The 208168-nt window shown below is 36.4% G+C and overlaps 5 protein-coding genes across 13 annotated transcripts; 1 reads left to right on the forward strand and 4 right to left on the reverse strand.

Moving 5' to 3' along the window:
- Positions 1-359: 359 nt before the first annotated feature.
- Positions 360-68754, reverse strand: LOC124637320 (dual oxidase maturation factor 1). Of its 3 annotated transcripts, none has more exons than XM_047173681.1 (11): positions 68602-68754; positions 54276-54469; positions 5989-6165; positions 4878-4935; positions 3568-3705; positions 3214-3439; positions 2855-3066; positions 2440-2620; positions 2043-2198; positions 1637-1753; positions 360-1383 (listed from the first exon to the last, which is right to left on the reverse strand). In XM_047173681.1, the coding sequence occupies exons 3-11, from the start codon at positions 6151-6153 to the stop codon at positions 1335-1337; spliced, it is 1302 nt and encodes a 433-aa protein (XP_047029637.1). In that variant the 5' UTR covers positions 6154-6165; positions 54276-54469; positions 68602-68754; the 3' UTR covers positions 360-1334. The 3 variants fall into 3 exon arrangements, with proteins under 3 accessions (XP_047029637.1, XP_047029640.1, XP_047029639.1); XM_047173684.1 differs by having other exon boundaries at positions 1566-1753; XM_047173683.1 differs by lacking the exons at positions 54276-54469; positions 68602-68754 and adding an exon at positions 22275-22507.
- A 4806-nt stretch (positions 68755-73560) lies between these two features.
- Positions 73561-115464, reverse strand: LOC124637464 (dual oxidase). 3 transcript variants are annotated; one of them, XM_047173963.1, is made up of 29 exons: positions 115101-115464; positions 108038-108147; positions 97454-97525; positions 89093-89254; positions 88603-88790; positions 86496-86579; positions 85504-85618; positions 84923-85089; positions 84391-84627; positions 83851-84047; positions 83471-83604; positions 83273-83387; positions 82830-83031; positions 82466-82619; positions 82099-82268; positions 81265-81420; positions 81030-81176; positions 80821-80952; positions 80517-80720; positions 79708-79895; positions 79193-79460; positions 78643-78871; positions 78061-78278; positions 77564-77678; positions 77297-77480; positions 76883-77042; positions 75227-75382; positions 74779-74907; positions 73561-74528 (listed from the first exon to the last, which is right to left on the reverse strand). In XM_047173963.1, the coding sequence occupies exons 2-29, from the start codon at positions 108129-108131 to the stop codon at positions 74400-74402; spliced, it is 4506 nt and encodes a 1501-aa protein (XP_047029919.1). In that variant the 5' UTR covers positions 108132-108147; positions 115101-115464; the 3' UTR covers positions 73561-74399. The 3 variants fall into 3 exon arrangements, with proteins under 3 accessions (XP_047029919.1, XP_047029921.1, XP_047029920.1); XM_047173965.1 differs by lacking the exons at positions 88603-88790; positions 89093-89254; positions 97454-97525; positions 108038-108147; positions 115101-115464 and having other exon boundaries at positions 86506-86572; XM_047173964.1 differs by lacking the exons at positions 88603-88790; positions 89093-89254; positions 97454-97525; positions 108038-108147; positions 115101-115464 and having other exon boundaries at positions 86464-86567.
- Positions 115465-116926: 1462 nt separating this feature from the next.
- On the forward strand, positions 116927-119577 carry LOC124637465 (transcription factor 15). Of its 2 annotated transcripts, none has more exons than XM_047173967.1 (4): positions 116927-117454; positions 118340-118470; positions 118846-118937; positions 119369-119577. In XM_047173967.1, the coding sequence occupies exons 1-4, from the start codon at positions 117309-117311 to the stop codon at positions 119411-119413; spliced, it is 414 nt and encodes a 137-aa protein (XP_047029923.1). In that variant the 5' UTR covers positions 116927-117308; the 3' UTR covers positions 119414-119577. The 2 variants fall into 2 exon arrangements, with proteins under 2 accessions (XP_047029923.1, XP_047029922.1); XM_047173966.1 differs by having other exon boundaries at positions 116932-117454; positions 118337-118470.
- Positions 119578-120152: 575 nt separating this feature from the next.
- Positions 120153-198402, reverse strand: LOC124637487 (integrin alpha-PS1). Of its 2 annotated transcripts, XM_047173993.1 has the most exons (17): positions 198034-198402; positions 130715-130842; positions 130170-130193; positions 128214-128331; positions 126291-126404; positions 125701-125912; positions 125158-125386; positions 124550-124946; positions 124027-124407; positions 123726-123921; positions 123359-123510; positions 122969-123219; positions 122721-122823; positions 122494-122629; positions 122087-122367; positions 121639-121863; positions 120153-121304 (listed from the first exon to the last, which is right to left on the reverse strand). In XM_047173993.1, exons 1-17 carry the CDS (start codon positions 198204-198206, stop codon positions 121068-121070), a joined length of 3357 nt encoding a protein of 1118 aa, XP_047029949.1. In that variant the 5' UTR covers positions 198207-198402; the 3' UTR covers positions 120153-121067. The 2 variants fall into 2 exon arrangements, with proteins under 2 accessions (XP_047029949.1, XP_047029950.1); XM_047173994.1 differs by lacking the exon at positions 130170-130193.
- Positions 198403-198801: 399 nt separating this feature from the next.
- Positions 198802-207655, reverse strand: LOC124637489. Of its 3 annotated transcripts, none has more exons than XM_047173996.1 (8): positions 207472-207655; positions 205259-205435; positions 204719-204808; positions 203121-203321; positions 200984-201253; positions 200553-200895; positions 200213-200469; positions 198802-199758 (listed from the first exon to the last, which is right to left on the reverse strand). In XM_047173996.1, the coding sequence occupies exons 2-8, from the start codon at positions 205406-205408 to the stop codon at positions 199426-199428; spliced, it is 1644 nt and encodes a 547-aa protein (XP_047029952.1). In that variant the 5' UTR covers positions 205409-205435; positions 207472-207655; the 3' UTR covers positions 198802-199425. The 3 variants fall into 3 exon arrangements, with proteins under 3 accessions (XP_047029952.1, XP_047029954.1, XP_047029955.1); XM_047173998.1 differs by having other exon boundaries at positions 205259-205450; XM_047173999.1 differs by lacking the exons at positions 204719-204808; positions 205259-205435; positions 207472-207655 and adding an exon at positions 203415-203554.
- Between the last annotated feature and the right edge of the window lie 513 nt (positions 207656-208168).

The following is a 208168-nucleotide window of genomic DNA, read 5'->3' on the forward strand; positions in this document are numbered from 1 at the left end:
GAAATCTAATGAGTAGACCTGATGTAGTATATAAATTAATTTACATAATTATGTATTATGAATTTTATCATTTGTAAATATGTTTGTCTATTTTTGTGTGATTAAAATCATATTGTGTTTTAATTTTGTCTTTTCATTCGAGATATGTTATAATTTATTTCCTGGACATGCTTGTTCCAGCGGTTTCAACCGTGTTCCGTAGGAACTACTCAGCGCGCCTGAATGAAAGTAGCTTTCAACCTTCTTCGTTAAAGAGAAATCTTTAATCTTCTTAGAATGATTCTTGTCTATCGCTTGTGGAACATAGGCATGTCAATGCTATACATACTCTTCTTTATTTCTTAGGATAAACAAAACACTGTCCAAGTTTCGAATTTGTATAATTATTTTTTCGATCACAATAAATACGATTTAAATCATTCACTCTGCATCTCACTATAGTTACAATTAAAATACATATAGGTACAATACACATTCACTGTTGCAAACACATCTTCACAACATTGAAAATGTTCCGTGATGTAAGTAGTTAGGTCTAAAGTGACGTAGAAATATAATTGTGATTGTTGTTACACATGGCTACTCACCACACTCACACATCCAACTACAATTGAAAATTAATTAAATAAATAACTTAAATCTAAAAGTACACCTAAATGACTTCGTTCTAATAATAGAATGCCGAATTGTTTAATTGATTCGATGTCATTTATTTTAATTGATATGTCGTTATTAACTTTAACGTTCTGTGGTAATATTAACTTTAATTCAATGTCAAGTCTAATGATTTTAGTATCTACAAGATCTTTCAAGGGTTATGCATTATTTTTTGTGCTATTTTACACTTGTCTCTTGTAGTATTACATGGCACAAAGCATTCACTTGTGTCGATGCAGTCAAACATAATTATTACTCATATTATCTCACAAGAGGTATAAACAATTATTTCCTAGGTATTTAATTTATGACACTGGACGGATTCGTTAAACATAATTTAGATACCTAACTATAATGTACATATTTACAGTTTTTATTATAGTCGATCAACTGGCTTAATTTTTTTTTAGATTCCATTTAGACATATAGGATTGTTAAAGTGCATCTTTTCCAGTAGTTTTCATACTTTGAGATAATTCACACTTTGATTATGGCCGGTAATATGTGAAGCTGCTAAAGTATTCTAAGTCTATATCACTAAACAATTTTGTTTCTAATTCGTATTTGTGCACCATCATATTGGAGGTCCGTAGAGATCAGTAACTTTCAGATGATGTATCGCCAGCCACACTTATTATTGTTTCAGTGTAAATTAAACTATGTTTTTGTTACACTAATCACCACATGTCCTTCACTCTCTCTGCCGCTGGTATTTGTGGACGGTACCTGAAAACAATGCGAAGTTATAATGAATGGGTAATTCAATTGTTATACCCAAATGAATTCGAGAATGCAATGGTAATTACGTCTGACTTAAAGCAAAAATGTATTTATTTATTTAAAAGATGATAAGTTGGAGGTTGAACGATGATGGCGAAGCTGATTTGCGTATTTGCAGAAATACTCACTTTACAAAGTAAATTCAGCAAGCAGCGTTTACTTAACATAGCGACAAGACTGAGAAGTACTCGTAATGTACCTATGCGCAGGGATGGAAGGCGTGGACGCCGGGAGCGCTCCCGAAGCCAGTGGAGACATCCTGATACCGGAACTGTTACCATTTATGCTTGACCCCAGACTCGACGCCGAGTCCGCTCTGAAAACAAAATTATTCCTCTATATATCTCAATGAAGAAACAAAAAAAGAAGCAGACTTCAATTTGTGCTACAAAGTAGGTGGGAAGGAACCAATTTGTTTTGTTATCATTCAGAGATCCGGATACTTTACTGTCTGTTTTAGCTTTGTTTCATTTTACACTCGGTGTTTCAACATTTACAATTTCGCTACAAACTAGTGAAACGGACACCGTGATTCCTTCCTCCGGACAAGTTTTTAGAACTCTTTTATCGATTAGTTTACATAACATTGTTGTATGTAGATTTACCTATCAATTTGTCTTCTGAAGAGCGGATACCTCCACGGTGAGTTAGGTTTCCTCTGCTCATGCTGGTAGGCCGGATTGTCTCGACCCCTCTCGTTTTCGTTAACTACTGCCATTGAGACATGGCCATCTGTGTCACGGGTCTTTGATGACAGTCTTCTGCAATGTTCAAAAGCACTTGAATTAGAGGCAGAAGAATAGGGCTCTTTATATTATCTCGTCGCTAGCCTGATATTATGGACTTGAGATTAGTAAGGACTACACGTTTAGAGCAGTACGCAATAGTTCTAACGTCAATAAAAATGGTGCAATTTCTGGAATCAACTTCCCATAGAAGAGATCAGGACAATGCTTCTCTGTGATACCAAAGAATGTAAAAAGGTTTTTGGTTAACACCCACCTAAGTATCCTAGTGGGTAATGACGCTTGTGTCTGCGGCCGGGCTCGCTGCCGGCTGTCCACGATGAGCACGTGCCTATCGTACGGCGTATCGTAATCCACTTCTAATACTGTGGAGAACCGGTGCGGCCACACCAGATCCAGGATTGCAATTATTAAACCTACTCCCAAGCAGATACATCCTGAAACGATAAACATATTTTTTACTATCTAGTAGGTGTAATAAATGTGTACGATGCTAAAGAACTAAGAATATGTAAGTCAATGTTTGTTTCGACTTTGTCACAATTTACAAGAGAGCGGTTGATTATTCATAGTAATCTCCTAATCTTCCTTAGAGTGATGCAGGGATAATATGATATAGAAATTATATATGGCAGATGGTCCAAAAAGCCTGGTGCAATAACCAGCTGTACCTGCTATCAATACCAGCCAGAAGCACCATCCCAGCGAGAAGAACAGCATAGCTCCGTCTAGGCGTACGACTAGAGGCGCGTGAGGCAGTGACGCCCAGTAGCCCCCTGCGGCCGCGCATAGCGTCACGCCTAACGTGGCCATGGCGTATGCGCCGTACCGAGGCACTACCACCAGCAGCAGGTTCATTAGTAACCACAGAGCTAGCGCCGTCCTGAAATGTACAGGTAGGTACAGGATATGAACAATAAAATCATTTCTATATAAACTTTTCGGGGATACTGAAGATTAAAACAAAGAGATATTCTTTCGGTCCAAACTTATAAATGACAATACCAAGAAATTGTATTAAGAATCATACCATAGCAATGTGGAAGTAGTATATCCCGCGGCGCGGTACTTGGCTCCCCAATCGAAGCCTTCATGCTGCACGGCGAAGTGTTCCGCGACAGATAACAGAGGGAATGGCAAGCCTCGTGTCAGACCATCCCTGTAGAACTCTTGGATAGCCCCGGCCTCCTCCCAGCGGAACTGCTCATTGTAGTCTACACCCGGGTCTCCCACGCTCGTGTTGCCCCAAGACAGGGCTAGAATCATAGAATTACCAAAACAATATAAAAGTTCTTCGATGATGTAAACGGATTTGTGGGCGTAAATCAGCGATTGGTTAAACTGTCTTTTTTTGCTGTTGATGATGACATTGGACTAATCGTACCGGTGAGCGTGACGTTGACGTGGCCGAGCCCCACGTGCACGGCGAGCCAGCAGTCCAGGCGCTCGGCGGAGAAGGCGCGGTAAGCGGCGCGCGCCACGCGGGCCCCCGACACGTGCCACGACGACCCGTGTTTACAAACTGGAACCAATATTATAAAAACATTCACAAGAACTCGCAGACAATGCAAGACGGAAATAACTTGATATAAAAGGTAAGCAGGGAGATATAAAAGGCCTGACACGAATTAAGTACTTATTTAATGAAAATATGGTGATTAGATCTCTTGACCTAAAACGAGTAATTTCGGTTCTGTGTAATGGACTACGAATGCTGAGATTTGGATCACCGATATTGCAGACAGGAGAAACTTTCCTGCTTGAATTATCCAGTCCAGTCCCGTAATGGCATTTGTGAACTTTGCATACAACACAGTATTGCCATGTACCGTTATTAAAATTATCGCAACCGGAATATCTCTGTACTCGCATTGAATTTATAATGAATCGGTGGAGGTATGATGTGGAACAGTGAAATTGTCCTCGGTTGTATTAAGCGTCCGACTAAAGGAGATGAAATGTACGCACGAGGTGCGGAGCAAAAATTGCGTTTGACACACGAAAATCGCGGTCAATGGCAAAAGGCAAGTTGGTTTCACCACTCGAACGGCTACCCGAAAACAATGGCAGATCCATTACAAAAGTTTTACAAAATCTTTAATAAACCGTTGCATCTGCTTAATTTGATTATGGTGACAAGAATACACAGACGTTTTAGGAATTTACCAACGAACGATAGGTTGAGTTTCACAAATGAATCTTCTTACATCATCGATGAATAGATTCCTTTTGTTTTATTTATCAATATCTGGAATCTCTGGATAGGACCCCTATGGGAAATAAGCATCCCAATGTCCTCGTCAATTATTGTTAAGTATCTATCTACAATTTATTTCTTTGCTCATAGTAAGTAGGTCTTTATAAATCGTACCGATAATTTATGTTTCCTCACGATTTCGTAGATATTTCGACATTTACGAAACACTTTAGTCTAAGAAAATAAAATTTTACTTATTTGAATAAATAATCTTGTTACTTGTTTTTAAGCAATGTACTTGTGTTTTAATTAAGTGTCCATTAGAATTTTCATGGCAAATGAGAGTAATTAAGTCGTTAAAATCGTTTCCAAGGCTAAAGCGTCTGCTGCAATGATTGACGTTTGTGGTGGAAATATTTATGCTGCAAAAAATCGCTGCGGTTTTGTCTTACTAATTGCGAACAAAGAAAGTGGAAAGTTGGATATTCCATACTTACCTAGAATGACGGTGCCGACGAAAAGACTAAGTGTGACTATCGTGAACGTTGAGAATCTCTGTAACAAACAATGGATAGGTCTTAATGCGGCTGTTATTAGTTGTACCTTGTGATTATTTACAGTTATGACGGCAGATGTCTCGTAAATAAAGCAGTCTATAGTTTAATCAGGTGGAGATGTTACAATGCTAGGAATGCTCATTTTTGTGAGAACAAGAGGTACCTATGCCTCTAAATTAGGTTATTAACAATGGGCAGTGGGTAAAGCGATAGCCACAAAAGGTTTGCGATTGATACTTTACTGATATTAAACTTTCAATATGCAAAAGCTAAGCTAGTATGAGAATCGAATTCATTGTTATCATATAATTGTATCGAGAGTATGAATAGAGCATCGAATACTCGTATCAATCATCATGAAGGTGAAGGATTGGCATTTCTGGATATTAAATCCATTCAAAAAAGTCTATGAAGTTTAAACAGCTGAGGTGACTTTAATAACCATCATCCTCCGAGCCTTTTCCCAATCATGTTGGGGTCGGCTTCCAGTCTAACCGGATTCAGCTGAGCACCAGTGCTTTACAAGAAGCGACTGCCTATGGGGAACCCGATACCCCTTGGTTAGACTGGTGTCAGACTTACTGGCTTCTGACTACCCGTAACGACTGCCAAGGATGTTCAATGTTTGATGACTTTAATAACCAATAATAACCATTAATATAACTCATTCTCTGTTTAACAACATTAGAGTTATCTAAGTGAGACATCAATGCGTTGCCCCTTGAACTATCATCGGCGGGTATGATATATTTAGTCTGCCTCGTTAGAGCTAGCTTGATTGATCGATTGCTTAATATTTCTTTATGAATTCTATAATATGAAAGTATATCCGGAATGTCCTTTTATAGCAGTGGCCATAACAACCACATTTTGCATCACTATTTAGTTATGCCTAAAGCTATCGATTTAGATGAAATTTGATATGGAGATAAATCCGAACCCAGAGAAGGCGCCTCAAGAATAAAACCACTACAAACTTTTCTCGCTTACACAACAAAATAACAGGACCCGAGAAATAACTTTACATAAAACAACATATTGAGAATACAACCTCTTTCCTGATGCCGGGGAAGACAGCGAGGAAGGCGACGTAGAGCGTGAGCGCCGCTATGAGCAGCGCGAGCGCAGGCACGTCCGCGGCTACTGCCGTGCGGTTGTGGTACGCGTATAGGGTCGGCCCGCCTTCCTCGCGGAACGCGTCGAACCACCCCTTCATCGCTCACCCAGCCTGGAACAATAGATGTCGATATTTAGAATATGTTATATTAGTTTGTTCGATAGAGTCACCGTGACCCTGGTACATAAAGGGCTTAAGAAGGAACAGTTAAACAGGAACGTTTAAATCATTTCATTTCATTTCATTTCCATTGTGGAGAATTTCTATGAAAATCTGTCACTGGGTAAAAGTACACAAGTACACTGGGCAAAGGTATTGTGATATAATTTTTATGGCTCAGCAAGAACCTTATCATAGTTTGAGTACGCATTGGGAGTATACAAAGAATAGAGAATCTACTTGAGCAATATTTTAAAATAGCATGTATTTTTTATTGTCACAAGTTCCTTTAATTATTTTTATACCTTGAGGATTTTGGGGTACTTTTTTTGATGTCCTCCTAGCCGATTATCAGCTACGGCGGCTGTTCTCATGTAAGGAGATTAGCCAACTACGCAGGACATATTATAGTGCACGAGCATTTGCGCAGACACAGGTGCACTCACTATTCCTTAACTCTCATAGCCCGATGGGACGGTAATCCGACACGACCGAAGACCGAGAGATCAGGCGCAGGACCGACATTTACGTGCTCTCCGATGCACGGGTGTATCAATCACCAGCTTCCAGGCTCCGGGCTGCTTTGTGAAAGTCTTCTAAAACCCACAAAGCGATTTCGGCCCGACTCGGGAATCGAACCCGAGACCTCGTGCTCAGCAGCCAAACTTGCGACAGCTAGACCAACGAGGCAGTTTTTTGTAAGTTGACTTTTTTTGTAAGAGTTGTTGAAATGAAAATATGTAGCTATAAGAAATAAAATGAGTTTGACGAGTTTCTCACAAGAATCCTCTCATAATGAGTCTCGTTAGTGTTACGATGGAACAGCATTGCTAACATTACGTTAAGGCTTAATAACCACATAGTATGAGAAATACGATGATAATTAGGTCTCAAGTCTATTACACACTTGAAGTTTATGATCCTTAGTTTCATAAAAATATGCAGAGTATCGTAACTGTGTTACAACTAGGCATCATAAATATTACCGTTGCCTAAAATGTTCCGGCTCAGTATTTTCAAAAAAACAAAACGTGTTGAAATTTTTGGATCTATATTGCAATATGTATATTAAATTATAAGTATATAATAATGTTAAATCCTTATTTATTTAGTCTTAGGTACTCTGGCCTAACAAAACGTAGAAAACCTTGTCACGACATGTTGTTTCAGACATACAAATCTAGAAGTTGTCACTTAAATCTCCTTAGAAACAAAATTTATTCGTTCGAATAACTGATCAATTCAATTAAATTCTCAATTTATTTTAATTAAACATCTCGTAAACCTACTTGTGTATAAATTGGTTTTGCAATAGCAAATATTATAATACTCCAAGCAACGTAATTAAAATCAAACATTACGTCCGAGGCGGTAAATAGAATAGTATTGGAACGTTATTTAAGATACATAAATACATTCCATGTGTATTGGTATTAGTATTCAGATTGTATATATTAGGTACCTTATGATGATCATGTTTATGTTCACGTACATAATAATATTCTAATGCTGGTTTCAACAGTATGACAAGGGTTGGCGTGAAGTACTGCCTGACAGTCAGCTGCTCTAAAATGTTAATAAGGTGACTATACTATGGTACTATATATTGACATGAATATTCAGTGCAGTAGATTTATATGATGCCGTCTTATATCTTTGTGCTAACATTAAATTTTATGAAATTAGCGTTTTAACTTCAAATAATTGTTACAGGTTAAATTAAGTACCTTGACTTCCCATTTTAGTTAAGTTATTGATGCAAGATGGGAATACTTATGGGTATCTTTAATGTCTCATTAACATTTATTCGAATTTTATGTTTAGGTATACCGGAGGAGCTACTAAACTGCTACTGCATTAGGTATCGCATAAGCAACCAAGATCCTTTTTATGAGCCTTAAAAATCTGACGACAATTTTGGGGTCAAAAATAATTTGAAATTTTGTAAGTATCTATGCAGGCAGTCGCATGCATGTAGATGTCAGCGTCGTGCAGTGGGATTACAATAAATAATAAATTAATTCAACAGAATGTAGGCCTATCGAAAGTACACACAACACCATACCAATGGCTAAACAAAAAAGGCTTTTTATAATTCAGAAACCAATTCGGAGTGTCGCAAAGAGCATCGTATCGGCGCGGTGACGCGGCCGGAATGCTGCTTGCGAAACCCGCCTCCGCATCGCGTCGCGACGCCTTGCCTTCGGGAAACGGATGTGTTGCACCTCACACTTTACGCCTTATGGTGCACTCAGTTCAGCCACTAATTAAATTATAAACTGCTCGCGATACAGAGATTGTACTCTTTGCGTAACGGACTCATCGAGTGTGAAATACGGAGCAAATGCGCGTTTAGTAAAAGCTGCAAGGACTACGATTGTGTGATTCGTATGCAGATAGATGTTGCTGCAATGTATCTGCATTTTGTTGAATGTTGCATCAAGAAAGACTGTACTTTTCTTTGGATATATTCAAGGGTAATAGTCGGCATTTTATTACATTTCTGATGCGAAAGAAAAACGCAGGGAAGAAACTCAAACCACCGATTAACGTTCATTGAATAACATTTTGCGAGAGCTATGATTGTAAAACACAAGCTTTCAGATTAAATTATTTTCCAAATTAGGTACCTACTAGTTTTACCATTTTTTTCCTTTTACGTCTTGGTAAAACCATGTTATACTATTATGAGGATCTGTACAGAGGTATTTTAACGCGGTGAGGTAGTACCTCCTCGGCTATAATCGGCATGTTGACTGAGCCGGGTTGAATGACATCTGCTATTTCTACTTTAGTCCTACTCGTCTTACACCTGCGAATACACACCTACATTCTTTAATAAGATTCTCTGTCTATAAATAAAATAACTATGGTATTCATTACAGTCTGACATCTGTTATTAATACTATAGTTATTTTAATATCTCCGCCATAACATCTTTGAAACCTTGAACTTAGTGTTGGAAAATTCTCGAAATAATTATTATTGATATTGAATTTAAAAATCAATAACTTGGAATTGAATCCAATAACAAAATATTGACCTCTAACGAGATAAAGATCTTGACATATATTGAGGTTTAGAGCGGCTTGTCGGAAGTCTGATGATAAGAGCAAAACATAGCAACACCGGAAGAGATTTCCCGGGACATACCACCGAGGTTGGATTACTTTTTATTATACAGGGTATATTTAACCTTCATGGAGGAGAACTGGTTACGATTAAGGCCCTATTTACCAACTTCTCTGCTACATTCTTAAGCGATGTGAAATTATATTTGTGTCTAAAGGCTTTACCTACTTACCTGATGACAACAAATTTATTATCATTGCCGTTGATTAATGGTTTATATTTCCACAAACAGATTTAAACATATCGATTTAAAAGTAACTGTAGATTGAGAGGTTATTTTAACGGCTAATGAAGATGTTCAAGTACAGTCTCAACACGATACTATTTACTTCGTGCACTGAGTATATAATTTGACTGTAGTCTGTTAGTTTATTACTTTTTGAAGCATTTGAGCGAGGTCTTTGTAAATACCTGATGAAAAACATTTCAATGATAGTCTTTTGTACAGTACAGTACTTTTGTACTGATCGGGTATTTACATCTTATGTGGAAACCACTATTGTATTGGACAAAACTGTAATGATAGTGTGTATGTTTAAATAAATAAATAACGACGGCAAATACAGACTTAAACATTTTTGTTAGCTTTTCTTCCGCGACAAAACGGCAAAGACCATTGAAATTAAAACTTTTGTATACCGGTACCCGTTAGGGTGGATTTTTGAGGATGAAACTAGATCACTGGACATTTAGGTAGATTTTTATCAACACCAGTTACATAATGAGCCTAGAGTTAATAAATATCAGGCTTTGAAACTAGCATATTAGCCTCAACGGAACTATATTGTTTCAATGGTCAATTTAGTTATCTATGGCAGTTTATTTTAAAACGAGGACGAACATAAATGTTCTGTTATTTAGCACAACTTTACTACATTTTTATGTTAATTGATTCGTTAAGGTTTTGCTCGCGTAAGTTTGTTATTTGTGTTTTGAATTTTGGCCATGGCACTCGCATTGGATTTACCGGTAATAACAGTTTCAGTTACAAAGCATTCATAAGTTTGTTTAGAATAGGAAATTAAATTAAATCCACTGTAAAGGTGGTTGTTACCGTATAAAACAAGTAAGTAGATAGCACTTGCAATGTTTTTTCATAACATTCGTCATTGTTAGTTAGGTCATGTAAAATTCCCAATTCGACCATACATGACAATTGGTACTCCAAATGGCCAGGTTTTCCCAAGCTTGAGGAAGCTCATTTATTTCGCCCACGCGGCGCAAAAGGTATTATGCACAATAGCCCATACAATATGTTTCATTACTGTCAGCGCGCATTCCGAAGCTATTATACCGAAGTGGTTTGCAAAGTTCAAGGGTGAGCACCTGAACACTAAATTACAAGCATTATTGAGCTTTGAATACTCCGTTTAAATTGTCCCTTAATTCTTGTTTAATAACCAGTTGGCCTATAAATGAGATAATAATGTACTTGTACATAAAACGAGCCTTACCGACTTTGCATGTTATTATGTAGATTATGCATATAATGGTATGTTCTACAATGATTACGTGAATTCTTCCAGGTTGAAACATTCCTAGCGAGTATTTTTTGCCTTCGCTACCGATATGCAGTTTGTATATCTAATGTGGATAGTTTCATGGGTATTGGCAGAGCGATACGTTGCCAATAGTTACGTATATTGTAGCTTTCTATTCGTATAGCTGAGTGATGTACGATGTCGACTGTATGTAGATGCTTTTTGTGTCTCATTGTGTCCCCAATATTGGTGCAATGTGCCTACATGTCATAATACCTTACGTTAAAGCTGGACACAATGACACAACAAAAACAACAAAATGCTTTTAGATATTTCAACAATTTTGATTATTACCTATTTTTGTATGTTTTTTCTTCGTAATTGTATCCAGGTATCCAATAATATCATATAAAAAATAGGGTTCCGTAGTCTTTACAATAAAAAGTCTATTAGTAAGTACACGAATAAAAGTATTTCCCGCCCAAAGTGTGTCTACACGTTCAATTACAAAAACTGCTTAAGAACCTGATAGCATCTTGACCAAATTATTGAGCTTATAATAGAACCTTGCCCTGTGTCTCCCGGAAGCAAAGCTTGGGTCATTGTGCTCCGAGGAAGGCCGCCCCGCTAACCTTGATGTTCAGCGGTGATAGCAAGGGCGATCACCAACGTCACATTACGCGAACACTCGAATTAGTAACCATTCAAAACTAATAATCTATGTAGATATGCATATTATTAATACGGAACCACAATATTCATAAACGTTTGTTGGTTTTGTGTAGCTCTCGTCGGGCTATTTTTGAATAATACATACAGTTGCGAAGTTTGAAACGAATTGATTTATTTTCACGGTAATAGAATTTATTGCACTGCGTGCATTCGTGTGAACTTTGGTAGTAAATCTCCTAACAGCTTTGCAGTGGGTTAATTCATAAATTATAATAATTGCTTAGATTTTAGGAATGTATATAATGAATAAACCATAATATGCACAGAATAGCATAATCCGCTAATGCAATTCAAATACAATTCCACCACAAAAATAAGAATTCCAAAAACAATCTCTTTATTCTATAACCCTTTAGCAGGCGGAAAAATGACCATTTTCCTTGATGTATACGACAAAATGTTCTTCAGTGAATAAATCAAATCAAGGAACAATACGTGCTCGTTACATTAGGCATCTGCTGTGATCAGGAAAATGCCTCTCCGACCATATCAGATGAGATCCATGTGTGGTCATGGACCTGTCACGGTCGTTCGAAGTCGAGGCCACGGGACGATGGAGCGCCTTGCCTCAATCAGTGACTCAGCCTTGTTCCTTTTGAAGTTTACGATCCCATAACGGATGCGTGTCACGTATCATATTATATTATGACAAAGGCGTATGTGCAGTTTTATATGAGCTAGGTTCAGGCTATCGTACTGCTTTTTGTTTTTTAAATGCTGTCGTTGACCCCCCTTCATGACAATTTTTTGAGTACCTTAATGTTGAACATTAAACTAACTAATGTGTTCTGTCGTACAATTCATTTTGGGATTTACGAAATGTTTGATGTTAGTTATGATTATGGCAATAAAGGGAGAGGCTGCCGGCCTGCAATCTTTGTGATTTTGACATTACATGCGTTGAGAATTTAGGTTTACGCTTAATTAATTTTCCTTTTAATTTTTTACACCTTATACGATTTTAGTTCAAATTGGAAAGATTTTTCTATTAAAAGGGGCATTAGATATTTTCTTTAAAACTTGCAAATTATCCCTTGAAATAATCAGTTTCCGTTTTCCTGTGTTCATTATTTGTGGAAATAGCATATGCCACACTGAAAATATAAGCCAGATAGCTCGGCTTTACCGAACTGCCCGAGGCGCGATGAACATTCCTAAATTGAGTTATCAATCGTGAAGGTTGAGGTAAAGCACTCACTTACTTAATTCTAAGTACATTTTAATGGACACGTAAACTAAGTGAAGAGCTTCAAGTGCCAAACAAATAAGTGGTTATGAGTTACGAAGTGATAACCTTGCTTGACACCTGATAACTTGATTGCAACGTCAGCTAATTGTTCTTTACCAATATTCATTGTTAAACTATAATGGTTGGGCAAATAATTTACACAAGAAACACGAACAAGAGGGCTTAGGGACTATGTTGTAAAGTATTCTTTAAGTTCTTTCATATTTGTTTGATGTTATAGTACTGAATACCGACTTGAACTTACGTAATTAGCAATAATTACAAGATTAAGTACAATTAATTCATTTTCATAGTTCTTCGTCCAAGTCAACACATTTTAGCTTAAGAAAATGTACTTGTGCCTGGAGAACACGCGATGCCTTTCAGCTCTTAAATGGGCATTGTGTGTTCGAAAGGTCGGAGATCATTATCAGTAGCTAGTTAACATTTCCTATTAGGCAAAACAGGCTGCACTTAGAACAAAGACGTAGCTGAATTCTGTGGAAGATTCGCAGACTTATCTGAGGGACTCGATGACCTATTGAAAGCTTTAAGATTATTGGTGTACATTACAAGTATTTTCGCTGGTAGGCGGCCTCATGCACGTCTACGGTTAATGACTACAGTAATATGCACTTGCAGCGTAATTATAGTATTTTATCGACATGTTCCCAGCGAATATAAAGAGTTTATTGTCAGAATATGTTGTCGGTAATGTCGGCTCGTCCTCGGCTGTAAAATCATTAGTGGCAGAATAAACAGTATTTCATTGAATCTCATGTTTAATCTACACTTTGGTGGTTAAAGTTTTAAAAGTGGAGGTAACATTTTAAGAAGCAAATCTTTATAACTCGAGGGCATTGCATTATGTCATTATGTATGTCACGAAATTCATAGAAAATATGATATTGTATAATATAAAAAATTCGTGTATGTAATTCGTATATTGTATAAGTACTAATAATTTTAAAGTAATTTGCGAGACACGTTTACCCATTAAAACGTACATTTTAGTACCCATAAACGGTGAATTCAAACCTAGATTATTATCTATTTGTATTGGGCTTGTCTTCAATAACTGGTTGAGCCTAGTAACAAGTGGCTCGATTAGGCTGATCAGTTTATATTTATAGAACCAGTTTTGTACTACCTGACTCAAAGGCACGCGGCCGTTAAAATAACGTTCATCTCTTCATACCAAGATCATAATTTTAATGACGTTTATTAAAACTTATCAATTTGTTATGTTAGTAGTGTTTGCCTCGGTTTCTTCCTCTTTACGAAGGAACTACTCCCGGCTTACACACTATTCTGATATGTAAGCTAAGCAGATTTTGAGTTAAAGTGTATCATGTATCTATTCACGCCTTCATCAAAACTTTAATGTTTGTAATGAATATTAGGTAAGGAAAGTCTAACTAGCTTCAAAGTTTAGCATTGAATATGAGGAAGTAGAAATAAAAAAAATCTAGTTTTGGTAACGGAGTAAAACCGCGATAGACAGACATCGCTGCAGCCATTTCAATGACGTTTTTGTAGTAGGAATGATATTTAAATTCTAAGCTGTTTATAATAGTCTTCTCTATCTTATTATATACTCATGGCATAAAGCCAAATCGCCTAAGGTGTGTTCTATGTACGTGAATTAGTCTGTCAGCATACGTGACCGCAGGCTTAGTACGCTTGCGTGACTTTTGGCACGCTCGGAAGATCGGCGCACACGCATGGCCCTTTGATCGGCTCGATATGACGGCACATCCTCAAAAACTTTCGTAATCGAAAGGAATTTGTAATGTGTCATACAATAACTTTAGCCGGTTAGTCATCTGGCTGCAGTTGAGGAAATATTGCACAAATGGGGAAGTTGCATGATTTTGGTCACGTAGTTTTGCAGAACGGAAAAAATATATTTTAAATCGAGGATTTTCACTATTATTATCTGAGCTTTCCAATGATAGCCTCTTGCATCACGGATCGGAAACAGTGACAAGTTAAATGTCATAGAACTCAGACTTTGCTTAGCCTTATTGACTAGGTAAATAAACTGCAAATAGTGTAGGGGTTTTATCCATGAATCATTTTTCAAAAGTCAAAGTCAACCGCTTGTCTTTGGTGGTATGCAGTGCTTTTCAATAATATCAGATCTTATTCGAGTGCACTTTAAGAATGTTTATATTCTACGCCCCTTGAAAATTTTAGTGTGCAAATCTATTGAATAACCAATCAATTTATGTAAATAAACTGTGTAAACAATAAAAAAGTACTATTTTCTAGGGAGGTGTAGATCTTTGTTGTCAAAAAATTTATTGCTACTTCTGACCCTCAATGCTTCTTCCATCACTGATCTAGCCAGCATAATTGGAACCTTCATGGCTTCGCTATACGCAAATATCAAAGTCCAACACAACAAAGCATTTCATTAGTTCTGTCCTTCACATCTCTCAAGTTATAGTGGCCGTAGTTTTTGTGTACTTATTGTCGGTTAAAGTAGATCAATCAACGGTTGTTGGTACGTGAGTGCGGCCGGTTGTATTACATAAGCCAACGTGTGGCCACCGGCCAGAGCCAAGTGCTCGGAACTGACCTTGACTTCCTCACTAACAATTTATTGCCCATCACTATGAGCTACTTAATATGCATTTTTGAACAATGGTTGTTTTATTGTTGGCAAGTCCGAATTTTATCTGAAAACTTTAAGATTAATGAAAGGTAAGTCCCCTAAATTACGTTTTCAGTCTTATAACGTCCTTTCAACCAATAAGGATAAAAAGAAAAAGCTGAGTTTGCAAATCGCAATGTGCTCAGAGAGTACAACTCATAGAAAAGGAATTTTTAAACTAAATAGCTTGCCAACTCTGTGGATTTCGTAATCGATCTACAAACACGCAAAATTGGCGTCGTGTCGTTATGTTTGGGCCTGCCCAGACCCACTAATATGTAAAAGCTGCTAATTTGAATATCAAATAAGAGATGCAAGAGGTTGGACGTTTGTTACGATGTTTAAGTGTTTGGGAGACAAAGAATTGCTACTCTGGATTGTACTGAAAGAAAACGTCTTTGCTACATAATTAGAACATATGCGATGTCGATGTGTGAAACCAATATATCTGTCTATTCTATATTACTACGTCTTTTAATACATTTTATTTGACCATTTTCACATTTCAACAAAATAAAGAAGAGTCCTATTCCAAGAACAATTAGCCGTTTTATTTGCGTTATTTTGTATAATTACGTAAATATGCCGCAGTTACAAATTAACTGCTGCAACGTCTGGTGGCCTCCACATGCATCTAATGCGCGATGCATTAGGTATATTTCGCACGTCGTTAAAAATAAATGTAACAATACTTTATATTGCATTCTGATTGCCGAATTGCTATTCAGCCTTTTTAATAATATCTAGATCAAAGAAATATGGATTATGCAACATGCACTATTATAAATTATCAGTCAATTGTAAGTATGATCAAAAAATAATAACTCAAGGTGCCTGGGCGTTTATTGCCTGATGATAAATTATCGTAGTAAGTATCTGAATAACTGAATTAGAATTAATTTTGATTTATTTAGTGCATAGTCATAAATAGTTCAGGTACCCACAGTGAGTATTTTTTGAAGTGAGTGGTGCGACAATGAGTCGCGTGCATCGAGCAGCACCGGTAACATGTTTGCATTGAGTGGTGCTCCGGTACAACCTTCTCAAATGACAGCGCCGTATAAAAACAACGGACAGTTGGTATTCGAGCCAAGGTCCTGTAATGAGATATGTTTGTAGATAGCAGCTATAAGAGAATTAAGACAATTCAGCCGGCGAGCAGATAAAGCTTCGGGAGGTTTAATTAATATTGTCCGGCAGGGTGTTATTAGCGAGATGCGTGAGCGCACACTCCGCGTGAACATAGCATTGTGCCGATTGTGAAGGAACCTTAGACACTCATTACAATGAATGGTAAAGGCCTCAGCCTAATGACGGGATTAATATCAGTGTTTTATTATTATTTGTGAACGTACATACCTCTTCTACGTGCATGCACATAGAGCTCTTTGTTTTTGCTAGTAACATAAGGTTGAATTAATGTTTAATTAACATTTTTGTAGCAGGTAGCCTAATGATTTATATCACTATAAATTTAATATTAATGGCACTATATGAATTCATTGGAGTATTCGAGGTTGATGTGTGTGAGGCGCAGATAACTTAACCGGGTGTTGTCTGTCGATCCGCAACAATAAACTGGTTGCGACACGCAGACGACCGCGGTGCACTCAATTAACGTGGGAAATTAGTATTTTAATCTCATCCGTCTATCTGCGTTGTGAGGCAGCATGTCCAATGAAACTGACGAACAATGTGCACCGACTTATTCCTTTGTTGTTATTTAATTTATGAAGGAACTATACGCTGTTGTTCTACGAGTGCGCTCCAATTATGTTTATTACGTTTGTGGATACGATCAAGTTGTGATGTTGTGCAAAACGGCTTCTTGCTGAGATGTGGCATGGTTATCTGATAGTTATTAAGTGTGTTAAGATATTTCTCAGAACACAGATTATTGTGGCCGTTTGCGTCGTTTTCCAGAAAGAATTTTATTATGCATTTAAACTCTTCTTAACGGTTGGACTTAACTACTTCATTCTCAGGAACATAAAATAGGAATGTAGTACACAAGTATGTAAGTACAGAGTAGTGGCTGCTAGATGATTTTCCTCTTCCTACTTGGTCAAGTTTGTGCGTCGTGATGCTGCGTCATGTGCGCCGAGGCCGCGGGAAGGTCGCGCAGTGTTTCACTAAACTATAAACATTTGCATAATATGCCTCTAACTGACCATTGTGTTGGTATGTACACAGATAAAGGAGCTTTACATGATCTTTTTTTTCTTCATGACATAATACCTCGTAACAGTTAGTTCATATTCTCACAATAAATGCATAACAAATAGTTTTAATGAAGGAACTTTGTTGTGGATGTTTACGATTATAATATATGTTTGTTCTCACGTGTTTTATCGGGACCTGTACTGCAGTGTTCTAGGGAAAGATCTATGAAATATATTGTTACTGACTTTAACAAAATAACAATGAGACGGAACCAATTTTTGTAAAAAATATTTTTATTTGAGGCTTTCCACAATTTTAAAGCTGACATTGAGCAAGTATGTAATAGTACCTAGATATGTACTTAAAAATTACAAAATGTTCCATATATCTTTCTTTGAGCTTCACAGAAGTAAGACAAAAGTCATTTTCAGACGAAGAGGTAGTCTAAAATGTATTTAATTTATGTTCATCCTTGAAACCTTGCCTGTGACTATGCACAGCCCTTGTCAGGAAACTCATTGGCCGGCCTTGGTATTTATCCCTTTAGACAATTATTTTGCTGACATTTAAGGGTACATTATCGAGCCATACTTAAGTTCTGTAAAAACTTGTAACCATTATACTTGTCGGCTTAAGTCCCGTGCGTGCAGTAAGAAAAACAGGCTCAAGCGAAAAGCACGAAACATTACACGCCTTCAAACTAAAATGCACGTAGGTGGTTATCGTTGTCATATATCTTAACTAGAACTACATACATACAGCTTAAACAATAGATCAGCCTCATTTTATCAAATGACAAAGCACTGTATTATCTGAGCCATCAATCACTTTGGTTAATTGAATGTAACGTATATGACGCACGACGAGACATCTTCTAAACATAATAGAAGACCGGGTTCAACGCTTCAAGCTAACGATCAATTAAGCCCATTAGGCTTAGTTTGCAATGACTTCGCAATTAATAACGTTTTTTGGTGAGCTGATGTATTACGTCAATCATAATCCCAATTATTTGGCGAGGAAAAAAATCTACCTGTGTTTTCTCAAGTTATTTTAGATACAACAGTAAAGTTATTTATAGCTGAAGTTCGATTTAATGGGGGTAATAAAGTCTGCTGAGATTTGACAAGAAAATGAGTCATTATAAAAATACGTTAGGTGATAATCCGGGAGGTGTGTCATGGGATTTAAATAGTTTACTTACGGAACTATGTATTAGTGTAATTGCTCAGATTTTTTGTTCGCTATTTGACGCACCTATTTGATACTTCTTATTTGCAATTCAATCAAGAATGATATCAATTGATGGTGCCGTCAATCATTATAATGATCATCGATTGAAACAGGTACCTACCTACCTTTATCTCAAGGATCCGGGAGCTTTGGCATGTTTTTTGTTGATTATAGCAATTAGGCACCAATCTAAGTTATCCATTAGGATTCATACATTATTTAAATGTTTATTATAGAGTTTTTATGGATCAAATCGATCGTGATACCTAGCAATCATAGCCAATTTTCTGTAACTAATAGAACAGATTGGTCTATTAATGCTTGGGTATAATTTTGATACATCTTTATTAAGTTTGTGAATTTTCACAATTTACATGTAACACACCTATATTCTTCTTTTACAAGCCAATAAGAAATTAATTTCATCACAAATCGTACTTCGAACTTACGTACATTGACACTTCTGCTAGAAAAGTAGGTAGCGCTAATTGAGTTTTGATCACACGAAAACTCTAGAATTAGCAGAAAACCACTAAATGTATAAGGTGGCTTGAGTAATTAGTTTTGACGCAATCAGACGTACTTAGTTGCTAAAATTTCTGTGTGAACGTAAAGGTGTTGCTGCAATCCGAAGGGACTCGAATTAGGAAGACTGACTTCTCGAGAACAATGGTTGGGAATGGGCTGTGATGAGAGCACGTTACGAAGACAGCGTGTTAATGATAGAAGAAAAATATAATTACCGATACAAATCGTGAATATGCAAGAATTGGAGAAAGTGTTAAGAATGTAAAGGTTTATAAAAAGTATTTTTTATTCTAAACATATTCGAATTCGGACGTATCAACAGCAAATAAGAAGCTGAAAACCCACTTATTCAGAGGTTTTAAAGGAGCCTGCACTATGTAAAGTGTGTCAGAATATCTAAATTGTATAACATTATCAATTTTTTATTAATGTTAAATCATAAAATAACGTAAGTATGTCTAATTCTTGTGTAATCTTCATCAAAATTACATTTTGGATTACTTAATTACATTAATTAAAATCAATTATTTTAGCATAATACACATAAAAAATTGTTTCCCTTGTACAGCGGAAGCCATGTTTTAATCAGTGATCTCAATGAAATGTAAAAAGTTAAGCAACACGTGTTTGTTAAACATGAAAATCATTTTTTAATAATCTGTGTCAATATTGTGGAATTATCCATGACCTTTAGATTATTCTTATTAATATTTGTAATAATATTATAAACTCCGAATTGGTGGTTCATTGGTCAAAGCACGAATGTAGTGCACGTGGAGCAGAATGTGTGGACCGCAGTGTAGAGCAGAATACGCTGTTTTATTTTAACACGCTTATATTTGAAATACCAAATACAACCAGTATTTGGCGTAGGTAATTGATGACCCACCCGTACTGCGTAGAACTTCATAATTCCGCCCCAAGTGGATTCGAGAAAAGTTTGAGACCTGACTTGTTTGAATATTAAACCTGTGGCTCGTACAATACCTATCTGTATTTCTAAAGATTAATTTTCAAAATGAAGTCGTGTTCCCATACCGTTTCAAAATTTATAAAATTGCCTATAATATTTCCGGATAATTGCTTATGCTGGCAATTTGTGTTAAACGTTGATCAGTGGGAGCGGTCAAATGCCTGCCCACTGGAGGCGGCCGCTTGTAATAATAGATCGATTTGGAAACAATCCGGAATTACAGTACACTTTCATGTTTTACCAACAGACCAGTTTTAATGCAGCGGTAAATTCCCCAAGTCTTTGCAATAAGCGCGTATAACCATAACTTATATTCTGACATTCAAACCGTTTCCTCAAACTTGAATGTAGATGTTTGTCGGTGATGAGGAAATAAAGCAAAACGTATGAATTTGAAATTATAATATGGTTTGCGAAAGAGATATAACACCTGCCTACATGATTGAAGAGACTAAGAAAATTATTTTGTTTTCTACGATACCTATGAGAAACGAATTACTGAAAAGTTCTCATGAGAGCGGTTAGTGTACTACCTACTACTAAACGAAAACATGTATGTGTTGATAGAATTAGTTTGAGAATCAAAGATTATATTTTTGATAAATAGCTACTCCTTCTTAGTGTCTATAAAACACATTTCACAATTTAGCAGTCAATTTATTTTGAGGATTTTTGGCGGCAACACCATTCGTTTGCAAAATAGAATTATAAAAGTTTCTAATAGGCGTTAGTCTTATGTTGTCACCATCACGTAGACATTAACAATATAATTACATGCGAGTTACCTCATGGGGCATGATTAATCACACGCAGAATATCTTAAGGCTACTTATTACGAAATTATAATAGCTGATTAGTTGATACGTCATTTATGAAAATTGTGCTTTATGATTGATTGTCATGATTGTATTGAAATGAGGAGATATTTTTGTGGGTACAGAATAAATAACGACAACACACACAAACAAGCTTTTTCTTTCAGACAGCTTTTATAGTTCTTTTTGAATTTGAGAATTATGATTATATTAAAAGAATAATCATTATCTTAGACATATTATTATAAAATTGTTAAATATCTGAGAGTCAATCTTTTGTATAAGGTCTAATGTAATTATACCTATAGCCGGATCTAAAAAGAAAAGTGAAAAAGGAAAAGTGCATCACAGTTTGTAATGCATTGTACATTAGTAGACATTGTTGCCATTGTACCTACGTCTTGTTGAATGATTCAACGAGTGCTGTTTGTCCTACGCTAAGTCAACTATCAACTATGTGCTCCTGATACAATGTGCTTGTGGACATACAATATGTCTTACTGGAGTTAATAAGGGTACCTATAATACGGAACACTTTCTATTGTTTATGATTTGGGGTCGATTCATCAATCGCCAGATAACTTTCTTCTGAACAATATGTTTGATAGTTTTTGTATACAAAATATGTCAAACCGCTATATTGATTACTCAGATAGAAGATATTGGATGATTGAAAAATCGGACATAATGATTTATTGAATTTCAATGAACATATTAGGTATAGTATCTGAGATATAAGTTTAGAAGGCTAGGTAAGTTTATTTATGTAGTGAACATTTTTACGGAGATAAGTACATACGTCGGCTAGTGCTACCACTTCTAAATAATACACGTTAATACCCGTAATTACTTCTTCACTGTCATCATAAAGCTGTAGCAATACTTGGAGGTTAAACTGAAGTGGACGGCATTCGACAGATATAAGATATTGTTAGGCGTATAATGACTTAATAATTATCTTTTAGACACTTACAACTTAATGATTTAGCAGTAAATGATAATAACACGTTATATTATCTAACCATCAATCGCATCACATAAACGAAACTTAATTCTGCACAAAGTTGAAGCTATCACCTAAAACGGTAGTAAATCTTAATTACAGATACCCACTCACCTATTACAACTGCACTTGTGAACACAATTAACACCTCCTAATATGGCATAAGGAGCATTGGCACAAAACATCACAATATACACTAATCGTATACTAGTTGTGTCACTATATAGGGTGCACTGGGGGAAGAATATCGCTGCGGAGGATATATCGAGGATCGGGGATAGTTGTCACAGATATCGGTCGTGTTGTATCGTTAAAGGCTCGGCCCGCACTGAGCAGTTTATTATTATATCGCGGCAAGGAGCGCGGCTGTATTCAAGGTTCTGGCCGCGGCCGGCGCACGCGCTCGCAGCACGTAGCGACGCTTATCTGCCGTCGCCTTTGTCGCTCACGACTTCGCTCGCTCGCTGAGCGTCGTTACGTCTACGTATCGTATGGCGATCTTCTCACTGTACTATTTTATTTACTGGCTAGAAAACATTTCGTGATGGTTGATCAAGTCGATTTTGTACAAAATGTGGGATGAACACATTTTGATCGTTTGATTTGTTATATCGCAGTGTTAGTAATTTCACAACAACTCGTTTTATGAACCACTGCAAAATTAGTGTGTTTGTTGAAATTTGACATTGGAATCCTAGCATCGTTCAGTAATGTTATGCATAAATATACCCAATATTTATCATAACATGTCAATATACATTAGGCATCGGTTCAAAGTTCAAATCTATTTAAATGTTGTTATGTGAATATTTAGGTCTATACGTACAAATTGTATCAACTAAGAGGACTTTGTTTAAATATTGCAGCTGGGTAAATATAAGCTATCGAGTAACAATAAAGAATATCAATAGGTATTGTGTTAGACTTAGAATTCTATTATATGCTAGCGAAAACAAAGTGCGATATTATTCAAACAAAAATCCGAAGAGAGGCAACATATTCGATTGTTTAATAACACTAGACATTGAACAAGGTATGTTCATTTTAAAGGTAAACATTGTTAGTGGATACAATGAGCTATGAGATACAAAGTTAAATTAGATAGGAAATACAAAATTATTTATTGAACCCTTTTTCGTAGCGAGTCGTAGCTCGTAGTCCGTAGCCGTAGAGGGTAGGTTCGCTACATCTTGCGTAGGCGACAGTGACAAAGCGATAAAAGTTTCCGTATAGATTCCTAACAGTGACATGGAATGACTACCGGTATTGCCGTCATCTCGTATGCATATTTATCTAGAAGGTTATAATTAAACGACAAACATGTTTACAGATCAATACACACGATAAATAGATACAATGTTTGCTGTTGCTACGTTCCGTCGTACGTTTAATTCTTGCAACAGATAATGTATCATTATATTGATTTTGATGTTGAGATAATGAGCACGTAGGTTATCGGAAATGAATTATAACTGGCTGGTTGACCTTTCTATTTGGCATATTCAATAGCAACTTATAAAGAAGTAAATAGGAATCAGACATCACTTCCTACTTGCACAAGGTTGGTCAGTATATTTCCTCTATGTATTGGTTTGTGTCTATTAATAGACAAATAAAGTGTTTACAAGTAACTGATATGAAGAGCGCTAAAAGGAAAAAAAAACTGTTTAATAATATTGTAACACACAAAATAGCTTTTTCATATAGCTTTTTGTACCTCAATGTTGTCTTTAAATGGTTTTTATCTTGAAAGTTTAAATTTAATAACTCGATCTATTTTAGTTTATATCAGTAAGAAAATAAGCCTGAAACCTAACCTAGATTATATACTAGAGTTACTACCAAAATATGAGGAACAAAGATTTCGGTTTCAAGGTCTAAACTTCATACATATTTGTTACAAAATATTAAATTACTTATAATACAATACTAGTGTGTTGTAACGGTGATACATGTGTCATTCGCTATGTCTTATAATAAAATTAGAGGCGGTATTGTGATGGTAAGTAATACGAGAATCTTTTGAAACTTATATTAACAAACATGCTGACTGTTTGGCTTGGATCGCTCTTTGTTACTTGATTATAGTTTTGCATAATATTTTAATGTCAAGCGGGTGTAACAGTAGGTAGGTAATGTACGTATGTAAAATGATGGATGGGTAGTAATTGAGGATATTGATAGACTTTCTTTCTAATCAAAATAGGTAAATATTTAATTATAGGTATACATTTGCACAACAGTGTGCCTATTTTAAAGTAGAAATGGGGAAATAGCAATAATTAGCAATTACCTACTGCTTCAAGAAACTAAGCTTGTTTTTAAAGTGGGACAAAACAGAAGTTAAACAATTAAGTAGAAGAATAAAAACTAATCATTATGGATGTGTTGAACTACAGAAAAAACTGTTTCTGCAGCGTTTCTAGCTTACTTGCATTGTACTGTTTGACATTATCTTTGGCAACGTTACCGTGTAATTCAAAATTGTTTTAGTTTTTGTTCGATGTCACATTTTGCTACTTATGTTGTAGGTATTTTGCGACTAAACTAGTATAACATGGTTTACAATGGTTCTATTTAATTTGAGGACTAAATATGACTGAAGGGGGAAAACTTCAGCGAAAGTCTTAGAAATATTTTTGGCCTATTTTTTTTTTACAATATCAAAGAATATAGTCATATATTCAAAGTTCCGAAAGTTGTTTATTGAAAATATTGATGGAACAGTGTTTTTCTCATATACATATACCTATATGACATTGAAGTAGTTATGGTTAATTTCAATGGCAAAGCTACTGGTTACGAATGAATCAAAATAATATAACACCCAGCGACCTATACCCACAATATGAATTTATTAAAGAAAACATGATCAATCATATCAACCTCACTCCGCGGTCGGAAGCATATTTTAATTAAAACTAAAGTTACGAAAGTTATTCCAAGCGTGATACCGTTAGATGTTGCATTTATTTTGGTGTTCACATCCAGTCGGGAAGCCGGTTTTACTTGCATATATGTATGTCATTGCACCGTCTCAACATACTTCGAAAAATGTCAAAGTGTCCGCCTCGGGTATAGGAGACATTACACTAAAGTGGAATCAATCATTGCCGACAATTTATCTACGGAACAAATTGAAAATCCATTAAAATAAGATAAGCGAAACAAGTATGAACATTGAAATTTTTGTTTCAGGGTTTATGAAGTTGCTAGGTGCCTATTCATTGACTGGTTTTAGTAAGTTTTGTGGTTTACTATTATAGTAAACTGTGGTTTTAGTCAGTAAGCTTTACGCGGATGAACCTATAAACATCCCATCATCATCAGCACCTACAAAAACATCGGAGGCCAAACAGAACATTAACCAATTCAAATTAAATTTTCTTTGAATACCCAGTTGATAATATGTATGGAACTTGGTACCTACTTATTCAGATCTCACTTCTTTTATAGGCGAAGCATTCCCATATTATCGAACTTGGCAGTCTTTCACATTTTTGTTTTGGGTGGGATTTCATTTATTTTTGTAAGGTTGTTTATTTTATTTTTTTCTTATGATGAAGTTAGTTAAAGGAATGTCTCATTTATACTATCTTTTAGATTTTTTAATATGCACTATGTTTCTTACAAAGAAATGAACTAGATTAACTAAATGGACTAGATTTACCAACTGACTGACATGACATGTTATCATATATTATGTTCGTGGATCAAAGTTACACATTCGTTATTTTCGAAAGTGATTCACACTTGGCCGTTTTCAGATTTTTATTTTACTTCTAACTACACTATTTTACTTCTAACTAAACTAAATACAAACCATTCGAAGATATATTATATAAATATAGATAAATTTAGTTCGTTTTAGTTCCTTAAGGGTATAAATTTACACCGGGTATAAAACACCTTCATTATTTTGAAACCGACTCACACTTGGCCATTTTCAGATTTTTCCCTTTACCTTGACATAAAGACCTACCTCCATGCCAAATTTTAAGTCAATACGACCATTGGAAGTGGTCTAGGTTTTTGATGAGTGAGTCAGTGAATCAGTCAGTCAGTGAGTGTATAGTAAAAATAGCGATTTTCTGACGTCAATATCTCAAGACCTACAATAGGTATATTAATGAAATTTTGTATTTTAGATAAGTGAGAGGGTCTCAATAGATACTAGAAATTTGATATGCGTAAATAAAATAGATTTTGAGTTACAGGGGGGTCGAATTTGGCCCGAAATGGTTCGTGTAATATAACCCACGGCCGGTGTGTCGCTTTTTTTGCTCGAACTTGGCAGACACACTGCCGTGTGTCTAGATATAATAATGTCTTTAACTTCGCTGCGCAAATCACATTACAATTATTATTGAAAAGACAATACGAATCAATTAGTTAATCATCAAGGTTTTCAGCTGATTGTCTGTTGTTTTATTCTATTCGTGTCGCAGTAGAAGCCAGTTGCAAGTAATAGACCAATTAGCTAGAAGGACCTTTAGTACTACACGGACGAGTATTCTGTGTGGCATTACCACTTGCATAGGAATACCTACTGACAATTTTACGCTCTAGAATAGTGAAATTCTAATAAAGGTCGTTTTTAATGAGGCTGCCGCTACTATAACACATTGAAGGGAATCATTTGTAAGCTGATTAATGTTGAGTGAATTTTCAGTGTCTTGGTAGAAAAAAAAATGCAGGTATATAAAAAAATTCTGCTCTAGTAAAGTTGCAGTTGTCAAGGAAATCTGAATGAAAATGGTTACAATGTTCCCGCATATCGGAAGGTGTTGAAAAACCGAGCGAGTGTTAAAAGTGCATGTCGTTAAGTTGACTCACGCTGCACCGAGGTTGCTCTTGTGAAATATCCTCCGCTCAACAAACTCAGCCTCTAGCTAAAAATAAGATAACAACAGAGAATTAAATATATTGAGCTGAACAATAAAACGGCACTTAGTTTAAAAAGCTATTATTTATATTGCTTTTTAACGGCATGTACAACATTTATTAAAATATATGTTTCATTATCAGTAAAACACAGCGGTACCGATAGTTCGACACGTCGTAAATTCGGTCTTGCACAAGTTCATTTGAATAGAGACGCGATTATGATTAAACGCTATCATTAATAATATTAATGAGGCTTAATGGTCCCCATGAACATGCATTTCATCTTAGTTAATACCATGTTTTCAATTATTATTTTGTCAGTGTTAAAAGGATTAATAGTTTATGAATTATTTAAAAAGGTGATGGTCCAAAAATGTATGGACCAAAAACCCAGAGTCGATTTAGACAAATCAGGTATCAATAGCTTTATTAAAATGCACAATTTACCCCACCGAAAAAATTATGCCCATATCCATGGGATATAAAAGTTATAGGCTAACAAAGTATATTAGAAAAGTCATGAATAACTGGTTATTTTTACCAGTTTTTGCAACAGCAATATATTAATAATGAATAACTTGTTATTTTTATCAGTTTTTTCAACAGCAATCTATACTAATATTATAAAGCTGAAGAGTTTGTTTGTTTGTTTGTTTGAACGCGCTAATCTCAGGAACTAATGGTCCGATTTAAACAATTCTTTCGGTGTTAGATAGCCCATTTATCGAGGAAGGCTATAGGCTACTTTTTATCCGGGTTCGTGCAGAGGTTCCCACGAGATGCGGGTGAAGCCGCTGGCAGAAGCTAGTATATTAATAATAAGTTAGCAATAGTTTAGCACAGAACCGAGGATAGTTGCATATGATCGCTAGTTATATTTATTATTGTCCTATGATTATTATTTTGTATGTCTCTAACTGACCACGGGACTATGGAGTCCCGGATTTTTGGAAGGCGAACGTGGGGCCGAAGCCAACACGCTGAAGCCCTTTTGAGACAACTTTCATGAAATGGTGACACAAAACCGACGATTATCTCTTTATACACTATAGAAATGTACCCAAGGACAATCCCCGGTTCTGTGCTAAACTATTGCTAATTGTGGATGAAAACTACTTGGGCTATTGTGATGGGATGCTAATGGACTAGGAATGGGGGAACTACGGGAACTATGGCACCTGCCGATAACAATGTTTGCACACGTAAAAATGGCAGGTGGAGACTCGCCACCTCACTAACTGGGCCTCCAAAAAAAAGTCGCTAAATCGCAACAAGAGGGCAACAGGGACATGAGCGGCTGAAGGGTGAGGATACCTCGGCGGACTTTAAACGCAGATTACGCGCTCCCTGTGGGTCCAGCATCACCGGCCCACTCGCCACTTACCACGAGGCACCTACCCTCCGAGCGGGCTGCTAACCCTACTCTAGCGACTCCACTCTGACCGGCCGATGAAGGCAAGCCAAGAGGCGGGAGACCTATCCCCCGTCATGCTTCACTCCGGCAAGCCGGAGGTGGGGGACAGTATACTCTCCCTGGAGCACTCGGATATATAGCCCCGCGGGGTCGCTACTCCCCGTCATCGGCCTCAGATGCCCTGCGGGGCTGATTATTATTATTAATATAATGCTGTTGAAAAAACTGGGAAAAATAATAAGTTATTCACGATTTTTCCATATATACTTTGTTCGTCTATAACTCATATACCCCATGGATATGGGCAATTTTTTTTTCGGTGGGGTAAATTGTGCATTTTAATAAAGCTATTGATACCTAATTTGTCTGAATCGACTTTGGGTTTTTTTTGGACCATCGCTTTTTTCTAGAATAAAATCTAATTTTTAAAATGCATGACACATGTAATTCATTGAAGGCAAGAAATGTCTGCAACAATTTGAATACAATAGTTTTTAAAGCCGTCAAAACCTCGTTTGATTGCCAATTTTTGACAGAAGGTGCATGATAGGTTCGGCATTTGTCAATGTATGACATGTCACGGTATAACGCGTTTCGCAAGTCTCGTGCGAACGCGGCAAACATTCAAAGATGAAGAAAATGTTAAGCCTATCGACGCAGGCATTAACTGATATTTATTGCTCCTGTTATATGCTAATTTTCACGCTGAGAACCAAGCAACGACATTAATGTCACTGGATTTTTTATAGCAATTAATGTACCTACGTCCGTAGATTTAATTTAATTATTTATCGAAGGATTGCAGAATGCGTGATTACCTTGAAATACCATCATTCTGTAATGGCTCTTAGATTGTCTTAATAAGGTCATTAAATAAGTACATTAGACATTGATTTATTCCTAACAACCTATGGAATCTAGTTAGCAACATAGATATAATTATATTTATAGAGAAAAGAGATAGTAAAACAATAACACAAATCAACAGATAACATTTTCTCACAGACATATAATTATGTAAAAAAAACAAAGCATATATCAGTTGCATAAAATTAACTTAGTTAACATTTTTCTGTAATTGTCACACTATGCAATTGCAATTATCTTTACACTGCGTCCGGTTGACATTAATAAATAATACATGCATAATGTACTAGAAAACATAAAGGCCACGGGACCAGCTATGATCGGAATGTAAGTTGCAAGAACACCATGCATTTTTTACATAACTTGCACAAAACTTATGTTACACGTTTTTAAAAATTATTAAGTGATTATTTTCTGATTGTATACATCGAAAAAAAGGCAGTAACTCTATTTATAATAAAGTTTGCTTTTGTGCCTTTGAACAATGTAAAACGAATATTATAGTTTTTTAGCTGTTTTTTTCAGGAGCCGTTGCATATATGATACAGGAGACGGGTAGGGGGGGCTGTGGGTGTGAAACGGGAGTTACAAACTATCACCGGAAGTGTGCGCGTGCGCTTTGCAAAGGAATAACGTATTTTATGTGTCGTGAGGCCTAAAATGTCTTCCAAAAATTGCAAAAATTCCATGGACTCTTTTTGTTATATTTGTGGCGAATTCATTAAAGTGAGGGCCAAAAAATTTGTTTGTCGTCAAATACGAGCCTTTGTGAAGCCTATGAAGCTTATTTTAATTTACCCCGAGCTTATTACTGATATTCTTCAGAACTTCAAAGTTATGGGTTGCAGAATGTCTTTGAAAGTCCACATGCTACATGCTCATTTGGATAACTTTAAGGACAACTTAGGTGCATATTCACAAGAGCAAGGGGAACGTTTCCACCAAGCTGTAGTGAACTTTGAAAAGCGTTATCAAGGACAATATAATGAAAACATGATGGGTAACTGCATTTGGCAGATCATACGAAAAAGTTCCAACTTACACAGAAGAAAAACCAAGTCTGTTCATTTTAAAAGTCTTTTTTGTATTCTTTTTTGTATTTGTGGGTTTCTATACGCTGTCTTGTATAATTAAAGTCAATAATAATATATGAATTCAAAACTGTTTTCCTTTTACATATAATTGAAATTAATAAATAGAGCTATTTCATAGAAAAATAAATTTCGTTTTTGTAACTACAAAAGCAAACTTTACTAGATAATAATATTTTTTCTTTAATTAGTTAAGCATAAGTAATCAAAATCAGAGGTACAGAACGCAGACTCAAAATTCGTGTTGACCTGTGTAATTAATTAATATAAGTTCAATTTTATAACAATTGCCATACATTATTGTAATACCTACATGTTACCTACTATTTAAAATAAAATAAATTAATAATATTTATAAAAAAAATTGCATCGAAAAACTCCTTATCGCTGCCCACCGGGAGTGTATCAAGAGGCTGGCAGCATTGCCACGTTGGATGGCAATGCTTACTTTTTGACCAAAATAAAAACCAGCCTTTGGGTCACCTGAAGTGTCAGCATAACGTATACGTATATGGAAGTGACATTAATCTTTGTCAAACTGTATTACTGTAGCACAGTCACAGCACAGTGGACATTATGTGTGTAACGACATCCTAGATCGCTCGCCTTGAGTCGCGGGCGCAGGGCGGCGAGGCCTCGCGACCGCGCATGACCTCACACACCATAACGTTCAGGAAAACGTATATGCTTCCGTAACACTGAAACGTTTTGTGTAACCACCATGTTCAATGTGTTCAGTTTATTTGTATTACGTATTCATGAACGTAACATTACGAAGATGAACCAAGTTATAGTTGTATAGTATATTTATGTTAGGTATTCTGATAAAAAGTTAAACTAAGTTATGGCAGAAGTGTGAATCAATTAATGGAATTCAAATTATGTGTGTTTAGGTATCTCAGTCCATGTAACTGTAAATGCGTTCATTAGGAGATTATACATAATGAAGATAATGACTTAGTTTTTTTTAATAATAATTGCAAAAATCTAATCGTTAAAACATAATTTATTCAACCAAACTAAAATGACTGGGAAATAGCAACAGTATTCTATCATAATATCACGAAACTTATATTTCTGATATTTTGGATAAAAAATAATGCTATGAAGCCCTAAGCACAAACCTCTGGTCAATTTTTTTTTAATTAATAATTTTCTCTTTTCGGCTGAGAGTGCATTGTATCCCATAATTGGCAATTGGTACATCCTTCTAGGTTTTCCTATTACATGAAACTATCAGTCAAATACACGAATACAAAGATTAACCTCTACCTTACCTTTGAATTAATAAGATAGGTATGATGTATTATGTGATTAATATCAAATTATCAGATACATCCGTCCCAATTTCTCGGAGATCCCACAGCATCGCTCATCAGTGCCCAGTCACGCAGCAGGTATGATATCATTCGCCCACAATTTTATCTGACTGGCACTCGTTAATATCACCACTAAAATCATATTTTCCTGATTGAAATGCCACGCGTGACTGCCATCACGATAGTAGATTGTTTATTAAGAGTTGAAGATCAGTTGATTGATTACAAGGATAGTAACGGATCGCGACATCGCTGATGTCTCGGGGAAAATGTTCATAGGTATAAGTACCTATTTTATGATTGACGGTGATTTTCTATAAATTTATTCGATGATTTTTTTTTATGAAAAGACATAAATTAAGCCAAGTTTCAACCTCTATCTGCTAAACCTTTGGATAGATAGGTTACACAAATCAAAGATATAAATAATGATGATATAATTTCATCGCCTTATTTTCCATTGAGACTTTTTTACATTTTATTAAGCAATTTATTAGAATAAACAATGTAAAGAACAGGTATTTTATAACAAATATTACAGGTTGTTAAAGGGCGTGTTGGGAAATACAATTTACATATACATTATGTGATTCATAGAGGGGTCAAGCTTTCATTTACGAAACTTTTATGTTGCCACACTAACTTGACATGATTGTGAAATATGGACTTTTATTGTTCTACCACTTACATGGTAATTATACAGTCGTAAAATGGTAGGTATATTATTATGAACATTTCTAATAACTAAGTGAATCTTTTCGTAAATTCGTAGTGTCATTCCTAAAACTGTAGTTTGTTTTCACTGTAAGTATTTTATAGAACAATGCTTATATTACATACACAATGCTTATATGCGTATTATTACATACACATGATCATTTTCGTATATGTCGTAACTTTGAAAAAATATTTAAATTCAGGAACAATTTTATTACAATTTTGGTACACGTTGTTCATCTATAATATAAAAATGAATCGCAAAATGTGTTGGTAAGCGCATAACTCAACAACGCCTGGACCAATTTGGCTAATTCTTTTTTTGTTGTGTTTGTTATTATCAGGAGAAGGTTCTTATGAAAAAAAAATAGGGTAAAGTAGAGAAGTGAGTTGACGGGAGCGAAGCCGCGGGCAAAAGCTGGTATTAAATAGAATTCACTTAAGTGTAAATATTTCCACTACATACTGGAAGTCACCGCAGTAAGTACTTCATTGCACGAGCCCTTGTTACTGTCAAGATGTGAAAAGACCTCTAACCCTCTTCTGCAGCGAGTCTGACTCCCGTTGCTTCGCCTTTACGAATATGGTCACAATTAAATGAACATTACGTAAAAGGAGGCTATGATAAAGGATGGGTACATCGCGTTACCTCATTAGTGGTTTTGCTATGACTTATAGGTACACAATTTGTTGAGACCTCAAACTAATTGCAGAGTTTGCAATTAGTTTGAGGTTGGAGATCTTTTGTCTATAAGCTTAAATAAACATTTGTTTCAGCTTCTTTGCAGCAACTTTGTTTTAGTTTTAATTTTAAAAAGTATTACCTCTAGGTATCAGGTCTTCAGGGCAAATATGCATGACCTATGTAACCTCACAAGTAGGAATGCCGCTATAGTAGACGGAACCTCTATTTAATTCCTATCGTCTGCATAAAGAAAGTGCACACAATCAAATGTACGGGCGGCAACGCTTGCGCAAGTGCGCGAGTTTCTCCGACCGTCAGATTCGCAGACTACCAACTAACTACGGGGTGTACTCGCAAATTACTTGTTTGCTCACTAAATCACCGTATTCAGACCATTTTGTAGCTTTCATAAATACTCAATTTGTTTTACATAACTCTAGATTGTTGCTGACTGTATTGTACGCTCATTTTATTATGTTAATCGACTCGCCAACGCACCACCACACAGGTCGACAGTCTGACAACGACTGACTCCCCACCGCTCGATCCGGTATTTATAACCGAGTGACGTATGCGCACGAGGCGTCATAATAATGACATAACCTATACAATGATGCACATGTACCTGCATACACTACATCTCTCCCTTGTTGTTTTGATTTTAACCTTGTTTCAAAAAGTTCAACAATCAAACTCATAAATATTTTGGTAATTTCTTAAAGATCTATCAAACACCTGCAGCACAACAAAACCACGCTATCAGATCAGTCCACCGATCACACTGCCATCAAACTGATTTACTTTGTTCCGTTTCCATTTCATTTCCCTTTCCATTTAAGGAGACGACAGATATCGGTGATACTGCGGGACACTACATCCCTTCCCTTGTGAAATAAACATAAATAAAAATCCGTCCCTTTGCAGACGGTAACATACCAGCATCTGCTTCAGGCTCAACAAGACAAATTCGTAGCAGTGATATCAGGCCGGCAAGTTTAACTTCAGGTTTTGTAGCCGCTGTTCCGGCCCTGTATTATATCTACACTAGAGATGATCCGTCCATTTGGCAGACATCCCGCCAATCAGTCCATGTGAAATCAAGCAAATCTCAAATATTGCTGTACCTTCAGATAATGAGCACTCATCTTGCTTGGTTCGACTTCACTTAAAACTGATACAGAATGCATTGTTCCAAGGTAAAAGATCGGCATTAGGGTACCTCATCAATGCTTTTCACTCATTCAAAACCGTACGAGCCGTACGAGGAAAGTAATCACATAAGATCGTCCCAATTGAATGGTGACCTAGATGGACTGTTTCCAATTTGATGATGACCATATACTTTGTCACCCATTTAATGGTGACCACATACTTTGTCTCCAATTTAATGGTGACTCCATACTTTGTCACCCATTTAATGGTGACCACATACTTTGTCTCCAATTTAATGGTTTAAATTGTAGTTCTATGTACGAGTTAAGTACTTTGTGTGCCTTGTAAGCAAGAGAATGCTAACTCAACTAATTTTGGTAATATGTAGTTTTTAATTTGAGAGTGGAATATCAAAGCCTATCATTATCTCAGCAATGTAACAAACAATCTGGTCTTCAACCCTATTGATCAGCGCTGGTACTTTGCACGTTTCTGCTAGTACACTCGCTGAAATTCTGATATAGGCTTTAAATACCCTACATCAATGTATGTCCAATATCTAGTCAAGAAACTGTAAGCTTCTTAGCATTCAACACCCAACATATGAATACCATACTGCATATAATAGTGCGATAGGAATACTTATATTTCGGTTAGGCATCCAAGAACACTATTATCACCGGACATTGCGTTCTGTAATGTTTGTTTGCTTTTCCTAATGTGGTTTTCAAAAATTTAAGTAGTCAAAGAATTATTATGCTTTGATGGTAAGCTTTTTAGTGTCATGGTTACATATTGATTATAACGAAGGTGTAAAGTAACATTACGAATCAGATTTTAACTAATTAGAACCATATTATGCAACGAACGCACTTTAACAGGTGTCACTAACTTTGCACTATATATTTTGAAGCTGTGACATTCTGCATCACCATAAAATAGAAGAGTCCCTGACCCTCAACTCATGCTCTTCTTCCTTTCAACAAGGTGACAGCAGCTCACAAACAGTTTTCTAGTCGATGCAATTTTCCTTTTGCAAAACAACCGCTAACCTTTCTAAAACATTTGTCTACACATAGATAAATGTGGGATTCTAATTCTATATCTCAATTTCATGAGCAGCTATGCTGCTCTCATGTCATACTTGACCTCATCAATTTGATGATCAGCTTTGTGCTGCTTCCATTTTTAATATTTTACGCTTTTCCAATTTCATGACCGCGTATAGGTAACGTAATATTTTTTTTTTTTTTTTATGTAAGTATAGTTGGCTGCATAAGTATGTTTATAGTTTCGTTCAAAAGCGCTTACCCTTTATTGCAGCTGACTTTATCTACGTTGTTTTAGTTAGACAACCAGAATATAAAAATATTATTATCTTTTATAGGGACAGCACCCAAGTAAATTTTTAAACGATTTGGTGACTAAGGGCAATTTTACTTCCTATACTTTAAGGAACACTTACTCAGATTATATATTGCAGTAGGACTTAGGAACTTAATAATATTTTAGTTATTATTAACCAAATGTCGACGCAACTGTGTAGTTTAATTAGCACAAAAGAGTAATAAATGTCGATAAATGTAAATAGTGATAAAGTTCTTTACCTCTCGTGCGAGTCCAATTGTCTTACGGTAACCTAAGATTGGTGTTCTAAGATCAATTATTATTAACCCTAACGCTATGGACACAAGACATTATTTTGTTAATAGATATCCATCCCACCACCCATATGGATCTTATCTTATGGGATGGGTTGAGGAAATTACACAACTTTATATTACAAGTAGGTGTGCACTTCAAGAATATATTAATGTGATGATTTATTAACTTGAGATCAATAAATGGATTCTATTTCATATACGTTCATATATGGTTATGTTATTCGCCCCTATGGAAGCATATTCTTCCACAACTCTCAATGTACTTATACTGCTTATTGGTACTGCAATACTGTAAAACATAATTTGCAAATAACAATATTATAATGAGGGCCACTTTGTTAAACTATTTGTAAACACCAATGTAAATCAATAAAAAAGAGGCTAAGATACCAATTAAAATTCATTCAAGCCTGAATCTTGAAGGTTTTAAAAGCACACGCAATCATCAACTTTTGAGAACTTGATTGCAACAATCATCCATGAGCTAATCATCATTAGACAGTTCCCAGAGTAAGTATCTACATTGGAACTCCTTCCAGGTATCATCCTTAAAAGATTTTTTGTCACAGATGAGAAGGCCCAGTTGGGTAAATGATGATGATGTCCTCCTAGCCGATTATCGGCTACGGCGGCTGTACTCACGTAAGGGGATTAGCCAACTGCGCAGGACATATTATAGTGCACAAGCATTTGCGCAGACACAGGTGCACTCACTGTTCCTTCACTCTCATAACCCGATGGGACGGCAATCCGACACGAACGGAAAGAGATCAGGCGCAGGACCGACATTTACGTGCTTTCCGATGCACGGGTGTATCAATCACCAACTTCCAGGCCCGACCCGGGAATCGAACCCGAGACCTCGTGCTCAGCAGCCGCGCTTGCGACAGCTAGACCAACGAGGCAGTTGGGTAGATAAAGTAGCATTGTCAAATAGTATACTTAGTTCCATATTCTTTTGATCTAAGAGTTTTATATCAACCTAAAGTACTGAAATTACAATTGTGAGCTAGCATGTTTACCAAAGATTCTATCTATTGAATACCAAAATCTTGATCCACATTTTCCAGCTAGTATTGCTGCTTGTATGCTGTTCTACTGTTCTGTATCTTCTGGAATATCTCTGTTGTATAACAACCTCTTTAATACAGCAAAATAAAGTAAAAGTATTGAAATTATACCTAGGGTGACTGAGCAACTGTTATAATTAACACTATTATGGGTAGGCAACCCACTAGAGGTGTTGATGGACTTGGATGTTGTGCATAGGTGAATACATACCAGTATAGCTGGGCGAGTTCTTCAACATCCATGGCCAACCCACTACGGTCCCTCAATGTGCTGTTTGTTTAACTAGATACCTAGCACATGTTTGTCATTTGTAGAACCGTTGAGTATATAACCCACCAGTTTGTTCTTGTAATATCCTCTATATTGCAAGCACTTGAATTAAGTTAGTTAAGTACCAGGACAATATAGCAGGTATAAGTTGTTGACTAGACTCTGAGAAGTTAAGTTTGGAAGCTTTTTATGATCCAAATCACCGGGCACAGAAAATATAAAAATTATCAAGATTTACTATTTAGTTGTTGCAGTAGTTGACAACTATCGCCAGATAATTTATGCGTGTACAGTCAATTGAATGACCAGTAGACGTTCACTACCGTTAACTGTCAAGCTGTCACTTTAATGACCAGTAGATATAGACTACTGCCAACTGTCAAGCTGTCAATTTAATGACCAGTAGATATAGACTACTGCCACCTGTCAAGCTGTCAATTTAATGACCAGTAGATATAGACTACTGCCAACTGTCAAGCTGTCAATTTAATGACCAGTAGATATAGACTACTGCCAACTGTCAAGCTGTCAATTTAATGACCAGTAGATATAGACTACTGCCAACTGCCAAGCTGTCAATTTAATGACCAGTAGATATACACTACTGCCAACCATCAAGCTGTCAATTCAATGCCCAGTAGATATAGACTACTGCCAACAATCAGGCTGTCAATTTAATGACCAGTAGATACACACTACTGCCAACCATCAAGCTGTCAATTCAATGACCAGTAGATATAGACTACTGCCAACAATCAGGCTGTCAATTTAATGACCAGTAGAAACACACTACTGCCAACTGCCAAGCTGTCAATCTAATGACCAGTAGATACACGCTACTGCCAACTGCCAAGCTGTCAATCTAATGACCAGTAGATATACACTACTGCTAACCGTCAAGCTGTCAATTTAATGACCAGCAGATTTTTGGAATAGAATAGGTCTTTATTTGCTTAGAATGCAGGCACTTACAAAATAGGATTGTAAACAACATAATAAGATCCGTGTACATTCCGCCTTGTTGGCATGCAAGCACAACAATTATTAAACACAATTGATTATAAGGCAAATAGGTTATTGTATTATATCCTCTAGGAAATCCCACCACTGCTAAAGTCGTCTTGACGACAATTCAACAACCAGCAACTTTATATTGCTTCCAATATATGCCTATTATTGAATAAACTTTGATGCAGGTTTAAGAATGAGTAAACTGATCACCAAGTAATGATTTTGTATTATAAATTACTCATTTGATAAATATTAACACCTGCAATAAATATTGCTACTTCCATTAGAATTGTAACAAGGTAAACTTAAACAAAGAATTACGTAAAAAGATTAAAATTTGTTTGCAATTCGGGTGATACATACATGAACATAAAAGTTATGTATACTTTGTCATTCTACTCTCTTCCCTTCCTTCTTTCCTTTTGCTCTTTTTAATATGATTGAATATTAACATCGGTCAGAGGTTACTTGTTGTCAAAGCTTATTTAGCATACATTAATTTGGTATAGGCATGAATAGGACAAATTATTTAGTATAACCTTGTATATCAAATATTTTTCTGGATCACAGAACTAATAGGTAGTTCAAAATTATAAAAATTAGATAATAGGTAACTGTTGGTCCAAACACTCACGGTTTTATCCTCGTCGCCAATGTATTGTACGCTCATTTTATTATGTTAATCGACTCGCCAACGCACCACCACACAGGTCGACAGTCTGACAACGACTGACTCCCCACCGCTCGATCCGGTATTTATAACCGAGTGACGTATGCGCACGAGGCGTCATAATAATGACATAACCTATACAATGATGCACATGTACCTGCATACACTACACTGACTTTTATCGAAGTAGATTGAAAAGATTGGGGCCATATTTTTATTGCGGATTGACGTTGTTGATGACGTATAATTCCGAAACCAGTTCGATATCTGTACAATTTCCTCCCAAACTTGATCGCGCTGAGTCACTTGTATTTCAATATGCTTGGGAAAAGTCCGAGACGTATTTTTGTACTTTTCAAGTATAAAATCGAAACATGTTCAAGCTTCGGAAGGCACGTCATTATGGAAATTAAGCTTGTACGGAAAACTGCCTTGTGAGAGACATTGAACCATTAATGTATTTCCAAGAAATTTCCAGAAGCAGTGACTTATTCAAACCAAGGATGCGTGACTGTTTAGAATTTTTAATTATAGATAATCATGTGGATAATCATGTTGTGTGTGGTGTTATAGATAATCTTGATTCCATAAATACTTATTATGAAAAGACAGCATCAAACCTATCCGGATCATCTTTGTAACTTTTTTTAGTATGTTTTAAAATAAGTTAAAAAGTCACAATGTTACATAACTAAAACAAGCAGATAAATGCATCAGAATTGAACTCCATAACCTCTGATCCGTCACGACTTTGTGAGTTGTTATATTGAGACATTTTTTTTTGGTTTTGCGTCAAACAATATTGATGCAATATAAAACACATTAGTCGATACTATAAGATATGAGAATGGTGACATATTGAATATTAGTTGATCTTTCGATAGGCGTAACATTAGTCACGCAGTACCTACCTACATGGAGACGGTAGTCCCGGCTGACCTTTGATTAAACTAGTCCCCGCATTAACTGCCTCTATGCTGCATATTTGTATAATAATATAATCCATTAAGTATGTGCATTAAGTATGTGTTAATAATCTTACAAAGTTATCCGCGCGTGGGCGTAGCTTTGTGTTAGAACGTTATGTTTGGAACCACATTGTAGAATAATTCTATTCTATAATGATTACGTTGCATCATAGTATTATAAAATTACAAATAGGAGCTATTAAAAACATGAGCTATGTTAACAAATAAATAGAAATAAAAGCCCAGAAAATCAATGTTCTCAAAAAAGTATTAGTACTTAATCAAAATATGTTGTAGACGAATAAAAAACTGACACATAGTATTTATAATGAAATCACTGGTTAGCCATTAATCTTGATCTAGATTTAAAAGTCAATCGGAAATGCTTAATTGATCTGTGTGACATTGAGTCAGCTGTGGACTACATAGTTACATGTTGTTGCTAATGAAAAAACATTGCACTGACACCATTTCAAAGATACTTAATACTTACTTTGTACGCTGGATGTATCTGTCTGCGTAGGTATCTTATCTACTCTTATACATCTTTATCGCAATAGTTATTCAGACAAGTCTAAAATTACAAGTCCAAAAACTGGGTTCGTATAAAACTCAGTTACCTGTGTAAGGTTTTACAATTTAATAGTGTTTAAAAACTCTTTCGATTGTAAAAAGTTTTGCGAACTGGCAACTGACAACTGACGTCAGACGGAACGCGGGTTTCTTTAAAAAAGAAGAAAAACAAAAGAAGGGAAAAAAGAAAGACGGGACTTGGCTGGTCGGGGTTGGCATTTTGAGGGAGCGATATTAATGGTGGTAATTTTGTGTTTGAGTTAGATAATAATATGAATTTGTGAAACTTGCGAATAAAAGCTAATTTTAAACTGAATTAGTAAACTGGTTTTTCTCCAACGAGTATACTAGAGACACTTTCCACCACTACAACCTGGAGAGTCTTACAATTCAGAAGCGGGATCACCAAGGCCACAAATATCACGTTCTGGCCATGGATCAACGATCCGAACGTGAGTCAAGTCATCATCGTCTGGAGTCCACGTCTCGGGGCCACACGCGATTTAGTGGAAGGCGCAGCCGCAGCCGCAGCCGGAGCCACAGCCATAGCCGGAGCCACAGCCGAAGCCACAGCCAACGCTTGAGGGAGCGTGAAGTGGCGGTGGAGCGAGAACGAGAACGTCTTCGTTTGTTAGAGCAAGACCTGCAGGAAGAGCGTGAGAGAGAAAGCCGGCAGCATGGCGCACGTCGAAGGCGACAAGAGGACGGCGGGGTTGACGAGAGACAGCGCGAGTCTGCTAGCAACGGGCGTCGGTTGCAAAGGTCATGTAGTCCTTCTTTTTCCTCCAAGGATATTTTACAAATAATTCAGTCTATTAAAGGAGGTTTGCAGCCTCAGCCTTCTCAGAATACACATGCGAGCTACAGAAACTTAGATTATAAAAATATCTTGCCCGAATTTAATCCCACTAACAAAAGCCAGCGCATGGATGTTTGGTTGAAGAAGGTCAACGAATGTGCTTCTGTGTATGGTTGGGATGACAAGACTATTGTACATTTTGCTATGCAGAAACTGCAAGGACTGGCCAAAACCTGGTACGAGAGTCTAGATTCGATACTCTACAGCTGGAATGAGTGGCAGACTAAATTAATTAATGCAACAGCGAACAGAATTTTGGTCAGTCCCTGGAGGATATGTTGAACCGTAGGTGTAAGTCTAATGAGCCAATTGAAATCTATTATTACGAAAAACTGGCGCTTTTAAACCAATGTGAAATAACGGGTAAGAAAGCCGTCGATTGCATCATACACGGCATTAACGATAGAACTTTGAGGTCTAGTGCCTTAGCATTGCGTTGTATTGAGCCTGATCAACTTTTAAAATTTTTGTGTAGCAACAACAAAGAAAGTTTTAGTCAACAAATTTCAAATAATAACAGCAACTTGAACTCGACGGATAACGATAAACCGAACAATAAATTAAACTCTAATGGACCTTTAAATCAGTATATACGATGCTACAATTGTAAAGAAATTGGACATGCCTATCAGAAATGCACAAAGCCCTTAGTCCGGTGTAATAAATGCAATAGGGTAGGTCAATGTATTGAAAGTTGTTCAGAATCAGGAACTACGAATAGACCCAACAACGTTGTATAGAAAACTACCGTAGCTAATAAAGACCGAATAAAACTATGGATTACCAATTAATAAAACCATTCTGTTAGGGGTTTTAGAGGTTGATGATGGAACGGGCTCTGTGGATGATGCAAGCGTTGATGAAATAGCGGAACATCAGAATGACTTTTGAGTTTTTATATGAAATAAACTTCCGCCAGCGGCTTCACCCGCGTAGAGTTCGGTTATATCGCGGTTTCAAGAGAATTCTTCAAAAGTTCGGGATCAAACTATTCTATGTTCTTTCTCAAGGCCAACTCTATCTCTGTACCAAATTTTATTAAAATCAGTTCAGTGGTTTAGACGTGAAAGTGTGACAGATAGACAGACAGACAGAAAGAGTTACTTTCGCATTTATAATATTAAGTAGGGATTATATAATATATTTACGTTATTTCATCTTTCTACAAAATTTTAAAATGTATTTTAATTTTATTACAACATGTTATTCTATTTTTATTTCAAAGTCAAAGTAGTCAAAGTATTTATTATTTGTAAAACATAGGTAAAAATAAATGTAGATCTTAAAATTAAAATAGTGCGCTATGTACGGTGAGACGTACAAATATGGTTTCGACTACGTACTAGAATTAAAATAAGAAATTTTTACAATTAGAAATTAGTTTAAATTCACTTTTATAATTTACATAGGTACCTACTAGTTTCAACTATAATTAGTTAATCCAGATTACCGTTACTGTATTTTATTTATTTTGTTCCAGGTCGAGGGCGAAATGGAGTCGAGCCTCGACCTGTTAAGATGGTTATTTAAGTCCTTGAAAATGGAGTTCAAGGCAAGTTTTGGTTATTTAAGTCCTTGAAAATGGAGTTCGAGGCAAGTTTTGGTTATTTAAGTCCTTGAAAATGGAGTTCGAGGCAAGTTTTGGTTATTTAAGTCCTTGAAAATGGAGTTCGAGGCAAATGTATGGTTATTTAAGTCCTCGAAAATGGAGTTCGAGGCAAGTTTTGGTTATTTAAGTCCTTGAAAATGGAGTTCGAGGCAAGTTTATGGTTATTTAAGTCCTCGAAAATGGAGTCCGAGGCAAGTTTTGGTTATTTAAGTCCTTGAAAGTGGAGTCGAGGCAAGTTCATGGTTTAAGGTTTAAGTCTTAGACAAGGAGTTTTAGACAAATCGTTGGTTATGATTATTAGATGGTTAGATTATTTCTCGAAAATGGAGTTCGAGATACCTAGTTAAATACGGTTAAAACATAATAATTGTATTAATATTGTTTTCAAGTTATTATTCTTTTGAAGTTGTAAATTAAATAAGTTTTTTTTAGGAATAATGATTTAACAAATTTAATAGTTGGTTCATAGTTCTGTTCAATATTTTTTTTTTTTTTTTTACTAGAATCAGAATTATAGCTATGTATTAATTTGACGCTTATCGCAAATATTTGTATTGTAAATTTTAAATTAAATTATTTGATTTCTCGAGGACACGATCAGCCAAGTGTAAGGTCCGTTTGGTGAATACGTGTATGAGGACATACACGACATCAGGATGGTCGAATGTAAGGTTTTACAATTTAATAGTGTTTAAAAACTCTTTCGATTGTAAAAAGTTTTGCGAACTGGCAACTGACAACTGACGTCAGACGGAACGCGGGTTTCTTTAAAAAAGAAGAAAAACAAAAGAAGGGAAAAAAGAAAGACGGGACTTGGCTGGTCGGGGTTGGCATTTTGAGGGAGCGATATTAATGGTGGTAATTTTGTGTTTGAGTTAGATAATAATATGAATTTGTGAAACTTGCGAATAAAAGCTAATTTTAAACTGAATTAGTAAACTGGTTTTTCTCCAACGAGTATACTAGAGACACTTTCCACCACTACAACCTGGAGAGTCTTACACCTGTCGTAGTCCGTTTTCTCGAATTGCTGAAGCCTAAGATCTACATTGATAAGTTACGTGTGCCGTGTTCTGAAAAACTGCTAAGCACACATTACACGCGACTATTTTAATAATATCAGACAGTTCGAACAATGTCCATTCAAAGGCTACAGTTGCTAGTCAAAATTGAAACACGAATAGGTACCTAGAGTTTCTCTATCTGTATCTATATAGCGTATGCAGTTGCTTTCGTTAATATCCTTCGCTTTTATAGTACACATTCTAATCTGGAGTCACGATTGCGTAGATGTTTCAAAATTTTCAGATAATGTGCTACGTGTTTCATTGTTATTTAAGTACTAAGTATGTGTAATACGATATCAACTCGACTGGATGGTAAATATGAGAGACCACATCATTAAAGAAAAATCGTGATGCGGTACACACGTGCAAATACATCATTTCCTAAGAAAAGGCTCAATTATCGAGAACTGCGTACATAAGGTAAATCAATTATGAAGAGATTGGAACAAATTGTTCATTGAAACATGAGATCTGTTGCTCACGCGCAGGAATGTGCGTTTTGATTACGTGCGCGAACTTTACAGATTAATCGATGATCCAACTTGACACCTGCAATAATGGTGCTGTAGATCGATTTATCTGAATTTTATACTTTCTACATGACATCAACATAGAATCAAGAATGGGTAGGAAATGCAAGATATTTAAATATTCAGTTGTTTATGAGAATGACTTTGCATATTTAGAATTTTAATTTAAATGTAACTTCTACAGTTATAGCAGAGTACACTATAAGTAGCACAAAGCCATTTTGCACAACTTAATGCTAATTATTAAAATCTTAATTATGAATGTTTTTTCCCACATAAATCACATAACGTAAATAATGTTGTCATGTAACGCAAAGTAAAGTATTGGGCACAGTAACCATGCGAGTTGTCACGTTGGTGGCACTTTCTTCGTAAATGCCTCATTGCGTGAGGGTGCCGCGACATTCCGCGTTACGTAGGTACTATGACATGGCCGACTGGTCATACTCACCATACCGCGGGTTGTAATGTTTTGGCATTTATGTCTTATAGAGAAAGTTTCTAGGATCGCCGCCGGTGATGTATGGTAATACTTGTTTTTGTCTTTAGAAACGACTAGATGGGTAGGTGTCATTTAAATTCTTAAAATGTAGTTTTTTATTAGCAAGATACGAGTTTTTTGCAGTCATCTCTTGATGTCAATGAATAAAAAAATCTTAATGGCTACCTATACTTTAAAGGTCCTTAAACTTAGTTCTTATAAAAGAGCAATAGGTGTTATGAATGATATCAATGAGTTATAAAATAGTGTGTACAACATATTAATAATTTGTCTGTTTGTTGAACTTTGCGTGACATTTTATAGTCGACATTCAAACTCAAAAGGTGACCTGTTTCTTTGTTAAGGTTGAGGGAAGTATATTATAAGAGGTTGGGTTTTTGCAGCAAAAAATATAATCCCTTAACTAATGTGTGTCTTCAACCGTAGGTATCTAAGCTCAACTGTATAAAACTATTTATGTCGTGAATAACATCATTAATATCTTGCGACACAACATCAGCAAATGGAATTGCCACTAAGGAACGCAAAGGTAAGCCTAAAGACATCTTAATGCATCCGATGTTTATTTTCCTTCGCATTAAAACTAAAATTAAATCTGTACAATAATGGGGACATGAAGATTCAACCTCTAAGATAATAGGTGTCAGTGATTATGGAGTGGTCGCAGGATGAGGATGAGGAGGTTTTTTTTTTTTTTTTTTTTTTTTTTTTTTTTTTTTTTTTTTTTTTTTTTTTTGCTGTGGCAACATTATGAGCAGGTCGTGAAAAAACGGCTCTGCAGATAATTTTTATTCTAAAAATATAAATCTAGTGCTAATTTAAGTTAATTGTGCAATTAAAATAGATAAAACTATCAAATTATTGTTAAACTTAGTTTTGTTCTCGTGTTCGTGACGACGTTTGCAATTTCAAACAAGTTTATAATCAGCTGTTCAATGTGCCGGCTGTCAAAAGGATAAAGTTTGAATATTACTTCAAACCCGGGGAGTATAGTGTTTTTATTTTAATAACATTGTCGTGTACACAACATTACACCAACAATACACTACACCCAAAGCAATACACGGCTCATTGTTATGAGCTACTGTCATTGCAGTGCACACCGGCACAGTTAGTGTCTCATTCTGCCTTCAACTTGTGAAAACAGAATTGACGACGATAACGTTCGCCTACACACAATAACATTACAAATTACTCTGCCACCAATAAATTTTGCTGTAAAACCTTGACATTGCTGACCTACAAGATTGTACTATTTGATTGACCTTTATTACAAAAATCCCAACTTTGTATAATGTTGTTTACCACACTTATGCTTTAGCCTAGTATTTTGCATAACTGTGTAATCAATATCTAATTGTTGCGAACCTTCCATATCATATACTTTCCCCTTTCTTTATTTAAAAATTAATAAAAAGCTTACCCTCCATTTTGATATAAAAAATATAATCTTATAGTCCACTTCTATATTTTCCAAATTTCACAAATCCCTATACCTTTACAGTCTATTTCCTTTGTTCACTAACACATTAATCAACATCTTTAAAGCTATTCTTTAACTTTTTAGGTACTAACAATACAACAATTAGAGATGATGACCCGTAGAGCCACAGTCAAAGACATGGAAGAAAAACTCAGAGCTGCGCTGAGGGAACTCGAGTCAACTAAAACCTTGTGCAAGCAGCTACTCCAAGAGAGGGATGACAGTGAAGTCGAAGTGAAGAACATAATCGACAAAAACACTTCCCTCAAGAGTGAGTTGGCCGAGCTGCACATACAGTACATGGATGTGCTCGACCAGTACACTCAGCTTCAACAAGAGATGTCCTCGTTCCATCAGTGCAGTGACACCCATGAATTGGCTTTACAGCGCATCACAGAATTAGAACAGGAGTTATGTAATGCCCATAAGGCTTTATCTATATTAGAATGTAGTAAGATTAATGAACAGGTTACTAATACTTGCAACCTTTTTGATGAGTTAGTTGCCTGTAGGTCAGATAAGGTACCATGTAGGTTAGCTGAAACTATTGACTTGACTGGTGATGATACCATTCCAATATGTCCTGTAGTTATGATGAGTCATAATAAATTAAAGAAATATATTAAAATCAATAAATTCATTAAACGGTCAAAGAGATATGTAAAAAAACAACATCTCTTAAAATTAAACATTTCTCTTAGGAAGGACCGTATTAGCTTAACTAAGACACTGAATTCCTGTACTGCTGAATTAGAATATTATAAATCTATTTATGAGATGGAAACCCAGCAGCTCCAAAACGATTTAAAATACAAGGAGTCTTTGTTAAAGGATATTTTTAGTAAATATGAGTCTTCTCAAGAACAACTAAGCAAGCGGTTATTTGAGGCAGTGGAGCTGATGGACCTGGTGAAGTCCAACACAGAGAGGTATGAGTCTCTGACAAACAGCCTTTCATGTGATAGTGCAAGCCAACCATCACCTTCAATACCATTGCCTGATATATCTGTACCTACAACTGCTACAGAGAATATTCATATGCAAAAATGTAATACTTTGCTCTTCACAGATGCATTGGGTGCTGGCTTTGGAAAAATTTTACACAATTACCTTAGCCATCACTTTACTAATCACAGTTACCATGACATAACTTTTAACCAAATTGTTGAGAAAATTAGCAGTATAACATTAGATAGTAATTCTATAATAGTTCTATTGTTAGGCAGTAGTTATGGTACAACAAAAGAGGACATTGTGAAAGGTATTGACACCTTACTTAGTTTGAATATGGGAAAATTAATGTTATGTGCTTTTCCTTATTCTGATAGTTTTTCAGAATATCAAAATAAATGTATATTTAATTTAAACTGCACATTACACATGTTGACATGTTGTCATAGCGACAAACTTTTATATTTTGACACTAATAAGTTTATTAGTGATTTCACATTGATCAAGGGAGCAGTATCTGTTCCTGGTAGTTGCAGACACACTATTGCTATGTTGATAGCCTATAATATTGACAATATTATATCTAATATAATAAACTATAGGGTAAGGGACGAGGGTATGCTGTATAGTTACACTAACAGCACACTGATAGATTGTTGTATGATGACGTCGTGTACGAAGGGGGGTCCACAAATACTATCTACCACCACTACCACCACCACCAATATGTTAGAACATTCTAACCATATTGAACACACCGGTAACATAGATTCTTCTATGCAAGTTTTATCATTTGTGGAGAACACTCCTGATATAAATAATTTAAACTAATTATTAAGACAACAGAAGATATTCCAGTATTTAATAATTTTAAAGATAGTAGCAAGTTATCTTCTGGCGACTTAGTTAGTTGTAAAAAACATAAGAGTGAGCAACATATTTTAAAACTTTTCAACCAAAATATTCAGAGTTGCTCTTCTAAACTTCTTGAAATAGAATTAGTTTTAGAACAAACCAAGTTTGATGTAATTTGTATTACAGAACATTGGCTGAAAGATTATCAAGTAGAATCTATTAATTTTGAGAATTATTCTGTAGCTAGTTACTTTAGCCGGAAATCCATGATACATGGTGGCTCCTTAATATTAGTAAAAAATCCTATTAAATATAAAGTAAGAAAAGATATAGTTGATATGTCAGTGGAACATAATATTGAATTGTCCTGTGTTGAGCTAGATAAGCATGTGTTAGTGTGTGTCTACAGACCACCGCAACACCAGAATCTTGGTGTATTTGATTCTGTCATGGAAGATGTCTTGAAAAAAGTCAGTAGCAGTAGTAAGTCAGTCATTATATGTGGCGATTTCAATATTAATATTTTAGAAAGTAATATTGTAAGTTCGAGTTTCTTAAATCTTTTTAAATCATTTAATATGCGTAACGTTTTCGAAGAACCTACTAGGATAACACCAACTACTGCTACTTGTATAGATAATGTTTTTTGCAGCTGTGAGTACCTACATAAGGAAATAGTGAATTACTTGCCCTCTGATCACAGCGGACAAGTTGTCACTTTTCGCACTAACTCTCCACCAGAGAAAACACAAATAAAATTTAGGGAATATACTTTAAAAAAAATCGATAAATTCAATCAAACTTTAGGTGATAAACTGTGTGCACATAGCTTAAATCTTAAAAATTCAAGTGATATTTACGCCGATTTTTTCTCTATATTAAACAAACAATTCAACTTAGCTTTTCCAGTTAAAACTAAAATGATTAAGTCCAAGTTCTTATTTAGTGACTGGGCAACTCCTGGTATTCGTAAAAGTAGACAAAAGCTGTTTGAACTTTATGGTTTAAAGCCTTATAGCACCGATCCAAGTTTCCGTGACCACGTCTCAAAATATTCGAAAATATTTAAAAACGTTTGTAAACAGGCTAAATCTATTCATATTAGAAATAAAATAAAAAATTCTAAGGATAAAATAAAAACAACTTGGACAGTAATTAATAACGAAACAGGTAGGCGAAAAGTTCGCAAAACTGATTTTAGCCTAGAAACTCATAAAGGCCTCATCAACGGTAACCTTGAAGTAGCTCAAGAGTTTCAAGCATTCTTCACCAAAATACCTTTCGAAACTACAAAATCATTAAATTCTTCAACCGCCGTATCTATCGATTTACTCAAAACAAATGTAAAGCCATGCAGTTCAGTATTTAAATTTCAACATACCAGCCCCGAGGCTGTTGTTAAGGCCTTTAAAGATCTTAAAATAAAATCAACAGAAGATCTTTGGGGTATGTCTGTCAAGGTGTGTAGGTCAATTATTGAAACTATTGCACCCTATTTAGCTTACATCTTTAATGTTAGCGTAGACCAAGGCGTGTTTCCTGATCTAATGAAACACAGTAAAGTAGTACCTTTATTTAAATCGGGAAATAGCAAAGAATCAAACAACTATAGACCCGTTTCTGTTTTACCGGTTCTCAGCAAGGTATTCGAAAAGTTGATGCTTGCACAAATGTTGCGCCATTTCAATAAAAACTTCATTTTTCATAACGAACAATACGGTTTCACCAAAGGTCGCTGTACAACCGATGCTGGTGTAACTTTGATCAAGCACATCTTTAAGGCTTGGGAGGAAGCTGAAGACTCGATTGGAATTTTCTGCGATCTCTCAAAAGCGTTTGACTGCGTAAATCACGAAACGCTTTTGCAGAAGCTAGAGCATTACGGAATCAAAGATACATCCCTCCAGTTATTAAAATCGTATCTAAACGATCGGCAACTTAAAGTTCAAGTAAACGGCGTAAATTCACTAGGCTCAATGATGGCAATGGGCGTACCACAAGGTTCCATATTAGGTCCGTTCCTCTTTTTAGTTTATATTAATGATTTGCCCTATCTATTTGATAATCAACCTAGGATGGTGTTGTTTGCCGATGATACCTCTCTTATTTTTAATATTGATCGACGTAGACGTAACCTAGACGACGTAAACAATTCCATTATCCAGGTTCAAAATTGGTTCAACGCAAATAACTTGGCTCTTAATGAAAAAAAAACAAAATGCATTCGATTTTCATTGCCAAATGTAAAAAGTAGTGAATGTGACATAATACTCAATAGTCAAAAACTAGAATTTATAAATCAGACAGTTTTCCTGGGAATCACTCTTGACAAAAAACTACAATGGGGACCCCACATAACATCTCTTGCGGGTCGTCTTAGCTCGGCCGCCTATGCTATTAGAAAGATGAGGCAGCTAGCGGACGTAGAAACAGCTAGACTGGTATATTTTAGTTACTTCCACAGCATCATGTCGTACGGCATTCTGCTGTGGGGACGAGCTGCTGACATTGAATGCATATTTATCTTACAAAAGCGAGCGGTCAGAGCTATGTACAACTTACGTGGTCGTGAATCTCTTAGGGAACTGTTTAAAAAAATTAATATCATGACCGTACCTTGCCAATTTATTTATGAAAATATCATGTATGTTAGAAAAAACTTACATTTGTTTGATAAAATATGTGATAGACATAATTATAACACTAGAAATAAAAATAAGTTAGCTATCCCGCAGTTTAGATTATCTAAAGTACATACATCTTTCATGGGATATTGTGTCAAATGTTATAATAAAATACCAGACAACATTCTGGAATTGAATGACTTGCGGTTTAAAACTCATATAAAAGCCACACTTTGTAAGCAAGCATATTATAAATTAGAAGATTACATTCAAGATAAAAATGCTTGGAAACATGCTGGTCCTGCTCCATAGGACATACTGACAATATCTAATTAATTAACAAATTAAAACTACACCAGCAAATAAAATTGTATTCATCTTTTGATTATTAAAATTTGTTTGTAACTTTGTACCAAAATATAAACCAATTTGTAAATGTGAACACCATGTAGCATTTTAATTGTCACTTTATCCTCATTTGTCTTTGCGATTCTACATGATCTTCACATGCTTTTACTGTATGTATCAATACATACAAACTGTAATACTATATTATTTTTAAAAAGAGTAACCATGGAGTTTCTTGCCCGTTCTTCTCCATAGGAAGCTACTTTTGGAATGGGCAACTAGAATCAAACTTAGTTATAATTTTGACGTTCATAAGTGCTTGTAAAGGCCTAAATGAAATAAATGATTTGACTTTGACTTTGACTTTGACTTTGATGTTCAATTGTTTTGCTTGTGCGTCCGTGTTCGCTGATGAATGTTAATGTCAGTAAGCAGCTCGATGATTATCTGTGATTGCTTCCTGCGCGGGCGCGGCGCGTCGCCCCACTGCGCAACGAGGCGAACCTCCCAAGGAGGCCTGCGCGCACGCAGCGCCCACGGCCGCGCAGCCGCCGCGCCGCGTGTGAAGCACGCCTAATGACCATTCTTCCGGATCCGGCAGGCAAAACCCCACTAATAATAGTAATGAGACTCATTTTGAGCAGACGGATCAAATGAAACCGTAATTGTTCCGTATCCTTCTTACGTCTTTGTGAACAAGACATAAAAAAGCGGAGGCAGTAACACATCTTAGTTGTGGGTACGTTTATACCCTCGTATTTTTCCTCTGCTACTCGTATATCAAATGGCATTGGACAGCCTATAATGCGTTCTATTGAGTGATTAAAACGGTCACGACTGATGCGGGTCCGTGCAAATTACTGCTAAAGTTCACTTTCAAATCATTATTTCTATCTACTTTCATATTATAATCTAGATATTATGTAATAAATCTTTTTGAAAAAGTAGTAAGTGAATAAATCAGCAGCTTCTTCTAGTGAATAAATTATTCGTATTTCTAAATCCAAAGTTTGAGGTTGAAGTATAATTTAGTTATGGTCATGACCAGTCGGGCTGCGGCTTCGCGCAATTCACGGCAAAAATAAAACAAAGGTGCGTCAACAATGACGACCTTGTCGCTTCCCGCAGCCGAGCGCCGCGTCGCTGTCGTGGTTGTGCAACACTTACCCACTAGAAAGCACACTTTCTTTCACGCACATCACAAGGACTTATATCTTACAGCAAAATGGTAATTTACGTTTTCACCAACATTCTTAAAGGTCAAGTTTGACTCACTACAAAAATACCCTGACATTAAACTTCCGCGTCGATGGAGCCTCTCACAGACTCGGTTGCTTGCAAGCGATCAAATGTTGACCGTAGGGCATGTGCAGCGCAGTAATACAATATCATGGAGTTAGCTGATCGCAGTGCGGTGTCAGGGTTCCGAGGTGCAGACCGCTGCTATTTACACTTTCACCTCACTCCGGGCTTTACCAGGATTTACGTCATCGCTGTGCCGGCGCAATTATATCATCACGAAATCAGCTGCTGAGTAAGTGGCACAGTGGCACACTCGCCGTTGAACTCAAGTCTCACTTTTTGTTTAGTTATTGTATTTTGGAGTTGCGATGCCCGTTATCGGTCATTACGTTTCATAATGGATAGGAAAGCAATGCAAATGTGCAATCCTGTTTAGTATTCTCATGTACTTGTGCAAGGTTGTGGAATAGATTGTTATCACGTGTGATGTCACCAGAATATCTGCAGAAACTAGGCCCAAGTTCCACGAAATAGACAAGAAATAGACCCAAAAACCGTTTTACGATTTATGCAATTAGCAGAATAGTTGATTTATTTTCATATTTGATTTAAAATGAGATAAAAAGCTTAAAATAAGAAAAAGGTTCTGCGATTTTTACAAAATTTACTACGCGTCCTTTTCTGCTTGAATGATAACTTTTTTAAACTCGACAACGAAATTCATGTCAATCTCCAGTTATCAAAAAAACACCCAACTTAGTATTTATTTGTTGTCTTCATTCAACGCAATGAGTTTTTGCACGCAACTGTTTTGGTATCTTTTTTGTCGAGTGCAAATAAAAATATCATTGAACGTTCTATATTGGAGCAAATTGATCGTGTATTTATCACATAAAAAACTTTGCAGTAGTATTCGTTCTAATAGTTTATTGTCCATGTCCGTAACCTAGAACCGAAATCTTTAGCATTCACACAAACATGCATTCATTCTTCAATAACCTTACCATTTGCATTTTGTTATTTCGAACTATTTGCCGCTCGATTTGTCATTAGTGATTATAGAACTCCATAATGGGAGCTCAGAGTACAAACGAATATAATAATTACTAATGTTTTATCGCTAATGAATTTTAAATCTGTTCTTTGGATGACCATGAGCCGCACTGGTCACGGTCGGAGTAAAGGGCTTTTAGCGTTTGAAAATATTTAACAATACTTATGAACAAAACAATAGCAAAGTTTGCTGAACATATTTCAATACCGTGATGTTGATTACACACACAGATGCTTGTATTGCGCGGCTACAGCGCCATTGTTTTTTCGCGGTTTCTCTTTGCCTAGTCGTGCGTTACACCTTGTCGTGGACTATATTGTAAGCTCTGGGTGTACATCTGGGCAAACATTACCAGCTCTTGCGCCAATACACGAATCCATTACGTTATAGGCTTTCAAACAATGTGTGGTTTTGAAATAATTACTTTCAAGCAACAAGAATAATAAAATTTGATTCGCTGGATATTACGCACATTAGATAATAATGGCTAATTCTTTATTGTTTGCAGCGTGACCCAGAATATAACAATTAAATGTAACTTCAGCGTTAGTTCAGAGGAGTTCCTTGTTATTGAGAGAGCTTAACGAGTTTTGTAACCTTGTTAAATGTCAGAATAAGTTTATGTTACTCACCCGTGTTCCCGGATAGAGTTCTTGTACTTTTCTCTTTTCATTTCCACGTGTTTAGAGATGTGGAGGCGTTTCACTGTTCATGACACAACACTGGCACGGCACCCACTGTACAGTTCATTACATAAACACTATCTTTGTATTATATTATCACTTGGTCAGATTCACTAGTGTTGTGTGTCCCATGACGCCGTGACCTGCAACGAAGACATCAAATTAATGACCCGTGAACACATTAGGTTAGGCTGTGGGGCACATTACATCAGGTCGCGAAAACTACGTATTGCATTTTTACGGAACAACAACCCTATTTTTTGTTGCGCCACACATATAGGCCGTTATTTGGCAATGCTCTGTTAGTTCTTATAATAAAATATAGGATATAGGCGATAATAAAAGTACATAATTATATTGCATCGATGGATTTATCGATATCCAGAGACGATTTATAATGATCTAATTTCGAAATAGCATCCTTGAGTTTGGAACTGTTATTATGTCTGATGACATGTCTCCATTACTCGCTACTTTACTATCCGATTGATCGATTGCTCTCGGATAGCAAATTAATCGATAATCTTATTATGTTATTCTACATTTAGGTATTCGAGAGGTTGTTAACGTAGATCTTTGTCGTGCATTTTGCAATGTCTTAGTTTTTCGCAACAGATAACTAAGTAGATATATAGAAGGATGATAAATTGCGAGATTGTCATATTATTAAGTTAACAATATAAAACAAAAATATAGTTTTGCTGCTCATTTATTACTGTCTTGAAGGTCGCTTGAAGCGAACTGGATATTATTAAAGAATTTTATTTTGTTAGAGCTTTTAAGGCTTTGCTTTTCATGGAAAATATATTATATCTCTCACTTTTAAATAAAGCTATAACATATGAACATACATAAAGTATCTATCTTGCTGCCTGCCTACGTGTGTAGGGAGTTTTTATCGATCATTCTAGATCACGACGAGCAAAACACGTCGCGTTGACGTTCGAGACTGGATCGTGAGAAATGCGCGTGTCGCACTCTTGTAGACAACTGGCATTCCTTATTAGCTAGACCTTAGGAAAATGCCATGCTAATACTATCCAAGATATAGAAAGTACGACCGATTATGTTCGTATTGCAAATGGATTATTAAAAGTGAAGGAAATGTGCAATATCCAGCGATAAGATACGTTAGATAAGTACCTGTCTGACAGCTACCTAGAAGATAATTATTCTGCCTGAGAAACGATTGCTAATCACTTCTGTTTGTTACCTACGATGAACAAAAGCAGATCCTGCAAATAAGTATTTACAATACACGTGTGTTACCTATAAAGCTAGATATTTATTAACCGATAAACTAACTCGACGTCCAATTTTATGGCAAACGATTATTAAAATAATTAACTAAACAGACTGTCAGTATTGTGTGTATTTTACGTTCTAATCCTTGACGCGTAGCAAGATATCCTTTATCCTAATTGCCGGTTATATTTATAGCTCAAATGTTATCGGTGTTGCAAGGCGACCTTCAGTTCGGGTCCTGTTGTGGACAATCACTCGATGTCTGTAATTACTCATTACGCTAATGGATGTTCGATCTCGGCAGTATATGCTTTGTCACGACTCGGTAACACGAGCGACTAGTCTTCGCTGTTGTCTTACTGCGTGATTTACTGAGGGAACCCGTGTGGAATCTTGATTTATGTTCATTTTATATGGGACATGATGATCATGATAAATGGTATTAGATTGGATTCGAACCAATCGCGGGCATCGATTCATACAAAATGTACAGAGAACAGGGAAATTGAAATGCGGTATCGGGGATGCAGAGTCTTACCGAGCTGCAGTCACGGGTATCAATCAACTGTTCTGATGTAACTTGGAGAGATATATTGATTACTAGAAATGAATTTAGTTATAATAAAAGCAGTAATTTTTATGCAGTATCGTTTCTAGTGTAAAACAACAGGATACAGTTATGAACGGCGTAAAAGTACATATTTCCGTAGTATGCAAGTTATAGCTTTCATTACAGTTATAAACTAGTGGTCTACAATAATAAATAGTTCCTATATACAACGTGTAATATTATGCCTGGGAAAGATCTAAAAGCCTTAGCGCCGGCTCTAAGTGTCTTGCTAAATGACATTTCTAAATGATGTTATACAAGTCAGTAATTGCAGTAATAGCTACAGAATAAATTACTATGAACTGTCTGTCAGTATGATTTAATGTGGCACTACGAATGAGAAATTTATAAACCGCGACGTAAGAGACTGTTGCAAAAATAGTTAATAATGAATACAACGTAGGTTTGGACTAGACGATACAGAATAACAAAATAACTTCCTTAAAATCGAGACAAAGAGAAGATCAAAGACAGGAAAATTAAAATGATTTCTTAACACCAGACGCTAATCCTTGAGTGCTATATCAGTTCTAAGCTTTACTCGAGATAAACATTTATGGATCTGACGACTACGGAATAAATTACGAATCTTTCGAAACAGCTGACTTCATACAACTTAAAGGTAGGATTACTTACTTTAAATACGCTCAGTACGGAGAAGGACGCCGAAATTAACATGTTTTAATTTAAATACAAGGAAAAATAAAATGCGAACATGGTGTTTGTGACATCTCTGCTGCGCCTGAGCAGTGTTAGGCGTGATATTTGCGCAAGAGTGGACGCAAACATCCATCAGGCGACCTTGCCCGAAATTCTTCTTTGCACGTTGGCGTCACCCTTTCCATTAGGCAGCAGACTCTGTCGATTCAAAGTGACTCCATGGACCGATCTCTTATGTTTTCATCAACATTTAATGGGTGTGTCGTCTATGAAAATCTGCAGTGGCTATTTACTGAACTGAAAGTAGTTAAGGCTAACTATAGTGACGTCATTTGAGCTGATGAGAACGTCTGACGCAGGAAGATGAAAGATAGCAAAAAGGTTATAAATCATATTTGAACTCACTGCCATTGCAAGCTGACCTCGACCGATGACATTGTCTAGTGCATCCTACCAATGAGAACTTTTTGTATTCAAATGTGCAGTATCAAAACAGAAATGTTTGATCTTTGTTTTGGATTTTTAATCTTATTTGTTTGTTTATTTCCCTGAAAGTGGCTATCGGCTCAGAATCGAAATCCTGACCTAACTTTCTTGTTTGAATGTTTTGAACGGACACTTAATAAGTTGTAATCTGCTTTCAACAGTCTTGCTAAACTTTAATACCTAAACAAAGTTATCTGTTATTTGCCTACCACAACTTTTACACGGATTTTTTCTACTGATGCAATACCACATAGCTGGCATGTTATCTCTTGAATACCAGTTTTGTTTCAAATGTCATAACACCTGAATATTTATGATGCTTTGCGGATAGTCTGATAATTAGTTCCGCACACAACGCCTTTTATTTCCATCGCTGCGGTACTTATTCCATGGAATTGCAAAATGCGATGTGTAATAAAAGGTCACATCGACTTCACAGGCGATTCGTGATGATAATGTGGACACGTGGGCGAATAAAAACAATTGAATTCGCGCCGCAAGTACCAATATAAATGAGTAAAGAGTCTATAACATGTAGATAGGTGCATTCGTCGCTAGTTCGTTTGCCTACGTGTGAAACTGTACCACAATGTGTATAATACTAAGTATGTATGTCTGTGTATGCGGAGGTTCTGTGAGAACAGTAAGTCTGTGCTTGCGCCTGTACAATAGCTAGCTCGAGTCACGCGCTACTCTCCACACTATTGTTTGGGAGATTTGATCATAAAAACAATTTACAATCAGCTGTCGAGGACGTCTATGTATAGACCTGAGAGTGGCGTGCCCTGTGTCTATGTCCGCGTTATAAAATATGACCTCTATTCAGAGATCTATTATGTAGGTATGAAATTGATTCATTAAAATTGCCCCCGTTAGATATTCATTTTGGAAATAATCTGGAGTCCTTATATACCTTAACATTTCTAGCTCTAATTATGTATAGGCTTAACAGTTACTGATAATCATTCACAAATGTATGGGTAATTGATTGAAGCTGTCCCTTTAGCATTAGTGTTGTATAGTCTTCTTGTATTGCAGTGGTTATAGGTGTAGGGTAAAATATGCTTAATTTATCTTGATAACGTGCCCGTATTCGTTCAAACTAAAAGTTTTTTCTTTGGCACCACTACAGACAGTAGGTGGACAGTTGCTTTGTCAAGAACTTTAAATATGCTTATCTACTAATTAAGTGCGAAGGCGTAGTGTAGGTACAGCTCCTGAAAGTGATTTATGATGAAATATTTAATTGAATTGCTAAGCTAAACTCACTTCTATCTGAGTTGGTAAATAGCAAAACTAAACGTAAATTGAACTTGGTACAATTAATATGATATCTACGAAGATACATAAGTCTGTATAAAAAAAGGTTGAAATCTGCATTCGGATGCTCGAACTAATGCTTTTTGCATGCGGGTAATGAATCTATACTAATATTATAAAGCTGAAGAGTTTCTTTGTTTGTTTGTTTGAACGCGCTAATCTCAGTAAATACTGGTCCGATTTGAAAATTTCTTTCAGTGTTAGATAGCCCATTTATCGAGGAAGGCTATAGGCTACTTTTTATCCCGGTACGGGAAGTAGTTCCCACGGGATGCGGGTGAAACCGCTGGCAGAAGCTAGTCTGTGATAAAAGCATACGTATGTAGCGACTTCAAAGGGATTTGGCGATAGAGAAAGTAGGTACCTCGTGGCAATTATTAGGTACTAAAAGTGCCGTGTCATACTCGTTATTGTTATAGAATTTTCCCTTTTGATGGTCAGGCGGTGCGACTTGAATTTCAAGCAGCGACTATGTCAAAAAAATGTTACTTACTTAAGTTACTTTACACCAAGCTACAGATAGTAGCATAAGTTAGACACGCAATTACTCGTAAATCTTTGCTAATTTCTGTTATTACTTCTTCTGTCATTTGTTTATTGTGTACATGAATGGTTAAAAAAATATAAATAAGCTTATAAGTTCTTAAAGACCTATCCTCCAACCGTTTCTCCTTCTCTAGTCGTAATCAAACATTAGAGCTCTGCGTGATGGAGATGCCATGGCGACGTCGCCGGCGGCGCAGGCCTGGCTACTTCTGGCATCGAAAGGTTGCCAAGACGAGTGGCCATGGCGTCTCGATAATCAATTGTGTATGTCGTCGCTGAAGAAATCGCACGCTGACTGGCGACCACACTGGCGACTGAGTGAGCGAGGTGCACTGTACCGTGTACATTATAGTGGCAACCGTCGCATCGTCGCCAAGCTGCCAGAGTATCTAGAAGCCACGTAGAGAACTACAGCTCGTGGCCCCGCTTCCAATTTGGTGACGTTGCCAAACCGACGCCAAGTGAGTTGGGTACCATACAATTCAATATTATTATTGCTTGGATACGTAGCCGGCGACGTCGCCATTGGCGTCCTAATGAGGCAGAGCTCTATGTTATACTACACACGAATATTATAATCCTGACAGTTTGTTTTTCTTTTCACACAAACAACTACTGCATGTAGAATGCGGGAAGTAGTTACTTCGGGAGGGAGACGAGGCCTTTGGCTGTAGTTATAGAATTTACTATCGTTATTTTTCAAAATGCGCAATTTATTTACTATACCAACAATATATTACCATTATGCATGTACTTAGTTTTTGCCACGTCTTCTCGGTCGGTGATTGATTTAAGAGAGACCGATCTTAATAATAATCGAGCTGATTTTCTATTTAGTCACGTAGAAAGGTAGACGCGGTTAATAGTTGGAGGTTGACTTTCACGTGTGAAAGAACTTGTGCGAATATGTTTATGGTTCGGTGATCGTCTTGTTGACGTTTGTTATGCCGTCATTTGATACCGCTAGTTCTGCGAAACATTAAACGATGAACTTTTAAACATAAACATTAATTTAATATACCTCTAGAAAATTGCTATTCGATGTAGGTACTTATTATTTCCAGGAAATGTTAATTGATTGACGTATTAATAATATAATTAAGTTTGAGGCGCTTTTAACTTATATTAATTTAAGTAAAAACTGCCATGAAAGTTTGCAATTAGCTTTATTCGGTTCTGTAATTTGAGTTTCTACATGCTTTTCCTAAAAAAATCCTGCATTTAATACCTATTTATTTTTATATACCAGTACTTAATACCGACGAGACGATATTTTATAAACCAAGACTAAATAATAGGCAGTAATCGTTTCCTCATTGTAAAATAAAACATTTCGTAGTCTATGTAATATAATATACTGCGTAAAATATAAACTGTCTTTCCCACACACAAATGTTCATAAGTACCAAACCAAGCATGAATAGGTTTTATTAAACAGTGTTTCGAGTAGCAAAGTTTACGTTTTATGTGTTGTCTAGCCATTATCCGTCTCAAATATCGGTTGCGTGAGGAAACTCCGAGTAAACGCCTCACTCGCTTCAATAACTGTTTTTGTATTATTACTGTTACGTGTCGTTATATAAATTTTATATAAATATACTTCTTTGTGCGTGCTATGCTAGAGTTGTATATGACCTGTAGTTTTGATGTTTGTAAGTACACATTATTTTTCAAATTATGGGTTGTAGGTTTTAGTGGGCCACATGTTCGGTACTTTTGCAGCATAACTAAAAAAACTAAAAATACAGACACAGAAACCCAAGTGTACAGGCCTGTTAGATTATCGTTTTACCCGCATATTGTAACACACAAATTGATGTTTTTTTAAACTCAACGAGGCCGCAATATTGTCTTTTTCACCTAATATTAATCGTGCTTAGTTAGTAGAAACATATTTTCGTAAATACATAATTTTCCTGACATATTTCCATGTAGCTGTTTCAACATCATTCGTTAGGACTGGCATTTGTATGTTATCTACAATTAGAGGTTCATCCAAGGTGCATTGGGCAACCCTAATGAACTTCACTTAACTTAAAATGTTTCCTATCTTTTATCGCGACATCAGTACTTAAGTCAATTATGTAGAATTGCGCTTGTTATGTTTGGCGAATAACGAGATTGTTATTTTGAATGTTTGGATTGAAGAACTATATTTAAGGATCCCGAATAGAAGCAACTAAACTAGACTAGATCGTCACAAAAGGCGTATAGATTAATACTATTATTTAAAGTATACCGAGTGAAGTCTTATTCTAATTCAAATCCGACGAGTGTTTAGAGACGGTAACTAAGGATATTTAAAGTTGGTATTTATAATTCACCTACGTGCAAATACAGAACATTTACAAACATGCTACACCACTACCGGTTCTCTTCGCTTTTTCTATCCAAAATATATGAAGCGACTTTACAAACACTTACAGTGATGATGATTATTATCAATCCGTGTTTTAGAAGCACTTATAAACTTAATTACTTATTAAACAGACTTCCTGGTGCAGCTAATGCATTAGAAGTAACAAAAACTAGCTAATTGCAAGTCTGAGGACATGCAAATTAAAATTAGAAATTCGTACAGGGTTTGATCCAATGAGAACGATTGCAGCTTATTCATTATTGCGCCAATCGTTTCAAGCAAGTACCTTGTTAGACATTATATAGGTACAGTAATTATTGACCGGTATTGTCTAAGTTAGCGCTTGTACATTTCTCCGTGACAATTTGAAATGGTTGCGCACTGCCCGTAGGCCCGGTTACGACAGTGTCGAACTGATAGCATTCTTACAAAACAAACCACTGAGTAGATCTAATCTCGAGTCCGTCGCATAAGTTACAACATTACACTTCGATTAAATCATATTAGCTTCGGTTGCGGTCGGTCTCAGCTGACACGCCGCTGATGCCAACCAAATTGCTTGTCGCCTCACACTGAGCGCAATTTTACAAGCTTTTATTACAAGCTTTTATTACAAGCTTTTATTACAAGCTTTTATTACAAGCTTTTATTTAACTTGCAATGTATGTATGTATGTATGTATGTATGTATGTAACTATGTGTGTTCGGGTGGAATTTTACAACTCAATTTTAAGGCACTTGCCCTCAACCGATTGAGCTGCAATTTTGCATACATGTTTAGTTTGGATGACAATGCATGTTAAATTCTTGACCGTTATTTGAAGCTTACTAGTTTGAGATAGGCACCTACGTGTTTTCCGCTTTTATCTCCGTCCTTTTCTACCCCATATCTTGCATCTCTCTCGCACATCGACCAGTTTCACTCCCCACCAGGCAGGAGGCGACGAGTGTTGTCGGCGGCCACAGTTCGTCATTGGCGTCTTGTTTTCCGCCCGAGAAGGTTGGTCTAACCAACCGCTGTAGTATTTCGTTGAAAAATAAACTCAGTGCTCTCGCAGAACACAGGTGAGTTTATAATATTTTATACAATTTGTTAACGGTTTTACCGTTCGATATTCGATTTTGCGAAATCAAGTGTTAATATTTTGTACATCTATCCCTTTTTTGTCACGAGTTTCGTCCGTGTACTTTTTTTTTCAGTAATTTGTTTTCAGAATGAGTGACTTATAAAGCAAATACAGATGCGGTAAATAATAAAGCTACCACAGCCCGTGCACGTGACTATGGAAAAGAAAGCAAGCCCGAAGTTCCTAAGGCACCTGTGGCCCTAGTTCAATCCTGCAAGGCGTTCAACGGTTTGACAAAAAAGAATGGTGTGAGGTGCGGTCCAACCAGCATCTCCTTAGTTCGGACTGATCACTACCGCACTTGAAGAGGGCTGATGGTGTCAAGAAAGCTTTTCGGCCTTGAAAGACTTGGTACGCTCCCCTCGGACTACCAGTAAGTCTGTTAGCCACCCCCCATGGGGGTCTGCTCATTATCACGGCGTGTGATGGTTTTCGGCCTTGAAAGACTTGGTACGCTCCCTTCGGACTGCCAGTAAGTCTGTTAGCCACCCCCCGTAGGGGTCGGCTCATTATCTCGGCGTGTGATGCTTTTCGGCCTTGAAAGACTTGGTACGCTCCGCCTAGGACTGCCAGTAAGTATGTTAGCCACCCCCCGCAGGGGTTGGCTCATTTTCACGGACCCGCGCAGGGTACCAATCTTGCATGTTGCGAGACGCAGCATCATTACAAAGTGGGGACCAGTAAGTATACTAGCCACCCCCCACAGGGGTCGTTTCATTATCACGGACCCGCGCAGGGTACCAATCTTGCTTTTTGCGAGTCGCAGCATCATTACAAAGCAGGGACCAGTAAGTATACTAGCCACCCCCCGCAGGGGTCGGCTCATTATCACGGACCCTCGCAGGGTACCAATCATGCATGTTGCGGGTCGTACCATCATTGCAATCTACCCTCGCAGGGTGGCTATTTGGATCGACTTTCGAAGAGTCGCCATTATAACCTTCCCTCGAAGGGAAATGGTAATCACACTCACGCTGAATGGCGTGTGACGCAAAACTCTAAAGGCTCTCTTGGGACATCACGAGTAAATTACAATAAGAACCATGTCCAACAGACGAAACAAAGCGTCCAGGACCGCAGGCGGACTTTGATGCGTCCAACAAGGCACGTAAGTTATGACTTTCGAGGTGGGTAGCCTAACATTATATCAAGACCAATGGAAAGAAATGGGAGCTCCGCCTTTCTTGTCAAAAATAATAACTCGGTATCGGATACCATTGGCCAAAAGCCACCTTTGATAGATAATGCCAGATTTGACCAGAGAGTCCAAAGAGATGGATGTCGTCATATCCCAAATGATAAAACAAAAAGTTCTATTGATAGCTGCAAATTCTGCCAGCTTTCTTTCCAATATGTTTCTTGTGCCCGAAAGGCGACGGAAAGAACCGTCCAATACTCAATCTCAAGGTTCTCAACAAGTTCATAATTACGGATCCCTTCAGTTTAATAAATGTTTTTCGGGTGCTAAAGTTTCTTCAGAAAGACGAATGGCTGTGCAAGTGGATCTCGCCCAGGCTTACTTCTACCTTCAGTTAGCCGAAGGTCACAGACATGTTCTTCGACTAGTATACAGAAGAAGACTGCTTCAGATTACGTGCCTACCATTTGGCTTAAGCACGGCACCCAAGACCTTCGCCACAGTGACCAATTGGGTGGCTCAAACTTTGAAAACTCAAGGGTTACTTATAATTGTGTACCTCGATTTTCTGGTGGCTCACCAAGATATATTCGCCTACTTTGGGATCATTTGCACTACGTTTTGGATGGCAAGTGAATAAATCGCAAGCATTATCAATAAGATAATGACAAAACTCACTACGTGACAAACAGCACGACAAACTTAGAAGACCTGCATAGCTTGATAGGACTTTTAAACTTCGCAAGTTTTTGTTGTCCCATACGGCAGACTGCATTACCGGGCTCTCCTCATTTTCCTCAATGCAGTGTTGAACAGCAATCTATACCTACCCTATTCATGGAACCGTGAGCCAAACGGTGAGCAAACCATAAAAAGGGTTCTTATAAGTCACGATTGAAGTAATGATCATATTTTATAAAAATAACTACGAAAGTAATATACTGACAACATTAGAAATTATATTTTAGAACGATGTCTAATCTTGCAATGCAATCTTTTCAAACTTATTTGAAATCAAATATAATAAATGCCGTAAATTGTTTTCTTAATTTTAATTAAATATGTAGTAAATCGTTTACATGTAAAAGGAACCTAGAAGTCTTGACTGTCATACATAGAACCCTACTTAATTGAAAACCACAGATACTAAGAACATTTTACATAAAAATGTGACGTTTTTGTCATCGGTCGGGTTATACCCACCATTTTGAAAAGTGTCATTCTTTGGTTACATTGTGGGCTCACGGCTCGGTGAATGGAGTATAGCAATGTTGAACCTACCAGCAGATGCCTTAGCAGATCTAAAGTGGTGGCGGGTCAGCTGCCACCAAACCTTGGATATTCATACGCCACTTCCCTGTCACCTTATAACCACGGACGCCTCCGATGTAGGATGGGGGCACAACTGAACGGAACGCCCGTAATGGGTTCATGGAACAAGAGAGAAAAAGGCTTTCACTGCGATCTGAAAGAGATGCTTGCAGTGTTAACTGGATAATCACGGCGAGTTGCTAAGGAGATCAACAGCCATTTTTCAATGCAAAAATGGGACTGTAGTGTCATATCTAAGAAATCAAGGTGGCACCCGATCAAGGAGCCTACCGAACTTGACGTACAAAGTATTCAGTTATCTCGAGCTGTTTCAAATCTATCACGTCGTGAATCATATACCAGCCCTATTCAACAGTCATGCAGACCATCTCTCCCGACACAAACCTCCACCGGAGGGGCATCTTGTATCAGCAGTGGACCTATTTGCCTCGAAGCGAGCCCAGGGATACATAGTTGTGTACTACGTGCCCCTAGATCTGAAGGACCCAAAAGCGGGGTTCCACGATGCCCTTTTTCTCAAGTTTGGACTTACCCGCTAGCATGGGTATTACCGCCACCTTACCTTATACCGTAGGTCCTCAGTCATCTCAATTCAGGAACGGGAGTTAATCTCATAGTAGTTCCTTCGGTGGCACCAGGTATTTTGGCGAGCAGATTTGAAGTCCCGATCATTAGCAGTACCCTACACACTGATGAACCTCGAGCAGAAACCGATAGACACAGCAACGGGGATACCCCCTGCCAAGGTCAAGGAAATGGGGTGGGGGGGGTGGGACAAGGAGTCTCTCCGACTGAAGTCTTCTTCAATCCACACGCAAGACTTATCAATCAGCTTGGAGTCGATGGTTAAATTGGGGCGAAAAGTATGAAATTGGATCCTATGAATCCTTGAATCCCTATTTGGACCTATACTTACCCAATTTTTTTTGCGGACTTACACATAGTAAATAAACTAGCATACAATACTATTTTATTACACAAGTCAGTTATAGCTACACTATGCAATGCAGAAACCACTGGAGAGCTAGGTTCACACGTTCTAGTCGGACACATTTTAAAATCAATAGTGCTGAGCAAACCTGTTCCCCGGGAAGCCGTCCATCTGGAATATCGACCAATTGGTAACCTACTTAAGTGCAGTAAACGTAGACAAGAATAATCCTTTTGCAACTTCCAGGCACACTGCTGCTCTTTCTTTTGCTAGCTTGTTTCGGAAAGGCGAGTCCATGATCTTTCCTTGCTTGCAATAGACCCAGAACATTTCAAAAACAACAAAGATAATTTAATCTTATGGCCAGTCTTTGGCTCTAAGACCGACAGTTCTAGTCATGGGCAGTCGGGTTGTTGTTTGATGGATAATCAGGAAAATATAAATCTAAGTCCAGTGTATTGGGTCAGAAAGACTAAAGCCTTGTTAGAAGATAGACGGACATCGGCTAATTCCTTAAATTTATTTATATCCGTTAGAGGCCAACCAAAGGCAAGCACCCGAACGATGATTGCGGGTGGATTAAGACATTGTTAAAAGAGGCAGGAATAACTACAACCCCAGGAAGCTTCCACTCGGCGGTAGCGTCAAAATCTGTGTTGACAATATACCTTTGGACGATATATTAGCCAAGGGTAATTGGCGATCGGGCAATACATTTGCCCATTTTTACAGAAGAGAAAGATACCCACTAAATAGAAGTAGCAAGTTATCTCGATTATTTAATTAATCCAGCTGATTAATGTCTATATTTTTGTTACTATTGTTATTAAGAAGTATCGCAATATTTTTGTTAATTACTATTAGAAAATGAAATCAATTTTGCTTTTGTTCTTGCATCTCTCTTTTAATTTTTATTACTCATCCTCCGAGCCCCTTTCCCAACTATGTTGGGGTCGGCTTCCAGTCTAACAGGATGTAGCTGAGTACCAGTACCAGTTAACTTTTATTACATTAGTATTCCAGGACGCAATACACATACTTACATGTGATTACTCGTGTACCTAAGTACCTATTTACATACACAATTTCATTGTGCTTTTGCTCACATTGGCGTCCACTTCCACCAGGCGATAACAAACACGTCTCAAACTAGTAAGCTTCAAATAACGGTCAAGAATTTAATAGCAGCGTTTTACCTGAAATAAAACGCATATTAAATACTTACCTTATTTGAAGCTTACATTTTAATTTCTGCCTGGTGTTTTCGACTCAATGACGAACTGTGGCCGCCGACAACACTCGTCGCCTCCTGCCTGGTGGGGAGTGAAACTGGTCGATGTGCGAGAGAGATGCAAGATATGGGGTAGAAAAGGACGGAGATAAAAGCGGAAAACACGTAGGTGCCTATCTCAAACTAGTAAGCTTCAAATAAGGTAAGTATTTAATATGCGTTTTATTTCAGGTAAAACGCTGCTATTAAGCTATGTGACGTCATCCTAAATCCAACATGTCTAAATATACAAGATGGCGGACTAGTTATTTTTAAAGTACCTATACAATATGGGTATCAAATGAAAGGGATTGACAAGTAGAACACATCGCACTTTACGAAATAAAAATCCAAGATAGCCGCCGCTACAAAATGGTGAATAACCTATTTTTTTCAATCCCATCCATACCTATGGGTATCCCATGACAGGCAAGTAGAATAAAGTGCACTTTACCAAATCAAAACTAAAAAGTATAAAATAAATTGAGGTAAAAAAATCTTTAAAAACAAGCTTTTATTTAAATGCGCTAAAAATAAAAAAATAAACTTTTACTGTAACTTTACTGATTTATGTTTTAAAAGCTTGTCGCGATTTTACTAAGAAAGTAAATACGAGTACTTAAATCTCGCGACAAGCTTTTAAAACATAAATCAGTAAAGTTACAGTAAAAGTTTATTTTTTTATTTTTAGCGCATTTAAATAAAAGCTTGTTTTTAAAGATTTTTTTACCTCAATTTTTGACATTTACTTTAGCAGCACGGGCTACCGTTAGTTTGTAGGTGGGTAGCTAGTACTGCTCTGATATTCGAACTTTGTCATATCCATATGATTTGGTATAAAAAAATAATGCTCTAATTTAAATTGTGAAACAAATGAAATGAAATTCCCAGGTTATAATAAGGATCATTTCTTTATTCCAATAGACCATTCATGTCTATGATTGCATTATGTTTCTTGTTCAAAATTGCTTCGTCTACAAGCTTAACAAACGTTCTCAATTACTATAATCATCTCCTTTTATAGATTTTAGTGCAGTAATGGAATAAAAATAATTGTAACCTGTTCCAAGTACAAGTAATCGTAAATTATTATGCTGATTGCCACAATAATATGAATCGGGACAACAATTGTAAAATTCAAACAAGAACTGCCGTAAATTGTTTTAATTGAGGACAAGGATGTCGAGCTGGGGCCGTGGCGTGCGACTGCGGTCGCAGGCTACATCCACAGATTTAATTGATCGTATTCACCTGCCGAGCTCGGCGAGCCGGTGCCCTTGCCTCCGCTCCCGGTGACGTCACTGCCGTGCACGTTATGTGGACTTCCGACCGGATAGGTTTAGCACATCACTAGCACTAGGAAATGTGTCGAGTTGCGAAACTTCGGAGGTCGCCGGCAGAGAGCGCCGTCGCCGCGCGATCACTGAAAACTAAACCCGCGCTCACTATCGCGCGCCGGGCCGCGCTTGCGTCGCCGTCGCCGGTGCAGCGACGAAAGCGCGTTAGAAAGGGACGAATAGTCATTTCTTTCGTTTTAGTTGGGCATCGATAAATAAATAGCAGCTTTCATATTGATGGCTGATAGCCAGTGCTACATCGGACACCTGCAAGCTGGTTTTACATGTTTTTAATCTTACATTTTGATCAGGTAGACGATTAGCCCTTTATGCAGCAATAAGATTATATTATGATAGAACTATTACAATAAAGTTAAGCACTGGTTGACACGCTGTGACTGGCATTATAATGTTCTTCTTTTTCTTCAGGTGGTTCTCCACAACTATAGGTGCATCGTCAGTTCAGGGAGTCTTTCTAACATGCAGCAAGAGGAACAGTTCATTATCGCTGTTCGTTAATCTTCAGTGAACTTCAATCCATAATTTTCAATTAGCTTCCTCGCGAGAGAGCGTATAATCAGGAAATATAGGCGAGGTTTATCAGTTTGCGTACGCGCACCCGTGCGGAACGTTGATTTTCCGCCAACTTTTCACCACACGTAACGGGTCGCGGATGTCAGACTTGGATGCAGACCGCCTACATTGTGCTGGTTATGTAAATAAACGATTAAAAATGGATTACATAATTTTATGCGCTTGTTTGACTTTTAATCTGATTTCGATAAAAAAATGACGGTATTTTTATAGTGATGCTGGGAATTTAAATATCATGAGCAGGTTTCATGACGACAGTTTTTATAATTACTAGTTTTTATGCAAGTTCTCGCTAACGTCATGTTTAGGTGCACCTTCAAATCTTGATACTAATATATAGTAATACCACATTAGTCATAATTTTTATTTTATCAAAGGTCATAGAAACAGCACTTATTAATTGACCCGTATTAATTTGCATATATTTGAACACAAAAGAGATAAAATTACATAAGTCTGAGTGAGGGAAACAGAGCGTACGCCTTATGAGAGTCACGGACCGTTGACTTTGTTTGAACATTTCATTAACCGAGTAAATTGTTTCTTTGAGTGATTTCGAAGATAAGACTGAGGTGATTAACTTGCTGAATTTATTACTTTTATATAAAAGAAGCGTTGTGAAACGATGTTAAATTGTTAGCGATTCTCGGAAAATCGGTGTTCGATTTGCAATAAGGTCGTGTTTCTGTGATTAAAGAAACCTTAATTATTTTAACCTAAGCCTTAATTATTTTATTTATTTATGTATGATTTACATTGAAGAACTTTTCATACAGATGCAATGATGTAACAAATGTAACAAAGGAGTATGTGAAAGGAAACCATATTTTCTGGTTTCGTACTATTTATTATCCTTCGTCTTTTATTTGTTTGCTTTTGTGCATGCATGTCGCAATGCATGGCACATTTACGTGTTCACCATATTATTATGATTGATGTGAAACGAGCTTACTCAAACAAATAGCAAAGAACGTTGAGAAACTGTACTTTGGCATTGATATATTAAACCCGACGGTCTCACAACTTTTGTAAGAAGCATGGAGAATCGTGGATGTAGCTGCCTCAGCTGTCTGCATCAGGATGTTCGCCTCAATACTGACTGACAGATACAATTATTCGCAACATGAACTGTTTACATACAAAACGGGCACTTTTAATAGGTTAGGGGTCAAGCTGTTTATTGTTAAGATCAACAACCTTGTGTTTGATTAGTTTTAATATAACCTTTTGTGTGAGAACCCCGTAGGCTGTGAAAGCAATTTAATTCATGCAACAATCATAATTCGTAGTGTTGATAGATTAAGTCAGTGAGTGCCTCTAGGTGTTCTGTCAGTTTTATGGTGCGCCGGCGCAGCATGGAGGTTAGGTAACTGCTGGAGCCTCTCGTGACTCTCTACGTGACTTTGTCCATAATTAACGACAATTATGTAGATAACGTCGTCATAACGCACTGACAATCGCCATAACTATAAATAATGAAGCAACAAGCTCAAATTGTGCATGTCACGTTAATTTGCAGAGTTATTTTTCTGTGTACTTGAGAGAGAAGAGAAATCTCTCGGGCGTCACCTTTGCGCGTTGAACTCTATTATACGGAAGTTGAGTCGCGTAGACGCTCGCGACAAACGTAATACATATTTGCTCATTGTCCACTGTTCTACTCAGCTCTTATTTTAGTCTACAACCTAGGTTGAACTGCATTCGTGTATAACTATATGATAATAAGGTTGTTATGGCATCTATTCAAAACAACAGGTAATTTTTGTATCGATGCGCGATATCTCTGTCCAAATGTGTGATATCATTGACCTAGGATTTTGTTCTATTAAACATATAAGATAAATTATAAAAGGATCCAAAAACATGGCTATCCTACACTCGAGTATTTTGACTGCAAACGCCGTCGTGATTAAGTGCTTATACATTAGCTAGACTCTTAGAAACTTACTTACCTACACCTACCACTTATATTTATTGCTACGTTATAGTTTTAATAGTACCTACATTATAAATAGCTGAACTGGAATTATTTTGTAACATCTATTTAATATGCAAACGTCATGTCCATTATTATATCTGCAGGAATTTACAATCAAAACAAAAAATAGAGCATGATGTTTAACACTTAATTTATGGATTTGTGTTAAAGTTTAAAAACTGCATTCTGTAAATTCTAGATTAATAAAAATAATTTTATCAGGTCGAAATAAAAAGGTTGTTTGACTTTTTGTATGTCGCAAACTATTTGTAGTGTTAACTAATATTTTACCTACCAGTATAACCTACCAGTATTTCGCTCAAATCTATACTAATATTATAAAGTTGAAAAAACACTCAAGCTACCTAGTGGACCGATTTGCTTTTTTTCCGTGTTATAGAACATTTGTTGAGGAATGCTATTAAATTTTTATTCGGGTTAGTTGAGAAGTTGCCACGCACGGAGGCTAGTATTTACAATAAACAATCTGGAACAGACAGTTGCATCAGTAACACGACTAACATAAATACTCGGCCCCTACAATTGAGATCCACAATAGAAACATTATAAATTATAGTTCAAATAGGTGATGATGATTGCCACTTTGTTTTGAAGGCACTAATTTACGTTCAGAACTTTATTCCACTTTATGTACAATAAGAGTATCAACACACTGCCGACTAAAAACAGTCGGCCGACGATCCCATGGTAGGCAAAGATTGTTTTTTAAAGAATTTTTTTTATTCCGATCAACGTTTTCAGTCGGTGTAAGTACCTGATCTTTGTAATGTGCGGACTACCATTAATTTTCATACTGATTTATGAGTTCAAATAACCAATCGGGCGACTAAAAGTTTGCAGTGTGCGGATGCTGTAAGTTCTCAATTTCGGAGCTACTTTATTTAGTTGGTTGCAAATGAAGGGAGGACTGAAGGCTGCGCATCGTGTGAGGCAACGCAAGCACTAAACGCGAGCGGTCAGACTGTGCAATATCATATTGTACACTAAGTTACGGCCTTAATTGTAGATCGCAGTGATTTGTTCGCACGCGCCGCTCTGTAGGAGCCTGTGTACATACAGCCTTGTTTGATGAACTGCTGTTCTGATCATTTTTTGAAACTAGCTACAGATATAGTTAGTTACAATCTTTTACCAAGTACTAGAGTTGAACAGGTTGCTTCTTTGTTTGAACGTAAATTTCAGGAATTATCATAAGTACTTATGGGGAAGCCTATAGGCTACTTTTTATTCGGGTACGCGAAGTACATAGTGTTCGAGGGAAGCAAGTGAAACCGTTAGTGGAAACTAGTGTATAGTTTGTGCCTACTAAATTTCGAGATCTGTTCTAAACTACCCAATACTGTAGGCGTATGCGTCTGCCATTTAGCACCTGCGTCAAAGAAAGTCAGAACCTTCTAACGAGCCACATAACTGGGATTACGTGAAGTGAAATTGTTTTATCATATTTACCAATCGGCGTTAAATTATTTATTAAGTTACGCATTGCAGTAAATGCTTATGAATTTTTAATTACAGGGCTGATTGATAAATAGTTAACCAACGTAAATGTTTATTTCATTTAAAAAAATGTGTCAAAGATTAGGCATAACCAAAATTTAGGAGTGTATTTTAAGATTCGTGGATATGAGTGCAGTATAGCGGCTCATTTCAATAGATTTGTACATAGTTGTTAATATAACTATTTCAACACATCTTATAGAGATATCGAAATCAATGATGACTCATTCTATAATGAATTAAATTAATTAAATTAAACACGAATACTTTAGAAACACGTAATTAGGTAATCGAAGATGTCAATATAAATTTGATACCGTGTATTGGTTCAATCAAAATCAGTGCACGATTGGTTGTGCGCGGTCGTGTGTCACGAGCCCACAAGGCTATTGTCTGCACCTTTTACTTTGAATTAAGAGCGAGGAGCCTCGAATTACAATCCATAAATAATCCAAGAACACCTCTTAAGGTCTGGGAGTAATCATACAGTGCAGCCGTTATTAAATACTGCAACGCACTTCTGTTCAATCAAGTGTTAGTAGTTATTTTGGCTAATGATTTTGGTATTTTGATTTTGAAATCGATTTTAAGTTTATTATAGGCCTCTTGTAGTCCGGAAAATGAAATCAGACTTTACTGACCTTAATGTCCTAATACGAGTTTATTTGTGCGAATTATCAAAGCTAAAACAATTACGTTGGATACTGATATGAACCAAAGTTGGCAATGGCGACGACTCACAGAAAATGTCAAAGGAAAAATAAAATACACAAAAGATCTGTATTTAAATATTTATTTACAATCAATTCAACGTAAAAATACAATTATACTATAGCCAATACAATTTATACATTATTTACAATAGTGCTCAGTCGGAGCATCGTCGTATAAATACCACAATTTAGATCGCATGAGTATTATACATTCTAAAGTTATAACTATTTAATGATCTTTTGTACATTGAAATGCGCGATTGATGTTTTTGTACTACATCACTGTTACACTGATTTATAAAAGCATAAAAAACTAAAAAATAAATAAGTTATAATAAATCTAAGTGATACAGGAATTTTTATATCCGTGTTTAGAAGCATTTCTATTGGTTTAATTAAAGTGCGTTTAAAATCAATAGGAATGCTTTCAATTTAATTAAAATATTCTTAAGCAATTTTGTATTTAACACAATGTAGGACGAAACAGGCAATTAATCATTGCTCATTCTGGAGAGCAAATGTTACATAAACGTAAAGCGTCACAACTTTGTTGCGGTAGGTTTATTTAAATTGGCAGGTTTTTTTTGTAACTGTTTCCAATTCTGCATTGTTTTATTTTATTAAGAACAGTCGGTTTCGGTCAAATATGGGTCAGTAAGTTTTTTTTACAAATCGTTCCAAACTCACTCCAGATAATTCATGTCGCCATTTGGTACATAGCTGGAATTCTGCCATTTATTAACATAAGTAAATAATCATTCATCAATTGAAGCAATGTAATTGTCGGTCCCATCCTACACATCCTCAATGGCTCTCTTACTCTAAAACCTTTCTTTCACACGAGCTACAAACTGTATGATATGGTACATTTATCATGACACGAGCTACAAACTATATGAAGTGGTATATTTATCCGAAATTCTCGAAATGATGTATGAAGTAAGGCAGGCGACGCGTTCGGTTCACCTGCTCACACGCTGACATCACTGACTTCGTGAGTGGACGGGGACCACAGGAGAACACGCCGATTTTAGATACCTTGGGAGGTAGAAAGGGGGATACATGAACTTTTAGTATTATAGGAGAATTGTGTCCTAAAAGGTTCGAAAGAGGGTTTTGTAGTTGAAGATGCTATTCAAATGTACCCCACAGCTCAGTTTCCCAAGGATTCAAAAGGGATTCAAAAGTTACAAAACAAATACATTAACTGCGCAAGGTCAAAGTCACTGATCTTAAAAATGACCATGTTCTTAATGTAATGTCTTGTATGTAATAGCATATAACTTACATAGCTGTGTTTCTTCTGCACAAACTTGAGGAAGGAGGACATGTCGGGCCGGCCGAAGTGGTTCACGGCCTTCAGGCCCGTGAACATCGAGGTCCGAGATAGACGTTGGAAGTGATTCTCGCAGATGTACTAGAGGAAATGAACGTGATGATGAAAACATTTTTGCAAAAAATATTAACGAAGTTACAAAAGTAAACGTTTTCTATTCTCAGGATTTCCATGATGAGATCTTGATTTGGTGACAATGGGCCAGCTGCATGTAAGTTCTTTTATAATAAAATAGATTTTTTGAAATTGGTCCAGGCATCTTCGAGAAATCCAATATATAATACAAAGACAAAAAGAAAGAAATTGCAACTTTCATCATATGACCGATAATTCAGAAACGTGTTCAAATACATATGTTTTCCAAGTTAAAATTTATACCAGCCCGAAATTTTTAACTCACCAGCATGGTAGTCCTGAGATCGAACTTGTGGAAGAACTGCGTGATGAAGATGTGTATCTCGAGCACGTTGGTGACGTCCTTGCGCTCCACGTCGCGCAGCACGTCGATGAACCACTCGAAGTGCTTGTGCGACGGACATATCCAGAGGAAGTATACCTAGTGAATTATAAAAGAAGAATGTAAAGGCAAAAGAGAAAGTTTTTTGACTTATGAGTAGGATGTTTGTGCTTTTCTTGCTTAAGCATTAAGGTGTATAACCGAATAGTATTCGAATAAAAACCCGATGTCTAAAGTTTCGAGTTATGATTCGATGATTTATGATCATTCAAATGAGGTCACTTAAATAGTTTCACGGCTACTTCGAAAGACCTAAAATTAACCTTCCATAATATTGGGTAGGTACCGTATGATAGCGCTCTAAAAGGCATACGGTATATTTAAAAATGTTCGATGTCGTTACTTCAAACAAAAGCTTTGCTTATATCTTAATGTAAAATATTGGAGCTTGACAACATACAATTGGAATCCAGCAACAGCTGTAAGGCTGCAAAGGTATATTGTTAGGCAATGACTCAGTAGAATAGGTTTTCAACTGCCATACAGATGCTAAGTGGAAAGTGTTAACTATGCCATAGAAGACATTGCAAGTATTTGCAAGTTGTGTATAGGTACTCAAGGTGCTGGTCTGTGCTTTGTTGTCGGTCAAGGTGTGCCTATGTGAATTAACTAGTTGCTTTAAATTGAGGACACAAATTATAAAATAAAAGATTAAATAGTGCTATCAGTGATTTACAGGGCAAGCAGGATAACACAGCAAAATCGGGTATTTGGGTGTAGAAAGTGGATACCTAATTAGTTATTTTTAATACCATTTCCTACTTCGTGGTTTGTTTCAAGACACACTATTCATATTTTTGAGACAGGATGGTAAAATAAATTAATGGATACAACCAATTATAAAATATTTATCATTTACATTTTATTTTGTTCAATTATGGTAAACGAGGCTAAGGCTTATTTAAGGCTTATGTCGACACTGTGTACACATTATATTACACAAAGCCACAAATCCCTAGTTAGAGTACATGTCATCACTTTACATAAGTATTGAACAATCGTTGTGGGTCAATGTTGTAAACGGTAAGCCACGTGCTAAGTCACGGCAAGTCGTGAGAACCAAATCGTACACAATTCCAAAGAATACCTAATTTCCTATTTGTCGAAATCGTGAATTTATTCAAAGATTATTTCATAATTGATCTATTAAAATAATAACACGGTTTTGAGTTTGTATGAATTAAGGCCTATTTCACGGTTTTTTTCCTGACAAAGGATTTCGTTAACTGTTGAAATTAAAACTTAAATCAAAATGATACAATCAATTATTGATTTCGTTAAAATGGTCATGACTATTTACGTAATAGTAGGCTTACTTTCTTTATTCTCCGTGGCCAACATTTTCAATGTTGTATTTACCTAAATTACGTTTTGGGTATAAAGCCAATATAGTTTCAATATTGTATTAACCCAAATTATGTATTGGAAGCCAACCCCAAAATAGTTGGGAAAAGGCTCGGGAGATGATGACGTTTTGGATATAAAAAACATGAATACGTAATTTACCATTTCGAAGAACATGGGATTTAGGGACGTTACCTTTTTGCAGGCGACTCCAGAGTACCGGTTGGTAGAAGTGCCAAACACGAGGTCATTGAGTATGGAGGCGTAGGGAGTAACACCAATACCACCGCCGACCATCACAGCCACTTCGAACTTGTACCAGTCTTGATTGCCGCCGCCGAAGGGACCCTGGATCCTGAATGAGCATAAAAAAATATGTCGTTAGCTACCCAAGTCGTTTGCAACAGGTGGAATTAATTTGTTTTGAGGGTAACTTTTGGAAGACCTACGGAAATATATCTTTACGTACCTATAGAATTTATATAGGAACACACAATTTTATAAGGAGATAAAGTTTAAGATTATAGAAAAATGCACAAAAAAAATACCATAACAACGGAGGTTAAGCTTAATAGTATACATAGTCATCATCATCATGGCTCTCCTTACCTAATTTTGGGATGATCCTCAGTGTTATAATTGCAGGGGTCGAAGTAGTTCCTCAGTTTCCACGTCCACGGTCCCTGAGCCTTGATGTGACATGACAGGAAGTTCTCGTGAGGAGCTGATGTTAGCGTGAACGAGTGGAACTCTTCCTTCTTGAACGCAGTGCATGATAGGCGCACCCATTGACCTATAGATAAATTATGTAAGTTATAGTAAATAAGCAAATATTCTGTATGAAAATGAGAAGGTGGTTCTTGGTCGCATAATTACCTGATAAATATTTTAGATTAGGTGGCCTGTAGAACTTTATCTTGATTACGTCTGATGGTAACATTTCAGTTTCCAATACATCCAGTGCCAGGTATTTTGTTCTCAATGACACCACCTAAAGAAACAAAAAGACAAATATGATGAATAATGAAAAGATAAGAATATTGGAATAGTAGCGGCACGAAAAACTCTTACTTCACGGCCCTAAATACCTACCCCAGAGAAACCCTCTAAGGCCAAAGCCTGTCGGCATTGTTCGAAAGAGTTACCGCGGTCCTGGTACATAAAGGGCTTAGGAAGGAACATGATGGGTTTTAGTCAGTAATAGTCTGACACTTCCTCACGCTGCTGTAATTATCGTACACCTAGAAGACAGGACATGTTGATACTCGAATATATTTGTAAGATCTGTAACTTACACATGCCCACAATAAAGATACTTTGACTTTGACTGCCTTTCCACCAACCAAAAAAGGTATATATAAAATATGCCTTACCTTATCAAGAGTATAAATGACGGCAGGCCCCAAGAAGAATATCCAGAACCGTGGCGCCCCGGTAAGCCTGGCGAGCCCGTGCACGAGGCACAGCGCGTACAGCAGCACGTGCAGCGAGTGCGCGCGCCAGAACCACGGGTACGCGCGCTTGCGGATCACCGGGTGCGCGAACACGAAGATTATGCACATTATAACGAATAGCAGGACGCCGCTTACACCTGGTGTAACATGTTATTTACTTACAGGTTGATTTAAAGAACAAAGATTGCAATGAAATGATGTTTAAAGGTGTTTTGCACCATTTAGCTATAACGATAACGAAACCACAACCAGCTGTTTTTTCCGCCCATTGGTCAAATAGGCGATTTGACAACTGCAAATGGTCCAGTTTAATTATGCAACTTCACGCAAGAGATTGCCTTGGGTGAAGTTCAATCAGATATTTTTTACAGCGACGGACAAGATAATAATTCATACAAATACACTGCTATATATTTTTGGGGGTCAGGTAATTTACTTGCCAGTCATATACTTAAATGATCCATCAAAATTAAGAATTCTCTCAAATGATTATTTTATTACCTGTAACAGTCTGGAAGACCCAGTACGTGATGCCAGGTCTAAAGTCAGAAGTGAAGTGGACTTCCTTAGTGAGGCAGCGTAGATTCTCCACAGGCTGTGTGGACACGTGGTAGAAGTTCACCATGTGACCCGCTGTATGGAGGAGAGAGAAGAAGAGCGCCGTGCAAGCTACTATCTTGTGGAATTGTATGCTCGAGTCTAGTGGGATGTATTGTTGGATGCTGAATTCCTGTGAAAAATTATTTACGTAAATAAAAAGAACTTTAGAGAATACAATCAAATACATAACAATATTAATATTACAGTTTGAGCTTTTATTCAATAAACAAATATCCACACACATATTTACATAAATAAACACCAAAAAATGTACTAATGTTAATACTTAAAAAAATACCTATCTCTGAGTTTAATCTTAGGTTTTGGCAAGTATAGGTCTCAGATCTTTTCCAAGAAAATTATTTATTGGCAAAAAGCCTTAAAAAAACCTGAATCTTTGACTATAAGAATCTATGTGTGAAGTAAAAAATGGAGCTAGAAAATAACTTACTTTTAATTTAGTCAACAGATTCCTCGACATGGTCAACAGCAGCAGACTGTAGCAGAAAGACAAAGAAGCAGCGGAGCCCCTGGTGATGGCGATCCCGACGCCCATGATGTGCCGCAAGTCCAAGTGCTCCGACATGAACGAGTAGTGCGCGAATCTTTCCACGAACAGTCCGATGGTCACCACGTAGAACACGAAGAGGTAGAAAATGTTCTGTCTGTTCTCTTCTAGGAAAGTTGTTAGGTAGTCCCATTTTAGTAGAAGACAGTGCCTAAAATATGAAAAACAAATTAGAAATTAGTATTCCTCACATTAACTGGGTTGAGGAGGTCAGATAGTCGTTTCTTGTAAAGCCCTGGTACTCAGCTACATCCGGTTAGACTGGAAACCGATCCCAACATAGTTGGGAAAAAAGAGGCTCAGAGGAGGAGGACATTAAAGGTTCGTTAAACGTTCTCCTGTTAGTAAATAAACCAAAACAACCAAAGTTAACTGATTTAAAAGAATTCCAGGCATACCTTGACTGCTCCATAGGAGGTTCAATATGGAAGCTGGTCATCCTTGCAACGTTCGTCGAAGTATCGAGGAAGTTTTGTTTGGCGCCCTTGCAGTCCAAGCCAATGGCTACAAATTCGCCTTTGTATTCCTTCATCATTACTTTGAAGTCCGAGTATGTTAGGTGATCTTTGTGTTGGAGACCAGCATCCTGCAACATAGGGCACAGAGTTCAGTGTATATATTACTTTTTGGAATATTTCAGAGCTGATTGTAAATTATTCCTTAAAAATGGACGCAGATACAGCTTTGTTAGCTGGAGTGTCCCTCTCCATAATATTATGAAAGTATAGCATTCATACATGAGCAGAAATCTTGAATCAGAAGTCGTGGTCGCCTAGTGGGCAAAGAACCGACCTCTCGAGTAGGAGGGCGCGGGATCGATTCCAGGTCAGGCAAGTACCAATGCAACTTTTCAAGTTTGTATGTACTTTCTAAGTATATCTTAGACACCAATGACTGTGTTTCGGATGGCACGTTAAACTGTAGGTCACGGCTGGCATTGAACATCCTTGGCAGTCGTTACGGGTAGTCAGAAGCCAGTAAGTCTGACACCAGTCTAACCAAGGGGTATCGGGTTGCCCGGGTATCTGGGTTGAGGAGGTCAGATAGGCAGTCGCTTCTTGTAAAGCACTGGTACTCAGCTGAATCCGGTTAGACTGGAAGCCGACCCCAACATAGTTTGGGAAAAGGCTCGGAGGATGATGACATGAGCAGAAATCTCTATTGATTTAAATTGTACAGATGGTCACTATAATTACTTCATACTTACAGAAAACATGCCGTCAATAAGCTCAGTAACATGTTCGTCTCTTAATGACGTAGTTCTGGCGATCTCGACCAGCGAGCGTAGCATCTCACTGAGCTCACCCTTGTCGATGACTCCATTACGATCATCGTCGCACATGTCGAATATAATGCGTAACTTGTCTTCTGTTGCTCCACGAGAAAATAAGACTACCGTATCCAAAAATTCCTGTAAAAAGTAAATATCATCAATAGAAAAAATATAACGTTGAAAATATTCTAGTTTTGAGTAAGTTGAATGTATAAAATCAATGTATAAAAACACATACCTGGAAAGAGATTCTACCATCTCCGTCTTTGTCGACAATGTTGAACATTTTCTTTACGAACACAGCATCCGCCTTCATGCCAAGCGCGCTGGCAAATTCACTTTTTGATAGAGACGTCCTCATTACTATAGACTGAAACAACATTTTCGTTAGTTTTCTCTTTTCTTCAAAAATGCCAAAATCTTTTAGGATTTTTGTATGTTCCTTACTTCTGGATCAGCATCTTCATTCCTCCGTCTTTTCTCACCAGGTGCTAGACCAAATGTGATGGCATACGCTTCTCTGAAAAAATGTTCTAATTTTCTTTGCCGTCGTTCTCTTGTTTCTGCTGTTGCCAGAATTTGTTCACGATGACCCTGAAATTGGAAGACTAGTTGGTGAACAATTTCATAGGTTTTTATCCTTCATATTGTTTCTTGTTTCAAAGCTGTACCAGTATCTTACCTGAGTTAGATTAAGTGCTTTTTTATGGTTTGCCAGGAATGTGTCTAATTTGACCAAAAATTTGCGCCTTGAAGCGGCCGAGTCCATTTCTAGAACTAAATCATGTTCCCGAGGCGCTCGGATCAAAACAAGTGGGCGCTTATTGGTTCTGCTTTCCTGGAACATAACGTCTTAATATCATGACTTGGTCTTAGGGAAATTTTCATGTTTGAGAAAGTGAAGATAAATAAAAAAAAGAGGCAGCTAAAGTTAATAAAAAACCGGCCAAGTGCGAGTCGGACTCGTGCACGAAGGGTTCCGTAAATTACAGTTAAATCAACCTATCTCAAAAACTATAAGAGATACTTTGATCAAACCAAAAATCGTTGAAAGAGTTAATTAGCATGCATCACCTCTATTTTTTTTAGAATTTTATACCCCGTAGTTATAAAAATAGAGGGGGGGGGACATACTTTTTACGACTTTGAGAGCTGATATCTCAAAAACCGTTCACTTTAAGAAAAATGTTTTTTAGAAAACTTTATATCATTTTAAAAGACCTTTCCATTGATACCCCACACGGGTATGTACATCGAAAAAAAAAATTTCATCCCTCAGTTACATGTATGGGGGGCCCCACCCCCAATTCTTTTTTTTACTATTTAGTGTCATATTTTTGTAGCGGTTCATACAACACATATTCCCATCAAATTTCATCACTGTAGTACTTATAGTTTCCGAGTAAATCGGCTGTGACAGACGGACAGACGGACAGACGGACAGACGGACATGACGAAACTATAAGGGTTCCGTTTTTGCCATTTTGGCTACGGAACCCTAAAAAGAGGTATTTACCTGACTTTCTAGAACCGTGAGCTGGTCTGTATGGTCCAGTGGGAGAGTTCTAAGCTTATCCCCTTTGCGGTCAGTTACATGAAGTGCTGGTTCTGGACCCAATCGTAACTTTACGAGGCGTTTGTGAGAGGCATGAACCCATTCACGACATACCATCTTGTCTACAGAACCTATAAAATAAATAGTCGACATAAGTATTTATTCCATCATTCTTCAAAACTACGCAACGTTAGCAATAGATTGATTAAAAAGGAAGGTTTATATATAATAACATACATTAAATAGTGGGGAAATACTGTTATACCGTGCAGAGTGGTAATAACATGAGCCAGAAAAATGGAAGGAAATAGAAACCAATAATTTTTACCTTTATATTGAGCATTCTTCAAATGCTCTTGTTGTATCTTCAGCTTTCTTCGCCGACTGTTTTGTAACTTCACAACTCCGTATCCTGCGCCAGCGCAGAGTATGGGTACAAATGCCAGTATGAGGCAGATGTAGATGTATGCGAATTCGTTGCCCTGAAACAATGACGTTCAATTTAGGAGAATACTGAACTAAAATTTAAAGTAAATAACGAAGTTTTCTGAGACAATAATTTTAGTTTCAGAAATCTTTGCGACAACTTCCACTTACAGTTCCAACATTCACAACCACTTGAACCATAATCATAATAATCAGTAGGACGTAGGATGTATCATGTATTATTGTTGCATTATTAAGTGAGTTACCTCGAAGTAGTCGTATCCTCTCAGGTACTTGCATGGCGGCAGCTTGGAGGCGTTGAGCTGGTAGGGCTGCGGGCAGGGGTCGCCGGCGCGCCAGTGGAACACGTCGCGCTGCAGGTCGCGCGGCCCGAGGGCCGTGCTGTTCACGATGATGTCCCACATCGTGATCTGACGGAGTTCTGCTATTTCTTCTTTTGTGAAGATTCTGGAAAAACATAACTGTAATTAATAACCAGCCCTTGTTATAGCAGTCAGATGGTCAGCAATTCCAAAAGTGGGTATAAAGATTGTAAAGTTAAAAAAAACTGTGTAATTATCCCAAGAACACAGTATAAAACTGGGTGTACCCCAAGGAAATGTTCTGGGATCTTCATTGTTTTTCTCAATAAAATACTTTACAGAGTGTTGTATGTTGGATGTAAAGAGAAAAATAAATAAATAATTACCCGTTCTGTTCGTTTTCAAACCAGAACCTATCAGCATCTCTGATTCTTGTGAACTGGTCTATGATAATAGCTCTGAAGAGGTCTCCTGGATGGCCCGTAGATTCTAGCATACCACCTGAAAGGAAAGAAAAACAATTGATAAATTATCTTTGTCCGATAACTAGTGGGATCAAAACTTCGATTCTTCTCTAAACTTACCAATATAAACATCAATATTGTCAAGTCTTCCATTGTAAGCTTGGATCAATTTTTGCAGTAAGTCCGGGTTCTTCTCAAAGAGGTCAGGATTAATTTCGTTGAATGTCTTAATCCTTTTCAATCCAAAATATTCTCTGAAATCAATACATTCAAAATGTAGCTATCATATACCTACTTAAGTATTAAGTATATAAGATTAATATGGTTGAGTTTCAAGGTCCATACATTTATCCGGTCTCTTGACCTGTTCTATTTCTTTGGTCCATTTCAATCTTCAAATTACACTAGAGAAACAATATAAAATCTAATAATAATCTAAAAGTTTTTTAAGTTATCGATTCAAAACTTTTTGCAAGCTTATACCTCTATAGTTTAGTTACCTGGCAGTATTGTAATCAGGTAGACCATTATCACGGCCACGCATGATATTGAGCGCTCCAAGGTCCCTTCGCGAGAACTCCATGGGGCCAAATAAGTTGTCTCGTACATCTGAGCAGAGCAATGCGTCTTCCCGTTCAGAAACTTGTGACGCCATACCCAATAGGACTTCTTCGATTGGCACTTGAGACATAACATCCTGGAAACATACATTTTGTTTTAAGTACAACTATTGTCAGTAGAGATAAAAATATTGAACTTCCGCGGTTTTCCCATATCTCCAGGATATCTTGTAGGCAGGCATTTCTTGTGCTCATATAAAACTCGTATAAATATAATTTCGTTTAATCCATCCAAAGGTTGTCTGTAAGAGATTGCTTTTGGCAAAAAGATCACCCATTGTGTCACCTAAACTTTTTACATATTTTAGTTTAACTTTAAACTTTCCCAGAGTTAAAGCTGTTACGGTACTAAATTCATAAAAAAATCGTCTGTCCGTTTTAACCGACAAATTATATAAAAAAATCAAAAACTGTACTCACATTGCCATCCCACCAAGTCTGACACAGCCTAATAGCATCATGTCCTCCAGGTGCTCTCCCGTATTTACAGTTCCTATCTCGCAACAATATAGCGGGTGGTACGAGCGTGTGACCGAAACGAAAGGCTGCCACCGCGAAGGAGTGCGTGACCCCGGGAGCTACGTCTGCGCGGTACCCTTTGTATGGAGGTAAGGGGACCCCGAGGAAAGCTGGCACGTATTCGTTTAGGATGATGTTCTGGAAATTGAGAATTGATCTGTTAGATAAGTTCTGGTAGATCAACCGCGTGAGATTTGGATTTTCAAAAGACCTTTTTTGGAAAAAAAGAATGGATGAAAAATGCGGAAATGCCCTTTTCTTTTTACTTAGTAGTGATGTTATGTATATTATTGCGTTATGTATATATGTGGTCTAGTAACTTTGGTGATTATTTGTCACAAAAAAAAATTCGTTCATTATTATTGCTGTTCCTTTTTCAGCATCAAAATACTTATCTGCTAAAACCGTAAAAGCCATCTTTAGTTCTTGTTACCTGTAAACTAGCTATGACGATCCTCCTAGCTCGCTGGAACAGCTGCTCATCACTCCAGTCTGGATGCTGTCGGTGTACGCGAGCGGCGACCACGTTGTGCCATCGTAGCAGCAGCATACCAAATGTCACCATTGCTGGGTTCTGGTTTGTACGTGGGTCTCCTAATACTGAAGATTCCAAAATTATATAAAAGGTTTTAGGTATTTATTTACTTATGTGCGAAAATGAAATATATTTGGAGGGTTTCCAAACTATTTCAATAAAGCTACATTTTCAGAAAATTTCAGAAATAATAATTTCAGTTTCTATTTTTAAAATACCGAATATGTGGTTTAACAGCTTTTTCACACTAGGGGATTTTATGGGCGGATTTACCCAGACACTATTCGGTACGTACCGGCTGTTCTTAAGGTCAGTTTTGTTCTGTTAGTTGTTATGTACGACCGGGCGATGTCACTCGGATTTTCCGACTTTTCCGAAAAAACACCGAGCGGTAATCTTTTTGAGAAGTCTATAGTCCAAATAAAACGCTGACACTGTTTTGTTTCAATATGGATATTCAAATAATAATAATAACTTACGGAAAAGCCTTTCAGGACTAAGCATCCTCATATAGTGTGGTACAGGGTTGTTGAAGAGCGGCACTCGCTTGGTGTTGCGCAAGGGCATTCCTCCTTCACTAGCGAGGCTCCCATTCTGTACGCAAAATAATATTACGTTAGTTGAATGTATGAAGTGAAATAAGTAGAACTTTAATGCGAAATTAAATATTTGTGGGTGAATTTATTTAGAAAACTTTCACTGGACTAGGTACATGTTTTTGATACTTATTTGTGGGAATATGTATTGTCAGCTTTTATAACAAAGAATTAAACAAATCATGACTTTAGTATGCCTTCTCGGCGTCTGCGGCTGATTGTTTAAATAGTATGGTTTACTTGAAAAATAATTAACGGGGTTTTTAAAATATCTTTTAAACATATACGATGTTTCGCTATATTGTAAAAGAATTAAAATTAATAACCCTAATTTATCACTGATGCTAAAAATATGTTCAATGTACATATTGCATTAGTTACGTGACCTTTGGCACATAAGTAGACCTAACCGACTGTTAAATTAAGAAACATGACGGATCGCGTACACATACTTGTTTCAATTATATTGTGCAATAACATAAATTATTCGGACTTTTAAAGCTGTATTTTTAAACATATATACTTATATCATGGCAATGTATTTAGAAAATAAACGTTAAAACTGTGCTAAAATGAGACTGAGAAAATTATTGATATGTGGTAGCAAATGACCATTATGTGTATGAACCGTGACTCGTCTGTTTACCACTTCTAAAATTACAAGGTTGATGGTTATAAGAATTCTTTCCTTTATGTTCTCTTGTAAAAAAAAAAAAACAATATCTAAGCGATGATATATTCTGATCGCTACTGAAAATATTCGGGGTGTTATGTGAATGTTAGGATTATTAAATGAAAGTACGTAGATGGTGGTATATGATAATTGTAGTTATAGGAAAGTACGTAAAGAGGCAGGCGTGGCTGCTGGGTGGCACCTGAAATGACCTCATTGCATTCACCCACGCCTCGCTAGTACTGTACACGAAGCTGCCGTCGATCCACGCAGTCATTTGGTTTATCTGCAACAAATAATTGATATTTTATTGAATAATTTATGAATAAAATGTCATACTTCTGTCATACTCAGGGTCAAACGCAGCATGTGTTTACATTTCTCGAAGTATCTTAGATCTACATGCTAGTTATGGATACGCAAGCTTATATTTTGTCTCAGCAATTAGGTCAAATATGTAAGGTAGTTGTTATTCAATGTGCGGATAATTCAAGCTATTTTAATTAATTGTTATCCAGAGGTATATTGACACAGTAATGTGCTTGTTCGCATATCTTGATCCTTTTAACAGTATGATGACTTATACTTAAAATTCCTTGGAGTTACATTCATTTAAAGAGTGTGCACAGAATTGACAGCTGAATAATGCATCAGGTATTTGGTATTGCTAATTTATTCATGGAATCATTTTATGGAACAACTCAAATAGCTCACGATTCGAGGTAGGCTTATTTTGTAAGCTAATGCCCACATCCCTATAATGCAGTCGGTTTAGAATTAGTAGTTTGAGATTACTCGTGTATAGTTGATCAAACTTGCTGCAATTAAATGCCAATTAACATTCCTATTGCGGCTTGTAGTTTTAAGGTAAGGTTCGCTCGTAGGGACATATTTGTAGGCTGCCGCTGCATTCATGTGATGGGTGTATCTGGGTTATACTACCATTAAGTTTTATTGCCTGGAATTCGGCCTTCGATGAGCACGGCCCGTCGGAGGTTAGGCCGAGTTTACATTACACGTAAAAATATGTGATTTCGTAATTAGAATTCGTTATGCAAACAATGTGTTTGATTTGAAAACAATGCTTCGAGTCGGTGAGCTTAGATTTTTGTTTTGTCTTCAAATAAACGTGCTATTAGACAATGAAAACAATAAATCAAATATATTTTTTATTAAAGTCTTATCATAAATAATATGATTTATAAAGATTGATTTATCCAAGGCTAGTCCACCACATTTGTGTGAAAAATGTGAAATTAAAAACTAAATGTTAACATGATTGACTAATAGAATAACAGAATTAAATGATTGCTTATATTTTAGTGCTTTGTTAACTATTTAATATTGCACTTGTTCAATAAATCAAATTGTGTAGTCATCATTCAAATGTTGAAAGCTTGACCGAGGCGAGTGATGTGTAGGTGGACGTTCTCTAACATATCGATGATGTAGCGATCAATGCTATCGATTACTTCTGAATAGTAATGCCATAACTGAATATACTGACATCATGATTTCGGTACATGTGGTCATCGCATTTGTAAGCTCATAATACTCGTATTTAGAATTATAATTTTAAATTTTTGCTCCATATGATCTAGTGTAACAATGGACTTTATGCAGAATAAGTTATGTACCTCCTACTATGTATAAGCCGTAGTCTAATTCTTGACATTTGTAAAGGAGATCATGTGTGTTCATCAGTACACTTACGTACAAGTACTAACTCTCATATAAATTATAAGTAGTTAACTTATTTCAATACTTAAGTAAACAAGATATAGCTATAATTGTAGCTACATATTTTAAATGCTGTCATGACACAAATTACTTAATCAGAGATCCTAAAATGGCAGACCGTCACTCATTAGATTGTAGGTATGTAATGAGGTACCAGAGTACATGTGTACCACCTACTTGGATAGCCTACCTCTTTTAAGATGTGTATTTTATCTATACCATTATATTTTTAATTGGTTTCCGAAATTCTGCAGTATCTAATAAATTATAAATGCACAAAAAATAAATGAACAAGATTCGGCTTAGAAGAACAATCGTCCGAATCATTTATATGTTTATTTGATATCTTAACAAACTAGTTTTACAACTATTTTTTAGAATATCTGCAATTCTATACTAAAATGGATATAATAGTCAACGTCAAAGGTTTAATTTAATGCATCGCAAAAATGGGCGTGTTGCCTTATCATAAATGGCAGCACGTGTGTGGCATTCAAGTGCGATATTACCATTTTCTATAAGGTGATAAATAATCAATTTATTTATTTTGAAAGTTTAACTAATCTAACCTGTTCTCTCGGACTATTGGGACTCTGGCCAGTAGTGCGGTCGTAGGCTGCTCTTAGGAACGGCATGTATTTGGCGCCGTTGCACTCTGGGTCATACATGTGGTCACATTTGTCCACGGGTATGCGATGGTGCTCGATTGGACAGCCGGACTCAGATGCCATCACGATCTCGCCGGTCACAACTTGACCTGTAACAATACATCTTTTAAGACAAGCATTGTATTACAAGCACGATTGGGTACAAAGTACATGGTTGCGCAGTTAATTTGGTCTTCGAAAGGTTATTGATGTATTTTGTGAAGTTCAAAATCTCATTCAGTCATTACTCTCTAGTAACATGATTCTCTTGTATGCCTCTCCTTCACTTTTACTTCTGAACATAGATAGCCAAGGCACGTCATTAGAGGACCAGTTAAGTGACAGGTAACGTTCATATGATAATGTTCATTCAGACACAGGGGTTAATGCTATTGTATAAGTAACTTCTTACCAAAAAAAGCCAGCAAGGCTGTTCTGTTTGCCAGCGAAGGCAGTCCATCTTGTCCTCTCATGAAGAGTTTGGATAAGGTTCTGGCACCAGGCCGGTCGACACCCGCCATCATGTAAACTCCATCCGCGTATGATGCTGGCGTCTTGCGCGTGAGTCGACTACCTGTGGGTAAAGGACTGTATTAAATTATTTGCCTCTTGATATTTATCATATAGAGTCAAATATCTAGCAAAAATATGGTTATGTTTAGCGGCAGTGTTTATAATAATAGGTCCCATCTCGTTATTAATTGCATTTTTCAAATCGTTAAAGCATCGTTCGAAATACTAACGCCTGCAGAAATTCTAACAGATGACAATATGAATCATGATTTTAAGCATCAGATAGACTTTAAGTTACTTATGTTAGTGCAAAAACCCAGTCCTCGCATTCATTAAACATGAATTGACAAACGTCTATAAGCGGATTTATCGTTATCCTCATGTTATTCATTGCGTTTCTAATTTTGATTTCTAGTTTTAAGGAAATATATTGGCAGATAGACAGGCAAGTTATTGATCGGATCACTAAAATTGATGGCTACGTTCAAGAAACTGGAGATATCTCGGAAAGTTACAGCGAGTCGGTTTCAGATAAACTCCATAATTGGACCGACTAGGTACCAGAAGTGAATGTACCCGTTCACTTGTAAAATCAAAGCTCTCGGAGAATGCTCAGTATTGGGTAACAAATCCTCCTCTCTGTCTGAATTCCTGTGAACGTTCACTGTAGAGATCGTCTTATCTATGTTCAAAAATGTGAAATCGATGTTTACGTACCTACTTATTTTATCAGGTACAACGCGAGTTGATATATTTTCACATTTTCGAATCGGTTACTGGTCACATTAATCATTCCGTATAATTTAATGTTTATTGCCTTTCCATAGTCGTTTGTATCACATTATGGTGCGGCTTTTTACTGTTATTTGCTACAAATAAGGAAGAACTAGGTAAGTTAAAGTTTCGAATGCAGTACATGTCACATTGGGACTATAAATAGTCTACGTACTGTTTTGGCGAGTGACTAAGCTTTCTGTTTTATTAATAAATATGTAATAACCGTTCATAATTTTATAATTCATTCTTAAACACCTGTAATTACCCAAAATCAAGTGACCGTTTAACAGGTCATTGAAAACCACAGAGCGGCGACCGACGCTTTTATTTTTGCTCCAATTTACTGACGTGTCCTGTCTTTCAGATTTTGCCTCACGACCGCTACTTGGTAGGTAGTAATTAATGCATATAATATTTTTAGACGCTCATATATTTTAAAATTAATTACACAGTTGGTCACGATCGGTCCTGTGATTAATAAATGATATATGTTAGTCCACGGATGTATCTGTTCAGCGTAATATTTTTACTAGATCAAGCGAAGCAGTTTATTTGATTGAACTTGATCTTCAAAATAAGTACATGAGAAGAGTGCATAAGACGAGTACATAATAGGAGTACATAAGAACTGCCCGTTAGTTGTAACAAATGAACTGGGATTCTATAAATGCGTTTACAAAGAAAGGCCCACAAATGAACCGTGCCCTTTATGTTACCGATACTTGGATGCGGTTAATTTATGTCTGTTTCTAGTGTTGAAACGAGTTCATAAGAGAGTATATCAGATGAGTACATAAGAGAGTACATAAGATAGTACATAAGAGAGTACATAAGAGGAGTACATAAGAGGAGTACATAAGAGAGTATATAAGAGAGTACATAAGAGAGTACATAAGAGAGTTCATAAGAGAGTACATAAGAGAGTACATAAGCGAGTATATAAGAGAGTACATAAGAGAGTACATAAGAGAGTACATAAGGGAGTGCAAAACAGGAGTGCATGACAGGAGTACATAACAGGAGTGCATGACAGGAGTACATAACAGAAGTGCATAACAGGAGTACATAAGAGAGTAGGTACATAAGAGACGAGGAGAAATTGACTTATTAGAATTTATGAAACATGTAATCAGTAAGATTGATCAGATATTTGCTTCAAGATCCGAACCAATATTTTCTAACTTTCACATTACATCATTATAATGTGGTTTTGCATACATATAAACTATCAATATGAATTTCATTATTACATGTTCATTGACAAGACTTCGACCAGATGAGGCGTAAAATTAATTAGACTAGAATAGGCATGATGACAAATTTTTAAATTCCTTTGTATGATGTAGGTATACGTCTATTTTATATGAAAAATTATTAATTTTAAGAAAATGCGAAGTTTTTTTATCAAATAATTGCATTTTTCTCTGTCCACTTTGAATCCGGCGCGAAAACGCTTGTCAGTGTCATGTCGTCACTTGTGACGTCACGACTGAAATTACAAGACGCAAGTAAACAACGCTCGTGCAATAATTAAGTTTTTTGTGTTATTAAATATGAATTCGAAAGTGCATAGGTGTTGTGGGGTCCCCCAGTGTAAGAACACATCCAAAACAACTCCTGATAAGTTATTTGTGTACGTTCCTCACAATAAAAAAAATACGAAACAAGTGGCTTAAACTTGCAAGGCGAGATTCAAAAGCAATATTGCCCAGGGTACAACTTTTTTTTTGTGAAGATCACTTTGATGTAAGTTATTACATAGTTCTCTAGATTCTAGCATAGTTTATAATGTAAATAACTATTTCGGGGTTAGGTTTCATCTCTCATTGTTTTTTAATTAAACTAGTATACTTACATGGAAGTTTTAACATTTCTAAATTCAGCTGAACAAAAATCTTTATTTGATGCCAAAAACTTTCCCAGCATGATATCAATTCTAGGCAAATTAGCGCTGTTTGCCTTGATAAATCCGGGCTCCATAACTCGTGTTATAAACAATTAATTAATTAAAAACAAAGATCGCAGTGGAAGTTCACAATAACGAAATGTGACGTTCACGCGCTTTCGCGCGAGTTGTTTTGAGAAATGACGTCACGAGCTCTGATTGGTGTTCAAGATATCATGGCGGATTGCCTTATTTCGTAATTTTATTTTATAAAATACATATTAATCACATTATTAACAAAGAAAACAATGCGCGTTTTATATTCCAAGCTTCAAGTTTAATTTAATAAATATATTATTTTAATGATTTTTGATTACTGTCATCATGCCTATTATTATGCGCATGTTAACGTAAATTAATTAAGGTGACATTAATTAATTGGTATAATATACCGTGTCAAGAGGTAACGCGGGTAATAATAATTTTGGATTTGCATTCATATGGAATGAAAATGAATATTCAGATTGAAAGGAAACGTTTTATTCTAGATAGGTAGGGGAATAGGGATATCAGTTCATTTTATATAACTTACGAAATGTTTACCGTGCCGTAACGCTTCAGCGAAATACAGAACTTGGATTTCGTTTCCAAAAACCAATTTAAAAAAATAAGCGCCCTTATTATGTTATACTGATTTCTTAATATCAGAAGCCGCTCAGTAGCCTGAGGACTGTTGTTAAAATATAATCGTAAAATTAAAAGCGCATAAAGTTTATGTCATGATTCAAATTAATTTATGTAAACTTACAAATACTTTGTAATCGAACGCGAACGCATTTTAAGTGGTTTTATATGGCATTCGTTGTTATTAATTTTATACGATTTGAATAATTAAATAGCAATATCGAAAACTATCGTTTCGTAATACTTAAAAATATTGTGTTACTCAAAGCTACATATTTTTACTTTTCGGCTTGACATTACATTTAATTTTTGGGGGTGATTTTAAGGTTCGGCTTTGAATAAGCTGAGTCTTAGACTTAGTCTAGGTATTGCGAGAAACTCCAACCATCCCGTACAGTTTCACGAATTCGCGCGTGACGATTAGTGGTGCAACTTGCGTCTTCGCATGAACCACGAATTAGGAACGAGGAGATTTCGAATGGCACACAAATTACACCACGCTATTATACTCTTCGCTTATCATAGTCATTATCGCTTGATTATCGATAGTCGATAATATAAATTGTTCACGATACAATACATACACTAATAGCATTATATGAGACTTAATTTTAATGTCTTAAAAATGCTATAATCATATAACTTTTACGTCAACGTTTATCGGAAACATTTTATGTAACAAAATTGTGAGAACAATATTAAGAGTATTGTTATATTAATGTGGTTGCTGTATGTGAACATATTCATTGGTCGTGGATATAAAAATATTTTCCCAAACGTAAAAGGAATGGCATGGAAAGAAAGCGTGTGATACAACGTAATCTGAGAATAATCTGATAAATAATTGTGGCACTTTTTCAACTGGTCACGCAGTTATTTACTGCCATTTTTATACGATTTGTGTTTTCAGTAGCTACCCAGAGGGCTTTATATAGACCGATTTTTGTTAAATCGATTTAAATTATGAATTTACAAAGCCAAGTGGACATTGCATTGGCCCGGTACATGAACAATCTAATTTAATTAATTATGATCTCTTGGCAGTTAATTAATTTTAATTATAATGAAAGGCTGTGTGTCATATGTAGCTGCGATTCCTATAAAGATATGCATACGAGTATGTCAATAAGTTCTGTCGATCAATATTGATGTTGCGAAACTTTTTATGACAGATAAATACGAAACAAACCTTGTTAGTAGTTTACATTTGCTTACAATGGTAAATAAACAAAGTGTGTTTTACCCAACGTCAAATGATTGCAGTATTTATGAAGGAAAATCCTGTACAGCACGATATTAATTTTCCTTAAATGTGATTCAGTCCAAAGGTTTAACCAATATGTATTAGTTTCACAACTGTAGATGACAAATTAATAAGGTTTCTATAGAGATACCTTACCGCGGTGTTAGTAGATTCACGAGTTGACCGCGTTACGCAAGAAGTCAGCTCGGCTACCGAGCATCGTGACTTCACGAGGTCTCTTTTACAGTTTCAGTAGGTCAACCACTTATAACTGTATTTGATACTATTATAAGTCAGACATTTTTATTGCATTGTCAACAAAGTAACTTGATGACACAGCAGTTTTCCTAAACGAACATTTCTATCAATACCTATAACTTTATATGTATTAAATGTAGGAATCCATTTAAACATATAAAAGGTAACTTAAAAGTACAGACGCCAGCAGGTCAACCTACCCGAATCTGTAACATTTACTAATTGAACATTAACCTTCCACTGTTGTGATAAGGTTGAAAATCTATTCAATAAATTTGACAGCTTAAGGTAGGTTGATGTGCCTGTACAGCCAAAGCTTCATTTTTAGTTAAATCCTGAATTTAAATACCAATCGATCATATAAAAAACTCGTTTTACTCGTAAACAGAAAGCTTTAGAGCAGTGGTTCTAATTTTAATACTCCTAATGCATCATCAATCGTAGTACTAGTCACGACTTTGAGATGACTCGATTAAATGGATCAATAAATATTGGAACTGATGAGCTAATCTCGTGGCGAGCTCTAAAGATTAGCGTTGACCGCTTTTAGCGAGGCTGCTGCTGCATATTTGCGGTTTTCTATATTGATTGCTACTTTCCATATTTTTAATTAAATGAGTAACATTAAATAGTATTTAAAAAAGTTCTAATCCGTTGTAAAAAAGAGTTATGAATACTGGACAGTAAATAGAGCTAAAATAAAATAGGTTTTTCTGCGCCTTGTACGCGCGTTGATATCTTTTATTAAAGAGCTTTTAATATAATATTTTTCTTTAATATTTCAACCAGCTGTTTCTCGCGGTTCCATCGGAATACTGAGAGAACTACTGCTAAAAGTTACCTATGTTGATTCTCAGGCTTTAGTTAGACTATCTTTGTATGAAGGTTCTGCAGTTTTAAAGTGAAAAGCCCGCGCATTTGTTAGAAGTAAAGATCATGTAACACAATAATTAAAATGTATTATGCTTATGTACAAATTATCATAAACGTAAACTGTACAGTCAATAAACACATGGCAATAATAAATCTTACAAAATCTCTATTCAATGTAAAGTAAATTGAAAAGATAAAATCTGTTCGCTGAGCTATAAGACGTATTGATTTTAACATTGAATTGATTATGTATGAACATGAAAGACTTGCTACATGCTGTTGGTATTATTCTATAGACAGCTTTTTGATGGATGAATGTAATTTTGATTTAGTGAATCGCTGAATAACTTGAAAAGAAATGAGAAAATTACTCTATTATGTTATATTCTTGAGTAATGAAGAAACAAATTGCTATACCTCAATTTAAAACACAGCGTCTAGCAGTATAAATAAATTAGAGCTATACACCACCCAGAGGCTGTTTTAACTGGTCATTCGCAAATAAGGCACTAAATTATATTTTTTTACTTTACGCTTAATTAATATGGCATTCGTCGCGCGTTTTGCCAGACGACAGTCATGCCTACCTCTTTTGGGAACTTTAATGAATCAGTAAGTGTTTCAGATATTCGGATATTACAATTTTGAATTCGTTTTGGGGAAATATTTATGTTTTCTGTGGCATTTATTTAACTTTAAAACATGCCATAACTTACCATCAGAGGAATTTGCTGTTTACTGAATCCAGTGGGTATGTATTTTTTATAAAGTATTACCTAGTCGGTAAAAACAAATTTGTAGGTATTAGAAGTATGCATTACCAATTCCGAGAAATCGGTAAATGTGTTACTTGCATTCAACAGTTGTTTGCGGTGCGTCATGTCGCCGATGTTATTCACTTTAAGTTGTTTCGGTATCATAAAGGGACATCGTTCCAAAAAAGATATTCGTACTAAACTTAAGTCGCTCGTATATTCCAAAAGGTAGTTGATAAATACTGAAGTCATGCTTAACAATGCCGGCGCTTACCATTTACGTAACTCTGCTCCATTATTGACACACAAAAAGTATAAAGTAGTTCCCACTCACATTGAAGACAAGTTTCCATAAATCGTGTGATCATAACGAAAGTAGTTCAGGGACCACAAAACTGCTACAGTCATCAGATAAAACAATCATCAGAGTTAATAAATAAATTAAATGTGTGCATGCTGAGCAACGATTATCCACTAGGAACCATTTTTCATTTTTATAGACTCTTACATTTTATTTAAAAATACTATCATTTCTAATAATTGAGTTTTTTTAAACCATATTTGCACAAGAAACTGTACTATGCGGATGTAATCAGTAAACTATATATCACCAATATAAAAATTTACGATGACTGCCTATGGAAAGGTATTTATTAATTCAACCTTTTCAAACAACATAAAAAGCATATGTCATACTATCGACTTTATTATCGCTCTGTATAAAAAGCTTAAAGATATAAAATGCACTTAATACTTATATTAAGACCAGTGAAACGTGGTCCGACATCATAATATGCAATAATAGCTATATTTAACCACTTATATGTGCACAATGGACATAAATTACGAATGTATTAATGTTGAATGAGAGCCCAAAAAATAAGTGCTGTCATTAATTTCTTATCTTATCTGTAAAGAAATTAAAAGCCTTTTTACGATGTTCTAATTAATCGAAACTTTTGTTACATAAGTTTGCAAAGTTACAAAACTACCTACAGAGACATTTGATGATACTGAATATCTGAGAACATTAGCCTACAGTATTTAAATAAGTTCATAATGTTCATGTTATATGTATAAATATGAAGTGAAAAGTGAATAAAATTATTAAGTTTATGACCGACAACTGTGTTAATTTTTGAGAGCAGAACTTATTTTGGACCATTCTTAATATACCAAAAATTAAGTCCAAGTAATCTACTTCATGAATAAACCAAATACTACAGAAATTAGGGTGGGGACGACGACAAATTAACTGCAGTAGATTAGAACAAGGTTAAGGCGATAAATCAAACAGCTAAACCGAATCGGACTTGATTAACGTCAGTTCAAACAATGACAGCTGACAAAGAGATTGAATTTGACCGTGTGGATTATTTGATAGCATGTTATAGCACTACTCACATTTCTCATGCGTGTTTGGACATTCTATTGTTTGATATTACTGCGATTTGATTACGGTTATTTTGTAAATGATTTTGTATGTAGCTGTAGTCTAATTTAGGCTTATGTTGAAAAGTTATTTTACAGGTAGTAGTTGTATATTTGAGTAGGAAAATGGGGCTTAAAATGATTGAAAAAGTGTCAAAAGAAATAAGAACCGAGCATCTTGTTGTTCCAATTGCAGCATTTATCTATTACACGTTACACAGTCATTTTCAAACCGAAATTTATCTTTTACCCATGAAAAAACAGAACGTTTGTAGCCAGGTTTGATTTAATAAGCCCTATTTTTAATTTAAACAAACAAAAGGGTAATTTCGCTAGAGAAAGTAAATTACTCACCGACCGATCCCCAGTCTGGGTAAGCTCTGTTGTTGAACCAGCCATCGTAACGCTGCTTCTCATAGTACACTTCTGAAAAGACAGAACAAACATTAAACTATGGAAACCCATCTTAAAATTATAAAGGAACATTATTCACTCGCTATGCAGTTGAATCGTTTATTAAATCGATTAGCAACTAATTGAATGGTGTCTCCTTAAAAGACCTTTATGTTAAAGTTTCGCAGTAATAAATATCTAAATAGGCTACAATCAAGCTGGGTGGTTAACCAAGTGCCACAATGAATAGCAAAGAATTTTTATTAGCAAGCATAGTTAATTAACGCACCGAGTGGGGTACTCGCACAAAGTCGGCGCGTTTTTGCGTATAGTTCGCGTGCTAGTTGCGTGCTCGAGCGTTCCTATCGAGACCTTGCTTTATCCGCTGTAACCGAGATGCATCGCAATGAGCTCCTCGTTAGGTAGTTATTGAGCTTAAAAGTTGTTGTTTATAGGTACTTATGCACGTATGGGATTTTTTAATTTAACTATAAATAGATTAACTGATTGTATGCCGCTAATTAGAGTCTGTCTCGCGTGGAACCGCGCACCCAGCATACAAGAGGTTTAATATCTCTTAAAATTATAACCCAGAAGTTAGTATCCGTTCTTAGATAGCATTTGCTTATGTGCTGATTTTCGGTTCCGCATCAGTAATTAATAAACATTAGTATATATTAGATACATTTTAGAACAAAGAAAACCGAATATCTAAATGCTAAAATTGAAATTCATCTTATTCAAGCGATGGACTTTATTCATTATGTATGGAAATGGTCAGAATCTATTAAGGTAATTTTATAATTTGCTTGTTAGCAGAATATTTCTAGTGTTTCCATCGTGGATCGTTAATTTTATAGACCAATCTATCTAACTAGATTACGTAGTGATTATTTCTTTTGAGGTTTAATTGGCTCGAATGCTGACACTAGTGTAATTAACTATCTAATTGCCCTTATTTAAAGCTGATATATCACAATTTAAAAGATGGGCCCTTAAAGTTTATGAGGATCGTGCTATAAGAAATAATAATGGCCCTTTTAACCATATAAAGATTTTTATAGCTTGTATCTATGGTTTAAAAAATTGCCTAACATTTATTTAGTGCAGTTGTTAAGAAAGTATATATTTTTTTGTTTTAAATGAGTCTGATCGAATCCAGATTGAGCTTGTAACTTGAGTCTGTAATATTTTAAAGGCCTCAATAAAATATTTCATAAATAACTTGAGGTTGACACTATAAGTTAGTTACAAGCTGTCAGAAGGAGACACATTATCGTATTAAATCTAGAGCTCAGCTGCGAGGACATACCGCCGTCACACCTACATGACACTCGGAAAATTTATGTGTAATCCGTTTCATATGATGTTACCGTCACAAGCACTTATTTAAGACATAGATTTTTACCGCAGATTCTTAGAGGATTAATAAAAAGCTCGTACCTAAAAATCATAACTTAAGAAATGAAAAACTTAACAAAACTTGAAAAGCACTTACAACAATACCTATATTTTATAAAACAGAGCATGGCATATTTACCAAATTACGTATAGTGGTAGTAGGTAGTTAGGCAGGTAGGTAGGTAGTTGCTAGATTGGCGACTGAATGGCTAGCAACATCCATATTCCAAAAAAGTAAATACCAAATGCCGACACAGACGCAAACTTTTTTGTTGTGTTCTCGAACAGGATTTGCAAACATAAAATAAACCGAGGAAGATTAAAAAAGTAATGATTCTATTTATTTAACCAATTAACCGCGAACATAGTTTATGTAATTATCGTAGGTGGGTACTTATCTACAAACGGATATCAATACGAATGCTTGTTGCCGGGACACCTGTGTGCGCATTTTTTACTACATGTATGTTTCATGAGTAATTATGGTCGCAATAATCGATTGAATTTTTTATAAAATGTCAATAGAATAACTATGATATTACTTATTAGAATTGCGACATGACATAGTTTACGGTGAGCTAATAATTCATCACGGTTACATGTAGGTACAGTTACTATGGTAGACCTATTAAACTGTAAGTAGTACCCACAGATCAAGACAAATAAATAAGTTCCTTCTATTTATTAACCACCTGCGGCAGATTTGTATGTAACCGTAGCTTTATATATTAAGGTACTAATTATAATAATTTGTACTGGTATTACACAAATTGGAAATCTTTGGTGCTGACATTTGTATTAATGACATGGCTTAGTGGATGCACATTTTGCCTCAGATCTTCATTACCTGCTATGGGCTACATGCCGCAATGCTATTGCGTAGGATATTTCGTTATGTTTTCTTAGCAACAAGGGATTTAATGTTGTATAGTAAAAACCTCAAAATAAAATAAAACTGGTAATTAAATAGATGCAAGTTTATTACTTTGTTAAGAGGGCAATAATAATATTTGCGTGATAGATTTCATATTGATTTTACACTGTAATGGACGTAATAAATAAGTAATTAATATGGTCGTATAAGTTTAATGACCACACCTTATCCTTAATGCAGGTGTGTGATAATAAATTCATAAAGCATGAGGCAAGTAGGTAAATAATGAACGAGAAAGATCAAAATCTATGAACACAATGAGATACAATATAATATAAACAATTTAAAACTCATATGCATTGTAACTAACCATGTGCACGTGTTCCCATATTCGTATTTCATACTCCGTTGCATTCTAATTCGTGCATATAAATTATTCTTATCGGACAAAGATCCGGACAGCGAAAGGCTGCAGACAAAAGAAACGTAGATAATTAAGATAAATGTAAACGAGGCTGTCAGAACCACAGCGTATCATTGTGGGTGTGATATAAAACATTAAAGATCTCCATTTGTACTCGTAGGCGCTCTAGTTTCGTAATATGTATCGAGAATGTAGCGTTACAATTACATAGTGACTATGTCGTCAATGCTGTCATGTCGAAAGCTTTAGAGAGAGCATAGACAAGTGCAAACAGGGCGAAGGTACCTCATTTGTTTTGTGAACCGGTTAATTGTATTTGTAAATCAAATAGTGAAGGCAACATGTCATTGATTTTATTAGCATCATCGATCAAAATCGATTGTATCGCAAAATTGAGGTTTTCGAAAGTAATCATATTGATTAGTGGTTGATGCAATTGACATGTCTGCTGGTCATGTTTGTAGTAAGTACATTAATTAATTTATTGTAGTCATAGGTCATATGTAAGAAAAAAGAAAACATATTGGAATACTACAACAAATTGTTAAGTACATAATTTTTACCTAATTTATAGGTGTAAAATAGTTTAAAAATACATAGCGATAATTAATTTCGGAACTTCAAATACGATCTAAGATTATTTTGTTCCTGTATATTTGTAAGCTTTCAATAGATATTTAACCTTACAAAGATTAACAAAGCGCTCGATTTGATACACCAATTACTTAGTACGTGACTGAAAAAAAAGTTATTGTGATGAGCTAATGTTTGCCGTGATCTCATTTTATTCTAAAAAGTTTTATTAGGGCAAAAACGTGGCACATGTAACTATTATATTAATTATCCTGTCTGCGTACCGGATTTACTTTTTATGATCAAACGGAACCACCATCATCACGGATCGCAAATTACTAGTTTTTGTAATCACAGGTATCAGTTAATGGAAACATTAAGCGATAATGGGTTGATATGACCCAAATATTAAAGTGGATAAATTACATGTGATGCAAAAACAATATTATTTTATACATGCTTAGGCTTACGTCAGCCTATTGCTTCTAGGACGGATACCCTTATCACAAAGTAAAGCTTTATAAATTGGTTTAGAATTTGTATTTTGTTAGCTGTAGTAGGTACCAATTCTTCTGTTATTATCTTTCTACAAATATTAACAGAAGAATTGATACCTACATGATTTACTGAATTATTTTTTAAACCTATTTTTTCCGAAAAGCTTAATCGAAAAGGTCTTATTTCATAATTCACACATAGGACAAATAAATAAGTAAGCACCGTTTATTAATTTTGCAAGTTTAGCGAAATATACCTACATATTTTAGATAACTAAATGCAAATTAAAATGTGTGCATGCATGTTACGTATTATTCACTAACTAACCCACTTATATCAGCTGTCAGCGGTCTAGGCTAGCTTAACAAGCTTGTACAAATTACTATGTCAAACATTATTACGAATAAACTCCTTACTTTACGAGAATATATAATTTTTAGGTTATTAAATTCTACATACCAATAAAAACAAGTCGTTTGAACTAGCTTAGCTTGAATGGGTTGGGTTAATAATAAGGTCAAACTTGTGCGGGTAAATTACTACATTATTACAGCCATACATGTTCTAGATTTGATATAGGCAATGTATAGCAGTAATCCAAAAGTTGAATCAACCGTACTGGGAGCCTCCTTTCTTGAAATCATTTAATGCAGTCTCTCTAGTAGGTTTGTTTAGACAAATATTATGTGTTTAAATGTACGTGTGTACGAATCTCAGCTGAATCCGGTTAGACTGGAATTCGACCCCAACATAGTTGGGAAAAAGGCTCGGAGGATGATGATGTACGTGTGTACGAAGGAGTTAAGGAAACGTATATGCTATAACTTAATTAGATATTCACTTGTGCTTATTTACGTAAAACCTGTCAAATGATGCGACTATTAATGACTATTTAAATATTTATAACCAGGAAGTACGGTTCATTAATACTAATATAATCAGCAACAGGTATGAGCATCAACTTGGTAATTGCACTAATAACTTGTGTAATTATTATTTCATATTTATTAACGACATTCCATGTATGAATGGTATGTTCAGTGCCTTTACAAGTATGTGATGAGTGCATTTGCATAGTGCTGCAACAATTCTATGATTACCTACACAAAGTCGTTATCCGCTTATGTCACTATAAGGATTACAAAACAACGGCTGCTTATTTCTTGTATTTATTATGTTATTCAAAGAAGTCCGTGTATTCTCTAAGGATACTCCCACACTGTCCTTGCTGTTGTGGTCGTTTTTGCACATTATTGTGAATTTGACAAGGCATATCATAATTCATTTGTAATTGCATTATGAGGACTTAATGAATGGAGGTTGCTTCCTTGTACCATAGAAGGATTCGAACTGAATAGTACCTTATTTATAAACAGAATACATGTGTCAGTTCAATAACGAGCCGTATCTATAGGTTAATTGTTTACCAAATATTGCATTTCAACAAATGCACCTGCCAAATGCATGTGTTCTGTGAGGATTCTACAGACAAAAGCATGCAACTTGAGTTTACATATAAATATGGCGAGTAAGCCTCGATTGCATGATGTGTCGCCATTAATAGGCGTTGTCTCCATGGTCAAATAAACGATTAATGTCATGGTCAAAAACTCAGTACTAGGAAGAAACTAGTGTGAAAATATTAATGGAATGTGATTTTAATCTCGTTTATTATTTTAATTTTTGGATTATCGAATCTTTGTGGCATGATTGCTATTTTAAAGTTTTTCTCTAAGGATACTTCGACTGCAGTATTTAAGATTACCGGCTTATTTTATTCCTTAGCTTTGCTAAAACAGATTTAGTGACAGTATTGTTCTAAAGTGAACAGTCTAACCAGTAAAGGGGATCTGTCGAAGCGTGCATTGCAGTGATTATCTAAATAGCGGCTGTTGACGGAGGAGTTACGTTAGTCAGCGGCCTTCAGCTTTCACTATCGCGACATGTAGACGACGAAGCGACGCGGGCTGCATTCGCGGCGTGTGCGCACGGCCCGCGTGCTTTACGTGATTCTCCGTTTTTGAACTGGTTTTATTTTCTTTGGAGTAAATTGTACTCATCTTAGACGTAAATCCAAAGTCGTTTTACTTTCAATTGTACATTGAGAAAAGAGGGTACTTATAGTATAGCTGGCACGACGTTCTCATGCGAATGGATACAAAATGTAATAGATATGACTTATCTACTGTTCATTTCCGCAGTACAGAAGCGGTATTTCACATATGAATAAGCAATCCAGCAGGAAGCGGCCAATTAATTTGCAGCAGTTGTATTGTGCAATGACATTTAAATGTCAAAAATTGTCCCGGAATTAAATGTTTGCTATTAGTAAGTCGAGACAAGCAAGATTAATCGCTAAAGTAATCTGATTTATTCTTGCAAATCTATAGCACTTAACTAGTGGCATTTGTTTAGTGTTCTGTAAACTATTGCACATCTTTTTGGTTTTTCTTCAAATTTAAGCGTACAAAGAGACATAGGGATATATGGACATAAAAAGTGACTTTGTATTATACTATGTAGTGGCGCTTACTTTCGTACAATTGACTCAGCATTTCCTACTCGTCTTTTCCTTTTTCTATCTTGGCATACTTCGATATGACCGAGGTCAGCCAAGACACGGAACTAATGTTATGCATACCGGGTACAATCTTTTATTACCATAGAAAGATTTATTCCCTCATTACGAACCACATAATGCTTGCTAAATAAGTACCTTCTTGTTTAACTATAAAAGTAATATTTTAAATCAAGTGTGTCATAACTAGACATCGGATTATATGCACTATCAAAATGCCAAAATATGCATGCAAATATGCACTAAAAAAGAGCGAAATATGCACAAAATATGCACAATTAAAAAACCACTAATAGAATTAACTTTTATTTTCAGAACATATATTTAAATATACATAGAGGTACTATTAGTTGTAATTCTTGTGACAATATACAATTACATATTTTTCAAGGTTTTCTGCCGCAAATTTGTGACGTTTGTCACTTAAAATTAATTTATAGGCTGAAAATGACCTTTCGACGTCAACTGACGTTACCGGACAGAACTTGAAATTTGGCGCCATTTCTGCCGAGATATACTCTTTGGCGAAAGCGCACTGAGGAGAGCGTACTAATTATTATTATACTCTTTGGCGTAGTACAACACGTCTATCACGTATAAATACTGAAATATGCACTATCAATGAAAAAGTACCAAAATATGCAATAACGCTAAAATAATAGCATAATATGCATTTGCATATGCAAACATGCAAATGCATATAATCCGATGTCTAGTCATAACCGTTAGAAAACGACCAATACTTACAATGATCTTCTTACAAATTATCGTCGTATAAAATAACTTCATAGTATGTAATTTACTTTCTGTGATGTACGGATGTAAACCACATTACTGAAGCCGTTAAAGAAATAAAAATGTGCTTTTAACCAATTACTTGGATCTATCTAGCTTTAGTTTTTGTTACATGATGTAAACAGGAATTCGTGAGCGCCTGTAAAAAAGTGCATAAGCTTTAGCACTTAGAACTTTAGAATTCTTCCTCAAAGCTAATTAAGTACATTATCTGTGTAGTTATTTTATAATAATAACTGCATGTGAGGTTAAGTTTTTACGCAAGTTCAGAGCGAGTCAAGGGCTGCGGCTGCAATTATCAAATTATAGCTTACGTCACATGGGTACACAACCTTCACCTTAGTTCTTGGAGGATTCGAAAGTTTCGTTTTTAATTGTTTCTTTGGTAAATAACGTTTGTTTCCGAATTGTATCTAAAATATTATCTACATTAATCATTGCTTTTGAAATCCGGCCCACCACAACTGATATAACACAAATCATCGAACTGAATACTGTTTCCTATTCTTATTATTTTCGAATACATACTTACTTTCTGAAAACTTTCTCTATGATGAAGCTGATTTACATAACACAATATGTATGTTGGTAACTCAGGTATCTAGGTACAAGTTGTAGACAAAGTAGGTAAATATTTTATATCTCAACTCATCTTTACCAATGTCAGATATATTTTTGAAGTTCATATTATGTCCAGAGTTTCTTTTAATCGTAATATATTATAAAAAAACTTACATTTTGAAGCAACATAGGTTACTTTCCACTTGAGTGTGAGAAATATATCTATTTTTTCTCAATAACAGTGAATCATGAGGAAGAATTTGTTACATACTATTAAAACAAAATTTAGTTTACATTTTCAATTACATACAATGTAAACAGCATTCATTATTTCAATTAAACAACAGCAATAATTCATAAACACGTAAAAACGTTTTGACCTTGACCTGTAGGAAGCGGAAGTGCAGTCAAGGTCGCGGGGAAATGTTCGGCGGGTGTCGTGACTGCTGCGGTGCGCACGCGCCTAAAATGTCAAGATCTCGCGTCGCTACAATGAGTTCAAGCGCTAATGATCGTGATATCAAACTCATATTAAGTGGAAGTGTAACAAATGCGTACACGCAAACAGGTTGTGCTTCCGTATCATCTTATTAGGAAATGACGATCTATTTCACTTCATTTTTTATATTTAAATATGCAAATACGACCAGCCTTTGTTGTGAGCCAGTACTACATCAAACAGCATACATTATGTTTCAAAAGATGACCAAAGAGAATTCCGAACGAATTATATTGCGAGTCACTGAACTGATTGCACAATTGACATGACTATTTCAGAGGGAAGTTAACACTGCATCTGATTAAGCATATTTTGTTGGCACAGCACCAGGTCTTTCTTACATACATACATCCGTCTTACCCAGCTAAATAGAAATGTACTTTATAGTTGCATTATCGATTCACAGGATAAATAATTGAATCGATTGTTTATCGTTAAGTCGTCTAATAGCACACAATAATCCGTGATTCATGAATACGCCACAGGGCATCGCTCACGATTGTTGTGAAATGCATTTCAAGGATCTCTAAGTAAATGATCAGTGCAATGCAATAGCTTATCTACTATTTTCCTTGATTTCATGTAATGGTTGAGTACCTATGCATAATGTTTATCTTAAAGTATGTGTGAATGGAAATCGTAGGTCATGGATTACCAACAATTTTATAAGCATTCATTTTATTTCTGTCATTTGTTTTACGATCGCTGCACTGTCAGTGAAGCTGTATTTGCCCAATAATCGGTGACCGATTGACAGACGTGGGCGGGCAGCCTTAAAGAAGAAAATTGGGAAATGAGACATTCTCGATGTCTACTTGAGTTGCTTGAACATATTTCTAATTTATGGAACAGCAACCCTCGTTATACCTAAATGAGCATTACACAAAATATCGGTGCTCTTTAACACAGTTATTTTATATCCGGAATTGTCATATTATGCAAACGTTGATCAACATAATCCCACGTGAATCCTGTTCATGTTCTATGAGCATTAACGATAAAATATACAAGCTCGTAATCGCAATTCGTGACTGATCTACACGCGGGATGTACTTGGTGACAATAAAATCACATAGTAACCCGTACCGTACACATCCTTGTTGCACAGATAAACTACTATTCCACCGGATTCACCCGTGTAAGGTAATAAAGACCTTGGGCTTTAACATGAAGGACCATAATGCTTTGTGCAAAATGACAGATAGTACAAGTCGTGTTGCCAACTCTGTATCCGCGTGTTTTGTACATCCGTTTGTAGGGTCTTTAGCAATAATATTATCGTTTCCTTCACTTAATCGTACATAAACCTACACAATTTCAACTATTACAGATTTGAGGTTTATATTGCCAATATGTGTGCCCAAAATGCTGAAGTAGGACGGCCTAGATATAGTAAACAATCTAGCTAGCTTGTTTCGGATACAGAGTTGGCAACACGACTTCTACTATCTGTCATATTCTCACAAAGCATTATGGTCCTTCATGTCAAACCCCAAGGTCTTTATTACCTTACACGGGTGCATCCGGTGGAATAGTAGTCGCCCCGGCTTCGCACGGGATAACAGTATTTCCCCACTATATAATGAATGTTATTATACACATAAACCTTCCTCTTCAATCACTCTATCCATTTAAAAAAAAAACTGCATGGAAATCGGTTGCGTAGTTTTGAAGATTTAAGCGTACAAAGGGACAGAGGGTCTGAAAAAGCGACTTTGTTTTATACTGTGTTGTGATATGTCCATGTTTTAATTATGATATCTGTATGACAGATTATCACCTATATTCCAATTATTTTACTAGGTTTTTCATAAGCTTGTAAATTATTATGAAATTCTAATAACTTAATATACCGTGTAATTTCCCTAACAGTTTTATATCCGGCCGCTTATAACAATCACGTAGAACTTATGGATTATTGCGAATTACAGTAAACGCCCACACACAATAGTTTTATTACATTATTATGGATAATATTCGGGTAGAATGATAGCCTAATTAAATAGTCAAGAAATGTTTATAGTCGTAAACATGATAATAACCGACTATTATATTATTTTAAATAGTTGTTAATTGCTTTTCTTGTACTAGAAATATAATATTTTATGATGAAAGCTTAATTTTAGGAACATCTCTCTGGCTAGCTGGCGATGGCGTAACAACGCAAACGTACCTATAGCCTCAAGCATAAACATTAAATATGCTTCAGAAAAAAATATGGCAAAAGAGTATCTACTTATCATGGACGAGTAAAAAAAGAAGTAGATCTTTAATGGTGTGGTGATTTCTCCATACATATACTGTGAGTAAAGAAAATTATTATATAAAAAAAAATAACTCACCTGGATTAGAAAAGACCGGTGAAATTATCTGTAATGCCGGAACCAGCATCATTAGGAGCCAGATTCGACTCCCGACAGTATCTGGAGCGGCCATCTTGTTTATTTAGAATCTGGAAACAAACAACAAAATAATTATTTATTTAAAAATGCACGAACCTGAACGGGAAAGGATTTCAGGTTTTTGGGGGTGATTTCAATAAACTCTTTTGCCTTTCAATAATTTCCTTAGAGTATATCGTAATCATATTTACACTTAAAATAAAAAGTTATCAATAACTAGGTACTTTTGAAACTCAACATAGCAGATGTGAGACTTACAATCATCGCTAAGCTGCTCATCTCCTTATTATCCTGTCAATTAAATAAACAAACCTGTTTCAAAATCGAAGCTATAATTAAAATAACTACCTTTACCTATCATAATTTTGATCATAAATATAAAATTTTCCTTAAAAAATTACCTACGTGTATTTTTTATGCGTCTGCCTTTTTTGTAACATACAAGGTGATTTTCACGTACTTTTAGATAAAGGTGTGGGTAGAATGGAACGATAAACTTTATAGTCTGTACTTATCCTGAATCTGGTTATAATTCTGAGCCCGACTCAATGGTTTCTAAAGTATCAGAATATTATGTCGGTGACAACACGTCGTCGGTACAAAGCACAAAGGTTAAGATTAGATAGAAGCTTATTATATTATTTATTTCTACTATTCCATGTAGGTAACAAACTTATCGACCAATTAATATGAAGCGATGTAAATGTGATATAATTAGGTACATTATCTAGTTCCTCGAAACTAACTATCGCGTGTATGCACCGATCAATCAATGAATGATATTAGAATTTTATAATTACTCTTACCATTGTTTCAAATTCTACTCTTCATATGTTTCATTTTGCACATTATAGTTATTCTTATCTTATCTTTGGTCTTACACAAACACTATATTCATTAATTTTATTGAAATGAGTAAAATAAAAATATTCACTAATCAAGAACAAATGCCGCCAAAACCGAATTCCAATTTCAAAATGTATTTCTTTTTTATTCAAATCTATTTTGCACATTCGTTAGTTACGTTGAAAGGAGTTCTGTATTTAAATTTCTGAAAGGAGGAAAATAGTTTTTAATTTTTTTTTTCTGCGTCATTGTGGGAGGCAGTAGCTATCACATAAATTACGTATTGGCACCCTTTAGCATTACAAGCCAGAGGTCAATGAACTATTGTAGTCCACGAGGCTTTACTTCTTTTTCACGGAAGCTCACAAAAACAAGCCTCGTATCTCCTGTTACTGAGAGTTTATAATAATTCACCTGACATTTACACGTGCGTTAACAATTTCGAAAATGATTAAAGTCTTTTAAGCAATGTTAATCGTCGTTTCGTGTGAGTTGTTATTTATTATTTAAATCTTTATTAGCAGCACCTACTTATAATTTTATTCTGCGTTATATGAAAATGTTCTAATGTTCCATTTAAGGTAGAAACTAGAGCATAACGTGTACTTTATGTAATGTATACCTTGTGTTAAAGATGAAGCTTGCAGGTGGGTAGCGACGTAGTATTAGCAATAAACAGTTAACCTAATTACTTTACACGATGTTATTCCATAAAATGTGGCCTACGTATCAGATTAACATATACAACAGTCTTGTATGTTACTTATGTGGATAAAGCAGGGGCATGATATCTTTATCTAGATTAGAACGTAAACTATGAATAAAACCAGTAGGTGTACAGGCTAGCTAGAATAAAGAAGAAATGTCCGATATAATTAATTCTTAGTAATAAGTTCTCAGTGTTTCATAATTCTAATATTGGGTGAAAAGGTTTTCGTACAAAAAATAGTGCCATCCACATTGCAATCTTTGAATCTGCTGTAAATAGCTGAATGGTAATCGCTTTCTGAAATTAGTTTGATGACATTAAGAATATAATAGATTATCGCGTAGGTACTACCTCGTAGAAGTAAATTATTGCAAAGGCCGGGAAATAGCCAATTGCACGTCAAGTTATGATAAGGACGCTAGAAGAGATCCAACCAAAGATTATCTAGTAACCTTTTCATACACATTGCTCAGGCGGTGTAATGTTCCAAATTCAAAAAACGCGATAGATTTTATTTTGATTGTCTGTAAATTCGATCCTTCGTGGTTCTTTTTTTTTTAATAATAGCAATATTTCCAAGCATGCAAAGAAAAAAATTAAGAAAACTCCCGATAGTCCAGGCGCTGGGTGGAGTTGAGTATGCAAAATGTGAGGACCGCATTTGGTTTGAACTCAGAAAAGCATGCAGATTATGATTGTGAATGTTGCCAGGAGTCGTAATGGTCCAATTTCTTTTTACACCCAGCACGTAGGCCGGGCGGTCTACGACTGGTCGGTACAAATTTTGTAGTAGTGGTGAACTGACCCAATCCGTATCCAATAATAAATGTTGTTTGGTTCTAGTACGACAAAAAACGTTATATTTCAATGCCTATGACTAATAATAAAATCCACAATAATTATGTTCTATAACACGCCTAACTCAAATGTTAATGGTCTTTATAGAACTGGTATATCAACTGATAAACACACACCTGCTTACAACTGAATTAGTGTTTAATAAAAACCAACACTCCAATTCGCTTGGTTACGCGAGAAGCATAACATTTTCTAAGCTCTCATTAGGTACCTACTTGTTTTTATAAACCACTAGCTTTTTCCCGCGACTTCACCCGTTCGAATGTCCGGCTTAGAACGTTACCCGTTCCCTTGCATTGTTCAAAGATCAATTCTGCTATTCATGAAGGACAGTTTAAAAAACTATGAAAACCAGCCCAGCTGATCAGGAGAACGAACATTCTTTGTTTTATGTTATGTAAAGGAAGATATGTTATTAAAAGTATCGAGCTCTCTTAAAAGCGAATGTTTTAACGTAAATCTCGATTCGACCAGTTTTATTCGTAATCGCAGAGGTTGTATCTAAGCAGGGACGTTCACTCGCCTCTTGAGACATGAATATTAATAAAACTAGAGGCCGATTCACACATCGCTGCGATTAAAACAATGTTTTTAATCACAAACTCACAAACCATTCAGAGACGTTTAAAGTTAATGCGTTATTAATTGTCAGATTAACTTTTTATAAAAACACTTAAATAGATTTTCCATTTGCGACGTTGTTACAACTACAGGACGTTATTTTGGGATCATTTTTCATGTTGTAACTAAAGTTGGTTCTTATTCACACTTAGTGGTACATGACATGTGAAAAGTAGAATAGTGTTCTTTGCCAATTTATTATCAAATATGTAGTATTTATTTCCTGAATTTGACCTCACCTGTCAGCTTATAGCTGTTAGCTTGTACTACTAACTTAATTTTTTGAGTAGTCTATTATAAAAATTATTTTATAGTAAAAACAACAAAGATAGACAAAAAGGTAGCACAAGGAAGTCTTAGTGTCTGGATGTTTATGTCAAGGACTAATTATTATAAACAGGCATATTATTATGTTTTGCTAATGAACTGGTTATATGTAGGACTTATTAAGTTATGCAAATTTTCCACTTAAGTTAATTATCACTGCCTATTTAAACTGAGCACTACGCTTCTTTTACTACCAGCTAAAGGTTCATGTAGCTTTTCTATAAAGGTCTACGTACTTATTAAGCAGAACTTAAATTCAGCAAAGAGGTTTGTGTTAAGTGCTTTTAAAACAATGAATGATTTATTTATGTTTTAACCATTCACTAATACATCGCGTACAAATAAACTATCAAGTAAATAGAAAATAGAAGGGACAAATTGCCTTTAACTGTCAAGTGCTTGATTGAACCAAAAGGTTTTATAGGTTGACAACCATATACCGACCTCATTAGCTTTTATAATGACAAGATATCACAAGGACGCAGCCTCAGTCGGAAAGATGTACGCCGAGATGTCTGGCCTACATTATTATACTGACTTGTGCAATACCAGATTCACTCACATAGTCACCCAGCATCGTAAGCAAGTAAGTTGAAGTAAGTATTACGTGGTCAGCTTACTTTGCTCACAAATATAACAAAACGAAATCGTGAGTGATGATGTTTAAGAGCTATTGCAGAAAAGGACAGACCCTACCTGAATACCAAGCGGGAAGGTAGAACCAATTAAAATTCCAGACAGCGAATAGATTTAGGTATTCCCCAACATGAAGTTCAAGAACTGGCCAAACATAGTAAGCTCGAGCAAGAAATATCGTGGACTTTATTAATAGTGGGATGAGGTCATTTAATACAATAGCATTCCTCAAATACCGAGTCTTAAATGAAGTGTTTTGGACAAGTATAGTAATTACTACGAAGCCCATTACACATCGTACCCTTTAGATTTTTCTCATGATGGTTCGATAAGTGTTTGAATTATTAAATAAAATAATGGTCGGTCATGTATAATTGCGCTTGGGCAAGCGGCGCGTGAATTTGACCCATTTGCTGACAAGGCCGACTTGCCAAACAGCATTGTGCTCATAGTGCAACAATATCTTCTGCCTCAGCAGATATCTATGATTCTTCTTCCGTTTGTTATTGTTTAATAGTCCAGAATAGTCATTCAGTTCAGTTTTTCAAATCTAGATTAGTGTTTTCTGACAGTGTAATTTATACAATACAATAAATAAATAATAATTTTGACAGGGGAATGCAATCCACTTGCATGAAAAAGAAATCACCTAACACTATCCGAAATATAAATAAAACTTTCTCTTGTGTATAGTCAAAACTATCCTTGAGGAAATTTCGGTATCTGCTAGCTAGAGAAAAAGTTGTACAAGTCACGACTAAAGATTGGCAAACAATCATTTGTCTCATCTAGATATCCATTAATGTCCTTATTAATTACACTGAGTAAAGTTCAAAGTGGGTCAAAAGGTATCGTGTATGTCACCTTCGTTTCTTCGATACTCCGCCATTACTCAGATGTGTCACATATCACACAACATAAACGTGATGTTTACTTTACGAGGCCCTTTATAGTGGAATATAGAAAAAATCTGTCGACTAATGTAATCCAAATCGTGAATTCGTTTACATTCGCAATTTTATCATCTTAGTCGTGGGTATGCAAATAATATTGTAACGAGCCAGTCCATTACAAAATTGAAATTAAAGAGACAATTCACTAAAATGCAACGTCAATGATTATAGGAAACTACATAATTACCTCATAATTGAACAGAATCAATACCGTCTACTTTGCATAGTCATAAAACATCGCATCAAAATAAGGCAATAATAGATACAAAAAGCAGTAAGCGTGTCAATCGATGAAAAACGTTCGTGTCTAGTCTCGTGTTTCATCGAAGTATGACATAAGACATAACGGTTGTGTTGCATTTATTGTTTATGCGTCGATCGACCTCCGGCACCACATACGCCTGCGTATTGTAATAGGTCATTGGCAGGATGTCAAAGAGGATCCTGTCACGGCGTGAATCACACGGATTTCGACTCACCGAACACAATAACGTTCGGGAATCACGAAGGCTCTTCAGTGAACTCATGCGGAAACTACACGGATATTAACGACTCGATAATCTAACGTAATATTGATGAGTATTCATTAATAGTTCCGTCTTCATACGGTAAATCCATTACAACATAAGCGTCACCATTTTATAATAGGTATGGTAAATAACCATTCACGAATTCATAAACTTCAGTTATACTTAGGTCCTAAAACGGTTTCGAAACTTTCGGGATCCTACCGTCCTACCAGTAAGCTACCTCTGCTGTAGGACGGTCTCAATAAGAGGTGGTCTTGTTCTTTTGTCTTATTCTTAGTGCAAAGGCTTTGAGTATTACATTGAGTACAAATCAACTATTTCTATCTAGGTGTCTATGTCAATTTACATTCCATTTTCAAATTACAAAAAGGCTAAGGTGATCTTCACACTGCCCCGCATCACGCTGCATCTTGCGTGTCGACGCACCTACGCGCGTTCCTGCGGGAGTGCAGATCTGCATCATCGTGCGGGTTTTTCACGCACTCACGCGCGTAGGTGCGTTTTGTAAATTCACGCACAGCGAGTTCTATTTTCAAATATACACGTCACGCCCATTCAAAATCACGCGCGGCATTGCGGGATTCAGTGTGCCATACCTTGCGTCTCGCCCAGCACCTACGCGCGGGGGTGCGTGTTTCTCCGCATGTATGTGCGTGATCCGCATGAACGCGCGTGGATGCATTTTCAGTGTGTTGGACTATGCGTGTTTTCCATACAAACGGAGATATTTCCATACAACGGAAAAAAAACGCATCCACGCACTACGCTGCATCATGCGGGGCAGTGTGATAATCGCCTAAATACGCATGTATGTTCGTTCGGCAAGGGAAGTCAAGCAAAGTTGCACAACTATCGCCTTGTGACTAACAACTTACTTGCAATTTGTCACGTACCTTTGTTACTGCTAGTGGTAAAGCGGAAACAGTTTTGGACACACGGAATGATACTCAGACGGTCACAAAGCAGCTTATAATCGACATTATTTTAATAATTATTCCTCAGCCGCTAACACAAAGCACGGAACATCTAATCCTTGAGCATTAAACGCCGCATGTATCTTAAATAAAATACAATTAAGTTAAATACAATGCATACTGTGGGTTAGTCGGCCTTTGAACATTTTGACGGGATGTCCCGATTCATATCAGTTTTATCTTACTCTGTCAGACCAGCTGATCTATGAATGCCGGCCATACCCAGACCGGTCCGTACTTAACTGTTCATCTAATGTAACTGTTCAGACAAATATTGTAGGTGTAGGTAGTGGGTAACGTAAAGAGGACGACTCCATCATGCATTGTTTCAAACTTTTCAATTAATATGCAAATTCGGTTTCTTTTCTCCTGTGCAAAAAACGTGTTTCAAGTATACAAATGAATTAGGACAATGGTCGTCGAGTCCGACGTCCAGTAGTCAGCCTGATCGTGTCCTTGCGTTCACCAATAAGTGTTCGCCCACCTTATCATCTAATGCCATCGTCTAACGCAGAATTGACCATTTAGTAGAAAGGTAAGTAGACTCACCTCTTAATTACGAAAAAGCATCACTTTGGCGTCCAAGCTCAATTGTTTGTTTCAGTAACGATACTCCTCACGCACTCTCAGGTAGGATGTGACCAGCGTAACACAAATAGTTCACACGAAAACTGTTTACGGAGCGAAAGCGGTTTATGTTTGTACGCGGAAGTGTAGGTAGTGTTCGGCGGTGTCGCGCCAGCGTCGAAGACGGTCGACTCGCGCGCGGCTGCGTGTGCGACTCGCGGCGACGCTCGTTTCACGGGCAGAGGTGTTGCGAGGAGAAAGTCTCGGCCGTGGTGCGCCTGCGTCGGTTGGCCGACAGCGCCGCGTCGTGGGGGGGTCGTGACGTCGCCACTAAGCCAACAGCCACCTGAGCATCACCAGAGATTGCTACACCAGTCTACGCAAGTCATTGTTGGTTGCGTTGGGATGAACAACTTAATGAGTCGTGCGATATCACCGTACGTCATGTTTTAAAACCTATCTACCGTCGGCATTTTAATATTAATAACTAGAAAATAAAATTAACAATTGCCAAAAGATTAGAAATTAAAAATATATTGGTATACCTGACCATTTACATAAGTTTAAGATGATGAAAATACCGATATGTAGCTTCGAAGAAGCACTAAGTTCATAAATATTTAAATGAATGCAGCAGCCGTATAATCATCATACACGCATGCGTGTAAGCTTTGAATGTGTACAGTCTTCATAAAATGTATTTGTAGTCTTTGGTGTCGTCTATTGTTTTTTCATGTGAACTCGGTAACTGTTGTAAATGAATACGAATGAACGCAGCGGTCGACATATCGTATAATTTAACCAATTAGCCGATGTTCCCACGGAACTCCACGCATCCCCTCGAGACGTGAACATACGCGAAACATGTTGAATGAATTGAATGACTAGTTCGAGCTAGCAATGAAAGGGACGAGAGTTGTAGCCAAATTGTTTCAAATACATATCATGAAAAGTCATGTTACTCGCGTACTTGATTCGGTTAAAAGAATGATGTTATTTACTTTCACTATAGTTCGGCCATTCAGAGAATGCGTTCCTGACACGTCGCGATTGAACTGACGACGTAACTTTGCAATGGCGTTGCAGTTACGATAAAAATATTTTTGCTGGTTGTTTACCGTTTTAACAATTGAGGAGCATTAAAACAACATTATTATATCAATAATCAATGAATGTAGTTACGTCGTCAGTTCAATCGCGACGTGTCAGGAACGCATTCTCTGAATGGCCGAACTATAGAATAGTAATTATAGAATTAAACATTCGAAATTAAACATTCCGCTACAGGCTTTGAATTTTGCTATCCGACTTCAGCACCTATGTCTAAGTGACCTATGTCTAACAACATCTCGCTACGAGTAAGTGACATGAAATAAAATCTAAACAAAAGAGGCTTGTTTTACATTTCATGTCACATCTGAAATAAAAGATCCAGTTTGGAGAATCATCAGGGTCATTAAATATATTTATTGCGGTAGTTAGCTTAAAGCAACAGACAAAGCTCGGGGGAGACGCGTTTTACATTCTTGATGACAAGTCACCCATTCGCCACATCAGGGACGGACTATAGGGAGGTCACTTTGGTGTTAATAAATAAGATTTAACTGTCGTTTATGTATTTTTTAAATTGAATTTATACTCCTATACTTAATATAAGAAAGGGGAAACATTTTTTTTTATTGTAATGGTAAAATTCTTTCACTGTCGGAAAGCTGCACTCTTACCGAGTAACATAGGTAGGCTATATTTTATCCCAGTATTCCCAGTACGGACAGTAGTTACATTGTTTATGTTGTAAACTTTCAGTTTTATGTACATAGGTATCTACTAAAGACTATATTTTTAAGCAATTTCCCGAGCTTCAATTCCTATGACATAGAACACAAGTACAAGCTTCACTATTTGGTTACGACAAAAAAGAAAATAAAGAAACTTTCTCGAGCCCCGAATGCGTGCCTGTCACATCGGCAGCCATCTGTTTATACAATTATCGGTTAAGAGCGAGTCAGTGGCGCGCGCTGTTCTTCCTAAATGACTCCTTCATGAGCGATATCCATCGGGATACTTATTAGTGGGGCCACATACGTCTCCGGATTAGTACGCATCCTGCATCCGAAGTTACACTACCACCGGAACACGTAGAACTAACTTTTAGATATTATCTAGTCTTGTCGAATAGTCGTATCTGCCATGGAGAATTTCCTAAGTTATCAGTGTGGAGAAGAATCGTGGGAGCAACGTGTGTTCTCCGTGAGTTCGTACCAGCATTCTGAAAGCCAGCCGGCGGCGAAGCAAAGGTGCCAGGCGAATGCGCGCGAGAGGGACCGGACGCAGAAGTTAGTATTGATATTGCATGTGGAAGTTACTTATTGACTTCACTTCCAGTTACTTTTACTAAGTTATTAGTGGTTTACTTGGTTTATTCTGAGAAATCTCTCGTCGTTTAATTTTTGTGCCGTTTAGACTTGAAATTAATAGGTATCAATCGATATTTATACTTTTCTTTTGTAGAAAAACTGCTTCAAAATCGATGCGATTCAAGTGAAGCTAATATAAGCGTAATATCATTTTAACTCAAGAAAATCTTGGAATGTATTTTTTTTAAGAAATAGGTTTAATTTTAATGTAAAACTGTCGGGAATACGTTAATAATATTGTGTATGTGAGCTAGTCATATTTATACATATAAAGGTAAAGGATCTAGACGCCAATTATAAAACGAATGCAATCATCCTCTGAAGCATAGCACGATTTATTGACGACGATCCCTTTCAAATCTAACGTTAAATTAATGATGATAGATAACAACTTGACAAGGTTATTAAGATTACTTAAATAAGATATAGAAGGAAGATAAGATCGGCTTCTTCACCAGGCGCCTACAGCTACTGTATTTCGAACTAATACAACTAGAAATTTGAACGGCAATTAGTAACATAATTTGCGAGATAAGTTTTTTTTTTATATATATCAGCTCTTATCTTCACGCTTCAGTTCATTTAGAAGGTCAGATTCAAATCCCAGAAGTTAAAAAGTTCTGTTCAAGGCTGTACAGAACCTGTAATTATTGAATTTAATGAGAGAGAAAGACGTCATAGTCATAAGTTTTAATGTTATGTGCTTTTAATTATTGAGGGAACTTGTTTTTATTTCCCTTTATAATACATATAATTATTATTGTTTAATAGAATTGTTATCAAAATAATTTTATTTCTAAGCAGCGTGAACATAGCGTTCAACACACTGCGGCTGCTCATCCCCACGGAACCACCAGACAGGAAGCTCAGCAAAATTGAGATCCTTCGCCTAGCCGGTAGCTACATCACGCACCTCGACAATCAACTCTATACAGGTAACATTAAGGTCCACTATCACTTACAGCCTACAGATCCGGCTTTCAAGAACTTAACATATTTTTAAAGTACCTAAGAAATAGGTGGGCCGAGGCTAATTGTAATCTGATGCAATAAGAGCGGTTTTGCGTTCAGTCTCAAACAGAATTGATGTGGCCTTACTATAGTTTAATCTACATACGTATAGCACACTCCATTATTTGAACATAATCTATATAATAAGTTCATTTCCTGGTATTGCTTTGGATCATATTTATATTGAGATCTCGTTATCCATACATGATTTGAGCAGAATAAATAAAAATCTTAAATAGGGGTTTATATTGCAACCACCAGAAAATTATTATAAAGTTATTTCTTTGTTCATGTTTCAGGAGATCTGGAACAACCCTGCTTACAGAAGAATGACGTAAGCGACCAAGATAAATCACTGTGTACTTTTTGCTGGTCGGCCGTTAAAAAAGACGTAAGTGTTAAAACAGATCTCGAGTAAAAAACGTTATTGCTTTTTGTGTCCGGTTTAAAATAATTAACGTAAAAAGTTTGATTAAATATCATATTAGTAAAAACAAGTACTACATAAAAAGTAATCCACGATTTTCCGGCTGATTAATTACTTACATATTTAATGGTCTTGATACAATGGAATCTCCTATTCCAATTTCCACCCCATCATTAGAAACGACCGCACCATTTTAGTGCTCTATAATATATAGGTTTACGTATTTTTTATCTTCTTGTATAACATGCTCCTATCTAAAATACCAATTTGTGTCGAAACAGGCATAGATTTGGAACTAAAAACTTTTAGTCCTTTGAACAAAGAACTGAATCATAAACTTTTATAGCGGTAATAAGGTAAGGCTTATATAAATGGGTGATTGTCATCTGTTGCAGAAATCTCCCACATCACACGTCAGTTACTACAAGTCGCCACGCTAAACAAAGTACAGTCTAGTCCATCGTTAGCCTTTACGCAACATGCATTTGTATAAATTATTATTTAATTTTAATTACCAAAGGATTATAGCAATTATAGTGAAAGTATCAATTATTTAAGTTTATTGCCTAAGCCGTATTTTGTTTACTCGTAAACTTAGCTTTTAACGTAAATATTTTATATCTATTTTATTAATAATCTTCATCTTTATTGCTATCGAACTTTATTATAATATACTGTAAATACATAATAAAACGTCTTCGTCTAGTCTCATACCTATATCTTTTATTTTATTTCAACCTCACCCTGAAAATATTGCCTCTCGGGTATGAACTATGATACTACAATTTACATTTAGCTACAAGTATTTTTTTTTTAAACTAAACTAATATAAAGAGGAAAACCTTGTTTGTTTTTTTGTTTGGTTGTAATGAATAGGCTCAAAAACTACTGGACCGTTTTTAAAAATTCTTTCACCACTCGATAGCTACATTATCCACGAGTAACATAGGCTATATTTTATCCCGGTGCGGGCAGTAGCTCCCACGGGACGCGGGTGAAACCGCGGGAAAACGGCTAGTATTTGATAAAGTCTCACTCTTTCGGCGCTGCTCCCGCCAATGATAGGTAACTTACCTCATGCATGATCTGGTTCCTAATACAGAATGAAGCTCATCAAAGACACGAATCTATAACCGCCATCGAATACCATCGGGTAAGGATTTATAATGAAACACGATATAAAAATGGCACAATTTTATTTCATCTAAAATGTACTATTAAGTAGGTATGTATGTAGTTCATAAAAGAAATAATCACAACCAGTGTTATTTAAGTAGTCAACATTTTATTTAAGGTATTAAATACTAGGAGATGGGAGGGTTGGCAGTGGAACTGGTATTCTTTTAGAAAAATCGTGTAAAATATATGCCTCTACTTGCAATAGATAGAAAATTTTGTACAAAATCTAATGACATGGAAACAATATTATTTACAATATAATACTAATAATTATAAAGCTAGTTGATACAACGAATTCATTTTAACATTTTATTCAATAATTTCATGCTGAATAATAGTGAAAGGTGAAGTAATGCATTATTTTATGAATCGTGTAAAAAGTCGTTAAATATTTAAGTACCTACCAGGACTTTTAAAAAGCTCTCATAATACGTTATCAGAAGTTTTAGTGTCCAAAATCAATTGTGACCAATTTCACTTATAAACAGGACAATACATCATTATTCCCTACACGTAAACTATAACATTATTACATTTTGTGACTAGTGAAAAATCTAGTCAAATTAAGTAGACATTTAAACTATTCATAAATAATAAAGGCAAGTACGTATTTACAGAAAAGTTAAAAAATAATACATAATCCATCAGAATATATAAACAAACAATCTGAAACATGTTCACATTACGCTAGAGAAATGCAATTACAATAAAACAAATATACCTATAGTACCGTGCGTCAACATCAACAAAACAGAACATAACTTTAGAGCATCACATACACACAAATTCCTCTAAGAAGACATCACAGTCAGAGATATTACATACTAAATACTTGTGCACAATAGTCGGTTCTATTTACACTCGGACAGCGTAGCCGCTGTGTAATGTTCTGTGTACCGCGCGGGTGACGGCGGGCTATCGAACACTGTTCCTGTCGCGTCCGATGAAGGGACTCGCTTCATGGTTGTTCTTCTCCAGGTTTCCGGAGAGCGTGGGGTCTGGCCGGCTGCGCTTGAAGAAGCCCAGCTTCCACAGTGCTAAGATTAACAGCACCAGCACTATGAGCCCCACTATCACCGATATGATGATCACCCACAATGGCACTTCGGTGGGCTCGCTTATCTTCAAGTCTGGATATGCGACCGTCTCCACCTGTGAAAGAGAATAATATATAATCATACCGCTACAGTAAAAAAGTTCACACAGTATTTAAAACAACACGATATCTGATTGTAGTCATTGCCATTTACACAAGAGGTCATATTAGGCGACAGTAGGAAGAGCTCGGGTTTCGATAACATGGTCAAGGTCTGCTCGAGTATGGTTGACCATATTGGTACTCAAGCTTGTATCGGAAACAACTGTCAAACCACTTGCCACTTAAAATTCCAGTCATTTCAATTAGTAATATCCCACTTAATAATGTGGAACAAATGATCTTTTTAAGTACTAAGCAAAATTTTATTATAACAGTAACCCAACTGACCGTAGTTCTATCATCAGTCTGTTTATTCTGGTGTATATTGAAGTGGGATGGTATGCTAATGTACGCGGAAGACGCGATGTTGACTCGGGCCGCCCTCGCGAACTCTTCGACGAGCGTGACGTTCCACAGTCGCGCGCGCACACTAATCGTACTCGTCTTCATACGACCTAACTTGTAGATCACGCATTGGAACTGGATGCATTTTGCTGTTTTTTCTTGACAATTCTGAAATATTATGAAGACTTATTATTAGTTGAATATGTAAAGAAAGCCTCAGAAAGATCTTGACGAAACCCTAATTCCGAATTGGGTTGTAAGAAATAATTCTGGATACTCAAAGTATATGTGGGTAGGTTCCAGTGCACTTTATCTGTAAGCTCAAAACTTTTCTTTGAATATTGCCAAACATCTGACGATATCATCCACGTATACAAAAGTCAACACTTACCAAATTAATAACATGTTTCCTATCTGTATAGGCTTCAGCCTTTACAGCATCTTCATCTCTTTTCCTTCTCAGGTGATTAGTGCTATAAGAACTAGAGCTGGAGTACTCTGTAGTCCACTTTCTTCTAGTTTCATTATGTGACTTCTCGCTCGAACTAACACTAAGTTTGCCCATAGTCAGTGATGGATCAATCTCCAAGTTTTCCAAAGGCTCCGATGTGCCTGGTCGAGTGGTTAAATTGAGAGGGTTGACCTCTCGAGCGAAACATTCTCCATTTTGATCTGTAATATTTGAAAATTCATTAGCATAGGAAGAAAGTGAATCAGCTGGAAGTGAATCAATTAAGACTGTTTTTTTGGCTTAAATGGGCATGGGTATTAGTTGCAGTATTTAACTCTCATACTAACCAGCTTCACCATCTACAGTGGGTACATCTTCGGGATAAAGTAGCCACTTTCCTTGTGAGGTGTCGGACGCGAGCTGATGCGGCCACTGTATCACAACCTGCACTGACGACACGTGCCATGGACCCTCATTGAACACCTGGCAAAGAAAATAATTAATTAATATCTATATTTATCATATACATATATTGATGCACATCAAGTTTGATAATATTTTCTATAATAAATACCTGATACGTATGGACCACCCTGGTTCCGATGTCATCAAAGTACGTCATTGCAGACTCTCCCTTAATTCCACCTCCATAGAACACTTGTTCTGGACGGGCCACACTGGAACATAAAAATTAAAGTCAGTTGAAAATAGTACATATAGTATATATTTTTAGCAAGTGGGTTTAAACGTTAAGTAGCACACAACATAATCATCATTACTCTATTCGAATTGGTCTATTCAGTGTTTTCAAAATTAACTTACCCTTTAATTAGAAGCTCAGCATTTTTAATAACTAGTGCTTCAACTTGTACGGGCGTCTTGCCAGGGTGTAGTTCCTTAGACGTGGAGTTAGCCCAAACAGTAAACACTACTGATTGGTCATTGTCTTCCAGAGCGCGGGCGTCGAAACGCATCGTGATTGGTGGAGAGCCTTCCGCCTGCTTCTTGAAGGGGTTCTCTAGCATGCAGGTGACGGTGGTCTTGTTGAAGCTTGTGCAGATCACGTGTTTGTCCTGAAATGAAAAGAACCAATTGTAGGTATTTAGCCATCTGTGAACTTTAGGGTCAGGTCTCATGGAAAATATAACGTATGGATTGTTAATTCCTACAATCGGATATGACTGGAAATAGTATATAGTAGGTAATACTTACGCTTATGTTTACTGCGATATAATGTAGGCTAGGCGGGTGGTTGACGAACAACTGAGCTTCATACGCAGACTCGCCGTAGTTGTCAACTGCTATAGACAGCTTTATTTCCTCCTCCTGTCCCAAAGTTAGGGCGTACTTCGTATTGTCTTTCGCTGAAATTATAAAATTATAAAAAAAAATTAAGGACTCGTAAGACAATAAATTGGGTGCAATAAGAACTAAACTCAACAACGAAATTGCTACGATAATTATGACAGGCGTCATGCTTAGAAAATCATCTCCATAAACTCGACCTTTATGATATTTCATTAAAAGCATATAAAGACTATAATGATGGCAATTTAATGATTTTTGATAATATTCTTACCCAAAGGCAGCAACAATTTGGGGTCGACAACGAGGTCGCTGATACAAACAGCATCAGCTCCGCAGTCGTTCAGGAAGTTAGCAGTGAACGTGGAACTAGCAGTGGCATTCAGAACAGGATACTGGTCTACGTCAGGGAGAGTTCCGGATTGAGAGTAGCGAGGTTCCGCGTGTACGAGCAGATAGGTCAGCTGGAACTGTAAAAAAAAAACATTATAAAATAAATTAATTGGAGTTGACCCTGTCGAAATTATAGATAATTCAGTTAAAAAAAAAACATTTATAAGATTTTTTAAAATTACCTTGATTGGCGTTTGTATATCCCGAGTATTATTTTTCAAGTACACAATATGTTCCCTACAATCTTCGACATCCCTACCGAGCATAATGGTTCTATTAACAATATTGCTCTTTTCAGAATCAAAGAAGACTCTTGAATATTTCTTTCCACCGGGGAAGGTTTCTGCTTCGATGACGTAGTTGAGGCGATGTCTGGTGGCTTGGCTAGCCTTGACCAGGGACTCGATGATGCAGCAAGCTTCGAAGTGGAAGCAGGTGTAGTTGGAGCTGGGGTCTCGGTCACAGCCGTGAATAGTGGGGTCGATGTTAATAATAGTGTTCGATGGTCGGATTGACGTCTTGATATCGATGATCGGTCGTGTTCGTATTAAAGCAACGCTGCTCTGAAACGAGAAAAGGAATTTAATTTATTGTACCTCATCATACAGCCCAATGCTTGTCAAATTGTAATTTTATAATTTTAGAACAGTTTGTGAATAGATAATTCGCACCCATCATGGCTTTATTAAAATAACTCCAACTTACATTTTCGTAAGCGCCAACTAATAAATCAGGGTATCCATTGGCATCTAAATCTACTCCTCCGGACAAAGCATACCCAAAGGTTCTCATCAAAACCGGCAAAGCTTCTGCCGTTATCACTTGATCAGGCTTGGAGTTCAGACCCTTTTCTCTATCTCCTAAATAAATGTACACCACACCATTCCCTTCGTAGGGACTTCCTATTGCTATGTCTTGACATCCATCTTTGTTTAAATCTCCAGCGTTAGCAATAGCAATACCGAACTGGGATTCTTGTTTGCCCGTCAATTTGACGTTATATTCTTGATGCAGACTCGAGTTTACGTTGAGATACAAGTAGACGGCGCCGCCCACGTCTCGTGAGAAGTAGAATGGCGCGCCAACTAATAAATCTGGTAACCTGAAATGTAACAAAACATAGAGCAAAACATGAATTCTATTACTGATTACATTAAAATGAAATCGAAAGCCGAAGTAAATAAAACAAATACATAAGTGGATCAACAAAAACAGTAAACATTTATTTTTTTAATATATTTGTACGCCTAAGAGGCCAACATGATTGGCTATACCTACAAGACAAACATTAAAAAAGAATAACATCAACATACCCGTCTCCATTAACATCAGCGCTAGCGACTTCGTACCCGAAGTTAGAGCCGAACTGTTCTCCCTTGAGCATCAGCGTAAAATTTAGGATGTTCAAGTCTGTCCTCCCCCAGTCTTCCGTAGCAAGCTTACTGAAGATCACCACCTGACCCGTGCCATGAGCTCGTGGTGCTCCTGCCACGTAAGATTCCTTGTCTCCGCCAAAGAATTTGCCACTGGATACTGACATGCCTGAAATTGAGAGGAATTTTGGTTAAACAAGGTTGGATAGACTAACGGGACCTGTGGTGGTGATATATTTATCATCACTATTTATTAATAGTGGCAGATCTGTTCTTTGTCAAAATTCTCTTCTTTACCGAAACACAGTCTGTAAGCTTTGAGATTCCAAGCTGTTTCAGTATGATTGGTTAGTGTTAGTTCAGTTTGAACACATTAGACAGAATCAAAACAGTCTATCGTTTCGTATTTTTCATTTCAAATACGTGGCTTATATTATAGTATTATTGTAAGGTCTCTGATCATCATCAGTGGTAGGCACTTACCTAAATAACTATACTTCTCGACCGGACTAGCGCCATCTTGCACAGGAGCCATATAAACGACGTTGTCTCTCTCCAGCACATCGTCTCTGGTATCCTGAGCGAAGATAGTGCCTCTCCAAGTGTAAGGCCCTGGACTGCCCATCAGCAGCGTGTCATCGTCCAGAAGAGAACTGCTCGTTCCTACTTGACAGAATCCATATTCTTCGTGCTCTCTGGAAAATGCAGAATATTACAAATAAGTAATGTGCTCAGCATTTAATGCTTGTAGCTCTGGACTAAGAGATTTATATTCGAAACTAAATGTGGACTCAGGGATGGCAGACTCAATAAATTACCGGCTGTCTACTAAAATATCTAGACTAATACTCTGAAATTATGGAACATAAATTAGCTGGCGGTGATAAGTTACAGTGCCGCTTTTAGTGATGATATATTCGTGAACTCCACCTCCTATCCTCGGACTTCAATCGCTTTTGAGGCATTTCTCAAGTTTCGGGTACCTTAAGAATGTAGTCCAAAAGGGCAGTACGTACTTCTGTGTGCTTTCATAGCAATATGTTTTGGTGGACAGCAAATATATGAAAAATTACCTAACTACGGATCTTCCTCTGCAAGGCTCCATGACATCCACTAATTCTAATTCGTTGCTAAGCGTGTAGCATAGACCTTGGCCGAATTGCAGCTCTCCCTGCTTGCGGATATATCTGTAAAATATTTAAAAATCATGACAACTAAATGAACATTACTTTCGTTTACTACGTCACAGAAATATCCGAGATCTAGGTCGCTAAAATATATTTTGATGACATTGGCCAACTAATTTAGATCAATCATGTAATGTGTGTTTGCATTCAATACAAAAGAAATAATGTGTTTCGTTGATTTTTCAAATATGCAAGAACCGAACATTAGTTACGATGAATGATGAATTAAAAATAATAGTTTAAAAAAACTAAAAAACACGCTTTTTATAGAAAAATAAACTAAAAAATAGAAAATAAATTTTAATGAATTTAAATTAAGAAAACAGTGTTAAAAATTTCAATGAATAGAAATTAATAATAGTGTGAATACAAAAAAAAAATATTTAAAAAAAGCGTGGGGTGCATGGTGTCAATAGTTATAAATATTTTATTGACAGATATGAGTACAGTGATTTTCATTTCGATAATATCTTAAAAAGCACCCCACGCTTTTTTTAAATATTTTTTTTTTTGTATTCACACTATTATTATATAATTTATATTCATTGAAATTTTTAACACTGTTTTCTTAATTTAAATTCATTAAAATTTATTTTCTATTTTTTAGTTTATTTTTCTATAAAAAGCGTGTTTTTTAGTTTTTTTTAACTATTATTTATTTTCTACTTTTTAGTTTGTTTTAAAACTATTATTTGTTTTGTAGAATTAAAATTCTTTTTAGTGTACAAAAATTTGTCAATATTAGAGAAAACGGCTAAAGATAATTATCGGAAATAAAAATTAACATCGAGTCCTGCCTTATCGACTGTAGAGAAAAATTCTAGAAAATTTTAATTAATTTTCTTACCTTATCGACTATAGATGAAAATTATATAAATTAACAAAAATCATATTTTGCAAATTGAAAAGCCTAGAAGTCGGTGTCTAATGGATGTTACTAAGTTAATTTTGCCACCGACTTCTAGGCCGATGCACCTAAAATTAGTTTTTTTTTTTGCTTTTTAGTGTTTTGGGAAGTCGGTTTAATTTTTTTGTAAAAAGGTTATTTATTTAAAGCTTTTCAGTGATATGAATAGTTGTCACTATCCATACATGTGGGAAGTTCTCATCAATACAAAGAATATAAGTCCAAACGAGGTAGTTTACAAATTCAGTTGTCGAGTTCCCTCGACTTTCTCTGGACTCCATCATCAGGTCAGCTCTAAACCTTCACTGTTGCAAAGGTCTTGTCAATAGAAATAATTTAAGCCCAAACACGAGGTAGTTTACATATTCAGTTGTCGAGTTCCCTCGACCCTCACTGGTCTCCATCATCAGGTCAGCTCCAAATCTTCACAGTTGAATAGTGCTTTTAGGCGTACACCTGAGTGTCAAGTTTTTACCCTATGTATGCCTACAACTTTTGAAGGTTGCCCTCGATTTCTCAGGGTTTCCATCATCAGATCCTGACCTGATGACTATGGGACCAACTGGCAGCTATTCCGAGTCGAACAAAAAAAGAATCACGTAAATCGGTCTATAAACCTCCGAGTAATCGATGTGTATGTGTAACCTACTCCTTTTTGGGAAGTCGGTTAAAAATGGAATAATTTTATCAAATTAGTGTATTGTCATCGGTCCTCAATAAATCTACAAAGTTTGAATGAAATCTGGCCGTTTAAAGTGGGTCAAAATCGCGCCCAAAGAAGTCGGTTACAAACCTACAAAGATACAAACATACAGGTGAAGCTAATAAAAAGCGTGTAAAAACAAGAAAGTCATAGTCATAATAATAGACTTAAGTATTAACAAGTCTAAAATCATACAAACCTGTGCGCACAGACGGCAGCCTTCTTCCCTGGACCCTGACTCCTCACAGACACGCCCAGCCATTGCCCCTCCTTGATCTCATCCGAGTATGGCCCAGTCAGGTGATCAGAATCCAAATCTATAGATTAACACATAGTCAATACGTGCCACTCTACCAACGCTGGCAACTGTTAGAAGCGTCGATTCAATTCATAGCAAAATTCAAAATACAATCATTAAATTATTTCAAAAAAAATAATCACATATGTTATTTCATATGGATCATGATTAAATAAGGTTTTTAGCACAAAGTTTCTTTTTAAAAGCTTAATTAGACACAAAAACAGAATTATAATATGTTCTTAGTGTTTACGCAATTCTAGAACACCATGTTATATAAACTCAACCCAAAGTAAATTAAAGTGAATCAAAACTGCAAAAAGAATACAATTTTAGATGCGTTAAACAAAGGCAACTTGTACGAGAGTATAATGGGTTGCTTTTGCTTCAAAACAGAAGTTTAAACTCAATACCAATAAGAAACTGATTTGGTGATAATCTTGGCAAATGCAAAGCATTGCAACCAGGCGTGTGTAATGCAAGAACATACATAGTTCTCAAAACTAACAGCAAAGGAATCTTGCAAATGCATCAGAAAATGATACTTTCTGTATCACGTTGCACAAACATCGTGCACTTGATAGAACATAGCATTTTGTATAAACATGCATCCCCTACTAGGTAACAAAACTTGAATGTTCTGTCATCAAACTAAAGTGATAAAACTCATTATTATTCGATACTTTTTATATCGGCACAAACAACACCACTTAGAACGAGCTTCAATCAATATGATAATGAGGTACCTTTTTTAGAACATAGCGTACGTTTTATCGCCGACCATGACTTATTATGTAATTAACTGTATTGGTATTATCCATCGTTTAGTGGTTTTAATATTGTTTTATCGATATTAAAAGTGTCAGTATACGTGATCAAAGGTGTGTTTGCTAAGGTGACGATATACTCCTGCAACCTGTAATGAATCAAGGTGATAACAACGTGAAGATACGGCTCAAACTTGTGGTCTCGGGTTAATGGACGTTATCGAAGACTACGTATGTTAATTCATTAATTAATATGTAAGTTATTCGGCCCAGCGTTACTTTGTAGTCTCTTGTTAAACTTATTATTACTCAAAACCAGACATAGATAGGTTTTGACCATTTGATTAGAATTTTGTAAGTGCATACTTTCCGCACATAGATTTATCCGAATGAGTGATACGTTAATAACTAATTAGATATTATAGCCAGTCACCTTAGTTTCATGTTACGAGTTAAGACGGTTGTGTGAATTTTCACCTGAGAATTAAAAATGTTTTATGAGATTCGAGGTTTGATTAAGTTTTAAGGCCTAACGAAGCTCTATTAACTTACACTTCTAACAAGCTCTAAATCTAAGTTCGTCGGAGTCTACACTAAATACGTTTTCTTTTGAGTTTCCTTCAAGTTCAGTATGTTGAACTGAATCTACTCTAGACAACGATCGGTACTAATAATACATTAAATAAATAGTTTGATACTTGGTAATCTAAAGTGCTGTGTAGCTCAAGCATGTGTCTTTGGTGCTGTTGCAAGCAGTTAGTGCTTTATATTATCGCAAATAGAATACATTTTCAGTTATTTACATTAATTTGTCATGACACAATCAGTAGTTAAGTAAAGTTATAAGTATTTTCTAAAACTGAAAATGTAATCTAAATACATAGAATCGTGAATGTGATGTTTGCAAAATAAAATTCAAACCGCTAAGTTAGTGATATCATGCGTTGCAGTATATATGACGGTCCAGCTGGAACTGAGCAGACAAGAGTTGACAATTAGTAAATCAAAAAGTACATTACAGCGATTAGTCGATTAGTCGAAGAGCAAAATGATTAAGAATAAAAGGAGGTTGAGACCACAGCTCACTTACTCGTGTCTATCTTGCCGTACTTCGCTGTTTGGGGCACCACCGACAAAAGACAACATTTTAGTTAAAACTTATATCGATATTTTAATCGATTAGAATCATGCTTGAGTATCGATGGACGTGTTCCAGCGTTTCCCTCGTTTGTATCTAGACTGTGAGAACACGCTAGGCTACTTAGCAAGTGTATAGCGAGCCCTAACTACAAAATCGTCTAAGTATTTCTATTCGTCTATGTGTGTATTTGGCAGGTTCATCTATTAGTGAATTTAAAAACAAAACACAGTGTGAGAACTCAAACTATTGTTTTATACTAATTAACTAAATTAGCACGTTTTTTAAACCATTGTCCTGTGTGAGACACGTTGTGTTTATTTACAGCTAAATTCTCTTTGAAAGTTGTCTGAAAAAGGAATATGGTAAAGTTCAGATGTTGGATGCAATGGCTGCATGTTTTTGAAGGTTTTCGATAGGTTCAATGCATAGTACGAGTAGTCTAGTATCTTCAGAGTAGTGACGTCACAACAAACGGTTGTTCACTTGTTACTCACTCCTTTTGCCGTCGGTGATGATTTGGACGCAGTCGGTGGGCGTTGAAGTAACACTACACTTCCATAGCGCGCCCGACTTTGTCGTGTTTGGCTGTAGATTTTGACCTAGTGGAGCACCAACCAGCAACCTGTAATAATAAAAAGGTTTTATTAACAAAAGTTTAAAAAATAAAGGTTTTCTTTCTTCGAACATATGGCTGACATTCATTCTCTCGCTTATAGACATCTTTTATATATGGAATTAGATAAAATACACAACATAGTGCAATAACATTGTTCTATTCATGAATTCTACTCATTACTGTTGAATTTAGATAATGATTATTATCAACAAGCAATAAACAGCAAGGAGTAGATTATCGCCGATGTAAACTGTAATGTTATTACAATAAATTATGTGCTCAATTAGAATGTAACATTCAAACGAAATAAATGACGGATAAATAACTGCCTCAATACAGGAGGATGTAATAAAAACGATAATTCTCTCGAAGAGTGAACACCATCATTAAATTATCCTCCCATTCATGAATCAAAAGGACTGAAGTTAAATGAAATCGTCACTGTCCATTGAGTTGGTATAACGAGACGAATATGATTGCGGTGCGTTAGAGGGCTTTCATTACGTCATTATGTCGGTAATGACGGCGGGACCGTCTTCTGCTTATACCTATGTGACGAGCAGACCGTGATCCTACGTAATTACGTAGAGAATATAGATAAAAATGTTTGTGAGATGTTTGATAAGAAAATTACGGATTATCACCGAATTGTAACGACTATGTCTAAATGACAGCAATGCAACGAAATTATTCGTCACGGAATATGGAAATTGTAAAAACACAGTGGCGAACTTCTGCATATCTTTGCCTGAATTTCCTTTAGTAATATTGTACATATTTGTCAATGTCCAGAATTCACATTTCATAATAAGCTATCAAACTAAATCGTGATCTTATTAAGTTGAACGGGTCGCTCGGGACTGGAGTAATTGAGCGTGAATACTCAAATACCATATTCGGAGGCAAAACAATCAAGTTTAGTGTTTAAATCAATATTTAAGGTACTAATGAACGTAACAAGTATTTACTAAAAACTGCTGGTGGGACTATTTACTGAGATTTGACTAACACACGAATATCATTCCTAATAAATTGAACACTAATTTCGGGTAAAATATTTAAGAATCACTTCAGCCTGATTACAGTTTTGATCTGCATATTATTCCTAACAGGAAAAAAGGAACAATCATACAAAATTAAAATGCATATATTTTACAGCCGACAACCGGCTTGACGTCGCATAAAATGAAGCTGTAAATAAACATGAGATGCACAACACAAGACTAAATTAGCGTAAATAATTATATGTTCGATCCTTCCCTCCTGAAGCCAGTCATGGCTTAATTAGACCCGCTACATTTGCATAGTAATGCTCGTGGAACATTCATTGTTTTCCCGATAAGGCTGGTTAACATTGCAATGGCCCTATGCACTCTAATGGATCTACCAATGGATATTCGATTTCATCACACCATTCAAGTGCTCATAACTTTTTCTTATACACATATTGTTTGAAATTAATATCTTTACTAGTTTTTTGTTTCTATTAATCTTCTTATGTCAACGTATTACAATTATCAATTTTTATATAAATAATGCAGGTTAAAAGGCGGCCGGTCCATCGATCATTTCGCTACGAATCGATTTAAAGCCGCGCCGTGTTCGATCACTCGATAGCAAATAACCGATTCGTATTCAATTTAACATTGGTCACGGGCAGCGGCCTCTGTGATTATACATACGTAGCTTCTACTGCATGCCCTTATGCATTTAAATGAACATAAATCATTACTAACCCCGTCGCGTGTCGTCTCTTACTTGACCGTATTAACAAGCTACTTTCGTGGCTATTAAGGGAACGCAACTTTAATAACTGATTTGAGTAGGTAGGCAATCAAAATGCAATAAGTTTATACAGTGTTTAACCTCTTTATAGGTTTGTAGTGGGTATGTACTTTAATTTCTCAGAATTCTGAATTTCATTGTAAATAATAAAATAATCCGCCCACGCGTTTTAAAGGTCGACGTACTCATAAGTAAGGAATAAAGGAAAGCTCTTACAATTAACAGCTCATTGTTTTGCTTTATGTTGCGACATTTCCTTATCTAAATATTTCGTTAGGACTAGGAGCGAGAAAGCTCCGCGTTCTAAATTTGAGTTGAACAAATAGCGCTTGTAGGGCGCGGGCGCCTCGGCCGGTGCGACTGGGACGTGCACGATTGTAAAAGCTCCACAATACTTCCGCGTGGGTATCAAATAGAAGACGATTCGTTTTTGTTATTGCAAAAGGCGATCGGTCAGACCCTCATGATCAATTTACAGCACAAAGGGCTCATTTATGGTGAAACGGTGTTCCGCGCCCACATAGTGGCGATCGATCGTGCCCTCATTGGGGTTACCCGCAGTGTGCGCCTACGCTGCGTGTCTATTACTTTGTACAATTGTTAAATTAAATATTATAGTGTAAAACAATATGTTTGCGAACTTAACCCGCGGCTTCCATTAACCAGTAAAATGCAAACACCGTCAACGTCTATCGAAGACCGCTCCTTGTTTGTGGCTCGTGTTTCGTATCCTTGGGCCGCGCCCAGCACTGTGAAGGGCGATAAATTCCCATCAACAACTTATCTATCTTTGACATCGACCGATAGTGCCACCATATTGCACAACCATTTAGATACCCATTACAGTAAAAATGCATTCTGTGGGTGGTCATCAATCTTTCTTTGAGAGCTTTACGGCTTCTTGACTTGTAAAGAATGTTTAAATGTCAAGTTGATGATATTTGGGGGACCAGATACTAAAATAAAGTTGATGACGTATTTGTAGGTGTGTCCGCACCAGGAAATAGTTTGATATACAACGTGTTGTTAAAACATGTGGCGAACCAGAGGAGTTTTTACGGTAACTGAATCTAAATTTTAAATCAACCAATCATTTCGAATTAATTTATGATCATCAAACGTAAGTCAATTGACCGCATGCCCAAATAAAATCTAAACAGTAATTGATTGGTCATGTCTTTATGAACCCAGGAGCTAAAACTTTGATCTTTTGTGAGTTGTATTCGATTAATTTGATTGCGTAGATCAAAGCGGCGGGCATCAGATGATGTGATAGCATAGCGCTGAATGGAATGCCTACACGCGCATTACGTGCGTATGCGCCGGACGTGATCACATGTGAATGAAGGAAAATGGGCGCTTTGTGTCATCGCAGCGTGCCTCATTTAGCTACCACAAAATGTATCAAAATTGTCTATTTAGTACCCACTTTTTAAATAATTTACTTATTAATATTCCTTGTCATCGTTCAGTCGTGCTTTTACTACAACATTATTATAAGAAATTGATATCGTCGTGGTTTAAACGAATCATTAAAAGTGTCTCGGTTATGTGGTTCATGCGGTATGAAACAGGATATATCCTCACATTAAAACTACATGCCTTCGACCAGACCAGACGAGCAAGAAAGTAAAAAAATAAATATGGAACCGGAATAAATTGTCTTTTTATTTAAGCGAATGAATATTATCTTCTTGGTGAATGACAAAAATTCAGGCACATAGTTTATTTAAAATCGCTCGAGCATTCTTTCTCCGTCGAGTTTAATCAACATAGCTCGGTAATAGCTTTGAGATATTCAGTAATTATAGGTATGAGAAGGCCTATCATTCTAGCATTTTCCATTCGAAATAAAAAATTTAGTAAACTACGGAATTTTAATTCATTATTTATGCAAAATAATTTGTTCACCGCATTTCGGTACCCGATGATATTCACTCGTTTTTTTGGAAGTTATTCGAAGCTTGTCCGTGTAGTAAGTTACGAGTGGTGACAGGGCCCGGAGCTGTCAAAGTGGCAGAGCAATCTCGCTGCCACCGCCGGTGGTCCACCGCAAACACGGGGCCGCGGCCATTGTCCAAACTTTATTGTCATAAGTGCCTACATGAGGTCGCTCCTCTATCTGCGTGTAACATCTACCCTTTACGGCAGACGGTTATTTAGTGGCTTTTAATAGCTGTGAAAGAAAATAGAAGTGCCATTTTACACTGCTGTCATAAACATCAATAGATTTTTTTTATGGCCATTTTCGGGATTTTATTCGTTGATGTAAAAGTGGGCTTTTTGTCAATATACCTGTGCAGTCGGCTAATATTATTAAAAAAAAAACATTTTTTGCGTAATCATTTTTCTCTTGACCATTAATTAAAAAGAGCAGCTTGTTTTAAAGTCTATTTTGTCAGTAAACGGCTTTCGATTGTTCGCAAAAGGAGCGCGCACGCGCCGCGCCGTGTGTGGCGCAAATTGTATGGAAATAAGCGGACAAGTGCAATGAGATTTGTTCACTGACCACTATACAAACAAATTGCTACAAAGTGATTATCATCCCCTTTATTTACTTTGATGTTGGACTCCCTAGTGCATTTAGAATTAACTACTAAGTGAATAGCCGAAGTAACTTTAAGCATTCGTGTATTAACTAGCTTAATTTTTACCTGTAAACGTACTATAACGTAAGTGAACTTAACCTAGAAACTATCGACGCTTCTAAAGTTTGTGTCCTTATTTGCTTGCTTATAAATATTACAGTTGGTACTAAACCAACCACAAACTTGTATGATTAAAAAACCTATTTCATATTCCTCCATCCCATTCACTGAGCATCTGAAGTTCGCATATGACTTCATAAACAATAGTTTTTATGTTGTCTTTAACCCGAGACGTTCGCTTTCCCGATTGTCTGAACCTTGTGAGAGCCGCAAAATATCTTAATTAAATGCAGACGTAAATACCTGACTATGTGCAAACTATTATTTATTACTCAGCTGAACTTTATGACGATGCCATATTGTTTCTAAGTTTATATCTTGTAGTGTGTAAGTGAAAACTGCTTTAGAAAATACTTTAGTGTAGTAAAATTAAGTTATTTCTACAGTCAGTCAGTCTTTAGTCAGTTTGAAAGTTGTTTTCAAGTAATAATTTTTTTCTTTGTCCAACTTGTATATGTATAAAATAACTCGCAGGAATCATTCACGTATCAAAGGTATTCAGTATTCAAAATGTAATTTACTGCTTTAATAAACTGCAATTAAACGAAAGCAACCTTCTAATCTAAGTCCTAAGGGCTCAATTTGTTTGATCGTGCTTGCAATGACACCTCGAGGCGCAGAATCCATTATGCATCATCTTCGGTGACATTTAGAATTTATTACCGTTGTCTAAGTGATGGAGGAGGTCTGAGCAACTAAGTATGACGAAACACAAGAAAGTATGAAAGTGCTTAGATTGCAATGTCACGACGCCATCGTAACTTACCGTGCGGCGTCTACGCAAGTCGCTTGTTTGTCTTTGTCACTCAATTTCTATCGGATTTGTTAAAATAATGCCTTTTACACGGAAGCAAAATAATGATGTTAGAAAAAACCTTTTAAAACTACACTTACACAATAAGCACACTTTTGCTTTTTAATTTTTGCAAAACTGTTTGAAAATAGAATGGGTTAAAAAAAAAACATTCGTAAAACTAACTGTTTCTAGAAATTCCAGCCAGTGCTTGCTTTTTAGTAAAAAAATAATATTCAAAAAATATTTAACACTAAAAAAGAAAAATACTATGAATTTAATCGATTTGCCAATATTGGTGGCACATTGGTGGTTGATTTTTTTGAAAATGGAACGAATATAAAATAGGTTATCAAATTTTAATTGGCAACATATAAAAGTTAAATAAATCCTTTTTATCCTCACCTACGCCAATTAAACGTGTCTATCAAAGCTCACAATAAAAATTATATATAGGACATAAAAATAGCATATTATTTCTTGTGTAGAAATCGCTGTCGCCGTCTCGTGGTCGCGTCGGTATCGGTGGCAAGATCGCTCATTAGCGCCGGTCGCCGATACCCGTGGCTCGTGACTGAACCATGTTCTTCGTTACTGGCTGCTCTAAGTGTCACAGCCATGTTTTATAATCTTTCATATATCATGCACGCCTCAATACGAGGCCTTTGACCCGCTTTCTCGCGGTTGCAATGACGCGAAGTTATTAATTTTCTAAACAAAGAGTTTTTAACTGGGCTCTACGGTTTTCATTAGACGTTGATACGTATTCAAACAAATATCTTTAAGTTTCTTCTTTCCTTCATACTTATCCCTCATTAACAAAGTTGAAAAAGATTTGAGTATTAAAGTAACTTCTAAGTTAAAACATCATGTATAATTCAGTGAATAACATAAACAATTAATTGTTAATTTCAAGTTAAACATGGGCTTAAATCTATTAACACAGGTTGTTAATGAAGACATCTTGCATGCTCACGTTTAAGTAAGGTACCGTATCTGAACATCTACAGCGGTCGCCAGTGCCACAGAGTAACGAATAACTAACGATATTATATATAATCTGTGGCAACGGTGTCGACCGACGATTTATCTCCTGTGGCTCACAATTTTACTACAAACTTGTGTAACCAGCTTTATTGGTTCGCTGTTCTTTTGTTTTAACTGCATCTTGTAGGGTAATGTATTGTGGAGTGGTAATGGCTTCTTTATGTTCATTGGTACAATATGTATGTACATATTTTTCAAGAAGGGATTGCCGTTTGTTAAAGTTTCGCAGCAAATCGAGTCAATTTGTTAGAGTGCATTTTTTTTATTTTCTGCACCTCGAAACGCATAATGTAATAAACTTTATTTCAGTTCAACAACTGCTCGTAAGTAATGATTCAAAAAACAGATAACTAAGCTTACAGCATCATTGTAAGTTATTCAGACGTTTAACACAACACAGCGCACTTAATGTGCCTTACTAATAGTGTACATAACCATTCGCCTTTCACCAAGCACAGATAAATAATAACAAAGTTGTTCAAAGGGAATTTAATCTGTTCCCAGTATTCAGCTGGGAAACAAGACAAAATAAACATTGTTAGCCAGTACACCTGAAGTTATGCGCAGTTTGCAAACTTTGTGGAAGTAGTAAAACCTTTTGTTTTTCTGTAATGTGCGCAGACATTTGACTACGCATTGCTACTGAAATTATTCTAAGCGAGTGATGTCAAATGAACTTTCCGGGAAGTTATAAAAGGCTGGCGTTCTGGTGAATGTTTTACTGTTCACAGTCGTGTACGCTGAAAACATGGTTTTGTTCCTGTTAAAGTTTTAAAACTTTGATATATTGAGAAAAAAGTAAAGCATAAAAAATACTTTTTTCCAATTTATTCTGGTATGCAATATAATTTGTCTTCCGTTCTCCAGGTGCAGTTAAGCACCCTCCCAATATAATATCTGTCAATAACAAAATTAGCTGATGTAGTTTTAGTACACGCTGCGCTTCATTGGGCGGGAGTGACATAAATAACTTTTATTTAATTAGAATAAGATTATATCTTAATTATTTTTATAACGTACAAGTGCTGAAGGCCATTTAGCAAAATATAACTGAGATTGTAGTCATTTCTTTTTATATATTTGACGAAATAAGCTTAAATACATCCATTAGACACTGACTTCTAGACCGATGCACCTAAGAATATTGTCTTTGCGTTTACAAGGATACCTAGACCAGTTCACAGAAATTCAAATCAGTCTAAGCGACAAATAAACAGTTATGCACTTCACCAAGTGCCAGTATTATTAATCTTCAGTTCCCTTGACACCTGGAGCTGTTCTCGCTTGAACAAACAATACTGGATTATCCTCAGAACTGCTTCGCGACAGAATTATGTAAAACTATAAATCAAGATAGGCTACAAAGCTGCACGCAGGCAGCATCGCGCTGATTATCGCGAACCTGTTTACCAAAGAGTATTTAGCAAATGGAGGGCGTGAAAGCTTGAAAAGCTTGGCTTAGTGGTTCGAACGTAACGAATACTACCCCCTCATATTTGAATGTTTTTTGGTTACGTAACCTTTTTCTTTGTACTTCTATTAAAACTCATTGTGAAATACTATTTAACCAAATTTGGAAATTAGAAGGATTTGTTTCAAAACTAAATAAAAACGGCCCCTAATTTTACTCTACCCATTGTATGGACATCGTTTGTAAATAGTGGCCTTAAGGATGTACTGAAAAAGATACAGAATGATTTCGCCAAACTGAAACAGTTCCTTTGGATATCCGGAGCCTATAGCGTTACATAGTTGTAGTGTATGCAGGTACATGTGCATCATTGTATAGGTTATGTCATTATTATGACGCCTCGTGCGCATACGTCACTCGGTTATAAATACCGGATCGAGCGGTGGGGAGTCAGTCGTTGTCAGACTGTCGACCTGTGTGGTGGTGCGTTGGCGAGTCGATTAACATAATAAAATGAGCGTACAATACATTGGCGACGAGGATAAAACCGTGAGTGTTTGGACCAACAGTTACCTATTATCTAATTTTTATAATTTTGAACTACCTATTAGTTCTGTGATCCAGAAAAATATTTGATATACAAGGTTATACTAAATAATTTGTCCTATTCATGCCTATACCAAATTAATGTATGCTAAATAAGCTTTGACAACAAGTAACCTCTGACCGATGTTAATATTCAATCATATTAAAAAGAGCAAAAGGAAAGAAGGAAGGGAAGAGAGTAGAATGACAAAGTATACATAACTTTTATGTTCATGTATGTATCACCCGAATTGCAAACAAATTTTAACCTTTTTACGTACTTCTTTGTTTAAGTTTACCTTGTTACAATTCTAATGGAAGTAGCAATATTTATTGCAGGTGTTAATATTTATCAAATGAGTAATTTATAATACAAAATCATTACTTGGTGATCAGTTTACTCATTCTTAAACCTGCATCAAAGTTTATTCAATAATAGGCATTTATTGGAAGCAATATAAAGTTGCTGGTTGTTGAATTGTCGTCAAGACGACTTTAGCAGTGGTGGGATTTCCTAGAGGATATAATACAATAACCTATTTGCCTTATAATCAATTGTGTTTAATAATTGTTGTGCTTGCATGCCAACAAGGCGGAATGTACACGGATCTTATTATGTTGTTTACAATCCTATTTTGTAAGTGCCTGCATTCTAAGCAAATAAAGACCTATTCTATTCCAAAAATCTGCTGGTCATTAAATTGACAGCTTGACGGTTAGCAGTAGTGTATATCTACTGGTCATTAGATTGACAGCTTGGCAGTTGGCAGTAGCGTGTATCTACTGGTCATTAGATTGACAGCTTGGCAGTTGGCAGTAGTGTGTTTCTACTGGTCATTAAATTGACAGCCTGATTGTTGGCAGTAGTCTATATCTACTGGTCATTGAATTGACAGCTTGATGGTTGGCAGTAGTGTGTATCTACTGGTCATTAAATTGACAGCCTGATTGTTGGCAGTAGTCTATATCTACTGGGCATTGAATTGACAGCTTGATGGTTGGCAGTAGTGTATATCTACTGGTCATTAAATTGACAGCTTGGCAGTTGGCAGTAGTCTATATCTACTGGTCATTAAATTGACAGCTTGACAGTTGGCAGTAGTCTATATCTACTGGTCATTAAATTGACAGCTTGACAGTTGGCAGTAGTCTATATCTACTGGTCATTAAATTGACAGCTTGACAGGTGGCAGTAGTCTATATCTACTGGTCATTAAATTGACAGCTTGACAGTTGGCAGTAGTCTATATCTACTGGTCATTAAAGTGACAGCTTGACAGTTAACGGTAGTGAACGTCTACTGGTCATTCAATTGACTGTACACGCATAAATTATCTGGCGATAGTTGTCAACTACTGCAACAACTAAATAGTAAATCTTGATAATTTTTATATTTTCTGTGCCCGGTGATTTGGATCATAAAAAGCTTCCAAACTTAACTTCTCAGAGTCTAGTCAACAACTTATACCTGCTATATTGTTCTGGTACTTAACTAACTTAATTCAAGTGCTTGCAATATAGAGGATATTACAAGAACAAACTGGTGGGTTATATACTCAACGGTTCTACAAATGACAAACATGTGCTAGGTATCTAGTTAAACAAACAGCACATTGAGGGACCGTAGTGGGTTGGCCATGGATGTTGAAGAACTCGCCCAGCTATACTGGTATGTATTCACCTATGCACAACATCCAAGTCCATCAACACCTCTAGTGGGTTGCCTACCCATAATAGTGTTAATTATAACAGTTGCTCAGTCACCCTAGGTATAATTTCAATACTTTTACTTTATTTTGCTGTATTAAAGAGGTTGTTACACAACAGAGATATTCCAGAAGATACAGAACAGTAGAACAGCATACAAGCAGCAATACTAGCTGGAAAATGTGGATCAAAATTTTGGTATTCAATAGATAGAATCTTTGGTAAACATGCTAGCTCACAATTGTAATTTCAGTACTTTAGGTTGATATAAAACTCTTAGATCAAAAGAATATGGAACTAAGCATTGGAGCAATCTGTGATTTATTTGACAATGCTACTTTATCTACCCAACTGCCTCGTTGGTCTAGCTGTCGCAAGCGCGGCTGCTGAGCACGAGGTCTCGGGTTCGATTCCCGGGTCGGGCCTGGAAGTTGGTGATTGATACACCCGTGCATCGGAAAGCACGTAAATGTCGGTCCTGCGCCTGATCTCTTTCCGGTCGTGTCGGATTGCCGTCCCATCGGGTTATGAGAGTGAAGGAACAGTGAGTGCACCTGTGTCTGCGCAAATGCTTGTGCACTATAATATGTCCTGCGCAGTTGGCTAATCCCCTTACGTGAGTACAGCCGCCGTAGCCGATAATCGGCTAGGAGGACATCATCATCATTTACCCAACTGGGCCTTCTCATCTGTGACAAAAAATCTTTTAAGGATGATACCTGGAAGGAGTTCCAATGTAGATACTTACTCTGGGAACTGTCTAATGATGATTAGCTCATGGATGATTGTTGCAATCAAGTTCTCAAAAGTTGATGATTGCGTGTGCTTTTAAAACCTTCAAGATTCAGGCTTGAATGAATTTTAATTGGTATCTTAGCCTCTTTTTTATTGATTTACATTGGTGTTTACAAATAGTTTAACAAAGTGGCCCTCATTATAATAATATTGTTATTTGCAAATTATGTTTTACAGTATTGCAGTACCAATAAGCAGTATAAGTACATTGAGAGTTGTGGAAGAATATGCTTCCATAGGGGCGAATAACATAACCATATATGAACGTATATGAAATAGAATCCATTTATTGATCTCAAGTTAATAAATCATCACATTAATATATTCTTGAAGTGCACACCTACTTGTAATATAAAGTTGTGTAATTTCCTCAACCCATCCCATAAGATAAGATCCATATGGGTGGTGGGATGGATATCTATTAACAAAATAATGTCTTGTGTCCAACAAAATAATAATTGATCTTAGAACACCAATCTTAGGTTACCGTAAGACAATTGGACTCGCACGAGAGGTAAAGAACTTTATCACTATTTACATTTATCGACATTTATTACTCTTTTGTGCTAATTAAACTACACAGTTGCGTCGACAGTTGGTTAATAATAACTAAAATATTATTAAGTTCCTAAGTCCTACTGCAATATATAATCTGAGTAAGTGTTCCTTAAAGTATAGGAAGTAAAATTGCCCTTAGTCACCAAATCGTTTAAAAATTTACTTGGGTGCTGTCCCTATAAAAGATAATAATATTTTTATATTCTGGTTGTCTAACTAAAACAACGTAGATAAAGTCAGCTGCAATAAAGGGTAAGCGCTTTTGAACGAAACTATAAACATACTTATGCAGCCAACTATACTTACATAAAAAAAAAAATATTACGTTACCTATACGCGGTCATGAAATTGGAAAAGCGTAAAATATTAAAAATGGAAGCAGCACAAAGCTGATCATCAAATTGATGAGGTCAAGTATGACATGAGAGCAGCATAGCTGCTCATGAAATTGAGATATAGAATTAGAATCCCACATTTATCTATGTGTAGACAAATGTTTTAGAAAGGTTAGCGGTTGTTTTGCAAAAGGAAAATTGCATCGACTAGAAAACTGTTTGTGAGCTGCTGTCACCTTGTTGAAAGGAAGAAGAGCATGAGTTGAGGGTCAGGGACTCTTCTATTTTATGGTGATGCAGAATGTCACAGCTTCAAAATATATAGTGCAAAGTTAGTGACACCTGTTAAAGTGCGTTCGTTGCATAATATGGTTCTAATTAGTTAAAATCTGATTCGTAATGTTACTTTACACCTTCGTTATAATCAATATGTAACCATGACACTAAAAAGCTTACCATCAAAGCATAATAATTCTTTGACTACTTAAATTTTTGAAAACCACATTAGGAAAAGCAAACAAACATTACAGAACGCAATGTCCGGTGATAATAGTGTTCTTGGATGCCTAACCGAAATATAAGTATTCCTATCGCACTATTATATGCAGTATGGTATTCATATGTTGGGTGTTGAATGCTAAGAAGCTTACAGTTTCTTGACTAGATATTGGACATACATTGATGTAGGGTATTTAAAGCCTATATCAGAATTTCAGCGAGTGTACTAGCAGAAACGTGCAAAGTACCAGCGCTGATCAATAGGGTTGAAGACCAGATTGTTTGTTACATTGCTGAGATAATGATAGGCTTTGATATTCCACTCTCAAATTAAAAACTACATATTACCAAAATTAGTTGAGTTAGCATTCTCTTGCTTACAAGGCACACAAAGTACTTAACTCGTACATAGAACTACAATTTAAACCATTAAATTGGAGACAAAGTATGTGGTCACCATTAAATGGGTGACAAAGTATGGAGTCACCATTAAATTGGAGACAAAGTATGTGGTCACCATTAAATGGGTGACAAAGTATATGGTCATCATCAAATTGGAAACAGTCCATCTAGGTCACCATTCAATTGGGACGATCTTATGTGATTACTTTCCTCGTACGGCTCGTACGGTTTTGAATGAGTGAAAAGCATTGATGAGGTACCCTAATGCCGATCTTTTACCTTGGAACAATGCATTCTGTATCAGTTTTAAGTGAAGTTGAACCAAGCAAGATGAGTGCTCATTATCTGAAGGTACAGCAATATTTGAGATTTGCTTGATTTCACATGGACTGATTGGCGGGATGTCTGCCAAATGGACGGATCATCTCTAGTGTAGATATAATACAGGGCCGGAACAGCGGCTACAAAACCTGAAGTTAAACTTGCCGGCCTGATATCACTGCTACGAATTTGTCTTGTTGAGCCTGAAGCAGATGCTGGTATGTTACCGTCTGCAAAGGGACGGATTTTTATTTATGTTTATTTCACAAGGGAAGGGATGTAGTGTCCCGCAGTATCACCGATATCTGTCGTCTCCTTAAATGGAAAGGGAAATGAAATGGAAACGGAACAAAGTAAATCAGTTTGATGGCAGTGTGATCGGTGGACTGATCTGATAGCGTGGTTTTGTTGTGCTGCAGGTGTTTGATAGATCTTTAAGAAATTACCAAAATATTTATGAGTTTGATTGTTGAACTTTTTGAAACAAGGTTAAAATCAAAACAACAAGGGAGAGATGTAGTGTATGCAGGTACATGTGCATCATTGTATAGGTTATGTCATTATTATGACGCCTCGTGCGCATACGTCACTCGGTTATAAATACCGGATCGAGCGGTGGGGAGTCAGTCGTTGTCAGACTGTCGACCTGTGTGGTGGTGCGTTGGCGAGTCGATTAACATAATAAAATGAGCGTACAATACAATAGTCTCTCCATTCATTAACTCCTCTGTGTCTTACAGACGGGGGTAAGTAATAGTCGATGGTTCGCATTAGTTACAGGAGCGTGGGCGGCCAGCCACAGCTCGGTAAATAAGCTGGACTAATCGAACAGGAATTACTGCACTTTGTATATTTTGTTTGCGTATGCTAGAAGATGCAGGCTCGATCTTGCGTAAATCCATGTCTCTGAGAGCATTCAAAGACCTTATGAAATGACGCTAAGCCTGTTACAACCATGAGAAACTCAATATCTTTCAATTCTTATTGGGTTATTGTCTTCGATATCCTATTATTTGAAGCACTTGGTGAAACAATATTTAACTGTCGGTATGACTAATTGTGTATGTGGCTTTCAAAATGAATCGATTCCATACAGAAAACCCACTTGTTAAATATCGAATTAATTTGTTTTATTACCTATTGTCAATAAAGGTGATAGTTTAGCTTCGAGTTTATATCCCCATAAAATTAAATTAATCTGCAGCAATTGTGTAATTAAAATTATGCGCTAAAGTGAATTGTTTTGGTCACGACCGATGCTTAAAGAACTGGGTCCTATTGTAAATACAGTGCCCACAAAATGCTAACACCTACGCAGATATGAACAGAAGACCCGGAACACACACACACACACACTTATTACAGTCATACTTAGGCCATTCTATTTGTTCCAACAACGAACATTAAAACAAATTAATGTGCAGTAAAATAACATTAAGAAAAGTCTGTGGGTTCAGTCGCGGTCCACAACTGCGTGAGACACCGTCAAATAGAACAGCGCTCATATTTAACGACGTGTTGAAGCAATTTAATGTCAAAAGCACAGTCGTATCTATGGTACTTAATGCGGCAATTTCTCTTTTACATTTACAAGTTACGTATTGTACCCGTACGTACATATCCGACGCTTTTACCAACATTTTAGAAAAAAACTATATAAATAACGGTGGCTTAATGAAAAAGTTCGCAACATTCTCGATGGGCGTAGTAAAAATACGGAAATACAGCTGATCCACAGAAAGCTCACCTCCGTTTTAGCATGAAGTTGTTCTATCCTTTCAGTACAATATGAATGACTTATATAAAGTATGTACCTCTATATAATTCCTACAAATTGGTTCCGAAACTAAACTACAAACACTTTAGTCCACAAATAAGGCTAAGATGGAAGTCCGAACAACACCGATACAGGTCATTTGCGTTTACCATTTCTAACATAAAGCTTGATCTAAACATAGAAATGGCCGAACGGTTACCACAATAGATGCAATCAGAGCTAAGCGCGGTTTTACGAAGGTACCTACGCGAGCATTGGCCGGCAGATCTTAGCGTTTGCTAAACGCTATCGATTAGCACTAACACAAAGCACATTTAACGTAATGAAATGTACCGGTGGACGTCTGTGGGAGTCGGTAACAGTCGGTTACGGTATGCTCGGGACAATATTTACCCAGGCCGAAGCTTTCTCACGGCGCTGCGAGACACACCGATCAGTAAGAGTCAATACTCCAAAATATTGTTTATGTAACAATTTTGAGAGGGCGATAATAAGTGGTGGACTTTATGTATCATTCTGAATTTTATTTGCTTTTGAACTTGGTTACTGGTGTAATTTGACAGTAATGCCGAAGCCCAAAAAAATATATTTTCTGTGGCACACGGAGCCTATCATTAAGCCTGTGCAACATCTAGTTGCTTTAGGATTACCTCGGGAAATTTTATTCAAAGTAACACCTACTAAATACACCAGAATATAACTGCAATAGCTTCATAAAATAACCACACTACAAGCAATAATAATAAAATACAATAAACTTGTCTCAGTCCCACAAATAAATTCGCCATACAACTAATTTTACTTCGTGTACAACTCGAATGCAGTGACAAAAATACCTCCCTGTTATAACGTCATCCCTCCGAGATATAAATAGTGAGGAGTGCGAGACCACTCGCGATTTAGGCCGACGCAGGCGCATACAACTTGCATACACACGTGCAAGAAACCAAGTCAATGGTTTATTTGGTTTTCTTACTTAACAGATTTATATCCATGTTTATTTAAAGCAATTAACAACATCATATTTTTTGGGCAATGTTTTGATCTCATTCAATCAAAGAATTTATTTTTATGTTTAAATTAAAATGTTGGTTAGCTGCATCTGTTTTGCGGTTTATAAATAATTATGAAGGTTTGAATATACAAGGAACTTTCCTGTTTAATATTTCATTTACCTAGCATTTTATTTTGTCACTTATATTGTAAAGCAAGATATCCAAACCGCGAAAAAAAAACTCGGTCAAGAGCACAATCGTCTCGCTACTAATATAATAAAAAGTATAGAAATAGTCGGCCTTGTGCTTTGAACATTGTCACTAGCAGGAAGCGGCAATTGAGCGAATGAGTCGGCGAGCGCGGATCTGAAACGTTCAATGGTCTGATCACGTGTGAACTGGGGCAGTGGGTAAGTCAATGACCTCGCTAGATCACGGAGACTGTCATAAGGATATCGATTGTGGTTTCACGTTATGTAAACATCGCCAATATTTCGAGATTTTTGGTAACATTTTCCCGAGCCTTTATTTTTTCCATTCAATATTGTCCTCTGAAGGTTTACTTACAACCTAATGAATGCGTTAATATTTCTCTCAGTTATAAATAATGCAGAAAACACTTTAAATGCTAATCAGTTCAGCAAGTAGTCGAATCTAATAAGTAAAACCATAGGTTAACTACTACTTCATAACTGCGTGCCTTATAAAAGTCAAATGAGGGAAACTGGTTAATAATGTACCTGAGTGAACTTCTAGAAACTATGTTATCGCTGGTAATCTCAAGTGAGTTGTACCGACCTCTGTAGTAAAATCCAAAGAATCATGTATTTATAGAAGCAATTTTAGTACCACATTCATTTTTCAAAATTAATGTTACGGCTCGAAAAAGGATGCAACATATGAATTTCTCCAATAATTACAACCTTTCATACAAAATGTGCGCACCGTAAGATCATCCAGCATCATTTATCATCTCCAATATGATGACATTTCAGCCAATTAGTGGATGTTTTGTGCACGGTATCGAGATAATACGCCAGGGTGCCTTATATGGCGCATCCTTATTGGGTGAAATTTAAACTGATTGGTCGGGAACGTGACTGGACAATACACTAAGCACCAAGGAACATAAGTAAGGAGTCAGCGCAGAATTAACCCTTATGCGTCCACCACTAATTGGGCCCTAACTTGGGTATCTGGGTATTTCGATAAAAGTTCTTAATTAAATTTGCTTAAAATGTAAGAGAATTCTCGGATTGTTTCAGTACCTTTCGAGTGCGAGGTATGTTGGAGATTCACCGTTTTAATTGACATTATTTTTCAATACCATATTTGATGGTTTCGTGTAACCTGCTCATACTACCGTTTAACATTTTGTAACTAGTACAATATATCTAAAATCTTCAATGATTTATTATGATTTATTTATTTATTTATTTATTTAACTTTATGCAATCCTAAAATTACAAAGGCGGACTTAATGCCATTAATTAATGATCTTGATGAAGAGACAGTCACTTTATGTAGATACAGTTGGCAAAGGCAATATTCGTGCAGAAGACAGAAAATATATAAAATATCCAAGTACTCTTAATAATAGCCGTAAGAGCCTCATCCATCATCTCTTTGAGTTCAAGTTGTATTTCGGTTACCAAATCTCAGGCCGGGCTTGTTCGTCACGATGTTGCTTACCATAACAATAGCAGGTACATTTTACAAGAAGGTAACATTGCCGACCCTCCTCTATAATTTATGGAAATGACCGCAAACAAAAACACACGACAAAGGTGTCTACTCGAAATTAAATAGATGGGTTGTGTTTCGTGTTCTTCATTGTTCGGCTATTGTTCCCTCGCTTCATAATCGTAAATATCATCCCTCGACCCTCTGTTGTTGTACCGATACGTTTTACGGCTGGAACTATTAAAAGTTACGACGTCAAAATGTGACCCGGATACACAGAGCTGGCCCTTATAGAATGGCCTTAAGAAAAAGTAAAATAACATAAAAATAAGAAAGCGAAACTTCTTTCTTTATCGCGTGACTTGTTAATCAATGTGTAGGTGGTTCTACCTATTAATTGGTGATTCTTTTCAGGTGAAGAATTCTCGGAAAGTTATTAGCCGTATCTTCGTATTTTTGTATGATGACGTATCTGCATTACCAGGTACGTGTAGTGCGAAGGGCCGCGCTAAGTGCTCGGCTTCGCTTTGTCGCGATAACGCGGCGCGGCTTGCTAATTGGACACGATTTATTAGCTTGCGCGTACGCCACAACTAAATCTGAACTCACCTTTAATTTTAACCGAGCAACTGGTATTTTGTTTACAAGTAACCACAAGATTCAGTTAATTAACTATTGTTCAGTGACCCAAGTACAGCCGTTACTTACATTGTGTACTATAGTTCCCTATTTCCCAACCAGATGTCTTTATCTCCCGCTGTAGTTACGAAACGCGTTCGCCCACGTCCGAATTTCGAATCGACTTCGCTATCGAAAAATAGAAAGTCATAAATTACCGAAGGGCCGCTTTCCCACTTATATCTGGGTTAATGCTGGCAGGGAACTACGGAACTGAACTATACTGGAAAGAACTAGCGATTATTCGATGCTATTTTTGTTTCGCCTACAGAAACATTCAACTTTAGTTCCGGTTCATGTCATCTTTTAAAAATTATTTCGTTGAAAAGGCACACTTATGTACGAAAGATGGCACGAATGAAAAGTTGTGTTGTTTCAGTAATAAAATTGATAGTATTGTTACCTATCCATTAAATCAAAAGTGAAACCCATCAAGAGATACCTAACATTTTAAAAATCAGTGGCTTTACATTGCCGTTTCTAGTAAGATCTCAAAGGGCTCAATAAATTAAATAGTGAACGGATTGAGTGGCTGTCGGGCATGTAAACAAAGCAGATGGCGTGGTGCGCGTGCGCGGATCTTCTCTGATGTAATAAAGTGTTGCAACCAAATCTTATGGTCTGTTTTCTATAGGTACCTATGATTTCGTAAACCTTACCTTAATGTTGCGTTACGAGTGTAAAAGGAATAAAAAAGTGGTATTGATTAGAATTTTCAGACATAGTTTATTTCCAAAACAATATCGATTTCATAAAGTATATTAAAGTAAGTTTTAATTGTGAATAGTCAAAATTCTTATATTAAGTAACTAAAAACTTACTTTACGGAGTAGTTATATCGACATCACATAGTTTACTCAGTAGTTTAAAACGGTTGTACATCATACACCGGTCAGAACAAACTATGTAAGTAATAAATAAACGATAAAAATGTTATCTTCTTCCTTTTTCCGGATTAATGCTCTTATGCAGTGTTCAGACAGGTTCTAACTTTCACATAGCTAGTTGATGGCATCGGACAAGAAGTTGACAAGATTTCCGTTACCAAAGTACATAATTTAACTTTATAAATATAATAGGAACTATTACTTCTATTCAATGAACCTATAATGAGGCTAAAGTATTCATAAATCGAGATAACCATTTTAATTGTCATCTAACATATGTTTTGTTGAGTACCTTCCTTAATTAATAACAAATTAAGTTGCACATAACGGTTGCTAATGAATGCGGAGCGAACCGATTTCTTAACAAGATACCGCAGAACATAACTCGTCGCTACCGATTATTCTGGCTAATTAATTTGACTTAATTACAATGAATATTCTCAATAATATTTATGGGTTTGAATTTAGAACAGTTTACTCAGAAATTTTAATGGTTATAATAAAACTTTTTGGTCATGAAACTTAACATAGTCTATGACTAATTTTTATTAAGTATGTAACAATGGTGACCACACAGGAAAGTATAGGTTTCCGTTAATTGTTCCAGCGTTTAAAATTCGATATTCAAATGAGATGTCACAAAATAAGACAGAACTTTTAATAGATGAGTCCATATATTATAATGTATCAATGATACGTGTGCTTGAATATTTGCATACAATCGCGACACTTATGAAATAGTGCTTGGAATAAAACATGATAACGTCAATATAAAACAGCCTAACAAAAGTATTAATCATTATAATAACAGTGTTGTAGGTGTAAAAGATAATATGTATATTTAATAAGGGAATATTGTCAAAAATAATCATAAAGAACCTGCTAAAATCATTTCCTACTTATAAGGAAAATATATTAATATAGACAATTAGAGCAAAATAGGTCAACGTACCACGGAACGACCAAGGAAAATGGTTTGAATCAATGAAAATATGAACCAAAATTATAAATAGTTTTCTATTTACAAAACAGCAACATTTCAGTTGCGCCATTTTACATTTTACTTCTGTTACCCTAACATGGCTACCTGGAAATACAGCCTATAAATATGAAAACAATGTATGTATGTGATCATCAACAACAACTAAATTCTTTTAGATCCGACCTTTGGCACAAATACCACGCTGATATTTAGGGTATTAACTGCGCGTTGAAAGGCCGCCTATATCGATAAAACTATTCAACGTACGAAAATAAATTAATCAATTTATTAATTTATTTCCTATAGTTTGCTAGTAAAAGCTAAAAATTAAATTAACCGCTATCTGTAATTAAAAATCACAGTTTTCTCTATTTGTAGTTTCCGCTTCTATATAGGTACCCTACTTAATTAATGTGATTACCATGTATATAAATATTAGAAACATGTAAAATACTAAAATATGCCCTTTTCAAATGAAGCTCTCAATTTGTATGTAGATAATGTCACGCGGAGGTTCCAGGTTGCAATAAATCTTGTGCGTGCGCATCTGTTCCTGCTCAGATACTATCTACAGTTTCAACATTGGCAAAATTTACATAAGCTATATAATCTCAATTATCACACAGAGTCCGAGAATCGCAATAGGCCGATGATCTCATAGAGATTAAGTGCCAATTTGGCTTCCAAGTATAACGGAACCGACAAAGCTATAAACCGCAATAGCTAAAAGTGAACATGTTCACTCAAAGACCAACTCGACGTTTTTTCTTTAATGTTTCTACAGTTGAATTATACCATTACAAAAGATAAATGGCCGTATTGAAATGAAATCTTATCGAAAATTAAACAAGCTCACGACATAATCACGTCGGCACATCGGGGCGGGCCTCCAAACGAAATCGATTCGACATTTGAATTGTAAAACTGTTAGATCGTCGGTAGTAGGACGCGGCGACCTCCGACCTGCACCCGCGCCGCACTGCCAACCATGCCGGATTACGGTGTTCATGCATCTGTTCTACAGATGTTAATCGCGGCCTACTACTCTTTATGGTCGTATTCATGCCGCTACTAACAATTCTTTGTTTTGATGCCATATAAATAGCTTATTATGGCTACCATTTAGTTCAGTCATAACACGAGTTATGAAGAAAACCGTGTCAGTTCCGTGTTAAAAATTTTACTGAACCATTCATAGCTGTCTGTTGCGTCCGCTCGTACGCCTTGTTTATGTCAAAATGCATATTGAGGTCGGGATGTTTAAAAAATCTTTCAATTGTAGGGCAATTAATCACTTATGCAGTGGGTGTTGAGGATCTGTTGACTCACAGTTAAATTAAAAGGAGCATAAAAAATAAAGTTAAGTGCCGCGTCGGGTCTCGTTTCTTCAATAATGAATCACGATGTGAGAAAAGAGGCAATTACTCTCATTATTACCGCACATGAGTCACGGCTGAGGGGAAGCGGTATATCACATGCGCCGACGAGGGTGGCACTGCGTTAAACGCCATACGTTACGACTGAGAATTTCAGGGAAGGCAAAGAAACTACAACACACTCATATGTCATCTAAATTATTCCAGTAAAACATATGCTTTAGGTTGTAAGTTTGTAACACAAAATGACTACTTAAATAATCTTAATTCACCTAATGACAATATCCATGGAACCGCAGTGATGTGATCGATTGATTAACACCTCGCTGATAAGATTTCTGATGAATACAGTATCAAATAGATAAGCTTCGCATTACCACACCAGCGAAAGCATAGTTTTACTATTTTATCAGATAAACTGATGAGCGTAAAACCGGGTCTATGGGCTGATTTGGTTACTAATTAATTTTGTACATAATCAGAATATGTAAAGCTTCCATCAAAGGTGTGTAATGTTCATTAATTATGTCAATAAGATATTATTATTATTATTTTTAGCCCATACTGTCCCACTGCTGGGCAAAGGCCTCCCCATCTTGCTTCCACACTTCTCGATCTTTCGACCGAGCCCACCAGTCTCGTTAACGTATTTTGGAAAGATCTGCTTTTTTCATTTGTTTTCTTTTTACCAATTTATACAAATATTTCCCGATGAAAAAATTGTTACAGCAATCGTAGTCTCGAATAGTAATTATTTGTACATAACCTATATCAAAGCTTTAATAAAATTCTTAAACACGACCGTCCACATCTTAACGAAAGCGTGTGAACTTATTAGGTCAAGATAATCTGAGCATATGCAACAAACAACTAAAACAAGACTACACTGCTTGCTGGAGAAACAAAAGAAAGACAATTCTCAAGATTGAATGAAAGAAAGCACGCAATGGATTACTTACAGATGTTAGCATTCTTTCCCTCGCGATTTACCACAATCTGACAAATTTCTTTAAAAGATTTTCAACCTTATCACAACGGTACAAGGTTACCGTTCAATTGTTAAATTTTGACAGATTCGGATAGGTTGATCTTCTGTTGTCTGTGCTACATTCGACGTCCAGATTAGAGAGTACAAATCCAAACGCTTGGAACGGATATGAATAGCGTACGACGAACAAACAGACGGTTCTAATCACAACAGCACACAATGCTATTGTTTATTTCATCCAGTGAACACGGAAACTGTATCTTGATACCCAAGTGGGTGGTCGATACTATCGTGATAGAATGCATAGTTGTGCTATTGAAATCAATAAACAACTTTGTTGGAGTAAGCTTTGGGACACAGAAAATATGTATCGTCATCAAATTCTTGGTTAACTCATATTTTTCTAAGAAGCCTTAAACATCTCTATAATATTATATAAGTAACTGTATTATTTTAACTTTAAACACCAAACTGATCAATTATTATTTGGAAGTGGTTGAGGTTATTCCCTAAGCTTACTTGCTAACAATAGCCATCACAAAAATACTTATAGAAATCTCAAGTACGCGACCAGCCACAACTTACAACAAAGGCGATATGAGTTCAAAATCCCTATTCATAGAACAGGAGTATAAAGCAGCCAGTGGCACACTTGACCGGAAGCACTCGAGGTCTGGTAGCCGATACCAGCCCACTCGAGATTACTCCGACACCTCAAATAGACCAGCCCAAGTTATTTGATCTCACCACTTAAAAAGGATAAGACCAACCCAGGATGAAGGATAACCAGATGACCCTTACTAAGTTTATTCAAATATTTATAATTATAGAGCGATAAACTATCTTTTTACAAAGATTAGTCAGATGTGTGGATAGTAAATTAAATATTATTATTGTAAATGTAAACGGTGCGCCTGATTACGCTGCGTTCTCATTCATGCCGTAGAGTGTAGAGGTAGAATGTGTGTTTTATAGCCACATCGTTTTCAAGACAAATTGATTGGAGCCTCAAATCCAAACGGTTTTCCTGTAAAACCGTACATTCTCAGCTATCAGAGATTTAACTGTTTAATGGAACTCAGAAAGAAGGAAGCTAATTAAATTTTCTTCGAATTACAAGGAATACGTATTTGAATCTCTCAATAAAGTGGTCACTAACCGGCCAGTGACGTCTAGTTAAAGAGTTTGCAAGTCGGTCCCTTGCACCCGATGCGATGGCTGTTCGGGTAAAATAACAAGAAGTCGTAAACCGAACCGCGACGTTTATGTGCCTGTTCTCACAGTGATCCGGTATCGGGACACTTTTGACGCAGAATTTCAATAAGACACCACAACGGTGATAATAAAATTAAATTTCATGTTATGTCGATCCGGAAATCGAAAAATTCTGAATAAGCTCTTAAACCAGAATCGCCGTCAAAGCTTCCAGAAATCCTGTATAATGTAGATAATTAAAATCTATGCAAGAATAATTTTGGCAAACTTTTTTCCTAAGCAGTTTGAATAAGTTATTTTAATGGAAGTTGCAGCTTTTAGATTGCAAACCATACATCCAATTCACGATACGATAATTCTCGTCTAAATATGCCTCCTCCACGAGCAAAGACGCACGATCTAAAAATAGCTCGATTTCATACCGGTCCCAGGTAACATAAATATGTAGAGTATCTCTAGTCAGTAGAACTAATAGCAGATAGCAATAACATGATTCAAGGCTCCGCAGGCATCTTTTACATACATAAATTATGTTATGCATGTATCTAATATCTTATTACATAGCGATAGACTCCTTAGAACTGTGGCGCCAACAACTAATGATACTCCAAGTTGATGTACGCTTCACATTACCAACGCCGGTGACGAATCAAGAATGCAATTTAAGATGAAACGCGGATGCAAGGCTTCCAAGTGTGCAGTAAATTGCAGTAGAAATTGCGTTTAATCTAATGCTTGGTAATGGACCGGCCGTAGTAAAATGTGTCAATCTTGTTTGTGGTGCTAAGTGAATTTTACATTTCTGATCTCTCATTTGTAATCAATGGCTAATGAATTCGTTGACGGAATTTGAATTTTCAATAATGAAGGTATTATCGGCGCATCGTGGTTTGATTGCCGATGATTGGCTATTGCCGTGCCTCAGCGTTATTTTGATCAATTTACTATTTTGGGTTCGCCTTCACAATGTCAGTTCACGGCAACAATAAGTTATTGTGTGCATCCAGAACAGTAAATTGATGCATGACTTGAAGTTTCATAGAATGAAGAAGATTACTTTTGAAAGTCTTTGATTCAGAATGTTTATATTGCGTTGCTCTTGATCTTGATTCAATACTTGAACGGTTGTGCAAGTTCTTCGTACGCAACTGTGCGCCTACGCACGCACATTCCTGTCTTGGATCGAACGTTCGATTTATTTACCTTTGACACTTTCATGATCGATAATCCGGATGAAAATGTTGAACTTACCTGAAAATAAAAATACATGGATTAGAACCTTGCACAATTTTTGTAGGCATATTATTAAATTGTTACTGAATCATAAAAATTACATTCAATGATAAAATAGGTATAAAATAGGTAGGCAAGGTTAAAAACAAGTCATAATAAAATTTATAGGCACATAACGTGCTATTCAATCATATTTATCACTGGCAATATTTTTATTGCTATTCCACTTTTTTCCCAGCATACACCTCACAATTACAAGTTGCGAGTCCTCTAACGAGCAGTTATTTGGGTCTAATTAATTCAACCTTATGTTTCAAGTAGTGCCAATATAGTTAACACAATCGTAGATATTCTTTGATAAACGAATAATAGGTCCGCGCTAATTACCAACGAGGGTACTTATAACACTCGCTCTGTACTCTAGAACAATGCTATTGACCTCGTTGCAATTAGGTTTATTGCCGCTTAATGAATTGTCCTCTCTCGCAATTGTGTCAGAAGGGCTTAGGTTATCGAGATAGTTAGCTATCACTTCGCAAAGTTTGCGAACCTACAGCATTGTCTGACTCATTCTGTTTGTCTCGACAGAGCGTATATTAGATTCAACGAGAGCCAAAATAGGTACATATAGTTACATGAAAGCTGCAATGTATTTGAACTTTATCTATCTCTTCATGTCATTATCACAATGACAACACAAAAAACAATTTCATCTTTGCGTAGGAGAAGAAAAATGTTTCATGTCGCAACGAAGGCGTTTGATTGACGAAACCATGTCTAAGGAAGAGTAATATCTGTACGCATAATAAGCCCTTCTATTTTAATCTTAAGTGTTTTACCGCTTATCACAGACCCATTAATTATATCTGAATGGAGTCAGACGCCCACAGTACTGGAGTACTTGCGCTCCAACACAAATATAATTATAGTAATTGATTTAAATATCATAATGGTAGGGTTGTCGCGAGATCCAATCTACAGATTTCGATAGAGTGTAAACAGCGTAATTGAACCGCTTTCTATAAAACCTGTGTAATATTATAAGCTTTATTATCCAATCTTCAGGTCCGAGCATCTATCGCGGCGGCGGCTTCGATCCTATCTTGCTTATTATTTTTTTCTGACGTTACTTGTAAACAATGGTTAATATTGAATCGATAAAGAACACATGCTTAGGATAAAAGGTGATAATTTATACCGATGAGCGCATAGTAAAATATATGAAAATACATTAACAGACAGTCTCCGTTTAATATTTTTCGATCACTGATAAAACTATGATTTCAATTTGAATCAATTCTCTCCCGTATGGCGTAGGAACTTATCCATAAAATCACAGCAGTATTCTGACAATAAATGCTTGAATTTACGAGACGTAAAACACGTTCAATTATCCCGGCTATCCCATTGATATTTGGAGGATAACTAAAGTATCATATTACGGTAGCTCTGCCTATTAAATTGTCCTTCACTACAGAGCCTGGCGTGCATCCGTTGTATATAGACTTTTTTTTGAACTGCACCCATCGGTAATGTGGCTACCGAGATGAAAGACGGGATTCATAATCTCTACGTGTTGTGTTACAACCATTATAAGGGTAACTCGAAGCTGTTTACATTACAGCTAATTTTAATATTTACCTATTATATTTGAGCAAATAACGCTTCTTTAAACATGATGTGTGGGAACTGTCTCGACAAATATGAGAAGTGTGGATAACGATAGACAGTTGCGTACAAGATAAGTATCGTGTTAGGTCAAATGCCATGATTGTGATAAGCAAGGAAAGATGAGAACAATGGAAGCTCTATAAATTCATTATCTATTGTTACATTTACAAAATATGGAGATATAGTATAGTGTGTAAGGCAAAATGCCAAATTGTTATGCTGCAATTCAGTTTAAACAGAATTATTATTGAATTCATTCCTCTAAAGGATTGAATAAAACGAGTAAACAAATTCAGTATGTAGTACATTTCTGTTGCAATCAATTCAGTATGTTGTATACAAAGAAGTTTACTATGAGAATGAGTATTATTTTGACCTGTTTTAAATGGTTTGTATTTATACGTTAAACTACCGACGATTTTCATAAATAAATCGCGCACGGCGTTACAACTCCACCTGAAATAAGATGAGATGGGGCTGAGCAAACTATGACGTCATCGGTCATTGCCCTCCCGCCTGTAAAACTTCAGTAAAATTCGCAGTCAAAACAAACCGTACCCCTGCACAAGTAATTTATGAAAATACACCTCTTTCCTCAAGATTCAGAGTTCTATTTCGAATCGATGAGCTCAGCTAAAACATCATTATTTTTTTAGTTCCGACTTGCACGCAAACCCGTATCTTTCCTGCTAATAAAATCTGGATGTGCTTTTGAATGTTTATATTGGTTGGCCAAAACTATTCGTCTTCTTACACTCTATTACTGCGTTCTTGTGTACGTATGAACTACTTAAACATCATTTTTCGTGACTTAGTTAATCCCACTGCATTACGTGTGTAATAGAAACATCAATCTCTGGAGTACATCGCCCACTCTCTTTTCTCTCATTTAGCAACTGTCAGAGTTTGGAGTGAGGTCTCCGTCATACCCACGTACAGTAGGAATTAAGTGCTCGTAACTTATTATCCCCATTTATTTAGTAGTCCGTTTAAATGCCTGACAATTAATTTAAATTAATGAATTCGCTTGATGTAAATTTTCCACTTATCAAGTCATGATTTCAGTGGAACTGACATGACTCATGAAGGATATTTCCTTTTGACAGTATTGTAAAGAGATACGCCGTTTTTGTACCAGGATACTATATGAGCTTTGTCGCAAGTTAATGATACGTAGTATTTCGCAGAATGGCCCAGCCTAGTCTGGGATTTTAATTACTGTGCCTTTGAAAAAGCTTTGTGTAATGTGTAACGGGCATGTGACATTGTGTTGCGTATGACATCATAATTAATAAGCGATTCAGAGAAGTCATCTTCGGGTCGAAAGGACCTTTCTTCAGAATAAAGTTCAATTATGAACATTAAGCTACCTACAAGCAAAATTAAATGTAAAAAAACAAGATGTAAGTATAGAAATTAGTATTTTGAGGAAAAAAATATTGAAAACATACCTACACATCTCTATTGAAAATAGATAAGTGCCTACTTCAATTGTTTTGTTAATTTAGATTTATCAACCAGGACAAATTCCGGAATAACAGATAGCTAATTATAGTTCGGCCATTCAGAGAATGCGTTCCTGACACGTCGCGATTGAACTGACGACGTAATAACATTCATTGATTATTGATATAATAATGTTGTTTTAATGCTCCTCAATTGTTAAAACGGTAAACAACCAGCAAAAATATTTTTATCGTAACTGCAACGCCATTGCAAAGTTACGTCGTCAGTTCAATCGCGACGTGTCAGGAACGCATTCTCTGAATGGCCGAACTATAGTAGGCGTAAATTGACAAACAGGAAACTAGTCAGGCATTTTTGAGGGAATAAATAATAATTGAGGGACTGATTTGTGATTATCCTTATAGACAGTTTTATGGCTCAAAGCTTACGACCAAGAGTGGGCATTAACAGCCTCAATGATGAAACTGTTTGCAGTTGAAGACGGGAAGCATCCATAAATCCAAATTAAGGCAAAGCTATAGGTTAAGAGTTACACAGACAGTAAAACGGTCGACTCTATACCGGTGTCTATCCGTCTGAGTTCGCACTAATCTGATTATATGCACACAAATAGAATACAAGCATTACCTATTGTTATTCTACGATGATCGTATGATACGTGAGATCAATATCTTACTTTATAGACGTCATATTGTGACGTTTAAGCTTTATGCTCCTTACGTCCATTGAATACTGGGCTTAAACTGCATTTAAATGGGTATCTATTGTAAAGGTTTGGTCATGTTAAGCTAGTCTTACTCCCTGAAATTTAGATAAAGAGTAACGAATAAAATATTAAGAATGTCATGTTTCTACTAGGTCTTCAAGGCAAACACCTTTCTTTTTATTAAGACGTGTGAAGTACCCATACCATCGCAGTTACAAAGATTTAACAACACATACGAGAATAAATAATACCAACCATGTCGTTTATTTCGTAACAATGATCACTATCGCGATACAATAAAGTTTAAGGAGAAATTATTGAATTAAAATTATAGTGTACAGGTTCCGTAGGTACTTATTAATAAAACGTTCGTCCATGAAGAAGTTCGTTTCTAAAGGTAATTGCGACTGACCACACAGGCAGACGTAATTTCTTTGGGCGTGCTTACACCTCGAGGGCCTACACTAGCCGCGCCCATTCGTAATGTATGTTTATATTTATTAATTATACAATAATAAAAGGGCCATGCAAGATTTATTTTAAAACACGTCTTAATAAATACGTCCGCAAGTTAATGTTAATATGCATGTGACCGAACGATTTACGCCGTCAATAAATCGTGAATAAGACACTCGGTCAAGTAAGGCTTCGAACATTTACACTCACATTTTATGTGCACTTACATAAATTAAAGCTATATGCAAATCATTTTGCGGTTGTTTGACTTAATCTTAATATTGTCATACCTTCTTGTGTTTTTGTTTTAAAAATTGTGAAAGTCTGTTAGCCCTTAGAGAGTCTTGTTAAGAAGACTTCTGTCTTTCTTTTATGGCGTGCAGGTCAAATACAAAACTAGAAAAAAATGCAAACCGTGCTGGCTTTAACGCATTTTTTTCTAAATTTCCTATTCCACAGGTATTTGAAAAGCTGCGCCCGGCCGTGCGTGTCGACCATTGTAATGCGCGGTGACGGCTGCGCGTGCTTGCGCCGGCGCAGCCGTATGAACCATTTCGCGGATCGCTGCCCTCAATAATTACATACCTTATGGACCTCACAATTTCCTACACCTATACAATCCATTCATATAAAACAACCTGTTGATTTGAACTCATCAATGTATCGATACAATTTGGGCATGGAATCGATGATTTATAATTTAATCGAGTGCTATTGAACCTTTTAACCTTGAAAGTATAAATTGATGGCGCGCGGCCAACCGGTACTGATGGAGCTCGACTGCTGGGCTTTGAAAAACAATTTGTTATACATGATGATGTACACACAGCCTGTTGTAATCATTGTCCAATAAATTCTAATTTATTGATATTAAAGTAATATTCATGTGGAACTAGAAACCTTTGATGGAATTCAAATATTAGAGTGTTGAAAAAAGTAATTAAGATTATCTGTAAACATGATATTTTTGTAACAGATGTTTTTTTTACATCACACAGACTCACTTATAATTTAATTATGTTATATTTATCTTTCTCTGAAAAATATATTATTTATATTTTTATATATTACTAGCTGTTGCCCGCAACTTCGTCTGCGTGGGCAATATAGTATATTATTGTAAATCAATTGAATACGGAAAAATAGATTAGATTAAAATGTATATTGGTATGATTTATCGCAAAACCGATTTTATTTAATTACGAAGCATTGTTCATGTTAACAATGGAGTGTGAAGTAAAATAAATGTCTTCACGCATACGTGTCTCGCACCTGCTGTTTAGATGATGCTAAAGCTATTAAAAATCGCAAATTCCTACAGAAACGTACTCTAAGCTAAGTCATGTTCCCAACATTGGTTGCTTCAAATCATAATAACTTCAAACCAAACTACACAGACACCCTAAATAGGTTTTATCATCAGCCTAAATGTACATTTTCAAATGTACTTGTAACGTATTTTTAAGTAAAATACAGTTTCCAAGGTTCCATCAAGTACAATCATAGCATAGGTACCACTTAATTACGAAATATTTTACCATCAAGATTTCTCAGGGTCATCATCATTACCATTACCATTTCCGAGTGGTAACCTATGTTTATTTGGCACACTATATTATTACCATACTAACTAATGAGCTAAGCACGATTTGAAAGTAAGCGTTATTTACTTACTTACATATCGTGAGATTTGGATAACTTCTCACACCTACTTACACTTTATCGGAAAACGTGTGTGCATAACCTATGTCATTATAGAAGTACGAAGAAAATTTTACGACAAGCTGGCAGCTGCTGCTATAAGAGAAAAAAGGATTTGATAGTAAATAAGGGTCAATGACCTCAAGAAAAGGTCTGGTTTGGAATTCATCAGAGTCCTAACAGAGAACTGAATAAACTAAATGCCACCTTTAAGTACCTACCTAGTAAGAAATTGTAATAAGTAAGTATTTCAGTCAAAGCGTGAAATCTTAACCGGCAAAAACATGCATCGTCTCAAGAATGCAGATTATACAGATGTTAGCAACTCGTTCGCGTTTGTAATAACATCTTCAATACCTACCACTGGAGGTCAATGCCCGCTCATTCGACACACACATGCTCTCTGATGTTATAATCTGTCCTTTTATTTGTCATATTATTATCTGTTACACGATGCACAAATATAGCTATAAATTACATCGAATACAAAATTCATGAAGGAAACACAATTCATTCATAATCTGGGTCTATTCTTCAGTTTAATGCGATTCGTGGCCGAGTATCAAGATTTCTTACAAAGCTTTGCGATTTAAAATTTTAATGCTGGTTATCTGTGGTCGGTGGCCACAAAGTATTGTAATGTTTATTTATTACGTACAAACGATTCTCCTGAGACAGTTGTTGACGGGCACATCCTGTGACAGTGTCACGTTTAAATAATATCAGAAGCTCTCAAGCAGCTATATCTCACATTAACATCTCCAACTTATTAAGTTTGTTTACTTTGATAATAAAAACTGAAGCAAACATCCTGCGAGCTAACTGACAGATTAAATGCGAGATCAAGAATAACACTGTAATGCAGTTGTTTAAATTGTTTTATTTATCTCAATGGTAGGTAGTTGAATGATAAGCGTAGGAATAAACATAATTAGAGCCAACAGATTTAGTAACAAGTATTGATAATTATGGCCTATGTTCAGCAGTGGACATTCTATGGCTGAGATGATGATGATGATGGTTGATAATTAAGAAGCTTTGCATACTTTTGCACAATTTATTTTTAACGAACACGTGGCGTTGTCAACTTCATGTTCCTACGTATTTCTACAGTCCAGTTATTTATTGGCAATTATTTTCTTTTGATAGTGAAGCAAATCTACGGCCAAGAAGTAGAATTGATATGATACCGCCTGAAGCAACGCGCATAGTAATAACTAGCCGAGTCGTAACATCACAGAGCCACGCAAATCACGCAAATATTGACAGACGCCGAACCTTGGACCAAAATAACCAGTGATTTGGACTAGTCAAGCTCAGAAATTGTTGATTTATTTTAAAGTTATTAACGGACATGAATATTTATTCCTACTAATTAAATTGACGCCATTTAATGTGCACTAGCTTGCACATTTATTACAAAAACGTTTATGTAGCCACAGCTCACTATTCGACCTAAATAATGATCTTTCACATAAATTAAGTAGGCAACTAATTTAATTATATCCTAACAGGATACATTAATAAATTAATTGCGACATACTAACTAATTTGTGAAAATGAGGTAAATAAAACAACTTTAAAAGTTTAATTAAACATAATGGAATGTCGAGTTGTCCCTGTAACCTCTCCCAAGAGATCGCAGAAACGTGTTTTCACAAGCAATTTAAGCTTAAATCCTTTACACATTACAAATAAACACTTTTTAACAAAAACAAAAGCTCATGGTGGTGTTTTTTTAATAACCACAGAGTACGTAATTTGGTCTATAAATCAAAAGTGCCATTAGGTTGTGGCATACCGTCGCGTGAGCCAAGCCTCGAGTCGCGCCCTGCTGCAGCCAGAGACTCTGTTTTACAAGCTGGATAACAAAGGGTGTGCGAAATAGCTCCCAGTCCTTGAAACACGCGATTTCATTTTCCTGAGTGTAAACTGTAATATAATGAACATTAACTTCCATATTTAATTATAGTGAAGAGAAATTTTACACACGCTTAACGTTCTCTTTTATAACCGCAGTATACAGAACGTGTGGAAATTTCTCGCTAATTTTATAGATTGTTTTATTAGCAGTCTTTCTATTTATAGTGCGGCTTGCAAATGTTAAGGTTGTATCGCATATCAGATAGTGTGCTCTTCGCATTTTAATTAGAGAAAACGCATTACCTGTTCCCATTTTTACGCCTAAGAGGTTAATCGAAGAGGCGTTACGAGCCTAATGTACTTCTTCCGAAGCTATAAAAAGGCTATGAATACAATTATATACTTTTCTTTAAGTTGAAGTTCTTTTGAAGCCACTTATACAGCAACAAAGTCGTAAAATCACTTGTAGTTAGTGTTTACGCATAAATAAGCGATACCTACACTATTGCCCACTGGTAACACTGCAACTGTTTGTAGATTCCGATTTATTTTAGACTAAGTACAGTCTATTTAAAAATAAAAACATCTCTTTGTATCATAGCAATTAATTATTTGAAAAACATAATTATCATAGACGGAAAAAGACAAATTTTCCATCATAGCTCATTAACCTCCAAATTAATGTTCCAATACAGAGCGTACATGCGTCACAAATTTTCTATTAACTGTGTACACGATACCCGATACCGATTAGGTACATAATAGAGCCAATGTCATAGGCACTCACTTTAACAAACCATATTGCGGTACGTAACTATATCCGTTTGGTCCAAACTATTGTAGGCGCCTATTTATCGGCCCTCTGCTCATTGGCCTGAAAAACATTAGATGATCATCATACAATTGATAATCGCTCCAAAATATAAATTAGAATATTAAGTAGGCGGTATAGTTGGAGTCTATAAAAATTAAGTACCTATGAGGAGAGCTAAAATACAACCATTTTTCACTGCATGGTACTTTGCAAACGATTAGTATTTACAGAAGAATTTTTCGTAATGAATAATACTCGCTTAATTTTCCCAAAGTCATTTACTTTCCACAAACTTCACAGAAGTTCTTGACCAACTTAAATAAATATAACTGAGAAGTCTCTTAATAAAAGTGTTTAAACAGCTATTGGGCGAACAAAGCTGTACTTAAGTTTATTAAGACCGAAAAAACAGAAGAAGCAAATACCGTAATTTGTTAAGTGCATACCAAATTGTTTAGCTGCGTGTACCAACGTGGGACGTTTCACGCCAATCCTTAGTGTCACGATCATAGCATTTAGAACTAGGTTTACTCATGAACCTGTTGACTGGCAGTTTAAATTAGCCGGGTGTTAGTCAGTGACATTAGCACCGACCGTAATTACCGACTGACCCACATAGGGCTTAGTTTAATTAATAATTCGAGTTGCAACGAGCGCTGACAAGCATACCGACCTTATATGGTAGGACCAGTCGCATATCCATCGAGGATATTGATTGTGGTTCAGATCTAGTCTAGTTATACAAAGGATTTAGATTAAGATCTTGGAAAATAGTTTTGTATCTATTATTCTTATACCTATTTAATTGTATCTGGACTTTTTGTTCCAGCAAGACTATGAAGGTTTTGTTTCTTTATTTCTAAAATTACCTCATACAGCACAGGTTTACCAACTTGATGTTTCACTAGCACTCTAATCGAGTATTTTGGGGTTGTTAATTATATTTGTAAGTACTTAGGGAAGAAAAAAATATGTATTACATATTATTATTTATGTAAACTTGTCTATATTTATACAGCTAGCCTTGACAGTCAATGTTATTTATCAAGCACTAAAGTTATTACTAGAATCATATCTGGCGTAACAGTATCAGGGCAGCTAGAGATAAGATTTTTACAATTTTAATGATAGTAGTACATTTTATCTTATCTGGGATTCATGAAAAATAACCTAGTATCGTAAAACTGCATGAAAGAGACACTAAGTATGCTGTAATGGACAAATGAGTCAATGAATACAAATTAATAGCGTCCTATGTATTTAATGTATTACGTAACTAGGATTTTTTGTCGTATTGTAAGTTAAGCGGTGTCTATTAGACAGTTAGGTACTTCAACTAGCCAGCGTATAAATTGTGTGCCAGTGCTAAAATCCAGTAGCAAAATTAGCAGGAATCGTTTTCCATCATTATTAAATTCTTCTTCAAGGGTCTAGACATCTATTTAAAGGAAAGAAAGATACCTAACACAGCCTGTCTGATATTGTGAATAAGAAAGTAAAGTTTTCCATTTTTTCGCTTTTACAACTCCACTTTTATGTAAGTAGAATATCTTAGACACAAAATTCGCATTAGAATAAAGAAAAACACAATAATGCCAAATATCGTATCGTCAAAACCATAACAAATTATCGAGCTAAATGAGAACTGTAACAATCCCTGAGCTTCTCGTTAACAAGTACCAAAAAAAGTCAGCTTTGAACGCAAATAACAGCTGAGTACTTAGACCATGTGAACATGTGAGTATCTAGATCCAGCTAGCAAACAGTGCCTTCCGAAAGTAATTGATGACAATAATAGTTCAATAGGAATACGAGACCGCACGCATCGTCCGGTCACGTTTATAAAATATTGGCAACTTTCCGCGCGAATGTCAATCAGGCGCCATTCCGTATCACGCATGCAAATCGGATAATCGTTTCGGTGATAAATGTTCCGTCGAAAAACTGACAACTTTTATAGACAAACGAAAAAATACATTCCCATTGTTTTCAACCGTTTTATTTTTCAAATGAACCTGAGAAGAATACTTAAACATTTTAAGTATTGTTACCATATAAAATCTCTTTTGAAATTGAAGAACCATAAAGTAAAATGCCTTCCAATTTTGAAACTGAATATAATCGCGAAAGGTGTTATAAAAGCATGATATAAGATGTGCGTTAGGCAATAAAGCCATGAGCTCGGTGTAGCAGTAGGCGTCAAGTGCTACGATGCATTGTTGGCGGTTTATTGCCGCTCCTAAATATCGACCGGGAAGTAGCTGAGTGGACTACTTCATGTAAACCACTCCACGCTCGTAAACTTGCAATTTCCGTAATATAATCCTTAAACGTAATGCTTGCCTAAAACGTCTGATCGTAAAATTTAATGTATATTTTTCCTATCACTTAGTCGTCTAAAAGGTTCGTTACAACACTTATTTTCAAACCATGTTATTTTATTCATAAAGCCGGTTGAATTGTATTGTTTACATTTGCATTCATTCAGTTTTCCTCATTCATAAATAAAAAGTTCCACAACGCTGCTGCCAACAATCGTTCGATATTATGTATTCATTGGAATATTAGAGTCAAAGCAATCATAGTCAAATGTGCTACAACAAAGGCATAGACAAAAGCGTGTAAAACAATAAAGGAACACGCAATCAAAATTCAAAATTGAGGCGCGCACAATTAGAGTGTATTCACGCCCCAACGCTTGTATTCAAATTTCGAACGTTATGATGAGTGTTTTTTTTTTCTTTTCTATCTTTTGTTTTCATGACTTTATTTTGTTATCGCCCTACGCAGGAAACCGTGGTTTCGTAGCGCGAACCTATTGAAAAGTTATATATCATTATTACCTCACCCTCGTACTACATACCTTGCAATTCCTATTAACACAAATTATACCGAAGCGAATGTAAATCGCATAATAATATATTTTGACGCTGATCATAATTGATATGGCACATAGCTCACGTCGAGTGAAAAGCGTTAAATGTAAAAAGTAATCGCAGTGGTGGGTCCAATTACGAATGAATAATAAATCCAGCATCGTTGATGACACACCATTTATTTTCTGCGAGCAGGAACGCATGTCAATCGGCGCACGCGGCGAGGTGAGGCTATGTCATGTTCGGATACATAGCACATGTCACCGATAGCCGGGTACGGAGGACATCTGCTGTTACTGACTCATAACTACACGAGTCTCGGTGGATTAACACGTGAACTAGGAAACAAGTTAAACAACCATTCAATGGGTAAGGAGAAATCTTTGGCTACATTCTATCTAGCCGTAAGCTAGCTAAGTTAGCTAGTAAATGGTCATAAGTATTACATGTTAATGTAGCTAGTTCATTGTTGGCTTCTCTGTCTTAAAATACGTCATGCAATAGCGATAGCCCAACTAAAACAATTACACCTATGTAGCTCCTTCCTTTTTATATCGCTTTTACATGTAGGTAATAAAAATGCATAACTTGGTGAAAATGCAATTTCCTCGAACTGTTCTGACCACTCCTAAACTAAAAATGACATTGCAGTAACAATGACGTAATTAGTATCGTGCTAGATAGCAAGTAATGCATCAACTATTTCAATTAAAGTTAATTGAATAAGCTTCTGCATGAGTCTGAAAAATTAATACGACACATGCAATATTAATTACTAAATACATTTTTGTTTATAATTTTAGTTACGGACGGTACAAAGTATGGTGTACAGTGGTGTCATGTCGGGTCACGGATTAACGGTCATGGTAAGCAAGTGATGTTCACGTTTTGTAAGCCATTTGTAATGCTGCCGTAAACTGCAAAAACAACTAAATACCTTAATGGAATCAAGATGTAGAATTTAGTATTACAAAATCCAAGTTTGGTCAGGAAAATCTTTCCTCTGTGACGTGTTTATAAACGCTCATAAACCTGCCTTAAGTAATAAGCTGTCGACAAAAACGACCACATTATATTGAAGCGTTAGCGAAACAGATGAATATCATGCTCGAAAGTCGTGAGCCTCATTTTCAGGATGTTAACGTGGAAATTATGAATGGGCACCGCGAAACAGATTGAAAATACAAGTTCGTCGTGTTAGGGAGCCGTACATAATCGGCAGGGCCCGCTTTCCTCGGCATCTAGGCCACAATAACAAGAGGCGATCGCTAAGTGAAATTAAACACGGCAAACGTCGCCGCGGAAATGCACGGACATCGGATAGGTAACGCGATGCGATAAAACTGACAAGACCGCCCCGATCATTGTTTGTCTACATATCGTGTTAGCTGACTTCGGTACTCTTCGGCCTTCTTCGACACACGTCGGCACCACTTCATCTCGTGCTTTACAATTCTGAAGCTAACGGCAAACTTCGTCGTTTATATTTGTTGTATGCTAGTGCGTTATCTTCCCACAGTATAAGGCTTACTTATTACAGTTCGTAATTTATACGTATTTATGGACGGTCACGTTTCCCCACGGGTGGGTATTGTGCAGAAATGTTAAATACCTCAGTACCGGTGCAGCAATAACTTTTGCTCTTAAAAGTCGCATTCATGTCAAGTGGTAAACCTCTGACCTACAAGTGCCTAATAATAGCCGGGCAGTTATAATTAAATATTCCAGCAACTTAGCAACAAAATCAGAAATTAGATAGGTTACTTAGTCTCATTAATTATTTCCACGATTTCCATAGAATACAATAAAATAAACTTCCAATTTGGTTTAAATGCCTTGCTGCACAAACACTCAAGGAATACCCAAAGAAAAAATATTTTAAGACTATTTTAGATTTACTATGCTATCAATTGTAAACAACGAGCATTGCCAATAAAAACCAGAATGTGTAGTAGTAACAAATCCGTCAGACTTCCAACTTCCAACGTATACAAGCTTCAAAAACGTAAACATAGTATGAATGACCTAAAAGACTGTGAATAGTGTTTACGCGCCTCTGTCTTCGCAAAGTTCGCACCATTCCGTAGCTACTCTATTCACTATTAGCAAACATTTTTGTTCCGACTTGAAGAAACAGTGATGTGTCGACAAGTGAATTTACACACGCTACATACACAAACCTCTGAATGGGTTAAGAAAAACGTTGTCCAGCACTCCATAGGCGTGCCTTGTGAAACTCTCTGTACATTATTTTATGAATATTACATTATTTGAGTACAAGCCGTTATTGACGTTTAAGTAGTGTGCTATATCGAGCCAACGTGCTATGTCGCAAGTTTGAACATCACTGTGTATGAATGGGTTCTTTACACGCATCGATGAAGTTGTTATTAGTACGTTACATCACTATTACTTCATCCAACCATATTTTATAGGGAATTTATTCTCTAGTATAATATGAAACTGAACCACATATAGTCTGACCCACTTTTACATCAGTCCTTTTATCTCCCGAAAGCGATCAGAAATAAGAAATCACCCCAATTAGTAACAACAAATGTCGTGTGAAACGGTGACTGTGAAATGAAACATCAATCTACGGGACCCGATCAGGCAGTAATATATCTCTCAAGCACCATTTGATGCACGCGTGCATTTGAGTGTAGCACGTGGTATCAGGAGCACCGGCGCGTAAAGTAGGCCGACTCGGTCCTGGCCGAGAGAAGCCGGGAGGCGCAGTGATGCGGAACAATCTCTTTACACTTCACATTATATTGATGATGTGATGGTCGATCCGCCAATAGGGACGGAGAAAGTGCCAAATTGGACGAAAGTTATTTGGTTTTACTTAAATGTTTTATTTTTGCACTTATGGATGTGATTGTTTATTTTTATTTTGGGTACGGAAATGTTTTTCATGTTTGAATGTGGGTGAATGTAATTATGGGGCTCTAGGGAACTATTCGACATACAAGTAAGTGAATATGATTTAGAAAGCCATGATGTGGTGGTGTAATATAACATATACTACTTATACCTAGTAGGTACCTATAGTCATTAAATTTCATTGATATAGGCACAGTATGGCAAATAAATATGAAGATACCGATTTAATTAACAACATATAATGTATTATTAATTAAATTCAGTTTATACAGTCAAAAGATATACATATAAATGTCTATTAGCAGTATTATTCTTTCTATTCCAGCAATTTCAAGTTTCTTTTATTACAGCGGCGCATTGTATCGTCGGTCATTGAAATCACAATAGTCCAAATGACAATATTCAAGGACTTCCATAGAAATACCTTCATTGAGAGATGTTCGCGAATCTTTTGTGTGATCCCCCACACAGTACCGAGGGACAACATTACAGAACGACCAGGGTTTTGTACAGAGTAACTTGATATTTCAACACGACAGTTTCACACTGTAAGCTGATAAACTTTATTTGGAACTTTCTCATATTTTACCGTGAACTTATCGGCTACATAAATAAGTTGAACAGATAAAGTCTGTCGACATGTTTACTCAACTAATTCGTCTTCCTCTCGGCGCGATATATCGCTTCTATTTGTGTAGGTATACTTTATTTCAAGTTTTACACACAGCGATATTTTACGATGGTACGGAAGTTCAAGCTTACCAATGCACATGGAAGGTGCTTAGAAAGCAGGTTAATTGTTCTCGATTTAGAACAACTAGCATTACTTTAATTTCTCTGTCTGTGCTTACTTACAGAACTTGATTCTGTGTAAATTGGTTCATTGCTGGCGCCAGGGGTTCACTCTTGCATTTGACTTCTGAGTTTGGAGTATCGAGGAATAAAGGACACAAAAGTTATTCCTACATAATTTCCTCTTAAAAATAGAAACAAAAACCGCCCCCTATTGACCTCCGCCGCCCAAGTGCTGTATTAAATTTCATACAAATCGAAACAAAGCCGGCCGTGTTCCGTCCTCTAAACAATATCGACAACGCTGGACTTGTTCCACTGTACAGTACCGCAACCTACGGGATAAGCATACGTACCATGACTGTATCTTGATCACACGAATAAATTATAATCATGAATATTAATACCAGCCACGTGGGTTGCCAACTCAAGGATGAATAACCGTTGAATGCAGACACTTACCTAAAACAAAGGAAATGGACGTTAAGTACAATATATTCAACAATAAACTGCAGTTTATTCAGTAAACTAAACGTGGCTTTAGCATAAACAAAAAGGTTAAATAGTTTTCGTAATCGAACGTACAATGAACGGGGGTGAAATGGAATGAAATAATTAAATTCTCTTTCGTTTTCTGTCAGGGTGACGTTAATTTATTTGATGTGACCACCCCGAAGAGCTATTGTACTGCTCTTCACGCCAGTCACTTGGACGTGACTGGGGGAATCCAATCCGGGGATACAATGTCCGTGCTGATTTAATGGAGCTTTTGTTATATATTTATCGGAGAGAGTATACGCTTGTAGATAAATGTGGAATATTACGGCTTATTTGCTCCTAGAAATGAAGGGAGAAAACTTTGGAACCAGTTCGAGTTTATGCTACGGAATAAACATCAATCTAATGAAATACTATCAAAGATTCGGCAAAAGAAAGCAACAGCACTCCAACTATCTAAACTTCTCCAATAAACATCCATACGTTACTCAAACTTGAATTAAGTACCGCACCATCAATAAATCGTCTTATCTAAATGAAACTCATAAAGGGCTGCCGTTTCATAGCTTTTAAATCGCTTTATTAAGAACCTTTTACAGTAATTAAAGATGAAGCGCCGGTATATCTCTCAGGGAGATAGTCGGAAGATTGTAAACCAGGAATAGGCCGGTCCTTGCCCGTGGCCGTAGTAAATTAGTGAGCCTTTCACGTCTCCGTGACGGAACAATGACGTTGTGGTAAAACCGATCCAAACAGAAATACGTACGCACAAAAAAACACCTTCTTTGTGAATGGAATGCGTTTCTTCGTAATTCCTTCTAACTAAGCATTCTGTGCCGGCTAAACATTCCTTGTTGAAGTCAGAAATAGCTTTGAACTTTTTACTGCGGATTACAGCAACCTATCCGGTGATTAATTCTTAATAAAGATTTAGAATATCCCCGTCATACATTCTTAGACGTTTTTAGGTTAACATACCTTTGTATAAATAACATCAATAAATTGTTTTTTCAAGAAAATTGAGACAGCGCATTACAATGCTTGTATGAATTAGGAAAAGTCGTAAAGCTGACAATAAAATTCCGATGAATTGCACACACTCTCGTGTCTTGTGACATCAAAGTGGTTATATAAGATGTGTTATGAGAAGAAAACACATAAATTACTAATCTGCAATATAAATGTTGTAAAAGAATAATTGTAACGATGACTAGCTAGACTACGGAATGTTACTTCGAAATAAAAATCAGCCGCATCCTCAATTTAAAAGAAAAACAAAGCAAGGGATAATGCGATAGAATTAAACGTTTGTAAACAATCCGGACCCACAAAAACCAAATTAAGGAATAATGACGTGATTACAGTTGTCGACAACAAATACGGAGAATAAACATAAGTAAATGTGGCTGCGCCTGCGTCGGCTATTTCAGTACAAGTTCAATTATTACCCGAGGATAAATTGTGCCGGGACGCACATTAAGTCAGTTAATTTACTTTTATATTTAACTCGCCGCTACCGACGATATCTCGAATTACTCCTGAAGCTGTTGTTCGTAATGGAAAAACAATAACAGTAAAACCACTCGTTGTTTTAGTTACTGAACGCTATTATGGTCTACCACTTAATTGTAACAAATTACATACTGTCGTATTTATATTGAAAGTATTAGATATGAAAGTGTAATGTGCAATATTTTAATAAACACTGAGAACTTATCGAGAAGAGCAATCGACATAAATACTTCATTTAAAACTGCCAGTCGGAATCATCTTTCAATTCGACACATTGATTTAACATAAAAGAGACCAGCATTGTGAGATTTTCCTTGAAAACATTAACATGTCTGACAAGAAACACAAATGTTTAATTATGAATGCAATTCGCCCGTGAATGTTTGATATTAACAGCGTGATTACGATTTTTACGGCTTTTGGAGGAACAAAAAGCTTTCTTGTGTACCGAGAGCGATATTTCACATGTTGTTTCTGTAATAAATCGCTGTCCACAGCTTATTACGGATAGTAATTTTGTAGTGAAGGCCTTATAAGTGCATGATTAATTATCAGATATGGTGGTGTGCGAGCTTCTTCGACAATCGATTATTACTGCAGCCACCATCAGGATTGAGGAGCGTCTTAATGGGGATTCCAAAAACATCGTCGTGGCTTTTTGCGGCGAGCGTTTAATCATTAAGCGGTACACGTAACGAAATGTTGTAGATAACACTTTTGGCGTTGGCATTGGGATATGCCAGCATTTATGTTTATTGTTTTTTCGGTGCATAATTTTATGTTTAAAAACAATTTGAGTGCCTTCCAATTAAAGAAAAATTCAAAAGGCTAGCTTCAATTTTCTGACCCTAATACTCTCCACCTACTCTCCCAAACAATTACATAAAATATCGGCCATCATTCCGACAATACGATAATAAAATTAAATGGAAATCGGTAAATGCAATGATACGGACGATAACGTAGGAGGTGGTAAGGCGTGTATAATCAGAACTGCATTCGAGTGATTCCTGCAAACGTTGATACGGCCGATTTACGACACGTAATTACAACCAACGGTCAAATCATAGCCGACTATCTGTAGGCAGATATTACTGCACCTAATAATGCGTGGGATTAATACCATTCATTTTGTATGAACTTTCCTTAAGATAATTCTGGGCTCGCCATAAATTGGTCTCGCATTTGCGCCCTAATGTAATAATATCGAACACTTATTTATCTCCCTATGTGCAAGAATTATTTATAGTCGTACCTGTTCTCGTATGTATAGTATTACTTTTGAAGATATTACTCGCCGTGTTAACAGGGGATCAATTTACATTAAACAATAATGTTGGAAGAATTGAATTCTGAATTCAATTTGTACTCACAGGGCACGATTTTTTTTCTATCGGCACGAGCTCCATAAGAAATTAAATTAAAACGTTTTATTATCGACACGCTATATCATAGGAAACGATTTTCATTTGTAGCTGACCGGTTACTAAACTTCATAAGTATGAACAACATTACAAAAGCCTCAAGTTAATCAATCGAAAAGAGAAATTCGAATATCGATTCCAACGAGGCATCAGAAAGACATGGCGACAGTAAACGGGTATAATCTCCCACGCAAATTCCTGGCAGGGCACAGTTTGCAGTGCCGAGGTGCCAAGACGCTGCAGAAATAATGCACCTGCCCTAATAGCTGCATTTTAAGTGTTGCCACACGCATTTTATCGACAACAACGACACGTTTATATACCATTTTGTACCTTTTTAGGCTTTGAACATGGCGTGTAATGTCAGTAATGTCACTTATCTGGAAAACATTGTGTGGACTTTCAATTTTGCGAAATAATTGCTTTGTACTTACTGGTATCATCGTTTTCATCTCTATTTTATTTAAATATAGGCAGTACCTATATGAATCATGTTAATGATATCTATATGTAGGTCAGTATGTGTTAAAGTTAGACATAGATACATAGGTTTATATGTTTGGCGAGAAAAACTCTTGTTCCTGAGATTTATAACTTTAGTAAAATCACAAATATTAGCAGTAGTTCTCTGACAACCGTTGTGTAACCGAAACCCGATAGGTGAAAGCGATGGAGAATTTTCTTGAAAAACATTCAAGCGTGGGCAAAGCAGGGCTTTGGCTATTGTAGAGTTACACCTTATATTTATTTATTTGTATTTGTGTATAAAATAAACATCATTTCGTTTTATTCTGCAGAAGAGACAGTCGTGAGGTCGATATTCAAATCGCCTTTGCGCCAACTTGACGTGCAACATAATTGAAATGTATTATGCAAATACATTTATGCACATAAACAACACTGACACTTGTGTGCCGCGGGGTCAATGAACTCGCACGCGCTGATTCATCCTCGAAATTTCAGATTAGGACAAACATCCCATAACTGTTTTATAGATAACGTATGCGTAAAGCGAGAGCGCTTTTTTCACTAGCATGATAAATATAGGTTAATGTGCTGTACAGAGAATAACTACTTCTACATTCTCACAAACGCACATTACATAGTAGTATGACTAAAATACTACAGAATGAGTCAGAGTCTGAAACATGCCTTATCTATAAAAATAAATACCTAGTAACAGTTAGTCGTAATCTTGTTCAGCATGAATAGACTCTGACTGTATTGAACATTGTATAGTCATACTTATCAGAAAAACCAATGCAGATTTGTTAAGCTAACCACTCATAGAGCAAATAAAATAACACTACATACAGAACGTGTCACACTGGCACTCATAATCCTATCATAAAAAAATACATTAACACCTTCAGCTTAGTCCGTAACTTACTATCTTATAGAACTAGGTATGCCTTGCCCTTCCTAATATTAACGCCTTATCAAGAGAGATGCTACAGACACAAAACTAAAAATAAAGCTATGATCCAATGCACTTTAACTTACAATAAACGTAGCGGATTCATTAACAGAATGCTTTACTTACAAAACAGATGAATCACTTTATTAAGGCGAGGAAGTGGTCAACAATAATTCCATAACCGGCACGCGCATCTAAGGCGCCAAAAGGGGTCGGAGCGTCTGAGCGGGGCGAGGATAACAATACGCGCGCTAGCTTATAACTAAAAGTCGTAAGCGACAAAATGGTTTTGTAATTTTAATATTTAGAAATGATAATTTAATAAAAATTCCTACTACCATTTTAAAGAGTATGTATATACTCAACTACTAAAAAAGTTAAGAGGCTTAAATCGGTCCCGTTTGCCCATAATATGTGAATCTCTTTTTAAAAAGAGGTATGTTTGATATATTTTTCTCTGTTATAAAAGTTACCTAATCATGTTTCTACAACTAACAAAATAAGGCTTATATCATGAACTTTCAGGTAACCAAGTTGTATTTTGATCCGTTTTGTATTTACTGAGAAAAATTGACATCCTTGGCGCCAAAAATTCCAATTCGTCCTCTTAAGAAGAATTAGTGATCTCATCTTTATTTCCGTAGGATCACAGTAATTTTCCTTTCCAAGAATAATCCTGTAATAAAATTCAGGCAGAGCTATGAATTCTATAACTATGCATAATCCATTTATTGGCTTGTGTAACCAACAAATAAATTATGTATGAGTCAATTCATTGTTATTGAGAGGTATTAGCTCCCCCATTGAAATAAATATCCCGATTCTTACATTACCGGACAAAGTTATCTGAATCTCATGTTTTTATTATGATCACTTATAATTTTCCCTTCGTAGATATGTAGGTGAGTACTGAATCCTCCAAGATGGTTCAAGGCAGTATATCGAAGAATTTTTATATTTGGCCCGATTTCTTTACTCTCAAGTGTAGGTATCGATTCGCACTGTCTATAAATGTACTAAGTATGATCAGTAAGGTCATGAAACGCCTTCCTGGTCAGCGGTCTTCCGTTATTATTTTAGATAGCTTAATACCTTATTCGTAAACAAGTCTGTCGACGATGCTATCTGCTCCATATAAAGAAAATTCTTGTCCATTTTAGAAATATTCCTACATTTGAGCGTTTCTTTGGGTTTGAAAGACAATCTCCATTTTTTTACCAACTATTTTATTTTAGGTTTTGGTGCCTATTGTCGCGTAAACAATATCAACATTATGGCTTGTACTGATTTAAGTCAAGCAACCCGTTTTGCACTAAAGACGTTAAAATATTGACGTAACATGTCTTAATTTAAACGAATTTCACTTAAATATTTAAGTGACCCGTTAATCATTTTGTCAAAACATTTGGTCACGACGTACTTACCACTGGATGCATAAACCGTTAACATTCTTCCCCGTAATATAAACTTTAATGTATAAACGTACTTATCTTTCTTTCCTTTATATAAAGGTATAAAAACTGCAATAACACAGGTTATTGTCAATCATAATGTGAAAGTGCTTAGGAGTAAACTTTTACAGCAACTCGTAAAAGATACCGAATGATGTTGAACATTGTAAAATGTATTTTTACTATAATCCGAAGTTACGAAAGATATCACATTATAGAGTGTTACATTTTACGCTATAATGTGGGATTATAGAAGGACCGTAACTTTCAATTCTTCAAGTAGGTTGAGATTGAAAAATACTATTATGTCGTGAACCTGATGAACGGCGTAGATTAAATTCAATTTTATTGGATTTCATAAAAGGATCAGCTTAACACAAAAGAAAAAAAATAAAAAAGGCTGTACCATGTGTAGGACCAGCCAAAAGCATATAGTAGAACATTCCTGTTATGTCCATTCACTTCATTCATGAAAATAAACCAAAAGAACACCACGTCTAAAAGATGGTCCGTATTGCATGCAAGTTTGTAAGGGATTGTTCACACCAAACGTATTGTCCGCCGCTGACTGTGAGTATACTCACTGTCTGCCCCAGTGTGAACGTCGACTCAATCTGCAGAACGCGTACTCACCAAGCCGACAATAGGCTGTAGCGTACGATGCGCTACATGTGTGAACAAAAGAATAGGCTCTTGTAGGTTCACACTAGATGCGTACGCTGAGCGGCTGACTATTCTACACATAAAAGGGCTCAGTATTTGAAGTTGCTCGTAGTATTTTATAAACGATAAAACTAGCGTAATTTTTTTTTTTTCAAATCAGACGTTTTACTGATATAGTTGCCATTTGCGAAGCTCTAGAGGAAGACGAAAATAATAATAAGAAGTGATTGTGGGTATATCCCTTAAATTTGAAGAGATGTTTTCTTGGTCAATTTCATACTTTATATTTCGAATATAGACTTTATCCAAATAAGTTCAAGAAATATTTTCGTATGACAGTAAAACATTCGATGAGTTACTATCTTTAATACGTTTAAGTTTATATAAAAGGGACACTAACATTATCGACGTGCTGTACCGAGGCGCGGCGGTGCGTACGCGGCGGAGAGGCGCTATTCGGCAACTGCGTCCGCGTAGCCAATCCGCGTCCGCCGTGCATAGTCGCGTAGTAAAATAATCGGCCACTGAGAGTCAGCTACAACAGACGACGTAACAGCGTATAGTCGGTTCGGTGTGAACGACAATTTCAATATATATGGAAAAGCAATAAACTGCGTAACGCGCGCTCACAGTCAGCGGCCGACAATACGTTTGGTCTGAACGATGCCTCAGGCTCTTTGAAACTGCCAAAAATAAAGTGTAGGATCCAGGATGACGCCATTGGGCAACCGGTCTTGTTAATTGCAGCATTCCTTTATGAAGCGTGTCCTGACAATAAATATAAGAGCTGATAGCTTCAGAAAACAAATTTATTTTCGCCTCAGTATGGCACGGCGCAATATGGCGTGCGTTATTTCAATTTACGAAAGGAAAGTTTGAGGTTCTTTTGCAAACTTACTTAACACATTAATGGTAATGTTCTTTGCTTTAAAAGTAACGATAAATCAAGTGATTGATTTTATTTTACTTTTACCGATATAAAATAAATGAAGCGCCAATGGCGCCTCTTCCTGTAGTTATTTTATTGCGTTTCATCAAGCTTACCGCTATAAAATGATATCATACGCGCATCATTATGAGTAACGAGACACACTAATGCATACTAATCTTGGCGAGCACACGGCCCAACTAATGTTGCAGCCGGCAGCCTTGAGGCTCACCATGATTTATTTCATGCCGCTATCGACCAACTCAACTAAATAATGATGAACCTCGCAAATGATGATGAAACGTAATTCTATTAACTCGACAAGTCCATGATTAAAATGTCCAAAGTAATTTAGTTGGTAGTCTTGATATAAGAAGCCACGTTAATAATCTCTTGATTAAAATAAATGTCTTGTTATCGCAGTTAGGCCGCGCAATCATTCCACAATCAGATTATGATAAATCAGACACGATGAATCGAACAAAAACTGTTCAAAACGTTACGGTATAAGCGAGAGCAATCTTCATGTTATCCGTACAACATGTGATCAATTATAGATGCGCCCTCGATACTGGCTAGGAAAAACTTACAGCCATTACAAGCACAGTTATATAAAACGAATAACATTGTACATATGTGGTTGAAAGTTAAAAACTAGTTAGTTCTGCGACGAGGTAAGTAACGGATCCGCGGTCCGTCAATGGGTCGGAAAAACTACTGGGCTGAATAGAAGCCGGTGGACGACTGAATCAAATATGATGCGTTGGGCGGATTACTTTCTAAGTTTTTATTACGTAAATGTGTTTTTGTAAGTCAAGGTGAGCGAACCACCTGTGTCAATAGCGTGTGTGGTTACATACCTTTTTGTTTTATTGTAATGAGGATGTGAACAATAAATAGTTGCCTTGTGATGTGTCACTCTATTGCCGAACTACCGGGGTCAGTAGGGGAATAAAAAATCATAAATTATAATATATTATATCTACAATCTGGTCACAAACAATTTAGAAGTTCAGTGTACTACAAGGGATAAAAATGTAAACTGAGTACCTTAAAGAAAATTTTGAAAATTTGTTAAGAGAATCGAAACTCTTGAATCAAAAAGTGTTCGAGTTCATTTTCTATAAAATTGCCTTGTTTATGTACCTAAATATGTAGCATTTCCTCAATATACCAAAGAAGACCCCCATGATATGCCGAGCCCCGTTAGCGCCATAACAGTACATAATGTGGACAGCTTATATCGACACCGGTCAATCCTCCTTAGATGAAGTGACAACTTAATTGAATCGCCATATTTTTGCTCAACACATCAACCTACATACGGCTCGGTAAACATCGTTGAAGATTAGCTATTTACTTGCAAGTACCAGGCTCGTACCTACTTGTAGTTATTTCATGATAAGCTATGATGTTCTTTGGATGTAATAATATGTCTTCAACATCATCTATCTGTCTACATATTAAGAAACATTAAGTTAAGATTCAGTGGAACTCCTAAAACCTTCGATGTTTAGGAAATTATAACTACCTATCAGCTAATTGTATTTTTGAAGTAGCCATCTCGTAGCAATTTTTATCACCTAGATCTTTCCTGAAAACGATAATCCGATTCCAGGATATCCATGCCATGACTACCTATATCATCTTAAGAATCGGATCTGGGGTTTTACATGCAGTTCAAATTCTCAAAACCAAACAAAAGAGCATCTTGGACTTCCCTAAATGCGGCAGCTGATAACCTATTGTCAGTTTGTTCATAAAATTATCGTTATTTTGAAATAATACCTAATTATTCTGGACAACGAACTAATTAATGTTATTATGTCCATGACATAATGTAGGCTGCGGCCTTCACACTCACAGGTCGTCACTTCCCATGGGTGTTGTAGGAAGTGATAAGAAATTATGTCAGGGGGATATGCAATACTTACTAGTGTTAATTATCTAGTAGCTTCTTGATAAACATTGTTTTAATAGTGTACCTACAATCTGTGCGAGTACGCGGCCGATTATTCTGCTAATATTGATCAAGATATTTTTGAAACAGGCAGTCGCTCTATGTGAAACACTAGCACTCGATGCATCTGGTGAGAATGGAAGCCAACGTCAACATATTTGGGAAAAAGCTAGGCAGATGAATTATATTGAATATTTCACGGTTATTCCAATCTCAAGTCAAGTGCAAAAATATAGTGACTTATTTAAAAATCAATGTCTCTAAATTCCCTATTAATAATTCAAAGCAGTATAATATTCAAAGAAGAATATATGACATATTTCATTCTTCACCTCGCTGAACTATTTTATAGGAGCTTCGCTATGTAAAGAGCTTTCATATTGAATTTACAAGTAAACCCTTCTAGCAGACAGGTTGTCGCTTACACTCTAATGCACAGGCTCTCCATAAACACATCAGATTAGCGCATCCTTGCATTAACTGGCCTGTCCTTTTAACTCCCTTGTTCAATTAAAAGCGAATACCTGCATTAAGGTCTATTTTCACCGACAATATAGACGTCCGTTTTAACCGACTTCAAAGAAAGGATGTTCATAGTTTGACGGTTTGACCTGTTTGTTTGTGCGCGACTGTCTCACATTTGGCTGTACTGTACTGTTTTTCACGTTGTTTCCAGCTTATCTTTTATCAGACTTTTACTCAGACTTAGGTTTTAGGTGGGTATATTTTTGAAGTCGGTTTTCATTTTCTGAAAAATGATTTTCTTAACGCTCAAACTCAACTGGTCACTTTGAAAAGTCATCGTGAACTTTCAAAGCTTTATTGAGATTTTAACAACTCAAACAGTTGTTTTAATAAAACTGACGACTATGTTAACGATGAACTTGGGCTTAAGGTAAATTGGCCTGGTAATCCTGCGATATAACCAGTATTAACCAGTTCAGTGTCCGAGTGTTATTTAGCTCGCTAGGACTGTCCAATGGACAGCACAAGGGGTCTTTACTGACGTGCGCTTGCCACGCTGTTACACGCGTTTAGGCGCGACTAGACGCTGCATTTGAATACTAGTTGGGTCTTGATTATTAGCTATATATTCATGTATTTTTGTGCTAAACGTAAAATTAAATACAGTTAAAAGACAAAGTTAAATACTAGAAGCGTATCTAGTAAAAACAAGGCTTCTTTTTTCTACTATGTGAGCAAAAAATATAAATACATAGTTTGTATGTAACCGGTTGGTGACTAAAAAATTGTATAGAATTCTAGTGTGCTAATTACCATAAAAGTCAAATTAATGTAATAATATTATGCTATCAAGAACTTGATTTTACACCGGGTCAAAGGAGCTCTTTGAACTCTGCGAACCAAAAGCCTTGAGAAGTATTCTTGGAGGATGACTCGTACTTATTTACTGAATTTGTGTATAAAATATCCGAAGTATGAGACATTCAACTGTTTTGTAAATTAAATAAACGCCAGCAATAAGCACAATAACTTTAACACTGCGAAGTTGCAGAATCATCTTCATTGCGGTAAATAAAATAACCGCTATAATCATGCACCGTAAATAACAATATACAACTTATTATTTTCTTCAATTATTCAAGCTTTAAAACTTAATCATAAATAACAAAATACACGAACAACGAAATTCATAAGTTTTATTTGTAAAACTTCCAACTAAGACGTAAGTTTCTATAGGCATTCTTAATACACTGCAATTTGCAACGCATATCACCATTAAGTACCTACATATTAAAAGAATTCCAACAATGCGCTGTACTGACACGAGTCTGTAGTACTTCACATAAATCCCCAACGGACTGGCATCAGCATTTGTTTAACATAGAATTATTTTAAATTACACTATTACAATCTCGTGGGCTTAAGGTCAATCGCATAATGGATGAGTCTGATTGTGCAAACCAATTCAGGCCTTAAAAGGTTGTACAGAATACGTCGTCCAATTACGAACAAATGTGACGTTGAAGACCTTCAGTTATAGGTAATCTAGCGGTTTTCACTCGCGTCACAAGGGATCGCCTTCTGGCACCCGGGAAAAATATAGCCTATGTGACGGTATGTATAATGTAGCTTTCCAACAATTCCAAAAATCAAAGAGTTTTTCAAATCGGTTCATAAATTTCGAAGCCTTTTGGGTACAATCAACCTAAAGAAGAGTAAATATATAAGTAAGTACCTCTAGATAAATCATCATTAAATGACTGCATCTCGTATTGGAACGTGTACATCATTGAATTTCATAAGATGTTTGTTACTGCATTTAAACGAATGTTTAAAGTCATGAGCTTCAAATGATATCAATGCGATAAATCAAACTATTGATAATGGCTTCAAACCTGTTGACTTAGAAACGACTCGTGGGTTACAAGTCGACTTAACTTACTCGTGGGCTTGAAATTAAGCTGGATAACTTTACTTTGAGCCATTTATTTTACCTATCACCTAAATGTCTGGAAAATATGAAGGTTATCCTTCCTATTCTTTTCCTATCCTTGGGTGTTTTTGGTACATACTTGCGTCTACAACAGTCAGAGGTCACAGTCTTTATCACATTTTTTTAAGTAGGTACCAGCTTTATGTATTTTACTAAATCATGTATGTAATCCTTTATTTACATCTTCACGAAATCAGACGTGTTTTGTTTTTGTCTCAAAAAATATAACTTATCTTTTATAAATAAATGTGCTCCAATCCCACTAATCGTTAAAGGGCCCATCAAAGCCAACTGTTACGAAAGTAGTCTAGTTACCAATAGGACAAGATTCTTAACTTATCTGTGACAAGCCAGCCCTGACGGCTAATGAATTAACATCCGCTCTTAATCATGTAAGACGAATAATTGCGATCTTGATTGACAACTCTCCCACTGTTTATAGACTGAAAACTTGGGAAATTGAGACTCCATTTTATAGGATATCAACCTTATTGTCTGAGTGGTAAGGGTGTTATTTACAAAGCCTAACAAAAAAGTTATAAAGTCATTTAACAAGTTAATGATGGTTTCACAAGTCACTACTCGTACAGCTTATAATATGTAGGTACAGTGTACTTATCAAGAATATCAACCTAAATGACATAATTAAATCCCCATTATCGCTTTTAAATTGAACGTTTTCAAAATTATCTGCTTCATTCAGTGCGTTATATCACGCAATAAATATAGCAAAAGCAACATAGCTAGAAGCTGCAACATTGTCTTGTAAACAAGCTTATCAATGACTCAACCACGACTGGAATTATTAACGAAAACTTATAGCAGATGAATAAATAACTGCATCCTCACTTCCTGTGCTCACAGACGAACGCACACATGCATAGATAAACACACACACACACGTAAGGCGCTGGCGTCATCATCAGTGAGGGCAAACACTTGTCTTTGATACTTATAGAAGAGATATCTGATCCTTATCTAATAGAAACAACACTGATTCAACGTATCATCGTGTTTTTCTGCCTTTTACACGACTGCACTGCCCTTGTAACCCAATAAACAATAATAATTAATAATGTAGGAGATTGTAAATTCTATGAAGTGAATCGATAACTCACTGGTATGGCGGAATAATTTAGCAGTCGGCCATTCAACAAATTGATTTGTGTTGCTTTTGACTTGGAGACAAAACATTGTCTCGGTGCTGCATTCATTCATTTTGAAGGAGACATTGTTAAATTACTTGACCGAATAACTTTAGGTCTAATAATAGATAATTATGCGCTACGAATTGATAGTTACATTTTATCTTAAGTATATTAAAGTTTTGTAAAATAATATTCTCTATCATATTTTAATATTTTGGTACTTTAAACATACCTAACATGCAAAGGTGTCGGTCAAAACCATAAGAACTTCGAGACGCTAACAAATGCCTCGTTAGGGGTCTACCTGGCGCTATTGTGATAAGCGGGTGTAGCTCGAAAACAGTGGGATATTCCGAGAAGTCACGTAAAATTTCACTCTTGTATTACATTTGTCAGCTGCACTGGTCCATATTTTTTTATTTCGTTTAGATATTCCCAAATCTTCTAAAATTCATTGGATACTTTAAAATTCACTGCCACAGTGCTAATTCACAGCCGAGTAAGTATCAGTAACAAGAAATAACAACTCCGACCAAACCAAACCGACTTCATAGAGCTCTTTAAACATTCTCCAAGCCACTGAGCCCAACAATCGGCCACAATAATAATCCCATTGAAACACTAACAAGTCTTAGCGGCCACAATCACACGAGGAGCAGGGAGGAGGCCTGAGGAGACCCGAGGCCAACTATTTACCATAACAAGGAGGCCACACAATGCCCGCCGCTGGTAGGAGAACCGGGCCTAACTAGGTGTAAAATGAGCTGATGCGATATGTAGGCCCCTTTGTATCGCGGACTAGAAATCGTATTATTGTTACGTTGGTACGCTCCGAACTTTATTGTTCCCAGCGATAGTAGCCTACCGAGATTGGTTACCTAATAGTATTTACTACGGTCTTAATCCGATTTATATGCAGCTATAAAACCTATTCATATTATTAGCCTTGCTCGCTACGCTTGATTAACGTGATATATTCTTAACACCAGTTGATTCAAGACAGTTCGGAATTGTTTAAAAAGTCATCGACTCGCTTGCCAGCCTTGAACTAATACTTGTTCGTATCGAGAGCGAAGCAAAAACTTTTAACAATAAAGCTGCGGGTCAGTGCCGCCTTCAACTTGTTACAATGACACAGTATTGTTTCTAACTCCTTTTCAATCACGAAATACTTGAAGTTTGTAATAAAAATAAATAACCGAATCATAAAATGAAGCTAAAGAATTTATTTATTACCCATTATTCCAAGAATTTTCACCACAACATTGTCACTGAAAAACGTAAAAGAAACAACTTACTTACAAACTAATGTTCTGAGGTCTACTTTATTGGCTATTTGAGTTATGTCTCACAAGAAACAAAGTAACTGTAAATTCAAGACAAGTTATGACATCCTTAAGTTTTCTATCAAAATTTTATAGCATTCCTCTCATATCTCAAATTAAAACACACAGTGGGATCATAAGGAATGAGTAAATTGAATGTGAGTTTCAAGCATTAAAATACCAACTCATGGAAATGTCTTCGCTTGAAATGACGCATCAATAAACCAACGACTAAGTAATAAAATTGTAAATTAGATTAGTTACCTTTATATTCTGAATTTTTGTTTAACTTTTGGTATCATTAAATTAAAATTTCAATAAGAGAACATCGTTTTTATAGGTCAGTAAAAATCCAGTTTATTTTGCAAAAGAACCCGAAGTATGAGAGTTAGCGAAAGTGGTCAGTGCCGTACAGAGGGCCGATACCATACTGGGCGAAGCTGCGCAGACGTCCAATTAGAGGGAATGTGCGCCCCTCGGGAGGCACACACAGGGAGTTGCGATTTATACCTCACTCCCACACTTTATTGCCGCTCTAAGCACTAACTCTACGTCCCAGATTATAAGGCTTCGTAGACAGCAATTCTCAAATCACGAATAAGGCATCATCAGATGCGATTTACGCTTATACTTCCTCAATATTACCTGCACGGGTAATGCATGCAAAAATCTGTACTTAAATAATTTTGATCACGTTCGTGTAAGTGGCCTGTTCTAGTTTATAGAAACTATAATAATAAGCCAATTAACAACAATATTTTTTATGCATATTATAAAAATTACGAGTTGCCAATTATAGTGTTGCGCCATAATTACAGTGTCGTCCAAAATGGAAATTCTTAACATGAAATAACTGCGATATGAAGTTATCAGCGTTAAAAGTTGTCCGAAAAACTGGTGAGATTAAACGCAAGAATCTGGTTGAGATCCGCCTGTAGCGGCGAGTCTCCTTAAAAGGCGGCCCGTCGACAATAGCCTGGGAACTCAGCTCATTTGAGGAGAAAATATCATGTCGTGTCGCTCGCCTCGCTAAATCGGTTTTTAAATGGGACTTCGTTGGCGACGTGTCATGAACAAATATGAAGTGGAGATACATAATATGCATCTTTTAATGTTCCTAGCTTTTTGAATAATGCCGCCTATTCATATAATATCTTGCGGCGTTCACTGCATGGTTTGGTCGTGTCTCGTTCACATGGGCGTAGCCAGCTTTGGGCTCAGGGTGGGGCAGCAGTCAACCTATCCCCCGGGGGAGGGCGGGGGCCCTCCGATTTTTTGTATCTTGAGCCGTTAATCTCAAACTTGTTAATCTCTTAATTTGAGAGGTTCATATTTTCAGGTACAGAAAATAAACAATCACACACGGGACAAAAGCTAAAAGTCAGGGCATATAGTTTTCGAATACGCGAGCGAAGCGAGCGCGAAATTTTTTTCGGACTTACACCAAATATTACGTAAAATTTAGCCCAAACGTACTTAACTTTTTGTTTGTTGACAAATGCAAAAAATAAGGGTTCCTAGTTTCTGAATACGCGAGCGAAGCGAGCGCGAAATTTTTATCGGACTTAACCAAATATTACGTAAAATTTAGTCCAAACGTACATAACTTTTTGTTTGTTGACAAATGCAAAAATGATGCGTATAGTTTCTGAATCACCTCCAGGGACTACCAGGTCCGCGGACCACCGGTTAAGAACCACTGTGCTAAACGATCGTTCTATTGTACAGGTCGTACATGGCTGGGCAAGCAAAATAGCGAGCGCGGTTTTTACACTAGGATAAAATTGCATTTCCGAAATTTTTATCACATCTATCAGTTCCATCTCCTTCAATGCATTATTTTTTTGGATTAGATGGACGGCTCGGCTCGCTACGCCACATAGCACCTATTCTTTTAGGGAATACGGCTCGCTTTCAAATCGCGCACGTTCGGGAACTCGAGCGTGTAGGTATATTATTTTGATCGCGCTCTTTTCAAAGTCGACAATTTTTTTGTGCAATAACTTACGGATAGTATGATTGTTGATGTTGTTAGTTAGAGTTAGTAAAAAAAACATTGTTTAATTAGACACCTTATAGGCCAGAGCCAGGGCCCAGGGTGGGGCAAGTGCCCCAGCTTGCCCCAGTGTGGCTACGCCCATGCTCGTTCAGCATTTTGTTTGGAAAGGTTCCTTGTCATATTTTTATTGTACGGTCTAAAAACTGCTGATGAACATTTGGGTACTCTTATGACCGCTATGTATGTCTGTCAATCTCTAGATTGGTCTATATAATTAGTTGCATTTGGGTCTGACTCTAGACAACAGTAATTACAACTCATGGAATTGTAAGCAACGAAATGCGTGACAAGTTGACAACCTTAACTATAAATTAAAAGGTTTTGGAGATACATTAAATGCAGCTTACATAAATTAACTACCATGACAACATAATTTAATTTGATTCTTTTTATTGGAGACAGAAGGGAACATTTTAATTACTTTTTTAGAAGAACATGCGTGCCTACTTACTCAAATCTTGTCACTAACCAAACGCCGTGTTATCATCTTACCAAATATTTGTGAATAATTTGATAGTATCGGTTTTTACAACCAGTCCCTGTAGGTTTGCAAACACGTCATACAAGTACTTTTCACCTTGAGTTATACAAACACAGGGTGACCATGGCGCACGATATCACTCGGATTATCTATTAATCTCCCTACGATAACACTTAAATTAACCAAAACCTCCACATTTTATATCCTTATCTACAGTTATTGACGCGCGGTTATTAAGATTGAATAAAATTATGAATTCTCCGTATAATTAAGCAATAATGCATGTACGACTCTATCACCATTGATTTCTTTACTCGTAAACCTATAAGGTTTTACAAGCTTTTTATTTTATCGCCTTGTAAATTATTTAATTACCACTTGACCGGTTTTGTAACGATCAAGAGGAATCAACTAAATTAAATTTATCGACTCTCTCTGAGTCGCGTTGGTTACAAAATTTATTTTACGGGCGATGTTGGTGAAGAAAAAGCAGAAGGGTGGTTGGTGTAGTCATCGAGAGAGCAAATGGCGGTGACCTTGCACGCGCTAACGAAGGCTGCAGGCCGTACAAGGCTGGAGCCAACAAAAAGAAGCGAGTTGGCCGCGTAAAGACCTGCCACAAAAAATAAACTAATAAAAGAAACCGGCGATGTTCGGAACGTGAGCGTGCCGCTCGAAATATTTGAACTCCAAGTTTTCGCTTTGGAACAAAGAGCCGAGTATAATATGACATAAACCTTTACTTGTCTTACTGACAGCTCCGACAGTTAAGACGAATTAAACTTAATTATTACAGGCAATCGTTCACTTCAAATAACACTAACCTAACTTCCTATATGTAGGTATACTACTACGGTACAAATAGAACAATTTGTTTTGTTTGGAATGCATTTATTCCTTTTTTACGAGTCTGTTTCATCAGTAAAATTCCTTTGTATTTTTACGGTTCAAATAAAACAATACGAGACTCGGGACGATATCTCTTGAACTGAGATCAGAGACAGACTGAGATACAGGCAATACTTACGATTTATTTTGAACGAGAGGGATGAGATCAGCCGCTATTCTAATACCCGTCCCCAAAAACGTGTCTGTTCCTTTATCATACCATTTTCTTGATACAACAAATGGGACAGATATTCCCTTGCAAAAACATGGTCGTTCCAGTGAACATGTGATACATAACTTGGTACTATAGCAACAACACAACACAGATAGTCGACGTATCACATTGCTATCTATCGGAATAGGGACAGATGTGCCGCGAATTGGGTTACTTCGATAACACTATCGAACTATTGCACGAATCAGACATTCAATCTCAATCCAATATTCACAATTCACTCGATCCGGAACCGAGGTTTTTTATATTATTTTAATGATCCGTAACTGCCTTTATACGGATAGCAACGTTGGTTGTTTTTTTGTAGCTTACGTAATAAAATGCTGCCTTAAGTAGGTTTTTCCAGCACTGCATTCTTCTTGTAAAATGAGCTTTTAATCAGGAAAAAATGTACTTATTTAACTGTATTGCGTAATGCAGATCACTTACAGAGTATACAAATGGTTAAATGAAACATTCACTAAAGTGCCATATAGGTAGATAAGAAAATATACACAAGAAAAGATTTTCTTCTAAGTAAGTACCTAAATTAAGTATATAATATATTGAAAACCACAGAGTCAATTATAAAAAATATCTAAGCACGCCTAACACTTACTCGTGTAACAGCAGTTCCCATAGGAAGCGAATATTATAACATTACAAGTAAGTATATTATTAATACAACACTTCAATGTAAACATAACGCTTGCAATCACAACAAAGTTGAATCACTTCTGTAAGCTCGCTTTATCTTAACTGCTAATAACTATCAGTAGCGATTGTAAACGACCAGTTATTGTAATGAACGACAGGTCGCAGTTCAAGTAAATAGGGATCGAGAAGAAGTCTATATCGATACTCGCATCGAGACAGCTGTGTTGATTCGAGATTCTGAAAGAAGGAGCATTAAGTAGTTTCGTCTGAGACTTGACACCTCTGTGACCTCGGTCGTTATTTATCTGCTCTTTCTATTGTTGTAGTTGTATGCTCTGTAATTTATTTTTTTATCTACTTAGTATAGGTATGAACATTGTTTTTGATTACTTCAAAAATATTAGGAGAAAATGCTGCTTTTTGGACTACTAACTGAATCATATTAAATCAAAGTTCCTTTCATCATGACTAAATTGTAGTATGTCAGATTATCATGACCCCTATCAATGTAGTTTATTAAGTTAAATGCATAAACATAACATTCACTGTCTGGAGAGCACAAAGTAGCTTTATTCAAACAGTGTAATAATCGAAGTGATTGATTAATTCAATGGAGGCAGCTGCCGTGTGATTGAGTCGCATTCTGCATATCAATTGCTTCCAATGAAGCGCGGACTTTGGCGGCAACTCGCTCGCCTGCATCTATGCAATAAAATAACCTTTATAGTCATATATCTTTTCTATAATAAATACATGAATCATGTCTTATTGCGTAAAGTCTATATTTGCATTCATGCAATGTCTCTCGCTGCGTGCTGGAAATGTTTTCACTCTTTACTCTTGATGTATTATTTGTAAACATTACTACTAAGGTCAGCTTATAATATTTTTAATTCACGTAATAATTACATCTCATTATCTTCTAAACGGTACTTATATAAATACACTTACTTCCCGTATTCTCTTGGCGTTAACCACAGTTTTCTCAAATAAAAGTGTCTTAAACCACCAATTACGCGCGGACTGCACAGGTAGGTCGCCAGAAACGGTTATTAACGCCATAATAACCAAATATAGTGATAATTAAGTGGAGCTCGCAACATTTTAAGACATGGTGATCATTGCTCTACTTGAGCCGTTAATTTGAATACTTGGAGTTTGTTCGGGAGACATGGAGGACTGGTTGTGTGCGCAGTTGTCGAGCGGCGCCTACGCTTCGTGGGCGTACAAACCCATGCACTTACTTGATCTTGAATTGTTTACTGCCGATGTCGCGTATTCGTCATTACGTTTTATAGTCACTTGTAACGTTACCCTGTCAAATATTCCTTCAGCTTCGATTGCTGAAAATAAATAAACGGGAATTTATTGGAATTTAAAAAGTCTTATTTTGGAGAAGTTCGGTTTACCCCACGGGAAGAATTCTCTAGGGATATCCCGAACCGTGTCTAACCATAGACACTACAGTCATTTCAAGATTAAAATTAGATTATATTTCCAGCATAATGTTTAACAGGGTACAGTAACATACCGTTTTGATAAGCACACAATACAATATACGACTTAACAATCTGAAATGAAATCTTTGTTATCTACCATATCTGCTATAAACAATGCGAGTCGAATCGCGATGTGGGCGCTATTCTAACGTTCGGATACACGCAGCTTAATAACAATGTGCCTGTACGTGGCTTTACAATGTTTCTTGACCAGCTAGTTTTATTTATATTACCTAGGAAAATGCGGTCCATTTTCTAGTCCTTTCTAAATTGCTCGTTTCGAATTTCGAAGGTAATGATAGTTTAGTTTTGCATAAAATCTAAACTTACATTTTCATCATCCTTTTAAATGAAAAATAAGTAATTTAAGAAAGAGTCCTGGAAGATTCTTCACCAAAACTCAATTCACCTATAGGTTTATTTTTAATTCCAATGAAAATGGCATTGCAAATGTAGCCACATACATTCGAGGAATACTTAGTGAACATTCTAGTTCAACGTTCGCGATAACTCAAAACCTTGAAAAAAATGGCAAATTGCAGAATAAATTACATTTTAATCTATAGCATAGATTGATTTATTTACCTATGCACTTGCCTACAATTTATGAGAATATTTACTTCAGTTTATCAAGATCTTTGTATTCTAGAACTACAAAGTATTGCTATAACATGAGAAAGAATGACAACATAGCTATATTATTTACATACTTCCTTGTAAATCCTGGAGTAAAAGGGGTTGATTTTCTCTTCTTACTGAAGCATGAAGCTTAACTGAAGGGCCATTGCGAGGAAACAGGAAAAATTAAGCTCAACGTCAAACGATTGTGGCCCTACAAAACGCACCCTTCTTTTGAAAGTTGGTACTGTTATTTAAATACCAGGATGTGTCTTTGGTGAGAAGTTTCTTCACTTTGTCTTTTGAAAGAACAATGGTGCACAAAAGTTAGCTCTGGAAAACTACATATGTTTACATAACATCACGTTTAAGAAGAGAGTGTATTGACAACAAACGGTCACTCATTCAAGTTCAAAATAAAAAATCTAACCCAGAAATCAAACCTAAAGAGCTTGAGCTGGATCATCAGGTGTTGCCTTTTTACACAGGTTTTAATACAAACGAATGGTAGGCATACCTACTTAGTTACTACTAGTTCACACAAAGGGCTATATTGCTGCTGATTATAATCACAGAGCTACTGAACAAATTAGTGCATCGAACGCTATAATTATGAAAAGATCTGTCATACTGATAGTAACTGCGATTCCAACTGCAACATTGGCTAATTCTAGCTTTAATTGCATTTGATCCAGTCGTTGATACCATTGGGAAACAGAATGGAGGTGGAGCCAACAATTATCTAACGGTAAATTATAGAACGATTTAAATATCAATAGGAGCGCATACTGTTATTTATCTAGTAAGTGTGAATTTGCATAGCCTGATTGCTAGTAGCTGGCTTAATAATATACTTCATCTTGAATGCTGGAATGTGAGTAATTTTATATACTTCAGATTGTCATGTTTGATCATGCATTTTTAACTTCCTATTAGTAGTTTAATAAATGCGTCTAGACATAAACGATCTACTAATAGTAAACTAGAGAGAATTGACAAACGTATTGCAGTCGTGTTGGAAGCTGACAGGCCAACGCGTTGTCACTTCACGCAACGTTACGATCCCAAACCCGACATCTTATTACTGAGTCCCGCAACGAGCCCCAACATAAACCTGCTGCATTTCCTCACTTCGTATTCTATCTATCCCGTTACGAGAAACCGTGACGACGCATACATACATACATTACATAAATACATATTTACATAGGAACAGGATGGAGGATCATCTGCTATACATAAAGATTCTGGAGACATTTCAAATAAGCAATAAATTCCACACCTGACTGGTTTGTTTAGACATTTTATTTTTGACAGTCGCCGGTCGTGTTGCACAGTTTACTACTAGTTTATAAATACCGTGGGCAAATAAACAAGAGCTAGCTCCCGTTCGTTCAGATAATTGGAACACAAGTTGTGATCTAACGGCCAGTTGCAGCAACCATTATGAGGATGTTAGAGCGATTACTGAGATAACGCCCTGGACAAATAGTTTACCTTCCACGTCTCGTAAATCATGGGTGAACGCCATAATTGGAGTTTCACGTTAAGCCAGCTCCCAGTCGATAATCAGGAATGTGGGAGCTTCTCAAGTTTTTTGTATAAGTAATCACTTTTAAACGCTGTTATGGGCAATAACCATACACGCATTTTTCCTCACACCTTTACAGCCGTTGGCGGAAACGTTTTAACCAGAGAAGATTACTTTATTCTACTAGATGTATGCATAAGCTTAGGTATCAAAACATACCTACCTATCATTCTTAAATATGGATCAATAAATCTCTTCAATTTCAATGGTACACAAAACCGCATACAAATAAATTTAAATTGTAACGAATCGTTTTCAAATATTGATGTTATTGAATTTCCCGCATCTCTCCAAAGACAGTCTCTTCCGAATAGTGTCGTTAGTTTGCTCCCCGCTGTGCCAGACGTGTGAACAATTTAATTGGATAGACGGGGGAACAGCCCCACTCATGGAAATAAGATTATTGAAACGAGCACGTCATTAACCACTATTTACATAAAAATACAAACTTATTTTATTAACACAAATATTAACAGACATAAAAAATATATTGAGTGTCAAACAAGTTGAAACTTTTATTACCTACACATAGCCATGATAGGAGTTTCACTGCCATGTTTCATCCAAACATAATAAAATTCTGTATACATTCAAAAGGGCACAAAAAACACGATTTTCATAAACAAACACGTTACAGTATCGCGTCGAACGGTGAGAAAATGTCTCTATTTGTGTGTAAACTACTAAAGTTACGTATTACTCCCACGTACGGGTATTAGTTCAAAAGCTTTGGAAGTCGAACTCACATTCAAGGTACGTGCATTCACATTTACAACTATAAAGTACTTTGAATAGAACTGAGATGTATTCCAGCCTTTATTTATGGTGTTAGCGTACATAAAGATTGATGAATGTGCAAGAAACTTTCTTAGAATGTGAGAATACGGGATACTCAATAAATATCATGTATTTACTATTGTCAAAGACCTTGTAAACATGACAGGACAAAACTTACATTTTGCAATTATACACACTAAACCTTTTGATAAGCACTAACAAAATTCGTAGCTAATAAATTTGACTTATGAAGTAATTGCATGCACATAAGGATAATACTGCAATATTACCTGATAACGGCCGGTAATACTAACTGTGGGTAAATTACCTAAAAGTAATGCTTTTAAACTACTGGTTGTGTTCCTAAGCAATTGCTGTATCAGGTCTCAGACTCTATGGCCTAGTATTTACGTAGTGTGGCTGTGTCACCCATAATGTTTGCTCTTTACGGCTCTTTATAGACAGATAGACGATAATACGTGATCCGATACGTAATTTATACTGAACCCACATACAACGATATCTTCGTATTGTAAACGCGACGTCGTCAATAAAAAGGGAATATCGATAAGAGAATACAAATATTGTGTCTAGCATCGCATCCTCTCTATATCGTAACTTTATCACAGTTACCATTTCACAATAACAAACCACAAGTTTTGGAAATAATATATTTACTCTAAGACTGAGTAAAACTGCATAGGTATTTATTTCCTATTCGTTAGGTAATTGAAATGAAAGTTATTTTTAGCAATGTAGAATTATTTTGTGTTCTTCCTACTTGTTAATCACTACATGCATTAAACATTTGCCGTCTTACCACAAAAACTTTTAAACGTCAGTTTATGCCTTGTCTAAAAAAATGACAAATTATGACGTTGACATACGGTTCATTTTGCAGCCAAAATTTTATTAGACAAGTGTAAAACAGGGGTTAAAGTTTTTGTAGTAAGGCCATTGAAGTCTTCATAAAGATGAAAAAAAAAAAACAAATGACGCTCTTAATCCTTAATGAATCCTCCATGTGCGTCAATTAAACCATAATGTTCTCATACAACATGGACACAGACGTTTTTGTGCGTTGACACCAGATTAAAACAAAACAACACCGCCATATAAAAAAATATCAAGCTAAGATCTTAGAACAATCACACAGATAACGACAATTGGTAAAACAGAGACACAACTAATTTGGTAACTGGAAAACAGACTTCAAAGTTTTGCTGTAGCATTTTGATCCTTAAGTTCAAAGTAAAAGAAGATGTAGTCTTAAATATTTGGCGAATTCAAACGCAGTGACATCTCGGTCAGGATATAAATAAAGAGTGGGTCGAGGATATACCGGCACCACTGCGGGGAGACTTTGGATCTCTTCCAGCTTCCAACGAACTAGTCTAGTGAAAACACTAAAATTCTGACTCACGTTCTGTTCACTTACGTTCCTTCATTTCCTTTTCGATAAGCTCTGCTCTTGAAATCAAGAGTTCTTTGATCTATAAATACTACAATTGAAATTGATCATCATCATACGCTTATAACTATCCTACCGAAAATAACATTCTTTGAAACAAGACCCTATTATTTTGCACTCAGAAACGTGCATTGCAACTTTAATTGATGAGTTAGTTGAAACAAAAACTTAGGTGGAACGACTGTTAGCTGACTAAGATTGATTAAGTACCTACCTAATGTGTTCCACGTACCTAACATAAAATAGAAGGTAACTACTTAGTCTATGTTTAGACTTTCTAATTAGGTACATGTGTGTGAATCTATTACCATTCATCATATCGGCTGTATGACTGCGTTCATCAGTTTCAGTAAACGTTTACACAATGAAGTCTTTGAGTTCTCCATAGTCTTCCTGCTCGAGCCCCTTTCATTATTAGGTCACCATCCCATTTGCAAACAGAACCACATTCATCCTGTTTTCATGTTTTGCATAACATTTTCCGGGTCGAATCAACCTAAATCAAATGTCTATGAATCACGTGTTATTGGATCTATGAGACAGCATATTTCTTGGAATGCTAATTCCGCTTGCCACTATTTATTTAGAATTAGTCAAAAGTTAACGGTATTTTGGCATTCAAACAAACAACACAATGTCTTAAATAAAATAAAGCTGAAAGTAAATTATGTTATCAAAAACAAAATAATCTTCGATTTCACATAGCGAATGCATGAGCTGGTTTCGCTTGCCAAGTGCACTTCCGAACTGGCAACTGGATCAATTCCTTTGGCGACGAACCTAATCGCAGCATGATGACAGCGATGCCGCGATCTAAACAATCTAGCGCGACTATCCCACTTTCATGCGTTAAATTGTGAAGATCAAGAGCAATGCTCATTTTAGTTTGTTATTCGAAAACATTGGTAAGAAAAAGTGTCATATGGAGCCTTTAAGATGAGGCCTTCAATACTTTTATGACTTCAAGGGTAATCAACACGCGAAATGTTTAACTGAGATTAAAGTCGAAATTCCAGTGAAAGACAATCTCTTTATATTATAAATCAGCTCTACCTATGTACTTCCTACTCAGATATAGCAACTTGATGAATCTGTCATTCTATTTCCATTGCTATTGACAAGTCTCAATACTCCTTACTATCTCCACTCACAGTTCAGAGCCAGTGTTGTGACATATCGATGAGTATCAGTGACATATCTCCAAAGCCCGTGATGGTGCAGAATTAGCCCCGCCAGCTGAGTGCAACGTTCGGCCTGGCGCCGCTCCGCACTAGGTCACAGCCCTGCTCTCGTATCGAGATGTATTCCGCTCATTCATTATATATTCTGTAGGTTATATACGTGTCCATTCATGAGACACCTAGAGCATACGGAAGAGATTGAGTAAAATATGTTTTTGCGCACAGCGATTGATCTCAAAATTGCAAAAGTAGAGTCTTATAATTAAAACTATGAATGAATGCCCTTGAACGACAATTGAAGGGCTATGATATGATCTTGGACCAACCACGTTAGCCACCAATAAATCTTAACCCTTGCGTGGTATTTAATTCAGGATCTTTTTAACCCTTATTTTATTTGATGAATATAAAAGTGTTTTTGTTTGACCCAAACTTCTCAGGTAAGTGCTTTTTCTGTCTCTTTGAAATGGGCCCAGAACGACAGGTAGGGAGGCACTGGGCATTCGCCAGGAGACAAGTTTTTGTTAATCAGTTCCGCTCAACTTGTAAGCCCTTGCCATTACCATTGTATTAAAGAGGCTATTGTCTCAAACATCGATAAGTGCTCTTTGACTAAAGTACTTGAGAACAAAAATTCCACGAGATTTATTTCTCAGTCTAGACTGTTTTATAAACAAAGTAGAAACTAACTACAAGTTACGTATAATGTAGGTAACTCATTAAACAAGTTTACTTAGCGTTAACACGAGTCGAGCTCTGCATATAAGTGGGTGCTGCAAATTACAATGGCTTCATAAATTCTTGATAAGAATTTCTGATAATTTTCATATCATACTCGAACATAAGTTTTCGTACCTACATAACGCTCAAAGAAGCAAGATTAACAGACGGATAGAGCATATGGAAGGCGGCGACCTTCACATATGACATCATAACGTCTTATTACTGTTATGATAAGTTAAGTTTAAGATCTGATCGTCACTTACCAACTAACGCTAGATCCATCTTCATTGACGGTGAGATGTTCCGCAACAGAAAATCCAAAATAAGAGCCTTGCTCTCCAAACTTTAAAACAGGGATCCTCGGTTCTAGATTAAAACTTGTGACACTATATAAAATGCACATAAATAAAACACTAGCGCACCTAACTTCAGCCATGGTGTTCACCGTTCGTAATATATTCGTGTTATAAATCGTGTTATCGCACCAATTCACTGTCTTCCAGTTATTATTTGGCACATCGCGACTTTCGTATAGCAATATCGTGCGACGTCAAGACCCCCAGCGCGGTTGCCGTCCGCCGGTCGAGTCAGGCAGAGTGTTCGCGCTCAACTCAACTCGTATCTGTGTCTCTACGTAGTCATAACTTGTTCTACACGGCTCGACGCTCGCAAAGCGCGCCCGTGGTAAGGCAACTGAACTCATAAACTTTGAAACTTTTTGTTGGTACAGCGCCATCTAGCGGAACTCTCTCGAATCTTGGACGGGCTGTAATAGCTAGTGCGACCTTAAGTTCTCCACCATTTTGTTTTAACAGCGCCATCTAGTGTATAGATCATTAACGTGCAATTTGAACAGTGCCACCTATGGTGTTTCAATGGTATTTTTAAAGGAAGTTACTCAGCAGGTTTGTACAAAAAAGGTTCAATTATGAAAAACTATTTATTACTACACCATACGCCACATATCTCACACATCCTTTGTATTTTGGGTTTAATTTGACACATTTGGTAAAGGAAATAAAAAAAAAATATTTAAATAAAATATTCAGATTTATTGATAAATGTTTACAATCTTCGAGAAGAAAATAACAAAATTAAATTATGTCCTGAAACAGTAATAACTCATTTTTACGTTAACACTAGTCTTTTACTACTCTCTCCGGTACAAAATTTCAAAATTCTAATTTGATTGTAAAACAAATTATTACGAATGAATAAAATTAAAATACTGATCAATCTTTGCTTTTGGAAATTACTTATAGTAACATCGAAATCAGACACATTATGCCTTAGTATTTTATATCAAGGCGGTGGGATCCATTATGTGACGGATGCCTACATATAGTGAATAATGGAATCCTTAATTTGTGTCGTTACTATAGCAGTCTTCACAGCGTTGATGGTAAATCTAGAGCTTGATGATGAACAGCTCGAAGTTATACTTCTCAGCAAGCAGCTGATACGAGTGTACAACCGAATCGCAAGCAGCATCGGTCTTACATATCAGACCATTTCTCGGTTGCAGACTCGAGACCAATCGATTGGCATTTGACGAAACCTATGTCGCGCCAGGTAGGTTTTTAGTATTACAATACCTAAGTGTGAGGCGACTACCGTCACAGGTATTGCAACACCATTCGGACCTCGTAATTTATTTAGGGCAGTGGATGGAAGGTGAGCTCGGTCTGTGAGTGAGCGAACAACAGGTTCAGTTGTGAATCCAATCCCACGTTAAAGACCTTCACTAGTTTGGCGACGGCCTGGCCTGGTTCCTTGCGTACCAGGGCCACTCCTGACACCTTCATAAGATGCACTTCAGAGTCTGCGGAGCCGCCTCCTGTGGTTGCCAGCTTCACGTGGCATGTGACGTCCACATGGATATATTTCTCTACTGCCATGCCCCGCTTCCCTGGGATCTCCACATATTCTGTCTTCTCTTCAGCTTGTGGCAAATCGGCACGGAATACGCTGGCTTCACCCAACAGACCCTGCAAAACAAAACAAATAATGTAATTAAAAATAGAAGCATGCTAAAACAACTGCCAAGGTTATTTAATCAACTCTCATACATATACATATGCTTGGCCAGAAGCCAAAGTAAAATGCAATTAGAAATTGTCCTTCTGCCAAAGCATCTTGAACTTTGACACCATTATAAATAGAAAGAAATAAACAAATCAGTCTGAAAGCAAGTTTTATGTATGACCTGGCTCAGAGCATATAAATGATTATCATGGCAAAATGCCAGGAGGAGGTACCAGAATGTACATGATACTGTTTATCATCCGCTCTGTGCAATACGTACTGGATCTATAAACAAACATTGTCTTTAGCTGCTTTAGGTAATGAAATAAGACAGGTGCGGAAATGTCGTCGTTTGATGTAATACGAATTTCAGAAATAAATCATCCATATTTTAAAAATTATCAGTTCTCTACTAACCCCATTTCCAGTGATGGTGAATTTCATGCCCGGATGAATGGCACGAGTTTCTACACCAAGACCTTCAGGATGCGAGTCGGACCAGAAATAGTTTTCTGGCTCATTGAGAGTGTCAGGTTTGAAGGTAATGCGTTTTCCATATCCCATGCCGATAGACTGCAGCAACAAACTACGACCTTCGAAGAGATGCCTCCTGCTGCCGGCTGGGCGAACACGGTAGTAGAAACCAGGAATGATGCGAGGATCAACATAGGTCCCTAAAAACATAAAAAGTTTGTTAATCATGTGCTTCATTTTTGCCGTTTAATAAAAGACAAACGAATAAGAACAAAATATTTACCGATAACGGGAAGTTCATATTTCTCTAAGCCAACAATGCAATACTGGCAAGGAATGTCTTTAATATCACCACCATTGACGGTCACCCTTCTGGAGGACGATTCAATGCCAGGCTTGAGTTCGTAACCCTTCCTGAGCTGTTTGATGCCAATGGCGACGTTAACTACTCTAGATACAGTTGCGTTTCCTCTGCCCTTCTTTAAAATGGCCACACCAGTCACTGGTACCAGTTTAACAGCACCGTCATTTTCATACCACTCCACTTTGCAGAGGGTATTGATTTTAATTTTCTTGTCAATGGATCCATTGTCGTGAATCTTCTGTTCAATTTCAATTTGATTTTTCTGGAAAGAGGAAACGAAATTATTAGTTAACTCATATTTGTAAATATAAGAATATATCTTTATTTGATTCCATAAAATAAAATATTACCTGCTGCTGAACCACTTCTAAAATTCCCTGCGGTTCATGATTAGCATCATAAATTGTAAACTTGTCTCCAACAGAAACAGCCTCAATTTCAAACAAAAATCCTTCGGGTCTGGAGTCAGTCCAAAAGAAGTTGTCGTTCTCATTGAGCTTGGAGCCCACAGGCTCAAATGTTAGGCGTCGGGCATATCCGCGACCGATTGATTGCAGAGTTAGGGCCTTGCCTCCGAACAAGTACCTCGGCTTCACCGATAGAGGTGCAGCATCCAGAGTCTGAAAAATTAAACACTTCATTACTCTTCATGTCGACGCAAGAACCAAAAGATCCATATATTTAACTCCTTTATTGTGATTCAACGAAGTTTCATGATAATTCATTAGTTAATAAATAAATAAGAAAATTAATGACACTTTGCAATTTTTGACACTGGAACATTTTTATTGCTTATCAAAATCAAGTCTGTGATCTGGTATGACCATTTCTTCGTATCATCTAATTGATTAAGAGGATTTTTCTTTCTAGCGCTTACAGGATTACTTTGACAAATGTGCGAAGTCATGATTGATACAATGAACGAGCGATAATTAGAAATTTCCCACATAGCATTCACGATGAAATGAAAAAATAATCATATCAAGACCGCTAAAAAGTAAGTTTTTTTAATAGAACATTGATATGATTAACAATGGCGTAATGCCCTTATGAATGATACTTATGGTTTACCTATTATGGACATAACATGCTGCCAGCCAGTATGTCACTTTCGACCTGTCGGGTCTCTGCAGGTTTCTTGAAGTTTGTATGTCAACGCCGCTCTGGGCGAGGGTCTGAAAAACTGGACGATCCACATACCATCGCCTACAAGTGCACACAACCAGTGGCAAATACACGCAAGTCAGCTGAGCTGGTCGTTGATGATATTTTCATTCTGGAAATGTCAGCAACGGACACCGCTACTCACTGATCTATCACCCCGCTACTCTAATTTTTCCAAATTCCCCTGGATTGCTGAAACCGACTAGCGAATGTTCTAGAGTTTGATTTGCACAAAGATAGGTCACCAATCAACATTGGAACTTATAACAGCAGCTTTAGACATCGGGTATAAGGTTGCCATTACAATATTAAACTGCTTTAGAAAATTAAAACATGAGTACTAAGACTTCTATTACAAGTTAAATTATGTGTTTTGTAGAATTAACTTTTAAGAATAATTTGTAGTTAAAATGAAATAAAAGGCGGTATAACTTTGTGTACTGTTTGATTTAGAATTTTGTGCATCAAAATTATAAAGCATTTTGATGACAACCTTATGTATCGTGCTTGTGGAGTCAAGTCAGAAACAAGATATGACATAACTTACAAATTAATAAGAATTGACATCGATTGTGGTTACGTGAAATGGAATTTTGCGAAGATTCTTATATAAATGTGTTTTGTTATTAGTGGACTCAGAATTCAGAAGAATATCAAAATAGCCAATTAATAATCAAGAATTTTCGTTTATTCCATGAACATTTCTGTAAGACATGAAGAAACTCACCATCCTCTTGATTCTGAAAAGGATTATTCTTGCAAAAATGTTCGAAACTAACCACAACCGATTTACTTTTTTTCTAAGTTCAGAAATCTATGCTTCAAATTAAATCTCTAAAAGATCATTAATCTTTAATATCAATATTTTACTTTAATGGAGTATCTAGCACGATAGCATGTCTAAAGTCAGCTGTTAAGTCTATCCAGATTCAATCCATACAACTTTCTTTTATTCACATAGTCGTTTCTTTCGCAGTCCAGTTCAAAATAATTTTGCCCGAATTTAATGGATCTTCGTAGTTTTTCTGTTTGTTTCCCAAGGGGAGTTTCGATTGATGACAAAAGCGATTCCAGATTGATTTACAATACAGATTGGTCGATGGTCAAGCAACATTCAACGTGATCATGTGAGGAATCGATATCATTTTTTTTGCATTGACTTTAACCTCTTCTTGAGCATCGAAATGTGGAGGATTGCATATATCGTGTTAGTCACGCAATCGTCAACACTTCTTGATATAAATGAGACGATTTCCCACAGATCGGCGAACGGAGTGTGTAATTGCGACAATGTTTAGACGTAAATTAAATTACTGGTCTCACCTGCATCGGTCTGACTTTGTAACGGAAGCCGGTTCTGACGCGGGGGTCGATGTACACGCCAATGACGGGCATCTGGTGCAGCGCGGGCTGCGGCACGCGGTACACGGCGGGGACATCGCCCAGCGTGCTGGCGTCCAGCACTACCTCCTTATTGTACGCACTCTCTGACCAGAAGCCCTTGTTGGGGACATCAGTTGCCTCCTACGAAGAACACCACACATCTTTACTACGTTCCACAACATAATTTATAGAATATATGACACATATCACTTTATCAATATTATAAAACCGTACATCAGGCCAATCTGAATCTTCAAACACTTCTTCAAAACTCTCAAACTCATCATATGTTTTCACTGCAAGCATTTTAGTACCTGTCAGTAATGAACTTAATAAAAAAAACAATGACCGATCTACTGGCCCTCAGATGAAAGAATAAAGAAATCAAGACCTAAACATAAGTTGCACTCATTTGGCAGAGCTTAGGCGCCCCATGTGATGTTTCTTAAACTGTTGCCAATATTGTGGTGAAGAAAAATTACGTCGTAATTTGTATTATTTTATTTACGACCTTGTCCGTCACCATACTGTCTTTAGTTGCATAGCAAAGGAAACGAAAGAAAAATTAGAACTCATCTGTGATGAAATTAGCTCATATGTCGTCTATGTACAATGGCATGATTGTCTTCCAATCAAGAGTATGATTGTATCTCATCGTATAATAACGGCGACAATTGGGGTGAACATCAAGACAAGTATCCACTCATTTCATTGTAAGATGTGCGCCGCAACGAAATCAAATTGATTTGTTGACCGCCGACCGCGTCTCTCAACTAGGATCAAAGTCCAGTCGTGCATTCATAAAAGTATTTCGAGACATTTCCTCCGAGTTATTTCTGTAAGTAACTGTAATCTCGGAATTCCGCTGCGCCTACACGAATCTTTTTTGCTATAGGAAACGCTATAGTTATTTTCGTACAATATCCTAATTCATTGATGAAGGCTATGACCTCCCAAAATTTGATGTCGTAGGAAACCTATCAAGTTTATGTGATCGACCTTAACGCTTGAGTAACGAGCCGATGAAGCGTGATAAATGCCCAATCAATTTGAAGACAGTCGGATGCATAGAATGTTTGTCTGCGACTTATTTTACTACGACGCTCACCTTAAGGTGTTATCAACTATGTATGTAATTATACCTTCGTTGTCTAGACGCGGGGGAGTCGTAGTGACGTCGAGAACGTTGATAACGCGATAAACGTGGAGAAACGTGTGGCATACTTTACGAAAGTAAACATTGGACTTACAAATCTATAAGCAAATGACGAAATTCCAAACAATTTCGCCAACATGTGGTTATCCGCTGCTTTATTTATTAAACATGAGAATTCGTTCGTGTTCTCTCATTAGAACTGATAAATATACTGTTTATTTGTGTTACACGTCGTTAGCATTGTAACTCGTACGTAATGTGTTTCGTCAAGCCACGCCCCGAAAATAATGCCAAGATTTTTTCTCAAACATCACTTTCATTCTCTTCCTGGCAATTAGTAGTAAATGGGTAAACATAAACTATGTCATCGATGTATACTTACAGGAATTTCTAACTCCGGGAACGCCTCTTCGCCATCGCTTTCATAATCACTAGGAGCGGGCAGTAACACCTTCTGGGTCACCTCAAGCTCCTACAACAAAATGGGAATCGTATAATATTCCATGATTCATTTCTTTACTATGTGAAATCATCAGCTATATAAGATAAAGGAATTTATCTTCAATGAATTATAGTGACAAATGTATGTGTATATCCCTGATAAGAAAAGAGGACAGAGCAGTAGTAGCCCTTGACTTACTGCGTGTTTATATGATATGACATCGGCCAAGAAATTACAGTATACATTATCATCATGATTGATTTGTGAGGAATCTCTTATCAAGGAATATTCCACCTTTAGAACACGGATATGTATGGCTTCTTTGGAAATGAACGTAACTAATAAATACATACAAATTAATCACCATTGACGTATCTAATTTGAATCCTGACAAACTAAGAAAACGTCCTCTTTTGCAGTTGTTTGACCAATTAATTGGTCCAAAAAGTATATTTATTTTTGTAGGAAAACCCAAATTACCTGAGCCGGTGGCAAAGATTCGCCAAAAGCCGGTTCCACGTCAAGAGCGGTGGATGTACCAGCGAGACGAGCGCGCGTCAGGTTCCACAAACGCTGCAGGGCCAGGGGAGCCTCCTCAACCTGCATCTCCATTGCTGAGCTGGCGAGCATCTTGTCTTCTACCAAAACTTGTCAAATCTGCCAAAGAAATTCCTAAATTGCATTAACCTGGATTTCTAACTTTCATCACTAATGAAATACGGGACTTAGAAATCATGGCTATGACGTTTCCACTTGGCAGTCCTCGACCTAGCTCGACTGTCTGTTGTTAGATAAAATCATGGTCAGTCTGTTATTCAACTGGTCACAACTTGCCCTCTATTGATCTCATAATATCAATGAAAGGACACAAAAGGCTCAATTATCGTGACAAAGTCGATCTTATAAATTCTATGACCAATTCAACACAAAATACCTATAGTAAGAATTTATGTAGCAGCAGGTAAACTGCTCAAAAATAAGGCTTTTGAAAATAAAAGGAATATGAGAAAAAGGATTGAATATTCTTATCCAAACGAACTCTAAAAATATGGAAATTAAGCAAACACAATTCCATAATGGAAGATATTTACAGCTAACAATTAAACATATCGAGAAGACATTCGTTTATAATGACCTCATCTACTGGATATACGGTATTGTTGAAGCCACAAATGCTTTTTTGGGGAAAAAACTAACGTTTATTTACTATATTTTGTATGAGTGTATCGGTTTCCTCATTCTCAACGGTAGCTACGTTATCCGAGTTAACGACTGTTTCATAACAACCAGCCACTGCGTTGGGTAATATATATTTGAAAAACGTTCACGTGTTTTGTAAAACTAATATAAATTATGTTTACGATCCTTGTGTTTCTTTCAAGGTACTTCTAAATTTCTTTCAACCGTTCCAGAGAGTTCGTGATTGTGTCCGAACGATTTTGCGCAAACAATCTGACAGCGGCGACCTAGATTCCGTAGCTCGATTTTATTAACTCTTCTGATAGATTTGGATGGCCGAGATAAAAAAAAAATGGTCTTAGGTTCAATATAAACTGAAGCTATTTTTAAACTATCCATGAAATCTATTTCAAATCATTTCCTTGTTTCAATTTATTAACGTACGTAAGGCAAAGGTCTCGTGACGTTTTTTGTTTGAACAGATGAATTCGTGAGAACGTCAGAAGGACATCGAGTTAATTTTTTCTGAAAACTTTCCATGTACAGAGTGAATAGTGAATGAAGGTGATTCACCTCTACATGTATCATTTAGGAATTATGGGGAATTAATTTATCAGCGAACTAACTGTTTCAGGCAGTTTCACTTGTGACCAAACAGACAGACAAAAAGTAGGTATTTCATCCTTTGATCTATTCGCACATAGTGATAAATGATCATTTTATATTAGGTAGTTACATACAGACACTATTATTTTCTTTTTTGTATAAATGTAGGTATATCTCACGGTTAATTTTCCTTTGATTAAGATTTCTTTAATTTTGTTCAATCGGAGTCAGTATTTTGTTTAAGTATTGTTTGCACAAAATAGACTAGAACTAAATTCTGGAAAAATAACCTGTTTCTCAAATGTCATTGACACGGCAGTAAAAAAAGTTACCCTCGATCCAAAAGGAGCAGGTAAAAGTTGAGAAAAAACTAAAGAATATAAACTTGAACAACTCTATCTATACGAGCAAAGGACCAGCGATTATACGTTCAACCAACCGTAAAATTTTTAACGCATTCCTCTGTTACTTACTAGATGAGATTTATAATTAAAACGGAAACAATTAAAGTACTAACAATAAAATATTTTACGATTTTTATTAGTCTAGGTATTTTAAATTTTTTGCGAAGATTTTAACTTGAACCTACAATCGGAGATGATAAATAAAAATAAGCGCCATATAACTGTTAGGCGCCACTTAGAATAATAAACATGCAATGGAAAGTGATTTAGTTTAGCCCGAAGTAGCTAAACCAGCGGCAGCGAGCCCGTCGTCGAGAGAGAAAGCGCTCGCCGACGAACAAGTCGGCCATTTGCTGCTCAGTTACCGTTACTTCAACCAGAATATTCGATCCTTTTATTTTCATTCAATTCCTACTTTCCTTATTCGGTAATAATCCTTTACTTCTTTACTACCCTTTTACTTATTTGGTAAAAATCATGCATTCCAAATATTTTATAACTTACCTAGTCTCAGAAAAAAAATCGCAACAGCTGTAGCTAACTGGACTCAAGGTTTCAATATAGCGAACAGCCTCCACAAATCTACAATGCAAAAAGTAGTCACAACAGTTTCAGCGAACGTCACACGGTGCAAGACTTTCGACTGTACAGAAGCGCAGCTTGATCACCACTGAGCTGTAACCCTCGCTACAGTGGTATTTTAAACTTACCGGTGCTCCCCGGCCGTGCGCGCACAGAGGAATAGGATGCAGATATGTGGCCCAAGCGAGACAGAAAGAGGAGCACGCAGCGGCCGCGTGCTCCACCAGACACTTTACTCACACAGCGACGAACAGTTACGCATGCGTCGAAGCTATCGATACGTCGGAATACGTCGAGGTCGACGTCACTGTCCCCTTTTCAGAACAAAGTGCAAGCGAAGGCGGGGATCCACACCCGCAAAGTTTGTATATAGACCAACAGGTTACTAGCACCGCTAAACTCCAGCAAACAGATCAGAAAGGGATTTCCCTAAAATAGCATACTACATTTAAACACAGTCATTGTTAGAAAAAAGTCATTAGAATAATATGAAACGTCTAGCGTGGTTAATGAATCAACAAATCAGTTATGGCACGAGCACGAGACTTTAATCATTAAATAATGGTCCATGGTCCACGCCGTAATGACGCGATAAGTGCGACGCTAAAAATATCCATCA

This window comes from Helicoverpa zea, chromosome 16 (assembly GCF_022581195.2).
Source record: "Helicoverpa zea isolate HzStark_Cry1AcR chromosome 16, ilHelZeax1.1, whole genome shotgun sequence".
Classification (NCBI taxonomy): Eukaryota; Metazoa; Arthropoda; class Insecta; order Lepidoptera; family Noctuidae; genus Helicoverpa; species Helicoverpa zea.

Excerpts from the sequence above, each read along its gene's own strand:
- LOC124637465 (XM_047173966.1), top strand. The coding sequence starts at position 117,309 with ATGGAGAATTTCCTAAGTTATCAGTGTGGAGAAGAATCGTGGGAGCAA. Across the intron at positions 118,471-118,845 it reads CGACAATCAACTCTATACAG|GAGATCTGGAACAACCCTGC; the intron begins GTAACATTAAGG and ends TTCATGTTTCAG. Across the intron at positions 118,938-119,368 it reads GGTCGGCCGTTAAAAAAGAC|AAATCTCCCACATCACACGT; the intron begins GTAAGTGTTAAA and ends CATCTGTTGCAG.
- LOC124637487 (XM_047173993.1), bottom strand. The coding sequence starts at position 198,206 with ATGGCTGAAGTTAGGTGCGCTAGTGTTTTATTTATGTGCATTTTATAT. Across the intron at positions 122,824-122,968 it reads GCTGAGCTTCTAATTAAAGG|TGTGGCCCGTCCAGAACAAG; the intron begins GTAAGTTAATTT and ends TTTATGTTCCAG. Across the intron at positions 121,305-121,638 it reads AGACTGATGATAGAACTACG|GTGGAGACGGTCGCATATCC; the intron begins GTCAGTTGGGTT and ends TCTCTTTCACAG.
- LOC124637464 (XM_047173963.1), bottom strand. The coding sequence starts at position 108,131 with ATGGCCGCTCCAGATACTGTCGGGAGTCGAATCTGGCTCCTAATGATG. Across the intron at positions 85,619-86,495 it reads ATGCAATGAGGTCATTTCAG|AATGGGAGCCTCGCTAGTGA; the intron begins GTGCCACCCAGC and ends TTTTGCGTACAG. Across the intron at positions 84,048-84,390 it reads AGACTTGGTGGGATGGCAAT|GATGTTATGTCTCAAGTGCC; the intron begins GTGAGTACAGTT and ends GTATGTTTCCAG.
- LOC124637320 (XM_047173681.1), bottom strand. The coding sequence starts at position 6,153 with ATGAAGGGGTGGTTCGACGCGTTCCGCGAGGAAGGCGGGCCGACCCTA. Across the intron at positions 2,199-2,439 it reads TTACCCACTAGGATACTTAG|AAGACTGTCATCAAAGACCC; the intron begins GTGGGTGTTAAC and ends TGAACATTGCAG. Across the intron at positions 1,384-1,636 it reads CCTTCCATCCCTGCGCATAG|GTACCGTCCACAAATACCAG; the intron begins GTACATTACGAG and ends CATTGTTTTCAG.
- LOC124637489 (XM_047173996.1), bottom strand. The coding sequence starts at position 205,408 with ATGCTCGCCAGCTCAGCAATGGAGATGCAGGTTGAGGAGGCTCCCCTG. Across the intron at positions 203,322-204,718 it reads TCCCGGAGTTAGAAATTCCT|GAGGCAACTGATGTCCCCAA; the intron begins GTAAGTATACAT and ends TGTTCTTCGTAG. Across the intron at positions 200,470-200,552 it reads ATATGAACTTCCCGTTATCG|GGACCTATGTTGATCCTCGC; the intron begins GTAAATATTTTG and ends TTATGTTTTTAG.